The following is a 230,711-nucleotide window of genomic DNA, read 5'->3' on the forward strand; positions in this document are numbered from 1 at the left end:
ATTTTTATACATGTATTTTTCTATACAACATACATATTATACATGAATATATGTATTTTTCACGTTTAATATATGTATTGTTTTATAAAATTTAATAATACAGGCAAAATTCACATATTATATATATTTTCACATATTATTAAATAAAAATAATATATATTGCAAATTTTAATTAAAATAAATTAAACTAAACTATTCATTTTTATTTTTACATACGTATTTTATTTATTCTTTTTATGTTCTATATTTTACTAACTATATTTTCATATTCATATGATAATTGGATAAAACTTAATGATTAATTGAATTAATTAATGTGTAGATTTGTGGAATGATTCTTTAAAAGAAAATTATCTACGGATAATCATTCTCCGTCTAATCCGGGAAGTTCAAGTGCAAGACTAATTGAAGTAGATGAGATATTGTTTGCATTGAGAGGGATGTTTTTGCTTGTATTAATAACGAAACTATAATGCAATGTTTTTAAAAGATAAAAACTCGGCGTGGACAATTTTAACTTATCGTATTGATTTCGTTATGAATTATGAATGGAAGTACTATCATTCTATATTTTAGTATTATTTTCTTTGTATAATTGTTTTGGAATTTTTATAATGTGATCCTTTGTCCATAGACTCCTAGATCTGCCACTGCTCAAAAGCCTTTTAAAAAAATAAAAATAAAAACTTGCAGAGGAACTAATCTTATCCCACCAAAGTGCTTAAAGGCTAAATACATAAAAATAAGCCTCAGTTATCCAGTATAACAAAGGCTTTTATTTTATTTTATTCCTAAGCAACTCTAAAATAGAATTACAGGGACAAGAGCAAGTTACATCGAAAAAATGAAACTTAGCAACTAAGGCTTATTTTAATTTTATTCTCATGTCATGCTACGCAACTCTAAAATAAAATTATCGGGACAAGAGCAAGCTTGAGGGTTAGAGTTAGTAGAAATCAGCTAGACTAGGCTAGCTTGGATTATAGCTAAATATCCATCCAAGATAGTATGCAATCAAGAGAAAGTATTGATGTTGTCTCTTAAGTTGAAGGATGAGTGGGTGGGGATAACTTTAAGGCATCAATTTTTTATGAATAATTCATCCATCCAAGTGCGAAGACAATATCCATGTTCTTCTTTGATTTCACACGAAATCTGGTCATTTCTAAGCTAACCTAGTCTAGTCCTCCACACGTGGCCTAGCCTATACTTTTTCAATCAAGTTCTCAACCCAAAAGATCTCAAGATAGAAAGCCACCAATCGAGATGATTTAGATAAATGTTTTTTTTCGTTACATTGTGAGGGAAAAAACCCTTAGGGTTTCTAACCTGAGTGTCAAGCAGGGGAGAAGGGGGAGACCACCACTGTGGTACCTGCTGGTTTCCAATGTTAAAAAGGGTAGCAATTTGATCTCCCATCTCCTCACTAATCAAAAAATTAAAAAATTAAAAAATTAATAAATAAATAAAAGCCTCATCAATGCAGCAACTACGAATAAATAGGCTATGAAGAAGAAGATTTTGTAAATGGGCAGAAACGGTAACCTGAATCGTATGTATTTGTTAGTTATTAGAGTTATTGAGTTTGGGGATTGATGGACAATTGTATGTTTGGAATTACTAAGTTTCACTTTGATGCACTTAGACTAAGTTTCAGTTTCACTTTGATGCACTTAAGTCGAAGAAGAGAGAGAGAGAGAGAGAGTGAAGCCGACATGCAACCACTAATGCACAGGGACTTTGATGCACTTAAGTCCAAGAAGAGAGAGAGAGAGAGAGCCCGTTGTTTCCGCGCATGTATGGATGGATAACAGTTTTAGGGACAAGTAAAAGGAGGTGGATTCTATCAGCGAAAGGAAAAATGATCATTACGGGAAAGGCCAAGAGAAAATCAAATGTAAGGAAACAGAAAAAGGAAAATTAAATGATTGCCGATACTGAAGGGGAGACAGCAAAAATCAAACGCCACTCTTGGCCTCTCCCTTTTATTGCGAACTTGGACACTTCGAGATGATATGTTTGAATCATTACGGAGTCTTGGAATCTTCAATTGTCGTCATTAATTTGCTCTTTTTGATGCAGATTAATTAATAAATAAATTAGTTAACGCATTCATTCAAATGAAGGATTGAGGCCATTTTTTCAACAAATATTTTGGACCTCCAACCAATTAGAAAGAGGGACATGAGTCCAGGAAAATCTTGTTTTATCAGATCCTTATGAAAGATTTAAAAACTGTTTCCTTTGTTTAAAAAGATTCTGATCAATTTAGTTTTTTTTTTTTTTTTTTGGGATAGAAAACAATCGGATTGTATTCAAATGGAATGAAGGAATTACATAGCAGAGGCATGTCCCAAGTGGCCTCATTAAAACCTTCCCGGGGAAAACCTTAAGGCCCCGTTTGGTTCATGGGAAAGGAGAGTTGGGGATGGGAAATCAATTACTTTCCCATGTTTGGTAAGTCCAGACATAGGAAATCGTTGCCTGGCCCAGAGGAAAGTAGAGGAAAGTGAAGTCATCCTCCCAACTTGGGTTTTGTTTTCCCTCCTCATGGAAAAGTTTGGGGAAATACCAACATTAAATACACATTTTTCATGACCATTTTGTCCCCATTAACAATTTAGAATTACAATATATCATTAAATGCATTCCTCTAAAGCAATGAAACATCAGAAGATAAGTAGCTAAGTGAACATTTTGTAGTTTGGTGCTGAATTCATTTGTAAAGAGGGAGTGATAATATTGATGGAGCTTGCACACGGTGTGTAGAAAGTGATCACGGCGACCGATGTTGGGAGACTTGTAGTGACCAGAAAAATTCAAGGTATTTAAGATAGGGCCGCCCACGCTGCTCTCGAAGGCCAGAGAGAACATAGGGGGAAGGAGAGGGGGAGAGAGAACAGTGGGAGAAGATGGCAGAGGAGGAGACGGAAGGGGAGGGCTGGCTGTACAAAAATTTACACGTGGCTATATTTGAATGGAAGATGTATTTAGGGTTACTACAGTAGTATTGTATAATGGGAGAAGAAAGGGTGCAGATATATTGAATTTAGACAACCTTGGGTGCCAAGAAATGAAGGTGGGTAGGATTTTGGGTTGTGGGTAAGAGAGAGGCGTGTGATATGATGGTGTGGTTCAGGGAAGGGGCATTTGGGTCGGTGAGAGAGAGAAGTGGCGATGGCTAGCGAGTGATGGGATGGGGGTAATGGGATTTAGGGTTTCATATTATTATTTTTAATCTTTGGTTTTTGTATTCCCCTGCAACTGGTGATGAAATCCGCACAAAAAGCGAAGGCATGAGACTAAGTTTCAGTTTGCACTTTGACGTATTAGTTCATTAAGCTCTTAGAGTCAAAACCAGCAAAATGAACAAACAAGCACTTTGAACATTCAAGATTTCTTTCACATGTAATAGTGAATGAAGATATTAATAGTAACAATAATACCAAAATAGTGAATGGTAATTAGCTTCAGATCCATTTTGAGGTGTGGCCTTTTTATTTATTGGTTGATGATGTAAACATTTGTTTCGATCTTTTGGAAAAAGAAAAAAGCACAACCTGAATGAGAATGAGAATGAGAAGGAGAAGAGAAAGGTGAATCATTAAATTAAGTTTCTGCTTCACCGAAAGGACAAACCTCCAAAGGGCTGAAAGATTGGTAATAAAAAGAGCTCAATTACCAAACCGAAAGGACAATCCTCTGGTCTGGTAAAATCTTTCTATCTCCTGCATTTGGCATAATGCTACACAAATCCTCAACATGAAGACAATCGCATAAAACTTGATAGTAAATGCCTTAAATTGTCATTTTTTCTCTTCCTGTCTCGCTTGGTCTTCCAGTCAGGGGCGGACGCACCAAGGGATGAAAGGGGTCAATTGACCCCATGGCAGCCCTGAGTTTGGCTTGGAGGTCCGTGGTTTATCTTAGCAGTTTGGGCAAAACGACGTCGCTTTGCGGCGTTTGTGAGACACGTATCTGCGGGAAGAAGAAGAAGAACAAACCACCGTGCTATTTTTTTTGTTTTATAATCTTTCTAAGGTTTTCTTTAACCAAGCGACGTCGTTCATTCAGTCTACTTCTTAATTTGAGTGGAATGCATCGTTTTTGAGGCAGTGCTGTTGAATTGGTTTTCAGCCCTCCCCTTCCGTCTCCTCCTCTACCATCTTCTCCCTCTGTTCTCTCTCTCTTCTTCTATAGCGACCCTATAGTTGAGCCCAACGTACAAGATTTCATAGTTATTAGTATCCACAATTCATGTCGAGTACCTGCATCTGGGTTAATGAATCACATCATGACAGGTATAGAATCCTCCATGCCATCTTCATAACAACAGCAAAGTTTATGTTAGTACATTATAACAGTACTTGCATCAAGTACACACAGACAAACACCCAAGGAATAAAACTCACTAAATACACATATGGTGATTGATTGACAGTTAACTAGAGTGGATGGGCTCTCCACTTTGCATTCGAATTCGAATTTCCCTTCTCCATAGTTTAGATTAATTTAAAGCAAATTATCGCTTGTATAAAAAAAAAAAATCATTATTTTCTGGACCTTGCTTCTGTATTAGTTAATTCATGTTGTAAATTTGTAAATGCATGAATGGCACAATTCATCTCAATTTGAGCCATTATAGGGGGCAGCTTTGTGATTTTGAGGTTGAAGTTGAAGGTGTTGAAAACTCGACCCATGAAAGCATTTCTAAAGGGGGCTCTAAATTGGGCTCAACCACCGTTGGGTTTCATAGTTGAACTTGAAGCCCCTGAAACTGAGGGTCCCAATTCGGAAGAAAGCTGAAGTCCACTTGCTGCTGTCCAAACTACACCTCTAAACTCACCCAGCGCGCCTGGGAGTTTATACTCGCATTTCTACTTTATTTTTGTGGTGAGGGTTGTACGTGTTAGAAGAAATCAATAAATAGCTTATATTATAGAGTCACTATATTAATACACGATTATGATTATAAAATGTAGATAGTAACAAAATACACGATTATAGGGTTGTACTTGTTTCAAGTGATCCATTTTTTTGCATCACGTTGGGTCTCACTTTGAGGCCGCTTTCTTTTTTGTTTCTGGTCAAGACATTGTGGCCGCTTTTGTAGAAAAACTAAATTGATTCACGCATGTCACCTTTGAAGAGTCTAACTTCGCAATGAAAGGAGGAGGGGCCAAAAGAGGCTTCGACAGAATCACGAACACATATTCAAAAGTCACTTCAATCGCTTGTCTAGAATTGATGACGACAAGAGTGATGACGACAAGTTTGCTTATTAATAGTACATTTCTCACACAGTTTAACTTATATCAAACTTCTGAACCCAACTGATCTCACGACAGCGAAAAAAACAAAAACAAAGTTGGATGCATAAATTTCAACCTTTGCTAGCTATAGGAGGAGTATAGGAGGAGGAAGCTTTGGGGTGATCGGGAAGACTTTACAAGTGAACATTTACCACTCCGGTAGAAATCAGGTCTTGTCTCCTAATCTAAAGGATTAGCGGGGATAAGACAGATCTCTAAGTTGGGAGACATTTCACATTAAATCTAGTAATTTCCAATTTAACCTAGTCTAGTCCTGCACACGTGGCCTAGCCTACACATTTTTTAATTTAAATCAACTTCCGAACCCAACAGATGTCAAGAACATGGCCTAAGACCTTGCCTTTCCTGCTTTGTATCAGGTAATTTATTGCTGTTCAGACAAAACTACAAAGCAGTTTACATGTTCTGATTTGTCCTCCGCCCCTAGTTTTAAAACCTTACGCCTTTCATCCAACACGTTTATTCAGATATCATGGTTTGGATCTTAGGGGGCATGAACACTACTCTCTCTCTCTCTCTCTCTCTCTCTCTCTCTCTCTCTCTCTCTCTCTCTATATATATATATATATATATATACAGTTCTTTCTATTAAGGAATCCCTCAAAATTATTTGAGAGATGCCATTTAGAGTACCCTACAATTTTTTTCTCAATGATCCACACCATCTATTTTTTAGGTCTCCATTCATAGATCATCTTTACAAAAAATTAGACAAATCAGAAACCGTTTCGACATCCAATTGTGTCCTACAAAATCAATGAACACGGTGCTTCAAGAAAGTAATAAAATTTCAAGAACTCAATTGAGTGGTCAAATGATATCGGATTCAAGTGATTTTTTGTAAAGATAATCTTTGAATGAGTATCTACAAAATAGACGGTTTGGATTGGTGAAATACAATCCAGAATGGGCCTTACAAGGGGTGTCCCTCAAATAAGCTTATTTGAAGGATCTCTCAATGGAAGCTCTCTGTATATCTATAAAAAAAAAATAAGCTTATTTGAGGGACACCCTTGTAGGGCACACTCTGAATTGTATTTTACTAATCCAAACCGTCTATTTTGTAGATACTCATTCAAAGATCATTTCTACGAAAAATCACTTGAATCGATATCATTTGACCACTCAATTGAGTACTTGAAATTTTATTACTTTCTTGAAGCACCGTGTTCATTGATTTTGTAGGACACAATTGAATGTCGAAATTTCATTTGTCTAATTTTTAAATGATGATATGTGAATATAGACTTAAAAAAGATGGTTTGGATCGTTAAAATAAATTGTAAGGTACTCTAAAGTGTGTCCCTCAAATAATTTTATTTGAGAAATTCCTCAATAGAATGAGACTATATATATATATATATATACCCTTCCACCCCAAGTAGCTAGCTAGCTAAGAACAAATCATTCAGTTTCATACTTTCTAAACAGATGGTTAGGATTGTGAAAGTGTTGGCAAAGACCGATGTCTCTCAAAGACTTGGAGTCACCAAGGAAATGCTGAATGAGCTGCCTCTTTACAATCGAGAGCGTGATGTCGTCTGCTTGAAATATGATGTCAGTGCTACATGAATAAATATAAAAAGTTATATTGTGACTTGGTCTATAAATAGAAGCAAATAATGCGGGCTTATAGAGCAGATTATCAATCCATGGAGATGGAGCACGACCGTTTTGAGAAAGTGTTGAAGGCTAGCGATGTTGAAAGACTTGGGGTGACCACCACCATGCTTGAAATGCTGCCTCCGGAGGATCCAGACTGTGATATCCCGATCAGAGTTTTCGACAACCAGAAGCGCAAGGTGTACGAGTTCAAATTATCCAGCAGACAACGGTACAAATACAAAAACCCAGTTTTCCAGTCTAGAGGATGGAGAGTGTTTGTCAATGACAGAGGGATTGCAGTTGGGGACGTGCTCTATTTCTGGGCGGAGGAAGATCCATTTCATGGAACTCAATATCGCATTGCACTGTACAAGCCAAATCTTATCCCTCATCTTTAATAATTCCAATCAGGTGTTGTAACCCATAATAGGTATTTATCTTGTATTGACGTAGGGCTTAAATAGTCTCTGCAAACCTTAATGAAATAGGTAACAGAAGGGAAAAAGGAAAAAGACTCTTAAAAGGAAAAGCAAAGAACTATTAAAATAATTAACATAACTAAAATAAGTAAAATAACTAAATGCTGTTGTGAAGCCTCCTAATGTCCTCTTCCAGCCCTACGTCATGTATGGTTCTCTTGGTATGGAAGGTATAGCAAAGTTTATGGATTTGTAAGCTAATAAGCTCTCATTTCCTTAATAAACAAATGTTTTATATAACTAACTTTAAGTGTTCTTATATTTATTGTCACCCCCGGGATCAGCTCCTCCATAGCACGATATTATCAGCTTTGGGCCTCCTTTTTGCCCTCACTGTTTTGTTTAGGAACTCACGAGCAACTTCCCAGGTGGATCACCCATCCCTGGAATTGCTCTAGCCTCAACTCACTTAACTTTGGAGTTCACATGACTCCAAAGCCAGTGAGCTCCCAAAAAGCCTCGTGCTAATGGAGGCAAGCATGTACATATAAAGCATATTACCCCCTCCCTGTTGGTCGATTTGAGATGTTATATTTATTTTATTGCATTTATTTAATTTTCATTCAGTACACAAATTTTTATTTTGTAATTATAACCGTAGAAGCTTAGCTTTGGTATATAAAATGTGAGGTTAATTGGGTAACTAAAATTCATCCAGCAAATATTAAACTGTCCCGTGCAACTAGTGATTATATATTAATTGATTGACCTTTTTTATTCATGGCGTACATGGCGTACATGGCAACTTTTGTAATTTTTTGGGTTTCTCTCAACATGCTGAATTGTAGAGCAAAATGCAATTAGGGATTCCATGCCAGTGCCACCAACTATAAATAAATCTTCACAGGAAGATTACCTCAATTACTGCATCTCTTTCCGTTTTAGCAAAGCAGCAAAAGCCAACACCACCATCACCATATACCATAATACCATGCACTGAATACTAAGGGTTACTTGGTGAGGAAGCCTCAACAAAGCAAGTGACAAAATCTCATGGCAGAGGCTGGTCATCTGCAAAAAGGTCCACTTTTGTTGTACGTAGCAGAGACTTTGACCACAGCAACCATCAATTAACCGAAATTAAAAAGTAAAATAATTAATGACTCATGACTCATGAGTATAAGATAGATTGAATGGCACATCTAGAGTTCTTTATTAGTTAGACAACAATCTGTACGCCCAGTGTATTTCCATTTTTTTAAGTTAGCCTCGTGATGGTAAAAATCTATAAACTTAATCTACATAGTGGGCTGTCTGGGCTACAGCCCATACAAATATTTTTTTGTATTTGTAATATCATGTAGTGTTCTTAAGAGTTAAAAAAAACCTTAATGGGGATAGCCCATTCCAAAGTTGAAAGCAGAGCCCACTCATCAAGCCTTAGTCAAACTGACGTGGGTTCAATGCGAAGGATGCCAAGTCGTGCTTCGAATTGTCAATGCCTAACTTCAACTTCAGGAGATCAACCACGCCCCGGCCCATGCCTGATGATCACCCACTTTGTGTTCCTCCAAACCTTGGTCCTGGTACAAAGGGGCAGAATTGTGTTTAGGGAGATTTACTATTATACTCAATATAAGTGATCAAATTATAAAAATACCCCATATAAAATGGACTTTAGAAACACACCCAAAACCTATTTACAACATAACAAAGAGGTTTTTAACTTTTTATAAATTACAAAACTGACATCAATTTCTTAAAATAAGCTCAACCCCAAAATCTCATAAAAATACTCAAAACACTCGATAGACATCAAAGTAATTTAATAATCAATATTAAATTCAATAAGGTTTGGGTTTGTTTATAGAAATTGGATGATGTAGGGTTTATTTGTAAGATTAGTGCTAAGAATGGGTGAAACGACCTGACCCAATTTCCACTTTGGAATCCGGGTGAAACTCGCTTATTAAAGCGACACAGTAGCGTGGGTCGTAAATGACTAAAATGTCTTGAAACATACACAACGAGGACTCGATTCGTGGCTGCACTGATAATCGTAGGCTGCCTACGCATTACTTTACGAGGATCAAGCCACACGTAGTTCTTTCCTCTGTAGGACACAGGCGGTTTGTTTTACTGTAAAACCTCACTCTAGGGTTGACATTTCTGGAGTATCCGAGACTCCGTTTTACGATCTGTCAAATACCATACGATCCTGGGAAAGTCTAGATTAACATACTTGGAATTAACTACGATCCAACGGTTCAAACGTATTGAACCCGAAAATCGCCGATGGCGAGATCCGTTCGGGGTTCAAGCGATATCCGAATTAAGATCCGCAAAATCCTACGCGCTCGTGAGGACTAGGAGATCATTCTAGGACTGACTGTGGTCTCCACCCTACTGCTCACGTGGTGCCTAAAGCGATAACGCTTCGCCGGAAAAATCTCAACATCTCGGCTCAAGACTCCTATCCTAGGTAAAACACCCTATTTGGAGCCACTTTTGTTCTTGGACCTACCCCAAAAACTGGCCGGAAGTGGCCGGAATCTCAACCCGAAATTCGGCTAAATTTTGGATCCAAGATCGAGTTATCTACGCTAGAAATTTCTGAAATCCTACCCAACCAGCAGCTAGGTCTCGAGAAATAGATGAGTTTCCATACCTGGATCACCGGAAATGGTGGCCGGATGACGGAGAACGAGCCGGCGAAAGTTTACAAAAAAACTGTCGAACACCGTCTGTTTCGCGGCTGTTTCCGGCGAATATGGCTGCAGATAGAGGAGGAGAAGGGCTTAATTTGGAAGAGGGATGTTTGGTGGTTCGTCTGGCACTGGTATTGCCTGAATCGGAGGTCGGAGCTGAGAGAAAACAGCTCCCAAAGTCGGCTCGTCCTCTCCCGAAAACCTGAAAAATCTGGGTTTATAAAATCTGAATTTCGAAATATTTACGGTTATGCCACTAAACTTCTTTTGATCGTAACTCCTTCGTTACAATTCCGATTTGAGTCCACTACATGTCTACGAACTCGTTTCGTCGTGCTCTATGCAACGGTATAACTAAAATCCTCAAATTCCTTCCCAGTCAAAAAGTCAACTTTTAAACTAATAAAATATTCTTGGGGTATTCTTGTCTTTTTCTCAAATAAATTAATAATTAAATATTAATTTTGGGTTTGGGTTATTACAATGGGTATACACTAAATATCCCATGTTTTTATGGGTTGTCCTACTATGATCGCAGTTCCACTTACGGCCTCTGGATTTGATACGTTTACATTTTTATCTGAGGAAGGGCAACTAGCTATTCCTAATGTGGCATTCGGGTGGGGACTCTTCAATAAGGTGAACTTCAATGACTATTTTCATGGTCATGATAATCCAATAGGAGGCAGGGGTCATCCCACAGGTATTCAAAAATTATTATTATTAAGACATTATCATGGAGCTTGATGTGGAAAACAGAGAGTGGAAATTATGGGTGTGGAGCTTGAGGAAGGCGGGAAAAATAAAAAATAAGTGTCATGATAGGCGTTTATAAAAGGAAACAAGGGGACAAAAAAATTACGACTCATAAAACAAAAACCCTAGCTCCGCTAATTTTCTTCCATCCCATTTGTCTCGATCTAAACTCAGAAATAAAATGGCCTCTTCATTCCCATTTTCTCTCGATCTATTGCCACACCTAATTTTCATATATAAGACTTATCATATTTTAGCACTGACTAGGTATATTATTTTTTGTTATTCATTATTTTTCCTAAATCGTACTGTACTTGTAACAATTCGCAATATGCATCAATAATTTATTATTATACTTACGTTAAAGTATATATCATGTTTCATGAAGTTCCTGAGATGGCGCTTGATGATCCCCTTAAAGATTTCTCCGACTTTAAATTTAAAATTTGAAGAATTAGTAGTAGTGGTCCAAGATTCCAAGTAGGTCGGCTGTATGAAGCAGGCATGCATATATATATATAATAAAAGACTTCTTTATACTGGGCCTTTCCATCATTCTTAATTAAACCCTTTTCAGCGTCCATTCGTGCGCACCTGTATCTGTTGAACCTGTATAAATCGGATAGTCGTGATATCGCTATTTGTCCTCCAATCCAACAGGTGTTTTTTTTTTTTTGGGTAAAAAAATTCAATTTTTTTCTTCTATAAATATATACCAATATTCTTTACTTTCCACATCAAATCTCTATACATTTTCTTCTTCTTCCAATATTATTCACTTTCCACACCCAATTTTCTTCACTTTCCAAATTTCATTTGTGTAAAAATACAAATGGCATCTTCCATAGAATCCGGAAGGTCATGGACATCAATGAAATATGTTTTGTTGTGTGAATGTTGGGTACAAGTTAATTTTGTGAAAGATCGCGTTCGGCTCGTACGGAAATGGTCCTGGCTACTAGGTGAAAAATCTTGAATATATAGTTAAGGAAATTGAGAGATGCGTTGGAAAAAGCGAAGGACAACGTTCGAAGCGGTGAAAATCTTGGCAACAAAGTAAATTATTTGTAATTGTCATTTTATTAAATTTAATGTCCTTTTTTTGTTGTTGAATTTTTCTTGCATTTCTAATTTTTATTATATTTTATTATAGATTATGCAAGCACAAATGTGGTTCGATGTCATTGGCCAAGGTAAAAAAAATTTCAACAATCACTAATGTTGGAAAGTGGTGAAAAATTGTTCGAGATTCAAAATTATTCTCATGGGTCCAACCATTGTGTTGAATGAGACGCCGCTCTACGATTCAACGGCATCAGATTCGCCATTGGATTCCTCAATGAATCAAGACTTACCAATCCAAAGGGAGCCGAGGCTTATTGGAAGAAATGCGGCAAAGGCTAAGAGAGGGAGTAATTCCACCAATAATACTACTAAATTTTTGGAGCAAATTGCTCTAAATTGCACAATGAGAATTGAGAGAGATATGAAAAAAGATGCGGATGAGAAGGCAAGAGATGAAACATTTGCAAGAGAAAGGGATGCACGCAAACAAGACATGGAGAAGAAGGATTGGGAAACCATGGTCATGGATACGAGCCATATGTCCCCTGAAACAAAGTCATTTTGGAAACTATGGTTGTCACGTCCCCACCCTTGGATTTACAAAACCTTGGGTTAAGACGTGATTCACACCTTAATTATAGAAATTAATAAAAACTATAACTAAAATGTGAAGAAAAAATTTTAATAAATAAAATAAATATTTCACATAAAATATTCAGTAAAAATGCGGAAATGATAACATCTGAAACCATAACAATTTTACATTATTTTACAAGTTAGAACTACTCGAGAGTTCACTAAAAGAGTAGCTTATTATTCAACCACAAGCTATATTACACTCTATAGAAATGCCAAAAATCATCACAAGCTCTAGATTTCAAGTTCGGTACCTGCAAAATCTATTAGGGGGTGAGCGAAACCATAGCTCAGTAGGGACATAAACCTTTCCACAATAAATTGATATAATTAAATTAAGTGACAAATAATCAAGCGGCCAAATTTCTCATTATTAGTAACAATGCATGAATGCTCTTCATCTAATCCCGTTAATTTATATAACTGGACAAGCAGACTTGCACGTCCCATATCATGCTTATACCAATTGTTCCCGAATGTCCATTTATATGAGCTAACACCTATCTCAATCATCCCATAATTCCCCTTTTGTTAATCATCTTGTCTAACTCCCTTTTGCCAGTCCCGAATCACCCAATAAAAATCATGTGCACTGTGGGATCCCTAATACTTGGTACCTGTCAAGAGTTAGACTTAACTACACAAAAGACCATTCCCATTACCCTTTTTTTCCACCATTATTTTCTCAACCCAAGAACTCCAAATAATTTCCATGACATTATATAGTTCACATATTTCATAAAAACAATGTAATTATTTAAATATCACCAATGTATATATAATCATGCCCACATTGTTCAAACAGTTAAGATTATGTAAACACCCAATATAAGTACCACGCATAATATAATGCTCACAAAATTTAATTAAATCAATCTCTGAAAAAGGCCCCTAAGAAACCCGCTACTTTGATTCCAATGTTTTTACAATGTAAGATAACTCTACAATCCAACACCTTTAAGTTCCTCCAAAGTCCCTCTTATTCTACTAACACTCTTTCTCTCTCTGTTACTTTCTTGTTCTGTCAAGCACTACCATGTATGTCATTCAAACAATCAAAGCAAATTATTCCTATTTATAGTAGCTAAAAGGGAGCAACTAGTTGATTTTAATTGGTGAAGGGATATGTGGCTTAACATATAAGACTTTTGCTCCAAGTTTTCACCAGCTCATGCTTACAAAAGGATTAGTCATCATAAATAATGACACTTGTAAAGCAAAGTGAAATAGCAAATTGCAAACAACAAAAACTTAGCCTAAATGATTTGCACGTCACAAATCAAGTAAGGAAAAACTGCCACATGTTGTTTAAAAGATATACTAAACATTCAACTCTATCTAAGATTCACCCCCCTAGTCTTTTAGATTTTTACCAATAACTATTCTCATGCAAGAGATGAATGACACATGCATCATAAACATAGACATATATAAGTACTATTATAATAATTAGTATAAAATTATAACAACAATATTTACATATATGTACCAAGATAATTACTCATATAAATATAACCAATATATTAAAATACGGATCTTCACAATGGCCATGCACATGAGCCATATGTCTTCCATGGCTAGTGCAATTACAGTCGATTTCCCCATCCTAGCAATCTCATCCATCTCGTCTGCATATGCACCAAACGCCAATATCTATAAAAAAAGCTGTAAGCTTTTGCTCCGGAAGACGGCCTAAAACCCCAGTAGCATCACACGTATAAACGAAGTACACATCGTAATTGCAAACATCAAACATAATTTTATTGAACAAATAAAGTTACATTTTATATCTCCCTCGAAAATCAACAGTAGCTTTCGTATATGAAATGAGGTTAATTGGGTAAGTAAAATTCATCCAGCTACTGTCCCAAGAACCAACTACTGGAACCAAAATGAAAAAGCAAACTATAACCATGTGACTCACTTGTCTTGTCATTGAAAGTGATGAAGAAGCAAACTATAAGCTTTTTCTTTTAATGAATATTTTGAACTCCATCAAGCTGATGGAAAATGAAATGTTTTATTTAAAATAAATTTTTCTGTATACTGATAATTACATATGACAACCATATCTTTTATCACCATACATATGATCCCAGCTACTTCATTACTTCCAATGAGAAGACAAGTGAGCCGCATGTCACCCCAATATAAGGAGTTACATCCATGATGACATGCAACAAAGGTTCCAAAATCACCAAAATTACGGTTCAACTGATAGTATCTTAGTGGCTGAATTGATGGTATAATGTTGGCTTCTTCAAGTCCTTACAAACATATTACAACAAAAACAGTTTCTGACAGAATAACCCGAGCTCTTTTTAACATAATCTCAGATATATAACAACAAGGACATTAACATTAAATTTAACAAAATAAGGAAAATAAATCCACAAAAATTGAACATCTTTGCACAACAGAGATATCCAAGATAAGTTAAGAGGCAGTCTCGAAGGGGAAGTCGGGATTACCTCAGGCTCCAGATCAAGAAAGAAGGAAAAAGTACTGACCTAACCATTCCCCAAAATGAAAAACAGACACAAACAGACCAAACATTTTTTTTCTTCATATTAGACCAAACAGCTCTTTAACAGATGTTCCTTCTAACGAAAGAATATTCGGTTCTCCCACAGGCTCGAAGATTTCTGGGAAGTCCTCAAATTTAGAGCAACCGGTGATATCAAGGTCGGAAAGACATTTCAACTTACAAATGCTTGTTGGGAGACACCCAAACTTTTTGCAATTTGTCAGTTCAATTTTGACGAGACTAAAGAGAAATTCGATTGATGAGGGTAGCTCTTTAATATTTGTTCCTTTTAATGAAAGAAACTTCAGATTTCCCAGAGGCTCCAAGATTTCTGGGAAGTACTTGAATTTTGAGCAACCATCGAGATCAAGATTTATAAGAGATTTTAACTTACAAATGGTCGATGGAAGACTCACAAATCTTTTGCAATCAAGTAGTCGAATTGTATTGAGACCAAAGAGATACTCGATTGATGAGGGCAATATTTCTATTTTTGCCCCTATCGTTTCTAACACTGTTAGATCCCTAGGAAGCTCCGAAAACTTGCCAAGACATAAGCAGCCCTCTAGACTGAAACCAGAGGGTAGTTTCAGCTTACAACTGCTGAGTAAGAAATCTTTTCGTGAGACCAAACTGATGAAGGCAATTCCTTTATTGCAGCTTTAGACAAATTTAAGAATTCAATGTTGCTTGGCATCTGCGGAAGATATTTGAGATTCGAGCATTCTCCCAGGTCAAGATGAGTAAGCTTGTCAAGACACTGAAAATACGAAGGCAATTGAACCAAACTTGTACAGCCAAAAAGATTTATATGCACCAATTTTCGACTTTGAGAGAGATCTGGGACTTCAATAAGATGAGTGGAGAAACTAAGATCCATCACTTTTTAAGTTCTCAAGATTCTGTCATAAATAAAGAGAAATGACAAGACTTAATAACTTAGACAGAAGAAATAATCACACTAAATTTGATACAATAAGCGGAATAAGCATATTTAAAAAGAAATTACACTAAAATGAAAATAATTTTAAAAAGTTAAAGTCAATACCAAGAAGCTCCAGATCTGCGAGGAGAAGACCAGCTTCACCTAAACTAATAAAAAATCAAAATTCTCCAAGCAAATCAGTGAGCTGATTAGAGATATGCCAAAGAGACTAGAGCGATTTGAGATCTAGCTTTTGAGCGAATGCGCGACGGAGAGATTCGTGCGACATAAAGAGAGACGAGCAACAGACAGAAATTCGTTAGAGTTGTGAGAGGAGAGAGCATAGACGAGAGAAGGGAGAGAAACAAGCTCAACAAAAGAAAATTAAAAAGGGAAGATGCTTTGTGAAGTATGCATTTTTCTCTCTATAAACATGCTTCACAGTACAGTGCTGGATTTCTGTCATAAGTGCTCCACAGCTAGCAATTACCACTCCGCACTATTTAACTACTGTAGTACCCAGCAAATACATCTCCCCTTCAAATATTGCCACATGTCAATTTTTGTACAGCCAGCCCCCTCTTCCGTCTCTCCCTCTCCCTCTCCCTCTGTTCTCTCTCCTTTTAGAGCAGCGCGGGCCGCCCTATCTTAAATACCTTAAAGAAATTAATTGTAAACTTCGTTACCATTTCTCATTACTGTGGCTGCATAGTTGAGCCCAACATACAAGATCTCATAGTTAGTATCCACAACTCATGTCGAGTACCTGCATCTGCATCTGGGTTAATGAATCATATCATGACAAGTTCAGAAAATCCTCCAGCCATCTTCATAACAACAGCAAAGTTCATGTTTTTTCATTCAATATATATAAGCCACAATGCTAGTACATTATAACAGTACTTGCAACAAGTACACACAGACAAACACCCAAGGAATAACAATTACTAAATGCACGGATGATGATTGATTCACAGTGACACTTACATGAAGACGAAGAAGCACACACTCTATGAATGACCCACTAGACCATAGAGATTGGTAGGGCTTATGGATTATTATAACACAAAACAAACATGTTGCTGCTGCTAACTCATTAATTTCTAGACACCATGAAGATCTGGGTGGCCGGGAAAAAGATGAGGTTTAAACAGTGCAATTCGGTATTGTGTTTGGTAAGTTGGGTTTTCCTCCTCCCAGAAGCAGACGACGTCCCCAACAGCAATGCCTCTGTCGTTGACAAAGGCTCTCCATCCTCCAGACTGGAGAACTGGCTTCAGGTATCTGCCGGGCCTAACAGCTACCTTGAACTCGTAATCCCGATGTGTTTGGTTATCGAAAACGTTGATTGAGATATCATTACCTGGATTGAAAGGAGGCAGCACAGCAAGCATTTCCTTGGTCACTACAAGTCTCCCAACATCGGTGGCCGTGATCACTTTCTGTACACCGTGTGCAAGCTCCATAGATATCATCACTCCCACTTGACAAATGAATTCATTGCTTTGGAGGAGCTGAGCTCACTCGGATGCTATTATATAAGAGAAATCTGACATCACCAATTCAGGTCAGTGCTTTACGTTCTGATGTTTCATCACCAAAGATTTGTTGGTATTACAGTCACAATCAGAAAAGCAATATTCATATGCTTCGTTCAATCAGAAATGTGAAACCTTTGACAATCAGAAATCCAATACGGTTTTCTTTTAAATAATTAACTTGTAGATATAATATATATCCCTTTGGAGAATAAATGGGAGGAGAGGACCCTTTTGGAACTCCTTTTGGACAATGCATCCAATAATTAACGTCTGGATATATATACTACTTTTTCGTTCATGTGCGGTTACTGTTTTTTCTTGTCAAAGTTGTTCAGTGCATGGCGGTTTCCATCTCTCTCTCTCTCTCTCTCTCTCTCTCTCTCTCATTTTCTCTGTGTCTCTGATAATATATATATTAATACAAAGAATTTTTTTTACTCTTTGTCCAGTTTGCTCGTTAGAGAGTGCCTAACTTTTTTTTTTTTAGAGAGTGCCTAACTATGTTAGATAAATTAATGGGTACTGCTCTGCCCTATCTTGGTTTTGTTGTTTGTATCCCTGTTGTGTATGCTTTGTTCCCTGGTGGATGCATGTATGGCATGCATGTTTTTGCATGTATGTTGCTCCTGTAGGGGATTGTATCTTTTCGACTTAACGTTGGGTTTGTTTATACAGTTCTTCTTCATTTTAAAAGTCGTACAATTGGTGTTACCTCAGCGGTTGAGGTAAAAATGTCATTGTAATGTTCATTAGTCAACATAATTAAAAGGGCAACCAGTTAACTAGGGGCACATACGTCATTTCACTATTCCTAATGAACAGCTTAGGAACAGTGAAGTGTGAACTCGATTTTAGTGTATATATATATTTATAATTTTTTAAGTGCAGCGGTCCCACTTCAGCTGCATTTTAGGTGTTTCAATGAAACTCAAAAAAAATAAAAAACGTCATTTATATCTAATTAGGGCTGTTGGGCCCCACCTATGCAAAAGCATTTGGACTATGGTTTCGGGCCCCACCTCACCTACGCAAAAGTATTTTGTCATTTCTATTGAAGACAAGGATTAGTCTCTCTCTTCTCTCTCTCTTACTTTTATTTATTCAAGGATCTTAGCATAAGCAGCTAGCTACGTCCTTACGGAGCTCGACAGTTTTAGTTTGGTGCTCAGACTTTGTAAAAAGAGGCCGGCCGGAGAGAAATGGACATTTTTTCTCGCATATAAATGAAGTATATTTATCTCCATTTGATATGTTTCCTTTTTCTTTCTTCTTTCTGATTGTTTCGTAGCCCTAAAAAGTTAGTCTGATGATGAATTATTGATATAAAAGTGTGACAATATTTCAAACCAAAAAAGCCAATACCGTTTACTTATGGTCAAACCTCTCATTATCTGAATACCATCTCGATTCTTAATCTAATAAAACAAATATCTGACGAAAGAAATCTATTAATTTTATGGCAAATAATTTCATTGAGTATATTTATTAGACACTAAAAATTTGATTACTGGATCGTTAATTTCTTTGACTGGGTGTCTTTAGTAAATCCCCAGAGCACAATAGGCCCAATAACTGTCTTTGACTAAAGTCAAACCCATAAATAATAGTGGCATATGCATGCGGCTATCCAAAACTGAGTTTTGTTTTATTTGTCTAAGAAAAGAAATACAAGAAAAAAAAAATTCACAAAATTGTTGTCTTGAAATTTTGTACCAAATCAAGAATTAAAAGAAGCCTTTTGTGGCTTACCATTTCTTTATCACATTGACTCTCTCATCAACATTGCTCACCTCCAACTGCTACCTTCAAATTTATAGTCAATTGAATTATAAGCAGCTTTAACAATTGTTATCATGCGAACAATTGCTGTTGGATATATTATCAACAACATGATCTCGAGAAAAATTAATTAATCAAAACGTGTCTCAAAACAAGAACAGAACATGAAGCGCAACTAAAGTAAGGAAATCAATACCTTTGCAAAAATGCGATGGGCTCAAGCGTGGAAATATAAGAAAACCCACTAGAGAATGAAACCAAACAACAAATTGGACCTATGTCCATTTTAATTGGATATATCAAGTCCAATTCAACCCACCAAATACGGCCAAAAGCTTATTCATATCTCGTACTGTACATGAGACTCTATTCTTTGTTACAGTCAAATAGGTGCGTGTAATACTCGTGTTGAAATCTCTTCAACAATCTTATGAATGAAATTAGATTCGTGCCTCCCAGTGAAAAAATGTATGAAACATTAGTGATATGACATTTTGATATTACATATAGGTTTTAAAAATAAAATAAAAACTTTCTTAATCACCCTACAGCACGTGCTTAGGTCCATGTAATGTCTCTCAATACCAATTCGCACGTGAGCATGCATGCATGCATGTGCATATACATGAATGGAATGCGGCTATCAAAGTGCTTAAAAGGCTAAACAGATAAAAATATGCCCCTGGACGCGACAATGCTTTTATTTTATTTTGTTTTCTTAATCTAAAATCGAATTATAGGGACAAGTAAGACGATGACAATATCCATGTTCTTTCTTAATCTAAAATGTAGACAGTAGTAAAATACGAAAATTGTATAAATGTGTAAGTATAAATTAAGTACAGTTATAGCAGTTAATTAGCATAAATGTATAAATGTGTAAGTATAAATTATGTTTTAGGACTGTTGGTTTTATAACACCAAAATAGCAGTTAGTATCAGTTATACCTGTTCAAATTCAAACAAAAATATAAGATTTTTGGTTTGAATTTAACCTCTGCTAAAAGAAATTCAAAAAATAAAATAAATTTTTTTATTTTATTTTTGGGCTGGGTGTATTTTTTAAATTTTTCCGAGACCCCAAGAAGCCCAAGGCCCAAGTTTTGATTATTTAAATATTATTATTAATCTAGCAAGCCAACCATATATAGCCTTCACTATCAAGCCCATCAGGCTCTTATTTAATTGATGTTAAGATTTCATGCTTACAAAGCATGTGCAACCTTTTGTTTTCTCCAGCAGCACAGCAAACTTCCAACAATTTTTACCGCCACAGTTCCAACTACAATACGTAAACATATTGTATAAATTATAGAAGAAAATATAATAATTTCTGATGTGAAATTATAGCCCACATGTTAGGACGTACCAACGTTTCCTTTCCAAAGCCTGGTCTGACTTTGCATGAACATTCAAAACCATTTCCAGGATGTCCGCTTGACCAAAACAAAATAATAATTTCTAGGGTGTTTTATATACGACAAAGAGAGACAGAGGAGGGGAGCGGACGCGTTTTAGATACGACACTCAAGTTCGTAGAGACAAACAGAACTACTCTGCAATTCAACAATGTGGGTTCTGATGCCAAGAAGAGAAAATAAAAATAAAATTCCTGGAAACCAACCAACAAAATAAATAAGACCCCTTTAATTGGCTTTTGATTCCTATATTCGTTTCTCCACTATTACGCGACGTTCTTATATTTTTGTGCTTTTCTAGGCACTGCAATTTCTATATTTGCTAACAAACTATTAAATTTTTATATCAACAAATCACCCTTCTACAAAAAAAAAATTTGAATATTTGAAGATAAGAATAACAATCAAAAGCAAGATGTCTTTTTTTCTTTTCGACAGTGAAAGAGAGGTTCAAGTTGGATGAGTACAATAATGACAGATTCAAATCTGCTATCACCATAAAAGTTCACAAATAATATTTGGCAGCTGTTGGACAAGTTTTCTCCAGTAATAATTGCTCATATTTATAAATTTGTATAATTATAATAACTTGTATATGGTTCAAAACTTTCCTATGATAATGTAGTTTCTAGAATTTATTTTGAAGTGTATGGTATTGAGATCCTAGGGGATCTAGTTTGTAAAGTACTTTTGTTTTCAGATTAAACTTCTCCATCATCTTTCTATGACTATGCACATATTGAAGTTCTTTATCATCTCTCGGAATCAATATTAAAGTCCTGCCGCAAGTAGCAAAATTATTTTCCGAAGCTCCTTTACCCTAAATGGGCATCATGTAATAAACAACTACTGATTTGGTCTGTTTGGTCCCACCAATGCAAAGTCTTTTGGACTATCTATTGTACACGTATATGTACACTTGGATTCATGAATCGATCTTCAATCAAGGAATTGACCCCCAGCTCCGGACAAACGATGAGTGGTCTCTCTCTCTCTCTCCCCCCCCCGGTTATATATATACATGCATCTCATGCCAATATTATTATGAACTCAGTCTTTCTGTTCAAGGATCTCAACATAAGCAGCTAGCTACGTCCGTAAGGAGCTTGACAGTTTTAGTTTGGTGCTCAAACTTTGTGAAAAGAAGCCGGTCGGAGAGAAATGGAGCGTTGTGAAAAAGAGTTATCACCCTCTGATGTCAATCAAAGACTAGCAGTGACGAAGGGGATGCTTGAACTCTTGCCGCCTATAGATCCAGAGCATGATGTCCCAGTCAGAGTGTTAGACGAAACGGGTAAGGTCTATGTATTCTATTTATCTTGCAGACAAGGCAAGCACAGAAAACCAGTTTTCCAGTCAAAACAATGGAGAGTATTTGTCAAGGAGAGAGGCATTGCTGCCGGCGATGTCATGTACTTCTGGGCTGAGGAAAATGCATTTCATCAAACACAATACAGAATTGCGCTGCTGAAAATGCTCTTTTCCTAGCCACATAACCAGATCTTCAAGAATATTATAGCTAACCTATTTTCAATGAAGTATGGTTAGTACTAGACTACTAGTTATTCTTGCAATTTACTCTGGCTTTGTCCAGTTTGCTCGTTAGAGAGTGCCTAACAATGTTAGATAAACTAATGGGTACTGCTCTGCCCTATCTTAGTTTTGTTGTTTGTATCCTTGTGTATGCTTTATTCCCTGATGGATGCATGTAGGGTATGCATGTTTTTGCATGTATATATATTGCTCCTGTAGGGGATTGTATCTTTCGACTGAACGTTGCGTGTTATGTAGCTCTACTTCATTTTAAAATTGTACAATTGGTGTTAACTCAGTGGTTGAGGTCCTTCTCTTCTACCCCAATGACACCACTTCGAAACCCGCGAAGTGTAAAATTGTCTTGTTGGAGTCAACATATTTCGCATTAGAATGTTCGCTTTGCCCTTTAATATTTAATTGAAATAATCTCGAACCATGTGATCACCATTCGTGCATTGCATTCTCATAAGAATCTCCAATATTAAAAAAAAAAACATTTTCTTCTTTCTGATTACCATTCGTGCATGCCCTTTAATATTTAATTGAAATAATCTCGAACCATGTGATCACCATTCGTGCATTCTCATAAGAATCTCCAATATAAAAAATAAAAAATAAACATTTTCTTTTTCTGATTGTTTCGTAGACCTAAAAACAGTGAGAAACAAATTATATAAGAAATATAGAATCTAGTGGACCTTTAAGGGCTAATTATTAGTCCCTGAACTTAGACTTGATTTGCATTTAAGTACCTCAATTTCCAAAATGGTTTCCGTGCTCCTTTAACTTCACTTTCGTTAGGACAAATAATCTTGCTTTAATTTTGTTAACTTTTTTTGTTAAATGCAGGAGCAAAATAGTATTTTTATATCAAAATTGATTAAAATATGAATTAAAAAACTGAAAAATTAAAATTAAACTCTCTCCCCCTCTATCTTGATTTCTATTCCCGCTTTTTTTTTTTTTTTTTTGGTTTTTTATTTGATTTTCATTTATTGTTATTTTAAAGATATGATTTTAAACTCTCTCCCCCTCTATCTTGATTTCTATTCCTGCCAAACTTTTTTTTTTTGGTTTTTTATTTGATTTTCATTTATTGTTATTTTAAAGATATGATTTTTTATTCATTTTTTTAGTTTTAATATAAAAATACTATTTTGCCCCTGCATTTAACAAAAAAAGTTAACAAAATTAACAGCAAGATTATTTGTCCTAACGAAACTGAAGTTGAAAGATCATGAAAACCATTTTGAAAATTGAGATACTCAAATATAAATTGGTTTTAAATTCAAGGACTAATAAAACGATTAACCCCGGACTTTAATTTAAATGTGGTGATCAGCTAAATTTATATTTAAATGTGAAATCTAGTGCACGGACTACCACTCGTGCATCCTTTATTCCCACGAATGGGTAACTCACAAACTAAAGAATCCTTTGTAGATCCTAGAGGAATAAATGGAGGATTCCAAAACTTGATTAGGAGCCGCTAAAGATTACGCTAAAAAGCCCCATTTTTTTTTTTTTTTTTTTTTTTTTTTTTTTTGTTTGACTTTGTAGAGCAGAGTGCTTTAAGGCTAAACACATAAAATATGCCTCTCGAGAATAAGGCTTTTATTTTATTTTATTCTCATGTCATGCTAGAACAACCCTAAAACCAGTATTATAACTTCTCGGGTTAGCGTTTACATTGGTAACATAAAACTTAGCACTACAGTAGAAATCAGCCCTTAGACTAGGGTAGCTTGGATTATAGCTAAATGATTAAATTTTATGTGTTTAAGACATCAATTTTTATGAATAATTCAGAAGATAACATCCATTCTTTTTTGATTCCACGTGAAATCTAGTCATCTCCTCTGCACACATAACTTTAAATATCCCTATGGCTACTCATTTTGCTCAATGGTCTCATCCATTCCATTCCAACTCAATCTTGAAGCAGCCAAGCGCAAACATGTAACAGAAGAAGGATCTAAATGCACTGAGATATGTCATGCCACCAACTAATCCATAAATTTTCAGGAAGACTACCACAACATTCCCCACCTCCTCAATTCATCTCTTTCCCTTGAGCGTTGTGAACAAGCTCCCAAATGAAAACTGAGGGTTACTTGGTGAGGAAGCCTGATCAAAAGCAAGTGACAAAATTGAAAATTTGACTAAATAAAATACAAAATATAATGAATGGTTCTACTACTAATAATACCGAGGCTTTTTGTAATAAAACCCCACATCTATTGGACTCTGTAGGTGGTTAAGTTGGGGACAATATTGGTGTTATTAGTAGTGGGTCGCTAGTCCATCTCTCTGAATTTAACACAGGTAAATAGTGTTATTATTAGCAATGAAAAAAACTTAGTGATAAATCATGTTACTTATAAGTTAGAAACATAAATTAAAAGACTACCTATAAGTCAGATACAAAAATAGACAAATAAAATTATATGTTACCTGTAAAAATAAAAAATATATATAAAAGGTACATAAAATACTATTACACATTGTCGAAAATATGAAAAAATACAAATATACCTATGCAATAGGCAATAAGACAATATATCTACACTGAAAATAAATGCATTTTTCCTTTGTGAAAACATTTCAAGACGCATATAAAATAAATGCAGCATGACTGCAGGTAAAAATTTAATTTTTGGAATATGTTTGCTATTTTTTCCTTTTTTATTCAATGCCAAACAATGTAAATAGCTAATTATTATGATATAAATGACTATTACCATATTCAAGTCATAAAGGGCAACATTGGAACAAAAAATGATGTTATAAATAAATAAATAAAAATATTACATCAAAAAATATTTAAAAAGAAATGTAATCTTATGTGACACCAAAAGTCAAAGGACTTGGATGAAAGTCACCAAATTCGAGGATTAAACCCAACTCCTCAAAAGGAATTTGGATCTATATAAACTCTTCTAAAATTATTTTCGGGAGCTATATATATATATATATATATAATTATATAATTAGGGCTGTTGGGCCCCACCTATGCAAAATCATTTGGACTATCTATTGTACATATATAATCTTGGTTTCATAACAATCAATCTTCAATTAAGGGAACTGAACCCCATAACGATGATTTGCTCTCTCTCTTCTCTCTCTTGCATATATATTGCTGCTCCTGTAGGGGATTGTATCTTTTCGACTTAACGTTGTGTTTGTTTATATAGTTCTACTTTATTTAAAAAGTTGTACAATTGGTGTTACTTCAGTGGTTGGGGTCCTTCCCTCCTTACTCTATGGAACCAGTTCGAAACCCACCAAGTGTGAAATTGTTTTAATGGAGTGAGTCAACATATTTCGCGTTAGAATGTTTTTTCCCTTTAATATTTAATTGAAAAAATTTCGTTTTTCCCCTTTAATATTTAATTGAAAAAAATATCGAAAACAGATAGTCCATGCGATCACCATGACGTGCATATGCCTGACAAATTATTGAAGAAATATGGAATCTAGTGCACGGACTACCATTCGTGCATTCTCGTTCCCACAAATGGGTAACTCACGAACTGAAGAATCCTTTGTAGATCCCAGAGGAATAAATGGAGGATTCCAGATTTTCACGTGGCCTAACCAACACTTTTTCATTCAAGTGAAAAAAGGGGTAGCAATTGGATCAGCAATTACGTAATCATATGTTATTATATTTGGCTTATCATATGTTACAGGACAATTCTCCTTTGGCAACAAAAATACAAACCGCAATTCGCATTATAATTGCAATGCATTGTATACCCATCCCCATCAGGGGCCCGACAAATGCAAAAAAGCTAACGTACGTACTCGTTACGGATTTTCGTTTTTAACTGTCCGATGGCTTTTATAGGGTCTAGATTTAAAACAAACTTATATTTTTATGTATTTATATTTTATTATAAACGTGTAGTCCTCACAATAATGTACTCTAATCTTTTTAATTTTTTACAATTTGGTTTCGGCGTTAATTAATTTCACTGTCAAAATTTACATTAATTGTCACATGGCAGGCTTCAGTCCCACCTACTTGCTTCTTTTGATGTCAATTGAAAGTGTATTTTTAGGGAATTGAACCAGAAAGCCTAAGTCTTGTGTTTAAATCTCTCTCTCTCTTTATTTTGTATTAAAAAATATGTTAAAATTAGGGCTAGGCAAGTGAACCGGAAAGCCATCCAAATCAGATGAATCAAACTGATAAGTTTTTTCAGCATGATTTCTTTTTTTATTTTTTAAAATGTCGATTGAAAACCAAACTGGACTAATCAGCTGAATACGATTTCATGTTTGCAAATATCTAAACTGCCGGTTCACTTGAAATGAATCAATGTTAAAAAAAAAAAAAACTAAATATTAGCAAAAGTTGGATGCATGAATTTTCAAACCCGGAGTGCCCACACCGGACCACTACTGTAGTATGTTTGGTCCATACTAAATTTGTTTGGTTTAAGGTCTCTCTCTTTTTGTTGGGAGGAGAGAGAGAGAGAGATCCCAATTAAGGAAAAAAAAATTAAAAAGAGGGAGAGATTCCTTTTTGTTGTGGGAAGAGAGAGAGAGAGAGAGAGAGAGAGAGAGAGAGAGAGAGAGAGAAGGATCCCAGTTCAGGAAAAAAAAAATTTAAGAGGGAGAGATTACTTTTTGTTGGGGGGGAGGGGAGACATAGAGACAAACAGAAGCCAGCTCCTTTGTCCCGGGGCAAAGATAAGAAACAAAACAACTTTAGTATATTAGAAGAAAGTGTTGTGATAATTTTTTCTTTCCAAAGCATGCACTTGGCCACCTTCATGTCACGTATTTGGCTGACTTTGCATGGGAACAGTCAAAACTTAAACATGGCATTCTTGTCGTTTAGTTCGGAGGGGGGCCTCTGCCTGCCAGCGCTCGTGACGAAGATATTCAACTTACAATCAAATATTTGAAAATTACGAATGGAATCTAATCCGCTAAATTATCGAAATCGATTGAGATTGTATTAGATTAGATCATTTACACCCCTAATTGGATATGTCATTTAGGAACAAAAAATTGGGTCAATTTTTTTAATTTATTTTATTTTATGAATTGTCGATGATTGGTTAGAGGGAGTCTCAACCAAAAGAAACAAAGTGTTTCACATGCTATTAATAGGAAGAATTAATTATAATTAAGGGAGTTAATGACAAGATTAAAAATAAAATATAAAGGTAAATGATGTGTATTGTAATTTAGTTAATACTATGACAAATATATTTTACATGACAACTTAATTTAAATTTGAGTTTTAAGTAAAGATTTAAAAATAGGTGAACATGTGTCTTGTACAATTTTTTGGACATATGTCTAGTAGAGCAAGTAATCCGACCAAACGCTAAACTAAACACATAAAAATATGATAATATCCATTTTCTTGTTTGGGGTTATTGATTCCAATAGTCCCCCAATTATTGCTCTAGTATCATTTTGGTTCATGAACTAAATTTTTCATTTTAACTGTCCTTCAACTGTTTTTATTTTTTGTATCAAGATGGTCCTACTGTTAAAATCTGTCAAATGTTCTGTTAAATTGAGTGACAAAAAAGTAAAATATTATTTAAAAAAGGGTTAATGACTGAAATGGTCCCTCAACTATTGCTCCAGTATCATTTTGGTCCATAAACTAAAATTTTCATTTTAACCGTCCTTCATTTTTTTTTTTTGGTATCAAGATGGTCCTACCGTCAAAGTCCGTCAATTTTATTGTTATTTATTTTTTATTTATCTTTTTTTTAATTTTTTTTAATTAATTTAAACAATAGAGAAAAAAACTATTACTTTTTAAGTCCATGTCAATTTTTTCAATTTTAAAATTAGGTACAAGTTCCTATAATAGTTTCCTTTAATTTTTAACTATTGTTTACTCTTTTAAAAAATTTGTTATTTTATATTTATATTTATGTGATTTTAATTAATTTAAAAATAGAGAATTTTATTATTATTAATTTTCAATTATATATTACTATTTTAATTCATAAAGACATTTTTAGCCCTCAATTTTACAATAAAATTGACAGACTTTAACAGTATGACCATCTTGATACAAAAAAAAAAATAGAGTTAAAGAACGGTTCAAATGAAAATTTTAGTTGGTGAACCTAAATGATACTGGAGTAATAGTTGGGGGATTGGGATCAATAACCCTTTAAGAGGAGGACACTCACCTAAAAATACAGTTTTGTCCCTCGATTTCATGGAATAATACATATACTTTGAAGGATGGATCATCTTGGTACAAAATAAAAAGTTTAAGGACGTTTCGAATGAAAATTTTAGTTGGTGAACTAAAATGATATTAGAGCAATAGTTGGAGGATCATTTAAGTTATTAATCCTTGGATACCACGTGAAATCCAGTCTAGTCCTCTTCATACGTGGCCTAACCCTCCGAACTAAACGACAAGAATGCCATGTTTAAGTTTCTACACTACTGGTACAATCAATTCTATACTATTTTAATGCCCAACTCGGTAACCATGAGCAGAGAAAGTGACCACCAGCTCCCAAAAAACGAAGAGTGCTCTCTCTCTCTCTCTCTCTCTCTCTCTCTCTATATATATATATATATATACATGTATATATACATCTCATGCCAATATTATTATGAACTCGGAGTCTTTCTGTTCAAAGATCTCAACATAAGCAGCTAGCTACTTCCGTACGGAGCTTGTCAGTTTTAGTTTGGTGCTCAAACTTTGTAAAAAGAGGCCGGCGGGAGAGAAATGGAGCGTTGTGAAAAAGAGTTATCGCCCTCTGATGTCAGTCAAAGACTAGCAGTGACGAAGGGGATGCTAGAATTCCTGCCCCCTATAGATCCAGAGCATGATGTCCCAGTCAGAGTCTTAGACGAAACGGGTAAGGTCTATGTATTCTATTTATCTTGCAGACAAGGCAAGCACAGAAAACCAGTTTTCCAGTCGAAACAATGGAGAGTCTTTGTCAAGGAGAGAGGTATTGCTGCTGGCGATGTCATGTACTTCTGGGCTGAGGAAAATGCATTTCATCAAACACAATACAGAATTGCGCTGCTGAAAATGCTTTTTTCCTAACCACGTAACCAGACCTTCAAGAATATTATAGCCAACCTATTTTTACTAGTTATTCTTGCAATTGACTCTGGCTTTGTCCAGTTTGCTCGTTAGAGAGTGCCTAACTATGTTGGATAAATTAATGGGTACTGCTCTGCCCTATCTTGGTTTTGTTGTTTGTATCCCTGTTGTGTATGCTTTGTTCCCTGGTGGATGCATGTATGGCATGCATGTTGTACAATTGGTGTTACTTCAGTGGTTGGGGTCCTTCCCTCCTCACTCTATGGAACCAGTTCGAAACCCACCAAGTGTGAAATTGTCTTCATAGAGTGAGTCAACATATTTCGCACTATAATGTTTTTTTTCCCTTCAATATTTAATTGAAAAAAATATCGAAACAGATAGTCCGTGTGATCACCATGACGTGCATATATGCCTAGGGATTTGGGCTGCCCAACTAGTAATCTGAACCATTGAAACAGTGAGAAACAAATTATAGAAGAAATATGGAATCTAGGGACTTTAGTTTAAATAGTGCACGGACTACCATTCGTGCATTCTTATTCCCACAAATGGGTAACTAACGAACTAAAGAATCCTTTGTAGATCCCAGCCAGGGGAATAAATGGAGGATTGGGCTAAATCGCCTTTTACCAACCAGATTACCCTAAAAAGCTGTTTTCTTTTTTGTTTGACTTTGTAAAGCAACTAATCCCACCAAGTGCTTAAAGGCTAAACACATAAAAATATGCCTCTCGAAAATAAGGCTTTTATTTTATTTTATTCTCATGTCATGCTAGATTAACCCTAAAAACAGTATTGTAGGGCGTCGGGTTAGAGTTTACATTGAAAACATAAAACTTAGCACTACAGTAGAAAGCAGCCTTTGGATTAACTTGACTGACAGCTTGGATTATAGCTAAATGATTATATTTTATGTGAGCCATGTCCAAGCTAACATGGTCTAGTCCTCTACATACCTAACTAGGGATGACAATTTTTTGTGCGAGTAAGAGTCTTTGCGGGACTTCGACCCTAATAGGTCGGATATGAAGGACAAAAAACAGGTATCAGGTATGGTGATTGAGGAGGGACGAGGATAATATTTTAATCCTCAACTAGAAACCGATCCGTTAAGAATATATATATATATATATATATATTGTATATAAATATATTATTAATAATAGGAAATCTCTTCGACTTCAACTGTGCAAATATAGTACCAATAGGAAATCAAATCAGCGGACATAGGGCTCTCTCTATAATAACAGGAAATCTTCTCTATTTATTTATTATATATAAATATATTATTAAAGAGATTTCATTATATTTCCCTAGTGTTGTTGTTTATATATCTTACACCCAACATCTTGGGCTCTCTCCCACATAGGGTTGGACCACTTGCATCCTTCTTTCAAAGTCAAAGCAGTATATTATTAACATACTGCAAGCACCACTATCCTAGGTACTCGATTTTAACTTTTAACCATTAATATATATATATATTTTTTGTTCTATTTTTAGTTTTTATATCATCTAACATGATCACTGTAGATAAAAATATATATTAATATATCACTAAATATATATTAGGCTTTAATTTAAATGTGGTGATGAGCTAAATTTATATTTTTGGGAAAGACGTACCTACTTTTTCTTTCCAAAGCATGCTCTGACTTTGCATTGGAACATTCAAAACTAATTCCAGGGTGTCTGCTTGACCAAAACAAAATAATAATTTCCAGGGTGTCCCTCGGCGCTAGCGGGAAAGATATTTAACTTTCCAACCAAAAAGCAGACAAACAAATATTAAACAGTTCGTGATTATTAGCCGAAGCTTTGCCTCTTGTGATAACTTATGCACGCTTAGCGTATGTTTACGTATCAGTAATATGTATAGGAGGAAATGAAATGATTTATATTTCTGATTTTTTCTACGTTTACTTGCAATCAGGAATGAAAAATTAAATTGGCCCTATCTCAAAATTCGTAATCACATCCTCTCAGAACTAGGTATCAGATCAACTAGGAGGGAGTAGTCGATACGATTCTCATTCATGTTTTCTCATAATAATTTCAAAAAAAATATCCTTACCACTTTACCATAATTCCAAAACACCCCAAATCCTAAAATAAAAAATAAAAACTCACGCCAAGAAGTTCCAAGACACTCCAACTTTTTTTTCACGTCAGCATTGTAGACACAACCTCTGAGAAGCAGCAGCAATGCCTTGTGCTATGTAAGTCATTCTATCTATCTATCTATCTATCTATCTATCTTCTTATTCTTCTATCTTATGTCTTCACATTCATCACAAAACAAAGTACAATCATGGATAAAGACTTTTGTGGAGATTATATATCTCTTTTTTGGTAGTATGAAGATTATGTATTTAATCGTATGAAGATTATGCAGGTTAATATTATTTGATTGTTTACTAGTTACGTAGGTGAAAGATATATATTTATTGGAGTTTATTTTTTCGTTTGAAATTGGCTCTGGACAAAGGTGTTATTAACATTGTCATTGAACTGGGCTCTTGTTCATCTTGTTCAGCATATTTATTCCTCATGTTTACATTGCCTTAGTAGAATGCCGTCGGATTAGTGTGGTTTCCTTAGCCAATTTGAGAATTATATATGTGTTGTGGTGAAAATGTGCAGGACATTTTAGTAATCAAATTAATTTAGATTCTGATTCATGAAAATTAGTAAACAGTAACAATGGGAATTAGCAAATGAATAACAATGGGAATCAACCTCATTCATTTGCTAATTCTATATGTTTAGTAAATAGCTTAATGAGAATGATTCTTCCCATACCGATTTAATAGTTCCTTGATTTCTAAATTCTTTAATTCCTTACTTTCTTAATTACTAATATATAAACATGCCCTTAATGTTACACATTAAATTAATATAAGATTTGATTTTCTCTCTCTCTCACAGCATATAATGCCAATATTATCAACTCAGACTCTGTTCAAGGATCTCATGACCAATTTGACGTACAAAATATACCTTTCATTTTTTAATTTATTGGATAAACTATGGACTTGGCAAAGAGAGACATAGGAGGGGAGGGGACACGTTTTATGTACGACACACGTTTTATATAAGACATCAATTTTTTATCATGAATAATTCCAGAAGACGACATCCATGTTCTTTTTTGATTCCACGTGAAATCTAGTCATGTCCAAGCTAACATGGTCTAGTCCTCTACATACGTGGCCTAACTAACACTTTTTCATTCAAGTGGATCTAACTAATTAAAAAAAGAAAAAAGAAAAATAAATTAATACAATCCTCATCGATTTACGTAATCATATGTTATTATATTTGGTTTATATAGGCAAAAGGTCACTTTTGGTCATTGTGGTTTATTATTTTTACCCCTAAGGTCCTTTGTGGTTTCAATTTCAACATTTTCGTACAAACAATGAAAGGGCAACTTGTTGACCTGAGTCTCTTAATTAAGGGATTTACTTTTCTATTTTATATAGTTAATAAATTAATGTATAATTAGGAGATACTTCCTTAATCCTTTACTATATCTAATTTTTGTAAAGCTCTCATGTAAACTCTTACATATACCTTATTATGGAGAAGAATAAAATTAACATAACATATTCAAACCATATTCATATTTTAGCACAACTCTCAATTTCTGTCAAATTTTTTCAACTTCCGTCACTTGTGAGGGAGAAATTCGGTCAAATTATTAAAAAATTCTCTCTCTCTCTCTCTCTCTCTCTCTCTCTCTCTCTCTCTCTCTCTCTCTCTCTCTCTCTCTCTCTCTCTCTCTCTCTCTCTCTCTCTCTCCACTGCTTAATATCACCCACTCAACAACCAACCCTTACCACTCTCCCACCACAAAACTTCTCAACACACCCCACCTATCTCTATCTCTCTGTCTCAAGTCCAGCCCAAAAAATTGAGTGCAAGCAAAAGACCACATTGCTCATCATTTATTACAATATGGCCAATAGATCTGCAACCAAAAAAATAAAATAAAATAAAATAAAATCGCTTCAACCCAGCTCACCCACCAAGAACTACTCCCATTTCAATTTTATTTTCACTTATTATGGCTTATTTGATGGTGTTTTTGAGAAACAGAATTTGAAGTTGGGAAGGGTAAAATCTATGGCTATCTCCAAGTTATTAAAAATCAATTGATGAACAAAGCTGTATATTGGAGAATATCTAGTTATAGGTTATGGTGGTGGTTGAGGGATGATTAGCGGGCTGTGGTGGGGTGAGGTGGAGGGCCAAATCGGAGAGAGATAGAGGGATGAAGTTGGTCGGTGCGCTGGTGTTGGGTTGTCGATAGGGATGGGGTTGGGGTGGGTCACGGCTAGGGGTAGGGGTAGGGCTGGGGATAAGGTGCTGTCAGGTGGTGGAGAAATGAAGAGGGAGATATACAGCAGAGAGTGACGAAGGCTTCTAGGAAGGGGAGGAGAAGATATATTTTTTATTTATTAATTTTTCCATTTTGTATTGTTTATTTTTAAAAGAATTATATATTTTAATAACTTGTTGACTAAATTACCCCTCCATAAGTAACAGAAGTTAAAAGAATTTGACAGTAAAGATTGTCTTTAAATTGCTTCAAATTAAAACCACGTGGACGAAAATGTTCAAATTAAAACCATAGAGACCTTAATAATAAAAATGACAAATCACAAAAACCAAAAGTGACTTTTCATCTAACTATTCGGCTTTCAAACTCCAACATCATTTGGTTTTCATGATTAAATTAATGACATTTTTTCTTGCATATAAATAAATTATATTTATCTCCATTTGATATGCTTCCTTTTTCTTTCTTCTTTCTGATTGTTTCGTAGACCTAAAAAGTTAGTCTGATGATGAATTATTGATATAAAGTGTCACAACATTCAAACCAAAAACGACAAAACCGTTTACTTGGGTCAAGCCCCCCATCATTTGAATACCATATCGATTCTTAATCTAATAAAACAAATATCTGACGAAAGAAATCTATTAATTTTATGGCAAATAATTATTTATTAGACACCAAAAATTTGATTCAGAGCCAGATTAATCTTCTATGTTCTATTGTATTAGGAACAACACCTTGTATCAGGTATTGACCTTTTAATGCCTCGATGTTATTAGGAGTGATATTATTTATTATATGAGACTTTCTATTTTGTTAAGTTTCCAATGTGGGACTCATATATTCTTCAACAGGTATATATATATTTTCCCATTTCCGTTCTCCAACTCTTGTCTGATACCAGTAATAACATTCCATTTTCTCTCATATTGACCTTTCAATTAAAAATAATAATTAATGAAGTCATAAATCAGAAAACAAAATTTTAAGAACTGTGGAATAAAAAACACATAGCATAATTATTGCACAATTTAAAGGTTATTATCAATTTGAAACTCAGAACAGCAAATTAACACACGTAACTTTAAAAATATCCCTGTGTACTCATTTTGCTCAATTAATGGTCTCACTCTCATCCATTCCATTCCATTCCAACTCAATCTTGAAGAAGCCAAACATGTAACAGAAGAAGGATCTAAATGCACCGAGAGATGCCATGCCATCAACTAATCCATAAATTAGCCACCAAAACATTCCCCACCTCCTCAATTCATTTCTTTCCTTTGAGCGTTGTGAACAAGCTCCCAAATGAAAACTGAGGGTTACTTGGTGAGAAGGAAGCCTGATCAAAAGCAAGTGACAAAATCTCTAGGCAGATCGGCTGATTACTAAAAAGGTCCACTTTGTTGAAGCAGCCGACAAAATAAATCAGTAATGTTGGTTATTTATGGTTATGAGTTTTGAACACCACTGTACTCAGTTTTACTGTAGCCAACAAGCTTTATCAAGGAATTAATGCAACAGAATAATCAACTGCAACTTTACTTACATAGGAGCTTAGATATTCAAGTCTTCTAAGTGAGTGATTTCAGTGAAGTTGGTCTTCTTTTGGACCAGTCAATGAATGAATGCAATTCCTTCTGCATATTCCCTTTTAATTAATTCTGTGCACTCTACCAATTCTGGTATCAGAGCTTCTTCCCGTTCATGGGCAAAAACAAAAACCCCACCACCGACCTCTCGCTGCCTCGACCCTCGAGCGAGCACCCATGATTATTTGGCTGGACAAATTCAAGATGATCAAGAATTGATTTCCTACATATCTTAGGCCAACAAGAAACCCACCAATCATCATTAGCTCAACTCCAGAAAACCATGGATTCCTAGGCTACCTAAAAGCAGAACCCTTATAGTTTTGTATCCAAGATTTTCAATCAGTAAAGGGACTAGTGAGGATGATGGGTTTGATATATCAAAAACGAATATTTTAAGAAAGCGATGGAAATGGAAATGGAAAGACACAAATAGGTGAGCTGCGTGGCTGATAGAGTATAGGGAAGCCTTTTGTGTTTGGTAATCGAGATAGTTACAGGGCAATTCCCCTTTGGCAACAAAAATACAAACCGCAGTTCGCATAAAAGGATATGTCACGCCAAGGTGCACAATATTCTTGGCGGGCCTATGTATATGTATAAATATTAAACTTAAACCTAGCTAGCAGATAGAGAAGGGCATATAGCGCAGGTGATCAAAGTCGCTAGCTTTTTGGTCATCATTTTGTCACAGAGAGAGAGAGAGAGAGAGAGAGAGAGAGAGTTACATGGAGCTTGATCGTTTTAAGAAAGTGTTGAAGGCCTCAGATGTTAAAAGACTTGTAGTGACCAGCACCATGCTTGCGATGCTACCTCGTATCTATCCAGATCGGGATATCCCAATCAGAGTTTTCGACAACCAAAGGAATCGGGTTTACGAGTTCAAATTATCCGGCAGGCGACGGTGCAAATACAGAAAGCCGATTTTCCAGTCTAGAGCATGGAGAGTGTTTGCCAAGGACAGAGGCATTGCAGCTGGGGATGTGCTCTTTTTCTGGGCGGAGGAGGAAGACCCATTTCATCGAACTCAATATCGCGTTGCACTCTACAAGCCACATCTTTTCCCTTAACTTTAATTCTCAATGTAGTGTTGCAATCAGTTCTTGTAAGTTGTAACGAGATTGACTCTCTCTCTTTTTCTGTTTTCCTCTTTGGTCAACATATATGTAAGTTGATTTTTTAAGTTTTTTTTAATCAATAATCTTTTTATATTTTTTTCTCTCAAAACTGATGGCGTCACAGCCATGACTTTAACTGTCTATAAACCAAGGACTCAGATTACTGGATCCTTAATTTCTTCGACTGGGTGTCTTTAGTAAATCCCCAGAGCCCAAGAGGCACAATAACCATCTTTGACTAAAGTCAAACCCATAAATAATCGTGGCATATGCATGAATGGAATGCGGCTATAAAAAACTGAGTTTTGTTTTATTCGTGTAAGAAAAGAAATACAAGAAGAAAAAAAAATTCACAAATTTTTTGTACCAAATCAAGAATTAAGAGAACTCTTTTGTGGCTCAACCATTTCTTTATCACATTCACTCTCTCATCAACATTGCCCACCTCCAACTGCTACCTTCAAATTTATAGTCAATTGAATTATAAACAGCTTTAACAATTGTTGTCTTGCCTATTCCTTCAATCCCCTATATACCTATCATGCGAACAATTGTTGGATTTATTATCAACAACATGATATCGAGAAAAATTAATTAATCAATTGTGTCTTAAAACAAGAATAGAACATGAAGCGCAACTAAAAGTAAGGAAATCAATACCTTTGCAAAAATGTGATGGGCTCAACTGTGGAAATGGAAGAAAACCCACTAGAGAATGAAACCAAACAACAAATTGGACTCATGTCCATTTTAATTAGATATATCCAGTCCAGTCCAACCCATCAAACACGGCCAAAAGCTCATTCATATCTCATACTATACACAAGATTCTATTCTTCGTTACAGTCAAATAGGTGCGTTTAATACTTGTGTTGAAATCTCTTCAACAATCTTATGAATGAAATTAGATTCGTGCCTGCCAGGAAAAAAAACATATGAAACATTAGTGCTATTACATATAGGTTTTAAAAAAAGTCAACCAACTCATGGGGGCTGTAACTGAAACTAAGAACATGCTCTAGACGTACTCTTTTCAAGCAGAATTGAAAACTAAGTTCATGAAAAATATTTGGTTATGTAATATATAGATATCATATTATTAAATACCATTTATATTTTTAAAAAATATATATGTTATTACATATCATAGTATAGAGTCTATAGATGTGGGTTAAGCCATGGCAGCGTGCTTGCTCCCATAAATTAGAAGTTTAGAACATCACTTTGTCCCAAAAAAAATAATATCAATTTTAAAAAGAGAACAAGATTAAAAAAACAAGTTAAAAAGCTAGTAAGCATGGTTAAAAAAATATACCCGTGCAAGAAATACCACCCAGACAACTTTGTTGCTTCTGTAAGAGCTGCCCTCCATCTCAACACCTTCTCTATGTTATCCTTGAATGTGCATTCATGATTAGTACTTGCCTCACCAAAACTACCTTGCTGGTCACGTACATCCAAAAGATCCACCTTGTAATAAATTGGCCAAACAATTTGGTTCTTTGATTCTCTACATTGGAGGATCTTAACCAGTTCAATCAAGCACCACTCGGAGGATGCAAAATTTTCAGTGAATATGATGATTGAAACCCTTGATTCTTCAATAACCTTGAGAAGCATTGGCAATGGAAGTTCTTCTCCTCTTCTATAAAGGTAGGTTTTTATTCCTTGTTGAAGCAACTTGCTATGCAGATTGTATGTAAAATTGTTGTGTGCGTCGGCGCCTCTATAACTGAGAAAGACATCATATGCCAATGAATGGGTGAAAGAAGAAGAGGAAGAGGCTCGTAATTGAGTGGTGACAGAACCCATAGTGTTTGATCGTACAAGAGCTGAAAGAGTTGGGAATGTTACTGATGTTAAAGGCTCTCTTCTTATATATATATATAATAATATAAATATAAATATACATAGAGCTTTAATTGAGTGACATCTTCATTCTACATTGTATTTTAATTATCTGAACCATTTATTTTTTAGGTATTACCTTACAGATCACTCATACAAAAAATCACTCAAATCCGAAACAATTTAATCTCTCACTTGAATGATGATGGTTTTAGTCTATGTATATGCATATATAATAGTAAGCCACTTGCTTAGCAGCTTCCTGCTTTGTGATAATTGATGGTAGTGGTGATATTATATGTCTGCAATGGCTAATATAAACTATTATATTAGCGCCTCATTTCTGACGGTGCACTGGATCCTAAATTTTATAGTCAACTTTCCATTGCTTGATAATAAAGATTGACTTAAGAGGAACGAAAAGGAAGAAAAAAAAAATCAATTGACAATTAGTTCTTTATGCTATTGATTTAATAGAAGCAACTCCTCTTTTTCTTCTTCTTTTCATTTTTAGATGGGTCATGCTAAGCACATACTCCTAAATAGAAGCAGTAAGGGGCTGGGCGTAAGCCCTTGGGATTAGCCCAAGTAGTGAGAAGGAGTGGGAAAATGGTTAGCATTAGAGTATTGCTAGTCAAAGCCCTGCACTGATACCCAAACTAATATTTCTTCCATCATTGTCTTTTCAATCAGAGAAAATGATGTCATAAATCAGAAACAAAGAGTCAAGAATTGTGGAATCCAAATCACTTCAATCCTAGAGCAAAAACTGCATCCCAGTTCATGCTACAATTCAAATTCAAAACATAACAGAACAACAAATTGACTTGCATATAACTTTAAATGCCCCTGCAGGCCAAAGAGGATAACATTTTCATCATGCCTAATGAAATCGAACATACTCAACTATATTGAACAAATGCACTGAGAGATGCCATGCCACCAACTAATAATCCTTAAATTTTAAGGAAGACTGCCACAAGGCTACCACAACACTGCCCACCTCCTCAATTCATCTCTTTCCATTTTAGCCTTGTCAACAAGCTCCCAAATGCAAACTAAGGGTTGCTTGGTGACAAAATCTCTGGACAAAGGCTGGTGAGTAAAAGGGTCCATTGTTCAAGCAGCCCTACAAAATATATCAGTAATACGTTCAATTAAATGTGAATTTGTTGATCTGATATAAGAGCTACAGCTGTGCTCTAATATAACTAGCGTGTAGTTTGTTTATAAAAATAAAAAAAATAAAAAGAATGAATAACTAGCTTAGAAATGAATTTAGCAATCAGTTTGCAATTACCATATCAATAAAATAAATTTTGATCTCAACTGACTTTTGACTCAGAATTGAATTTAGTAATTTTTTTATTTTATATGATAGGGTTATCTGAACCATGTCACAGGTAAGCATGGCAACAACAAGCATGGATTATGAAAAGGATAAATCAGTTACAATAAAACACTGTGGTTTTTTTTATGTGTTCAGATTATCATAAGGTTTGGTCACTAATCTAGTAGGAATACAAAAATAGGATGATGATCTCTGCTTACCGTAATTGATCTCCGATAGGATCGCTTTAAGGAAAAAAATATACGTGTTCGTGATAGCTAGCTTGGTCCTCTGATCTGCTCGTGAAATATAATAAATTACATATCACAAAACTTTATAATTAGTGCAAACAAATAATAATGGTTTTGATTGTTGTCTCATGTTGGAAGTACCTGGAAGGAGAGCACGAGAACGGGAGGCGTGGGCTATGATCTGGATTTGCTCTATGCACGTGGTCTTGAATCCGAATGTAAGGGATGTGCGCTATGGAGGGCCAGTATCTTCCTTTACTTGGTTTGCATCTCTCTTCTAGCAGCGGACAGTGATAGATAGTAAGTTGTGTAAGTGATAGAGGAAGACTCTCCTCTGCCATTGATGCTAGCTTAGGACACCCCTCGATGTGAAAAGATTGAAGACAGTTGAGGAGTTGAAAGCCGTTGCTGAGTTTAACGAGATTCGGGAAGTCCTGAATTGTAAGCGAATGAGAGATTTAGGAAGCACCATCTCTTTCTCAGGAGGGAAGAACAACACGTCTGGGTCTTTGCCGCGAATTTCCAGTTCTCTAAGAGAGGTAAGCCTGTGCAACCCCAAGTCCAAGAGTGCCTTACAGCTCTTGAGATTATAAATTGTAAGCTGTATTAAGTTAGGGGGAAAACCATCTTCTAGAAACGGCGTGAAACCTTCGCAACAAGAAATGCTCAATATCTGAAGAGAGTTGAGGTCATGTATGCCTTTGGGTAGTGCCTTCAATTTGTTGCAGTAGCTGATGTCGATCTCTCTTAGGTAGGCAGCGCTTTGTGGCAACCCTCCTTCGGGGAAGGAAACAAGACTTGCACAGTCATAAATACCTAACTCTTGAAGATTGGTGAGGTAGCACAGGCCTTCCGGTAAACACTTGAGATTTGTACAACGCGAGATCTTAATTTCTTCAAGGCAAATGTTATGCTTGAACCTATTGGTTATTGTCTCTAGCTGTTCACAATCGCTTATGCGAAGGTGTTTAAGCATCCTGGGAAGATGGTCTTCGAATGATAAGGACGTCAGCAATGGACAATCCTCTATACTCAAGTACTCAAGACAAGATTCCTCTTCTTTCACCAGGTAAGGAGAAGAGGAAGACGAAGAACCCTTTACCTCCTCTTCCTCCAGCAGTGATTTCAAATTTTCGCATAACATAATATCCATTCTTCTTAGATTTGGAGGTATTCGGTATCTTGCAAAATACACAAGAGAACTGCACCGCTCAATTTTTATTTCCTTGACAAAAGGTGGCAAAAGAAACTCTTGAAAAGAAATCAGACTTGGGCAGTCATATATGTGAAGCTCTTGGAGTGATACAAGATTTTGAACAAGATGGAGGTGAGGGTTGTCTCCAATAACCAAACAATGAAGAGAAATCAGGTCATGGAGCAATTTATCTTCATTCTGCCATAAAGATGTGAGCTCATCACAACCGCTAATAACCAGATCATTAAGCTTTGGTAATCCTCCCATGAAATCCTTTATTTGGAGTTTGAACTCTGCAATACTTGAAAGCTGCAAGGCCTCCAATAACTCAAGCTGAACTTTTATATGGACCACCCTTTTGCAATCATCAATATCTAATTTCTGAAGTTGTTTATAGTCAGAAATTGAAATCACCAACTGCTCACATCCACGAATCACAAGCTTTGACAGTGAATCAAGGTTCTCGGGTAACCTGCCCTCCAATTTGGGGCATTTGGATATGGAAAGCATTTTCAGGCAAGGGAAAACTCTAATTCCTTGATCTTGATCTTGTTCGTATGGAAACCACTCCCTCCAATGTTTCATATCCTCAAATTCAAGGATCTCTAACAGTGGAAAAGGCAATCTAGCCATTCCATAGAACTCAAGACCCACTACTTCCACTGCATACAATCTTTTTATAGAGAGCTTTTTGAGAGATGGCAATTGTCCAAGTGATGGCAAGAGACAGCAATGGTTGCAACCCTCTAAGCACACCGTTGTCAAGCTAGAGAGTAAAGGATGTCCAATCCATTTTGAAAATTCCAAACCACCGTATCCCTTGATGCTGAGCACTTTGAGCTTCCTATGAGGTTGTAACATGTCGAGCACGTCGGATTCTTTTTCTCCTAAGCCATTCCATTCTAGTAGCAATACATCAAGCCTGGCCTTGCTAATTAAGTCCGCCCTCTTTACATCCTCAATGTCATTCACATTCTGCAATCTTGAGAGGCGCAATGTCCCCTGGAGATGCAATAGGGCTCTACCTCTCTTATACTCGACTTGCTACCTTTGCTCACCACAAAATTATGCAATGTTTTCAAATTCGTCAATTGACCTAGTTGTGCAGGCATTCCTTGCAATGAAGGTGTGTTTGCATTGTTGAGATGACGCAGATTAATTAGGTTCTTCATGTTTGCAGGTAGTGCCTTCAAACTATAACAGTTCTCTAATATCAACGTTTGTAAGTTGCAAAGTGTGCTTATTGAACGAGGCAAACTCGTTATTTCCGTGTGAGAAAGATCTAGGTATCGGAGAAACTTCAACTCACCAATTGAATTCGGCAGCTTGATTAGTCGATAACCATTCAAAGAGAGCACTCGTAAGTACTGCAACTTTGGCAATAACTCAAAAGTAACCCTACAAGTCAAATAATTACATGGATCCTGTGAAATTGAAAGTGGTAGAAAAGTCCGCAAAACTTTTGCTTTAGCAAACGCCTCAAATCTTTTGACTCCATCATATTTACCAGCAGTGTAAGACAAATGACGAGTCTTCGGAGACCATCTACCGTCCAAGATATCCTCCAATCTTAAACAGGTTTCTCCGGAAACCCTTTGTGCCAAATCACTAATGAGGTGGTGCATCACATATCTTGAATCTTGTTTGCTTGATTTTTGAAATAATGACCTAGACACAAGCTCTTGAAAATACTCACGGCCTACGTCTTCCAATTGTTCATTTTCTTCTGGTTTCTGAATCAAATCTTCTGCCATCCATAGAAGGATCAACTGTGTCTCCCCAAATTCATAGTCATTTGGAAGTATTGAGCAATAAGCAAAACACCTTTTCAAAGTTGAAGGGAGATAATGGTAGCTAATTTTCAATACTGGGAGAATTCCACTCTTATCAGATAGAAACCACAATTTGTTGTTCAATATTTCCTCCCATTCATTTATTTCTTTACAACCTAAAAGACCACCAAGAGTCCTTGCTGCCAAGGGCAACCCACAACATTTTGTAACAATTTTCTCCTGAAGTAATTCATACTTCGTTGGTCTGGAGCTTTCTTCAATATTAAAAAATGCATGTTGCACAAATACTTTCCAGCAATCACCATTTGATATACCGCTCAAATTGTGAACTTCAGTGGATCTCATCATTCTTGGAACTTCTGCATCACGTGTTGTCACGATTATCTTACTTCCCAATGCTCCAACACAAAAGGGGGATTGCAGCGTTGTCCATAGATTATAGTCACATGTATTCCAGACATCATCTAAAACAATGAGAAATTTTTTTCCTGCCAATGCTTTGCTCAAATTGTTCTGAATGTTACTGAATTCCTCCAAATCACAGCGTCCGGACGTGACTGATTCAAGAATTGCCTTTGTTACTCTTACAATGTCGAATTCATCAGACACGGATACCCATGCCTCAAGATCAAACTGTTTCAGGACATCATCCTCATTGAATACAAATTGAGCCAGTGTTGTTTTTCCAACTCCAGGCATGCCAACAATCGCAACTACTTGAAAATTGATAGCATTAGGCTCATAGTTTCTTGACAACAATTCAACAATCTTTGCTTTGTCACTATCTCTTCCAACAACAGGCACTCCATTCAGAACACATGAACTTGGTGGCCTTGGCCAAGGCTTAGGTGAAGGAAGATCCAATACCATCTAAACTTAACCCAAGTTTATCTTTTCGTTCAGATATGGCTTGTAGCCGATTGGTAATCTCCTTTATTTCGAAGTTCATATTAAAGTGGACTTCAAATCTAGGAATTAGGCTTCGTACCTTACTTGTTGTAGCCCCACGTTGTTCGTCCAACTTGCGCCGTAATATCTCAGTATAAAACTTGTCGAGGATGTCTTCGATATCATAAAAGTCTTTGAGATCATCCAGCCACAGCTCCACTGCACTGCTCGTTAGTTGCTTCTTCTCTGCATCACGAAGCACCAGTTCAATTGAAGACAACATTTCACTCCATTTCTTCAGTTTTTGCCAACACCGTCCGCGAGGAAGTTGAGTGGAGTCAATAACCTGTCCAGCAGAAACCGAAGGAGTGCCCCAAGAAAGACCTCTGCTACTGCTACCATGTTTTCTCTTGTCCAAAAGGAAGCAATCAAGATTGTAATTTGTAAGAATGAAGAGTTTCAACTGATCAAAGAAGTAAGGAGTTCTTCTGTGAAAACATGATATCAAGATTCAAGTCTCAAGATATTGAGTAATGTGAACAAAAAGTCAATGAGTTAGATGGGATGGTTATGATCGATGGGGTCGATTGGGTGAGACTGTTACCGCGTTTTCATTTTATTTTATTTTATTTCTAGCTAGGTACCTTGTTTTTTCCAATGAACTCAATACGTCTCTTGTCATATACAGTTTTCTGACCAAATAAAAAATTTAGTCATTTACAATTATTCATACTTTTTAAATACTTTTTGGAGGTGTTATTGTTTACTTTGCAAGTCAAATACACATATATAATAGGAAGCTTTTTTTGAAAAAACTCAATAAAAACTTTAATATGATGAAAGACACCACCTGTCCTCTAATCAATGTCCTTTTGTATATGATATAGTCAATATTACATATAATAATTTGTTCAAAGCCTTACGTATATAAAGATTTAAGTGGAGTTCCTTCTAGGTAGTTTCTGTTTTTTTAAATAAGGTCAAATTTCACTCTTTGTCCATGTAGTTTGCCTAGTTTTTGTTTTTGGTTGTTATATATTTGATTTTTGCAATTTTACCTTTCTAAATTGCGTGTAGCAATTCAAAGATAAATCCCAAAATTATGTTAATTTGGTATACAAAGAGGCACGTCACTTGCACATGTCAAGATATTTCTGCCTTTTGCTTTATGTTTTCCCCACATTCATGCACCAAACCCTCAAAAATTTCCACCAATTTTTTGCCATCCAAACCAAAATATTACTCTAGTATTTCCCCAATCTTTAATTCCACTTCAAATTCACGAAAAAAAAAAAAAAAAGCAAGTAATTGGCAGAGGTTTTAAAACAAGAAAGACTAAACAAGGACAATCCCCCTAAACCCAAAAGCATCCTCAGCCTCAACATATTGGTGGCATTCAATTCAACAGTACATGAAGAAGTAGTTTTTTCTTTTTTCTTTTTTTAAAAAAAAAATCTACAAACATGGTTAATCTTGCCCCTACAATCTTCTTTTCTTTTCAATTCTCTCAGGAAGTAGTTCATCTTCCTGTTCCTCATAAGAGAGAGAGACATACGTGTTGTTGAATTTTCTCTAACACATTTGCCAAAAAAAACACAGCTCCCTTCAAATTTATAGGCAATTATATTATAAACATCTTTAGCAATTGTTGTCTACCATGCATGCGACCTAAAAGCACAGTCATATATTGTACTTCGCTACAGTCAAATAGGTACTTTTAATACTTGTGTTGAAATCTCTTCTAACAATGTTATGAATGAAATCAGATTCGTCCTGCCAGTAGAAAGCATATGAAAACATTAGTGAAATTACGTTAGTGAAATGAAATCAGATTATAATTCCAGTTAACAAACTATGAATTTTTCAAAATAAAAATAGTCGAACAGAATTGAAACAAAACATGCTCTTGTGCTTGTTTCAAACAAAATTGAAGGAATTAGTTTGAAGTCATATCTTCATGAAAACAATTTGGTTAATCTTAATTATGTAATACTAGCCTCTCCGCAGGCGCGATACTTTTTTCAAACAAAATTGAAGGAATTAGTTTGAAGTCATATCTTCATGAAAACTATATGGTTAATCTTAATTATGTAATACTAGCCTCTCCGCATGCGCTTCCGCGCCTATGAGAGGCCTTTTTTTTCTTTTTCTTTTTTTGTGTTTAAATTTTTAAATTTATTTAAGAATTAAAAAAGATAATGGGTAGTTGTGATCCATAAAAATATGATCCATTATTTATATATATTTTTAATTTTATTTTTTTTTAATATGAAAAAATGTGAATTTACCATATTATCCTTATTTACCAAGGGAATTTTCTGGTATTTGGAATGTTTCACCATTCTTTGCCTTTTACTTTATAAATATAGATAAGGATATCATATTTCATATATTTGTTGTCTGAAGCAACCCAAAAAGTATCGTTGTCGCTGAAAGGACCTAACCCAATAACAAATTTTGGTTCACCCCTTTCTCTATCTATCTGCAACTGCAAGCCCTACTGTAAAACTATGGAGGACCATTATATGCTCGAAAGTTCGGAGGAGACACTCCGCAACCAAGGACGTGAATATTGAGAAATAATAATTAAAACACAATTACTAATGAAAGTATTTAAATAAGTAGTTGATATTATCAAATCATGCTATGACTTGGATTTAAGTTTCAAGGCTAAAATCTAGTTTTGGAATACTAAAATACTTGGGTACCAAAATTAAATTTCCAGGATTTTATTAAAATATTTAATACTAATTATTCACTAAAGAAATAATAATTAAAAACACAATTACTAATGAAAGTATTTAAATAAGGCTAAGATATTATTTAATTACTAAAAAGAAACTTTTTTAAAAAAATGTTAAAAAGAATATTTTACGAGCATAGCCGAACGGCTATACTATTCCATTTAAAGAGTAGAGTCGGGTTTAAACGTATAGCCGGTCGGCTCTACTATACAAACAGAATATTTTCACAGTATAGCCGCGCGGCTTTAACCTGATAGAATAGAATATGTTACAGGTATAGCCGGTCGGCTTTACTCTGTAAATAGACTATTTTAACAGTATAGCCGCGAGGCTATACTCTTTAAATAGAATACTTTTGAAGTATAGCCAAGCGGCTATACGCTTTAAATAGCATAATCATGATTTATCTTTTCTAATTACTTTATTTAGTAGTTACGTTTTAATTATTACTAGTCTCTCCGCACGAGCTTTAGTGCCTGCAAGATGCCTTTTTTAGAAAATTTATTTTAAAATTAAAAAAGATAATGGGTAGTTGTGTTCCATAAAAATTGGATCCCTTGTCTTTTTTTAAATTTTTTTTAATTTAAAAAAGTATGAATTTACCATATTACCCTAATTTAATTAATAATTTTAATTCTTAATGTTTGCATTAAGTAAGCGCATTTTCTAGTAATTTGAATGGTTCACCATTCTGTGCCTTTTACTTTATATATACTAGCCTCTTTGCATGCGCTTCCGCGCCTGTGAGAGGCTTTTTTAAAAAAAATTTAAATTTATTTTAGAATTAAAGAAGATAATGAGTAGTTGTATTCCATAAAAATAGGATCCATTATCTGATTTTTCTTTTCATTTTAATTTTTTTAATATGAAAAAGTGTGAATTTACCGTATTATCCTCATTTAATTAATAATTTTGATTCTTAATGTTTGCATTAACTAAGGACATTTTTTGGTATTTTGAATGTTTCACCATTCTCTGACTTTTGCTTTATATATATGGATATATATATATATATATATACTAAATATTTTATTAAATTAAAGATACTTAACTGATTTTTTTTTTTTAAAAAATTAAAATTAAAAAAACTCCCTAGACAAAAGTTCGTCGGAATAGGTCTGATCTATCCTGACAAACTTTTGCCGGATTAGACCTCTCCCGACGACCATTCGTTAGCAAAGGTGAGTTTCGTGAGGAAAGGTCTAATCCGGCAAATATTGCTAACATAGACCTATGCCGAAAACATTTCATTGGGAGAGATTTTCTTGCTTTTTTATTTATTTATAAAATTTAAACATATAAAATTAATTTTTTTACTTTTATTTTTTGGCCAACATCTTTAATTTAATATATGGAATTAAGTAATATCTTAGTCTTTTTTAATTATTATTTAATTAGTGAATATTTAAATATTTTATTTATTTCATAAATTACTTAATAAATAGTAATTAATCATTTTAAATTATTTTGTGGACTATGCTTTTTATTTTATTTTTCTACAAAATTAGTTTGGGTAAATCCAAATTCCACTCCCCTAGGCCCACCTTGCATATAGCACGTGTCGAAAGACTCCTACTTATAAAGAGTTGATACATTCTCTTCTTTTCCAATGTGGGTCTCAAGTTCATGTATTTCAATCAAGCGCCAACAAGTAGTTGATATTATCGAATCACGTTGTGACTTGGATCTAAGTTTTGAGGCTAAATTCCATTTTTCGAATACTAAAATACTTGGGTACCAAAACTAAATTTCCAGAATTTTTATTAAAATATTTAATACTAATTATTCACTAAAGAAATAATAATTAAAACACAATTACAAATGAAAGTATTTAAATAAGGCTAAGATATTATTTAATTACTAAAAAGGCAACTTTTAAAAAAAGAAAAGTTAAAAAGAATAGTTTAAGAGTATAGCCGCACCGCCTATACTATTCCATTTAAAGCGTATAGCCGGTTGGCTGTCCTAAACAAATAGAATATTTTAACAGTATAGCCGCGGCCTTACGAATATTTAAAGTCTTGCCGCACGGCTTTACTCTATAATATGTTAGCGTATAGCCGTACGGGCGTCCACTCTGTAAATAGATTATTTTAATAAAGATAGCCGCCCGGCTATACGCTTTAAATATCATAATCTTGATTTCTCTTTTCTAATTACTTTATTTAGTAGTTATGTTTTAATTATTATTTACTTAGTGAATAATTAGTATTTATATATTTTATTAAATTAAAGATACTAAACTGGTATTTTTTAAAATTTAAAAATAAATAAAAAATAAAAAAACTCCCGCAACGAAAGTTTGCCGGATTAGACCTCTCCTGACAACTTCATTGCCAAAGGTGAGTTGCATCAAGAGAGGTCTAATCCGCAAATATGCAGGCATAGACTTGTGCTGATCGTCGAGAGATTTTCTTGTTTTTTTACTCCTTAACATTTGCAAGAAAACAAGTAGCTTCAAATTGACCAGTGTAGGGGTTTGTTCCAAAGCCTGACGAATGGGCCTGGGCTGCTGGAAGAAGGCAACGAGCAAAAATCCCCAAATGCCTGAGTTCGAAAAACAAGCTCCCAAGAGAGTTTTTAGAAAATCTAATGAGATTTTAAAAGAACACTCTCAGGATCACTTCACTAACACCCAAATAAGCATGAGGATTTCATTAATGGCTTAGCTTGAGGAGCATGTGGCATGGGAGCTAAGCTTTCACAAGTTTAGCAATTTGAGAGAGAGAAGACAAATGGTGGGTTTCTTACGAGGAAATATCGGTCTGAGCCCTATCCTAAGAAGGAGAAAGATGAACAGAAGAAAGGCTTGGGTGGCTTGAGGAAATTCCAGATTTGCTTGACAAAGCTTGGTCAAGGTCTGGATCGTTGAGTTGTGGATAGATTTTCTGGATAGCAAAAGTCTCCTTTTATAGGCGTTAGGAGCTCCAATTTCGTCTGGTTTTCTTCTTCTTTTTCCCTTGGCAGCTCCTACCTAGCTCTATTTTGATGAATTTCCCCACCCAAGGAGCATGGGTAAGGAACCCTTTATGGTTCCAATGGTTTGACGCAGCTGGGCTTTCCCATAGAGGGGAAGGCGCCACCTGCTTTATTATGTTCTCTCCAAGGCAGAGCTTACAGAGGAAAAAGGAGAGATGGAGCCTTTTGTCCGACGGACACTTCCCTCACCCCCATGGATTTCCTCTGGTCTTGCCATGGCTCCATTGTTTGGAATTCAAACGGGAATAGGACTTGACGCCAGATTTTTGTAAGTTGTTGGGTTTGGGCTTGTACATATGGTATTGGGTCCTCTGGTTTTGTGCTTCTAACGTTTGTGCTTTTGTCAAGCTGCTGGAAAGGCTTTCCCTTTAATTCTATTGATGTGGGCTGGGCTAAATATTTTGGTGGGTTCTTTGGTGTCTTCCTAGAGCATGGGTCAATTTTTTTCCTCTCTCTCATGCTAACCCATATGCTTGGGTTCTAGGAACGGGCTTGAGTTCCAAAGTCCCCAAGTGGCTTTGAAACCTACGTTCCTTGAACCCTCAATGGGCCCCGTGATTGCTTGTCACCTTCCATACCACAACCTTCTCAGTAAGCCCCGGTTGATTTCGTGGCTTGGGCCCACTTAAGCCGTGACGTAGCTTGGTATTAGAATGCGCATAATTTCTATGCTCGTGCTTGGGGTTTCATTATGCCATGATAGGCTAGAGTCGGGCCAAGTAGCACCGAATGGGCATGTGAGCATGATTTAGTAATATCGGTATGTCCTTGGCTTCTTCTGCACGTGCTTGTTTAGCATGATTCGTGGCTTGTAGCTTGTGTTGGCGGCTCTTATAAATTTCCTTTTATCCCAATTGAGCTTATTTTGCATCCAATTACCCATATTGGGCTAAGGATTAATTTGGGCTTAGCCCCTTGGATTTTTGGGCCTCAACATTAGCCCCCTTGATTATTGGGGCCATGAGTAACTTTGAGATGGGTCAAATAATCAAACCTGGCCCAAAAGAAAAGTCAAATCCAGGCTGCTGACGTGACCTTCCCGTTTCCCGCGTGTGTGCTGCCATGATTATTTTCCAGCAGTCCCTTGCATTCTCCAGGTACGCTTCCATCAATCCTGTTTTATTTTATTTTATTCTTCTTTCCTTTTCTTCTCTTCTTTCTCCCCTCTTCTGTGCACGCGAGCCCTAAAACTGGTTGCCCCCTTTTCGTTTTGCTGGTTTCTTCTCATACACAGGTCTAGGGAATCCTTGGGAAACGAGAAATCTCAGTGAGGCCCCATCCACAACCGCTGGTTGGTTACGTTCAGGAAACCGCTCGCAACGATTGGGAAAAGCCACAATTCTTCTTTTAAAATCCCTCAAATTTCTTCAATTCGCTCTTCAATCCGTCCAAAACCAAGCTTAGCAGAGTCACTTGGCAAAGTGTGGAGCAATTTCTGCGGTGGAATCGCAAGGCAGTTCCCTCCTCTCTTGACTTCGGCAAGCTGCTGGAAGAATTCCATCGATAGCAGTGGTAAGCATCGTTCCCCCATTTTTTGTTTTCTACTTCTTGTTACTCTGGGCACATGCATCTACACACATGCACACATACATACGCATATATGTGCATGTGGAGGCACCATTTATATTTTTCGAGAATTCCTCATGAACAGGGCACCTTTCTTGGTCTGAGTTTCATCTAATTTCCCAAACCCTAGGCTCGAATTTCGGGCATAGACCACTGATTTGGGATTTTAAGCGTGCTTGAGGCGGTACCTTACCTTGATTAACTGCAAAACCTCTAGATGGTGTCGAAGCATGGTGGAAGGAACAGGAACAGCCACTCCATGGCTTCCTTCGCATATTTTATCCCTGTGATTCATTTTCTCCTTTTTTCTTTTAGCACCCGACAATCTTTTCCCCTCTCGTAGGAAAGATTTGCATGATGATATTGAATTGGTCTTCTTTTCTTCCTTGATATGGTCCTGACATGATATTACAGAGATGTGCGTGCATTCAACAATTCGCGAGGGTGCTGGAACTTATGCATTTTGTTCTTTCTTCCTTTCTTGCAGGTGTCCGTGACTCAGTAGGCCTGCCATGGCGTCTACTAACCTCCCGCCGATCATGCTAGACCACCTCTACTCCATGGATGACGATCTTAAAACAGTAAGGGCCGCTCCTGTTGCTTAAAGATGCCCGTAAAAATCCCGTTGTTGGTGATGAGCCATCCCCGAGACTGCTCCCCCGTAATTAATCCCGCCTCCATATCCGTGATGCTGCATTGAAAATGGTCTCTTTCCAGCCGTTCCCCTATTCTTCCAATATCCTTGCGGCATCAGTAAAGGTTGGTCAGAATGGGTCGACCGTGAACTGCGGGATCCATCCACATGCAACATCCTGCGCAGAGCACAAGTCCTTGATGCCATCTTCCTTTCCAAATTGTGGGACATCCATATCGAAGCGAAGATGCTTCGTCACGTGGTCCGGAGGTGGAGCACCGCTACTCACACCTTTGTGTGCTCATGGGGGGAATTTACCCCTACCCTTGAAGATGTGGCGAATATCTCTCGCCTTCCTGCTGTGGCGACCGTAGTCCTTTTGCATCGCCTCCTCCAGAGGAAATAGATAACCTTGCAGTCCTTGTAAGAGGCGCTCCCACCTCTCCCAGACTTCACCCGATTTAGCAACTGGATACAATATTTTGGGATGCAAACAGACAGAGTCCCCGCCGTTTGGCTGCCTTTATAGCCTGTGGCTTGGGCGGTTCGTGCTCAGTGACCTTTCTCATGATGCCTTCATGAGCGTGTATTTCTTTGCTTTGGCTATAGCCCGAGGCGATACCATCCCCTTAGCCCCATGTTCCTGGGACATCTATACCATCTTCTTAATCGAACCCACTGAAAAGAGTGCATCAGAACTATGGGCGTAGACCCTTCTAAATTCTGGTTTCTTGCAGGTGTTCTTGTGGGAGCGCCTCAAAGGGTTGATGTGCATTCACTCCCTCATTCGCATGCTTTAAAGTTGGCTGACTGGGGCAATGGTTCCTTTATGCCAAACAATCTTCCATTAGTTTGCAGGTGGTTCAAGAGAATGCAGAGGAAAGGCCAGAGTTTCTTAAAGCTGCTAGACAATGTCGAGAATTTTGTCTTCGTCCTTACGGCACCTCAGCAGAGTCCTTCACTTTCGTGCCCTTCTATGCTGACGTCAATGATACGGTTGAGGTTCCAGCAATGTGTCGCATAGTGACCAGTTTCGGAAGCATGCCTTGTTGAATATCGCTCCCATCCCCTTACCTATTCTTGGAGACCACCGTGCAGAGGTTTCCGTGACCTATTCTCCACACCGAGTCAGGAGGCGTTTGGGCTTGACCAAGGGGTACCCAGCAGCCCTAACCATGATGACCCTTTTGCTTTACACAGATCTTAGTAATTTCCACATACCAGCCAGTTGCAGGCCCATCGTCTAGCAAGGTATGCAGGGTCGGTGGCTTCTAGAGGCTACCAAGCCTACCGGAACCGCTGCTCTCTTCCTTCGTGAGTTCCAATCCTTTCAGGACAGATCGCCTTCCTACAATGTACAGCCCGCCTCGCAGTTTGGTTTGAAGAAAGCCATCCCTCTCAGCCAAAAACGCAACTTGCCCTTCATTTCCAAGAGCGTGACATTGTTGGGGAATTTCTAAGATGAAGCCGGCCGGGGGTACAGTCCGGCTCCAGAAAAGTGCAACGCCAAACGTCACAGCAAAAGGAAGTAGAGGAGGAGCGAAATGTGAGTGAGAAGCGGACTGCGGTAAACCCAAAAGGTTCATTCCGAAGGTAGCCCCAAGTGGCCCTCCTCGAACCAAAGGAGCAACTCCTGCAACAGCCATCTTGGCTGCTGCATCCGGAGCGGTCGCTCCTGCAGGTGCCGAAACTACCCTCTCCGCTGTAAGTGTTCTTGACTTCCAGTACTTCTTCATGTCCCTCCTTTTGCTTTGCGTGTATGATATGTGGGTAGATACTTGTTTACATATATATTTTCTTATAGGGAAAATGGGTGCCACCCCAAAGAGAAAGAGAAGTGACACACCCCCAGGTATCTCCTCAGGTGACCCCTAGCGTCCAAGCGTGCATTCTACATGCGAGATTTTCGAACACGCACCGCCCGCTTTGCTGAGGTCGCCGAACCCCAATTGTAGTGACAGTTGACGATGATAGTGATGATAGTGACACCACCGAATCCGAGGCTAATGTTCCAGAGCAAGAGAACGTTGACGATGCTGTGAAGATTCTGACAGGGACTTCAATGAGGGTTGCAGTGAGGATGCATTTGCTTATTCCAGTGACTATCCAGGAGGACAAGGTGGTTGATGTTTTCTTCGAGTCCACTGATAGCAGGCACGCCGCTTTAGCGCCGAGCGTAATCGTACGCTGCGTTTAAGTTTTGTCCCCTCTTCTTCCTCACACCATAATCTGTACACTCGACGCGTGCTCATCCCGCAGTTATTGACATTCAAGACCCAAACCTCGCTGCGCCATTGCTAATCCCGCCGGACTTCTTGAGGTATATCGATAATATTCTATTTACCTTCTTCTCCTACTCATCTGCCAATGCCCATTACCTGTCAATTATCACATACTAACCCTTGCATGCACCCTTTTTTTTTTTTTTTTTTTTTTTTGCAGGCTGAGCATCATGCTTCGAATTTGGAAATTGTGCCCGTAGTACCTTCTTCCTTCAACACATTCGATACACTGGTCGAGGCAGCCCTCACAGGATCCTCTCCAACCACGACACCAACGGATTCTCGGGATGAAATGCCTACGCTCCAAGTTACGAGCCCTTTACCACCTATCTTCCAACATTTTCTCCAGAGAGACCTTGATCCTGCCATTTCGCCACCCTTCCAAAGCAGCCATTCGGAGCAACACCCTTGCCGTCCATGCAACGCTGTCTGTTCCATCTCACGTTCAACCACTTCTCCGCGCGATGGGCTAGTCCTCTAGCACTTCTTCCAGCGGTTCAACGTGAGAATGCGGCATCGCTGAAAACGCCTGTGCTATCATTATCGCTGCGGCCGAATGCTCTTCGCAGAACACCTTCGCAGCATGTCTTGGCTGGAGTGGGGAATCATTTACTACCTTCATGGCTTTCTTTGACAGCGGTGCTCGGTCCTTCGATCCGCAGATGAACTCCTGCCGCTCTACCATCGGTTTAATGGTTACGCATACTCCGGGAATTCTTGTTTATCCCGAGACAATAAGATTCGCTTTGAAGAATTTTCGGACAAGTACGGGATTTCATGGACATGAATGGTATTACCTCTTCATTCTCGCGATGTGCTGCTTTCGCCCTCGGCTTGGTGCTCCATGGATGGATACCGGCGGTGCTGGACATTACGATCACAGCTCCTCTATTTGGCGGGATGCGATTCATGAGGCTATGACTCTGGCTTTCGAGCGAGTCCCTTCAACTCGGTGAAGGGTTTGGCACGCGCCGATTTGGGCAACGGGCAGTTCATAACATGAAGTCAACCTACCGATGAAATAAGGGCAGCAGCAGAGGCTTTGGTCTTCAAGCAACGCGAATCGAAAACCAGCGGGAATTGCATGGCCTCCTTTCGCTTCAAGGTATCTCTTCCGACAAAGTCTGATTGTGTGATGGAGGCAAGTGATAAGATCTTCTCACGGCCTCCTCCGTTCCCTTCTAGCCATCCTTGGTGGTACTCACCATCCATTATATTCCCCTTGAGACTTAACGACACGATCGGCTGCTATGCCTTTGTAATTTTGATATTAAACTACCGAAGCTTGTATGAATTTCCGAATGCTTGAGGCATGTTGCATATTTTCTGTGTAGATATGTATATGTACCGCTTTGTTAGAATTGTCTTTATGAACTGCTTGAAATTTTTTTTTTTTTTTTTTTTTTTTTTTTTTTTTTAGAAGCGAAATCCTCGAGAGCTTCTTTTGCATGGCTTATCTAGATTCTAGGCTTGACAAAATAGCTTCCCACCTTCTAAAGGGTCGAACCAATATGTGCATGATTTCTACTCGGGCTTTATAAAGCTTCCAGGTGTTGTATCGTGTTGTTCCAGCATCATCCAATCTTTTGTCGCCTTTGAAGAAGATCAGCCAGAATCGCCTCCCGGAGAATCGCTCCCGATCAGCCAGATCGATCAGCGAATCGCTCCGATCAGCCGTAACTGCCCCGACAACCGTAACCGCTCCAGACAGCAGAATCGGAAGAAATGCGCATGATCAGCCGTAATCGAAGAAATGCAAATGATCAGCCGAATCGAAGAAATGCAGATGTGACAGCCAGAATCGCATGCATGATCAGCCGAATCGGAAGAAATGCAGGCAGATTAGCGAATCGCTGGATCAAGAATCGGCTCCGATTTACACTCAGGAGATCACAGAGACCTAAAAGGCCAGCCTTGTCAAATGACTACTTTGTTTACCTTGCATTGCCAATCCGTTCCAGCATCTCAAAATTGCATGTTTCTTTGCAACATGGCTTATGCCATTATTATTATTTTCTTTGCTTAAGCGTGATGCTTGGGGACCCCATCTAAGTGACTTTGCCCGGCATGTTTTACTGCTAAGTAGCATGTTTATATATACATATATAGATATGGAAAATTTGATAAAGGGTTAATAATAGTAAAGTTTTGGAGACTCAGTATATATTTTTCAAAATATTCCTTCATCTTCATTGCAAAAGCCCCTTGCTACCATAATGGTGCATCATACAAAAGTGTCTTTTTTTTTTCAAAACATGAAAATAAGACAGAAGGAGTCTATTTTTTTTGACAGAGAGAAAATACAAAAGTACTAGGCATAAAGTTAACTTAGCCGTAATAGAGCTTGAGCCACTTCCCATTGACGGGGTCGGTCAGCGTGCCTTCCTTGACAGAGACCAAGCGATAATAGCCGCCGTGAACCTCCTTGATCGCAAACGGGCCTTCCCATTGCGGCGCAAACTTGGAAGGTCCCGACACCTGTCTTCTTACATGCTCCGCAACTTTTAGCACGAGGTCTCCTTGCTTGAAGGCGCGAGGCTTGACTGTCTGTTATAGGCTTGAGCTACAGCTCTGTGTACAACGCTGTCCTCTTTTCGCTTCCGCTCTTTTTTCATCCAAAGCTTAAAGATCCAAAGCAGGTGCCATTTCGAGCATGACTTTGTATCCCATTCAAGGTCGCAATGCTTGGCAGGGGGATGGTGATCTCTACCGGCGAAATGGCATCGGACCCATACTGTTTAATAGGGCGAGAAACCCGTGGCACTTCTTGAAGAGGTGCGGTAGGCCCATAAAGCATCCGCAGGTGAACACTCCAACCTCCTCGATTCGTAAACCATTTTGCTTAGGATCCTCAATAAAGTCTTGTTTGTGGCTTCCGCTTGGCCATTTCCTTGTGGATAATAAGGCGTGGAGCGACGATGCTTGATACCATAACCACTAAGTGTCGAGCTTACTTGCTTATTGACAAACGGGGTGCCATTGTCGGTGACAATCTTGTATGGGATCCCAAACCTACATACAATATTCTCACGGATGAAATTGGCAACGGCAGCTCCCGTGGCCTTCCGAAGAGGAACTGCCTCAACCCACTTTGTGAAATATTCGGTGGCTGTGAGGATCCATATGTAGCCGTCGGACGGTGGATGGATAGTCCCGATCAAATCAAGCCCCCAAGTATGGAAGGGCCAAGGAGTGCGCATGTCTTGCAGCAGCGTGGGAGGCTTATGACTTAAATTGGCATGAACTTGACATGTGTGACACCTCTTCACAAAGTCGTATGCATCATTCTTCATTGTAGGCCAATAGTACCCAACACTCAGCAGCTGCCGGTAAAGCTTCTTCATTCCTTGGTGTTCACCACATTCTCCAGCATGAATCTCTTGCATGACTTGCTGTGCTTCTGATTCTCCCAAGCACTTTAATGGCTCACCATTAAACCCCTTCCGATAGAGAGTTGACCCATCAACAAAATACCTCTTTACGGTCTTTTTGAGCTTATAGGCAAGCTTGGGGTTAGTCGGCAGAGTTCCTTCAACAAGGAATGCCAAGTATGGAGCCCGCCAATCTTCTGCAAATGAAACAGTGAATGACTCCTCCGTAGAGGGTATCGTAGAACAGGTGGGACAATCGAATTGTAGTTGTTGCTTGCTTCTTCATCTCGCCAATAATAACCTTTATGCTGTAAGCGGAGACAGTTGACATCGTTCCAAGCCGCAAGTGGCATTGTGTACCTCTTGCAACCTCCTTCTTGCTTCGCCATCCCAACACACCGGGTCGTAACACCTCCCGGAAGACGTCTGTAGAGTTCCCCAAAGATAGTCACATAGTCTTTCAAGTCTTTAATGTCTCTTCACCTAACTTTTCCTTCAAAGGGCTTTCTCAATCATCCTCTTCCAAAGAGTCCTCGGGCCATTGCTTCACCACTGTGTGCTTCTTTATCATGGTGATGTTGGGCTGCTCTTGCACAAATGAGAGCTTCGACCCCAACGTGGCGAGCATCAGCGTACCTATTGGTGGCTCCTGGAATGTGCTCCATCATGATTTGCTTGAAGGAATTAATGAGCCTTTCAGCAGCTGTCCGATATGGTGCCAAGGTTGCTTCCTTCACCGCAAAGCTTCCTTGCAATTGACTTAGTACCAGGTTTGAATCGCCAATGATCTTCACCTTTTCTGCGCCCATTTCTCTTGCTTTGTGGACAATCCCAATAAAAGCTTCGTATTCTGCCACGTTATTCGCGTGCATGGAAAGTCTAGCTTGAATGAGAGAGCCGTAGCTTGCCCATAGGGATTAACGAGCACAACACCTGCCCCTCCACCTTTTGATGTGGAAGACCCATCAAAGTAGAGGGTCCATGGTTCCTCCTCAGTAACAGTAGCAACCATTTCCGACTAGTCTCCGAGGACTTCCTTGGAAAGGGTTGATCCTTCTATTTCGGGGAATAGAGCTAGCATGTCAATCACAGCTTGTCCCTTGATGGCCTTAGGAGTTGTGCATATGATATCAAATTCGGAAAGCTGCAATAACCAACGTGCGAGACGTCCGGATAATACCGCCTTGTGAGCAGATATCTTACGGGATCGGACTTTACTATGAGTTGTAACTTGTGAGCAAGGAAGTAGTGTCGCAAGCGCTGTGCAGCATAGACAAGAGCAAGGCATAAGAGTTCCGTTTTTGGGTACCTTGCCTCAGCTCCTCTCGCTTGTCGGCATAATAAACGGGCTTTCTCCCGTTATGGCTCCCCGCAAGCAAAGCTCCAACCGCAGCATTCGCGCAGCCAAGTAAAGCTTGAGTGGAAGTCCAGGAATAGGTGCCCTCATCGGGGCAGCTTTGTGATCTTGTTGTACCCACTGGTAAGCTTCTTGGCATCCTGGCTCCATATATATGGCTTCCCCTTTTTAAGGAGAGGAGTGAAAACACTCATCATTGCAGCAAGGCCTGGAATAAAACGCCGAATGTATGACAATCTTCCCATAAAACTTTTCAATTCCTTCGGATTCTTAGGTGGTGCAAGAGAGCATATGGCTCGCTTTTCGTAATCCACATCTATACCACGCTGGTGTACCGAAAGCCCAGGAACTTGCCAGATGAGACTCCGAATGCGCATTTCTTTGGGTTCATTTTTAACCCATACTGCACCTTTCCAAAGACCCGCCTCAGAACTCCCTGATGACTTTCTCTGGTTTTGGATTTTACTACGAGGTCATCCACATAGTCTTCCACCTCCTTTCCCATCATATCATGAAACACTGCCGTCATGGCCCGTTGGTAGGTAGCACCGGCATTCTTGAGACCAAATGGCATGACCGTGTAGTAGAAATTTCCATAAGGTGTTCGAAAGGCTGTTTTCTCGGCATCCTTGGGAGACATCTTGATTTGATTATAGCCACTAAATCCGTCCATAAAGGATAGCATGCCTTGACCCGAGGTTGAATCAATCAAGATATCCATGTTGGGCAGCGGGAACTCATCTTTTGGGCAGGCCCGATTGAGATCACGATAGTCTGTGCATAGTCCGATGCACCTAGTTTTCTTCTTTGCTAGCCATGTCGGGTGTTTGATTGGCTTGATGAATCCAGCGGCTAGCGCTTTTTCGACTTCCACCTTGATTTGTTTCTCAACTTCTGGATGAAAATTCCTCCGTGGTTGTACAACAGGTCTTGCACCGAGCTCAATATTCAGCGTATGACTTACCAAGTTTGGATTAAGGCCGGGCATCTCTTCATAACTCCAAGCAAACACATCTCGAAATTCTTTCAATAACGACACCAAAGCTTCCCTTTCTTCCCCGCTTAAATGAACACTGACAGAGATGGGTCTTGGGACAGAGGGGTCATCACTTAAATCAATTGTTTCCAGCCGCTCGCCACTGAGCCATCTTGCATGTGCTTGGGTGCTGTCATTGGTTCTTGGAAAGGACAAGGCAAGGGTGCCTTGCCATCTAGACTCTCGCGGCTATCTGCTTGCATAGTTTCTCCACCATACTCGGGGCTTTCCCGTAGGATACGGTCAAGCCCCAATCCCGCCATAAGTTTATATACAGTGCGCCCATCTGGCAGCGTGACCTTTGAGCATTGAGGGTGATCGTAGGCATGGTTGTTGGCCTCCGATGCCTTTTTCTTTCTCGATCAACGATGGTTATGAGCTCCTCATTGCTCAGATCACGAATCTCGGTCCACGATGGCAGGTAAGTCCTGCGAATTCTTGGATGGGTTGCTTCCGCGCCCGTGCACTCGCAGAATTCGCCTCGAGTAGTGAGCTTCGCTTTGATTGAACGGTGCTTGATTCCCTGGTATACGGAGTGGTCTGAGCCCAATTCTTCCCTTTACACATTGATTGTACGTAGAGACCACAAGTTTATGTTTGTTGAGCCATGGCCTTCCCAACAAAGCATGATAAGCCACATCTACGTCCACCACATAGAACTTGGTGAGTGACCGGATGGGCCCTACCTTCAAATTCACTTGCATATATCCAACCGTAACCTCACTTTGATTCCCAAAACCGCTAATGCTCGTTTGGGACTGCACGATCTTGGATAGTGGAATACCAATTCTAAGCCATGAGAGGCAAGATGTTAATGAAGAACCCGTGTCTACCAGAGCCCTCCGTATGAACACATCATTGATTTGTCCCTCCAGGTAAAGCGGCCTCCTATGATCCGGGTATGGAACTTCCATGTCCTCGCTCAGTAAAAACGATAGCGTTGTCATTTTCCAAGAATGATCTTTGAGGTTGAGCAGTGAAGCAATGGGGTTGGCTCCTGCAGAAATATTCATAAGGGCTACAAAGAACGCTTCTTCGCTTGAGGCCCGAAACCAAGTTGGTCAAAGAGTGACTTAACTCTAGGATTCCTCTGGAGGGCCTCAGTGAAGCTGTGGGTCCTTGCTTCGAACCCAGATATCGCTCCATTACAATCGCCTCGGCTGTAAGGGAGTGAAATGTCACAGCAGACGTTTCTGCTGTCCGGACGAGGCTTTCCGGCATTGTTCTTCCGGCATGTCCAACATGAACACCCCATTGTCCGCACAGTCATCCCAGCCATCAGCGAGTGGCCATGGCGTGTCATAGCTTGGCGGTTTCGAGTATTTGCACCAGTAAGCTTTATCCATGTTTCCACAAGGCTCCCAAATAGCCTCCGGTGGCTTTGGATCATTCCTCCATGGGTGGCATAATTCGTCATCGTCGAGCAAATCATCCGAACACGTAATAACAGAGCCGCTTCTTTCCCCCTTCGTTTTGCAAAGGGTCCTCATCAATAGCCTGCTTCCTAGAGGGAAGCTCAAGAACTCCCTCGTGTATTTTGCCATGTAAGATCCTTCTTAAACTCTGACAAGCGATGGTCGGATGTCCTACAAACTGATGATAGCGACAGATCTGGGATCACTTTTTCTTCTTCCCTGTGGGGACCTTGTAGGCCTGAGAGGTTTGATTGCGCCGTCAGCAATCATTGTGTCGAGGATGGCATGAAACTCTTCATCTTTGCAAGGCAATGGCGGGTACGTCTCCCTATCTTTCGTTATGCGTGAGCTGTAGTCGTTAGATGGCTTCTCATCCGTGGCTAACACCTGATGTGATTCCTTCTTCTCACTCCTCCAGCCCCTTTGTCCAGTCGGTTTGGCGGACATGCTCGTCTTTCTTACCGCTTCCAGCAGCCGGGAAAATTGGCTGATGCCGATATTTTCCAAGTATACTCTATAGTCCGCCACAATGTTGCTGATGCAAATCTCAACAAGTGCCTCCTCATCTTTTTCGTCATAGCAATCGAGAGCCAAGTCCCGGAATCTTCTCACGAAGTCCACGGATCCTCCCCTTGCTTTTGGCGAGTGTTGTTGAGCTGCGTGGTGGTGACCCTCTCCTCGTGCTGAAAATATTTTTTACAAAACCTGCTCGCCGTCGTCCCAGGAACGCATAGAGCCTGGTGCCAACGTGGTGTACCATGTATAAGCCCGATCGGTGAGGCTCTTTGAGAATTCTCGGAGTCGCAAATTATAATCACCAGCGTGCGGCCCCAAAGCATCAAGGAATCGGTTGACATGTTCCTTCGGGCTTCCTTCCTCCCATCGAAGAGAACAAAGGTTGGTGTTTCGTAACCTTTGGGATAGGGCTGCTGGAGTAAACTTGCTGGGTACGGTGGCTGAGGAATGTACTTCCAATCCTCCTGACTTCGACTAAGCTCCTTTTCCAGCATGGCAACGACATCCTCTGAGTGACAAAAGACGGTCCCCTTTGTTCGGACTTTCCAAAGAATGCGATTCTTCTTGCGGACGATATCCTCTTCGCTTGGCTTGGAAGCAGATTTTTAATTCTTTGATAGTGTCCATCATCTCCTTCTGGGTTTCCCCCATGGCCTGCATAGCCGTGATGAGATCAGTGAGGGTGAAGGCTTCCTCACTTGCACGCTCTTGTCCTCTAGAGGAAGCATTTTGCCTTGATTCAGAATCACCATGGTCAGGTCCATCTTGGGAGGCCATGGTGTTGCTTCGGGTTTTCTTTCTTGGAGGCATCAGTAAAATGGCAGCTTGTTCCCAAGCAGAGTCGCCAATTTATGTAGGGGTTTGTTCCAGCAGCTGACGAATGGGCCTAGGCTGCTGGAAGAAGGCAACGAGCAAAAATCCCCAAATGCCTGAGTTCGAAAAACAAGCTCCCAAGAGAGTTTTTAGAAAATCTAATGAGATTTTAAAAGAACACTCTCAGGATCACTTCACTAACACCCAAATAAGCATGAGGATTTCATTAATGGCTTAGCTTGAGGAGCATGTGGCATGGGAGCTAAGCTTTCACAAGTTTAGCAATTTGAGAGAGAGAAGACAGCGTGGGTTTCTTACGGAGGAAATATCAGTGCGAGCCCTATCCTAAGAAGGAGAAAGATGAACAGAAGAAAGGCTTGGGTGGCTTGAGGAAATTCCAGATTTGCTTGACAAAGCTTGGTCAAGGTCTGGATCGTTGAGTTGTGGATAGATTTTCTGGATAGCAAAAGTCTCCTTTTATAGGCGTTAGGAGCTCCAATTTCGTCTGGTTTTCTTCTTCTTTTTCCTTTGGCAGCTCCTACCTAGCTCTATTTTGATGAATTTCCCCACCCAAGGAGCATGGGTAAGGAACCCTTTATGGTTCCAATGGTTTGACGCAGCTGGGCTTTCCCATAGAGGGGAAGGCGCCACCTGCTTTACTTATGTTCTCTCAAGGCGAGCTTACAGAGGAAAAGGGGAGAGATGGAGCCTTTTGTCCGACGGACACTTCCCTCACCCCCATGGATTTCCTCTGGTCTTGCCATGGCTCCATTGTTTGGAATTCAAACGGGAATAGGACTTGACGCCAGATTTTTGTAAGTTGTTGGGTTTGGGCTTGTACATATGGTATTGGGTCCTCTGGTTTTGCTGCTTCTAACGTTTGGCAGTGCTTTTGTCAAGTGCTGGAAAGGCTTTCCTTTAATTCTATTGATGTGGGCTGGGCTAAATATTTTGGTGGGTTCTTTGGTGTCTTCCTAGAGCATTGGTCAATTTTTCTCCTCTCTCTCATGCTAACCCATATGCTTGGGTTCTAGGAACGGGCTTGAGTTCCAAAGTCCCCAAGTGGCTTTGAAACCTACGTTCCTTGAACCCTCAATGGGCCCCGTGATTGCTTGTCACCTTCCATACCACAACCTTCTCAGTAAGCCCCGGTTGATTTCGTGGCTTGGGCCCACTTAAGCTCGTGACGTAGCTTGGTATTAGAATGCGCATAATTTCTATGCTCGTGCTTGGGGTTTCATTATGCCATGATAGGCTAGAGTCGGGCCAAGTAGCACCGAATGGGCATGTGAGCATGATTTAGTAATATCGGTATGTCCTTGGCTTCTTCTGCACGTGCTTGTTTAGCATGATTCGTGGCTTGTAGCTTGTGTTGGCGGCTCTTATAAATTTCCTTTTATCCCAATTGAGCTTATTTTGCATCCAATTACCCATATTGGGCTAAGGATTAATTTGGGCTTAGCCCCTTGGATTTTTGGGCCTCAACAACCAGACAGCCGGTGAAATAATTCATCATCAAGGCTTCTCAGAATTCTTGCCCCAAATTCCTACAGTGCACACACCTGGTGAATCAATGCATAATAACGATTCAATTTCCTCAATTTGCCTTAATCGAAATGCATCCAATTCCACGGAATCACTTGAAGAAGATGTGCGATTCAGTTTGGTCAAAACATCTTCGGCAACTTTCTCAATGAAATCAGCCTCCGTCCTGAAAAAAAAATGATCATGAAGAACAAAGAATAATATTTAGTAGCAGATATGAATTAAATAAAAAAATATTCATTAATAATAATATTTAGTAAACTACCCCTTAACGATTCTTGTATATAAATATGAATGAAATGGTCACAAAGACTTACCCTGTTTTTTTTGAATTATCAAAGCCAAACATATTGGCTGCTTCCTTCAAGGCATTTCGCCACATGAGCACTTTGTCCATGTTGTCCTCGAAACGTTCTTCAAATTGAGCAAATGCATCTGCATAACTCTCCTGTTGTTTCCGTACCGGTGATGGATCTATGCCGTAAAAAATGGGTATGACAATTTGTCCGTATCTTTTTTTGCATTCCAATATGTGTGCGCAAGTTCATCCAAACACCACATGGAAAAAGCATTGTTTTTTGAGAAAACGATTAACGAAACCTTTGATTTCTCGATCTCTTGCAAGAGGGCATGTCCAATTTTGTCCCCCATCCCAAGTTTGTCATCCTTGTAGGTCTCAATTTTCTTGCGACCTAAAGCAGCTTTGAAATGGCTAGTAAAAGTCCCCGGTATCTGCACCTCTGAAACTTATAACACATCGTACTTTTGTGGAGGGGGTGATAAGTCTATATTTTATATATTTTTTTTTTATGTCTCCTTTACTTATTTATTTGTTATTTCCTTGGATTAAATTAGTTGTTTTTAATTGGCTTTGTGAGATTTGTAAAGGAATTGTGAAATAGAAGAAAGTGTGCTAAAAAGGGCAAAAAGATGAAGATTGGAGATTAATTAAAAGGAAGCCAAGTAATTCCTTTTGTTGCAAGGAATGTTATCAAATTTCCTAGTTCAAGATGGTTCAAGTCTTATCAAGTCAAACAAAGAGAAATAAAGAAGACCTTATATTAGAAGGAATCCTATTTTTATAACAATTGTAATTATACCTTAGGTAGGATTTCTAGGAGTTTTATAAATAGAGAATTTAGGTCTTTATTCAAATCCTCCATTACCCATCATCCATCCTCCATCATCTACCATCAAATTCCTACACATTCATACTCATAGCCGAAACACTCAAATGAGAGAGAGAGTTTTAGAGAGACAAAGAAGACGACCTAGAGCTGGAGTTGCTGTCGTGCAGAGATCAAATCTTCAATTGGTTTTTCCTTTCCTATGATACTATTTATCTTGGTTTTTATTAAAGTTGTCATGAACTAATTTCTTTTTGCTAGGGCTACGATATAGCCTAGCCATGAATACTCAATTACTTTAGTCAATGTTAATTCCAAGTATTTTTCCATGTTAAGTATCTATTACCATGCTTAATGCTTTGAATGTTTGGCCAATATTTAATTGTTTTAATGCTAAATTGATGATAGGGATATCCAATTTGGGGTTGCTTCTTGTAATAAATGCCATGAGTTACATTAGGGGTGGGCACGGTTCGGTTTGGACCGGTTTTTGCCTCAAATTAGAACCGATCTAATACTATTCATCCGGTTTGGTTTGGTTTGGTTCCGATTCCGATTCGGTTTGAACCGGATTATAAAAATTATTTTTTTAATACAATTCTCAACTGAAATATTATTATTTTTACTTGAAAATTAACAAATTATTCAATTTCATATAAAAATAAATATTAAAGTTAGAAAAGAGAGATGTTTTGAAATTGAACTTGGATAAATATTAGTTTTTTTTAGTGAAATTAAAAATATAGCATTAAATATAAATATATACTGAAATTATATATATATTTTTAATTTGACCAGTTCGGTTTGGCTCGGTCCGGTTTTTCAAGACATGGAACCGAATCCGAAACTGGTCCAAACCGGTCCGGTTTGGTTTTTACCATTGTTGACTTTTGGTCAACTTAGTTTTCCGGTTTGGTTTAGTGCGGTTCGGCTCGGATTTCCGATTCGCCAGTTTTAAGTCCCACCCCTAAGTTACATGATTAGACAGGGATGATTGTCATGACTTATGTAGTTATTTTGCAGGTTTTACAAGGAATTTAATGGGTTCTTATTATCTTAATTCCATTACTAGGGATAGAATCGGTTGGTAATAAGAATACTTTTGGTATAACCAGAGATGAAGTATCGAATGAAGTAGGAAAAATCAACTGTCAACATGGAGAACAATTAGAATTAACATGCCAAGGGAATTAGGTAGAATTGGCTATGGTGAAATCGGAAGCTCTAGTGCTCTCATAACTTTAATCTCACTACTTTATTTTTCTACGTTTGTTTTTATTCATTGTTTTAGTTAATTAATCAATCGAATCTCACCATCAATTGTTCAAATAAAGTCTTGGGTTAATCACAATCGGTACTTAGTAAATTAAATCACTCTTTGTGGGAACGACACTTTACTCATCACTGTATTACTTGTGTGAATTGTGCACTTGCAATAAATTTCTCAACATGGGGATTAGCAAAAGGAGGAAGAGGAGAAGAAGAAGAAGAAGAGGATGAAGCCATATAAAAAACCTACAAACCCTACAAGAGTATTCAAAAGGATTGAAGCCTATGCACCTTAGAAATGAGGCTAGCTAGCTAATATATAATATTTAGCAGAGATAAACACGTAAAAATGAAATTACCAAGGACTGGAACAACTCAAATGAAATGAGTGAATAAATCAACTCTTGATGGCTTGTGGAATAGATACCGGCACCCCCGGGCCTTTAAATACCTGGCAAACGGGTGGTTTTAATGAGTTTTGGGGTTGTGTTCGTGTTAATCCGTTAACTTAACGGGTTGACGCGACATGACCCGTTAAGCTAACGGGTGAGAAATACCAGACCCAAACACAACACATTACAATTCGTGAATGACCCAACATGACCCGTTAAGAATAAACCAGGAGGAAAAAAAAACTATCACCCAACCAGCCAGCAACCCCCATCTCTTTGCCCTTTTTGGCCCAATTTCCATATTTCATAAACACAGTCCAGAAGTCTACAAGTTCAGGATTAGTCTTGCATAAAGATAAAACAAGAGAAACAAAATAGTTGGTTGATTAGATTATTTGTAAATAAAAAAGACAGAGAGGGATAGAAGAAGAAGAGAAAAAAGTGAGAGATTGAGAGATGTAAAGAAGAGAAAAAAAAAACAAAGAAAAAAGAGGGGAAGATGAGAAAGTTGACGGAGAGAGGAAGAGGAAGGAAAGAAAAATAATATAAAAGAGAGAGAGAGGGAGAGATGGAGATAAGGAAAGGAACAAAGAATATATAAAAAAAAGGCATGCGTCTTTGTCTGTTAGTGTAGGGGATTTAAATTATTATTTTACAAAATTATAGAATTACCCTCTTTAACGGGTGAATGCGAATATTCGCGAATTGACCCAACACAATTCGTTAGTTTAACGGGTGGTTAATGGATTCACCCGTTTTCAACCTGACCTATTAAGCTCAACCCAAATATTGATAATTTTATGCAAATTCGTGTTGTATTAACGAGTCGTGTGCAATATTATCGGGGCCACATGACGTGACTTTTCCAAATCATTGAAAGAAGCTTCTATTTGAAGATTTCTAGGAAAACGAGTTGAATGGTTCAGCACTAGAAAGCAATTGCAGAGCCGTTGCCTTTCTTATTAGGAAGGAAGCAATGGATTGTTGCAGTTGCAAGAAATTACAAAAGGTGGACCCGAATATTAACCCAGACTAATGGCGAGACGATAAAACTCCCAATCAAACGGGAAAGTTTTGGGTATGAGGCTTGTGCAATGAAAGTGAACTTTGCTAACTTCACCCTGGATGAAAGTCAACTGTACTATACTATGTGTAATTCTTAGTATGTTTTTTTTAGGCTTCTTAGATCTAAGTCCAAAATGATTAGCTATCATTGAATTTAGTTCACATGTTTTTGGTTTTAGATGTAAGTCCTTTGACATTTATTACTTTTTTTGCTGTGTTCTTTTTACCCTTGAGGTAAATAAAGAAAACATATTGAAAATCTAAATTTAATGCATTATTTCCTTGTAATTGAATTTCAAAAGAATTTAAAATTTGAATTCTTTCCTTCATAATATTTACCTATATATGGATAAAATACAATTTAATCAATGAAAAATAAAGACCCATATATTATATCAATTATTCAGGCAAGCACCCACATGAAATTATGTACCTAACATATAGGTAAATAGTGTTATTATTAGCAATGGAAAACATTTAGTTATAAATCGTGTTACCTATAAATTAGGAACATAAATTAAAAGACTACCTAGTTAGGAACATAAATTAGAACACTGTCTATAAGTTAGATACAAAAATAGACGCTGCTATGGTTCCCAAGAAAAGTTGCCAACAAGTATCACCAATATTACTACCATTTGAGGAATATTCTGGCATAATTCTCTGCTTGTTATGGATGTAACAACCCGGTCCTTAATTAATATTTCATTATTAATTTATTCCAATAAAATACCACTATACCCCTAGAGTATTTTAATGGTATAAAAGTTGACTTTTTAACCGGGAAGGAATTTGAGGATTTTAGTTATACCGTTGCGTAGAGCGCAGCGAGATGAGTCCGTAGATAAATAGTGGACTTAAATCGGAGTTGTAACGAAGGAGTTACGATTAAAAGAAGTTCAGTGGCATAACCATAAATATTTTGAAGTTCAGATTTTATAAACCCAAAAATTTCTGGATTCCAGAGAGGCTGGAGCAGCTGACTTTGGGAGCTGTTTTTTCTTAGCTCCGACCCCCGATTCAGGCAAGACCAGTGTCAAACGAACCACCAAACTTCCCTCTTCCAGCCCCAGCCCTTCAACGCCTCGATCGGCCCCTATAGTCACCGGAATCCGCCCCGAAACAGGCGGTGCGGGGCGTTTTGAGAACTTCCAACTTCGTTCTCGTCGTCCTGCCACCAAATCGGACGAGTGAGGTATGGTTTCCTAGCTATTTTTCATGCTCTACCTACTGGTTGGGTAGGATTTTAGAAATTTCAAGCGTAGATAGCTCGACTTACGAGTTAGGTTTTAGCCGGTTTTGATAGCCCAGTTCCGGCCACTTGGCCACTTTTTGGGGTATGTCCAAGAACAAAAGTTGTTCCAAATGGGGTGTTTTACCTAATTTAGGAGTTTGAGCCTGTGGTTCGGAGTTTTTCCGGTCGCTGAAAATTGATCAAGCCACCCACGCGCTGCCGGCGCGTGTGGCGGCCCGTGGGTAGATTGGTGGAGACCACATTCAGTTTTAGAATGATCCTTGTGTCGTCACGAGTACATAGGATTTCACGGATCTCAATTTGGTTAACGTTTGAACCCTGAACGGATCTCGCATCTTGTGTGATTTCCGGGTTCAATAGTTTTGCACCGTTGAATCATAATCATTTTCAGATATGTTAATCTAGACGTGCCCATGATCGTATAGTATTTGACGGATTGTAAAACGGAGTCCCGGATACTCGAAATGCCAACCCTAGAACCGAGTTTGATGCAGTTTAGTTACAAATCGAGAAAGAAAGAACTACGTGTAGCTTGATCCTCGAAAGGGTACATAGGCAGCCTCATTATCAGTGCAGCCACGAGTTGGAGTCCTCGGTTTGTGTTATTGTTTATTAGGGCATTTTGGTCTTTACGACCATCACCAGTGTCGTTTAAACAGGTTTCACCTGGATTCCAAAGTGGAATTTGGGCCAAGTCGTTTCAATGGAGGTATATTGTAGGCTTATTTTTTTAAATTGTTTTTCGTCCTTTCATTAGTGGCAGTTTTTCATAGAGATTGATGTGAAGAGAAAGTGGGAGAACAACACTTGGGGTAGGAAACTGATTCAATGAGGAGATAGAGGTTTTTATTTAAATGCTCTGGGATATGTTTGCGATATTTTCCTTTTCTATTCAATGACAGTCATAAATGGCTAATTATTATCACATAAATTACTATTAACCGATTCAAGGCATTAATGGGTAACATTGGAACAAAAAAAAATTTAAAAAAGGGAGTTTCACTAATATACCCAAAATAGGTGCTGAAATTATAAAAAAACCCCACATGAAAAACACTTTATAAACACACCCAAAACCCATTTATTAAATAACAAATTAGTGTTGAAGTTCCAATAAATTACAGCACTGCCACTATCAAGCCCAACAGAAAAAGAACTCAAAAAGCACCCAAACCCAGCCCAATGTTTATATAAAAAAAAAGCCCAAAATATGGAATGCACTTTAGAAACACACTCAAAATCCATTTACTACATAATAAATGAGTGTTGATGTTCCTATAAATTACATATCTGCCATTAATTAACTTAAAACAAGCCCAATACAAAAGACACACAAAAAAACCCAAAACAAGCCCAACAAGCCTGAAATACATTGTTAATACCATATCATAGAAGTACATTGATAATATCATGTCATAGAAGTATATTGTTAATACCATCTCATACAAAAAACTCAAAAAACCCAAAAAAAGGCCCAACAAGAAACCACCTCGAATTGTTCATAGTTTCACCAGAAACAATCACAAAGGCAAAAGAAAATACCTTTACAAGAAGGAAAAAAAAAAACACTGTTAATACTATGTCATAACACTATCTTCTTATGCATATCATAAACTTTATACAAATTTATAAATAAACCCAATCCTAGACATGTATTTATAAAAAAACCTAAGCATTATTTAAACATAGAAACACACCCAAAATTAACTCCAAAGTCAACTTTTTGGGTGTGTTTATAAATGGGTTTTGAGTGTGTGTAATGATGGGTTTTGGGTGTGTTTATATGTTTAAATAGTGCTTGGGTTTTTTTATAATTTCAACCCCCATTTTGGGTGTTTTAGTGAAACTCCCTAAACTTTAAGTGCATAGCTATATATAGAGCAAAATATAAAGCATGCTTTGTTACTGAAAATCTGTTAATACTATGCCATAAAAGTACACTGTTAATATTATGTCATAGAAGTTCATTGTTAATACTATGTCATAGAAATTATCTCAGTTACAGGGTATGAACAGTATAACAACTGTTCATACAACTTACGGGATGTCAACAACGTCGTCATTTCATTTGCATAATAGGTACGATAAAGAATCCAAATAGTACCAAACATCAAAACCAAGTTAACACTAAATAGTGTTTTACACATTAAAATCACAAAGAACCTAGATCACTGAGAATCTAAATCCAAGAATAGTAATTATCATTTTTCTTGTCTTTTATTCAATTTTCTCAGTAACCAAACATTAGATAGCATACACAAATAGAGCTAAACAAGTCAACAACAATGAGAAAAACAAGCATAATGAATTCTAAATCTCTAATTCCAAATATTATATCATTCTAAAATAGAAAATGCAATATAGCAATGACTCATATTGACTAATTAAATATTTTACGCCAAAAACTCATTCCAAAATTCTAACTACCACCAACTCTAGCATCATCGGCGCTCCAAAGAATGAAGAATCAAATTGAATCACCATATCACCATTGCCAAAATCTTAATTCAATCATACACTAAGCAAACACTGTTAGTACTATGTAAGAGAAATCAACTCAATTGCAGGGTATGAACAGTATAACAATTGTTCATACCACTTACTAGAAGTTAACAAATGTTCATACCACTTATAGATAACAAATTATATACTACAAATGAACTTACCAACTTTGGTCATTCCAATACTACTATCAATAATAGTCAAGGTATTGTTGTTTTTGTCAGGGATGAAGAGCTTTGGCTAACCATCGAGCTTGCTCTTGTCAATTATACTCTCAAATATAATCTTGTCAAGAGTCTACAAATAGAGCATGACATAATGAGCCAAAGGAAATTCAATTCAAACAAAAACATTATTGAAAAAACTTATTATCAACATAGCTTTTCCACATCAATTCAGCAAGAGACAAGAACACTAAAGACTTTTTATAAAGAAATTTGAAAAGCATGCAAATAAACCTTCTAAGGAAATACCTGATAATTAATTATTTTAAATTCTGAGAATATTTGAAAATTAGAATAGAAAACACTCAATTTTAGGGTGAGCCAAACACAGAATCTGAAGGCCATGATTTTCTATGAAAGGCTTGCCTTATTGAACAGGAGATCTGGGTTGAAAACATATAAACCATAGTATTTCGTTGAAAGAACTGATAGTGAATTACATATCTACTAAATTGAAATCCTAAATCTAAACGCTAGACATCGAAAAACTACATATCTAGAACAAAGCAAAACCCACCACACTTCAAGAACTTGTAAACTTGGTCACCGCCTTAGTCCCTTCAAACACCGCATGCTTAGCCAGCTCACCAGGAAGCACAAGCCTCACAGCAGTCTGGATCTCCTGAGAAGTAATGGTCGGCTTCTTGTTGTACCTTGCAAGCCTGGAAGACTCCTGGGCGAGCTTCTCAAAAATGTCGTTGATAAAGCTGTTCATGATGCCCCATGGCCTTGCTGGAGATCCCAATATCAGGGTGAACCTTCTTCAGACCTTGAAGATATAGATCTTGTAGGTATCTACGCTCTTCTTCGATCTCTTCTTCTTCTTATCTCTAGCAGTGGCTCCGGCTTCCTTGGGGAGCTTCTTGCCGGCCTTCGGCTTCTTCTCACCGGGCTTTCTACCACAATCGACTTCTTCTCCTCTACTGCCTTCTTCTCGGCGGCTTCTTCTCAGCTTTGGGAGCCATTGGAGTTGTGAGAGAAAAGTTAGGGTTTGAGAATTTGGGAGTTTTCGAAACGGAAGGGATGCGATTCAATTAGAGAGAACAGGAGATTAAGATGCTTTGTTTGAGAATCAAAGTGGTGGGATGGATTGTTTATATAGATGAAAGTAGGATCTGCTACATAACGGAGATTGTCGTCGGTCTTATGTTGGTCCATGGCTTTGAGACTGTTTGGTTTACTTTGAAGGCATAGAGAGGGAAGAATGGAGAGAACAGAGGAGAGATGGTGGTTTGAAGCAGGAGAGGGGCTTGAGGCTTCAAACCTGAGGTTGTCAAATATGAGGTAAGCTTCAAACGAGATCCAAAACTAATTTAATGCTAAAAAGGGTAATAAAGATATTTCATCTTATTAATTAAATTAAAAAAATATACAATTGTTGATTTTTGGGTTTATTTTGGGTGTGTTTCTATGTTTTAAATAGTGTAGGGTATATTTATAGTTTCATGTATAGGATTGTATTTGAAAAAATAAAAATAAAAAGATTACATTAGAAAATATTTAAAAATGAATGTAATCCTATGTGGCACAAGAGTCAAAGGACTTGTATCAAAGTCGCTAAATCCGAGATTAAGCCCAACTTCTCAATGAAAATTTGGATCTATATCAACTTTTCTTTTTTATACCAACTTGGTTTTATAGTTTTGAATATAAAACCATTTAACCACTCAATTAAAGAATTGTAATTTTATAGTATTTCTATACATTCATATAATATATCACTAAGCCACTTGCTTGTCATCATATTTGCGAAGCAACTTCCTGCTTTGTGATAATTGATGGTAGTGGTGATATATATTTTTTTTTTTGGGGTCAAATGGTAGTGGTGATATTATATGCCAGCAAGTAGTGACATTATATGCCTGCAAGTGGTTAATTGATCATAGTTTCTAATACTATATCTTTATAGCGCGGTTAAGGCTGCAGGATGGAGGTGATGTAAAGAGATATAATTAATTTGTAAATGAGAGATGCATGTGAAATTGTGAACAAGATGAGGAAGATTACAATTGGCCAGCAGAGTGGTTGGGTTGGGGTAGTTGCTCACTCACTCACTGGGTAACGTACGGTGCAGCTAAGGCTGCAGCCCTATCTCTGACGGAAACACCAATCTTCATTGCCGATGAAATCAATCTGTACTTACGACCAAACTTGTAAATCTTATCATGATGAACAGTTTTCTTAAGTAGACTCCTCTCTCTAGTTGTTATAATGATTCTACTTCCAGGGCCAAACTTATGATGACCACCACATGCTAGATATTCTATCTGGCTTGAATCATTCACATCATCAAGAACAATGAGGACCTTTGTACGGCTGAGCCTTTCTCGAATAAACGGGGATACAGATGGAGTGTCGATACTTAGATCTTTTTCGTTTAATATCTCACGAAGAAGTACATTTCTCAAGTGTTTCAGTCCTTGTCTTTTTTCCTCCTCCTTAACATTTGCAAGAAAACAAGTAGCTTCAAATTGACCAGACAGTCGGTGAAATAATTCATCACCAACTGTGCTCAGCGAATTCTTGCCCCAAATGCCTACAGTGCAAACACCTGGTGAATCAATGCATAATAACGATTCAATTTCCTCAATTTGCCTTAATCGAAATGCATCCAATTCCACGGAATCACTTGAAGAAGATGTGCGATTCAGTTTGGTCAAAACATCTTCAGCAACTTTCTCAATGAAATCAGCCTCCGTCCTGAAAATGAAGAACACAGAATAATATTTAGTAGCAGATATGGATTAAGCCATTTGGTTACAAGATATCGCTTATATAAAAAAAATATTAATTAATAATAATATTTAGTATAACTAGCCCTTAACGATTCTTTTATATATAATAATGAAATGGTCACAAAGAGTTACCCTGTTCTTTTTGAATTATCGAAGCCAGACATATCGGCTGCTTCCTTCAAGGCATTTCTCCACTTGAGCACTTGGTCCATGTTGTCCTCGAAACGTTCTTCAAGTTGAGCAAATGCAACTGCATAACTCTCCTGTTGTTTCCTTACCTGTGATGGATCTATGCCGTAAAAAATGGGTATGACAATTTGTCCGTATCTTTTTTTGCATTCCGATATATGCTCAAGTTCACCCAAACACCACGTGGAAAAAGCATAGTTTTTCGAGAAAACGATTAACGAAACCTTTGATTTCTCGATCGCTTGAAAGAGGGCAGGTCCAATTTTGTCCCCCATCCGAAGTTTGTCATCCATGTAGGTCGCAATTTTCTTGCGACCTAAAGCAGCTTTGAGATGGCTGGTAAAAGTGTCCCGGGTATCTGCACCTCTGAAACTTATAAACACATCGTACTTTTGTGGAGGGGGATTAGCAAAAGGAGGAGAAGAAGAACGAGAAGAAGAAGAAGAAGAAGAGGATGAAGCCATATAAAAAACCTGCAAAACCCTGAAAGTTAAAGGATGAAACCTCGATGCACCTCTGAATAACTAGCTAGCCAATATTTAACATTCAGTTAAGCAGAGGTAAACATGTGAAAAGGAAACTACGCAAGCCCTTCCTGCTAAGAAATTTCAATGCTAAAACTGGAACTAGTCAAGACTCAAATAAGTCAATTCTGTCGACTCATTATAGCTAGTTGCAGAGATAATGGACCTGACCTCTCACACCAGAAAAACTTTGGGATGGCAAAAAGTGATATCACCATTGCATGAGAGTGTCTCTCCTCTTACACCCGTTTGTTTTCCTCTCAGACAAGATGAGATGCTTGTGAATGCTTTTTCTGTGTTGAACGTATGAGGCCTTGTTTGATTTAAATAAACTTCTGAAACCTTATCAGAAGAGTTACAACTGTTAGAAAACAGTTAATAAAACTAATCCGAATTAATAAAAAATTATTAATTCGAAACCAAAAAAATATTCAAAGCCCATCTTTTTGACCATTAAATATTTATATAATATTCAAAGCCCAAATAGATTTTGAAGTCCAAATTGCTTCCACTTGGCTCACTTCCATTTACTAAGTGTGAGATTTTCACACTTATAAAGACCTCATTCTTTCTACTTTCTACCAATGTGGGACTAATGTTCTTGAATTTCATTCAAACTTCCAACAAGTTAAGCAGAGGTAAACATGTGAAAAGGAAACTACGCAAGCCCTTCCTGCTAAGAAATTTCAATGCTAAAACTGGAACTAGTCAAGACTCAAATGAGTCAATTCTTTCGACTCTTTATAGCTAGTTGCAGAGATAATGGACCTGGCCTCTCACACCAGAAAAACTTTGGGATGGCAAAAAGTGACATCACCATTGCATGAGAGTGTCTCTCCTCTTACACCCGTTTTACCAAAATGTAAATAAATAATTACAACTACCATTTAAAAAACGAAAAAAAGAAAAAGGACAAAAGGTAACACGTTCCCTAATACAAAGAAACTTCCTATTGGAGGACTATCGCAAAACAAGTTGAAATGGAGCAGCCGGAGAAGAAAAAGAATCCAAAATGAATTTCCACCGAAAAACCAAATAAATAATCAGTAACCAGAAAACAGAAAAGGTCAAGGATCATTATAAAATGACAATTTAAGAAGACAAAGATCCGAGTTGAACAATTAGTCAAAAGAACCCTCAATATGTACAGTAAGAAATTAAAAGATACTGTTGCAATAGCAAGAAAAGAAAGTCAATAAGAATATTATGTATGTGGTACAAGACCAATGAAAATGATATGCATGCAATGCAATGCAGATAAAATATGTTGCGTGCTATACCTACCTACGAAGTTCATGACTTAGTAGATTAATGGTATGTTTAGGCGTGCTTTTAAAAGGGCTAAAGTTCATTTTGATAAATAAAAGTGTTTCTAACCAAGAACAAAACTACGTAGAGACTAGACTGGACTTCAGCCCCTTGCAAGATTTGATAAAACATTGGTTTTGGTGCAAATTTATAAGGTATTTCCTACTCCCACGAATATTAGCCCTTTTTGCAAATTTTATAATCTAGGTAGCCCATCCCACTTTTTTTTTTTTTGTCAGGAGTGAGAATATACAATTTTCAGCAAAATGAGTGTAAGTGGACAAAAGAAAAGTGAAAAAATTAGCTCTCTATATATGATATATAAGTATTGACCGATATATATATATATATATATATATAATATAGGTTGTTTTTTTAATTACTTTTTGGTTTGGAGGCCACGTGAGTGCCTTTGTATTTTCTGGATTGTCTGGAGTGCCTTTTGTAAAAGGAAGTGAGAAACCATGCAAAGTTATGAATGAATGCCTGAAAAAACAACATCATATGAACCAGTTAAATGCACACAATATTTAATTTTTCGACCCTTATCTTTATTATATGCATACCAAGTTTATAAACTTGTCAATTCTCTGTTTTTTTGGTCAATCACTTCTTCTTTGTGTTCTTTTTCTAGCTCTCTCTCTCTCTCTCTCTCTCTGGTCTTTTCTTCTTGAGTTCCTCTTTGTGTTCTTTCTGCTGCTTTGTGTGTGTGTTTTTTCAGTTTGGTTGTACTTATTTGTGTTAGTGTTTCGGAAAAGAAGTTTGGGAAAAGAATGAACTAGTTTGGTTTCTAAATTTAACTAGACTATAGGCCTCGTTCTTGTTTAGTTATGCTGTTTCGGCTTAGCCCCCCTACCCACAAAAAAATAATTCTTGACAATTTGAAGCATGATATATTCTTTTATAGAAGAAGCCAAGGAAAAAAAATTTAGCCCGGCCCTATATAAATTCCTGGTTTTGCCATTGCTTATGACAGTGTTTGATTAAAAAAATTTAAAAGTCTGGATCATAGAACACTTTTTGGAGTACCCAATTGGTTCAAAAACAATTAAAACACATTTAAAATATCAATTACCTTCTCCATTGCTTCAAGTAATTATGTTTCTATCCCAAAAGTGAAACTCAACAAACTGGCCCTTTCCATGGGTTACAAAAATGATATTGGACATAGAATCTTCTAAGATCCACCTTATTAATATTGGATCCAGTGCGACAAACAAAATATGATATTGGACATAGAATCTTTTTTCTATGTGACTCGCGGGTCTTAGGATCCTGATGAAGTTTTTTCTTCTTTTTTATTTTTATTCAACGTACTAATAATATTGGCTAACGATTACTTTTCAAAATAAGAATAAGAACAATAATAATATTGGCTAACAAAATCGTACATACAATCTCGACTGCTTATAATTAACGTGTCCTTTGCTGTCCTAGAGTTGCATAATGTAGTGTAACAAAAAATTTCCGAAGGAAAATGGTCTACCACCAAAATTATGAATTCCAAATTTTCCGTAACCTTGGAGCAGAAAGGGCTAAGAAGACTTAGATGAGAAGTACTGAACAATCCGAATAGGCTGGCACTCACTCAGCCTATGGTTGAAGCTTCTAAAGGGTAGGAAGGAGTTGGTCAATGTAATAGTACTAACTAAAACATAAAATAAACGTTCTTCTGGCAAGAAATTATAATGATGTTGCCCTGCTGCAACCATTTCAGCCCGTCAATGTTTAGCCTTGGCTTCAGCTTTCTTATGTGACTTGGCCTTCATCTAATAATCAAAAGAAGAAAGTAAATGAACGTCTATACAGTGCAAGAAAAGTTGAAGGCAAAGCAAGAGTGAAGGTGCTCTCTCATTCTTAATTTTTTCTCAAGGCAAAGCAAATGAAGGAGAGGAAAAGTTCAACGTATCTACTTTCCATAAACCAGACCGAAGGAGATCAGGAAGCACCTTGAAAACCCTGAGCTTCACGCTTCCATAAACCAGACCGAAAGTGAAGGCCGATGCACGAGCAACCTATCAAACATTCAAAAGTTAAAGAAATAAACTTTACGATCACATTCCTCGGCAGAAGAGATCAGAGGGAAAGGAAAGGAGTGTACCAAGGCGATGGTGCTGGTGCCAGAGTAAGGACTTGGAGGAGGTGCCATTAGATTTGGTGATGACAATCTCAGCTTGACTCGTCGAGTGCATGCGGCAAAACCCTAATCGGATTGCAACCCCTGAGCCTGAGCGGTGGTTCAGTCTCTGCTCTTCACAATTGTATCTCTAGTCTGTATCTTGGACCCGAACTGAAAAAAGGTCGGGTTGCTGGATTTGGGAATGCGCTTAAGATCCAGTCAATAACCATCACCCGAAACCTGGCGTGATTTAAGCATCACTCCTGCCACGTGGCCGTTTCCTCACGGGAATAAAACGACACCGTATGTGAGATCGTTCTTTCTAACTTCTAACTAAAGAAACGCAGACAGATAAGTCGGTAAGTTGGCGCAATATATTATATTGAGTTGAGAAAAGAAAAGAATATCCGGTTGCGGAGAAAATCCAGCGAAAATGGGAGCATCAACTTCGACGGAGCAGAAGGTTTCGATCAAGCAACGATAGGCGGAAACCCTAGCAGCATCCACTGGAGCTCTTTCTATGCTTCAGAAATCTTTCTCCAACCTCGCCGATCCTGATTCTAATGCAATTCCCCTCAACTCTCTTCAGGTAGACTCAAAATGCCAACTCAACTCCTCGAATTCAATTTTCATTCTATGCATCTATAAACCAGAAATTGAAGCTTTTGCGTTTCAATTTTTCAGCAATGCTTCTGTTTAACGTACAAGAACCGAGTATGTGAAGCTCTTACAGTGCCTGATTCATTTCCGATGCTGTTGGATCATCTTGGTTCGTCAATTCTGGACCCGTTTTTCGTCTCGGAGAATGGCAAAGTGAGCTGGGTTGAGTTCGTTAGGGGCTACAATAAGTGTTGTGCAAGAATGTCTGCGTCTGTGTCGCTTAATATATTGCTCAGAGTGTTTGCTGTGGCACTTCAAAAAGCGGGTTCGCCTTCGAACTTGGATTTTAAATCTGATGGTGTTGACAGTAAGATAACCGGGTCGCTTAAGCCCGTGGACGTGCTTATGCTTCCTTGGATGTGTTGGGCTATTTCCTGGAATTCTAGGACTTCGAAAATTTCCAAAGAGAAAACAGATTTACCTCCCCGGATATTAATCAGATTGTTTCGTCGGCTATTGTTTCATGTGCTGAAGTTGGCAGTGGCTTGAATGTGTGGGATTGCCAGCTCTCGGGTTTGGAAGTTGAACTTCCTGTGGGGAAGTTTCTTTCCTGGGTTTTGAGAACAGTGCCTAGTCTCCCAGATTGGTTTTCACAGTTTGTGTATGCAATTCTCAAAAACTGTGTTTCTCACAAGGTATCTGGCATCTTCTCAATTGAACAAAATCATAGGCTTTTATTTTTTCCATTTCTCTTATATTTCATTATCTTGTTGCCTTGTCAATACGATATCGTGTGTTTGAGCTTATGGGTTAAGGACTCGTTAAGACATAATGGGAAGTGCACTCGGAAACCTGAATGCAACGGATTTTGATGGCAGGATGGACAAGAATGCTCAACTTCATCACTGGTAGAGAATTCTTCAACCATGTCATACAGTTCTCATCTTTTGTCCAGTGGAATAGGGGAGTTCGGGTTTGGGAGAGAGAGAAGGCGAGTGCCACTGTGCACTCGCGCACTCCTCGGGGTTTTGGGGTTATTTTTGGGTTTTAAATAATTTTTTAATAAATTTTCATAATTACCATTATGTCCTTATTATTCGTTAATTTTCCAAATCGAGCGTGCCTCCCGTCTATGGACTCGTTTCGACGAGCCAGATGCAATGGCGCAACTCGTTTCGCCAAATTCTTTCCCGAAATTAAATTAACCATTTTGGCTTTGAATAATATTAATTATTAAATTTCAATAATTATTATTAGTTTATTTAATTTACTTATTTTAATTTATTTATTATGTTTTAAATTTAATTCTTTAATTTTAGGGTCGGGATGTTACAAATTTAGGAAATAAGTAGTTGGTTTCATCAAACCATTTGACACTCCATTGACGGATGAATGTTTTCGTGTAGTGTGAATAAAATGGAATGAATGGGATTTTGTAAAATGGAATTGTAAACAAGGGTAGAATGAAGGAGGTAGCCAAAGTGTTTTTGTTTATTTCTTTCTGTGTAATCAAACACCTACTCAACTCAACTACATGTTTGAATAATTTTCAGCAATAGCAGTGGAATATACAAACAAATTTGAGCACATCTTGATTTTCAAATTCAACGTCATTTCATTAAATTACCATATCAAAAATAAGGTTTACCAAAGAGATTAGCCAAGTATCTTCCTAATGGATTATTAAACTGCAAAGCGAATTAAATAAAACTTGATCATTTCCATTTTCCAAATGCAAATCACGAGAAGAAAGACCATCATTATTTTTTTTTTGGTAAAACAGTAGCCTGTCTAAAACTGAAAAATATTAATGGCAATAATTTCAATGAGAAATTTGTACAAACTGTGAAAGTCGTAAGCTTTTGTTACCAATGCCTAAGGGTCTGAGCTCTGGAAAAAAAAATATATATATTTAAAGGACCCGACCCGCCCAGGCGCAGCCTAACTTCCTGCCGCCTCCCCCTAACAATTAGGGTTAAATTGTGGCAATTCTTCCAGCCTAGGCCGATTTTTCGAACGCTGCTACCAGTTTGCTTTCTTGGGGTTTTCTGCCAAATCAAATGCTGCGTTTATAACAGAAAGCGAACGTGCCGCGTGGAGCTCAGTATCATCACTAAAGTCGGAGGCTGAGGCGTCGTTCATCTGGTCTAGAACCAGAACCCTTTCTTCCTCCCTCGTTACGCTTCTCAAATGTTGAAGCCGGACGATGAAAAAATGAAAAACAAAACTGGGCCTCACCCAACAGGTCTATATTTGCAATTGGGCTATAACAAAAATTTAAGCCCACTTGATAGGGAAATTAAAATATTCCAAAGCGCAAAGCATAAGTAAGACTCTCTGTTAATGAAGAAAAACTTAGTTGCAACGGGAATAGCACTGTTTTGTTATCCCTGACAAATAATGCTCTGTCATGTGTTAGTGTTGTCACACGTATCATGACGTAATTGGTAGAAGATAGCAAAATAGTTTTATCCTCGTTACATAGAAGTCTTTCTCCTGTTAATGTCATCGGCATTCCTTCACATCCTCTTAACATTCTTTTATATATTTTTTTCATTTTTGTTTTAAGAAACTGAATTCACGATATGACCAATTTTGAATAAGGGAAATGCTGTTCAAAGTTCAAAACCCTAAGCCAAATTTCTACATTGACTTTTAGCCGCAAGCTGGAGTGATTTGCTTCATCATGACAAATTGTTTGAACTAATCAGTTTTTGTCTGTCGGGTGATCATGCATATCATCTAGCGGGTCAAGCAATCAGTTAAGAAAGATACACAAAATTTTAGAATAGAAAATGTTATAAGTGGTGTAAACTGATGTCCACCAAATCCAGATAACACCCTCAGCCACACACATATTTCCCCCCTTCCTAAATAAGAAGAATTAACACTGAAATGAACATCCCTACATTTAACTTCATCTATTTGCCCTTGAAGTTGTTTGGTATATACTACTTTAACGACCCACAGTTTGGAAACTAGAAGTTAATGATTGCAGAGAGGAACCAGCTTCTTGTTGAGGTTGACGTGGCGGATGATCATGCAAGTCTTTTGGAAGTTGAGGCAATGGTGCTTCAAGCTGAAGAACCCTCATCACTTGCCCTGCTTTTGGTCTTTCCTTGTTGTTGGGATGAGTACACCATAATCCCACAATTAACAAGCATTCCATTTCATTTGGAACAAAATTCATATCCAATCTCTCATCAGCTGCAGAGAGCAGATTTCCGGCAAGGTACAGCTGCCAAACCCACCTGAAAAGCGGCACGTGGAATTCTTTATCCTGATAAGTCCTCCTTCCACATGCAAGTTCCAAGGCCACAACTCCAAAACTATACATGTCTGACTCTTTACTAGCCCTACCTCTATTTGCATATTCCGGGGCTATGTAACCAAAAGTCCCTACTACTCCTGTTGTCTGAGTGCTGAACCGCGGATCCACGAGCTTAGCAATCCCAAAATCACCAAGCTTAGTCTTGAAATCGTAGTCCAACAATATGTTAGCTGATTTGATATCCCTATGCAGGACACACGTCTCTGCATCTTCATGCAGGTAATGAACGGCTGTGGCCAAGTCTAAAGCTATCTTGTACCTCAAATCCCATTGCAAGGTTGTTCTAGAGCCGAATAGATGCGTGTCAAGGCTGCCGTTAGGCATGTATGCATAAACAAGTAAGCACTCGCCTTGCTCATGACACCATCCAATGAATTGCACCAGGTTCCTGTGTATCAAGCGGCTTATTATTTTCACTTCGTTGATGAAGACTTTCTCATAGTGCTCGGATTCTGGGACGATTCTCTTCACAGCAACTGTGCAGCCTAGATCTTGTATGATTCCTTTATAAACTTTCCCTGACCCTCCTTGGCCTAGCCTTCTGTCGTTTGCAAAGTCATTGGTGGCTGCAACTAATTCCTCATAAGAAAATCGTCTTGGCAAGGCTTGCCACACAAGATCTGTAGAGGCTACTGAATTGGAGTCATTTCCATGTTCATCAATCCTGTTTTTCAGCCTCTTTACCACCAACCAGCATATGGCTACACCAGGAATCAAAATGAAGACATAAACTGCAACGGCCCCAATCGAGAATAACCTCCTCTCCTTTTTGGTACTTAACTCCTCTGAGTTTGATCTGAAATCCCATGTATATATAGCATTCCGCTCTCGGGCCTCACAGCCATTGGCAGTTGAAAATCCAATTGTAACCCACTCTGGGAGAACCTTTCTCAGGTCAATAGGGTGAGAAAGCGAAGTGATGGCCACATCAGTATCTTCCTCATATTTCCAAAACACAGTGAGGGTCTTGGTGGTAGCACTGTAAGTTATCTGTACGTGAGCCTTCTTCCCACCGTTGCCGAAAGCATCCCAACGGGCATTAACAACTGAGCGGATGGTATTGATATTGATCCCAACGTGTGGCCAGAGTGGATCCCATGAGTTTGGCAAAGTGTCAAACTCAACCATTACAATTTCGTTTAGTAAACGATTGGTGGTGTTTAATAATCCTAGATCACCACCAGCAGAGTTTAGTGGAATTGGATAGTGAACAGGGGCAAGGAAAAACACAAGTCCATCACCAATGTTGGTATGATTATGAACAGTGTCGATAATGAAAGAGAAATTAGTAGTGAAGTCTGCCAGTTTAGCAGAGTCCCATAAGTGCAAAGGTTCTGCATACGTAGCCCGGCCAGTGCGGCAATATATATCCTGTGGATCTGTGGCTGTGATCGTGCTGAGTTCAATCACTCCTGAAGAAGGCGCGGCATCACCTTCATAAAGTATGTTGTTTGCATCTCGACTAAAGTCATTGATGCTGAAGGAAAGTGGATGAACAAAGGGTTGGAAAAAATTGAAGAACATGAAGAGAACAACAGAGCAGTTTATCAAGGATTGAAGACGGAAAGTTGATAGCCTGCTTAGAGACATCGCAATGCAACCAAAAACAAGAACGTGAAAATCTGCAATGCAAGGAATAATGGTAATGTATGTGGCAACTATAATGAAGAAGTCAGAATTATGAAGAGTGTAATGAAGACCAAGGATTGCCATGTTTTAATACTTCACCTCTACCGTCCATTTTAAGATATCTAGTCTAAGGGAAGAAAAAAAAAACATATTAATCAATCTTCAAAGTAATTGAGATATTAATCAATCTTCAAACTATTCTAGAAAAGAAGTTGTTGGCTTCGTCAAACCATTTGACACGCTGCTGTGAATATTTCCAAAGTGGGAAAGTAAAGCAATGATCTTCATAGAAAATTATGAAAATTTGACACGCTGCAAGATGAAATTCTTTTTAATAAGGAAAGTAGAGTAATAAAACTCTTTTTAATCAACTTTCTCGACACGCTGCAAGATGAAATTGACATTGAAAACAAAAGCCCAAAGAAATTGAAATGGTCCATGTTCAAAAAATAAATATCAAGAAATGGTCCATGTTATGTGTTCTTGACACGCTGGAAGATGAAATTAACATTGAAAACAAAAGCCCAAAGAAATTGAAATGGTCCATGTTCAAAAAATAAACATCAAGAACTGGTCCATATTAAGTGTTCTCGACACGCTATAAGATGAAATTGACATTGAAAACAAAAGTCCATCAAAGCCTTTGCCATTTTGGGTAATGACCCAATGTCAAATAATTTTGTTGCACAACAATTGGTCAAAGAATATTATTGCATAGAAATTTGTTGATCTAATCTTAGATCTGAAATATTGACGCTATCATGGTCTAAAAGCCAGCATTGGGAGGACTTCAATCAAGCCTTTGGGTGGGCATCCCCATCACAGAGCGTTCAATTTTTTTTTTTTAACGTCGGCATTAACGGCAAAACTTTATGATTCTGTTGCATGCCTGAGTTGTACACATGACTGAATCTTGTTGGACTGTAGTGCCAATCAGCAACCCCAGCTGGTACTACGGTAGTATTGTATAATTTCTCCTAAAAAAGGGGCCATTTGGGGGAGTTAGAAATTTCCAAGTTGTATTTCTAGAAACCACTCATTAATCATTCATTCAGACTCTTAAAAGTATATATCATATAACCCTTTTCCTCGTCATTGTCTTTTGTTTTCATTTCTTCCCCCAAACAATCACTGTTGGACTTGAACCAAAGAAAAATTGCAATATCAAGAAAACCTCAAATAATGAGAAAAATCTACATAAACTTCCTTTGAACTTCCAGGTAGCTGCCGGTTCCCTCGTAGCAAAGTTAACTGGAATAGTTCTAAGTGGCTCTTTCTACTTTAACACATAGCAAAGAAAGCACCTACTAAGTACAAGCAAAAATACCTTTTCCTCCCCTTTCATGATCACACACAACCAATAAGGAAGCCCTATTAAAAAGACAAGGAACTTGATCATTTCAATTTTCCAAATGCAAATCACTTAAGCTAATTTCGAGAAGAAAGGCTATCTTTTTTTTGTTTTTTCTTTTTGTCTAAAACTGAAAATATTAATGGCAATAATTCCTTTGAGATCGGGTACTAAGTTTCGATATGTTATTATATTGATGGATAGTCCTTGTGTTCTTTTATATGTTATTAGTCTGCACTTGATGATTTCTTTAATTAAGGTCGTAATTTACTACTACTAGAGGATTTGGGGTAAATTTGCAATATAGTCGAGTTATAGTTCAATAGGTGCTATGTTCACAGAAAGAAAAAAACATATAAAAAAAAGATTTATATGCACCGAAAAAAAGAAGCAAAAAGTAACATGGCTTCTAAAGGAAGTGGTAAAATATGTGTTTTTTTTGTTGAGAAAATATTGTATCTCATTAAACCGAAAGGAACATTATATGGTAAGAACTAGCATGTTGTTTGGGGGTGATAGAAACCCACCTAACCCGGGCACGAAAATTAACCGGACAAGAGAAGAAGAGCGGTGGGGCTTCTCAACTACGGAGTTGGGCGGAATGAAGCTAGGCAACCATTGGAGGAAGGGGCTTGCGAGAGCACGGCCGGATGCTTGCGTGGTTGAGAGAGTGGCCGGGTTCTGCTTGGAGTGTTGGCGGCCGAGATTTGTTCGAGTGAGGCCCGAATGTAATTAGGCACAATTTGGTGCGACCAGGCGTGATGAATAGGCAGCTGGACTTACGAAACGGCTGGGCACGATCGGGAAAAGTTGGGCCTACGAGACGTGGGCGGATAGTTTAGACAGAGATTGAGTACGGCCGGATCCTTTCTTCCAAGGCTACGGCCAAATGAAATTGTTGGCCGGGTTTTGGAGGGTGGGCCTGAAGGTGCGGCCGGCAGATCTGAAGGCCTTGAAAGCGGTGGCAGATCTGAAAGGTTTAAATGCGGCCGGGCTCGGAATGGATTTATGCGGCCGGATTTTTGTCGCCTAAGGAGATGAGGCAGAAACTTGGGAGTTTCGTGGAAGCCGGAAGGCAAGTTCGGTGATGAATATGGGGTGGGTTATGCTAAAATTGCGGCCGGATGGAACTAGAAGGGCTGGAGAGCGGCCGAAAATATAGCTAGGTTTATTTTCAAAAGGAAGGTTGGCGGCCGAGTGTTTTTAGATTGGAGGGTTCGTGCGGCTAGTTTGTTTCTTTGGAAAATTGGGCAGAATGGGTCCTGTAGTCCACTTGGTCTTAATATATATATATATATATATTTATATATAAATGAATGTGGCGGCCGAAGTTGATTGTTTTGCAAACTGGGGCTAAAGGTTTTTGTCTTACATTATATGTACATATTAATATATATATATATATATTATATATTAATATGGAATGATATGAAATCTAATATATGGATGGCAATATAAGAGGAATCAGATGCCCAACTTTAAGCCATCTATTCACACCCAAATCTTTGGAAGATTATGTGCACGTGATGGAGGCCTCACGAGGAAAGAAATCGAAGGATTTTTTATGGTAACTCCGAGTGTTCCAAAACAAGGAAGAATCAAGCATGTCAGAATATCAATGCAATCTCACGGATTTAGGAGGGCTTCGAAAGGAAAGATTTTAAAGAAGAGTTGACATTTGGCCATTCAATGGCCAGCCCATGGGCTGACGAGTGCCCTATATAAACCTTGCTCGACGAAGGCATCAGGGACACAACATCAGACAAACAAACCTATCTTTCGTCTCGCACTTTTCTTTTCCTAGACTTAGGATTTTATTTTTCAAGCACCTAGTGTAGTGAGTTCTTCATATTTCTAGTGTAAGTTTATATTTTCCTTGTCATTTAAATTCTCGTTCAATTTATATTTCTTGTCGTTTCAATTCAAGTTTATTTTGATTCCTTTACATTTAATTGTTATCGCACTTCGATTAAATTTAACTTCAAGTTTATTTCCTTTTCGTTCTTATCGTTCTTATCGCTTTTATTTTATTCTTGCTTTATCTATCGCTTTGATTTATTTTATCGCATTTCAATTCTTGTCTTTACGTTTATACGCATATTTAGTTTAATTGCATTATTTTTACCTAAACCATAAAAACCACAAAAACATTCATACGAAACCTAACCATTCTCGAGCCCGAGAAAGTGAAAGAATCTAGGCCAAGAAGAGGTTCCTTGCTTGGCCGATCAATCGTTTGGTCAGAAGTTAGAAGCGCAACACATCCATCTATTCTCATTCCACTCAAGCCCAATTTCGGGGCTTGGTGGTGGCACGCCCCGCATCCAAAAGAAGAAGGACCAAAAGTTCCTTCCGTCGGCCGCCCGGCCGAAAAGAGGGTAACATAATTTGGCACGCCCGTGGGACCACTAGGTTTTGTATGGTCGTAAACACTAGGAGGAATCCTAGAAGAGATCAAGAATTTGAAGAATCTAGACTTCGGTCAGAATCAGAGACAAGCATGGCTGGTTCACTCCCTACAAATACTCAGCCACAAAATGTTCCGGCCACTCAACAAGAGCAAAATGGCCCCGGCCGAAACACGGCCGTCGGCCATGATCAAGTGATAGTCGAAGACATTACGGAAGTCGCCGGGGGACCAGATTGAGGCCGAATCCGGCCACTTCATTGGAACTCCAACAACTCATGCGAGTCATGGAGACGATGGCCCAAACGATGGCCACTCAAAATGCTCAGATCAACGAGAGATTTGAACGATGGTTAGGCCAACACAATGGCCAAAATGGAAACCAAGGGGCGCCAATTGGAGCACCAGCGGTTGGGCCACAAGTGGAGGCCCAACCAAATGGTTTTGGAATGAATCCGCCTCAACTTAATCCACCAGCAGGGGGCAACCAAGCCCCAGTGGTTAATATTCCGCCGATGGGCAACAACCCATATGCGGCGGTCAACTAATTTCAAATGTTCCCGCCATATAATCAATTCCGCCCACAAGCTCACCAAGCGGCTGGGGCCAATTTCACTGGGCCTCACATCAACCAATTCGGAGTAGGTGGTTGGAATAACCCCGCCGGGAATGCTAACAACCCATTGCTAGGGAATCAAGCAATCGACCGAGGTGCGGTCGAACAAATGATTCAAGATATGGTGCCCCATGCTAGGAGGATTGGTAGGCCGGTTTATCGGCGACCATATCCGGAGCACTTTGATCAAGAGGAATTTCCAAGGGGTTTCAAGGTTCCGGATTTTGCACTATTTTCGGGAGATGGGCTCCAATCGACCGTTGAACACATTGGCGATTCACGGCCCAATGCGCGGAGATTGGGCATCGCGAGGCCTTGAAACTAAGGCTATTTCCGAGTACCCTTACGGGGGCAGCTTTTTCATGGTATGTTAAGCTTCCACAAAATTCCGTCCCTAATTGGCAAGTTATGGAGCAAGTCTTCCACGAGCAATTCTATCGACCGGAGCCGGAAGTCTCAATGGCCGACTTGGCAAAGATAAGCGAAGCCAAGTGAGTCGGTCCAAGAATATTTGGGGCGGTTTAGAGAAGCAAGGGCTAGGTGTACGGTCAATATGCCGGAGCACGAGTTTGCAAAATTGGCCCAAGGAGGATTGTTACTTGACTCCGAAAGAAATTCGAAGGAATTGAGTTCCGCGACATTTATGATCTCTTACTTCGGGTGGATCGATACGAAGCCCTTCTAAAGGAGGAGCAACAAAAAGGGCGGCGGCACCGGCCGACATTTTATAGGGATTCAACCAAACCTTCCGGGTCTAGGACTACGGCGGTCCACGCAATAGACATTGGAGATATAGACTCAGAAGAAAGAGGTGATGAAGTTTACTTAGAGGAAGAAGAGTCGGCCGAGGTAAACTTGGCCGAGATTGTGGCCAAAGGGCCATATGTGTGCAAGGCTTTGTCTAAAGCCTCTAAGGATCAAAGGCCGACCACGGCCCAAATGTCCAAGTTTAGTGGAACCTCCCAAAAGGCGGTCGTGACTAAGTCCTACACATTTGATATTTCTAAAGCCGAACAAATTTTCGACCAACTTTTGAAAGAAAAGATCATAAAATTATCTAGTGATCATGATATTCCGTCGGCTAATGAACTTAGAAATAAAACTTATTGCAAGTTTCACAATGTGTGGTCTCATACGACTAACAATTGCTTGGTTTTTCGGAATGCCGTGCAGGATCTCATCGATCGGAAGATCTTGAAGTTTCCGGAGAAAGCTACAATGGGCGTCGACAAGATCCTTTCCCAAATGCTCAAGTCAACATGGTGAATGCTAACTTCCCAAGGCCAGACCAACCTAGGCCTAGGTTGGACTTGGGTGGCTCAGCAAGGGCTGCGGCAGAAAGAAGGGCAAGGGAAATTCCGGCGGATCCTAAGGCGAAGGGCAAGGCTAAAATGTACCCTGAGGTGGCCAAAGTTCCCGAGACAAAAGTTTCGACCAAGGAAGAACCTCCAAAGGCCATTGTGCTATGTAGTCGATGCCAATGTGAGGTGACTCTCGAAGTGGTTTCGCCAAAACCCAAAGAGCCAACCAAGGATCAAGTCCAAGTGGGCAGATCTAGGAGTTTTGAAAAGAAGATGATAACAAGTCCGGCCGAGAATTACGGCCCACATAGCCCAAGGGCAAAATGGAAGGGAGGCCGAACAAGCGGCCATTGCATGAGTACCAAGATAGGTACGAGAGGCCGAGTATCAGCCGAAGAGGAGAAATCAACATGCCCCTCTAAGATATGAAGACATTGATTCGCCCGATTCAAGCCAAAATCGAAGCATGTGGATTTCGGTGGGAGAAGGCAAAAGCCGAGATGTGGCGTATGTATCAAGACCCCGCCCCGCGGACGGTAATGGTGTCCCAACTTTCAAGGTGCCAAACACAAAGGCGGGCCAATGGTATAGAAGTAGAGGCCCAAAACTTCCACCGGTGCCTCTGAGCAAAACTCAAACGAGAAGGGCTCAAAGACAATATGCCACCACTTGCAAGGCGGAGTTAGATTGGGCGGATAAAAGGCAAGCTCAACTTGATCGATTGGTCGAGCTTCGAGAGAAACTTCGATTGGAGGAGTTGGAATTGGCCAAGGCCGATGCCGTTGCTTCTTTAGAGGCCGCCGCGGCCGAGGAGATGAAAATACGTCGAGAATGGGTGAATGGCCGAGTTGTGATAACGGCCCCGGAAGAGCCAATCTCGGAATTGGAGGCCCATTTGACTGGGGCTTTTGAGGCAAATAACTCTAAAGTGGAAGTTAGTGAACCGACCAAGAGGAGAGGAGATAAACCTCTCAAGGTTCAAAAGGCAAGGGTGGCTCCACCAAAAGCCAAGCCGCCGATCGCCAAGGCCCTGGCCATGACCAAATTGGCTCAGCCCACCAAGGTTGAGAGCAAAGAGGAAGAGGACCAAAACATGGTCCAAGAAGCTGGGGATGTGCCCCATAAAATAGTAAGCGAGCCTAGGGCGGAAGAAGACCAAGTTATGGTCGATGTTGAAACTAATGTGGTAGAAGCTAAGAAGCCATTGGCCGAGGAAGAAGCTAAGGAGCCATTGGAAAATCCCGAAGGTTCGACGGCCGAAGACGAAGAGATATATGGGGAAGATGAGGAGTATGCGGACGATGAATACTTAGAGGATCTGTCGGAGGAAGCTATGGAACACTTAGAGAAAGAACGGAATGAAGAGATGGCCAAGTTTGAGAATGAGCTAAAAGTGGGCAAGGTCAAAGTAAAGTTTGGAGACTTTGACGAGGTAAATGCCATGGTTGTTACACTTCCACTATTTTTCGAAGCTCGGCCAGATCAACCTAATTTTATGGACGGGGATGTGTTCGATGAGGTTGAGTCCATGGTCCAAATGGAAGGGGCCAAAGAAATTGAGGTTGAGTGCATGGCCCAACCTTGCATCATGGTGCCTGAAAAGGAGGAAAAAGTGCCCGAGAAGGTGTGCTATGACATGCCCACCAAGAAAATGTCCTTCCACCTTAAGCCCTTGTATGTGGGAGCTCATTTCGATGGAGTTCCGGTGAGTAAAGTTCTTGGGGATATGGGGGCTACGGTCAACATCCTACCAGCCTCAATCATGAGGAAATTAAAGAAAGGCTCAGATGAGTTAATCCCGATCGAGACAACGGTCAGTGGGTTCGTGGGAGACACCACGACTTCAAAGGGAATTCTCCCACTCCAAGTTAGAGTGGGGCAAAAAGTTAGAATGACTGCCTTCTTTGTGGTGGAGACAACGGCCCATTTCAATGCTTTGTTGGGCCGAGATTGGATCCATGGAAGCATGTGTGTGCCCTCTTCACTTCATCAATTTTTACAATTTTGGCACGAGGATGGAAGCGTAGAGATTGTTCAGGCCGATGTACGGCCCTTTATGGCCTCCGCCAATGCGGTTGAGGCAAAGTTTTATGAAGATGACATTGGGCCCCTTTATTTTACGGGGTCGATAAGAACGGCCGACCTACGAGTCTCATTAAAAGTTGATAGACTTGGGGGCACATGATGCCCAAGCGGATGGGGAGCGTCCCACTATAGCTGATTTTTTCTCCCTCAATGAATGATACAAACATAGAGGAGAGAAGAGGGCCGCGGTGGAGGACACTTTGAGACGGCTATATGGTTTTGGGCGAAAGAGCGGCCGAGCATGGGTCCACCGCCAACTTGGTGGAATTTCTTCATGAAGGCCCGGAGGATGATGCACTTGAGCTCGAAGAGGTAGAGTTGGCACCAAGCGAGATGGATGATTCGAAGGCGGAAGTCCAAGACCCTTTGTTAGAAATCAACTTGGGGATGGAAGACAACCATCGACCAATCTACATCAGTGGTCTAATTGAGCCAGAACTTCGGGCCAAGATGGAAGAGCTTTTGAGAGAATTCAAGGATTGCTTGCTTGGGATTACACCGAGATGCGGATTGAGTCGTGACTTAGTCGAGCACCGCCTACCAACGGTGGAAGATTTCAAGCCCTTCAAGCAGCCGCCCGCCGGATGTCGGCGAAGTAGAATTACAGGTTAAGGAAGAAATTGTAAGGCTTGTAAAAGCCAAATTTATTAGGCCAGCTAGATATGTAGAATGGCTTTCAAATATTGTACCTGTAAAGAAAAAAACGGGAGCAATAAGAATTTGTGTTGATTTTCGCAATCTTAATCTTGCAACTCCCAAAGATGAATATCCCATGCCCATGGCCGACCTCTTAGTCGATGGGGCGGCCAAGCATGAAATTTTATCATTTATGGATGGGCACTCCGGCTATAACCAAATTTTTATAGCCGAGGAGGATGTCCACAAGACAGCCTTCAGGTGCCCCGGATCCATTGGAACTTTTGAGTATGTGGTGATGCCTTTCGGCCTAAAAATGCCGGGGCCACATATCAGCGGGCAATGAACTCTATTTTCCATGACATGATCGGTCGAAATTTAGAAGTTTACATCGATGATGTTGTTATAAAATCGGAGTCTAGACTAGGCCACTTGGATGACCTCCAGTCGGCTTTTGAAAGAATGCGGCGGCATCAATTGAAAATGAACCCAAAAAAGTGTGCTTTTGGGGTATCCGCCGGGAATTTCTTAGGATTCTTGGTGCACCAAAGGGGGATTGAGATTGATAAAAATAAGGCGAAGGCCATCATTAACGCACCCCCTCCAAAAAACAAGAAAGGTGTGCAAAGTTTATTAGGCCAAATTAACTTCCTTCGAAGGTTTATAGCCAACTCCGCGGGGAAAGTTGAGCCTTTCTCATCTTTGCTAAAGCTCAAAGATGAAGAGAAATTTCGGTGGGAAGAGACTCATCAAAGGGCATTTGATGCCATTAAAGAATATTTGGCCAATCCTCCGGTGCTCATTCCACCAAAGCGGGGCCGACCCTTGAAATTATATATTTCGGCCGCAGAAAACTCCATCGGAAGCCTATTAGCCCAAGACAATGATGAGAAGAAAGAGCAAGCGGTATACTACCTCAGTCGAATTCTAACGGCCACCGAAAGGAAATATTCTCCGGTGGAAAAACTTTGCTTGGCCTTGTATTTTACTGCGACCAAGTTAAGGCATTACATGTTGCCCTCCGTGGTGCATATAATCGCCAAGACTGATTTGATAAAATATATGCTCACTCGCCCAATTATTAGAGGGCGAATAGGAAAATGGACAATGGCATTGGCGGAATTCACTTTCCGATATGTGCCCCAGCAGGCCGTTAAAGGGCAAGCTTTGGCCGATTTCTTGGCGGCCCACCCTTGTGTTGAAATAGAGGAGATGGATTTCCTCGAGGTGGGCACATTGAGTTTATTTCCATGGCGCCTTTATTTTGACGGGTCTCGAACATTTAACATGGGCGGGGCGGGTGTCATCATTGAAACGCCCAAAGGATTCCGAACTCATTATTCTTTTCAATTGGACTTTGATTGTACCAACAATCAGGCCGAATATGAGGCCTTAATCATAGGGTTGGAAATTTTGAAAGAGCTTGGGGTAAAAAGTGTGGCGGTCATGGGAGACTCAATGTTAGTCTTAAAACAATTGTCTGGTGACTACAAGGTGACTAGCCAAGCTTTGCTTGGATATCATGCGTTGGCCAGCCAATTAATGGAAGATTTCGATGATGTGAGACTCGCCCATTTACCGAGAGAACATAACACTCAGGCCAACGCCATGGCCCAATTAGCGTCCGGAGTGGAGATCTCCGAAGGGCTCTCTGAGGAGCTTTTTAAAGTTGAGAAAAGGTCTTTCCCCTCCGTCTTTGAAAGAGGGGTTCCAGCAGAAGTTATGGTGTTAACCATAGCACCGGAGGATTGGAGGCACGACATTGTGCAGTATTTGAAAAATCCAAATGGGTCATATAGCCAACAAATTCGGCGGAGGGCCCAATATTATGTGATAAGGGATGAAGTATTGTTCCGCATAGGTTCCGATGACTTGCTCATGAAATGTTTGGGCAAAAAGGAACAACTCGTAGCAATGACCGAGGTCCACGAGGGGATATGCGGTGCTCATCAAGCTGGCATCAAGATGAGGTGGCTTTTAAGAAGGCACGGTTATTATTGGCCGACTATCCTCAAAGATTGCATTGAATATGCCAAGGGTTGCAAAGACTGTCAAAGGCATGGGCCGATCCAACATGTCCCGGCCGGACCAATGAATCCCATTGTCAAGGCTTGGCCTTTCAAAGGTTGGGCAATGGATGTGATTGGCCAAATATACCCAAAGTCATCTAAGGGCCATAAGTATATATTAGTGGCCACCGATTTTTTCACAAAGTGGGTGGAGGCCGTCCCACTCAAGCAAGTTACTCAAGTCGAGGTGATAGAATTCATTGAGAAGAATATCATCCATCGATTTGGCTTGCCCGAGTCCATCATGACTGACCGAGGAACGGCGTTCATGGGCGAGGCTGTTCAAGCCGCCGCGAGAAATTGGGGAATTAGGATGGTTCAATCCACCCCATACAATCCCCAATCAAATGGCCAAGCGGAGGCTAGTAATAAGGTGATAAAAGGGATTTTGGAAAAAATGATTGATAAAAATCCCAAGGAATGGCACTCTCTTCTTTCCAACTCTCTATGGGCGTATAGAACCTCGAAAAGGTCTGCCACGCAAACAACGTCATTCGCCCTCACCTATGGCCATGACGCCGTCTTGCCACTTGAGATTTCGGTTAAGTCCTTAAGGGTGGTTCGCCATGCCGAATGGAGTGAGGACGAATACGGGCAAGCCATGGCACAAGAGTTAGATGACCTTGACGAGGTCAGATTGGGCGCTTTAGATAGATTAAAGGCCCAAAAAGAGGCCGTGGCTCGAGCATACGATAAAAAGACTAAGCCCAAGAGTTTCGGGGTCGGAGATTTAGTATGGAAGACCATTCTTCCGGTGGGATCAAAGGATCCAAAATTTGGCAAGTGGTCTCCAACTTGGGAAGGCCCATTTCTCGTCCACCAAGTGTTAGGAAAGGGGGCGTACAAGTTAAGTGACCAAAATGGTCGGGTCCATGATGCGCCGATCAATGGTCGATTTTTGGAAAAAATATTACCCAACGGTTTGGGAAATGGCGGAGAGATAATCTGCCATGAAGAAAAGATATCACATATATATATATAGGTGGGCAAAAGTCTACAACAAAATGGGGCCAAGTAATGGCCTAGATATCCACCAAAGGTTCAAGAAATAATAACTAAGCTAGTTCTACCACATATGGTGACCAAAGAAAAGGAAACTAGCTAAGTACAAAATGGGCCAACCAATGGCCAAGTATGAACCTAAGCATCGGGGAAAAGGGTGCGGAGGGCAGCCCTAAAGCTCTCCATCGCGGTATCTCCGGCGGACAAGGTAGACTGAATCATCAACTTCCTCTCTCGATATGCTCCCGCCGCTGCTGCATCCTGTCGGCCGAGCCTCGAGAGGCCTATTGCTCCGGACAATCTCGGAGACTTTGGCAACAATGCCAGCCTTCCTTTCTTGGAGCTGCCTCACCTGCTCATCGATATCCGCAGCCTCTTGCTGCATTTGGCGGGCGATCTCGATCTCCCTCCTCATTGTGGCACTACATGAGGTAATCCGCTGCTCCAAGTCTTGGCCTATCCTTTGCTCCTCCAGAAAAGGACGGCGGCGGGGGCAAATCTCTCCACCTGACCAAAGAGATGAGTAATCATAGCCGCCGAGCGTGGATCAGGGAAAAAGCCAGAACTCGCCAAAGTCTCAATGGCGGCCTTGAGCCTGCTTCTCTCATCTTTGTCCTCCAAGGACATGAAGTCTCCATCTCTGTATGACCGAAGTAGGGCCTCAGCCCCGGAATCTGGTAGGGCCCCGGTCGATGTAGAAGAAGTGGCAAGGCGAGTGGAAGCCTCCGCGGAGGATATAGATGCATCCCACTGATCTAGGAAGTCAAAAATGTCACCAGATGGCTGCAAGAAAAATGGGCATTATATTTCAAGAAAAGGAAATAAATGGCATATGTGCATATGTATGTATTTCTTGTTTCATACCTGATCAGGGGATGGTAGAGGGGCCTCTTCATGGGGGGCCATGGCCAAGTTTCCTCCATCATCCGCCGATGGATCCATGGTAATCTCGGCGGGCACAAAGGATGAAGACTCACCAATCTAGCAAAACGATATAAAGATTACAATAATGGCCCATTTATTTGAAATAAACAAGAAAATTCGGGGCGTACCTCAAGTTGGAGTTCAGACGGAATAGCATCGACAACCAAGGTAGGAGCTCCCAAAGTCGACATAAGGACGGGCTCAGGTGGTGCACTTCCGTCGGTGGGGATAGTGGGAGGCACACCATTGGCAACGATCGCATGGCCAACCGTAATGGCGGTAGACTCCACCACATCCGCCTAAAAAAGGAGGATGTGAGCTCTCTAACAAACATAAAGCTTTGAAAAAACATTTAAGGGAGAGTAAGATCACCTGAAAAGTTGGGCCACTTTGGGGTGCCTCGAGAAGGCGGGTCAAGGTAGAGCCCGAACTTATGGCAAAAAGGGGCTGAAATTCGGCCTCAGTGGCCATGGCATCGGGCGAAGAAAGGTTGGGGCCAAAAATGGCCTGCTAACATGTGCAAACATTGAAAATAAGAAATTGGGGGCAAGTGTATAAGAAATTTTAAAAGTATGAAATTTCAATGAACCTGAGAATTCGGAACATGTGGGAAGTCTTCCTCGGTCAGCTCGGCCACGTGCTCATGGGCGTCATCATCGGGCATGGGAGTAGTCTCGTGTGACCCCGTGGAAACATCCTCCGGGTGCTCCGTGGTAGTGATCTCGGCCGACTAAGTTCGAAAAGTTAGTAAGCACAAAAGAAGTAAAAGAAAACTCAAACGGCTAAGGAGATGGATTTACCTCATCCTCACCCACCGAAGTCATGACTTGCGCCCCATCTCCCTTCTTAAGTGTAGGAGGTTGAGTTTCCTACATTTTTGGGCATAAGGTTGAGTTTTTGCCCTTCAAAATTAAATGAATGAAAGAATGTAGAGATATAGGCTTACCGGAGCGGCGGATGAAGTGGTGACCGATTGCACGGCCCCGACCGAATGAGAAGAGGAAGGAGGATCCGCCGGCCTTGGGGAACCTGCAACAAGCTTATCTATTTTAGTCCTTTTAAAATTATAAAAATAAAAAAATAATAAAAAAAGAAAAATCTCAAATTTCAGAAATTGAAAGGTCTTGGGTTTCGATTTGCTTACCTCTGCACCAATTCCGAGCTAAGCAAGTCGAGGGGGCAATGTTTGGGGGTGATAGAAACCCACCTAACCCGGGCACGAAAATTAACCGGACAAGAGAAGAAGAGCGGTGGGGCTTCTCAACTACGGAGTTGGGCGGAATGAAGCTAGGCAACCATTGGAGGAAGGGGCTTGCGAGAGCACGGCCGGATGCTTGCGTGGTTGAGAGAGTGGCCGGGTTCTGCTTGGAGTGTTGGCGGCGAGATTTGTTCGAGTGAGGCCCGAATGTAATTAGGCACAATTTGGTGCGACCAGGCGTGATGAATAGGCAGCTGGACTTACGAAACGGCTGGGCACGATCGGAAAAGTTGGGCCTACGAGGCGTGGGCGGATAGTTTAGACAGAGATTGAGTACGGCCGGATCCTTTCTTCCAAGGCTACGGCCAAATGAAATTGTTGGCCGGGTTTTGGAGGGCTGGGCCTGAAGGTGCGGCCGGGCAGATCTGAAGGCCTTGAAAGCGGTGGGCAGATCTGGAAAGGTTTAAATCGGCCGGGCTCGGAATGGATTTATGCGGCGGATTTTGTCGCCCAAGGAGATGAGGCAGAAACTTGGGAGTTTCGTGGAAGCTGGAAGGCAAGTTCGGGCTGATGAATATGGGGCTGGGTTATGCTAAAATTGCGGCCGGATGGAACTAGAAGGGTGGAGAGCGGCCGAAAATATAGCTAGGTTTATTTTCAAAAGGAAGGTTGGCGGCCGAGTGTTTTTAGATTGGAGGGTTCGTGCGGCTAGTTTGTTTCTTTGGAAAATTGGGCAGAATGGGTCCTGTAGTCCACTTGGTCTTAATATATATATATATATATTTATATATAAATGAATGTGGCGGCCGAAGTTGATTGTTTTGCAAACTGGGGCTAAAGGTTTTTGTCTTACATTATATGTACATATTAATATATATATATATATATATATATATTAATATGGAATGATATGAAATCTAATATATGGATGGCAATATAAGAGGAATCAGATGCCCAACTTTAAGCCATCTATTCACGCCCAAATCTTTGGAAGATTATGTGCACGTGATGGAGGCCTCACGAGGAAAGAAATCGAAGGATTTTTTATGGTAACTCCGAGTGTTCCAAAACAAGGAAGAATCAAGCATGTCAGAATATCAATGCAATCTCACGGATTTAGGAGGGCTTCGAAAGGAAAGATTTTAAAGAAGAGTTGACATTTGGCCATTCAATGGCCAGCCCATGGGCTGACGAGTGCCCTATATAAACCTTGCTCGACGAAGGCATCAGGGACACAACATCAGACAAACAAACCTATCTTTCGTCTCGCACTTTTCTTTTCCTAGACTTAGGATTTTATTTTTCAAGCACCTAGTGTAATGAGTTCTTCATATTTCTAGTGTAAGTTTATATTTTCCTTGTCATTTAAATTCTCGTTCAATTTATATTTCTTGTCGTTTCAATTCAAGTTTATTTTGATTCCTTTACATTTAATTGTTATCGCACTTCGATTAAATTTAACTTCAAGTTTATTTCCTTTTCGTTCTTATCGTTCTTATCGCTTTTATTTTATTCTTGCTTTATCTATCGCTTTGATTTATTTTATCGCATTTCAATTCTTGTCTTTACGTTTATACGCATATTTAGTTTAATTGCATTATTTTTACCTAAACCATAAAAACCACAAAAACATTCATACGAAACCTAACCATTCTCGAGCCCGAGAAAGTGAAAGAATCTAGGCCAAGAAGAGGTTCCTTGCTTGGCCGATCAATCGTTTGGTCAGAAGTTAGAAGCGCAACACATCCATCTATTCTCATTCCACTCAAGCCCAATTTCGGGGCTTGGTGGTGGCACGCCCCGCATCCAAAAGAAGAAGGACCAAAAGTTCCTTCCGTCGGCCGCCCCGGCCGAAAAGAGGGTAACACATGTTAACGGCGACCTTGTTAAAACCTTCCCAGAGAAAACAAAATTCCGAGGTAGGAAAGAGTACCACCCATTCTATTGACTAAACAGAAGAGTCAAACAACTTAAACGAAACAGACAAACCTAAAACCTAACCACAAAACCCTTAAAATAACATTCCATCACTACGTAGGTACTGTCAAAGAAGTCCTCATATGATCTAGAGAAAACATCCTAATTATTTGTACAGAGTCAAAAACGTACTATGGGTATTAGAATAGATCCAACCAATTACCCAATCGCAAAACCATTGAAACACATCCCATCACTACGCATGTACTGTCAAAGAAAGCCTCCTATGATCTAAAGAAAACACCATAGTTCTTCGTACAGAGTCAAAAACGCATTGTGAGCATAATAACATATCCAGCCAAACACCAACTGACACCTCCAATTTTCTTGATCCAGAACCCTAGTTGACAAGCAAGGGAGACCAAGATCGGCCTCTTAGCCTGAAGAAATTTCCGAAGAAAGATCTTCATAGTAGGAACGTTCATCAGTTGTCAAGCCCACGAATGTTCCATAAGAGAATGATTAGGGAGACCTTGGAGACCCCTTAAGGCTGGTCTCATCCGCCTTGTCAACAAAATCCTGGATACAAAAGCTACGCTTACCAGAAAAAGACATGTCACTAACAATCAGATGCCTAACACCAATTTCCACAGGCTTCTGATTCCCGTTTGGTGCCGCATACTTGTCATCCCCTTGAGCAGAAAAGATGGTGGTCACCTTCATAGCTTTAAGATGGAGACCCTTCACCAGTGACTGCCTCCTTGGGAACCCAGAAAGGAATAAGGCGCAGCTACCCCACGGAGAACAAAAGAGTAAATAAATAAATGTCGTACCCAATACACCAAGAAGAATTCAAAGAGACAATCAGAGAAGACTGAGAGAGACGGCACAGAGAATGAGTAAAAAAAACTAGAGAAACCCTAAAACTAGTCATCAAGGCTCTCTTCGCGTGAACTAGAGAGCGACCATGTGGTAAAATATATGTTTGTGGAGGTGAAAAACGTGTTTCACATATTGAGTTTGTCTTTTTTTATACTAGTGATGATGATATGTGCTACGTTTTTATACTAGTGATGATGATATGGCCCCTAAGAATGTTGATGGTGAGGAAAAAGTCTAATGGCCTTCCAAACATGAAGAGCTTTTTTATACATTTATTGTATGATCATGTGAAGAAGGGTGACTTGCAAGCATCAACCTTTAAACAGAAAGTTTGGTCCGAAGTAAGCGAGGAGCATCTAATGGTTTTTTTTCACTTCACTTCACATAGTTCAGTGAATTGCTTGTGATGTTTGAGTATAATAATTTTCATGGTTTGTAAAGTAAGCCAAGAGCGAAGCAATATCGCACTCAAGGTTTAGTGCACTATCAACTTTTAGGGGAGATATTCAACACCACTGCTGCAACCGGTCAGTTGCGTTATGCCTCTAATCAACTTCTTCCTAACTCAAATAAAGACCGTGAGTTAGAGAACAACTTCCTTAACATCAGTGTTCACATTGATGTTGACTTGGATGATGATGGTGTTAACCTGGAAATTGATCATGGTAAAAGAAAAAGAAAGTGTGTAACTACTACTCTAACCGAACATCATCCAAAGAAATAAGATAAAATGGAATCTTATTTGGAGGTTTGCAGTGAAGTTAAAGATTACAAACAATTCAAAAGGAAAAAAGTCTTGAAGTATCTAGCAGCACCTCTAATGAGATGTATTATATTGAAGAATGCATCGGACTTGTTGAAGAAATTGGGGATATTGAAAATTACACATTTAACAAGATGCTAGAAAAAATTGTGCTTGTTGAATGGAGGAAAATATTTGTTACAATGTCGGATGCTAGAAGGAGAGCTTGGTTAGCTAGTCTTTAGGAATACTAGAGATTGTGGTTTTTCTTTAGTTGAGATTATGAATATCTTTTATATGTTATTTGAGTTTATGATTTTGTTTTATATGTTATAGATAGTCTTTGTGTTAGTTGAGATCATGGATGTAATATACTTATGTGTTATTTGAATTTATGAATTTCGTTTATATGTTATTATATTGATGGATAGTCCTTGTGTTCCTTTATATGTTATTAGTATGCTTGTGGACTTCTATGTGTTTCCTCATGAGCATTTCTTATAAAAATTTCAATTTTTTATATTTATAATAAAAGCGCATATGTGACAGGACCCGCCCCAAATTCCTCGGAACCCGAGACGAATCTGTGGAATTCCTGACATAACCTCGATGTCAGGCCCACTTGAAACTATATCCTCTTTTCCCAAAAAGGAAATAAGGGCACGAGACTTTCTACCGAAATTTCGACAGAATCTCCTTGTAATTTGAACATTTCCCAAAATTTCAACATGCATAAAACACATTTAATATCCCCAACCGGCAACATGCACAAGATAATTTCATGCAATTCACATAATCGGCCTCCGGCCTTCAAATAATTTGAAATAGAACCACCAGCAACACTCTTAAGTCAAACATAGTACCTTAACCAATGTAAATAATAAGCTCAAACATAATTATTATTTACTACAAGGAACATACATAACAGTAGTCACAGTAACTAGTTCAAATATTATGATTACTTATTATTTACCAGTGTAACAAGGAACATAGAAATTGGTTAGAGATGTAAATTAACTCCAATTAGTAAGTAACATGTTGAATGCTCAGAAATCAACCTGTGATTATCAAAGTCTTTAACTTAATATATAGCCAGACTGCAACATGTGACAATAAAATTTCAACTTACTGGAGCAAGTTCTTCAATGAAAATTGCCCGGTTTCCATCCTTCTCGAAAAGTTCATATGCACATCGAGCATTTTGTTCCCAACAATCCAGTGCCTCTAGCTGATGAACGCTTAATGCAGCGGCACTGTCACACCCCAATTATTTTTTTATTTTTTTATTATTATTTGGGAATGTGAGGTAAAAGAAAAAAAAACTAAAACTAAAAATTTAATTATCAAGAAACATGAAGATTGAACGTAAACTTCCATTTAAGTCAAAGTAATTTACATTGTATTATTACAAGCAAAATAACAAGAAAGTAACAAACTTTCAACAAAACACTCAAAACTATCCATAATCCGTTCTTCTTGTCCTCAGCAAAAACTACACTTCAGTTTCAAAGCCTGCAATAGATTCAATAAGGGGTGAGCATTACATGCTCAGTAGGGGTCCTATGTCTTATGTGATTAGTGAGATTTATAATGTACAATTTATACAATGCATGAATGAACTTCAATTCTACCCAACCCGTTAATCTATATAATAGGGCAAGCAAATCTGCATGTCCCATACCATGCATTTTACCACTGTGATTCCGAATGCCCCATTATATAAACTAACATCCATTTCAATCATCCCATAATTCCCCTTTTGCTAGTCATCTTGTCTACACCATTGATCTCCAAGCTCAAATCACCCAATCGACAATTATACCGCCGATTTCCTAATCTACTGTGCACACGAGCTCGCCTAAACTTGGTCCCTACAATGGTTAGACTCAACTACACAAAAGATACTTTCCATTATCCTTTTTTCCATAATTTCTTTATCAACCCAAAAATTCCAACCACCACCGACAACATATGAATATGTCAAAATTCATCACATTATAATGATAATTGACAACATGTATATATCTAATATCAAGGATAACAATCAAACAATATAACCAAGCATAACAACAATCAAATATTATCAAGCATAATGTAGTATTTACAATATTTAATTAACTCAATGTATGCAAAACAAAACTTCCCCAAGAAAAACCCCTACCTCAAATCCAAAGCTATTGTACACTTCCCAGTTGAGCTTTTTCCAAAATCTTATCACTTAGTGTTCACTCTCAAACTTTTAAGAAACTAACATAACTTTGAAGAACCTGTGCTTCAATAACTACTAGTTAGAAGTCTTATATAGTGGGTTAGAGTCGGCAAAACAATAGTAGATGAAGCTTTAATATTATGTCACCTAACTAACCTAGGGATCTCTAGGCTACAATCCTATGATTTATAGACTAAATTGGTGGCTTGAAGGAAAACTGCCACTCAATTTAGTTCTTAGCTGTTGGTTTCCGGTGAGTGCTTAGTAGCACTTGCCAAATACATTTATATATAAGAACATCTATAATTCTTACACCTCATCTCAAAACATAACACCTCATCTTCAATTGGTCTTTGAAGACTTCAGAATGCAACACGTCAAAGCTTAGTAGGCACAAATATAATTCTAAAAGCTTTTGTGTGTAGATTAAATATTAAAGGAATTACTATAGTTAAAATCATAACAAGGAGGTTTGATAGGCTACAGCTGGATTCACACAGCTTACCATTCAACTAACTAATATATATATAGTTTTGAAAATTAATAATTATAAATATCAATTTTATGAAATATGAAAATATGAGGTTTCACAGGCACAGAACTCTTCAAAATCCATTCTTCTGTACACAGACTGCCACATTCCCCCCACCTTCTCAATTAATTCATCTGTTTCCATTTTAGCCTTGTGAACGAGCTCCTCCAAATGCAAACTGAGGGTTACTTGGTGAGGAAGCCTGATCAAAAGCAAGTGACAAAATCTCTAGGCAGAGAATGTTCAGTAAAAAGGTCCACTTTGTCGAAGCAGCCTACAAAATAAATCAGTTATATATTCAATTAAAACTTAAAGATATCTAGGACAAAATATGCACATGAAAAATGTTGGTTAACTATATGGTTGTGAGTTTTGACCACTACAGTCAGTTGTCCTTTAGGGAACAAGCTTATCAAGGAATATTTACAATCTCTCACTGACCGTCCCTCAAAATTTTCAATCTGATCTTGTCTGTTTTATATGGTATGATAGATAGAGAAAAATTCTTCAATTTTGTTTTCCTATTTGTAAGTTGTTTTGGAGGGAAACGTGAACTATTTAAGGAAGGGAAAATGAATTAAGCAAAAACATACATTTATGATATATTTGCTTTCGTAGATTGGCTGAACAACATTTGTAATTACAAATATAAATTTACAGACCTGGATCAGGTGCTGATGTGCAGGCCGATTGATCTGCATGCCTTAGCGATCAATTGAGTTTTCAGAATTTTATACAAACCACAGCTCCTCGATTAGAACAAGAAAGACCATTACTAGGACGTCCCTAGGCAGGGCAAACCAAAAGCATCTTCAGCCACAAGGCTTGCAACACGAGAGGAGGTGAGAGCCCAAAATATGAAAGCGTAACAATAAGAGAGATCCCAACGCAAAGAGCATCCGCTACCACATTTTGTTCTCCATAAATCTGATCTTACCCCTACAGTTTTTTTTCTTTACAATCCCCCGAAGAAGTATCTCCTCTGCATTTTTTTCTAATCCATCATAACTTAGTCAACATGTTCTCAATTTTCTTGGTTGGGAAATTTTTTCAAGTTATTCAATTCATATTCCCATTGATGATTGTTGTCACAGTGAAGGAATAAGGAACCCAAAATCTTAAGAGCTAATGGCATGCCTCCTGCATATTCTATCACCAACTTTGTATAACATATTTCAGTCGAGTTATTTTTTAAAGCATGTAAATGAAATAGCTCACGAGCTTCATCATAAGATAATCCCTCAACCTTGTATATCTTATCATCATCAACCTTTTTCTTAAGTAGGCGCCTGTCCCTTGTCATTATAATTATTCGACTCCCAGAGCCAAACTGAAAATGATCACCAACTAGAAGTTCTAATTGGGTTGAAGCACTCACATCATCCAGAACAACGAGGACCTTTGAATTGCTGAGCCTTTCTCGAACATAAGTTGATCCTATAGATGGAGTGCCGATGGTTAGATCTTTTTCATTTAATATCTCACGAATAAGGACATTTCGCAAGTGCTTTAGTCCATGTTTTTCTGACTCCTCCCTAACATTTGCAAGGAAGCAAGAAGCTTCAAATTCAGAAGAAAGTCGGTGATACACAACATCAGCAAGAGTGGTCTTGCAAATACCACCCATGCCACAAATACCAACGGTGCAAACATTTGGCGAATCAATGCATAATAACCTTTCTATTTGCTCAATTTTCCATTCAAGTCCAACTAGTCCCTTTAAATCAGGTGACGATTTCCGATTCAATTTGGTCAAAATATCTTTGACAACTTTCTCAACGAAATTGGCATCTGTCCTGGAAAATATGATTATAACGACAAACTATATTTAGTAAGAGTAAGTGTGCCCTAACGAATCTTGTTCAAATTTAATGGTCACAAGTTGCAGAATTACTTACCCTGTTTTGTTTGAATTATCAAACCCAGCCATATTGGCTGCTTTTTTCAAAGCATCTCTCCAGTTGCGCACCTTCATAACTCTCTCCGTGCTGTCCTTGAAACGTGTTTCAAGTTGAGAAAATGCAGAAGCATAACTTCCCTGTTAATTTCGTACATGTGATGGGTCGATACAGTAAAACATTCGTAGAACAAAGTGCTCACCTCTTTCCTTGCATCGCAATATATGCACAAGTTCATCCAAGCACCATGTGGAAGAAGCATAGTTTTTCGAGAAAATGATTACCGAAAGCTTTGATTTTTCAATTGCTTCGAGAAGGGATGGTGCAATTTCCTCTCCTCTCTAAAGTATGTCGTCTATGTAGGTTTTGATCTTCTTTGCACATAAAGCAGCATAAAGATGGCTGGTAAAAGTATAGCGGGTGTCCTCACCTCTGAAACTAAGAAACACATCACACTTTTCCTGTGGGGATGGCAGCAGCAGGGGAAGAAGCAGCCATATTGATAACCTGCATACCCACTTCAAGTCAACTCAAAAATTCACCATATTCTTAACCAGAAAATCCATGCATATTCATGACACATGCAAATGAACAACCTAAGAGATTAATATGTAAACATAAGCGAAAAGGATAACAAAGACAGAGGATGAACTCAAAGGTCGGCTCCTGCTTCTGGGACTGGACTTGTTTCTCCTATCTTGATAAGAGTACATATAAAGGAGTTGGTTTTTCACACTTTTCACTCTAACCAACTAAGAGGAATGGCTGATAATATCAACTAGCCAATAAACCTACCCAGCCATACAAATATAAGAAGCAAATTGGGTTCGTAAAGTCCTTAAACATAATACAACAAAAATAGTTTCTGATATGAAAGGCTCAAGCCCTTTTTCACAGACAAGAATTAGTCTGAGCTCTTTTTGACAGAAACTCATATATATAACTTTTGAAGTTAATACTTAATTGTAAATTTTATGTTTAGGATATATTACTGGAGTTGGTGAGATAGACTTGTGGTCAGTGGCTGATTCAAGAATTTTCATTCCGGGGGTCAACGTGTAAAAGGTTAAAAAACATTTATACAAAATAGACCCCATTGAAATGAAACGATAATACTCTAATTCATAGTTGAAAGATAAAACCATTCAAAATACTCATGCAATACACCAGAAATATCTCTAAGAATGTGATAATAAACCAAAAAAATTAGCACAATCCTCTTCACCTCCCAAGGCGTCTCGTCCTATTCGATATAAAAACTAGCATATATTAGCGCAATCCTGCTCATTTTAGGGCGTTTACGTCATTTTTTAGGTCCGTTGTAGTTTTTATTTTGACTTTATCTGCATTTTTTGGGAGTTCTAGCTCTCAAACTTTAGACCCTTATGAGTATTGTATTAAGGGGAGCTTATTCAAGCAAATATATACGTAAGAGTTAGGTTATTCTTGTAAAACTCTTTGTGGATTGAACATCTAAGGTTTTTCACCTAAATTGACCATAGGTCCCCTCATGCATTCATATCATACATGAAAAGTTGTTTCATGTAAAAATATTGGCCAAATATGAAAAATGGTTTTTCAAAATAATCATTTTCTCAAGATAATTTTTGGCGATTTTTATTCTTTACACATCAAATAAGAAAACTTAATTTTATGGGATTTTAGTATGAAATATATATTGACTTAATGAGCCATCATTTTTAGCCTAAATCGTATTGCAATAAAACCGATTTTTCATATTTTGATTTGGTGGGAATTTGATTTTCTAGTATTTTTATTTTAATCCAAATGGAGAGTACTTCCTTATTTACATTGTAAACTTAAGTAAATGGAGTAATATAAAAATAAATAAAAATAAAATGACAAAGAGTAATTTGCATTCTATGTTGGTGTGTTGCGCCTTCTAGAGCATTTCATCAAGCAGTTTACGAGCAATTTTCAGGGGTCAACGTCTTCGCCTCCAATTGTGAATTCCGGACTTGCAAGGGTCAATTGACTACTCTCGGCCCTTAGGTGGAGTAGAGTGCGTTTAAGGATGCAGCCATTAGGTCTAGCGGAAACACCACTCTTCAATGCCCTCATCAATCCGTCCTTATGACCAAACTTGTAAATCTTATTATGACTAAGATTTTTCTTAAGTAGACTCTTATCTCTAGTTGTTATAATGATTCTACTTCCAGGGCCAAACTTAAGATGACTACTACATGCTAGCTTTTCTATCTGGCTGGAATCATTCACATCATCAAGAACAATGAGGACCTTTGTACGGCTGAGCCTTTCTTGAATAAAGGGCGATACAGTAGGAGTGTTGATAGTTAGACCTTTTTCGTTTAATATCTCACCAAGAAGTAGATTTCTCATGTGATCCAGTCCATGTCTTTTTGACCTCTCCTTAACATCTGCAAGAAAACAAGTAGCTTCAAATTGACAAGACAGCCGGCGAATTAAACCATCACCAAGGGTGGTCAGCCAACTCTTGCCCAAACTGCCTACCCTGCTGCCTACCCAAATGCCTACAGTGCAAACATCTGGTGAATCAAGGCATAATAACGATTCAATTTCCCCAATTTTTCTTGAATAAAATTTATCCTGGTCCTCTAAATAACTTGACAATGTGCGATACAGTTTGGTCAGAACATCTTTGGCAACTTCCTCAACGAAATCAGCCTCCGTCCTGAAAAAATATGATCATGAAGAACAAAGAATAATATTTAGTAGCAGATATGAATTAAATCAAAAAAATATGAATTAATAATAATATTTAGTAACTACCCCTTAACAATCAAAACGACGTCTTGTATGAATGAAATGGTCAAGAGTTACCCTGTTCTTTTTCCCAGCGCTGAATGCCTTTGAAATCACTGATTTTTCTTGAACAAAATTGATCCTGGTCCTCTAAAATCACTTGACAATGCGCGATACGTTTGGTCAGAACATCTTCGGCAACTTCCTCAACGAAATCAGCCTCCGTCCTGAAAAAATATGATCATGAAGAACAAAGAATAATATTTAGTAGCAGATATGAATTAAATCAAAAAAATATGAATTAATAATAATATTTAGTAACTACCCCTTAACAATTCTTGTATGAATGAAATGGTCAAGAGTTACCCTGTTCTTTTTGAATTCTCAAAGCCAGACAGATCGGCTGCTTCCTTCAAGGCATTTCTCCACATGAGCACTTTGTCCATGTTGTCTTTGAAACGTTCTTCAAGTTCAGCTAATGCATCTTCATAACTCCCCTGTTATTTCCGTACCTGTGATGGATCTATGCCGTAAAAAATGGGTATGACAATTTGTCCGTTTCTTTTTTCGCATTCCAATATGTGCGCAAGTTCATCCAAACACCAGGTGGAAGAAGCATAGTTTTCCGAGAAAACGATCAACGAAAGCTTTGATTCCTCGATCGCTTGCAAGAGGGAAGGTCCAATTTTGTCCCCCCTCTCAAGTCTGCAATCCATGTAGGTCTGAATTTTCTTATGAACTAAAGCAGCATGGAGATGGCTGGTAAAAGTGTCCCGGGTATCTGTACCTCTGAAACTTATAAACACCTCATGCTTTTGTGGAGGGGGATGAGCAAAAGAAGAAGAAGAAGAGGATGAGGCCATATAAAAAAAAAACCTACGAACCCTACAAGAGTATTCAAAAGGATGACGCCTCTATGCACCTCAGAAATGAGGCTAGCTAACTAATATATAATATTCAGCAGAGAGAAACACGTAAAAAGGAAATTATGAAAGTCTCCGAATAATAAAGTGGAGTGTGACTCTTTTACTACTGTCTCCTTAATTAATGGAGAGACTAGACCTAGTCACCCTCTCTCTAGCCTCATCCATAATTGCAAAGACATGCTCTTGCATGACTGGGAATGTTTCATTTCTCATATTTATAGAGAACAAAACATTGTTGTTGACCATATGGCACATATGGGCCAAAGTTCCAATTTGGGTTATCATGTTGTTGTTCTTCCCCCTTCATCTGTTGTAAGCCTCTTGGCAATGTTGTTAAGATGACCACTCCTAGGCTTGTCCCAGTATAATTTTCTTTTTGTCTGCGTGACGCGACTTTTCCAAATCATTTCTATTGCAGGATGGAAAATTCTACGGAAACCAGTTGCAGAGTGTTGCCTTTCTTCTTTAGAAGGATATTAGCTTGTGTGTGAAAGCAATAAATGTTGGAAGTTGTGAGAAATATCAGCTTGCCTTGCGGAGACTTGTGAGAGACTTGTGGAGACTGCAGCTGTCATATTTGGATGGGTTTGTTGGGCGTCGTATTCTTGAGAACTCTGTGATTGTATGGGGATTGAAGGATACTAATCAAAACATTAATGGCACCAGCCACCTACTTGTAATTAATATTGAGAAATGTCAAATATTAAATATTAAATTTAAATTTAATGGTTGATGTGGTAATTTGATATCTCATACAACTTTATACTCTACCTCTGATATGTCAAATTAAATTATTATTTTATTATATTTTAGTGTTAATTTATTTTTAATTAAAAAAAATAAAAGATAAAATAATAAAATATTTATTTAACATTTTGCTTTTGGGATGTCAAAAATAGATCTCAACATACAGATTCATTCTACATCAGTTTGAGTGATGTAGATGTTATTTCTAACTATTAAATATCTATATGACACTTTTGACATATTGGTTGAAGCAAGTCTTTTCTTCTTGTATAAATTCCTGCTGTTAGTTATACAAAGTAATAAAGTTGAAAACCGGAAAAATTTTCTTCTTCCATTCTCATAGTCTCCCATAGGCTCATATTTTAGCCTCTCATATTTTGACAAAGGAAGCAATCAGACGGGAAAGTTTTGGGTATGGGGCGTGCAGTGAAAGTGAACTTTATTAACTTCATCCTGGAAGAAAGTCAACTGTACTATACTAAGTCTTTTTGTTTTTTTCGATATAAGCGATGTTCTACTTATATATAATCTAAAGTATGGAGAAATAAATTTAAATTTGGATATAGAGTGAGGAGCACATCTATTCTAACCAACTTATAAGTACATGTCTGCAATTCTTAATAAATTTAAATTAATATATACACTAATTATTACCAAAACTCTGAAAAATAGGTGGTGTCTGCTGTGTAGCACCACTACATTTTTCATTGGGTCAAAACCAGTGGTTAGCGCCGTAGAACTGACTAACCAGTAATCGTTTGACTCGTCGTAGTTGAATACTAACAATTTTTGTAATTTAAAATCCAATTGTTTTGGTACCCAGGAGAGCCAAGGGCTTAAAACAATAAATACTTTTGGACATCCCTAAGCCTGATAAACTCAAAGGCATCCTCAGCCACAAGGATTGCAACAGCAGGAGGAGATCCCAAACTCAAAACTCAAACTTTTCTTTTTTTTAATTTTTCCTTTTAATTCTCTGAGAAGGTAGTTTGTCTTCTTGTTCCTTCATCCGGAGCTAAAAATTTTACTGGCAGATGCTTACCGGAAGTGAGATTATTTACACTACTTTTAGTTACCACACTGCTTGTAAGCTTGGTTTTCAATTGAAGCCACAGAGGAGTTTTCCAATACTGAGGCAATTCATTCAAGCATGTTTCACAGTAACTGGACAGATGTTGGGGGAGACGAGGATAACTTAACGTGTACAATGCATCTAAGGAGTTGAAGAATATGTAATTACCCATTTAGGCAAACTAACTACAGCTTTACACTCTGAATATCAACAACACAGCATTCAAACTGGTAACTAGGCTTGCACCTGCAGTGTCCGGGAAGTTCAAGCCTCTCCCCAAATTGGCACGGAAGGCTCTTTCTATGTGCCAAAGCAGATTGTAAATTGGCCATCTTATCAGATCTCCAAATCTTGAAAATCAATCATTGGATGCATGTCGTCTATCAACACATAGCACATCTCGTTTGGTTAAAACGCATACCCAAATAATGTTCTATAACTTCACTATGCTTTCACAAACGTCCGGCTGGACACACCATGCAACAACTTCACAAAGCCAAGGAAGCTTAGCTTCCCATCAGTGTGCCTAATCCAGTCATGGAGAACCACATGAAGCGGAATTGAGGGACCAAGTCCAAGTTCCTGAAACACATTTTGAAGATAACGTAAATAACAGTAGTCTCAGTTCGCTACAGTCCAAAATGTACTAAGCCTTGTAAATCTTTTGTTTCTAGAATGGTAAAAATCAGAAGTAAAAGAAAAGGCAAATCAACATGTCAAGATCATCTTTTCTAAATGGTTTGACAACTGGCGGATCCTACTAAAATGCAGATGCATAGGATGCACTGATGTACAAATTAAAAACCCTAGACCAACATACACTTTGGGAGTATGGTCCTTACTTTTTCAATTGTTTCAATTAGATCTTTCAATTTTTCAGTGAAGCAATGTGATCTGTTAGGCACCATAATCACGATTTTGTTATCGAAAGTGTTGATGTGGACCACTGTTTACTGATATGACGAAAAGGTCAGGATAGAGCAAATGCCATGCAGCGTTCCTACCACCTACCCGTATTATAGTCTACACAATATAATAAGTCCATTTTTCCGAATTTGAGCATTAAAATTGCTTACAGTGAGGTCGACTAAATTACTAGCTACAGTAGTTTCCTGTTTTTCTCTGGATATGAAGCAAACTAGTAATTATTATTGTGATGGAGGAATGAATGACATTGATTTTTATTTGAAAAATAAAAGGACTTGGTTAAAACAAGTGAAAAAACAAGGACCCAAAGTCTGGTTTATCCAAAACTCTTTAATATAATTAGTTCTCTCCACAGTAACTAGTTCCAATATTCTGATTGTTTTACCAGGGTAACAAGTAACATAGAAATTGGTTAGAGATGTAAATCAACTCCAATTAATAACTAACATGAATGCTCAGAAATCAACATATGATAATCAAACTCTTTAATTTAATTTATAGCAACACTGCAAAATGTGACAATAAAATTTCAACTTACTGAAGCGAGTTCTTCAATGACAATTGCCCTGTTTCCATCCTTCTCGAAAAGTTCATATGCACATCGTGCATGTTGTTCCCAACGATCAAGTGCCTCCAGCTGATGAACACTTAATGCAGCTGCACAGAACTCTTCAAAATCCATTCTTCTGTATTGAAGTGCATTTAGCTGTCATGGAAGAAATAATCAGTCAGTAATTTTACAACCTATGAGACCTAACACAACAGAAAAAGTCAAGGAACATCAAAGAAAAAAAATAGCATACACATTATTACCGATGCAATGAGATCGGGAATGCGAGACTCCTTCATTGCATCTGTAGCATTTTTCATCAGGGCCTGTCCAGGACAAAATTATAAGAATACTATAAGCATTGACTTATCTCACAGAGAGAGAGAGAGAGAGAGAGAGAGAGAGAGAGCAACCATTCTAATATTGTCAAGAGTTATAGTGCCATTTTTGTTTGGCTCCAATAGTGCAAACTGCTCCTTCAGATAAAAGAGCTCATCCACAGTCAATGTCTTAGATAAGGCCTGTCACGAAAATTGACATAAAAATGAACTGTTTAGAGATTGATTATATATATACCAAAATTTCAAGTTATGAACAATATAAAACATACAACAAAAAATAAAAAACAAAACTATGCACACACATAGAAGAATAATTTGGATGAAGCAACTATCGAGTAACTGATGATAACACCTTAGCAAACCCCACAACTTCCCTTATTTTTACCAGGCTTTGATGGGTTTATTGATCATCATAATAATTATGGAATACTAATAATTATTCTCAAATTTTCACATGTTTTAGGATGCAAAAACAAGAATCCCATTCAACAAGAAAACTAACCCAACCATTTGACTTGATATACAAAATTCTTAAGACCAAGAATCTGATTCAGCATGGGCAAAATTCGAGAAAAAGTTCTCTTTCTTTCGTCAGTGAAAACATATACACACCCTTAAAGCAGCCTTTCGAAGTGATGATGATCGCATATAAACCTTCATGAGTCTAAATATTAAAATATCAAGAGGCACTTTTACATCATTATAATTCCGGATCCAAGGATGACCTGCCAACAAAAGATTATGGTCAGTGACTCAGGAAAGTGATGGCAGAAAATACATAATAGAGATAGGGAAGACTCACTTAAAGCCTGCGCTGCTGTCATTCGTTTCCGAGGGTCCTTGTTCAATAAGCGTTTAACAAAGTCCTTTGCTTCAGGAGATAAAGATGGCCAAGGTGCTTCATCAAAACTGGGATCAGCTTTCAACACCGCTCGAAAAATCCCAGACTCAGTCCGGGCCCAAAATGGGCGACTACCACATAAAAGAATATATGCTATTACACCTATGCTCCAAACATCAGCCTCTGTACTATAAGATCTATGTAGAACCTCAGGTGCGACATAGTATGCGCTTCCAACAATATCATTAAGCCTCTCATCTGTAAGCCAGAATGAGTATTAAAACCCCCCCTCCAAACTCCAAAGGCTGAGACATTGATAAGAAGATAGAGCTGGATTATTCAAGAAAGGACATACCTGGTTTGGCAAAATCTGATAAGCCAAAATCAATGGCTTTCAACTGGGAATTCTCATCCTTAGCGGAATACAAAAAGTTCTGATAAGAAAAATGAAAAAAGGACATTAGTTTGATACAAATATAATTACATATAGAACAATCAACAGTAACAAATATATCAAGCAGACCAGAACTTCTAGCTTTAATGATGGATATCTGACATATGTATCAAGGTATCTGGCACAGCAATATGGGGAAACATCAGTTTTCTTGTACATTGTTAGGAGGAAACCCTACACTTCCCACATAAAACGTCTTTTGAACAAAGCACATAAAGATACCATATGGACCAAGCATATATGGGTCAATACTCGGGCTTTTTCTTCAGTTCTTCAAAAACACCTGTTAAAGAAACAGCTGGGAACCTCAGCTACAGTAATTACAGCAATGACATCAGAAATCTGGGAACTGAAGGTACAGGCTGGGAACTTATGAGACCCACGGAAAATCTACTGATACGTGTTTATGAGATCGGAAGCATCAAATAGTAATAACAATACTAGAAAAGAATTTTAGTCCAGAAGAAAAATTGGTTTAGTCCTGCTACAAGATAGTGTTTAAACTTAGTCCAAAAGAGAAATAGGTTTTAGTTCTCCTAAGGATGACGTTTAATCTTAGTCCACAAGAATCAACCATGTATTAGTTTCACTAATTTGAAACGGTCAAATAATTTTTGGGAAACTACGTATCCAATCAATTGAAACATATGCGGATTTTACTGCAGCCTCTCTGTTGTATAAAAGGCATCAGTTGTGGCAGTTCCATTTCTTGTATAAATTGTTGGGGGTTGGGGAGGGGAACACTTGAATCTAAATTAAGAATGTTTTCCCCCCTAAACCCAATAGTGCGGGCAAGATTAATCAGCCTCATCCACTACCAGAAAGCCCCTTCATTCAGTCAATACCCACACCCACGTTCCCATACTCAGATCTTCATAACAAATGTAACCTTTAAACAGGCATCTCATAACAAGAAAAGAAAGGAACATGTTGCACCTCTGGCTTAAGATCCCGATGCACCACACCCTGAAGATGACAAAACGCAACAACATTCAGTACTTGAACCATGACAGTCTTCGCATCATCTTCAGAGTATTTCCCGCCCCTTCAGAAGTAACATGATATCAAATTAGTGGCAACAATTAACAGCATCTGAAAGTCCCAAGGAAGATTTTTAATTTTTTTTTATATATACTATCATCTAAAAAATACCTTGAAAGTATTCTATCTAAAAGCTCCCCACCTTCGCATAACCTGAAATGTCAAAAAATTTGAATACCGTAAATTCAGAGAGCATTAAGCGATTTTCCATATAATGTAAATTAATAAAAATGAAAAACAGAAAACCAACTGAATCATACAACCTCACCAAGGGGATTAATTGCTCATACTCAATAATGGGGCAAGTTTAGTGAAGTATTCAGAAAAATATAACTTTTCACCTCAGTCAATAACTATTACTTGTGCAAAAGAAAAACCAGATGTAGTATTAAATAGTAATTCAAATTTTAAGCTTACTCCATTACTATGTAGACATTATCACTGTCTTCAAATGCATCATAGAACTGAACTAGATTGCTATGTCCCGTCAAGGCACGCAATATCTTGACCTCCCTTCTCACATCCTCAATTGCAATGGCAGTTGTCATCTAACAACAAAGAATACATTGGCATGACAATAAATTATCATAACAAAAATACAGAAACTGCATATTATCTCAAAATATCAACAACCAAAACCACCACTCATAACACATCTCACAGTAATGCATTGTCAAGGCCTTCTATATACTTCTTTAAGTACTTCACATCTTATATTTCACCTTACTCAGGAAACAGGACTTCATGATCTTGGACCTTTTTCCCAGGCAACTGGAGTATTTACCTCATCCAATTTTGCATTTGTTCAACATTCGTAATACGTAATCTACTTTATATAAAAATAATTAAACTCTGTTCTCCCAGCATATGAGGCATAATTTTATGTTTATTAGAGGCTAGAAAGATGTCCGCTGCTATCCCTCAAGAGTTTTTTCTCTTCCCCGTCTTTCTTTTAGAATGACTTGTCAGGAAGGAAAGCAAAGTCGTCATCTTCTATTCTTTAATGAAAGAGTGGGTAGATTGAGTCAGCTTGACCCTGGATATTGGTTCAGCTTCAGTCCCATATTCCTTAGTATTGGTTGGACATAGATCTTTTGTAACTTTGTTCAAAATAATATACTGTCAATCATATAGCTCCAATTATTGCTGAACCACCTCATGGTACACGGTCGTCAGAACACAAAACAACAAAAGATTAAGTACAATGTTTCTTTTCTCTTGGAATAAGTGTCAGACCACCTAATGAGGGTTCTAATGGTCACCATGTATTTAGTCAATATCGTGAAATGTGACCTATGAAAAGTTTTCGGCAGTTTGGGATGGCTGTGATCATGGGTTGTTACCAGCTGTGATCATCGATCGGCTGCCATATGATCTAGTTCAATTATATGCCACTGTGAAGACCAAAACCACAATTTGGACCATGACTTTTGTCCGTATTTAGGTCCACTCACAACTCTTGGACTGTATGCTTTGTTTATCCTTTAGAAGGAACTGTCACATCTTAGACATCAACGAAGTGTTATATGGAGGAGAAGCCGTTAAAGAAAAGAAAATAAACAGTTGTGTTTATTCCTATTCCCACTACATGGAATTCAATCAATCACTAAACATACTAATTGTTTCAAGGAAAAATGTACTTTCGTTCCAAAATGTGATTTGAACATAAAATATCCCAACTTGTGTGGCAAAACATGGTGTAAGCCATTCAGTTGGATCAAGTAGGCCAAGAGATCAACACCTATCATTGACCACAGAAAAGCAATAAACAAACAAGTTGGTCACTTTACACCCCTTTCACTCAAAGTTCCAAGATGTGGAGCTGTATACATCTTTAAAAAAATTAATGCCTAATAGTCTATATCTAGAAGGATTCCTCAACAGTCAATTGATATGAACACATGACAAAATCTTGTAAAGATCTTCGTTGTGTTGCATTCAACCTTGAGTCTTCACTCAGGTAGGAATTAACATAATCACACAGTAAACTAGTAAAGTACCTAATTTAATAAACCACAAACCACCATTCCCTGGCTCCACCCACAAGACCCACAACAACAATACTAATAACAGGGATTCAACATAGGCCTAAAATCTCAGCTTTTATCTTGAAGTGAAGAATGACAAAAATAAATAATAAATAATAAAAAGAACCCGACTTTTATCCAGCAACATTAAGCAAACGGGGTGGAGCAAATCCAATTCTTACAACAATAGAAAAAGAAAAAAAAAATCATACATGCTCCTATATTATCAATTCAATCCTAAGCAAATGAGAGCATTCATAGATGAGCTAAAGAGATAAGGAATTAAAGAAAGCACGAACCTTTGATTTGGGGATGACCTTGACAGCAACCTGCTGACCCTTAAACTCACCCTTCTTGAACCTAGCAGAGCAAGTATACCCAAAATGCCCTCGACCCACTTCGTCGCCAACCTCCAATCGGCTTGTTAACTCCTTAGAAAACCCAAACCTCTTGTCCAGCTCAACCCCATCTTCGTCCTCAGCATCCTCCGGTATCGCCACCGAAGCCGAGGCCTTTTTGCCGAGCCGCCGAGCCAGCACGGCCTTTATGTGTTTGGCCGGCGACGGCGGCGGAAAGGGTCGCCGGAAAAAGCGGCTGGGAGTGGAAGTGGCGCTCTTGGTCCTCGCCGGAGACGACTTCTTGAGATAATGGGCGGGGCTCGGACTGTAGAAGGGGAAGAAGGGGGACTGGGACTGGGACTGCCGGGAAACGACGTCGTCCTTGTGGTGGTGAGGGGTGAGGGATGGGAGGGATTTGGGGGTTTGTGAAGGGTTGGTTTGGTCATTTGGGTCTCTGGAGGAATATGGGTTGGGTTTTGGTGGCTTTGAAGTGCAGGTTCCCATGGTGAATTCAAATGAAGAGTGTGAGTGGGGGATTTGAGAGGTCTGAGCTCAACTGGGTCAAAGGTTGAGACTTTGAGGTTGAATGGTTGCTTAATTCAATGGCTATGGATGTGCCATTGTGAAAATGTGTGTCAGTGTAGCTCTAGCTCTAGGGTTTGTTTGTGAATGCTGTTGGGTGTTGTTGTTGCTCCACTTTTCTTGTGTTGCATAGAGAGAGAGAGAGAGAGAGAGAGAGAGCAGGGGCTGGTGGAGCTGTTGGAGTTAATTATAAAAGGTGGGGAAAAGGTGTAAATGTGTTGAGAGAGAGAATGAGGATTTGTTGGGGGAGGAGGACGACGAGAGAGAGAGAGGACTGTGGGAGATGGAAGTGAGGGAGTGAGCTGTAGCTTGTAGCCTTGTATGATCTCACTGGCCACGGGTCAAGCACATGGAGTTTTTTATTTTTTTCTTTTTGGTTGAGGGGTTTTTGTTTGTGAATTGGGATTTGGGGGTTGGGAAGGGAACTTGGGATTGGGTTTTTTTTGGGCACTAGAGGTTTTTGGGGTGGTGCTCCGGTCTTCATTTTCAAGATGACGCCAAGACAAGGAAGAAAGTTGGAAAGTGGATTAGTCATTGCCCTTGGTAAAGTCACTATTATTTTATTTTTAGACCCCAAAGGCACCTAATACAAAAGTCACAATTATTTTTTCCAATATACTTCCTATTTTTTCACCCCAAAAAAAAAAAAAAAAATACTTCCCACTTTTACTGTATTTATTAACAAATTCTTTAGATTTTGCTTCCAAGTCTTCTTTGTTTTACTAAAGTGATATTATAAACTATTTTAATGTACGAAGAGAGGAATTGAACTTTGGTGTAAGGAAATAGAACACACTATGATATTATAAACTACTTTAATGTACGAAGAGGGAGATCGAACTTTAGTGCAAAGGAGAAGAACACATTGTCTTCATCAACTGACAAAATTAACGTCTCCTTATATTTGCAAGTTATATAATTCAGAATTGGTGTTCTTAGTTTTAAGAGATTTTTTCTTCCAAAAGTATTTCTCACTATAATGCTATTTTAGAGCATTTCCCTAGCAATAGCCTTTTCTCATCTTCATATACGGCAGAATTGTTTATTCTATTTAGTGGGGCAGTTAAATAACGTAAATCATAATTAAATTATAATCAATACTCATGAAAGCACAATTATTGAGGAAGACGGGAAACAGGGAAGCATAGATCAGTACAGTGAGAAAATGATCCGTATCCCCATTTTTTATTATTGCTCATGATCTCGTAAAAAGTCCTAATTCCTAGAGCAGTGAACATTTATTTATTTATATATACACACACATAGATTATTCAAATTAAAATTACGAAAGGAGTGCAGAATGTAAAGTGTATTGGCCTGATTTATTATCTTTTTTTTTCCTTTTTTTTTTTTCATTTTGATTCATGTTTTGCTAATGAATGACCCATCTATTCAATCATTTGAACTGGAAAAAAAAATGTCATAGCTTTTCTTTTTTTCTTTTTTTTTCTTCTCTTTCATGAGCTTTTTCTATATAAATAAAACTCTTTCAATGTATCCTTGTTTTATGTCATGCATGTATGCAGAGGAAGAATTATATAATAGCAGCCAAGTGGTCAATTTGCCTGCAATCTTGTGGTTCTCATTAAGTCAATTGAAAATCACTTAGCTTATAATTGGAGATGGAAATCACATAAATTAGAGATGGCAATCAAGTTGTGTTGAATCGCATCATTTTTGCTTTACGTTGAATGCTAGTCAATGCGTGTTAGTTAGGTAATTAGATTATCTAAGTTAAAGTTAGGTACCTTAATAATAACTGGTTTTAGACCAGTTAATCAGGCGTTGAGCCCGCATTCTTTCAGTCAGGTTTGAATCTTCTTTCTGTAAGTTAATTAGACTATTACTTGTATACGAAAAAATTATATGTAAAAAAAACTTGATTTGTTTAATAATTGTGTTGTATTTTTAAATTAAGATTATGATATTCATTTTTAAATTAAACATATCACTTGTATTGTATACTTCTCATATCATCTAAATGTTAGCAAAATCAAGAAACTCGGTAACTTTTTTATATCCTCCTTCATACAAACACAAACATCTTCCTTAGGGTAAAAATTCATTGCCTAAAATCTTATACAAGCTTATCATTTTCAATCTTTTTTTTCTTTTTTCTTTTTTTTGCCATTAAAAAAAAAACAATATTCTTTTGAAAAGTGGTTTTATCTAATGATGATAATTGTATCGTATGAGTTCGTATTATAATAAATCTTGTTATTTATGAGTTCGTATCAAGTAATGCTAACCCTAACCCATACATGTCTCGTATTGTTTTGAAAAATTGTCATCCAATGAAGATGATCGGTAAATTATGATACTGACTAAACATAATCTTTCATGACTATCACCAATGCTAATGATTGTTGTTTTGGTAATCCTATGTTAATTACACAGTAGGAAAAGGACAATGAATTTATCTCGAACTCAACAAGAAGAATGCAGTTCGTGACAGGTATTTATTAACATATGGACCCATCCGAACAAACGCATGCAATAATAGGAGGGTGCTTGTACTTCTTGTAAATCCCCTCCTTCGACTAAAACTTATATGCAACGAGGTGTATATCTATTTATATATATATATCTATTATGTTATGACAAGAAAGTATACACTTTGTGACATGTAAGTTTCTCTCTTTTATTCTCGCATACATATTTGTGCAACCAGACACAAAAGAGTCGGCCATAAAATGTTAAACATCACGAGAAATAGACAAGCAGTGTCCATAATGACAAGTCATTACTTGCTCAGAAATATGCTCAAGAGAGCAGCCCCAAAGGGCCATACCTTATAGCTTTTTCCCTATGGTCAATTCTCCTTCAATTATGATCAAATCCAATAGACTTTTCTTTTTCTGTTTCTACAATGACCATTTGAACTGCAGACCTAAAACCCCAAAGAAAATTCAATGATTCAATCCATATATGTTAGGCCTTGATGGTAATGTAATTTTCTTTTTCTTCTTTTTTTTTTTTTTTACCAATTAATGATATGGTTAGAATAATAACACTTTCTAGGATTTGATATATTCTGTTTCACTCTGAAGAATCCATCCAAAAAAAAAAAGTAAAAAAGCTAAAGTCCTCACAATGATGGTTGTGACTGAGTTCGATCAAGAGGCTGTGGATTGCCAAAGTGGGTTTCCAATCTCTCATGGAAATTCCCACTTATATATTCTTTTTGTTTGTTTTTTTAAATTTATTTTTCCTTTTTGACCCTTCATCAACTTTGTTGTTTCTTAAAGGGTCCTCAACATTATTCATTCCAAGTTCAAGTGACTTTGAAATTTCATCCCCCATTATCCCATTATGGAACTTCAATGAGTGGGTTCCCCACTACATGACATTGTGAGGGAATAAACAATCTCTCTTTCTCATCAACATGTTTTTGACATTTGGACACACATTTGACCTCCTATAATATAAACTAACATTTTCGCGCCTAATCAATGCCACTTAAACATGAAGCAGAGGTTACCTACCTGCACATAAAAACAGTTCTGGATTAACCACTCTAATTACCCTTTTGCATTTGTAATTACCTGTTTGGGAGATCTTGTGCATGAAGCCATTTTTGCAAAATAGTTGGGTAGTATTTTAGGTATGCATGAGAAGCTTACAGAAAACTTTTAATAATAATAAGAAAATGCTTTCTGCACCCTTCTTATACAAACTATATTCTATTTTAATATAATCTAAATCATATATGGAGAGAAATTTGAGCTCGGGTGCAGAGTATGGAGCACATCCGCTCTAACCAACTTAACTAAGCCCATATCTACTGATGTAAGAAAAGAAGGAAAAAATGTACCATTCTTTCTACCAAGGATGGAGACTAATTAGAGATTTCTAGGTTATAATTTTTACTTTTGCAATTCTGAAATAAAGTAGTATTAAAGTGAATTGGGTTGTCACAACCAAAACCAACCCCATTGATGTTGATTTTAGACTTGTTTTGCAGGTCTGAGTTCTGACCTCTCCGCAGCCTTACCCCATAAAATTAATCAAAAGACTGCCCTACTGATGAAAATGATGAACATTAAAGTTGAAGACCCACGATCATAACACCTTCTGAAAACAACCACTAGTATTAGTTCCATCATCTTCTTCAATGAATAACTTAAAGCTTATTTGAGCTCATGTCCTTTTGACTCCAACTCCTTCTGAAATCATATTCAACTCTTCTGAAAACATTATCTCCTTATTTTGCAGAACATTTACCTTTCACCTACAGCAACTGTTCCACTACTCTTGTGCATGAATCTCTCTTTATTAACTAAGCTTTCAAACAATGCACAAAGCCAGTTAAACTACACATCACAGTCTGGTTGTAAGCCCAAAGACAAATCAGTGATTACCCATATATTGATTATAGACTAATGCTTGCTTGTCAGATTATTAAAGTATGCTTTTTGTCTTTGAATGTGGTTTAGATTCACGGTCTGGCAAAAATAAGTATCAATTTAGTAAGCAATAATGTCAGTATATGTGAGACCCATGTGTATTAGAGAGGTAATCAGTAAAAATGGTACAAATAAGCAATGCCCATTTAGCAAGAGAAAGCATTATTTGTTTTTCAAAAACGAGGTGCAAAGATGATGATGTTTGATTGTGATCGTTAGTGCGGAGACAAAGGCTATGTAGAGGTCTTACAAAGTCCCCATTATCACATTTGTTACGTCCATATTGCACATCATAGTAATTTCCATTGATAATTTTCCACTTTCCCACACAATGGTCATGCTAGGGGGAAATAGAATAAATCACTTGGAAGCCAACTTAAATCCAGATACATTGGTAATTTTTTCTCCCAAGAAATTCTAGCCGCTCTTTTCTTCTATAGTTCTAAAGGAAAACTTCATAGAGGGGGAGGAGGAAGAGGCGTCACTACCCCTCCTCCCCTCTCTTCTCGTCTTTTCCTTTTAGGTTAGTGAATAAGTTTATTGGGGCATTTTGAATAAAAAAACTATTAGTTGTGGTTTCTTCTGAGCTATGGTTAGATTGAAGTTCTCCATCACCCCTTTTAGTCTATAATCTCAATCAAATCATACTCCCAAAACCCTCTCCCTAACGCCGCTCACTCATGTTCTCTAAAGTTCATTCTACATTATCTTTGACAAAGGTTACTGCAAATAACCCAATTGTTCTTTGACAAGTTGTTGTTTTCGTTTATTTGTTCACTTTTATGCACAAGTAGATTGCTGGAAATCATATTTTAAGGTCGTCTAAGCTCAAGAGTTGTTTTAGGATTTTGGTTATGTTGGGGTTGTGAGCTTTGTTTGGGTTTCTAGTTAATTGTGCTGTTGTGGGCTAGTAGTTTTAGTGTGGCTTTTGTCTGCATTGGTTTTGCTTTCAGGATGTTAGTTGGTTTTGCTTTCAGGATGTTAGTTTGTTGCTTTCAAAATGTCTTTGATTTTACCGTTGAAGTTTATCTAATAAAGTTTTTATTTGATAAAAAAAAAATTCCAAATACATTGGTCTACCATCTAGTAGTGAGTGAAAGCTAACCCCAACCACAACCACAAGAAAATAGGTGAAGGGAAGCTAACCACAAAATCAAAAGGGGTACTATGTACCCTCTTCATTAATCACATAATGGTCCATGAAGGAACGTTTTCCCAACTGCCAACCAACCCAAAGATTTAGACAGATTTGGTTCTTGATCATTGTATTTTTACAGGGAGGTCATGATTCCATCCTATGAGTTCTACATGGTTATAGCTAGGGACTAGGGTTCGTCTTTCCAATCACATGAGGCATGAGCAAAGAGCACACATGGTGTAGGCTATGCTATACCCATGGTCGTGAATGAGTCGACAAGTTAGATGAAAAGGGAAAAATTTGATAGAAAATTCACTAAATTCCAGAAGAGTTAAGTTAGAGAAGGCCTAACAGACTGACCCATTTAAATTGGGCCTTGTCAATCAATCCATACTAGTTAGAGGCCCTCCCAAAAGAATAAGAAACACAAAGATCCATAAATCATTTAACCATTTGTGTATGTTTTCTAGCACTGTAATGAGTGGTTAGAATGCGGGGGTCCTTAATATCCATTCAATTAATTTTAGAGTTATTATTGCATGAATGAATTTTTTTTTTTTTTTTTTTTTTTGTTGTTGTCAAAGTTAGGAAGGAGAAAATGGATTTTCTCACACACAAACTGCTAAGATTCGATCATAAAATCATTTTTCTACAAGTTAAGACTCTTTTTCACTGAGCTGACTCTATTGGCATTTCAAGGCTGAATTGAATCCCTCAACATAATGCTCCGTTTTCTAGTGTTATAGGCCTTGGGCTACATATAGCTTGTTGAGTAAAAGAAGCAGATAAATGCATTGTTTGGGCCGCTTTGGCCCCATGTTATCGCCTGAGTTACCGCAGCGAGTTACTGCTGAGTAAATTATCACCACACCACATCACACGCATCCAAGTAGGACAGTAACATCAAAACCCTAAACCCTAAAGCGCTCTTTCCACCAAAAAAAAAAAACACCCTAAAGCGCACATTATAAAGATTCTCGCTGCGCCTCATCTCCATATTCTCGCTGCCGCCTCATCTCCATAGCCTTTTGCTCACAACAACAATCGCAGAGATGGCACCTCCTCGAGGTAAAGCAAAATATGATTTATCTGTGTAGTCTGCTGAGAATACATTTTATGCTTTTGGTTTGGTTCTTCTGAATGGGTTTTTTTTGGGTAATTTATTTTCAACAAAATATAAATAAATTTTCAGTTCTTTACTATACACTCTTCATGTGGGTTCTTAGTTTCTGAGTTGTTTTACTTTTTTGAGTTTATGGTTTTTATTGTTGGGAAGTTTGAGCAGCAGACCTTATAGTTTTGTGGGTTTTGTGCAGGTCGTGGTGGTAGCGGTGGTGGATTCAGGGGCAGGGGTGATGGAGGGAGAGGTGGAAGAGGAGGAGGCAGGTTTGGTGGTGGTGGAAGAGGCGGTGACAGAGGTGGTAGTGCCTTTAAAAGCCGTGGCGGAGGACGTGGCGGTGATCGTGGAGGCCGTGGAGGAAGAGGCCGTGGTGGTGGAAGGGGAGGAATGAAGGGTGGAAACAAAGTGGTTGTCGAGCCTCACAGACATGAAGGGGTGTTCATTGCCAAGGGTAAAGAAGATGCTCTTGTAACCAAGAATATGGTGCCCGGGGAAGCTGTCTACAACGAGAAGAGGATATCTGTTCAGGTTGGTTTCTTTCGTTAGTTTTCTTATTTAAATGCCTTCAACACAATTGATTTTCAAAGCAATAGCTTTACGGATGACTTATTGGTTCCTGCTGTGTCTTGCCATTTTTATTTTCATGGTTGATGAATGTAATAAAAAATTTGAAGTTCACCTTAAAGTGCATTTTCTTCCTTTCAGGATGAGGATGGAACAAAAGTTGAATATAGAATTTGGAACCCTTTCCGTTCTAAGTTGGCTGCTGCTATTCTCGGTGGTGTTGATGATATATGGATTGTAAGTTTTGATTCCAGGTTTTCCTCCGTTCTGTTTTGTCTATTATCCATGATTTTGAGTTTATAATCTCTCTGTTTCTGTATGTCGATGAAGAAACCTGGTGCTCGTGTTCTCTACCTTGGTGCTGCTTCTGGCACCACAGTGTCTCATGTGTCTGACATTGTTGGCCCTGTAAGTGGTATTTTTAATACTGCAGTTCTTAATTGGTTAAGCTGATAATAGATTCTTATAACTGCTGTTGTTTTTGTAGACTGGAGTTGTTTATGCAGTGGAGTTTTCTCATAGAAGTGGCAGAGACTTGGTAAACATGGCAAAGAAGCGCACGAATGTTATACCCATTATTGAAGATGCCAGACATCCAGCTAAATATCGTATGCTTGTTGGCATGGTTGATGTGATATTTTCTGATGTTGCACAACCTGATCAGGTTTGTTTCTTGCAATTCTTGTCTTTGCTAGTAGCAAACTTTAAATATGGAGAGACTCGGGGTGGTATTCTTTGGTTGAGCTGGTGGCAGAGCCTTTTCTTGAGGCTTTTGAAAGTTCAAGGATTTCCATACTTCATGTGGGTTTGTTCTTTTAGCTTATTGATTTACTAATTCATATCACCTGTGTTGCATTTGTAATTATCTGAGTTGGTTTTTTATGTTTTCGACAAAGCATAATTGTTTTGTGTTTTCTTTCACGCATGTGATGAGTTAACTCGGATTCCCCTTCAGGATGTCATGTATGATGTGAGCTCGAGTTTTCTGATGCGTAATGCGTTTGTCTTTTGAAATGCCCTTTCTGTTTGTGTCTTTTTCCTCGGCTCAGTGTATTAAGACAACCTTTTTTCATGCTTATTCCTATTTTGCTTACAAGGCTTTGTATGTACTTGTTCTACCCATTCTTGTTTTGGAACTAGATACTTGTTCTTCCCATTCTTGTCATGGCTCAATGCAATGAGTCATGCATTTATTTATTTATTTTCTTTATGTCCCTTAAATGTATTTGTTGAAGTTGTGTTTACTACTATATTGAGTATGTGACGAAGTACTCGGATTCCCCTTCAAGACATAATGGGTGATGTAAGTCGAGTTTCTGATGCTCCTGATGTCAAGTAGTTGATTTTGTGGTGTTGTTTGCCTTATCACTCTCTCTCTCTCTCTCTCTTGTTTTTCTGGTAGTCTGCACGTCAATGTTATGATGGTGTTGGCAAGGCACTCAGGGTTGAGGCTTTAGGCTTGGCCACAATCTCTTGCCACCGGTTTCTCCTAGCTCACTTAAGTTATTTGCATCTAAAAATTGTTTGCTCTCTTTAATGATTATGCAGGCTAGGATTGTAGCATTGAATGCGTCGTATTTTCTGAAAGCTGGAGGTCACTTCGTTATCTCAATTAAGGTTTGCTTTCAAAATTCTCAGTAGTCTTTGTCATAAGACATGACGCCCTTAGCCTATTATATTCGTTTAAGTCAAGCGAGACGGTGGAAAGTTGCCACTTGCTGCATAGTCCAGTGTTTGATAAATGTAGTTTTTCATTTCAGGCCAATTGCATTGATTCAACCTCGCCTGCGGAAGCAGTGTTCCAACAGGAGGTGAAGAGGCTGCAGGCAGATCAGTTTAAGCCTATGGAACAAGTCACTCTTGAACCTTTCGAGCGCGACCATGCTTGTGTTGTTGGTGGCTATCGTGTACCAAAGAAGTCAAAAACTGCTGCCTAGAATTGTTGGCCATGTATATTATGATCACCCATGAGCAGCATGGTTTGATAAGTTATCCTTTCTAGTTTTAACTACTTGCTAGTTAGAGTTGCCTATTATGTAGTTCCGAACTCATGGTCCAAGTTTGAGACAATTTTATACAATGGTTCCGTTTCATCATTTGGTGGAATGCAAAATTTGTTGTATTAATGTTGCATTAGATTGGTCGCCAATTTTTTCTCTATTATGTTTCCGTTGTGCACTAGGGTTTTGTGCGCATAATTGTCATATTTTGGCTGAAAGCAATTTACTTTAAAAGAAATTGACTACATTGATGATGAAAGAGAACCCTGAAAAGGGGAAATCAGATAAACCAGTTGAATGAAATTGACAGGTAAATTCTGTACCACTGGTCGGCAGGTAAACTCTCTTGCCGGGAACAAATCATGTCGGTTTAAAATTGTGTCAACACAAAAATTGGAAGAGCACCCTGCGACTCTAAAACATGACTTCCAGAGAAATTCAGGCCAATATAAAGCAGGGAGATTTTAGGTACTCAGGACTATCTAGTCTGAGGAGAAACATGATATGAATTTCTTTTAGGATCAATTTCATATACTGTTAGCTATCTTCTCATCTTCAACGTCTCTCCCACTTCTTCATTCACTCCGAAGATGGTTCAACTGCCAAGAAAAAAAATTACGATTATTGCCTTTCACCGAGAATGCTGAAGACCTTATCGATTTTTATAGCAGTTTTAACTTACCTCCTTGTTCCAGTTGGTTCTATAAAGCACCATCAAAAGAAGCAACGTTTGAAGAGCAGTTCCACATATCATGCCTCCCCATATTCCCTACAACAATGAACAAATGTTGGTATTAAAACTAGCTGGACAAAACAAAGATTAGAGACCGTGAAGACGAAAGAATCTCACAAAATTTAGCTGTGGAACTGAGACTGAAATGTTTTACCTTCACTACCAAGTTTGCTTTATAACCAAGAAGGAACCCAAGTGGGAGGCCAAATATGTAATAACCAACAACCCAAGTTGATCTAACCCACCAGTCCTTGCCATGCACCTCCAATAGCAACACCTGAAATCACGAATCCAGTAAAAATTAAAAGGGGAAGGGTCCTGCATACAGAGAGGGAACTGAGGAAAGAACCATCGTAATTACAAGAAGAAATATGCTAGCTTTGCAGCAGCTTGTTGCAATTCCTTGCTTGTTGTGAAGATGACAGAAAAGTAGTCTTGGGTTATCAAGACGACAATCATGCAAACCATTCCAATGGCCAGAGACTCTCACACAGAAGGCGTATTTAGCTGCTCTTGGACGTCCCAATCCAAGTTCATAAAAATAAACTAATAAATTAGTAAACAGAAAATGTCAAGTTGATGCAGTCCTTTTTGTGAATGTTTGCATGGATGTTTGGCTAATAAGGTTAATAATTTAACGTAGGAAGACAACGAATGTTTGAATGCTTGATTAAAAACTTCTGTTACAAAAAAAAAAAAAAAGGCACACGCGTACTCATAGAGTATTTTATCTTTAAACTAGATAACAAGAATTAACAATCATGAAATTATCAACTATACTTTCTCAAAACTTGCTTAACAAGTCTTGTTATTTGCTCAAAAAGCTAATTAATAATTAAGAACATTTGAAAGGCTCCATAGCCAGAAGATCAGTAATGCCAGCCGCGATACATTGGGAAGACGATGAACCTCATCAGTCCTTCATTACAATGATGGCCGTCGTGCTCGCCGCAAGCGAAGTAGTAAGGCTTCCACTTCTTGAGCACAAACTCAAAGCCTTCTCCTCCTCCTTGTGTCTGATTTCCAACCATCCTAGCTTGGCTTAAGTCACAGTTCATGAAGCTCCAAGGGTTTTGGAACAAGTATACGCTGTGAGGACGTGTGGTGTCATTTGGGGGATCATACTTGAAAACTGCAAGTTCATCATGGAAAAAGGGTTGCTTAAAGTGAAGCAAATTGCGTAAAAAAGTTATAATTAACAAATATAAGCGAGGGAACTTTCTGTTGCTAGACATGTTATGTTATTAGATTGTCAATATTCTTAGTAAGCTAAAGATGAAAACTCACCTAGAGTATCCTTGATGTAAAATGGGCCATTCTGCAAAGCCCACTGTTTGTAGTTAAATCCGTAATGCCAGTTTTCTGACCCACCAACTGTGATTTTGTTGGGTCCTTTGGTCTCGTTGAGGTGGTTGAAACCCCAACCAGTGTAGTTGCCATATTTCCAATCCTTGTTGGCTGAGCCGAATGCCAGCATTGAAGCAATTAGCACCATTGCTAGGGCCTGTGCAAAATAATGGGAACCCATCATTCACTTCCAAATGCAACTCAAGGAGAAGGAAGAGAGAAGGAAATTAAGAGGGTTGAGAGGAGGAGACTTAAGAATGAGATTATTGTGAATTCAAATGTTGGCGCTGGGTTCTTATGTAGGCAGATTGAGTGGTGCAAAACGGCCTAATGACCCCTTTTCAAAATTGGCGGGTAAGACGAAGAAAACATGGTGTTAATTTGTAATGCTTCTTATTAAGTTCAAGTCTCCCTAAGTCAGTCCTCCACTTGCCCCTCTCAAACCTCAATTTCATTCCCTTTTAATAAACAATTCTTTTGATTCAAGGGAAGAAGAACGTAAGAATTAAACTCTATTCAACGAATGTAGAGAGATGAAAGTATCATTTGAATTATTCAACAAATTGTTACGTTGTAAGTTGTAACACATATTGCAAAATTTTAAGGGGGAAAAATAAACAAAATGCAAAATTTAAAAGAGGTATCGCAAATTGACTTCCCTAAGAGAAACTCCAACTACTGCAGATGTTGTTAGAAAGGTTAGCAAATTTTACCGTACCTCTTCTTCACGGAAAATATACAATACCCAAAAGTACACTTTTGCTTTGTACATTTGAAACATGCATTAGAGAGGCTCCAATGAAGTTTAATTAACAGTATAAAAACAAATATCCAGCAATTTCGTTGAAATGATATGAAGAAAAATGTAGCAAAACAAAATTTCTAAAAATGAATGAGATAGGTGAATGATAGTGGAGGGAATTTTCTCCATCAAATCTAGAGGGAGTCAACCAAATGCAAATGGGCTATCCTTTTTTACTATTTCTTTTGAGCATAAAAGTTTATTTAAATATGTTTTTAATGTGAAATGGAAAATTAGGCATTGTTAACCGAACTAGATATTGGGGAAAACGAGTAAAAGTCGGCCTAAGAAGTTAGAAAAATATGTATTGGATTTAGGGAAAAACTTTGCCATACAATTGTGTGACATGACGATAACATATAGAAATAAATAACCATTGTGGAAGATTCTTGCTAGCTAACCATGTTCAAGACTTTGCAAATTTGGACTGAGATCATCATATATGTTCAAAACTTGACATAGCATACATGTTCGAACAGATGCTTCAACTTGGCACGGCATAGCACTTTTTTATTATATCAATTTGTTGAAATGTAGATATAAGTTAGGTTAGTTGGCTAAGGCGGTATGTTCGATCTCCTCTTCATATATTAAAATAATTTAAAATATTTCTTGATAAAATAAAATTTTAATTTGTTGAAATAAACGATATGATCGTTCGTTTGCATATGAGTCCGATCTCTTCTTCGTATATTAAATATTAAAATAATATAAAATATTACTTGATAAAATAAAATATTAATTTGTTGACCTGGATTGGGATCATCATACATGTTCAAAACTTGACAGGGCATACATGTTCGAATAGATGCTTCAACTTGGCACGGCATAGCACTTTTTTATTATATCAATTTATTGAAATGTAGATATGAGTTAGGTTAGTTGACTAAGGCGGTATGTTCGTTCGTTTGCATATGAGTCTAATATCCTTTTCGTATATTAAAATAATTTAAAATAAAATAAAATAATAATTTGTTGAAATAAGTGGTATGTTCGTTTATTTGCATCTGCGTCCGATCTCCTCTCCGCACGTTAAAATAATCTAAAATATTGCTTGATAAAATAAAATATTAATTTGTTGTCCTGGACTAAGATCACCATACATGTTCAAAACTTGACATAGCATACATGTTCAAACAGATGCTTCAACTAGGCATGTCATAGCACTTTTTTATTATATCAATTTGTTGAAATGTATATGAGTTAGGTCAGTTGGATAAGGGGGTATGTTCGTTCGTTTGCCTAAAAGTTTGATATCTTCTTCGTATAATAAAATAATTTAAAATATTTCCTAATAAAATAAAATATTAATTTGTTGAAATAAGTGATATGTTCGTTCATTTGCATTAGAGTCCGATCTCCTCTCTGTACATTAAAATAATCTAAAAATAATGCTTGATAAAATAAAATATTAATTTGTTGAATTAGAGAAATATTATATTTATAAGCACCTGGACTGGAACAATATAAAGGACGAAAGGAGTCTCTCATGAGTTGTGTGGAAGTTTTGGGTTTGAATTGAGGCATATGGGCATGCTTTAGGTTAATTTGGCGACCATACATAGGCAGGTATAACCGTATAGCTATCAAAGCTATTTGGGTACCATTACTACAGATATTTTCATACCTAAGCTACTGTTGCCCCTTTACATACGTCGCAAATTGTAAACCCATGACCTTCACAATATGGACATTTTGCTCCCTCATCCACCCAATCCAAGAACGGCTGTCATTTAACAAAATAATTAAAACTTCATCCTGGATGGATAATGCTCAAAGAAATACAGATAAGCTACCAAGGGAACTGAGGATAGTTGAAACAAAGTATGCAGAAGTACAAAAATAAAACTAATGCATATCATCATCAAAGCCATTGGTGTTCAACATTATATTTAAAAATCAGATCAAACAAAATAAATATACAAATACATAGTATGGGTGGATTTAGAGTATTTCTGCAAAAGGCAATGGTTTATAAACTTGAATATAGTGACTAAGACGGGAGACAGACAGGAGGTACCTGTGCACAATGAGCGACCCTCCCCTCGACAAGTAAGACACCTTGTTGTGGTATTCATTGTCTTGCTTTCACCTCTTTTTTTGTGGTTCCTGCTAAGTTTAGAAGAATCTTCCCAGCGGTTCTCTCCCAGGAGAAAAACACGATGCTCATATACCTCTACTTCTGTAACACCTTTCACAAGTGTTTGCTGGACCTCTGCAATTTCTATTGCAGAAGTAACTGCAGCTCCATTTGTATCTTCCTAAACAACAAAACCCACGCAACCATTAGAAGAATTACGACGTTTCAGCCTATGTAGTGGTTTGCTATAGCTTATACGAACATGATCAGGTTGCTAGCTCAAGGTCAACCAGGAGAAGAAAATCAGTTTACCAATATAATCAGCTTCATTTATTAGTATCCAAAATAAGTTGCGGTGTGTTACCAGTTACCACAGCACATTACGTCACTGTCATATCGTATTTCTTTGCATGTTGAGTGATTGTCTCATGAACTGGAACCAAGAAACCTCATGTCTGAGTTACTGAAAATAGAGTCGGAGCTTCAGGTCCGTTTCTCAATTAAATGTAACAGAGCTTCTTGGTTGGTACTTGGTACTGTTTGCTACAATTCTTTACAATCTGGTTGAAGAAAATGAAGGTTTAGTTCACTTCAAATTGAACCATCAAATGAGTTTTTGGCTCCTCTTGAGGAATGCAAGTAATGACTTACCAAACCATTATGTTCAGTTCCAAGTGAGGAATGATATATTGGTACTGAAACTTAAAACATCAACGGCTTCCACTTAATAAAGGCTAATGGTATGTCGTCAGAAGGCTATACCTTTTGTGTAGCAGTCAGAGTACTCCCTTTGTTATCCAGACCCTCAATTTGTGCCATCGTATATAATTGTTTAAGAAGTTCTGCAGTCACTATGCCATCTTGAGGGGCGTCTAAGGAGGCCTGTCAAACAAGATATTACAAGTTGACTAACATATATATTTCGCGTTGTGAAATTTTTGTTCAACTTGATGATTCTGAAATTTTACTCTTCATGCATTATACATAGTAACATCTAACAATAATTGAAACTTAATTGCCAAGTCTTGACAGCACGTTCAGTCCGCTCGAGAAGCTGGAAGACTCCATGTCTTCCTCACCCGAGTAAAATCCTAGTTTTTGCAATGCTTCCTGTCAAATAACAGGAACATTATATTAGAACAAGTCGAAATCACAAATATTACATCCAAAAACGAAGCGAACACTAGAAAAGGAAAGAACAACAGTTAACAACTTTCTCTACTAAAAAGAAAGTTAATACCCCCTTGTAAGTTGTAATAAACTATATGCTGCTCAGTTTTCAATTTGCCAAATTTAAAAATGTCATTTTATAATTCAAAGACAACACTAAATCATAAACAAAACACAAGAAATGAACGATAGACTCCGAAAAATCAAAACTCGACCTTCAAAAGCAAGCAGACCTGCATAGCTCGGACTTCTTCACCTCTCGACCCCTTCCTCAAAGCATTTTTGCTCTTCTTCTTCTCCTTCACTTCCGGAACGGCAGCCACCTCCTCAATCTCCTCCTGAATATGGTCCAATTCTATGGCTCTGGAACTCGACCCTGTCTCCGCTATCAGATTTTTCTCCATTAAAATCTGCAACAAGCCGGCGATGTTAGGCTAGGAAGAGGCTAGGCGGAGGCTAGGTGGGCGCTAGGCAGCTAGGAAGAGGCTAGGCGGGCGCTAGGCGGCTAGGCGGGGGCTAGGCGGCTGGGCGGCCCTCCTAGGTGGGTTGGGTCTTTTTCCAGATCAACCCAGTAGGGACGGCGGCGAAACCAAGAAAACCAATCAAGCTTGAGTTTGATAGAGAAGCGAAATGGCTGATCTGCGAGTGCGAGCTTGGTGTTAATATTTAAAGAGTATGGCCGTTCGGCTATACTCTTAAAATATTCGAATATATTACTATTTAAAGAGCCGTCCGGCTAAACTTTTAAAATATTAGAATGTATTTAGAAAGTATAGCCGTTCGGCTATACCGTTTAAATATACATTTTCATCATATCATTTTAGGGTTTAGGGCTAAAATACCACTTTAGCCCATTGGGCTAAAGTTATTTCTTCAATTATTTTATTTATACAAGCAATATGGGGAATGAAAATTTAATTTCTTTCCGATACCTCCCATTTTAATGATTTCCAGTTATTAGCCCATTGGGCAAGAATTAAAAAAATGGATTTTATTTATAACAAATAATACGGGATAAATCCATAAATACAACAACAAAAAATAAGGATCCACAAACATTTTGTGGATCAAAGAATGTTGAATTTCATAGTATAAAATTGCTTGCACAGGAATTTACTTTTAAAAATATGCAGAAGTACAAAAATAAAACTAATGCATATCATCATCAAAGTCATTGGTGTTCAACATTATATTTAAAAATCAGATCAAACAAAATAAATACACAAATACATAGCATGGGTGGATTTAGAGTACTTCTGCAAAAGTTTAGCGTAGCAAGGCAATGGTTTATAAACTTGAATATAGTGACTAAGACGGGAGACAGACAGGAGGTACCTGTGCACAATAAGCTACCCTCCCCTCGACAAGTAAGACACCTTGTTGTGGTATTCATTGTCTTGCTTTCACCTCCTTTGTTTGGGTTCCTGCTAAGTCTAGAAGAATCTTCCCAGCGGTTCTCTCCAAGGGGAAAAACACAATGCTACTAGTAACACCTTCTTTCACAAGTGTTTGCTGGACCTCTGAAATTTCTGTTGCAGAAGTAACTGCAGATCCATTTGTATCTTCCTATGTAGTGGTTCACTATAGCTCCCACGAACATGATCAGGTTGCTAGCTCAAGGCCAACCAGGAGAACAAAATCAGTTTACCAATATAATCAGCTTCATTTATTAGTATGCAAAATAAGTTACGGTGTGTTACGAGTTACCACATCACATTACGTCACTGTCATATCGTATTTATTTTCATGTTGAGTGATTGTCTCATGAACTGGAACCAAGAAACCTCATGTCCGAGCTGAAAATAGAGTCGGAGCTTGGTCCGTTTCTCAATTGAGTAACAGAGCTTCTTGGTTGGTACTTAGTACTGTTTGCTACAATTCTTTACAATCTGGTTGAAGAAAATGAAGGCTTAGTTCACTTCAAATTGAACCATCAAATGAGTTTTTGGCTCCTCTTGAGGAATGCAAGTAATGACTTACCAAACCATTATGTTCAGTTGTAAGTGAGGAATGATATATTGGCACTGAAACTTAAAACATCAACGGCTTCCACTTAATAAAGGCTAATGGTATGTCGTCAGAAGACTATACCTTTTGTGTAGCAGTCAGAGTACTCCTTCAGTTATCCAAACCCTAACTTTGTGCCACCGTATATAATTGTTCAATAAGTTCTGCAGTCATTATGTCATCTTGAGGGGCGTCCAAGGAGGTCTGTCAAACAAGATATTACAAGTTGACTAACATATATATTTTGTGTTGTGAAATTTTTGTTCAACTTGATGATTCTGAAATTTTACTCTTCATGCATTATACATAGTAACATCTAATAATAATTGAAACTTACTTGCCAAGTCTTCACAGCACTTTCGGTCCCGCTTGAGAATTTGGAAAACTCCATGTCTTACTCACCCGAGTAAAATCCTAGTTTTTGCAATGCTTCCTGTCAAATAACAGAAAAAGAAACCCAGATTACAGAAAAAGAAAAGAAACAAAACTTAACAACTTTCTATACTAAAAAGAAAAGAACAACAGCTAACAACTTTCTCTACTAAAAAGAAAGTTAATACCCCCTTGTAAGTTGTAATAAACTATATGCTGCTCAGTTTTCAATTTGCCAAATTTAAAAGTGCCATTTTATAATTCAAAGACAACACTAAATCATAAACAAAACACAAGAAATGAACGATAGACTACGAAAAATCAAAACTCGCCTTTCAAAAGCAAGCAAACCTGCATAGCTCGGACCTCTTCACCTCCCGACCCCTTCCTCAAAGCATTTCTGCTCTTCTTCTTCTCCTTCACTTCCGGAACGGCAGTCACCTCCTCAATCTCCTCCTGAATATGGTCCAATTCTATGGCTCTGGAACTCGACCCTATCTCCGATATCATATTTTTCTCAAACCGGCGATGTTAGGCTAGGAGGGCGCTAGGTAGCTAGGAAGAGGCTAGGCGGAGACTAGGCGGGCGCTAGGATGCTAGGCGGATGCTAGGCGGGCGCTAGGCGGCTAGGCGGGGGCTAGGCTGCTGGGCGGCCCTCCTAGGCGGGTTGGGTCTTTTTCGTGCCGAACCCGTAGGACGGCAGCCAAACCGAAGAAAACCAATTGAATCTTGAGTTTGATAGAGAAGCGAAATGGCTGACTTCGAGTGCAAAGCTTCCTGTTAAGCGTATAGCCGTGCGGCTATACCCTTAAGATATTCGGATATATTACTATTTAAAGAGTATAGCCGCCTTTTAAAATATTCGAATGTATTTAGAAAGTATAGCCGTTCGGCTATACCCTTTAAATAAACATTTTTTGTTATATCACTTTAGGGTTTAGGGCTAAAATACCACTTTAGCCCATTGGGCTAGAGTTATTTCTTCAATTATTTTATTTATACAAGCGATATTGGAGAATGAAAATTTAAATTCTTTATGATACCTCTCATTTTTAATGATTTCCAGCTATTAGCCCATTAGGAAAGAATTAAAAAAAAGGATTTTATTTATAACAAATAATACAGCGTAAACCCATAAATACAACAACAAAAAATAGGGATCCGCCAACATTTTTTGGATCAAATAATGTTGAATTTCATAGTATAAAATTACTTGTATAGGAATTTACTTTTTAAAATGTATCCATCGTAATTATGATGAAAAATTGGATACAAAATAGTCTAACGAGACAATTAAGAGAAGTTTGCAGCTCTGTTTTGAAATAAATTGAAGGTAACATAAATCATATGACATTGATATACGAACCATTCTAAATGAGAATTCAAACAACATATGTTAGATGAGAATTATCATCTCATTCTTAACTCGGCTATAATGATCACAAAGCCCTAAAATATATGCATGACGGCTGTTGCTCATATCTACATATACACCTCTAAACAAAGCTGCAAAAATATAGAAAGTATCAAATAGTTGACTTGAAGGAAGAGAAAACAATCTCAAGGAAACAACATGGTTTATAAATCTTGAAGCAAAGATTAGGAATTTATAGGGGTAGAAGAAGAAACTATAAGAGCATACTTGTTTGAAAATTGGCAACCCCTCATGTTTTTCAATGAACCATATTTTAAGACTTTCTTCAAATAATTTCTACGAGAAATCACTTGAATTCAAATTTGACTTAAATGGTTCTAATTTTAGTGTTTTCTTGAAACACATTGGTCTTATTTTGTTGGTCACAATTAGAAGTCTGGATGATTTTTAATTTGTCTAATTTTTTTCTTCAAAAATAATGTATGAGTTCCGATCATCGAAATAAATTTGTGGTGAAATTAGAAAGTTAATGACGTGGACCTATTATCATCCTTACAAGTTGATGTAGTCCAATAGTATTGTGGATACGGAGTCCTTGTGAATATTTCCATTCCATGGATGTTTTCCTATAAGGTTAATAAAAGTAGGAAGAGAATGTTTCACACAAAAAAAATAAATAAATAATAGTAGGAAGACAATGAATTTTTTATTGCTTATTTATAAATTCGGTTACAAAAAAACAGGACACGTATCATATAACGTATTATATCTTACACTACTTAACAAGAGTTAATAATTATGAAATTATCAACTATACTCTCTCAAAACTTACACACCAAGTCTTGTTATTTGCTCAAAAAGTAATTAATAATAATGAAAATTAGAAAGGCTCCATTGCCAGATGATCAGTAATGCCAGCCGCGAAACATTGGGAAGACGACGAACCTCATCAGTCCGTCCTTACAATGGAGGCCGTTGTGCTCGCCGCAAGCGAAGTAGTAAGGCTGCCACCTCTTGAGCACAAACTCAAAGCCTTCTCCGCCTCCTTGTGTCGGTTTTCCCACCATCTTGGCTTGGCTTAAATCACACTTCATGAAGCTCCAAGGGTTTTGGAACAAGTACACGCTATGAGGACGTGTGGTGTCATTTGGTGGATCATACTTGAAAACTGCATGTTCATCATGGAAAAAGGGTTGCTTATAGTGAAGCATATTGCACAATAGAATTAATGTATTTACGACAAATTTAACTAAAGGAACTTTCTGTTGCTCGATAGTTTCACATGTTATATATGTTATGTTATCAAATTGTTAATATGTGGATCATTTTTGTAACTGAGCAACTTACAGATACTCAACTGACAATAGCAGACAACATTTCATATGTATAATTAGAGCATGCAGCATGCTAGTGAACGTAAACATCCTTGAACAGAAACAAGCTTTTTTCTTTTTCCCAAAAGGCTCGAGGAAGCTAAAGATGAACAAAAAGTAGCAAACTCACCTAGAGTGTCATTGATGTAAAATGGGCCATTCTTCCAAGCCCATTGTTTGTAGTCAAATCCGTAATGCCAGTTTTCTGAGCCACCAACTGTGATTTTGTTGGGTCCTTTGGTCTCGTTGAGGCCATGGTTGAAACCCCAACCAGTGTAGTTGCCATGTTGCCAATCCTTATTGGCTAAGCCGACTGCCAGCATTGAAGCAATTAGCACCATTGCCAAAGCTTGTGCAAAATAATGGGAACCCATTATTCACTTTCAAATGCAACTCAAGGAGAAGGAAGATAGATGGAAATTGAGAGGGTTGAGAGGAGGAGACTTAAGAATGAGATTGTGAATTAAGATGTTGGCAATGGGTTCTTATATGTAGGCAGATTGAGTGGTGCAAAACGGCCTAATCTTTTCAAAATTGGTGGGTAAGACAAAGAAAACATGTTGTTAGTTGTAAGCTTAAGTCTCCGTAAGTCAGTCCTCCACGTGTGTCTTTTTTTCCCTCTCTAACCTCAATTTCATTCCCATCTAATAAACAACAATTTTCATACAAGGGAAGCAAAATGTAAGAATTAAACTCTATCCCTCATATGTATAGAGATGAAAGTATCATTTGAATTATAAGTCATCATTTTCAACAATTTGTTACATTGCAACACATATTGCAAAAAAAGCAAACAAAGTGCAAAATCACAAAAAGAGGTATCGCAAATTGACTTCCCTAAAAACAACTCTAACCAGTGGAGATGCGTTTAGAAGGTTAGCAAATTTTACTACAACTCTTCTTCATTGAAATCATACCATACCCAAAAATACACTTTTGCTTTGTACATTTGTAACATTCATTAGAGATGCTCTAATGAAGTGAAATTAACGGTATAAAAAAAAAAGTACTCAATAATTTCATTGAAATCATCTGAAAAATGAAGCAAATTTTTTTTTTTTTTTTAAATTTCAAAAATGAAAGACAAAGGTGAATGAGAGTGGAGGGAATTTTCTCCATCAAATTCAAACCTAGAGGGAGTCAACCAAACGCAAATGGGCTATCCTTTTTTACTATTTCTTGTCAGCATAAAAGCTTATCTAAATATATATTTTTCTAAAGTCAATGTGAAATGGAAAATTAGGCATTGTGATCTTAACCGAACTAGATATTGGGGAAAACGAGTAAAAGTTGCGGCCTAAGAAGTTGGGAAAACATGTATTTCATGCTTGAGAAAAAAATTATGGCATATGATTGTGTGACATGACGATGACATAGAGAAATAAATAAATAACCACTATGGAAGAGTCTTACTAGCTAATCATGTTCAAGACACGGCAAATTTGGACTGATCAACCCAACTTGGCATAGCATACATGTTCAAACGGATGCTTCAAATAAAATGAGATTTCCATCAAAAGGTAGGGCATGTTCTGAAGTATTTTCTCAGCGCCAAAAGCACTTTTTTATATCAATTTGTTGAAATGTTAATATGAGTTACGTCAGTTGTCTAGAGCGGTGTCTTCGTTCCTTTGCATTTGAGTCCAATCTCCTCTCTGTACATTAGAATAATTTAAAATATTGCTTTATTGAATAAATTATTAATTTATTGAAATAGATATCAGGCTTCTTTTGGGGAGAGGTGGAAGTTCATATGGGCATGCATTAGGGTAATTTGGCCAGCATAGCCAGTTATAGCTATCAAAACTTTGGGTACCATTAATTCAGAAGCGAAATTAATATTACAGTTTCATCTTTCTACCATGACAGTCAATTCCAACAAGATAATACCTTTTTTTACGTTGCTTTCCATGAAAAATAAGGCGTTTTGACTGAGAGATATGATATTTGTCTTCAAATTATTTCGTCCATGTTGTTCTCTCTACAGCAAAACTAAGAGCTAACTATCGAGACTTTGAATCCGGACATATACTTGGTCAAATGGTTTTCATGCATGTTTGTTGACCGGGGCAACATGATAAGTTGGTGAGGATTGAAATAGCTATTCATTTTTCCATCACTAGTCACTCATTCACCTTTCTATTTCCTCAACAGCTCTCTTCATATTATTATAATAATAACCCAAAGGGATTAAAGGACTTTGGGGAGACTCAACATAAACAATTTAAATCATTTTTAAGAGAAATAACCTATAATGATGACAAGACACATATATATGTATGACCATTGTTGCCCATACAAATTATCAAATAGTTGACTTGAAGCAAAGATTAGAAATTTAAATGAGTAGGAGGAGAAGAAACTATACGAGCTGGCTTGCTTGAAAAGTCGGCAACCCTCGTGTTTTTCAATGATTCGAACCATTTATTTTTTTCGGAATTTCTTCGAATCATCTTTGCAATAAATTATTTGAATCTAAATTTGAATTAAATGGTTGTAATTTTAATATGTGCTTGAAACGCATTGTTCGTTTATTTTGTTGATCATAATTAGATATCTTAATAATAAAAGATTTATTTTTGTTTTACAAAAATGATCTATGAATTTCAATCGTTGAAAAAAACTTAGTAGTTGAATGAGTAACAAAGTTAATGACTAGGACCAAGGGCGGAGCTGTACTAAGGCTTGGGATGGCCCTCTGGCCCCTCCAATTTATTTAACCCTTTTGAATGTATATATTGGATGTGGTAACAAATGCAAAGAAAAATTGCTATACTTAAGCCTATGGCCCCCTCACCACAAATCAATACTTGTCAAAATTGTATTTTAATACAAATATAATAGTAAAATCATCCTATCATACTACATTTATGAAAGAAAACCACTCATTTCAATTTAATGCTTTTATACGCAATAATTTACTCAATAGGCCAAAAAAAATATACAACTAAACTTTTTGTGTTTAACATTTTGGCCCCCTCAAATATAAAATCCTAGCTCCGCCATCGTTTCAAGGTTGATGTAGTCTAATAGTATTATGGATGCGGAGTCCTTGTTGTGAGTATTGGCATGGATGTTTGCCTATAAGGTTAATAAAAGTAGGAAGATAATGAATTTTTAATTGCTTATTTATAAATTTCTGTTACAAAAAAAAGGCACACGTATCATATAATGTATTATATCTTACACTAATTAAACAATAATTCATAATTATGAAATTATCAACTATATACTCTCTCAAAACTAGCACACCAAGTCTTGTTATTTGCTCAAAAAGTAATGAACATAATTATGAAAATTAGAAATGCTCCATTGCCAGAAGATCAGTAATGCCAGCCACGAAACATTGGGAAGACGGCAAACCTCATCAGTCCGTCCTTACAATGGAGGCCATCGTGCTCGCCGCAAGCGAAGTAGTAAGGCTGCCAACTCTTGAGCACAAACTCAAAGCCTTTTCCACCTCCTTGTGTCGGTTTTCCCACCATCTTGGCTTGGCTTAAATCACACTTCATGAAGCTCCAAGGGTTTTGGAACAAGTACACGCTATGAGGACGTGTGGTGTCATTTGGAGGATCATACTTGAAAACTGCATGTTCATCATGGAAAAAGGGTTGCTTATGGTGAAGCAAATTGCACAGTAGAATTAATGCAATTATGACAAATGTAACTAACGGAACTTTCTATTGCTTGATAGTTTCACGTGTTATGTTGTGTTATCAGGTTGTCAATATAGGTAATATGCGTAACTGAGCAACTTACAGATATCAATAGAAGACAAAATTTCATATGTATAATTAGAGCATGCAGCATGCTAGTGAACTTAAACATCCTTGAACAGAAGCAAGCTTTTTACTTTCCCCAAAAAGGATTAAGGAAGCTAAAGATGAACAAAAAGTTGCGAACTCACCTAGAGTGTCATTGATGTAAAATGGGCCATTCTTCCAAGCCCATTGTTTGTAGTCAAATCCGTAATGCCAGTTTTCTGAGCCACCAACTGTGATTTTGTTAGGTCCTTTGGTCTCGTTGAGGTGATATGGGTCATGGTTGAATCCCCAACCAGTGTAGTTGCCATGTTGCCAATCCTTGTTGGCTAAGCCAACTGCCAGCATTGAAGCAACTAGCACCATAGCTAGGGCTTGTGCAAAATAATGGGAACCCATTATTCACTTTCAAATGCAACTCAAGGAGAAGGAAGATAGATGGAAATTTTAGAGGCTTGAGAGGATGAGACTTGAGAATGAGATTGTGAATTCAAATGTTGGCTATGGGTACTTATATGTAGGCAGATGGAGTGGTGCAAAACGGCCTAATTGACCCCTTTTCAAAATTGGTTGGTAAGACAAAGAAAACATGTTGTCAGTTGTAATGCTTCTTATTAAGCTCAAGTCTCCCTAAGTTAGTCCTCCACTAATGTCTCTTTCTCCCTCTCTGACCTCAATTTCATGCTTGGGAGGTCAAAATTAATTTTTATGCTTTTCTAATGGAGAGAGTTGAATATTTGTTTTGTTGGTGCTCATAATTTCTGCCCTTTTAATAAGTAATGTTTTGATTCTAAGGAAGCAGAATGTAAGAATCAAACTCAGCTTTTGGATGTAGAGATAAAATCACTTTATCATTTGAATTTTTTTTATGACCTTTATTATAGCCTTCAATTTTAACAAATTATTAGGTTTTAACATATTGCAAAATCTTTATAAATTTTTTTATATAAAAAATTGAGCAAAAAGGATTTAAAAGAATTCTGAAAATGAATGACAAGGAGACAATGGGTTGGTGACTGAGTGAGAGTAGAAGGAATTTTCTCCATCAATATAGAGGACAGTCAACCAAATGCAAATGGGTAATCGTTTTAACTATTTCTTTTGAGTTTGAAAGTAGATTGAAATTGCCAACAAGGGTTGGTTCAAGTGATAAGGTTACATGCACTTTGTATAACCCCACTACCCAACAGTGTTTGAATTCCGCTGTCAGCAATTCTTGTTGATGCACTATTTATAATTTTCTATATAAATTCATACTGGTGACAGTTGGTAGTTGGGTCTTCTGCATAAGTCCTTACAACTTGTGTTTGTGGGTCTGTCTAAGTGCTGGTAGTGAGAGTAGCAAATCTCCCCTAAACTTTTGTTCAAAAAAAAAAAAGTAGATTGAAATTATTATAATAAATATATATAATAAAAAATTAGTCGAACTCATTGCAAATGAAAATTTAGGCATTGCGATTTTAAACGAACTAAAGAAGATATTTAATAGATCTTATCTGTCTTCTTGTGTTGGGGAAAACGAGTAAGTATTGCGGCCTAATAGAAGTTGAGGATGCTTGAGGGAAATAGTTGCGCTATAACGATTCTGTGACATGATGATGACATCCACAAATTAGACAAGTCGTGCTATAATATATGTTTTTTCTTTGGGTAAAAAGTCTTGGTATAATTATTCCCTTATTTATTTTTTATTTTTATTTTATCATGAAAGTCATGTATAATTAGAAACCACAGAGACGCTATACGATTGTGTGACATGACAATGACATTAGCAAAGGAGCGGTTTACCAAGTATTATCTCTAATTTTTAATACCAACAAATGTGTGTGACAGATAATATAGAAGTGATTCATACATTGTAAATTAATGAAGGTTCAAGATTGGAATATGATTATTATACCAAATTACACAATGTTGGTTCCAAAATTTGTTGTAACTTGTAACTTTTGTGCATCATATGAAAAGGCTTCCATGTGCTAACTTTGTCGATATTAACTTTTTGGCGTGAATATAGCACGTTAGAATTTTAGTAAATTAGTAACATTACGCTGATGTTAGATGATGTTAAAATTAAAAATAAAAATTTCTCAATAAGACCTTTACAAATCTTAAAGAACGAGAGTCGAGCATATGATATGTCAAACATAACTATAAATCGAGAGAGAGATTTTTCACATACACATTATGAACATGTCATGATAGTTCAAATATGAGATTGTTTGCAAGTCAATGCCTTTTTTCCATTCGCTACACCCGATTGGCTTTAAGCAAGTTTTTCTATGTACACGCGCACAACAACCAATCATTTTCACTTAAAAGGAAAGTGAAAGGAATGTTTCTCTTCTTCTTCTTTTTTTTTTTGGACAGGTGGAGTAACATAATTGGTTGTGAGAAAAGTTTGATCACAGACAAGTCACCTAGGCATCAGCCCTCAAATCAAATCTCAGACCATCCCCTCATTTTCAAATCGGCGCGCTGCCTTCTTTGCCACCCACACTCTCCATTCTCAACTCTCCACAACTCTACTACCACCATCCCCAACACCAAGTCCGTATTTCCGATCGGACGGTGCCGGAAACATCGGCGATGGGCCCACCGAAGATCGCGGTCCGTTCGATCTCTCAGGAGGCCTTCGACGAGGTGGTGAAGGAGAACATGGACGATCTCGGCATGGACCCCACCGAGGCCCTCCAAGATGCCATCCAAACCCTAACTCTCCAGGGCGTTGATCTCTCTGGTACACTACTCTTACCCCAATCTCTCCAATAAGATTCGTTTTGGTTTCGAAGAACTGTAGGAGGAAGAAAAAAAACAGAGTGATTGAGTGAAATCAAATTGCCTGCATTTCATTTCCCGCATTTTCTCGGAAACCAAACAGACCCAATTCAGTAAGTGTAGCGTTTATTTCATTTCGTTGTGTAATTTTCGGTTCTTTGTGTGTTACAGGGATTGTCACCTGTGTCCCGGGAGAGGGTAGTGTGAAGGACAACCCTGTGATACATTGTTTGGATAGATTGAACCAGTTGAATGCCGGTCCAAGCAATCAAATCGACGATGAGACGGTGGAGTTACTTAATAAACTTACAGAGCTCTGTAATTCCGAAGGTTCTGGAAATGCAGCAATTGCCTCTAGAAATGGAGGGGTTGAAATAATTTGTTCTATATGTTATAAGGTTCAAAAGGGGTGCGAACATGCTATTGTTTCGGCTTTGAAGGCATTGGCTTTTTTGCTTCATGGTATGATGGTTAAATTGGCTTCTTTAGTTTCTTGTGAAATTTGATTTTTTTTTATTTTAAAAAATCATTATATGTATGTTGTGCGTAATTTCTGCGCTTTTGTTCATTTGTAGATTTACAAAGTAGAGAAACGTTTAGGGCAAGTGATGGACCAAAGCTTGTGGTGGATATTATAACTGATGGATTTGAGAATATAGACATATTGAGTAGTGGTTTTGCTGTCATTGCTGCGGCTGCAACGGGTAATGAGGTTCTAAAAGAGCTATTCGTAGAGTTGAAGATTGAGGAGCTCATTCTGCGAGTATTGAGTGTAAAAAGGGAAGCCAGCATTCATAGCGTATATGATGCTATACGGGTTCTCTTAACACCTGATGATAATCGCGTTTTGGCTTCGCAAGTAAGTTGAGGTTTATTGCAAAATTCCAGAAGCTTCTGCAGTGAGGCAAACCTTTTTAAGTCAAGTGTCACATGCTACAAATTCAAAAGAGGACACATTCCTTATAAAAACAATATTGTGAATTTCAGGTCTTTGGTTATGCCCGGAAATTTGCCAAAATTGGAATTGCCGGAGCTCTAGTTGACTCAATACGTGCAGGGCTTAGCTCATCTAGTCTTGTTTCAGCAAGCATCGCTTTGAAGGCTGTTGCTGTCAATGTAAGAATGTTATCTGATGTGATGCCAATTTAGAGTGATGTTTTAATTACAATTGTATGGCCTTTTATATTTTAGTCAGTGTGAAACATTTTGGAATTCCAATTTAGACTTTGTTAGGCAGATCAATCCCTTATTTTCATATAATGGAAAGGTTTTTTTAAAAATATTTTTATTTGTCATTATATCTCATGCAAATATGTCTCATAGCAGTAACCACTGATAGTATGTTGATTGGGGATACAATCTTAGCCTCTTCATCTAATTTGTATATGGATTGTTACTAATTACAAATGTGATATATTGTACACTATATTTTGTTATTCTAATTCTTTTAATTATTGGTCTTCATTTTTCCACAGGATGAAATATGCACCTCCATTTCCGAAAATGGTGGAGTTGATGCTGTTCTCGTATGTATTGATGACAGCAGTGAACAAGGCAACAAGACCGTTGCTAAAGTTTGCTGTTCTTTGCTCTGCAAGGTCTAAATCACATTTATAACCTTGATTAAGTGAAATTATTTTCTATTTTTCTTTTGAGACACCATTGGCACGGTGTACCTCTCACATTCGTTCTTTAATAACTCATATGTGAGCAATTGGAGGTCACAAGAGAAAAACCTATTTTACTGACAGTGTGAAGATTTAAAGCAGTTTAAAGGTTTTATCTAGAACTCTTGGACCGCAATTCTTGGAAGTAAATACATTATCTATTGCTTTGTGCTATATAAACTCTTGGTATTAATTACAAAGTGATAGATGCGTTGAGTTGCCTTTGTCAGTATTACTTAGAAAATTGCACATGCTACTGTCTGGTGAAGCTTGTTAGGTCCTCTTATATATTGTTATATTTTAGTTGGCAGGAAGTGACGCAAATAAGACAGCAATTGTTGAGAAGAAGGGTATGGATAGGCTAATTAAACTGTCGGCTAGATTTTTTGATGACCCATCTGTCCTGCAAGAGGTAAGGAAACTGCAATTGTTTCATATTGAATTTGCATATTTTTTGGACTAATTATGTGGCTGAGGTACCAATTCAATTGAATTCCGAGTTCATATGCCATTATGTGGTTAGATGTTAGCTGTATTATCTGAGTGCTTCAACTGTTAATTGTTTCCCCTGTTCTCGAATGCATGTTAGGTTTTAGTAGAGTGTCTGACACTGTACAGTTGATTGAATGGCTTTAATGGCTCTAGATCTGGCAGTTTGAACATGTTTATTAACATACCTGAAATCAAAACATGCTTATTAACGGCAAAGTGCTATTTCTTCTCTGTTTAAGTATTATTTGCAAGAATTCTGAACAAAATATTATTAGTGATCAGATCCTCGCGAGAATAATGTTGTAATGACTTCCCGAGCAACTAATTCTAACTGTGATGTGATCTTCATTTCAGTCTTACATTTATTCCGTAGCTCAACCTTTGCATTAATTATTTCCACAGATCATGGCTGTTATTTCTGTACTCTCCTTAAGGTCCCCAGAAAATGCTGCACGTGCCATTGAAGCTGGGGCTGGAGAACTTGCCCTCCAAGCTATGCAGAAGTTTCCTGCAGCACAGCAAATGCAGAAGAATTCCTGTCTCATGATCCGGAATCTGGTCGCAAGAAATGCAGCCAACAGGCAAGTCTTTTTGTTATAAACCCATCTCCCTCTCTTTTTGGTATCAGTATCACATATTTTCAATCATATTATGCATGCCATTAATTTGTGCGCTCGTTTTAACCTAACTGTTCCGACGTCATCTTTTTCGCTGCACAGAACTCTTCTGCTCAATAGCGGTGTTGAGAAACACATAAGGGTGGCCAAGCAAAACCATGTAAGCTGTAAGGAAGCCGCTACTGACGCACTAAGGGATCTCGGACTTGATGATTACAACGTTTGAATTTTCAGAGTGGATATACTCCGTTCCCTTGAACCACAATTTTGCATGCCCAAATTGATTTTCCCTGTTTGCTTTGGCTCCTTTTGCTTGAGGGTAGCGTTCATGTATCTTATGCGACAGTATGTTGTTACACGCTCCTTCTGCTGCTATACATGGTACAACACTCGGGAATATTTTGATTTTATGAAATTCAACTTGTCTTCCTTTAAGTTACAAGGAAAAGAGGGAAGTATTTTCTCAATAAAAATAGCGGTTCTTAGACTACTTGATAAACTCGTCAAGTATTAAAATAATTTATATACAGTACAACGTACTACATATTACATGACACATGGAATATTCACTCCATTGAGAGGTAAGTCCCACCTAAAACTTCTAAATTGTCAACCACTCTGATATGTCTGAGGTAGACGTGACCCACCAAAAAACGAGAAAAAGAGGTAAACGGCGGCGATGTGGAGCCCCCACATCCAACTTTACAAGGCAAAGCTGGTGATGGTGATTTGTGACTTGCACTAATCTGACAAGACAAAAATTCAACCCTAAGAATGATGCAACTTTATAACCAATCTCAGTTCGCTAGCTGTCTCCCCTCAGATCCTTAAAAACAAAGAACGTGCAATATACAGAAAGTTTTACGATCTTTTTGGACAAAAGCACCAGATAAGTCTATTTTCATTTGTAACCTAATTCTGAGTTGTTCACATAAATTTGGTGTATTTGCCCTAAAGTTTGCTGCCATACATCTAAAGTTGAGATTAACTTTCAGCTGTACTAGCATGTGCATGGGTCACATGATTTTTGCCTATAACAGGAGTTGAACCGGAATTTATTACAAGGCTCGCAATAATCAATGCATAGTCTTGCACGACTGATGTTGACATAATTGATGACAATAAAAATTAATTACTTAGCACATAATATCTACCATAAAAAAAGAAAACATCGAGCCCAAGTGAAAGTTTGTCTATCTCACCATCATATCTAGGGATGGACTTATGTCCATATTAACATGGGCTATAACCCGGGAGATTTGATATTTTATAGTTCAATATTAATATTCAGCCAACCAAAGCACACCTTCACACACCCCATCCAAAGATTTCACTCACAGAAAATCTCTTCTTTGTTTTCTTTAGTTAATTAATATTTATTACTCAGCCTTTTTCATAAAACACACATTCTTAGATAACATCCTTTACCTTTTTCTGTCCAAAAAAAAAAACAGCCTTTACCTTTTCTATTGTACATAAAATGTCAATTCATTTTTTTTTCTTATAAATCTTGGCTACTTCTCATTTTTATGTTCCAAGTTGGCTTGGATGGATTAAAATGGTTCAATTTTTTTTTCTTCTTCTTTTTTGTAATGGATAATAAATACTTTCAATTCTTTTCCTTTCATGGAGAAGTTGATCATGTAATTGCTAATTGACCTTAAAATTCATGCTTCAATGAAATTCATTCGTACCATCAAGTTTTATAGATTTGTATGTAAGATAAATTTAGCACACACTATTTTCAAATCCTGGGTCAGTCTTCATATCAACAAATGCTTCCAGCATGTAACAGGACAAAATTGTTTGGTTTAACGTTTGATCAAGTTACAACTCATTGGCTTTTTGCAAGTTCCAAATAGTAAAGCTGTCTTGCTAGGAAAAAGAAAAACAAAAGAGGGGAGAAGTTCAATTAGATGAGCTTCAAGCTTTAATTCTTTACAGGTAAATTTTCTTGCCAGGATCAGACTTATTCTCCTATGATCTGGAGCGACCTGCGAAATAGGAAGGTGTTAAAGTAAATAAAGATCCGTGAACGAACTACAAAAACATACAAACCAAATTTGAAGTACAAAATACAGAAGCAATACTGATATGGAACCAAAAGCTGAATGAACCTATTCTCCAAATTCTATATGAAACTTACAAAAAACTGTAAATATATAGACAAAATACATTTCTTGCCAACCTAAACTATTTGATTGTGTTAAAATCATATTTGAATGTGTGGTCCTAATTCGCAGTCGAACAACATAGTATGCTAGATATATGTCAAAAAACATTACAACGTATATACATTGTGTATATCTAACATATTGTCACACAATGTTTGAGAAATATAGAGAGGACAGAATATTCAGTACCTGATTTTCCGTCCAGAAAATCAGGGCTTGTGACAAAATAAGTCTGAACCAGTTGACACTAGGTATGATTGGACTCCAAAGCATTTGTAAATTCAAGGTAAAGGCAGCCTGTATTGGCAAATTACATTAGGCAGTGATTCTTAATATCAATGTTGAGTCATAGGGTGAAAAAAATCAAACCAAAAGTATCTTACGTACCAGTTGACTGCCTAAGTGCTACTTTTGGAACATCTTGCTGTAGGCCTTCTTCTCCTTATCACGTCTATCAGAAATCTGTCCAAAAATTATGAAATAAGAAATCTCTAACATCTATTTCCGCAAAATTTCACAAGTCTGGTTTAATATACGGACCTTCTTCTTTGCAGCAGCAAGCTCCTTCTTTATTCCAGCTGAAGATCAAAAGTAAACCACAGTAAGTTTCGGCAAACAGGTAAGCTCAAATTCCGTAAACCACAGTAAATTTCGGCAAACAGATAAGCCCAAATTCCAAAGCATTTGCATCAACTTGACCATTTATGCCTTTATTAAAAGAATATTAATAAACCCAACCAATTAGGAGGCGGCTACAAAGTACTAAAGCAAAAGTATTCTCCTCCTTTGACAAGTAACTTCTTGTTACTTATATTTGAGACTGCTAGTTGTTCTCCATCGAAAATATAACAAAATGTTGGATCCAGATTGTTCAACTCCATTACCACTCACATACAAATTTATGACTCTCCACAGTTTATCTACTGCTCTCACCATCTTTTTTCTCAAACCACTAAAACTGGCATTAAAATAAAGCCTTAGGCTTATGACAAAGGACTCTGTCCATACCATCAGTTGGCTCCAGATCCAATGCCCTTTTGAAGCTTTCAACTGCAGCATCAATATCATTAAGCGCCATGTATGCCTGACAGATAGAAGGAACATAGCCATCAGGATATAAGGACGCAATCCAATAAACTTCCCATCAGTAACTTAACAACCAGCAACAATAGTGAAGGCAATATTCACAAATTTCATAAATAACAATAAAGGCAGACTGCATGGATAAGACACTGGAAATATAGAATTAAATGCACCAGGAAGTGAAGAGTGATACAACTTTAAGCAGATACAGGACCACTGTGGCATACATGCATAAACAGAAGATACTAACCTGACCCTGGCGAAACAAAGCCTTAACATTATCTTCTCCATCCCTCATTGCAAAGTCGGTGTCTAACAGTGCTCCTTTCAGGTCCCCCAACTTCAATTTACAAGCCTAGAACAACATACCAAACAAGGTAAGTAGTTAGACAAAATGCACTAGAAATACAATAAAAACAAGAAAGAATTTACAGTAATGGGATATGCTTTTAAGAAGCAGAAGAAGGGCATAAGAACTTCGTCACTGCAATCTGTTCCCCAAACAAAAGAAAACCATTGATTTAGGAAGAGTAGTAATGAGTTATGTAACTAAGTTGGAAGGTTATGTACATATCATAACAGTTTAAAGTACAACATGTAGCATGTTCAAGCAATAATCAAGTCCTGCCAACCTTTTATATTGGCATCTAAACCTGTTTTAAAATACCCTGTTTTTTACATTCAAAATTCAAATAGATAGTCATTCTAGAGAGAAAATTACTTTCATAATACAATTTCAACTAAAATGATCAATATATTATACTATAAAGCCAACACAAAAAAGATAACTTACAGAGCTGTTTGTGAAAATCTGTGACTTGGTCTTTCTCAAACTTGAACTCCTCTCTGCAGAGTCGCAGGGGAAGCGTAGTAAATCATGAGATAGAAACTTGTTGTCCAATACAATTAGGGAATAAACAGATTACAGAATTTTAGAAGAGCAAATTACCTTCATCAATTCCATCTTTCTCCCAGCAAATATCCAGATAGCGTAAAGACTTTCGGTACTTTTTAAGAGCCATCTTATAGTCTTGTTTCTGCTAACAGTAAATATCACCTTTTCAGTACAATCACTTATTTCTTAAACATTCTTCTTTTTTTTGGGGGAGGGGGCGGTGGGTGGAATAAATATCAGAAAGATCAATAGACTGTAACTTAACATGAACATTACCTTATAATATTCATTACCAAAAGCCTTAATTGACTCTACAGAGGTCATCCACCAAGAAAGATCAATAGGACTCTCATCAATATCAGCTGGCCAATCAGGATAAATATCACCATCTTTGAAAAGATTAGAAACTCCGTCATCTTCCCCCTCAGGAATTTCTCCACAATCCGCAATTATAACATCAACATTGGGACAATCACTCTCAGCAGTGGTTATGTGCTCAATTGAACGGACAACTCCCATTCCTTTAACTACCTTCCCAAAAACAACATGTTTCCCATCTAGATGAGAAGTGCGAGTTGTTGTGATGAAAAACTGAGACCCATTGGTGTCCTGACCAGAATTAGCCATCGATAACATACCTTTCCTTTCGTGTTTCAATTCAAAATTTTCATCCTCAAATTTCAATCCATATATAGATTCTCCCCCAGTACCATCTCCAGCAGAAATATCACCCCCTTGAATCATAAAACCTTTGACAACACGATGAAAACGAACTCCCTGATATGACATGGAATAACAGAAGATTTTCACAGCAATACATTTAACATATCCCAAAGGCAGCTAATGAACCGCTATACAAACTGAAAAAGCACATTACAGTACCGAAAAGCAAAAAACAAGAAGTTACAATAGGATATCATTTTTTCGCCCATTGATTGTCCAGCCTTCAAAGTTTATATGAGTTTCAACAGTCTGTATGAAATTTCATTTTCCTTTCAACACATATAATCGACCCTGGTAAACAATTAACTTTTCTTTATCAACAATCACAATTCTTTATTAAAATATCCCTAAAATTACGGATGAACAGTAACTAAATGAACCTCTTTAAGACAAAACATAAAATCTTTGATACGATTATCTTCACAGGTACTCCGATGGCGAATGGCGAATGACTCTGAGCATATAAGAAGCTGGTTGTACAAAACCACAATCACCAAAGAAAGCAACAACAAAAAGTTGCAGTTTTGCAAATGAACGTATCCTTAAACAAAGATTAATGACACATAAACCCAATCAAAATGGAAAACCCAGAAGTTCTGCTATCAATCAAGACTTTCTCAGTCTTTTATTTTACATCATAAAAACAAGTAAAAAGAACCCAAGATGCATTAGCAAACATATAAACATAAACAACGAAAGAAACAATGAAAAAGAGAGGACCTTGTAATGGAGAGGAGCACCAGTGGTTGGTCCAATGCCCTTCTCACCAGTACAGAGAGCTCTGAAATTCTCGGCGGTTTTAGGCACCACATCATTGTAAAGCTCCACCACTATCCGGCCTTCAAGTTCTTCTCCTATGCTAATGTCAAGAAAGCACCTTGGCCTTCCCATCTCAACAGAGTCTCCCTTTGTAGAGTTCTTCTAGACTATTCTCTTGCGTCTCTTCCAGTTCTCTCTCAAATGACAAATGTAGTGGGAAACAGAGTTAGTAAAACCCTATTTATTTATGTCTCTCCTGCCAACTTTTCCAATGCCGCTCTGTTTTGATTGTTTCTGTTTCTTTTATTTATTTTTATTACATGTTGTCCCCCTCAACATGGGGCCCTCCCTAAATCAATCACCATTAGTAGTCGCACTTGACATACAAGTCAATTATTTCCTACCAATTATAGCATCTTCAATAGTAATAACAAATTAATTTTAATTTTATTCACATGCGTGGCACTTTGAAAAGGTTTATTTGCTACTTTTATAATTTGTAAATCCAACAAACTTTTCAATTCAATTAGTCAATGTTATTGAAAAAAGAAAAAATACAAAAATATTTGAAGTAGGTCTATTATTTGAAAAGAAAAAGTGTATGTTTTTATCATTTTCAATGTAAATTTTGTTCTTTCAAAGCAAAATTAAATGTTTTGAGGAGTTTATGTCAACTAATCAATCATGAATAGAGAGAAAGGGTTGTAGCTTTTGTGAATGAGTTTGATAAGTCTGTTAGAGGGAATTTTGGTAATATGACTCACATATTTTAGCATTACAAAGTTGTTGAAGAGGCTATTAAAGATGCTATAGCCTCTTCAACAACTTTGTGATGATCAAATAAGTGAGCCACATCATAAAAAGTCTCTCCAAGAGTTTTGTCAAAGTCAGTGATCAAAGCTTCAATATATTTCTCTCTCTTCATGACTAATAAGTTGACATTGACTCTTCAAAAAATTTACTTTGGAAAAACAAAACATACCTTGAAAATGTTAAAACATGCATTTTTTATTTTCAAATAATAAATATATAGACATTTTTCACATGTTTTCATATTTTTCATTATTTTCCATGATATTGCATTACTTGATAATTAATTAGTCAGTTAGAGCAAAAATTATTCAAGGTTAGAGCAAAAAATATTCAAATATTAAATAAACATTTTCAAATTACCACATAGGTCAACAAACTTTAATTTGAAAGTTTAATTTGCTACTACTATTGGAGATGCTCTAATTATTGTACAATGAACTTGTAGTTCTAGTGCTCACGAGTTTTCACACCGTTGCACTCAAAGTATCAATTTCCATTGTATCAAAAGAAATTGGAAATTAAGTTAGGTCATTTTGTTTTCATGTATAAGGTTTATCCCAACTTGATATGTTCAATCAATCATGTTGAGCTATAAAGTTAAGATTAGGACAATCAAATTTCATACTCTTAGAGCATATCTAACCGATATGTAAAAAGTGTCATATAGATATTTAATGGCTAGAAATAACATCTCATATCACTCCAACCGAATTGCCAAAGCTGATGTGGAATGAAGGCTAGAGGTTCAGCCGTTACTTTTGACATCCTAAAAGCAATATGTCAAATGAATATTTTATTATTTTTTAAACACAATTGACCGTTACTTTCATTTATTACTTTTCTTTTTTCTTTTTTTCTTCTTTATCTTGAATGATTTGACTGTTACAAATTTTTTTCCTTCTTTATCTTTCCAATTTAAATCAACACTAAAATGTAATAAAATAATAATTTAATTTGATATATCTCGTGTAGTGTAAAACTGTGTAAATGTCAAATATATTTAACATCTCCGTGAAGATGCTCTTATGTTATTTTTTAGAGACTTTGGAAAAACACAAAGGATAGAGAAATTTTGTAAAAGAAGCCAAAATGGACAAAATTGCTCTTATTTATTTTTGGATTTCCTAAGAAATTTTTTACATTTGTATGTCTTTGATTTGAAAGTTGAAAGGTTTTTCTATCTTTTTTGAAAAAACTTTGACTTTTTCCAAAAGTGAAATTTTTTTTTTTGGCTAAAACCTAAATTTACTTATTTGAGGATCCATGGAATAAGGGAATTCGGACATATAAAACATAACAAAAGGTGTTTCTCCTTTCGTCCAAAAAAAAACAAAAAAAGGTGTTTCTCTTTGTTAACAAATAAAACTTTTATAATTTAATTACTCATAATTATTTATTGCTCGTGCGTTTACGTCGGTTAAAGGCTGCGTCGAAAAGGGGTTTGTCTGGGTGTGTCTTGTCTGTCTGGATGTTGTGGTCGCATTGCCAAAGTGGTGGAAACAACGTTTATGCCAATGCCAATAACAAACAACTAATTAATAATTATTGTCTTCTTCTCTATAAAAGTGGGATCTAATGAAACTTTAGAAGCTCTGTAATGCACCAATTTATTGGAATTTATCTCATACTTAAAAACCGAGGATAACAAAAACAGGATCTTCTACTTTTGGTTTTTTTGGTTTTATTGTGTTTATGCCTAAAAAGATGTTGTTTTAGGTTTACCATATTATTCTTAATTTTCAAGTCTATATACTTGAGATTTATATATATATTAGTGATATTCTATTTTAAACTAATCTAAACTAGGGAATGATGATTCAAATTTAGGTGCAGGGTCTGATTTTCTAATCCCATGGCCTTACTAGCTCGTACATATGCGCAATCAAACACCCAACTCACAAGGAGTGGCAATTATTATAAAATAAGAAAACAAACAAACAACCAAAAATGCAAGACGCAAGCAGGTTTTAAAGAGCATCCTACTCTAGATTTTATTTTCACTACTTTTCTCCTTTCTTTTTGAAAAAAAGAAAAGAAAGAAAAAAAAGCATAAGACATTACTTGCTAGCTTGTTAGGTGCATCCCGGGTCTAGCTCCCAAGCGTGTACATGGCATAGACATGACTCGGGTCCTCCCAAGCGTGTACATGTAGACATGACTCGGATAAGGCCTTTTACCTTATTAAGATATGTAGGCATAAATATCGTCCTGGCATTGCTATATATTTTCTAAAGGAGCTTACTATTCTTTTTTTTTTTTTTTTTTTTTGGGTCTGAAAAGGAGTTGACTATTCTATTCATTGTTGAAGCTTGACAGTGGCTACTTGGGTGGGCCCGCTATTTACATCCACCTAAAAGCACATGCTTTGGATTGGATTCAATGAGTTTTAAGTGCGCAATGCTTTTGTGTAGTATATCCTGTTCATCATTCGAATTATATCTTTGAATATAGCAACCGGATCTAGCACAGTAAAAAAAGATTTTGACTTGCAAATTAGTGGTTCAAGTTTGAACCACCATGACACTTTGTATTGTGAGAAATTGTCGCCCCATTGTATAATTTAGACTATCATTTATATTAAACAAAAACAAAAACATAATCCTATTTGAATATAAGGTTAATTATAATTTTGCCTTCTGAATTTTTTTGGGTTGTTTTAGTTTGGTTCTTATATTATTTTTTGTCCCAAGTTTGTCATCAAACTCTTTTAAAAGTGTATTTAATGAGGACAATAGTGATATGTTACAAATGTTGATAGAATTTGTAATGTGCCTGACATGTAAGTAGGGTTGGATGTGGTGTGGTGTGGTCTGGATTGACATGTAAGTAGGGTTGGATGTGGTGCGGTCTGGCTTGACATTTTGGGCGAAATCGCACACCACATTGAGTTATCATTTTGAGCATTTTGCAAAACTCGAGCACTCGGCTCGTGACTATACAAACTTTACCTAATCAAATCAAAGACCATAGTGGAAAATCCTCAACAGTTTAAGGAACAGTATCATGGTATGTAACAATATGATAACGTAAACGCAACAAACGAATTATTATTCATGATGTATTGTATTATATCCCGGGGATCCATACATGGGAGAGTGAAGGCAATACCCCACTCAACATTCTTTCTACTAATTAAATTGTAAACTCCTTGTTATCTATATTTTCTTTAAGGGCAGTGAGTCAGGTGCCCGATGAAATGCCTAAACAAAACTGAGACAGAAGGAGAGGAAGAAAACTTCTTCATCTCTCATTCACGAAGAAAAACACATGGATTTGCTGCCACTAGTTTGTGTCATGCCTGCCCATTGCTGCAATAGCAAATCTGACAGTGCATGAAACTTTTGCATACATAAACAGGGCACGTGGGTGTTAGCAACTCTGAGTTTCATGGCCAAGCTCTACAGTTTTGGTCAGGCTTACTGTATAAAGTTGTCTGTCCTACTTATACATAGAAACGGTGCATTTGCTAACATATATCAAATTGGTTAAAATGGCTGGCCCCTCCTCTCTCTTTGCATATTTAAAACTCATTCTGCAGGGTAGGGGTAGGTATCTCATCCGAATTATCCGCGTACCGACCGTACCATATCGACGGTTTGGTTTGATTTGGTTAAATAATTATTTTTTAATTTTAATTATTCTGATCCGATCCGCACCGAGATATTTGGTTTGGTTAACGGAACAATATTTCTAACCCGACGGAAACCCGTACCGATCTGATATTTATACTTATTCTATTATTTAAATACAAAACAAGAAACTAAAGATAAATACAATCAGCACTTTGTATCACTCTTTTATCACTGTTGTATCACTTCTTTATCACCATTATATCACTAGTTTATCACCATTCTATCACTTCTTTATCACTCGGGTATTGTAGCACTTTTTGGTCAGAGATGAATTTATGAATTTCCTATGTTTTCCAGTTTCGACCTTTGTCCCTTTTTTACCTGTAACTTTCCAACCGTTAATCCAAATTTTATTTTCTTTATATGGTTGGATTTAGCATGAAAAACTAAAAAACCCTACGCAAAACAAATGTCAACATCATTTACATAAATGTAGAGAATTTAGTAAAAATAACACTCAAATGTTCAAACAACAAACACAAGTGGCTCCCATTACATCTTGAGTATATATTGAATGATATAGTGAGTAAGTTATTTGATTTCATACTTGGATGAATTATACTATCAGATTTTTATATTTTACAAGGATAATTTGGTGTATTTGTTCAAGAACTTATGTTATGTGAAAGTATTATAAATTGTATTTTTATTAGTATGTTTTTATTACGGTACTACCGGCGTACCGAACTAATCCGAACCGAATATTAGGTTAACCGATCCGAAGTCTACCGAAGTCTTTGGTTTGGTTAATGGAAGAGAAAATGGTCTACCGAAGTCTTTGGTTTGGTTAACAGAAAAGCCTTCTACTGTTCCGAACTGATCCGTGCCCAAGCCTATTGCAGGGCACGCACCGCATGTGTTAAATTGCCCCACCCAACCCATTGCTTTAGCCTGTACCCATCGTACACAAACACAAAACCAACTTATTGCTTGCTCCCACCATCTATAGAGACCAAAATGAGTGAAGTTATGATTTGTGTATAGAACAACACAGATTATACAAAAACTTCATGCATCTTACATATGCATTTTATCCATTTGCACTCCTAACTTGTTACTTTTTGACCGAGTAAATAAAATAAAGGGAACAAGTGCAAACAAACAAAAGCGGAGTGTGAAAGTCGTTGCGCATTATAAAACCTGCGTTCAATTAAGAGAGATAAGGAAATAATTTTATTCTCCATAAAAATGAAATGATGGGTCAATATGTAATTTTCTTACCTTCTTGTTTTTTTTTTTGGGTCTTCAAAGGGATTGCACCAAAGACGGGCTTTGGGAACCATAGCATGTTATTTGTTACGTAGGCCCAAAAAGTGACGAAATGGAAAGCATGACAAGATCAACTTTTCTAGTGGTTGTGCACCTTCTAAATTTAGTGGTTGAGCAAGCAATTTATATCATATCCATGGAAAAAGTTCGTAACTTCTCTCCACATCCTTCTGAAAAAGAAATGAGAAAACCCCTTTAATTATAAAAGAAATCGAAACATTATTCGTATATTGAATCGGATGTTTGCTTTTTTCCCAAAATGAAAACCCATTACAACAAGATGGCAATCTAGAACTATTAACTTGAGCTGAGAATTATAGTATACGAGGATGAACAGCATCTAGTACCAGACTTTAAGGAAAGGATGAGGCCCTTCCCTCTAAAGATTGACTGAGAAAGAGGATGTCCTCTCGTCACAAGAGGCCAGTGGATATATAGTAACGAAAATGAAAAGTCTCCAAAAGCAGTAGATTATTGTTGCACAAACAAGAAGTGTACTCCCTACAATCCGAATCCTAGGTAGGGAGGGTCACCCTTGATACACTTTGACGTTTGATTGAGTTGATATATGTAAATATATTATTCTAATTACTTTATGATAGAATTTTGTTACATGTTATCGACTTTTTGTCACGATTGATAGATTGTGAGCCTCATATACATCAACGGTCAAGAATCACCCATGTACGCATAGGCAACTCACTTTAGCATAGAGTAATATAAGTATAGCCCTTGACAATAAATCTAATATATAAATTCATAATCCTCGAGTGACTAAGTATGGCCCTGGATTTTCATGTGCTTGAGAAAAGGTCCAAAATGTTTGTCCACTTTTTCTCTCCATATATAGAATCTACTTGTTTGCTTTTTGTTTCCATTTGGGGGGATTAGGTACTGTGTTGGAAATTGATGCATCATCATGATCAGTCTAGTTACATTTTAAAGTTTTGTCAGTGTACTACAATTTGAATTTCTAACGAATGAAACGGGTCATGTTGTGTTATGTCGTTAATTTTATGAGTCATATTTATATTTGAGTTTTTTTATTTATTAATGGTCATATTGGTGTCACTTCGTCAAAACACAATAAGACGTATACAACACCATCCGAAAACGAAAAAACAACTCGTTTACCAAGTCTAGTTATCATGAAACGATAAAATAAAATCATTAGATTTGAAAGGTGAAGATGACTTCAAATGCATAAAATAACTCTTTTTCTTCTTATTTTTTTGCAAATGCATAAAAAGAACTTAAAAACGAATAGAAGCATGTTCAAAGTCAAAGCCCAACCCAAGTTGTCTAGGTATCGAGTGACACTTTCTATCGGCTATGCTAGACCGCTCTTCAAAGGCACACAATTCAACGCAATGCAACCTTGTGAGTTTCCTCTCTAACCAAACTATTGTCTGAACTGAATTATATATCATCAGAGAGTATTTCACCGACCCCACATTGGTTTTGCTCCCCAATAGCTTCTTGCTGTCTTCCAACGTTCTTAACTTTTGTGTTATTTGATTCTTCGATCCATTTCTAAGTGCTTACATATTTTACAATGTATAACTGGGATATCATCATCCAGCTAGAGATGGGGTCATAGGTAGTTATTGGGTTCAGATTAAGCTCTCTCAACTTGAGAGAGACTTACCCATATCGTATACCACCATGACGCTATTTCAAGTCAATCACTTATTATCATGTGTTTTAATTTTTCGATTTAACAATGCGTGATAAATTTTGAATACCGCCACGTTTCATGTAAGTTCTTCTCAACTAAACTTATGTGTGTGATTTTTGGTGCATATTAAGTTGCAATAAATTACAAAACATTGCGAATGAAGATGTCAATATAAGAAACTTACTTATAGTATCCATCTCAACTAAACTCGATTTATCGGATTACACCATCAAATCCATCTCCTATTAATTACATCGAATTCAAATTGGATTCTAATCGGATCCGAATCAAAATTTGATCCATTAACAGCTCTAATTTTGATGAACTAGCTAGTTGATTTTGTAATTTGAGTAACAACATTTTTAATAAATAATTCTAATGAAGCAAAATAATAAAGAGTCTTCTTCTTGAAAACCATGTCACGCAATTTAAATTAAAATAAAAATCTAATCGATGTCGTTTCTTTTTTTCTTCATTTTTATTTTGTCTGACCCATTATCTTTTTTCTTTTCTTGGGACCCCAAAAACCAAAAGTTGCATGGAACCACAAAGCTCGTTGTCTTTAATGAATAACAAAGGAATGTTCAATATTTTAATTCACAACTCAATAATATATGGATCACATCACAAGAAAAGAATCCAAAGAAAAGGGATAGAAACAAATTGCAGACAATAATGAGGGATATGCAGATATGGAATGACCCTAAAACGAGTCCAAAGAGCCAAGATATGTATATTCTACAGTCTAACACTACATTGCTTTTTTTTTTCTTTCGTTCTCAAGTGATTAAGAATGTGTATTCATACACCCGAAGTTCTGTGTTCATTTTATCCTCCTTCAATATCGCTGGTATATAATAAAAAATACAATCAACACTACATACACATTACATTACACAATACCATATATAGGCAAAATTCATAAACAAAGATTTATAAATTTTCTACTTTTGTCTACCTTAGCAACATTCCCAACATGAACAAAAATTAAAAATCCCACCAATTTCATATTAAATATTCATAGTTTAATTGCCTCATGTCCATGAGTCATGAATGATGGTATACATCCCACCAAAATGGCAAACGAAAAGAACAAAAAAAACAAAAGAAAGGAAACGAGCCCAACAAAACAAATGAAAGAAAGAAGCTTACAAATAAAGCCCAACCTTGGACAAGGAAAATTTCCACTGCCCAATTAAAAACCATAACCCAATTACCAAATTAAAAGCATTAAGCAGCTCCCCTTTCATTAATTCTCACTACTACTTGTTGCATGTAAATTGTGTTGTTCTTCTTGATGTTGTTGTTGTTGTTGATGTTGATGTTGTTGTTGTTGTTGTTGTTGGTGGTGCTGCTGATGTTGTTGTTGCTGCTGTTGTTGTTGTTGCACTTCTTCTTCCTTTATTTCTGGTGATGTGCCCGCTGCCTCGGCCGCCAGAACATTCTCTCCCGGGACGGCAGCCAGAGGCGGCGGAGGAGGGTCGAGTCTGCCATCTAGACACGATGAGCATTTTGTCTCGACCCATGCTTCGAAGTCATAGTACCGTCCATGACCCATGATCCGACGACCCGAGCAGAGCCTACCAATCATGCCGGCTATGACTCCGAGGATGGTGATCACTGCAACCACTGCAATCACAGGTCCCACCGACCCGTGACCCGAATGGATCGTGTAGGCTTGCTGGGTCACTGCCATGGGCGGTGGCTGCAGCTGCTGCTCCATAAGTGAAAGTTGTGGTTTTGTGTCAAGTTTTGAATCCAAAAAATGGTGAGATTTTTGAGGGTTTTAGAAGAGACTGAGAAAAGTTGCTGCCTTTTTTTGTTTTTTGTTTTGTTTTCTGTTTTGGTTAGAATTTAACTTTTCAGCTGGATTGATAAATTTTTCCCTGAAAAAGGAAGATGATGGGAAGCATGTGAAAGAATAATGGGGATTGTTTAATTTGTGAGAGGAAGGGAAGAAGAGAGGTGGAAAAGGGAGTGAGAGGGAGGGATATATGGGAATGTTTTGGGGGGACAAAACCCAAGAAAAGCCCTTTTCAAATGGGAGGGAGATTTAGCTTTTTTTGGGAGCTTTTTCTGGTGTTGTAAAGAAAATGAGAAACAGCTAGCTTGTATAATGCTTTTATCAATATGCCAAAGGGAGGACTTGGATCCTCTGCTTTTTCAGACCTTGCATTGTTGCATTAGGCAGTGAGAGAGAACACTTCAAAATAAAAACGCATTCATTTAGCTTAAATGAAAAGCTGAACTGGTGATCTAATCTGTTTGGATTTTCCAAGCATAACCAGGCCAGCCATTAGCTTAACCAGTCCGTTTGGTTTGGCCAATTTGTGTGTTTAGAGGATAGAGGATAAAGAAAGGAGATGGAATATGAAGATGAAGGGGAGAAAACATATATGGATGGACACTTGATAAATTGTTATTTTTTTTAATTTAGAAAAAAGAAGATTCAAACTCGGGACTTCTTTCAACAAAGTAGAGAGAAATATCATTAGACGAATGGTTGATAAAAACGATGAATAAAATGCAAGACATTTCAACTTGTTCACACTGGGATCTTTTATATTTTGTATTTTGTACTTTTTTTAAGAGAACATTGTATACCAATAATTTTTGGAATGGACTTTTGCGGACATTATTGGATTAATATTGTTGCCTGATGTTTGAAACTGTTCATTTTTTGGAAATCGTTCATGCAAAAGATTAGTGAAATTGAAAATAATTTAAACATTTGATTATCATAGCATGATGATTATTTATGTGATAGATGACTATATAGTTTCTAATTTTCCTTTAGCAACCATCATCTTTACATCTCAAAAATGGATGATTCTGATCATTCCATTCCATTGGGAGATTACTAGGGCTTGTTTAATAGGGAGGCCTAGACTGAATTGGACTTACTAGCAAAATGCCTACATTTTATGTGCATTCAATGTATAATATGAATATATTGCCTAATTTCGAGGATGAATGAGGACTATTTATAAGACGTTGATGACTAAAACTTATAAATAGTCCCAATTCATCTTCCAAATTCGACAACAATATCAATATTATGCCTTGATTGCTAATTTAGTCCTTCCTATCAAACAAGTCCAAGTTTGTAGATGTCGCAATACGTTCTTCTTCCTTTGTTTTTTAGGAAAAAAAGAAAAGGTAATCACTTTTTTTTAATATAAGGAATAGGTTTGCCTTTTTTGATTGTCAAAAAGTGTAACATTTCTGCCAAAAAAAGGTCAAAAAGTTAAAAACTATGTCAAAAACTTTAAGCCAATTGGACCACAAGTCTCTCTTCTTTTCTCTGTCCTTTCCACCAATTATATGTACTCGGAAGTGAAAGAAGCAAGGCCTAACCATCTTAGTGATGAAAAATTTATTTTGGCACATTAAAGAATTATTCTAGAGAAAGGATTAATTGATTGCCCAACAATTGAAGCCAGCTAGATCATAGTTAATGTAGGCTTATAAATGTGTTTTCGTATTTAACTGAGGGCTAAAATTGTTTTTTTCTTAGTGATCAAATTGAAATTTCGTGTAAAACTCAATGACCAAAAAGTTATTTAACCTAACAACTTAACGACAAGTTTATAAATTGTAAACTTTAGTTATTACAGTGATCAATATGGCTAAATTTTTTACTCATTGACCAAATTGAAATTTCATGTAAAACATAGTGACATTTAGTCTTTTAATCAATGAGTTTACTATTAACCCAAGCTTGAATAGGGTGGTTGCTTGATTGGTCTTTCATTTATTTATTTTTAAGTGAGATTGAGTCTAATCCAATTAACAAATCCCAAAATTAATCTCACTAAAATCCTTTTAGCCAAAAAGGTGGCAAACACAGAGAGCCACAGAGAGGCCAAGGGTCAGGTCAGCATAGATAGAATCTAGCCTGAAAGCAGAGAATATGTCCCTGATGTGTTGTTGATGATGATGACGATTATGATGGTTCATGATATACAATAAATTTTTTTTGGCAGATCCAAATAAATAAAAAGATGGTATTGGGGACTGGAAATTGGAGAGACAAGGACAAAGATCTCAATGTGCTCGCTCAGAGGTTACAACTTAGGCTCAGGCATCTACCAGCTTTTCTCTATATCCTTTTTTGAATCCAAGCACTCCTTGTCGGCTTCTTTTTTCAAACTGTGTGCATTTTCAGTTTGGTTTAGAGCTAATTAACTCTCTCTCTCTCTCTCTCTCTCTCTCTCTCCATTTTGAAAGTGGAAATTAGAAACCAATGTAAACAACAAGTACTGTTTACTGATGATATCAGGCTTAGTTCACACCGGGTCACCACCTTCACTAGTCACACACTAGTTATAAAAAAGGCTGAGACTCAGTGAGAGAAGCTAGCATAGCTGTCAACGTGTGCGTGAATGACTGATAATTAATTATGGGTGATTGTGAACCGCACACCTACTAACGATTCAAAAATACATGTGTATTTGAGCAATTAAAGCTAGCTTTTGGCAAACCCCAATAAACCAACTTCGTTTGTGTTTCACAAATGACTATGTGGTTTCAAATTTATAGCCTGAGAATATAACATTCCAGATATTTGCCAAAACAATGTTACCTTTCATGTGTCATGCTGCAAATTAGTTAATATATTCATTCATATTTATCAACTAGTTATAATGTGCTGTGCAGCATTTGGTTTCCCATAAATGGCAAGAGTGAATAATACTTGAACAGCAAACTAGTTATTCATATGTTCATGGTTCCATTAACAACTTCAACTAGATTACACAACTTTTTCACAGAGAGAGAGAAATGCTATTAATATTACAAATCATTCATTTAGTTCACAGATCCACATTTCTTCCTTATTTGCCCATCTTTCCCAGTCAATACTCCAACATTACCAAGCTTCACCATTGATGCAGCAAAGTCATTAGAGAAAAGAAACGGGTTTGCACTATAAGAATTAACCATTGCAGCAGTATTTGGATCCTTTACCAATGCCTGATCAGATTCTAGAAGACCTGTGTTGCTAACCAGGTTTGTGTAATAGGCATTGTCAAATTTGAGATTAGTGGAATCAAGAGGAGCAAGATTGCTGTTTGCTGAATCTTTTTTGGGACATAGGCGTCTCAAGTTTGTAAGGGCTGAAGAATCAAGTGTTGGGTCAGGCTTGCCAGAGCCGTCGAAGTCGAAGAGTCTTCTCTTGAAGGTGAAGCATTGAGCAAATCCTAGAGTATGTCCACCTTCAAGAAACAAAAGCAAGAAAGATGTTCATGTCAAGAATATTAGGATCATTACTTTAGGCTTTAAAACTTTGGAGAATGACTAAACCCAAAAGAGAGAGAAAAAAGAAAAGAAAAAAAAAGGGGATGGTTTTGGTGGGAAGAAAGTGAAAAACAAGAACCTGAGAGGACTACAACATCTTTTATGTCAAGACCCTTTGATGTGAACTTGGCAGTGATATTCTCTAAAGGCTCAATAGGTGATGGTAGTTGTTCAGTAACTGCCTTCTCACTTGCAGTTGTTCCATCTCTTCTGCCCAATGGAACAGGCCAAAAAGGCCCTCCTGCCTAAACCAGAATAATGAAATGAAAGTGAGACTAGAAAGACTGCAAAGAGAAACAACCAATTTGGTAACTTGGCCATAAGATATAGAAATCTGTCAAGTATACCAGGCCAACAGCTTCGCTTGCTGCAAGAGTCAAAATATCAGCACACGAAACAGTCGATGGGCAAAATCTCTCAACATCTGCCTTTATATTGTCAATCACTTCGAAACCCCGAAGTGACTTACGATTTGGCAAAGCATTCTTCTCACCCTTAAAGTCTTCTGTGTCATCAAGAAGCACTGAGCCGTCACACCCCTACAAAACAACAACATTGGATATAACACTTTGTGTCAACACAGAGTTGCTCTTAAGTTGCTTCATGATTGTTGTGCGTAACTTCTTATCGGTAGAGGAAGATAAATATATTGAGTTTCTAGTAAAGGCTTCCGCAGAATACATTATTAGGAAGTACATTTTTCATATTGTCACAAGAAAGTTGTAACTTCCATGATATTCTTGCTTAGGATGTGAGGATTTCTTGAAGTTGCTTAGGACCAACCTCAGGCTATTTGTTTGGTTTTAGAACAAAGGATTTCAGCTAAAATGAGGGAAGCTGTATATGCCTATTTTCCCTTGCAACCAATATATCTTTTAAAGTTTTCTAACTCTGTATGAAAATGTGAATTGCAGACGTGTAAATCTAATATATCTGCTGTCTTAGGTCTTCTTTTGCAAAAGTAAAGGAGAAAGCTACTTGTAAACAGTCTAGCACTCAGTATTAGTAATTTTTACTTTAAAACATCCTAGTTCTTCAAAGGAGATAAAGATGTGGAAAAGGTTTAAGAAAGAACAGTTACATTGACGATACAATCGTGAAAATGCATCCGAAGAAGGGATGCAGCAATCCTGGTGTCATTCCTGATTGCTGCCCACAAATTGTACCTAACAATCATTGATAAGCGGGGGCATGATTTGTCGTAGAAATTGTAATCAAGCTGGCTATAAGCAAATGGATGCATATGAACAAAGGGAGACAAAGACAAGAGTAAACATAAAGAAAAAGTGAAGTAGGAGATGATTTTGTGAGTCATAGCTAGTGATCAATGTAAAAGGTTTGCTGTGAAATTCCGATTCTGATGACATCGAACAGGATCTTTTGCTGGTATTTATAGGCGAAAACACTGAAAATTCAAAATGATTTCATTGGTTAAACTCAGAGTGGTAATGCCACTAGTTGGAAAAACCTAATGGCCAACTCTGCAACTAAATTATCATATTGGAGTGTTTTTTGCCAGGTGATATAATCCATTTACTATTTTATTACTTCTTTTTTTCCATGCTAACAAAGCAAAGTTCCACATCATTCAACTGCTCTCTTTCTGAAGCAAAAGGAATGTTGAAATAACATGAACAATGTCTTTGCTGCAACAAGATGTCAAACTTGAAAAGTTAAAACATAGATGATCAATAGCACTACAGAAACAGCCAAAAACTCAGTGCACTGGTGACCTCTTACTTCAAAACTTTTTATACATAAGTTGCTAGTGATGAATGAATCTGATGATTTTGGACAAAGCAAATTGAAGATTTGTTCTCAACTATTTCTTAATTGGTAAACTTTTAGTTTCAATTCAACACATGCGCTTTTCACAATTGCTTGTAGTTTGAGATTGTTTCCAAATCAGGGCAATGGATAGCAATTTAGAAAAAGAAGTTTACTGACACTATTTCTGAAGCAGCATGGACTGGTTGAAATTTTAGTATGATCATGAGGTGAGAAAGACATAATTAAGTAATCTAAATAGATGCATGTGGTAGGAGCAAATTCCAAAACCTGACCAGGATCTCATATTAAAGATTCATGAGAATATATTGTTTAAGTCTTTTAGTCAATGTGCAGAGATAAGGGGCGGCCTGCACACAAAATGGCTAATGTTTATCATATAAATACAAAGGAGTGGAAGTACAAGTGTCACTGAGGTGAAGGCTAACCAAAGATATTTCATCAAGCACTTTGCATTATACAACTGCAAGTCTGCCACTTTTTCTGATAGTAGATATTTGAAAAAGCACTTGGCATGGCATTTATGCCACTACATTTGCACTTCTGATAGTTTTAACTTCAGAAAAGAACTGGACTGGGTGGGTGTATGTCATCCCATTTTGCTTTGTGGTAAGGTAAGAGAAAAAAACTGGAGACCTAACAAAACCTATCTCTTCCAATGATGGCATATCCTATCAGAGAGGTGGTTCAAATCCAATGAACTTGGGTTCAATTTTAAAAGAACTGAGAACTGAGATACTGATGTAAACCAACCTATAAATATAATTATGTTATGAAGTAATATAATTCTATAAAAACAAGAAGAAGAAAAAAAGGTATGGCATTTTTCGTAACGATTTAGCCTTGGTGATGCAAAGTGAACAAAAAGAGAAAAGATGAACACATAATTACAGAACTATTCCATGTATGTAAGGCTTGTTGAACTGAAAAAGCATTGTGTTCTTGCTTCTTAGGTTGATTTTTCCATATCATGTACAACATAAAAAGGGTACAAAGATAAGTTGGCAAACATGAAGTAGTGGCCAATTGAAGTGAACTATAATGATGCATATGGAAAATTAATGCTTAAACATGGAAAATGACTGACCACATTGCCTGACATGATTGCTAGGAATCATGTATTTCATTTTGGGATCCACTCCAATTGAAAAGGAGCACTCATGCTGAAATCCCATCACAAGATTAAGTTTTTACAAAACTGTAGATGGACAATTGGTATTTGGTGGACAATGCCATCAATCAAAAACTCATCCTAAGATTCCCCAAAAGCACTTGTAATTGCATATGTTAGGTTAGATCAGTTAGTCAATGCAATGTGTTCTTCCTCTCGTACCCAAGTTCAAATTCCCTCGCTCTAAATTAGAATAATTTATATTGTCTCTTATATAAAATAAATAAATATGTGAAAGTTGTGTAACAGGGATGGTAATCCTACGGGTTTCACGGTTATATTGTGTTTGGAAGTTGCTTCCATCAACATGGCCTATTAGCTCAGCTGGTTAGAGCGTCGTGCTAATAACGCGAAGGTCGCAGGTTCGAGACCTGCATGGGCCACTTCTTCTAACTATTTTTTTTTTCCTTTTTCCGGGTTTATCCTTCAGAAAATAAACTGTTCCGGCTTTCAGATAATAAGGCTCTGTGTATGGGCCCAATGATTAGGATTTGAAATTCTTCATTGAGATTTTTGATTCAATATTTGTTTCTTTCTTCTAAAGAAAAACGATTTCTGACAAGAACCCTACCATGGTTTCAAATTTTGCTGGTTATACCTAAAACCAGAAACCACCATGAATTCCACACCTGAACCAAATCCTGCTAATGAAGTCCTCCATTGTGCAAATGCTTATGACTATTGTTGTGTTCAAATATTTTAGATGTTGTGATGATAAAGGAACAATGAAAAGTTAAGCAGTAGAGAGAGAGAGAGATGTGCCCATCAACTTCATTATTCAATTAGAATTGTACAAAGAGAACTGAATGCCATTCCAAATGCAAAGTACATCTATAAAAAATGCAAAACAAAAAGTGATCACTATGATCACTGCCAAGAGCTATGACATCCCCATACCTTTTTTTTTTTTTTTACCATACTATACATCTCAATTAAATCAATAAAAATCATTTCACAAATTATGGCTACTTAACCAAAATCCCCCTTCTTCTCAAGACTCCTCAGGGAAGGCAGAGCCATGGATGTACCAATAACTGAGTAGACCTTCTTCAACAAAATGGGGCACCACCAATCACCCCTAAAGCGAATTGATGGTGCTTACGGGCTTGCCTCTTCCCATGGTGAAGCCCCTAGTCCCATCTGGCATTCTTGGGCCCTTGGCATTCTGTTTTGCAGGTGCTTCACACTGGATGGTATTGCTTGACTGTGGAGATGGAGCAATCAGGCCGCGGCCACTCAGTCCCTGGCCACGCCCTCGGGCCTTACCGCGTCCCCAAACCCATCCTTTCTTGGATGCCGCCAAATTTTCTTCCTACCCAAACATATTCTCATGTGAGATCAACATCTTATTTGAAATTGATAAAACTATTTGTGACACATGCGGCATTGCTTCATTGTAAACATAGCATGCAATCTACTTTGTACAACTGACATTTGGTAATTTCAAATTCTAACACTATTCTCAGACCATCTGAGGGATCTACATGCTGTAAAAAGACAGTGTTATGGTGATGTAATGGCATGATACTATGATTGGTATGCAAGGAAAGACTCACATTAGGACTATCGGTAACCAATTCAGGGTTGCTTGGCTGAGAAGTTTCTTCTGCACAGTCATATTGTGGCTCGTCATCCTCTAAAATGCCATCGAAATCAGACTTTCGGTTCTTCAAAACAGATTTTGGCTGTAAATTAAATTACATCAGAAGTAATGAGGCTATGTCAAACAATTGGAGGTTAAAGATATAGAAGTTTTATATAGACATACCGAGCGTCTAAGCAGCAACCTTACTCGGAGCCCTTTTCTCCAGTTCCCTTCATCACTCAACTTATCAACCTGTAGCACGAAAAAATGTTAAGAAAACCAATGGTGTAAATCTGAAGTTGTAACAGCAATCAACGTACCGCTCTCTCTGCTATATCTGTTGTCTCATACTCCACAAGTGCATGAAGCTTCATAAAATAGAGAAGAAATTTAAGAATAAAAGATAACTTATACAATAAGTTCCTTTGGAATTATATGTATGGCTATTAGATAAAAAGATGGTTCAATTTAATCTTGTACCTTGTTGCTGATAATGAAATCGCCTTTGGACCGGGAAGAATTAGATTCATGGGGATGGCATATTCGGATGGTTTTCACACTGTTCTTGACAGCAAATGTAAATATACAGTGATGATTCTCTTAAAACGTATGATAACACAAAGAAAAGGAAGGGAAATAATAAGCTCAGTGCAAAAATCCAACCTTCCAACCACACTAAATATCTTCTCTAGGTTTTGATGAGAGTGATCTTCAGGCAAATTCTCTGCCACAACAGTACGCGACTGCAAGAAGGAGACAAAGAAGACACAACATAAAATCATTCATGAAGCTATTTACATCCATGTGGTTTAGGAAGAATCTGTTTTTACCTGCAATTCCTCTTTGTCTTTTTCAGTGAAGGGGTACTTACGTCTAACCTTCTTGCCATCTTCATTTACAACCTTTAATAACATTATTCAAGAACAATAATGAAAGCTTGAAGACCAAATGAGAAATATTGTTCAGACAAGAAAAGAAAAGGAAAAGAACTGATCAGAAATTCTATCAGACAACTTACAAGCTTTGAAGAAGACCGGAGTGCTTGCGCAAGCATGTGGTTGTTACTAATAAGTGACTTCATTTTTTTGGTGGAAGCAACAACAGATATTGGAACTGTTTTACATAAAAAATCATGCATGAATCGAAAAGCATACCAAAAAATTTACTTAATCTGTATAAATTACACTTTGAAAATGCTTACCATAGCCTTCGGGATCTTTACTTATGTGTTTCACTAAAGATTCATTTGCCAGCAGACTCATGTCGCTGAACTGGTACTCCACCTGTTTTATGCAGAAATAGTCCTTAGATTCAGGAGGTGCTGTCATAATTCAGTCCTAATTGTTTAATGACCAGCATCAATAAGGATGACAGGCAACCAATATGTAGAATGCCTTAACATCTCATGCATATTACAGAATTATAACATGAAAAGGAAACAAGATGATTTATCACTTGTAGAGAGATTTCTCATTGTTATCAACATTTAGAGATGGGTTCCCTTATGGGACAAAAGCTTTCAATGACTTCTGGGGTAAATCTCCTGCCTGGCAATCCTGGAATTGTTTCTCATCTGAAATTGGATAAGGTCCATATTATTTATGAAGATCCTACTACCGAATTTCATTAAGAAACGAAGGTGCAAGGTAGAGGGGAAACCGGGGAATTTGGGTTGGAAGTTTGAACCCAACCTCTGGCAATTAGAGCTCCTACCATATTAGACATTCACTAGACCTCGAAAACTTAAACGGTTAGAAAAATTGGCCTACAATGTATATCAAGTTAACAATAAGTTCTTCAGATATCAGGTGTGAATCTGAATCAATATAATCTGACTTGCAAAAGCCATGGAGGGATGGGAATAAGTGAAGGACCTAAAAGGATAATACCACTTTGCCCAACATGATCCAAATCCTGACATATAATTTATCTTCCAAATAAAAAACAGATCTTGCAGGTACATAGTTTAACAATATAATCTAAAAGAATATAAATAAAAACCAGTACACAAATGTAGTCAATTTCAAGGAGCTCAACAGGAACAATGATATTTGCAAAGAAAAAAAATACATAGAACATAAGATGAGACAAAACCCAAATATAAATGCATGAAAGGTAGGAACTTTAGACACAGAAATCATCCAAAGAATATAATCACAGGAAACAATAGAGGCATTAACACATAAACTATAAAGGATGAACATTCACAGAATACCTGTTTGATGATCTTCTGCTGAAGATCATCTGGGAGTGCATTCTTGGATCGATTGGCAAGAGGGATGTTGGGATTATTGGAGATCAAATAAGGAGGCAACTCCTGGTCCCCAATGTAAAACCAATCAGGGGAAGCAGACTCACCAAGAAAGTGAAAGCAGGGATAAAAATAACCAGAAATGGGCATCTGGGTATGTGATCTTGGCACAAATTCAGGTGCTTGTGCATTGAATTTGAAGGATGGGCTTATTGGGTTTTCTTTCACTTCCATTTCTGGGGCCTCTTGGGTTTTCTCCCCAGGTGGTTGTGGTTGTGCCATTTTTTTTTCTATTTTGCTCTTCTTCTACTCTCTCTCTCTCTCTATCTACCCACTCTCTCTATGTGTTTCTGATTTTTTTAGAGTGTTAAGGTTTTTTCTGATTATTGTCTGCAAGTTTAGTAACTGTAATTTGATATTGAAGCCTTGTTTGGCGCCCAAATATTGGGGCATCCGTATTTCAATCTGGGATTTGTAGGGACTGATTTTCTTACACATGACCGTTGCTTGAGGGTTTGACTGGTTATTTTGAGGTTTCCTTTTTGCCCAAGTGTCCTCTTTTTCCCTCTCAACTAGTCCTACAAATTTGGTCATACAATTACATTTATGATTCATGTGACCATTTTGGGAGATAGAGAGAGTGCATTTCTAACAACCTCTCTCTCTCTCTCTCTCTCTCTCCCCCCATTTTTTATTTTTCAAAAAGATAAAAAGGAAGACAATTCTAGCATGGTGACACACACAAAAGTATTGTGTGCATAAAGTTGAAAGAAAATTAACTTCCAATTGATAATCTTGTTATAAATAAACTGATAAACTCAATGTAGAGTATTAATTAAATTATTAATACTGTTTTTGTTACTTTTTTCATTTTTAAGAGTGTTGCTATTTTCACCCCCTATCCTATTTTTCCACTCACCTTAGTTTCCACTCACCATATAAATTTTAAAAAACACAATCATATCTTTCTACCCACCTTTATTCTTAAAATACCCATATCTTTCCACTGTGGGGTGACTACTGAAATATGGGGCTAGGGGTCTGGGTTAAGAAATAGAGGAGGAGGAGGGTTCGAGCGGGTGGGTGGAGGCTAAGAGACAAAGGGTGGGGTGGGTTAGGTTAATCTTTTTTGTATTTTTTATCCTTTTTTTTATTTAAAAAAAAATCTATAGCAAAAAACAGAGAATGATAAAACATTCAAAATATCAGAAAATGCCCTTAGTTAATGCAAACATTAAAAATTAAAATTATTAATTAAATGAGGATAATATGGTAAATTCACACTTTTCATAATAATAATAAAAAGTTAAAATTAAAAGAAAATCAGATAATGGATCCTATTTTAATGGAACACAACTATCGATTATCTTTTTTAATTCTAAAATAAACTTAAATTCTTTTTTTTTTTAAATCTTTCGCAGGCAGGAAAGTGCGTGTGGAGAGGCTAGTAAGTTTTAATGTGTTTTCTTAAGTTCATAGAAGTCATTTTATAAAAGGTAAATTTGTCTTTGAAATTTTGAAGATAAAGTCAGTGATGAAATAGAACAAGGTGGTGGAAATAGCAATACTCATTTTTAATCATGTAAAAAAACTATGTTCAGTTCTAAAACAATGAATGCATCATTAATGGATAAGTTTTAGATGAGACATTTTTATTTATCAAATGTGCATGATTAGAGATGACTAAAGATGAGTGGAGAAGAAATTATCTTTGTGATACTAAAGATGAGTGAAAAATAACACAAACTACGTGGATTAAAAAGTGTAATTTAGCTTTTTGGGTTACTAATCCCCATTCAAAAAAATAGGGTATTTAAAAAATGTTCGATTATAGTAAATATGGGCTTAGTCAAGTTAACTAGTGCGAATATGCTTCCCACTCTACACTCCCCCTCCGTAATTTAGATTAGATTAAAATAAAATATTATTTGTATAAAAAAAAAAAAAATGTTGTTAGATTATCTATTTATATGCTCTCTATTATTGCTGCTTCACCCACTTAAGATTTGGCCCAATAGAGCCCAATTTCAAAAGCACAAAGTTGAGAAAAGCCTTATTACGGAACAATGGTGGCAAAACTGCTAACACAACAATAGAGGGCCAGCCATTTAGGCCCAATGAGATGTTAAAGGGACATAATTTATGACTTCAACTTTCCATTTGGTCCATTTCTAAGCAAGAACATCAGTTTTTCCACTACTGTGTGAAGACAAGTCCGTGATGAAATAGTCAATATACTTCTTATTTATTTGTTGATAAATTACATTGTCTCTAGAGTTGAGATAAAATTATGAGCAACAGACTTATAACTTAAGTGATTAAGGACTTGTTTGGGAGTGCTTCTAGAAGGACTGAAAGTGCTTTTCTATTGACTAAAAGAGCTTTTAATAGCATTTGACATAAAATTATAGAAGCACTTTATAGAGAAACACATCCTTCATGAAGCACTCCCAAATGCTTTTACAAGAAGCACTTGAATTTTTTATGAAAATTCAAGATTTTTATAATGAAAGTATTTTTGTTAGAAGTGCTTATGAGCAGAAGTACTTTCCAAAGAACCGGTCCCAAACAAGCCTTAAGAGTATCAAGGAGATTCTCCAATAAGTATTTTATGTTAAGGATTGGTTATATATTTCTGATCTCAACCATTAGATTACATGTATGCTGCATATTAATTCTATCAACACATCTAGTTAATGCAATCCGACAACCAAGATTATAAATATGTAACAAATCCTTAACTTAGAAACTTATTTGATAATCTCTCAAGAGCATCAATCCTTGCATTAGAGGTTATGTGTTTTCAAGTACAAGTAATAGTCTAAACTTTAGGTGAGGGGGGTTTCTCACATATACACAACCAAGATGTCATGGTGGTTCAATCTGAAACTTCTTGTCTACAAGTCAATGCCCTTTTTCAATAGGCTAGACTTAGTTGGCTAGAGGTTATGTATTTGATTCTTCCTCACTCAAATATCAATTGTAGCACCTAAGGTTCTATCAATTGTCTCTGTTTGATTACCTTAATGAAATTTATATATACTCTTGATTTAAAAAAAAAAAGATAAAAAAAGATAAAACTTATAAATTTAGAACATAAGTTAACATTTCAAAATTATACTGACCCAAAACTTAGGCTTTGAATCCAAAATCAGAAATTTAAACCCTGAAACATGGATCTCATACCTTAGATCTTGGGCATGGTTCCTTGGGCACTTGACCCCAAACAAAACATGTCTTATAAATTTCAAATTTTAAATCTCATCATTCTTAGTAGCGGCAGTTAAATAAGTTCTAATCCCTTCTTGGCTAATCCATTCATAATCTTTGACATCAATTTTTTTTGTTTTTTTATAAATGAGTAATGTTAGAGACACTAACTTATTACACCAACTGATACGTTGTCGTTTTATTTATTTTCTTTCTAGACCCGCCATGGACTTTGAGTATTTGCAGCAAATAAAACATTGCCACATCATAAGAATAAACCAATCATGGGGTAAATTGAGAATCAGATGCAAACAACTGTCAGAGAATCTCAAATATGCATTGTTTAAGGCACTTTTCTTATTTTATGGATGGTGAATTTGGTTCTGAAAAACCTGAATCATAAAAAAACTGAGCAACTCACAACTGATATGTCAAGTTGCCAGATCTGCCAAAGCTGTCATGGTAAAGCACAAATCTTGTCAACATGAGTTATCAAACACAGTTTCTTTTGGGTGTATGCAACACATGGGAATCTCAGATAGAATTTAGGACCTTGAAAAGTCCTGGAAATAGTTAGTTGCTTGGCCTTTGTACCAAATTTCCAAAACCCTATCTGTAATTGCCCAATTGAAGGTGTTTTCCATGTCAATTATTCCAAATTATGTCATCTCTATCAGAAGGGATCATTATCTATGGCTGGTCTTTGAAGGAATCTTTAATGAGAATGCTGTTGGTGTGGGCCAAGCACTTATATTTTACTTCTGCTGCCATGTGACTTTCTCAAATGTGTGCAGCTGCTTCACATATTCTATCTCCATTCTACCAATAGAGGAAAGAGAATAACTATTGGGTTTGAAATCTGATCAGCTTACTCAAAACCAAAAGAATAAAATAAACCCTTTTTTTAACAAGAGAAATTAATTAGAACCCTCCATCATTTTCATTCACTTCTGTCACCAAACAAACCATTTATACCATCCACAAAAATGGGCCCTCAGTATGGGCTCCCTTCATTATATCTTGTCTATAAGATTCTCTCTATTATTTTGCTTGTGAGAGAGACTGTTTTGTCATGCTGCTCAGATAAACATACCAACTGATTATGTTTTTTTAAAAGTGGGATATGACAGGGTTAGGTATAAAAGATAGAATCAGCAGGATTTAGTATAATTCTAATAAAGAGGCCTTTTTTTTTTCTACGGTTAGAAAGGAGAGGGGGGTTTTCTCACGCATACACCGTCAAGGTGTAATGAGAGTTCGAACCTAAAGAAATTGACCAAATTATCATATCTTTTGGAATAGTTATCATATATTTGTTTAATTCATTATCATATCATTCCAGGGAAGAAAAAAAGCAAAAGATAGAGGTTTTTTGTTTTTGTTTTTTTGGGCCCAAGAGATTAATGTTCTTGAGTAGCTGAAACAGAATTGCTGGAAAAGGAAAGGCTAGGTTGGCTCATGAGTTTCATTGATTTGGCCTTCTGCATATTTGAGCCCTTCATCATTTCTGATTTTACCATTTTTGTGTCTGCAATTAGGACAAATGTCATAATCGTTTTTGGTTGGATTTTTTGCTTTACCCTGCAACAGTTAAAATCTCTCAATTAAGAACTCAAACTGATACTTATTAGGTGGCCTTAATTTGGGAGAATAATGTCAACTTATTCCTTGTCTACTTTTCATAAAATAAGAAGCCATCAGTTCTCAGAGGGATTGAAGATAATGACAAGAAAATAGAGGAGATAAGTCCGGATCTTGTCCTTTCATCTTATTCAATACAGCTAAAACACTGCCAATCTGCCATCCACCGAATTGAACATTGACACTTTTTTTTAAATTATTGGTAGCCAAAACGTTGAAATTAATCATTGCTCTCTTTCAAGCATGTTTATCTCCTGTCCTAGTAGTAAATGCATTGATGGCTTTATTTTAGAGAATTGTTCACAGAATCATGTTCAAATGCTTATGTAAATTAGACTCAGTCCTTGATGCAATTTTTCAGAACAGAACATTTGAATGAAGCCAAAAGGGTCTCAAGGAGCCTTGAAAGAACATAGGGGTTTTTTTTTTGTTTTTTTTCACAGTTAGGAAGGGGGAGGAGGGGTTATTCTCTCTCTCTCTCACACACACACACACACAAAACACAGTATCATAGAGGATCGAACCGCAGACTTCTAGTCTTGACAAACAAAGGTTGCACTAGCTAAAAAAGTTAAAGATAACTTCTTCTTTTCTTAGTGCGATAGTCTAAACTACAGGATAGGGGGATTTCTTATATACACACAACTATAATGTTGTGGGGATTTTAACCTAAAACCTCCAGTATGCAAGTCAATTCTCTTTTCCACTGGGCTAAAAGCAAAATAAAGATAACTTAAACAATAGAAATATACGCAAAATGGGATTGAATTGAAGGCTCAATTTCATTAATGCAAAACCATTTATAAAAAAAAAACTATAACCAGTATTTTCAAATAATATGATGGAGTAATTAATTATTATCTCATTTGAGCCTAGGAATGTCAAGCAGAGGCATAGTTTCAAAATGCCATGGACCAAAAGAGGACAATAGTAATCTTGAAAATACCGAAGTTGTCGTCTACTTAGGAAGGCATACCTCCAAGGACATTAGAATATGTTAGCTGTTAGAGGGTTCACCTTGTTCTCCTGATAAAAGCTGATATGCGGTTCTGCTAAGTCCTAAAGGTTTGGTATCTGGAGTTGTCCAATCCAGGGTGAAAACAAGAAGAAAAAAAGCAAACCATTCTGCACAACTTATTCTATTTGGATTTGTGGAAGTCTTCAGCAATTTTGTCCAAAAAGAAAGAATACAGACAACAAATAGGCAAAACTGAAAACAAGATGGTTCGAGTGCCTGGTTTTTAACAATCATAAAGTATAGAATTTTGACATTTTTTTTTTCATTAGTTGAAATGTTCAATTGATGTTTGCTGTTGGATTTCAAACATTTCATCTGCGTCTTGGATTTCATAGTTTGACCAATACTTCCATCATTCCTCTGAAGATAATTTAGACAAAAGAGCTCTCTTCAGTCTGAGAATTAAAAAGGGATGAAGCTGCAGGATCAGTTTTCAACAGATTGAGAGAGAAACAGATCCCTCAGGGTCCATTTAAGATGAGATCATGATTGAATTGTTCCACCACCTGATATGCTCAAGAACCCATCTGAAAGACTTCAAATCTAAAACAATAAAACTTCCATGGAAACTATGAGCTTGATGTAGGAAAAATGGCCTTGTTTCTTCCATGGACATGAGGACCTAACCAAAAATTCTTATACCAATTTTGAGACAATAAAACTCGTACTCAAGACATAGGGGAAGGGAAACTAATCCTGCAAAATTTCATAGCCGCTCTGTCCGTCTCTCAAGATCCTTCTCCTTTTATGTATAATGTAATTATATTTTTCTTTATATTCATTGGCTCCTCCCATGTATAAATATATCTGCAAAATTGATGGTGGATAAACTCTATACATCATTTTTTCCAGGTTTTTGAATGTGACCTTTCCAGCTATAACTTTCAGATTTTGCATCTTCATCATCTTCATCATCTCCACCGGTTCCAGTTAAATGGAGGGGACCTTGGGGTGAGCCAGATTGGGAACTACTAGCTTTTGAAGAATCAGCATATTGATCTTGGGACATCCACAAGCCCCCCAAAACAACTACAGATTGATTGTCTGGGGCTGCAGTGGCAGCTGGAACTCTTCTTGTGTGAAGTCGGTATTTCTGCATTGACATGAAAATTCGCTCAATTTCAACATCAACATTCAATGTCAAAAGTAATAAAAGTGTTTGAAAGTTCAATCTCATTTTTTCTAAGGACGAAGACTTCCACAATGCCTTCTCCTTTGTTACTTTGAAATTTTTTAACACAATCAAACAGAAGCAAGGAAAGGGAAACTTAGAACCGACCTGCAAATGACTTTTCACTTCGTCATTGGTCAAGCCATCAACCTGCATGAGTTCTCTAATTTGCTTTGGAGTGGCCACTGCAAAAGATCCAAAAAGTTCAAGTTAGACACTATATACGGTAAGGGAAAATAAAGAGAGTATAATAATCCACCACAGTAATATATGCAGAGAAACAATCAATTTATCATTGAGGTAGCAAATCCATCAATATCTGTTATGCAACAAATATTCTGTCACTTGCCAGATTCATACTAATATCCTTATACATATGTTTGATTAATAGCACAAAATATTCAGGAGTTCAACCACTGAAAATTAAAGTAGCCTAGCCATAGAAGGAAAATGACAATACTTTCACCTTTTCCAGATTCAAACATTTAATAATCCACAATTCCATTGTGAACTCTAAAGAATCAAATCCATGAAACCCAAATAATGAGCAAACAAAACAAATTTGGGAACTAATTCCCATTTAAGTTTTAGAATCTAGACTCTCACAATCACAAAAGTAAGACATACATGTTAATTTACATTTGAACCTGAATTTCAGATTCAATATCTAACAGTTGACCAGAAAAAAAAAGTTCCAATATCAAACCTTGTGAACCTCCAAGTTGCTGCAAGGCATTGACGAATCTCCGATGCAATTCCGGCGACCAGCACCTTCTCTGTTTCCGGCTAGTTGGCTGCTGCGGTGGAGTCCGCATATTGGATTGAGCATTGGCAGTAGAGAAGGAGACTGCCCTGCCACAAGTGGATCTTGAACCACTGGAAGCTGATTCTTCCTTTGGATTCTTGATTCCTGGGGTGAGCAAAGACAGCCCATGAACTGGCAATTCCTCCTTATCTTCCTTCCTCGCCGCCGTGACAGAGAAAGCAGGGTATGTCTTGAATGGCATAAATGCTCTTCCAGCAGCCCTATTTCTACATGTCTGGAAGGGATCCTCATTTGCTAACCCATTTTCTGCCTCATTTCTCTGCCATAGTTTATTGTCTCAGTTAGAAGATAAAGTTCAATGCTTTGTTTAGTTTTATTCAAATTTTTTGATGTTTTGTTTGTTTACCTTAGAATCAATTTCAGAAACTTGCTTTCGATCATATGGGAAATCAGTAGAGGGATGTTGATAATTATCAGTGTTCCAAAGCTGGACAGAGCTCATCCAATTCTTCTTATCCCTAGAGTCTTTTTCTTTCTTATTGTTATTGGTTCCTCCATTGTTTTTTTCACAATCTTTCTTCAATGGTATGAATTCTTCCAACACTGGTTGAACATTTGGTGCCACACATTGCACTGCATCTTCCTTCAGAGCTAGAATCGCTGCAATCAATATGAAGAAAGCAAACCCAGAAAAAGAGTTAGAACGAAACAAAAACCCATTGATCAATATCTTCAAAACTAAAAACCCATTAAACATTTCGACCACAATAAAAAACCCATTAACCAAAACCAACAAACACCAAAAACCCCAATTCTCAAATCGAACTAATTTAATCATTTACTGAATACCCATCAATCAAAACCATAAAAAATCCAAAACCCCATCTCCAGAATTGGTTCCTCTTTTCCCCCAAAAAAAAAGTTAAAAAGGAAAATATGTACTTTAAAATCGAAGTTTTAATGTTTTAGTGCAATGGAAAACAAAAACCAACCATCATTCAAGAGAAACATGCAAAGAGGAAGCTCGCGCTTGAAGGCGTCGATCTTCCTCATCTCTTCCTCCAATCGCTTAACAAAATCGTCAAGCTTGGACAACCTCTCGGATACACTACCGATCATTGAAACCTCCTTGAGGAAATCACTGATCGTTTTAGGCACAAAAGTGGGTCTAAAATCCAAGCTCAGTTCAGGAGGAACCGAACCCATTTGAGATTTTTGAAGATTTGGATCCTTCAGGTATTTTGGTTTCTGTTTGCAATCGCTTTGCTTTGTGTTTGTGTGTGATTTACCACAGAGAGAGAGAGAGAGAGAGAGAGAGAGAGAGGTGAAAACCGAGAATCAGAAATAGTGAGGATCTATTTATATAGACAATGTTATAAATAATACAGTGAGTAGGGTGTTTGGGGGCAGAGAAAAAGTGGGAAAATTAAAAAGGAAAATAAAAATGGAAAAAGGAATATTAAGTCGAGAGAGAGGAGGAAGAAGAAGAAGAAGAGAAGTTTCGAGGGAGAGAAAGCATCGGCCAGTTTGGACGGGTTTTTAAAAAAGTCTCTTTCGTGGCGTCGCGTCTTTTATCTACCCTTCTGTCCTCCCGAGTTAACTCGGGCTTTTTTCCTCTTCTGAGTGAGTTAGCTCGGGCATCGAAAGTCTACTTTGTTTCTCTCTAATAAATAGTAAATAGTAAATAGTAAATACTCGTATCAATTTCTTGCTATAGTATCTTGACAAAATAAATAAAGATAGTGACGGTGGTAGAAGAATAATAATATTCATATTGTTTGAAGAAGTGGAGACTATTTTTCCCTTGTATTGGATGACTATGTATGAACCAAATAAGGTGTCATGTTGCATTCAAATTTCAGATATTTATTAATGAGTATTTGGATTTTGGATTTGTTTTGATTGTTTCATATAATGATCAGATTACAAGAAAAAATTTATTTATTTTTGGGTTAACTACTTTTTCGGTCACTCGGTTTTATATGAAAATTCAATTTGATCACTGGGAAAGATAGCGGAATGTCTATAAATTGTAAACTTTGGGAAACACAATGACCAAGATAGCAGAATGTCTATAAATTGTAAACTTTGGGAAACACAATGATCAATTTGGCATTTTTGTTTTTTGTTTTTTGTTTTTTTCTTAGTGACTAATTTGAATTTTCGTGTAAAACCTAGTGTCCAAAAAGGTATTTAATATAAGCAATAGTCTAGACTACAAGGGGAATGAGGTTTCTCATATACACACTACCACGGTATTATGAGGGTTCGAACCTATGATCATTGGTCTGCAAGTCAAGATCTTTTTATACTCGGCCAGCAAATCTTAAATAGGTATATTTTGTGCTTTCCAATTGTGGTTTGGCATTATGAGATTAATATGAAGATACATTAAACAAATTTGGTCTAATAGTATTTGCCTCCGCTTGATTGGAGGAGATTTCAAGTTCGACTGACATGGATGACGATGATGATATATATATTTGTGATGAGTTCAATACCTAGTTAAATGTGGTGAATCGTGTAACCTCGTTGTAGGTGTATGAATCCGCTATATTCTATTGTGTATGGAGGCATGCATCCTTACATCATTACATGTGAATAGAGCTAAACAATTTTCAAATTTCTAATACAATACATTAACATAATTGACAAAATGAAAGTATAAACATAAAAAAGAAACACTTTTGTTGGAGCCAGATGTTTTTGCCTTTCGGTCATATATTTTATTTTAGGTCGCCCCATGAAGATCGACATACTATTCAAACTCTTATCTTATCTCACACTTTAAATTCAATATTGTGTCATTTTAAAATGTAGAAAAATGTAGAAAGAGAGCTGCCCAAAGAAATCACAATATAGTTTGATTGATGAACAGGATGATGCTCATGAAGGAAAAAGAGGTTGAACAGCCAACACTCACATGCAACATTCAAACACCATGATCTAATCTTGCCCAAGTGTTTTAAAGCAAACAACTTGCCATCCAAATTCTATAATTTAATGACCAATTTAGCTCACATGAATGAATGCCTCTTTATTCTTCAAAGCAACAAGATATATATGCTAGAGAATCAGATAAAGAAATTGATCTTCATTTTGCTCAATATCCCCACATGCTTACTTGAGTTGGCCAATTAGGGTCAATTTTCTTAAAGCAACCCTTCATGAAGAAAAGGTGAAAAGAAATGGTCAATAGGCACTCTAAGCCATAGCCCTAAAAGCATCCAACCACCAATTTGAGGCCTCATCACCAACTTTGAACCCAACAGATGCTCTAGGATTTGGTCTCTTTTTTTTGTGTGAAACATTTCTCAAATGGCAGGTAAAAATAAAGTAAAATAATATGGTAAAGTGTCTTGAAAGGGTCAATCTCACAACCTAAAAGTTGTTCTTCTTTCAAAGTGAATTATATTGTAATAGCTTTACATCTCTTTTATAATTTTGTTGTTGAGCATGGATCTTGACCCTTCAAATCCAATCTCCATTCTCAGTCAAATGGAGAATATAATTTTGCCCTAATTATAACCCACTTTTTGTAGCCCTGGCTTGTAGGTCAAAGTGGTGTAATTTCTTTAATGGGAACAGAAGGGCCACCAAAGTGGAATTTTCATGTTATAGTCAGTCTATGTCCATTGAGATTCCTACAGATGTACAATATTTTATGACCTCCAGTCCTTCACAGCTATTTATTATTTATGTGATTATTTAATAATTTGTAGAAAAAATAAATTAAAAAAAAATAGTAGTTGTTTGTTTACCATTGGCAGGGCTTTCTATGCCATTGGGTAGTGGTTGTTAGCTTTTTTTTTTTCTTCCTCAATTTCAAAGGAATCCTCCCCACTTTCAAACCTTAAGGTTCGGCTTGGTGGATCACCAAATTTGTTTCTTCTATGCCTTTTTCTGGATTCCAAAACCCAAAATTTAGGTCATCTTTCTTCGAAAGTTCACAAGTCATTTGGCGTGTTCGAATAGGATTAATTCCTACCTAAAGTGTGAATTAGGAAAATGTTTCAAATTTACCGAAACCAAGTGAAGATAACTACCGTTAAATGAAAAACTAGTCGAGTTTCTTATAAAGATTAAAAGCAAAAAAATCAAAATAAATCTATAGATTCCGATTTGCATCAATTGATTAATGACGCTTAGAAAACCAACAAAATCCAGAGCAATTATTAAGCGACTATTCAACATGTGATTGGGTGATGTTTATGGACCCATCAATTCAGCAAAGGTGGCTACAAACTTAGAGATAAGGAATCTTGTGAAAAATGTTGGGGCCAACTTCGATATCGCCAGAGATTTCAGTAGGGAACAAATATATATGTTAATGTTGGCAGGAGGAGGAGGGAGGAGGAGAGAAGAAGATGCCCTTTTCAAGGGAAAAAAGACAGGCTTTTACAGCCGTTAGATTCCCATCTCTTTTCTTTAGTCCATAGAATTGAAGAATCTATCTCAATTCTAGTATTCTCTTGAAGCTGCTCCACCAAATTCAATTTTCTATGTTTTAATATATTTATTAAAGAAAGTTTGGATTGGATCCGGCTCCAGTTTCTCGCATCTCCATTAGTTTTTGTCGGATGCTTGTAATCTAAGAATCTTTGTGTCTATTCCATTCCATTAGTTTCCTATCACATCCTTCCAATTTTTCTAGGTCTTTTTATTTACATAAGAAAGCACTAACATGTGTATCCACACAAACAAAAAAAACACACTAAAATGTATTTTTTGTGTTCAATTTTCTCTCTTAAAATTGAAGAAAAAATTGCCAACGGGGTTTAGTCCAGCAGAAAATAGACTTGACTTGTAGACTGGCCTCAGGTCTTTTCAAATCCCCACGGCATCACAATTGTGTGTGTGTGAGAAATCTCCTCCATTGTAGTTTAGACTATCGCTACATCCTTTTTATTTTAAAAAATTGAAGATATTCATTTTTCTCAAGCCAGAATGATAATTAATTGCTTTTTCTCAACCCATCAAGTTTTTTATATATATAAAAAAACTAATGATAATATTCTTTAAACCTAGATATATGAGTCAAATGGGCTATAAAGTTGTTTTCTCAACAATATATTAATTTCTGTCAACGAATTCCATTGGCCAAGGAACCGATATATTATTTATTTTGGCCGGTAGCACTATATTAATTAATTAATTCATGAAAACACAATACAATTGCAATTATTTTTTGAATAATGCTACACTTACCACATTATTATTCCACATTTCTATACCACATGATGTAACATGTCCATATAATATGTCATATCAATTAAATGAATGAAGTGTATTTTAATAAATAAAATTAGAAAAACAAAAACTAGTATTTTACATGATGTGGTATGTACACATCACTGTCACATCACGCAGATAAAATTGTGGTATAAAAATGTGGTAAGACTAGTATTATTCTTTTTTTATACCAAAGTTAAGAGGAGGAAACTCACACGCACAGATATCATGAGAACTTGAATCCAGGACCATTGAGGAGCAATATAATTGCATTTTGTTAGATACCTTGGTTTTGAAAAAACCGTTGTAATATCCTCAATTTATAATTTCTTAACCATCCAATTAAAAATAAGATGAAAGTAATTGAAATTTCCAATTTTTTTCCCCAAATCTTTATCTTCTTCCTTTAAAAAAATTAAATATTCAGATATTCTAAAACAAGACCCAACTAATGCCTAAAATTTCTTCCATTTCTTCAACAATTTAAATAATCTCTTTATTTCCCCAAAACAACTGGTTGGTTTTCCCATGTTATGTTTTGGTTCAAGTTGAGTCAATAAGTTGAAAGAAAAAAAATAAAGTTTGGTGGGTAATAAGAAGAAATTTATATGATATTCCGAGTTCAAATGTTGTAAACGAGAATTTGACGTGAAAAGAAAGTTTGACAAAAGATTTATACACTGAAGCCTAATCTGAATTTGTTCACATGCCAATGTGATCTTTATATCAAAGCACAAGAAATGGAAAAGAAGAAGATATCATGTGCAAACATCTTTCATGAGTGGTTTTACCCATTTGTAATTCTATCCCATCAACTCCATTCATCCCCCTTGGTATAATTTCTCCAAAGGCACCTATCAAATGGCACCTTACCTAACAAGACTCCGTTATTCTAGCAAGTGCAAAATTAGCTACTCTTGTAGAATTTTAACCGTCTCTTAGTCTAATTAATGCAAATGAAAATGGCAAGATTATGAGGGACTCGTGGAAGGGCATTTGAGTCATTTCAGAGTGTGGTCTTCCTTTTTTTTTTTTTTTTAAAAGTACAAGCGATGAGTGGACGGTTACACAAATTTATATTCATTGGGTGCCTAGAGGTTTCGAACCTCTGCTCACATAAATGAAAGTGGAAGAACTCAACAAAATGAGTTATACCCTCTTGTTTGTGTGCTTATTTAGTTTTATATTGTTCATTATTATGGGTCAAAGGGGGATAAGATTCTCTCAATCCTGCTTCTAATGAAAGCAAATGATGGCATGGAATTGAAGCCAGGTCTTTGAACAATTCAAGAAAAAGATAAACAAAAGGGAAGGCATGGAATTTACTCTAAAGACTTTATAAAAATATAGAGATAAAGGAGAAAAGGAGAGATAGAGAGAGATAGAGAGGTAGCTTGGCTTGACCGCTTGAAAGCCAACCAACTTGTGTTTTGAGTGCCAAAGCAAAGCATCTCAATTTTGATTTGAAGAGATTATTTTGGTACTATCTGGAATCCAAGAAATGGTATCTCTGTACCACCCAACTGTTTGGTACTTTTCTTCCACACAGAATATATATGATTTTTTTTTTCCACACGTTACCATCAAAGAAAGCAACATGAAGAATCACAAATAATTAATATATAAATTTAAACAAATAAAATAAGCACATAATTTATAAATTAGTTTTTTTTTCAGTATTAAAGAAATAAAGTCAAAATTCACTTTGAAAAACCAAAGTTTGACCTCTCAACAGGCAACTCAAAGGATTCTTTAAAATAAAAATAAATAAGGAATTTTGTGATTTTACAAACTAATCTCCCGACCTAATTTAATGAAAAAATTAGTGTTCTGTTAATTCAACTCTTCCCAAAGGCATGTATTAGCTAGTGAGTTCCTTGTTGACAAATTTTAACAAAATGAAATTGTCGGTAGATTGAAAATAATGCATTATATATATATATATATATAGGTAGGTAGATCATCACCTACTTTATTCTTTAATTTTAAAAAACATAATTTTGATTACCATATGTTTTAGAAAAAGTAACATCGAATGTACTCACGTCGCATCCACCGGTAAGCACGTTTTGTTAAATATAAATGACATTCACAAATAATGAAGAGTGTAGTTTTTCAGGAGCTTTATATTTGTTTATTGATTTATTTATTCATTGTATGAAATGTTACATTTCATTAATAAATTTTTAATATATTCAGCTCTATTATGAGATTAAAAAAAAAATTCATTAAATATACTAGTTATGTATGATGTTGATCGTTACCACATCCGAATTCCAGCCCCATAGATTCATTTATAAAAATAAAATAAAAAAACTTATGTAGATTATCACCCGGCCGTGGTGTATGTGTTAAGATTTTAGAGCAAGAGAATTGGATCCTCTACTCCTTTTGTAGCTTTATGAGTTTCAAATGATTTTATTTGAGTGTTCATAACGCTCTCTGTCGACATGATGCATATAATCGATGACATAGTATATTCATATCGACATATAATCGATGACATAGTATATAATTTTGATATACGTACGGTTATCATTACATATACACATATTATTAGGTGATACAAAAATTTATCTGATTTGAAAACAACAAATCTTCTAAAGAATGAATTGATTATACTCATTTTTATATATAGAGATAAGGAAAAGCGTATGCATCTTGCACCTTGCACCTTCCAATGTGTACGTCTCAAAATTTCCACAAGATTCAGTGCATGAGCCAATTCCCTCTCACTTTCAAGATACTTACAAAGGCAACTAGCTTCTTGTTGGGTCAATCAAAAGAACAAACACAACACCTAATTTAAAATGCTTCCGAAGAAGACACACACAATCCTTATCAAACCCCAAAAGCATCTTTCACGTGATGACAAGCTTTGTTCTTGGCATTTCAATTTCTGCGAGACCTCCTCCTGAGGGAGGGTATCTTTTGCCTCTCTCTCCTCCCCATTTTTTTTTTCCTTTTGCAAATAAGTGGGTCCCCTTTGGCATGTCAAGGACGGATAGAATCTTTTTAAATAACGCTAGATATCAAAAAATTTACAGTTTTTTTTTTCCTTCTCGCAACTTTTTGTGAGGCTGTTTTTGTCATCTAGGGTTTTGGTGTGTCTTTGTCTGCTTTTAAGGAGTTGTATTCAATGGCATTATTGGTGTGTTGTGTTCTTGCTTGGTCCTTGCAAGGATTCCACTTATTGGGCCCTCCCTCAAGTCCTCTCCAACTACATCATCATCATTTTTTTCCACCCTCCCTTTTCCCATCGATCTTACCTTTCTAGAAATCAAGAAGTAGGTTTAATTAAGGGTAACAAATCAAAACTCCAGCTTGTTAAATAGCAATTGTTTTTTTATGTATATAGGTTTGGTCTCATGTGAGATCCAACGTGCAATAGTAGATCTCACCTATTTTTCATTAGAATCTGACATAGTATCATGGACGTATTGAATAATCAATGAGTAATGTTTGGAATATCACATTCATAGACCACTTTGTGTAAGTTCGGATCCATTGCATTGGCAGGCTTCATCTCTAATTGCATACAAAATGAGCTGTAAATAATTATGATATTTTGTCAGCTCGAACCACCTATCTTCATGCGCATGATAGAATTATACTACATTTGTCAAAGTCATAAATTCATGGTGTTCCATCGTCACAAGCTAGCTACATGAGTTTGGACCACAAAGAGAAACTTTGGCTGCCACTATTAGAAAAAAGTTCGTTCTAATTTGATTGTCTTACTTCCAAAATCAATTATATAAGTTTTAATAAATGAAAAACAGACAGTCGAATTAAAGAACTCTTCCAATAGTAAAAAGTAAGAATTACTTAATTTTATATTATCATTATATGCAAATCACACATGTTAAAATATTGTCGGTAACATCATAGTTTGTGTAGTCAGTAAATACTCGGGTACTTAGGTAAATGCTCAATAAAATTACTTGTATTTATAATTTTCTATATTTTAGTGAGAAAAAAAAAATTTAAAAAGGAGGAGACACTAATGCGTAGAGAGAGATATTGTGGAGATTCCATCTCGAGTCTTGAATTGAAAGGAAAGCTTTTACGGTGGAGTGGTACGCAGTACGGTGAAAAAACGTGGGGAGTGTCGGGAGGGCGATCATGCCTTATGACGTGGCAAAATGATGGGTAGGGAATCCGGATCGCCGCATACGAGCGGCGGTGCTTTTAACATTCAGGAATAATGGTGGGCCCACACTCCCCCTCCCATCAGATTCTCTCTTTTGTCGCCTTCCTTAATTCCATGTGCCATTTTTCTTTTCTGGATTTTGTTTCCTACTCTTTTTTAAATCACACTTCTTCTTCCTAGTTCTTCCTCCAATTCTACACCACATATGCCCATGTGGCCAAAGTGTGCCTTTCACTACTCTCCATTCCATCAAATATCAATGGTTTGCTTTGCTTTGCTTGCAAATAAGGATATTATGCTTATATTTTCGATGTTGATGCTTTTGTCTACGACTGAAATCTACTAAATTTAGACATGTAACACTATCAACACAAAAAAAGATAAGTATAAATATCAGACTCCTTTCTCGCTGTATTTAACATATATTTTCATATTATGACCTTAAAAATGATCAGAGTTGCGACAGAATAATTAGTATTATGTGTTATATTTAATAACTCATACAATTAGCAAAAATTTATGTAAAATGTTCGTATCGATGATAATAAGAAAGAAAAACTATTTTCATAAATAGATGGAATATTTGAATAAGATTTCATGCTTTCACCCAAAAATATGGTGATAACTTGTGCACACAGAATAATTGGCCCAGTTCATAACCACAACACCAATTTAAAAGAGTATGAACTCGAGACCTTCCTTCCTTGCAAGCATTTTCTATGATATATTGATTGCGCATTCTTATCCTCATGATGAGTTAGCTCGCTGGTCTCTGTCCCTATAATAATGGCATCGTGCCCTCCAATCTGAGGAAACAAGTCTCACGATCTACAGCTGCTGCCACTAATACATCTATAATTTTTGCCCTTGTAGTAAAGGAGTTTTTTTCCTTTTATTTGGGGAACTGACTTGCAAGGGACATTTACCTTTTGTTCATCTACCACCCAGAAGCCCAAACAAAACAGAGGGTTAAGTAGGTCGAGCAAAACCCAATTACATTCATGTTTTTGTAATCCCATTTGGAGTTAAATAAATAAATACATTCCCATTAGGAGTGTAATGATGAACAAGAAGGCCCAAACATTTAGAGCCTTTTTGGAAGCACCTTTGCTAGAAGCGCTTTTATTAGAACCACGTCGGAGTTCTTTATTACATTTCCAAATGCTTCTTGAAAAAACACCTAGCATGTGGTGTTTTCCAGAAAAGTCTTTTTATACAGAAGCACTTCAATGTTTCGTGACAAATGTTATTCAAAACCACTTTTAGCCATTCCAAAATCAGTCTCAAATAGATCAAACACAATTGTTCCACATCAGACAGGTGACAGTCCATAAAGGATAGTGAGGCCCAGATTGGTTACCAAATCAGAACAAAAAATGCTCTGAGATGGAAGTGTGATCAAATTTCTCTCTTCGGATTGATGTATATATGATATCTGATTCTTAAACCACAGAAAGAAAATTGGCTAAAGACTGTCATGCACACCAGAAAAACAAGTTATTTTGCGACGATTGAACAGCGCTCCAGCAAGACAATAACAGGGACTAAAGTTCTTTTCTGTCAATCTTCAGTTTCAACTTATCATGCATAGCATTTGAACCCAAAAAAAAACGTTGAGCTAAGCTAAGCCGCCAAATCCCTTGAAAAGGGGACGAAAAGAAAAAGACAGCGAGCCTGTAAACATATGCAGAAGAAAACTGTGAGGGGGGCATTGGTAGCAAGATCAAGTTTCTCAAAATTTATATTTCCATTTCTTGGAGACGTTACGAGCATAAAAAGTACAAAACTTAGGAAAGGACAATGACTAGTGCAAAAAATGCCCTCTTTTAATTGGGCTAAAACTATTTACACTTCAGCATCATTCTGTCCTGTCTTGATGAAATGAGCAGTCAGAAGGTTTGGGACTGAGAAGCCATTGAAGGGGTTGACCTCAGAAAGTTCTTTTAGCTTATCATCACACATCATTCTCCACTTATCAGAGGGATCCTTCAAAGGGAAAAAAAAGCCAAAAGCAGGTGTGAAGTTAAGCAGTAGTACCAAGATAGTGGCACCCTCAAGCAATGGCAATACAGTAGAAAACAGTCATTAATATATCTATACCATCAAACGTAACATCCTCCCTCAGGTATGCCTATCCCATTGAACTTCAAGTAACTGGAAAATGGGCCAATTTTACCTGAATGATTCCCGGGCACTATAATTTGGATTTTAGACAAACATTAATGGGAAATAGAAGTAGGCAAAAAGTTAAGCTGCTCTGAAATAGTGTGTTGGATCAACATCATTCAGCAGACAGACACAATACTACTAGGCAGCAGAATCAATGTTGGGCCGAAAGTGGTAGGAGAGAAAGAAGACCCGAACCATCTTTCTTAAGTCGTTTTCATTTTGCTTAGGGTCATCTGAATCTGAATATTGAAATTGGTGCTGAGACTCACAAGTTCATAACTGAAAGCACCTTGGTTCATTTCTTAGCATATTATTTGGAAACATTATGCCAGTACCAGGATGTGGTATAAAGATACAATAACTTTGCAACCCATCAAAGTTTGATAGCTGAAGACCTGAATATATTATATATATACAGATATATCTCACCTTCTTCATGCTCCTGTTCAGACTGCTTATCCTTTCGTGAAGCAGTATCTGGAGCTGCTAGATTATAAGTAACACAATTTGTAAGTAGGTACCAAAATATTTGTCAAAACTTCAACAAGAGAGTATAAATTCTGTGACAGCATAGCACAGATAGCATGGCGCACACTTCTGACGAATTAAAATTCTTCCTTGAGAAAATTTATCACTTTTATCACTGGACATACAAACAAACTGAAAGCAGCACTATGCAGATAAAGAGACATTTCAAAATACTCATGTTCACGATGAAGCTAAATGCATATAGCTCTGGGTGAAATATATGGAACCATGTTCCACCCAACATATGTCGGAGAGCAAGTACAATAATTATATACTTCCTTCCTGCTGACCTATCACCCTTTCTTGTGAAGCTATCAATATATCAGAATCCATATGCATGAAGTATAGAAATAAATGTGCAAAAAGCATCACATCCAAGAAACAGTTTCCCCATTCTACACAATGCATTTTGATTTATCAGTACTGAAAACTGCAGGATTTATGACAATCAAATTCATCCCAAACCGTAAGTATGTAGGAAACATAATGCATGTTTATTGAAGATGTATACCTTCTCCATTTAAGGGCAATATGTGCTTGGACAGAGCTTTATTCATTTGAAACATATTGATAGAATCAACATCAAAAAGGGCACGCAATGACTCATCACATATTATCTCTCGTTTATTATTTGGATCTTGCAAATTGTTCTCCCGGATATAACTCCAAAGTTTCTTCACAACCTAATTCAGGAAAGAAATGAGAATGAGTATACAATAAGTTTTGAAATTATACTTAAAGCGATTTCATCTGGCTAAAAATAAAATAAAATATTTTCTTTTTCCTCGAGGAGAAAGGGGTTTTCTGAAAATCTAAAACTAGTACCTCTGTTCTGGCCAATTCTGGCACTCCCATGAACTTTTGAAGTTCTGGAGAAAGGCTGCATAATTTGGTAAAGCCACCTCCTCCCCTTTTCTTGACTTCTTTATCCACTTTTGCAGCCCTACTTGATAACACACTATATTAGAAAAAATAAACACCAGCCACCTCGGAACCAGGTATATATCGCCCTAACAGCCATAGAGGGTCTTATAAATATCCAATAGGTTACTATGTACCCAGTACATATCATTATACAAATAAACAGTAATGGACTTTCCTTTTCTTTTCTTTTTTGGGCGGGAGCAGGAGAAATCAGGAGAAACTCAAACTATCACAAGTAATAACTCTACGGGTGTTATTCTGATAAAGTAAATAGACAATAAGTGAATTCAATGATCGGATTTAGAAGTTAGAGTTTTCAATCTCCAGGAACTCTGTTTTTGCCTAGTTATGCAAATCAATAACGAATAAATCATAATTACATCTCTACTAGGACTTCAAGTTAAAATATCCAACTTCCAAATGTTGAACATGCATAATAGAATACTAAAAAAATAATGGAAACAATGACAAGGTCAACAAAATAAAAAACCTACACAAAAAAGGATAAGACATGAAATTAAAGAAAGTAACCTTCGTTTCTTGCTTTCTTTTTGTTTACTAACTTTTTCTTCCTCCTCCTCTTCTTCTTCTTCCACCTCTTCTTCCTCTTGTGCTACATTATTTACATCTCCTTCAGAGACAGAATGATCACTTTCTTCCCCTTTCTTCTTTTGCTTTACAGGTTCTGAGTTTCATCATGCTACGGTGTTAAAATCTCAAATAAATACTATAACATGCAACTTCAGGGTGACAATAGTAAAGGTAAATGATAAACAAAATTATAAGATACCATTACTTGAAATACGGCAACAATCCTATTTGGGATAATTTTTTGTTGGCAGATGAAGTAAAAAAGTAAAATAAATTACATATACCCCATGCTAATGGACATACTGAAAAAAGAGAACAGTTTATGAGCCAAGATATCAGTATTATACCGGAGCTACAGAAAGCCAAAATAACTTGGAAAGGAAAAAATGAAATCATGCTCCGAAGAAAAATAACAAAGCACAAATTTAAAAAATCATGGTTTTATTAAGCTTTGTAACCAAATGTTATACCTTCTTCTTAGTTCGCAAAACCAACCACATGCTCAAAGTACAAGTGAAATGGATAAGCATCCAAGAGAACCTATAAGTGGACAGTTCCATCCTATCATAAGCTGATTCATACAACTCCGTAATGTAAAATCATTCTTAAACTGGAGAATAAACAATTAGTAATATTGCCTATCCTCAGTGAATTACAGTAGAAAATAGTGTACGTCTTGTAGGAATGTTTTTTTTTTTTTCATTTTCATTGAGTGCACATTCAAGTTTAGTGGAGTTTAAATGCATGTCAAGCAGCTGCATATACCATGTTCATCAAACGGAGAGTAACAAGAAGAAAGAAAAAAACAACACTACGCACATTCTTGAGTATATGGAAAATCAACATGTAAGTACCAAGGTAATATAAACAAGTTAACACCATGAACAAAGACAATCGGGTCACATATAAGTGTCATCAGCAGGATGAGGAAAGTAATTCTAGACATACCATCTTCTCTGCTAAGCGGCCATATATGCTTGGAGAGAACTTTATTCATTTGAAACATATTAATAGAGTTAACACGGAAAAGGGAATGTAGTGATTCGTCACATCTTATATTCCGCCTATTCTTTGGGTCCTGCAAATCCTTTTCTCGGATATAGGCCCAAATTCTCTTCACTACCTAAAAATGAATGAGGGAGAATAAGTATCATATTTTGGTTCCAAAATCTCCATCCAACACAAGGATGCATTGAAAAGTAAACAATAAAAAATTGCATAAACCTAATAAATTATACCTCTGTCCTGGCCATTTCAGGCTCTCCAACAAATTCTTGAAGCTGTGGAGACAAGCTACATATTTTGTTGAAGCCACCTCTTTTGACAACTCCTTTATCCACCCTGTTTGGCAATATAAAATAACTAAGAGAAATGTGCATAGCAGAAACTCAGAGCCCCAGCACGAATACGTATTTACAGAGCCACATACATCACATATCATTCATATATTGAGGACAAAAGTAACCAACCACAGATGGAACTTAACAACAAGTACACAGAAAATTCATTCTTCTAGAAACAATGTAAAGAAATCATCGTCCCTGAACTGGATTTCAGAGATATGAGCCTACTCTGAGAAATTCCACAATCATATTAGACAATTAGCCTATAGATGAATGCAAAGCTTTCTCAACATATATGTGCTCCTTAGAATAACAGGAGGGAATGAACGTTAGTTGTACAAGTACTAGCCTCCAGCATATAGCGCAATATCCTTGACTTGTCAACGTAATCGTAGTATAAGCTTCAACTCCTTGCATATAGTGCTCTAAATATGTAGTATCAACTATGAAGAGCTAAATAGATAAACAGATTTCTAGGCATACAAGTAATTGCATACTAAAAAAAGAGGACTTCCTTACAATGAGTAAGGTGGACTTTAAGGGCCATATCTCTAGATACAAAGTCACTGTTATTAAATGAAAACTAAGCGTGAATGTTTTAAGGGAAGCCATAGATTCTGAACCGATCATTTCCAATTCACTGACAGTCGGTATACTTCCATATCAAATTCTTCACTAAACAGAGACTTCTCATTTACTCCTCAACTAAATCTAAATATGCAAACTTTAAAAATGTATACTCTAAACTTCTAGGAGCCTTTTCAGTTTCAAGATGAGACAGCAAGACAGACTGCTGTCAGTTTGCTACCGGCACTGAAAACCTCAGTATTTGATAATTCAATGAGCAATCCATGTAGAAACACCGAAAAAATATTCATTATTTCTTCATTCAGTTATGTGTTTTTTCTAAGTGCAAAGTATGATATGTTCACATAAGAAATGTGCTGCAATGATGTTGTGGATTATGAAACCAAAGTTTAAGATCAGAAAGACAGAAATCAACTTCAATACAAATTTCAGCCAACCAATTGATAAAGAAAGGAGAAGGCAATAAAAACTACAATTGGATGCACATAGTTGACAGAAATATCAAGAAAGGAATCAAGTTCACTTCTTGCAACTACTCCAAAATCCCAAAAGATTATTGACTTGGCTTTTATTTCAATAGAAAAAAAGAAAGAAAAAGAAGCCGCATTTCTCATCATGTGGGACCCAATGAACCCAAAAAAAGAGAGACCAAATTGGGCAACTGGTATCCTCATTAACTTAAAACCTCAATTTCTTTCCTACCGACTAACCCCATTTTCCCAGCAACCAAACACTAATAAAACAAAACAAAAGAAGCAGTTAAAAAATAAATTAAAAAATTAACTCACGTTTTTCTCCTTTTATTTTTGCCTTTATTATCTTCCTCTCCTTCTTCATCTCCATCTTCTTCTTCTTCTGCATTCTCCGACCCTTCACCGACCTCCTCCCCCTCCGCTTCTTCTTCGTCTTGGGGTTCGGCCCTGTGGGTCTCGAGGAAAATGTCGATTTGGTCCCGGATAAACTTTTTCCGGTCCGATAAATCAACTCCGAAATCGTTTTCCAGTTGACGGCGAACGCTGCCGGCGGTGGCCGTGTCGAGGTCTGAAGTGCTGAGGATTTCTGTGAGCCGGGTCAGGATGTCCGAGTTCGAAACCATTTTTCCTGGGCTCTGAACTTTGCCAATATCTGGGCGATGATTGGAGTTGAGATGCTTCGGCGAGGGAGAGAGAGAGAAGGGAAATGGAGTCTCATGCAAGTGAGACCTGTGAAGAAGAAGGAGAAAGAACAAAACGGGCAATGGTGTAGCGTGTGGGCGGGTGGAGGGTATTTCTGGAATTTGAAATTTTATCTTGCAGCTTGCTTGGCTGGGGTCAAAGGCCTTCGCACTAGTATTTACACACCTTGGTGATGTAGTCTAGGTTAACTCCATTTGCACTCAACAAAGTAGGTGAAAATTTGGCAAAAATTAAAAAAATAGGTAAAAGAGGAAAATCTAGGATTTACTTTATTATCACATGCACTATTTTTAAGTAGATTATAAATACACATAATTATCGCGATCCATACATATTTAAAGTGTCTCTTAACTTATGAAACTAAAACGTCAAATTCATAATTCGTCACATACTTATTTTTAAAGATTCACAAAAAACTCGGTTCAAACTGCCTAAAACCAAATGCATTCGTGCGAAAATAAACTATACTAACCACTCGAGTGTGCTACAAGGCCCTTATTTTAAATAATTTTGTTTAGAGCTAAAAACTACAACTTAAAATTTTATTAAACAATATTGAGAAAAAATGCAATATTTAAAAAATAAAAATAAAAATTTGGCCTTGGAACTGTCGCACCGAAACCTCTGTTCTTATTTTTGGACTGTTCTGCCCTAGTAGTTGGGTTTTGGGCAATGTCCAATTGGGTAGGCACAGGCCTTCCCCTAGCCACAAAGCCAAAACAAGCTAAAGAGGCAAAATCCGTTTCTCCAAAAAGAATGCCGCAGCTTTCAGAGCAATATGAATCCAAATGGATCCTTTAACTGAAAAAAGAGTACAATAACAAACCAATGTCACTCATTATTGATGTTACCAATAAAATGACCAAAATGACCCTGTCTTATTTTGGTTTGGAAAATGTTAGCAACCTTCTCTACTAACCTTCTCTATTTTCCTCATGACGTGTCATTTTTATTACACTTAAAACAATATCATTAATGCATTATACAAGCTAACTTTTACTTTCCAAGTTTATAGAATTAAAGATATCTTACAAAAATATCAAGACTCATCTACTTTCTAAGGTATGTACAACTCTAGAAGCGAAAGCCTTGAATTGATTAAGAAGTCTCCTAGCTTACTAAACACAGTAATATTCTGAGAATGGCCAATAATACACCACCTTATAGAGCGCTACAAATTATTATCATTATCAGTGTGATCAGATTCAGAAGCATTCTCATCAGTATCAGACCCACTACCAAAGTTGACGTTTTCAGTTTCAACCGCGCTGTTATCTGAGATTTGGCCACCTTTTAAAAGATGCTTCAAGTCATCTAGAATATAAGGTTCTACTAATTTCCAGAACCAGGTAGAATTACTTCCCAGAAAACCAATCCAAAAAACTCTCCCCTTCCTCTTCACCTTGCAATCCAGGGACTTTGCCTTCAAGGCTCTGACAATCTTCTCAACACCCTCTTCATTTCCCTTTATCTTCAACAATATGTCACCTGATGAAGACCTGTGGCCCCCATACATATACCAGTAGGCAAGAGCACAGGGTGACAACCATCTATGGATTAGCTTTGGAATCACCTGTCTACCTTTTGGCCAAAACTGGTCCGCATAGAAACCTAAACAAGAATGTGAGATGGTTGAAAATTTATATGGTATGTCATCAGTACTCTCACTGGTTTTACAAGAAGGATGTAGCCACTCGTGGTATTGATCATACATATGTCTCCTTAACAGAGAATGTGTGCTAGAATTCTCACTGAACTCAAACCGGATCATGTGATTCTTCCTGTCTTCATCTGACTCAATCTGCAAACCACCCAACAGCATACCTACTAAAACTTCTCGTTGTTCTTTGCTCAGCTTCAGGCTTACAGGTCTCTTAACTACTTTTCTGCTCAAGCTCAAGACATAGTCAATCTTTTCCATCAATGGGGAGTCAACATCATATTTCTTCTGGCACATCAGATCAAATATTTTTTCTGCCTTGACATAATCTCCAGATGATAGGTATCCGCTTAATATGGTGTTGCAGGACCGAGCATTAATACCAGTTGCCCCATTCCTCTGCATTTGGTCAAAGATCTCCTCAGCTTTATCAAGATTACCAACTTTCACCAAAGAATCCAAGTATATAGAATAAATCGTACGGCTGGGTCGACATCTCTCAAGGCACTGGAAGAAAGCTGATTCCAATTTGTCATGTGAGCCTAAGTTGAAATACATGTTCATTAGATCAATATAAGATGGCATGAAAGTCTTCAAACCGGTGTTGATGAAATCTGTCATGAGGGACTCTGCAAGTTCAACTTCTTGAGCTTTACATAAGACCTCTATGACTTTATGATATGCCACAGCATTGGCTGAACCCAACTGTTCTTGCATCTCCCTGAATATCTCCAGGGATCTCCTAGGTTCTCCAGCCTTTGAATAGGCTTCCATTTTATAAACATATGCCTGAGATGGGAGACCAACATCAAGGTGGAGAAGTTTGAGCCAAGTACTTTCTGCTTCCTCCACATCCCCCTCCTTTGAGCAAGCTCTCAAGATAGACACAAGCACATCTCTGCCCACCTCAATTCCAGCTTGTTGCATTTCTTTCCTTAATGATGTCATCCTCTCTTTATCTATGGTATCCTGACAACTATGTAGCCAGATTAAGCCACTATAAATATCCTTGTGAATCTCAAGTCCAGTTGTTACCAAATTATGAAAAATAAACTCAGCCTGTTTAAGGTAATGCTTCGAAGAGGTTCCAGGTTTGCTGACAAGGGCTTTGAAGAGAGAATTGTGCAAGCTAAGCCGGGGCTGGTAGCCTCCCAACTGAATCATACGATTGTAAATGCCACATGCTTCCTCCAAGCAACCTTGAACCGATGCACTAAGATATGCAACAACCAATATATGAAATGTAGATTCACTAGGCACACGGCCCTGATTAATTATATCATCAAATATATCCCTACACTTTGAGGATTTTCGCTCTTTACCCATGTAATCTGCTAACTTGGTAGCAAGAGCAAAATCAAAACGATACCAATGTTGTTGCATCATCCATTTGTACACCTACAGACATTTTAACAAAACTTAACTAAGTCCACATATATTTACATAATCAATGTATCATTAATTTTACTAGGATCCATAGACATGCTAAAACCACAGTCCAAGTGAAGCAAAACATGCAAATTGCAATTTTTTATTTTTATTTTTTGCAAATCCTCAATCAACAGTACAGAAGACTAATGTGACAGCAATCTACAACGAGAAAGCTAGAAACATATCAAAATACGCATATTGCAAATATCAACACAATGAAAACTCAAAAAGACTGAAAATTTAGTTTCTTTACCCTAAACCCGACATCATTTTCGCGAATTCGCATACAATGCACTGCAACATAAGTGGCATCTTCTTGCCTCATCCACTTTTTCTGCGCATTGAGTATCCGACTCAACGTGCCGGCCTTATGCGCCGGCAGTTCCTTACAAAGCCAAGCCAGCTTCGACCTTCGCCACTGCTCCGGGAGGTCCTCGAGCTCCGGAACCTCAAGCTCCGGAACCGCCAGGTGCTTCAAGTCGGCTGAAGAAAAGCACTTATCTAAGTCGAAAGCCTCGCCCTGCGCAACATTGCTCAAATCCCAATTCTCCCCCGGCTGCGAGACCTCGCCCGAAAGGTGTTCGACGAAAGTACTGGAAGAGGGAAGCGCGAGTACCCGGCGGGATTTGGCGGCGACGGCGAGCGGGAAACCAGAGATGGGTCTCGGGAGTCGGTGGGTAGGGTGGTAGTGGTGGTGTGAGAGAGAAAGCGTGAGGGAGCGGAGGAGGAAGAGAGAAGAGCGCATAGGGAGGGGTTTAGTTTTAGGGTTTGAGGAGAAGAGGGAGGAGAAGAAAGTGAAGGAGGAGTGGGTTAGAGAGAGAGTGGAGAGTGGGAGCTTCGGAGGTCTACTCGGAAGCATGTCTGTGCCACAGCCCTCAGTTTTTCCGCAGCTGAGGATTTTGATTTTGGGAGGGTTTTATTTTGTAATTATTGAATTGGAAATAGAAGGCTTGAGATTATAACGCTGCTCGGGGCCCACTACTTGGGCTTGATAGGGGAGAAAGCTTGTCGTTACCCACTTCACTTAAAAGGCAAGCCAATTCACGAGTGAATTTTATTTTTGGGCTTTTCAAATGTAACTTCATAAGTACGGCCCACAATATAACTCAAATTTTAGGAAAAAAATTATTTTTATTTTTTTTAAAGAGACCAAATATATCGTGCAAGCTTTGAAAAACATAAAAATTACAACATTACTATCTGAGTTTTTTTTCTTCTGAAAATCATAATACAAGGATAATAATAGTATTTCACACATCAGCTGGTCTATTTTGGAATTTTTTTCCTTTAATTTATAGCTTTTAGTGTTTATATATCAAAATCAATGTAAGAAATGAGTTTTATTATAAATTTCTCTTTTATTTTATCATTGGCTAGTAGGGGTGGGCGAAAAAACCGATGATCCGGTGAACATAGCTGAATCGAACTAAAAAAATTGAGAAAAAAACCATATTGACAAAAGAAGGTCAATTTCAGCCCCAAAACTGAATCAAATTGTTTTAGATGGGTTCTCGTTCCCCTTTTTGCCTTGAAAAATTTGATCCAAATTGAACCAATCCGGTTGTATTATTTTACTTATTTATTTATATTTGAATATATTAATAAACTCAATTAATATCCAAATCACATTATTAGCCCCAAGTAGTATCTAGATCCTTTAACCCAATTAATATCCAAATTTTACAGTCCAAATTTAAAATCGACATGTTTACTCATTCATTATTGGAATCAAAATAAGGATTTGAATTCCGATTATGAATTATTGTTGTGTTTACTTCACATAAAGAAATGAAAATGCAAGTGGGCGCCACACAAATTTGGGAATTCAACTCCTGATTTTGGAGGAATTGGATTCTTGGGTGGGAGATGGTATCCTAATTCTTAGAGAACTAACTCAGCATTAATTCATCTTTTTTATCCATTTTATCCTCACACAATTTTTAAAATTTTCAAATTTGCCATCCACTTTAACCCAACAAGAATTTGCCAATAAAAAAATTTATTTAAACAAAGAGCATTTTAGTAATCAAACGGGTTTCAATAAAGGGAATTTAGTTAACAACTTATAAGGAATCAATATCATTTATACCTCAATTACAGATAGTTTAGTAAACAATTTCAATGGGAATCCAGATTCCAACTCATCCTCAATTCAAGTCCTCCTTACCCAATTACAAATAGTAAACATGCCTAAATACCAACTATAGGCCTATTTCTTTTTCTTTTCGATGAACCATAGCCATTTTCTTTGTTACACCTCCTTTCTTTCTTTTCCATCTCTTTCTTTCCCTCTCACTTTATCTTTCTCACTTCTTCACTTTTAGCTCAATTTGACAAATTGGTTTGGTTCAGTTTTCCTAAACATTTTGTATGTAAATTGAACCAAATCAAATTGTGTGTAATTTTTATATTTTAATTCCAATTTGAGGGGTAAATCGGGTCGAACCGAACCCCTATTGGCTAGTCCCTAACAACATCGTTTGATGACTTGGTATGTACTTGACTATTTTAATTAAATTGGACTAATGTCTTAACCGTTGGTTAGTGAACTTACAAATGTTAGAACAGTACTTGTTAAATTGGACAATAATTCAATGCATTATAAGAACAATAATTCAACGCATTGTTTCTCATAAGTCTAATCTAAAGAGCAAGACTCATAAATATTGAATCAAACAATTTCAATCTAGTTGAAGGCGAGCCACCAAACAAGACTTACTAGTTTAAGATTAGAAATCGGGGCTTTTCATTAGGGATATATTGATGTATATATAATACAAAAGTCTTATGACAATAGGGTGTTACTGTTGTGCAAAAAAGCAAATAGTGCCAATGTCACTTGCTTTGCCAAACGGACTATCAGAATCCTTGTCAAGAAAACATGCTCTTCACATAAAAATATTTTATTCGTTAAAAGACGGATAAGACAGATGGATAATGTGCCTTTTAACCAATTTCCCTATGCTTGAGGAAACCACTTTCCACCTTACTGCCGAAGTAGGTGACACATCCTGTTTGGCATCAATTTTAGGACTTTGTAATCACAAAGGAGGAGCCCAGCCAAGCATGATAAAGACAACAGAGAAATTGTATAAATTTTTACAAAAAGTATTTTAATGCTCTATATTTTTGTTATACAGTCCTGTCCTGTACTGAGAAGAAACATTTACATGAAACGAGAATAGCGTCATTTCGAGAATCTTTTCTAGTGATGTTCAGTGACTATGCTAGAGTAAATTACTCAAATGGTCCTCAAACTTGTACTTGATTTATATTTTGATCCCTCAATTAAATTATTAGTCCAAATGGTCCATTAACTATATATTAATCACTCCATTAATCCTACAGTCTAATTTTTTGTTAAATTTAACCAAATTTTAGGGTAAATACGACTTTTCATAATTAACAAATAAAAATATGGTTAAAATAAATACAAAATTATAAAAATGTGAAGAAAAAGAGAAAATAAGAATCACGAGACCCAAACCCAGTGCCCTCTCCCTTTGATTTCTTCTCCCCCATTCCCCCTCTCCTCTATGCTCTCCACCTTTGTCTCTCATCCCCTCTCTGCTCTCCTCCACCAATTTCTCCTCTATCTAGTTGATCCAACCTCCACCCCTTTCACGGATTTCACTTCCCCAACACTCTGAGCACCTGTCAACCTCGCCAACACCACAAACCCTCCTTCAAAACTCATATCCATTTTCTTCCTCAGTTTTTGTTTTTGTTTCATTCAACAACCAACCAAGCCCAAAGGCATGAAGAAACACCAGCCAATACCAAAGGAAACATCAATGGCACACAAACACAAAAACCAAAAAGGGAAAACATCCATAAAGCCAAAGGGGACCAAATCACGCCCTCAACCTTCTTCCTCAGTTTAATCAACCCATTTGACAACGAAGTCCAACAAGCTCAACAGTGAACCAAACAATTATGAAGACTGATTCGAATATGTGGCTAGCTGGGCAATTGGTGAAGATTGAAGGAAGAGTGGCAGTTGAACCAGACAAAGTAGGTGCTAACAAATACATCATAGTGACTTTGAGTATAGAGCCGACGACGAGAGTTGAGAAGATGAAGTCGAACTCGTTGATGGAATTTCTTACCTTCTCTTTGCCCTCAATCAAAATTTTTGAAGAACCATAACTCAGAAATTTCCCAATATCGAGTCTAATTTTGAGAGAGAGAGAGATAGGGAGAGTTTTTATTTCATTTTTCAGTATTTATTTATTTTTAACGTACGAAATGACCAATTTGCCCTCATATTTAACTGTAATATTGACAGAATGTAACGATAGGACCAATGGAGCGATTAATATATAGTTGATGGACCATTTGGACTAATAATTTAATTAGTAGACCAAAATATAAATCGAGTATAAGTTTGAGGACCATTTGAGTAATTTACCCGACCATACTATTTGTTGGAAAGCCAGCATTGGGAAAATAAAAAATAACTCAATTCCAGCTAGCTAGGCTTGCAATTTGGTAGGTCAGTTTGTGGTTGGAAAAGATCAGTATAAGTAAAGTATTTAAATATTCAATTACTCCAATTTCAAATTGGAAAATGAAATTATAATAAATGATGTAACAGTCATCATTATTATGAAGAAAAACTTGTAACTCAGTTAAAATCAAATTAGTATCCAGCTGCAGTTTAATATGAAGAACTGCCACTTGCTTGACCAAGAGAATAAAATATAATGATAATTTGATGACTATCTTCCTATTGCCCACATCTTCTTGCCACTTGTCAGGCAACAACAATCTCACTCACCATTGTTTCCTTTTTTCTTCACTTTCTTTTGCTGGCCGCTCCCACACTCTCTCACACTCCATTATAAAAGTACAGGAGATCCAAGATTTGAACAGAGCAGGGAGCAGCAAAGATTTAGGTTGTCCCTTTCTTAAGCCCTTGAAATTTACCTTCAAAATTAATGATATGCTGGTCTACTACTACTCTAGCTCATCCTTAATTAAAGGATGAGGGAGTCAAAGATTCAGATTGCAGAGAGGGGTGGGTTTGACTAATCATCATTTAACACATGCACAATGCTGTATATTTCTCAACCTTATAATAACAAAAATTACTTCCTCTTAACCTAAGGAACCATTAGGATCAATACATGTAAGTGATAATTAGGCAAATGGAAGTATAGGTTAGAAACAAAGTAAATCAAATGAGAATGTAATTGATCATAAAAACATGACCCCTCAAATATAAAAGTATTTGTATTTGTTCCACTTGAGAAAGATACTACCCAAAATGATTTTCATAGTCAATGAGTTTGTAGTTATGTAGTTAAGCTAATTTCACCTATGCACAAATAGATGATGTTTTGACACTTAGACCAAAGGTTTATCATCTTCTATTAGGGTATAGCATCATTAGAAACCATGTGATCATGCACGATAAACAAAGTGAATTTTAGCGCACCCACAATATGAATTCGTATTAAATGTGAACTAGCTTTTTCTATAATGGGAATTAGCATTGAAAGTGAACTTTGGTTTGACTCTTAGATCAACAAGTTTATCATTTTTTTATACATATAAGATATGGGGAATGCTAGCAACCTTCTCTCCAACCTTCTCCTTTGGACCTTCTCCATTTTCTTCATGACATGTGTCCATTTTCTTACACTTAAAACAATGTAATTAATGCAAAACAAGCCATCATTAGTTTTCTAATTTTACCCTTAAAATATATTTATTTTACTTTTTCTTTAATTTACTCTTCTTTTTTTAACAAACTTTACCACATTGTTAAAAATTAATTAAGAAAAAACTTTTTGGTGAAGACTCTTAGACTACTTCAACTTACAAAGATTCTAAGGAGAGACATTGGTTTAAATATAAAATTTGGTATGCCAGAATTTTAGGATTTTTTTTTCTTCATATATTCAAACTCCAAAGGCAGCAAGGGATATAAATAAATATAAATAAAATTATGAACTTCCTATGGAAATTTGTTTTATATATATAAATTTTTAGTTGTCACTGAAAATGCTCTTTAACTTTATTTTTTATTATTTAATTTTTTTACGTATGGTAAGATTGTGTTTTTGAACAAATTGAAAGACAAAATATTTAATAAGGGTAAATTTGGAAAACAAATGTTAGCTTGTTTGATGCATTATTACATTGTTTTAAGTGAAGGACATACAAAGCCAACTCCTTAACTACAAACTTCTTTATCTTAATTTGAATTAAATTTGTTACCATCATTGGATTGTGTTCCGAATCCATACAAAGCCATCCCTTTCTTTATGTTTCTCAATATAACAATTTTCAGGGTTTGAGAGACACTTCCCAGTAGCTACCATTGATTGCATTCCAGGTGTGAGAAAAAACAACCAGAAGAAACAGAAAAGCCTATCCCCATGTGGACAGTACTGATATGGTTAGGGGGTATTTAAATAATTGCACATGTTCTGAGTTCACTGAATTTGAGACAATAAATAGATATGATCTATGTATGCCTTGTCTCCTAAAGATCTCTCTAGTCTTGGACTCTGGAGCGGATAAAATCATAAAAATTCATTTTCCAAAAAAGAATCAGATAAATACCACACCAACAAAATAACAATCTCACTCAGACTGAGAGAGAGAGAGAGAGAAGAGCGAGTAGGAGCTGAAAGAAAAGAAAAACCACACAGTTGTACAAACAGAAAACACAGCACAGAGAGAGAGAGAGGGGGAGAGGGGATGGTTGGGTTCACGAGCTCTGTCGTAACGCCTCTACAATCAGTGTGCTAAAATACCCAGAGAAGAAAAAAGGAAAAAGCTTTTTTCTTTGGCCAAAAATCTGAGAAACCCCCCATTTCTGAGGTGGGTGAAGCTTCACGGGCTCGAACCCATCTCGGTCTTTTTCTTCACCCACCAGCTTTTCATCAATCCAGTGGTCCACGTCCTGCCACGTCGTCTCCACCACCGCCTTCTCGGTTGATTTGATCACTGTTTTGGGCCATTTTGCAATTGTTTCTGTCTCTGTCTCTGTCTCTCTCTATAATGTAACGGAGAAAGAAAGCTCAGCTTGTGGAGGAACTTAATTAGGTTTTTTTCTTTTTCTTTTTGAAGAGTGTTGGTATATATAGGAGAGGGAGAGAGGAGAGAGATGGATCGGTCTGTGCTCACAGTTGGGCCAGGCATGGACATGCCGATCATGCATGACAGCGATCGGTACGAGCTCGTTCGTGATATTGGGTCGGGAAATTTCGGGGTTGCCAGGCTTATGAGGGACAAGCAGACTGATGAGCTTGTTGCTGTGAAATATATAGAGAGAGGTGAGAAGGTTAGTGCTGAATTATACTCTTTTTTGTTCTTTTTTTTCTTTTAGATGAGTTTTTGAGGTCTGACTGAGTTGTTCTGTATGTGAGGGAATTCACTGCTTTCTTGACATTTTTTATTTTATTTTTATAGGTGAAGGTTGATGGGTTTTTTGTTTTATGCTCGATTAAAGTTTCCTTTTGTGATCGTTTCAAATTGATTTTGGTGGGTCATAAAATGTTTTTGTCTTTGTGTGTCTTTTGAATGGGAGTTTCCGGAAGTTGATTGTTTATTTGTTGTTTGAGGGTTAATAAGTTTCCTACTGAAGTGTCCAAAACAGAAACAGTTGTTTTTCTTGGATTTGAATTCTTAAATGCTCAGGATTTTGTTTTTAAAAAGGCTGGAACTTGACATTCGAATGGAGGATGGAAGATAAACATCTGTCCTCTACTAAACTTCTGAATAAACCAGAGAAAAGAAAGAAGCAATGAATTTGAACTGCAAATTTACCTTACATTGGCCCAGTAGTTCCCTTTGTTATGGATTGCAAATTTCTAAATGTCTGTTTTCTTCTATTTTCCCAGTTTGTTGGTCTGTAATCCCTCTTTGGAATGAATTTTCTTCTCAGTTAGGTGCCGATGGATAAAATGAGAATCTGTGGATGTTCAAAGAATCCAGAATTAGCATTGGCTTTCTATTCTATAACCTGTATAGTAAAACCACTAATAGTATGTCTGAGAAAGAAACTTGTAAAGACGTATGTACTAAATTTGAGTTTTAACTGTGTAACTGACTTCGATATGGAGCCGGAAAATATGTAGCAGGTGTCAGATAGAAATTGACCATGTTAGAATTGATGACATTTGAGGACTGCAGACTAATGGTTTTCATTAGTAGATCACAAGCAGTAAGACTTTTCCTGGATGGGTTATGCTGGCATTCTTTTGTAAATTGTTAAATTATTAAAAAACCTTTTAACAATTTTATGTTATCTTCTTATTGAGTGTGTTGAAGTTAATCTTATTTTTTAGTGATGTAGTTAGGACAAGTCATCTGATTGGTCAAGATCTTTTTATCTATGCCAGATAAATTTCTATTGTCCTGTATGGCTTGTAATAGGCCTTGTTGTGCTTGGTAGTTCAATTCATATACTCTCCTATCATTGTTGATTTACCCTACTTCTATATTTTGTCTAACAGATAGATGAAAATGTACAAAGAGAAATTATAAACCACAGGTCATTGAGGCACCCAAACATTGTCCGATTCAAAGAGGTCTGTTAATTTCTAACATCTAATCACACAAATTAAATCCTCCATGGGATTCAGTAATGTTAATATTGATTGCAGGTAATTTTAACCCCTACTCATCTGGCTATTGTGATGGAGTATGCATCTGGAGGAGAGCTCTTCGAGCGGATATGCAATGCTGGGCGGTTCAGCGAGGATGAGGTTCTTATCCAATACATTAATTTTGTTTCTAATAGTTCCGACTTATTTCTAATGTACTTGTGTTGCAGGCACGCTTCTTTTTCCAACAACTTATATCAGGAGTCAGTTACTGTCATGCAATGGTGTGCTGACTAATCAGTCTATCTCTATTGTGATTCTTTTGATATCTACTAAATTTCTGACTGGATATATATTTTTGCATTTCATCATGAAGCAAGTGTGCCATCGGGACTTGAAGTTGGAGAACACATTGTTAGATGGAAGTCCAGCTCCTCGTTTAAAAATATGTGACTTTGGCTACTCAAAGGTATGCGACTCTCTCTCTCTCTCTCTCTCTCTCTCTCTCTCTCTGCACGTGCCCTTGCCTTCATTTTACAGAAGTTGGGTGCTAAATTATGACAGATCTCTGGTGATTAAACTTAAAACAAAAATGTATCCAGAAAATCACTAGAAAAGTATGGTTCCTTGAATGCTTATATACACTTGTTTTCCTTTTAACTGGTAGATACTTCATAGGAAGTTGTCTGCCCCTTGTACTTTTGTGATATTGGTGAAATGTAAGCTAATTTTTCATTGCTAACCTGTGTGTCCTATTACCTTCTTTGTTCTTTGTTTTTTTGGTTTTTTGTTTGTTTTTTTTTTCCATATCCATCTAATTAGGCTCTGTCTATTTTCTCAGTCCTCGGTGCTGCATTCACAACCAAAATCAACCGTTGGCACCCCTGCATATATTGCTCCTGAAGTGTTACTTAAGAAAGAATATGATGGCAAGGTAATAATGTTTTTCATCTATACGAATCAATCTATTTAAAGTTGGAGAGGATAATTCTTTTAACTAACATGTTAAGTAATCTCGAGTAATGGTCTCTTATTATGTTTGTTGCACTTTTAGTTATTTCTCTGTTCAATTCTTTATAAGTTCATTTGTCACTGTATTTGCATATGCTTAACACTTTCTGGGGAAAAAAAAACAAAAACTTATCTTACAACTTATAACTTGCAACATTCCCATTATCTTATAGTTATGAGTATGTAAAGCTGTCCTATTTCTATCTCAATTGTCACTATAAATAATTTATGAGTAATCCACCCTTAAATCAGTTCCAAATCTAGTAGGGCCAAAGTGCAGCTCGCAAGGTCAAAACAATTCCACCATGATATATGGAGTTCAGTTCTGAGTTCATCTGGTAGAAATTTAAAACACTATGACCATAGCTGCAACTGAAAGGATGAGCCAGAAAAGATTGTTGGATGTTACCACAATACATAAATGTTGGGGGGGTTTACTTTTTTCTTCTTGCCTTATCCTTGTTTTTGGTACCTTACAAACTGTACTCTTGAGGGCCTTTGTGTTGACTAATGATATAACCTGAGGCAAACGCAACTTCAGGAAAGCAAAAGTACACTAGTTAGATGCACATTCTAAAATATGGCAATTTGATTACTCACCACCCCTTAGAAAGAAATGGTTCTTCCGAATCAATGTTCGATCTCTATTCCCTCCATACATGATTCAATGCTTGTGTACTTCTGCATGATGGATAAAGGTTATTCTTTCCTCTGCTTTCACATAAATTGAATACGTTATGTTAATAGTGCTCCACTTTGGTATGCCTTTCAGATTGCAGATGTCTGGTCTTGTGGGGTGACCTTATATGTCATGTTGGTGGGTGCATACCCATTTGAGGATCCTGGGGAGCCTAAAAACTTCCGCAAGACAATACATGTAATTTTTTGCACCATATTCAATACTGAAATAGGGAAGCTATGACACTTAACTAAAATGAAAGATTATTTCTCTTTTGCAGCGTATAACAAATGTCCAGTACTCGATTCCTGACTATGTTCACATATCTCCAGAGTGCCGCCATCTAATCTCAAGGATTTTTGTTGCGGAACCAGAGAAGGTGGGTGATATTCTTTGTATTATACATGTGCACCTATACCAGTATCTCATTCCATCTTGATCCATGTCCTATTTGCTTATTGCTGGATTCTAGTACATGAATTTATTAGGATCTTGCAGTTGCTTATTCTTCTCTCTCTTCCTATATATGTGGCATCCCTGAACCTGATTTCACAAAATGCAAAGAGAATAGGCTGCATTTTGTGAAAGAAACCAGGAATGCAGCTTAGTCTCTTTCCTGGTTTGCAGCCTACTCTCTTTTCTGCATATAGAAATATGCTTTGCAAGTTGTTTCTTTCATTGGCTTGCTCCCCATATCTGATTAGGGTTCAAAGGACAGAAAGAGCAATGTTCTAATTTGAGTTCCATTGAATATTTTTCTGTGTGACAGAGGATAACCATTCCTGAGATTAGGAACCATGAGTGGTTTCTGAAGAACCTTCCAGCAGATCTCATGGTTGAAAACACCACAAGCAGCCAGTTTGAAGAGCCTGATCAACCCATGCAAAGCATTGATGAGATTATGCAGATAATTGCTGAGGCTACAATACCTGCGGCTGGGACGAACAGCCTCAACCAGTATCTTGCTGGCAGCCTGGACATTGATAACATGGAGGAGGATCTGGAGTCTGATCCTGACATCGACATTGACAGCAGTGGAGAGATAGTCTATGCAATATAGTTGGCAGAATGCTTGGTCATGGTGCGGATGATGTGCAAGCAGGAATTTAGAAGACCAATTATTATCTTCAGTCACAAGTCCGCCGATGTGAAATTGGAGCAATGGTTTATAGCTTTCCTGGCAATGGAGGGTTCAGTGCCTGAAAGTTCCTGGCAATGGAGTACATCCTCCGCCTGTGTTTTTTTTTTTTTTTTCCTTTTTCTGGTGGCAGCTTCTGTTAATTAGCATTGCTTTGTTTTTACCACTAATTACTAGTGGCATTTATCTACTGTTATGTACTTGTCGCAAGTAATGTAACAGGTGGTTTGCTGAAAATTGTATCAGTGCTCATTTTCCAGAAAGTTTCCCCTCTCTCTCTCCCTCAGCCAAACATGTTTTTGAAAGAATTGTAGGAAATGTAAGCCGGGGTTTTGTCATTTCATGGTCAAAAGAAAGAAGAAAAAGACCTTATTTAGTTGACGCCTGTAGGATGTGGACCAACCCGACGTTAATTTGAATTTAGACATTGTTGTGTTTCTAATTCGACAGGATTGTACTTAAATTTCCAAATCGAAAAAAAAGGTTTGTGGTTAAGCAGTGATTAGCCTTTCCAAGCCACCCGATTTGTATCCATAATTACAAATAACGCAAAATCACATAATATGTAACTTCGGGTAATAGAGGTTTTACAATGAACCCACGTTTTTCAGTTTCAAACTTCCAGAAGTTTTTGGACCTTCTGAAAACTCATTACAAAATTTTAAATCTTATTTAAGGGTAATTAAAATAACAAGGATGTGCATTTGTGCGTAGAAGCAGGACCAGTCTTTCCAAAGCAAAGCACTTAAAACAGTACCGTATTTTCACAAATGGGCATCCATCTTGTGCATCAACCATAGATGTATTTGTAGCAAATTTTTTACTGCAAACATATTGTCAAACAACAAAATTACCTTCATAGCTCATCTGGCGCCATTCAGTTAAAATATTTCATGGACCCCGGGACTACAAATGTTATGAAGTTAAACAAACATAAAAACAAGAGAACTCATGGACCAGCTGTTGACTGCTAATCATCACATATGAACATAATAAACGGGTGTCTAACAAGATATTCCTACATATTACGGCTAGAAATATAATGCTTTGCAACCACACAGATGGTATGTGAGAGCAATAAGAAAAATCATTCCAAAAATGAAAATAGGTAACAGAAAGGAAATAAGTAAGAGAGGACATCCTTAACCAGCTAAAATATCAGCTTTCAGAACCAACAGTTTCCGCTGCAGGGGCTGAGCAATCTTCCTCCGAATTCCTCTCACCAGTTTTTTCAGCTGCATAACCTGATGGATCCACATATCCATTGGTCGGTGGCTGTGACTGGTGTTGTGGCTGATGCTGTGACTCTCCATTGACAGGTGGATTCACTGCTTGGCCATAATGGGAAGGGTCTGGCTGAGGATACCCACCTTGTCCATATACTGCTGACTGAGATGCTGCAGAAGGGTCTTCGACCGCCTGCTGCCCTCCATAATTTGTTTGGTAATAGCCCGTTTGAGTATGTGGTTGCCAATACCCAGCTTGAGAGTTGGCCGGTGGCTGGCTGTATGGAACTGGATAAGCAGCTGATGGCTGAGTACTTTGAGAGGAAGCGCTTCCATCTACACTGGATGGCACTGCAGGTGGCCCATATCCTGAAGTTGCATATTGTTGCTGCTGATCAGACCCTGGAGCTTGACTAGAGATGTTTTGTCCATAACTTGGTGGCTGCTGAGCGTAACCCTGATCATAACCATGGCTGGCGACGGGGGGTGTCTGGTTGTAGTTGTAGCTAGGATTTGGGGGAGCTGGCCCCATCGGAGGTTGTTGTCCATAGTAATTATATGCACTGCTTTCTTGTGGTGGTTGAGAGCTGGGTACTTGGTTTGACTGATCCCAACCTGCTACCTGGGTAGGATAGTTACCATAGTACGAGGCAGGAGGTGCATAGCTTCCTGGTTGTGTGTACCCATAATGAGGCTGCTGTTGCTGAATTGGAGCTTGTCCTGGTGGGGCCCAATTACCAGGAGGGGCGTAAGACTGCTGCATATAGCTATTGGTTCCAGAGGTATTTACTAAACGCTTCTGCAGAAGTGAAACCAAGGGCAGAATATATAGAACTAACCAAGAAGCAACAATCCAGTAATTCAGAGGAATAATATGATGAGAAGGGTAATGGGAACTGAATGTTTCAATTGCCAATTATGTCTGCATTTGGACAGATCAGTACAAGAAGAATTTAACCAGAAAACGAGTTCAAATTTAGGCCAAAATTTCTGATATTCAATAAAAATTATAAGAAAAAATTAGAGTAAATAGAGGAAGAGTACAAAGTGATGAAAAGAGGACCAGTGCTCCAACCTTAGCTATCAGAACAATTTTAAAGAAAACTATACACCACATCAAGGTAGAAAACCAGTCCTAAAAACCACTATTCCAGTCCCCAAACAGAAAACGTCTGAATAATCCGTATAAAATAGTTGCACTTGAAACCAATAATGAAGCAAAATATAATGTTCTCTTTCTCACTCTCTGTTTCTCTCCCTCTCCCTCTTTGACAAGTCGCTCGATGGTCATTGTATAGGATTAAAATTGATAAAGAATGACCATCAAGCAACTTGTCAAAGAAAGACTCAGAAGAAAATCTGATAATGCTAACCCGAACAAGATTTTGTTCATCAGATTAAAAGGTCAATTGTTGTAAGTAGAAAGCAATGCTAATCCTCTATCATAAGATGATACTTCTAAAAAAATTGAACTTTTAGGAAGAAGATAAAAAGAGGTTGAATGCAAAAACAGGTAACCAACAAACCACTGATGACTCACCCCACTGATTACTTCGTTGACCAATTCCTTGGCTGCCTCAATTTGCTCTGTCACTCCATTTATATATACTGATCTCTCAGCTGACATATCACCAGGAGGAAGGTGCAGTGGTACAACCTGAACCAAAATAATGTATTAAATATAATGGAGATAAGATGTAGGAACATACGAGACAAATGGCATGCAAGACTTGTTCCATGTGGTGAGGCAATTGTCATTCCATAAAAATGCCTACGCTATCAATTTTATTTCAGGAACATAATCTCAAATATGACACAAAAAGGTTTGAGTCCTCAACAGCTTTAGAATAAAAAATAGTAGATAAACATTTAAACCTAAAAAGGAAAAAAAAACAATGCTCTAAATAACAGACCGATCATTGAACAAAAAGTGGCAGAGGGTCAAGGTTTAAAGGTTCAACCACATACTATGATGCTATACTAACATAACAATTATATTTTTCATATAAAGCTATATGATAAAAATTTAAGAAGTTACATACTATGTAATTTTAACAACTCAAAATATTGAAAAGAATATGTTATTTTGCTAAAATTAGTTCCAATATTTTGTATTTCTCATTGAGCATGAAATATCATTAGTAAACATATCATCCACATTTTTGTAATGCACACTTCATGTTCATTAGGTTAAATTATTTATATTTTAAAGCACTTATATAAAGGATAAACATATTTCTTACTATGGTCTTCATGCTTTTTTTAATCGGACCTAGGTTTAGTTTTCTGAATAATAAATACCAGGAATGGTTCAAATAAAGAGGTTACTATAACTAGAGAAGTGAGTACTATAGTAATTTTTTTTTCCTTTTTTTTAAAGGAGAAAAGTACTATAGTAATCTAATGGATGCAAACCCAACACAATGGCCATTTCTGCCCCCATACTAAAGTTGTACGATATTAATTTCCAATCCTCTTCATGCCGAAAAACTAAATGCTCTGAAGCCATCAAACCAATCAATGGAATTATGAACTAAGTGTCATAATTGTATTTTACTATTTTGACAAGGTTGTTATAATTTCTATTTGAAAATACATGTGACCAACCAATGGAATTATGAGATAGTATAAGTTCCCATGATTACTTTTACCCTCCTTAAAATACAAACCTGAATACGAGCTCCTGACTTGCTTTGCATATTCCTGATAGTCTCACCTCCCTTTCCAATAATTAAAGCAACCTATGACAATAATGAGTGCAAGCATGACACTGTTACATTAGCATCAGCTTCATCTAATAAGAAAAATATCCAACAGATCTACCTTATTATTGGGAACTTTCATGACAAACTGTTCTGTTCCAGGTTGGATTGAGTTGAATCCCTGATTTGTAGAGGGAGGAGCAGAGCCCCCTGCATCTGCCTGTACAACAAAAATATTTTTAGAGAGAACGGTACTTTTTGAATCATGAAACAGCAAGAACATCAATGCACAAACCAATATAAACATAGCTTTCACCTCTGCTATGACATCACTGATAAGTTGTTCTGCCCTACTGATCTGTTCAGACGTACCCGTCAAGTCCACATCCCTAGTTAGAGAACTAAGATCAGCTTCTGAATCCCTGGTTATCTGGATTTTGGCCCCTGACTGAAGTTGCAGCTGTTTTATCGTTTCTCCTCCTTTTCCAATAATTACCCCAACCTGAAAGACGGAATTACCGAAACAAATCCAATTTCATGAGCATTATGCCATGAAAAAAGTCCGAGGAGCAGCAAGAAACCAACAAAGTACCTTCCCATTTGGTATAGTTATTTTCTTGCTTGTGCCTGGAGAACCATAAGACTGGCCTGATTGCGCGGTAAAAGAAACTGAACCAACTTTTTAGTTAGAAAACGAAGGTCTCATGCAGTTCTAAAAATGGGGATGCTTGTATGAAAATATAACACCACACTCCTAAAACAATGGGAGAGGATCTTGGATTCAAACATGCAGATGCACAACAAGAAATAGCCCGAATCTTTATATTTAACTACTGTATGACATCCACGCAACAGGCTCTCTTTTTTCTTTTAAAAACAAAAAACAAAAAAGAGGACATTGAGCACTCGTGGGAACTGATACCCATGATTGAGCACCAGATGCTCCACAAAAGCTCAGACAGTCCAGTGGAGTAGTTCTTTACTTAATCCCAAGTGCTCACTATCACCTAAATTCCCTAAACCTAAAGTTAGGTTTAACGACCAAAGAGCTAGACTGAAAGTAGAACTCTCCTTTTTTTTTTCTTTTTCCATTCACACACAATCCCAAAATCTCCACATATCTTGCGCTATAGTTAACAATTATTTCCCTTTTTTTTAATTTTCAATTAACAGTAGAGGCGAATAGTAATAAATTAACAAAACTAGAAGTCTAAAACCCTAGAAAGAGCAAAGCATTGGAAGAATGAAGGAGTACCAGGGTAGGCAGGAGGGTTGAAGACGGGGCTAGGCTGGAAAGGCTCCTCTTCGAGTCGAGGGCGCTTTGACTCGGCGTCGCTGACGAGTCGGGCGGCGATTTCCTGAGCTTTCTGTTTGGCCAGTTCGATGCTGAAACTGCTGTCTTCCAGCTTTCGCTTTGCACTGTCGCCGGTGGCGGTGGCTTCTTGGTGTTGGTGTTGGTCTTCTTTCATGGTGCAATCGCTCTCTGACTCAGTGACTCGCAGACCAATTGGGGAGGGAGAGAGAGAGAGAGAGAGAGGGAAAAGGTAATGAGGGAAGCGAAAGGAGTGAAAGACTTGGCATAACAGATTACATAGGGCTCTGATTGAAAATATGAAATCAGTCCAGACGACGTCGTTTCTAGATTAAATTGTTGAACAATTTTTTTTAAGGTCAGAGAAGTTAAAGATCAAGTCTTGCTTGCTTCCCATTTGAGCAATTTATTTTAGGCAAAATATTAATTAAATACAACGCTTTTATTTTTATTTATTTTTGCAGCTTAATAGTAGATGGATGCCATGCTCTCATTGAATAAGGCATGAAAGTGACCTAATTTCAGCTATAAATATTCTGATCTACTTCTCAAAATTCAACCAAGAAAACATGTCCTTGCCAATAGACATCGCATTTAGCTTACAAAGAATTCCTCAAGATCAAATATCTCAAATTGACAACTTGAAAGACCAAGAATTCCTCTAGTCATCGCTCTCACACCATTTATCTGTTGGTAGCCCAAGCAGAAGAATACTTGAGTGGATTCAATCTGAACGGAGAGCTTCAGCAATTTACAGATGAAGTGTCAACACTTCTTTGAGATGGTGCAATGCCGGCTGCGTAATAAAGATCGAGTGCTATATCCTAACAACACGAATATTCTGATACTTGCAAAGTCTCCCTCTCCCACAACAAAGAAAAGAAACATAAAGAGCAAAAAAGGCTGTCCAATTAGGCAAACGAGTGCAGCAGTTATCAAGCCACCAAAGGCATCTTCAGAACCACCCTTTGAGCTCCGAATTGATGCCACTTCCCACCTTGAGTAATTTCTCAATCAATGGCATTGATCACCTCATTGGATAAAATTTCACCTCATTGATCACCTATATCAAAAGGGAGGGTTAAAATTATTTGACGAAGCCCTAAATCTTACTACTTAAAAGGTTCAAGTAAGCAGAAGCATACAGGTCTGCGACATGAAAAACTGAGACATGGATTTATTACATGAAGAGCTCATCTTATTAACTAAATGAAAACCGAAAGCCTCAGGGAAACAAGGGGGATGTATGATACCTACTCTAAAGTGGTAGGGTACAGGCTACAATGAACAGCATAAAACTTAACAAAGAAAACCTGAAAAAGTTAAACAAATACCTGGTGCAGGTTTGGATGCAAGAATTAGAGCTTATTTGGTTCAACTTCAGATTGACTGCCACTTTCAGAATTTTGTGACGGTGCCGTTCTCAATACCCTTTGGGGTCTTCTATACCACAAAAATGCAAACCATAAGGTCCTTAACAACCCCCCATTAGCCAAGTGTGGGATTAAAATTCTCCCCCAGAATGGGTAATATGGACCTGGCAATTTGAGCATTGTGAAGAAGATTGCCATGACAATCAGATGCCAGGGAACTTCTGCATCCTGACAATTAAAACCAGACAATAAGCTTAGTAAATAACTGAGTTTAATTTTCATTCCTTCACTTATGCAAGAACTGTTCCCATAGAATGAACTCACAAAAAGATTAAGGACGCTCTAAGATACACTGAAAATGAGAAATTCAAATCAGGGTGTGCAGCAATTCTAAAGGAGGGAATACAAATAGACAGAAAACAAAAACAAAAACAAAAGGCAAATGGAGAAAATTATGTTGCAGTCATCAATTATTTCATAATATTGTCTTTAAATAATAAAAAATTATAATGATATTGTGAGCAAGATAATAGCAAACAAAGAAGAACCAGATTCCTGAAGAAACCCACCCCCATCTCTGTACTTGTTTAAATCTTTCTGCCACAAGTAAGGGGTTTGAGCAAAATAACTTTACCTTAAGAAGTGGGGAAGCATCCAAGGCTGCCAGTTTTAAGACTTCCGCAATAGCCATTCCAATGAGGACTGGAATAGGAACTAAAAACAACTTCTTCGCATGTGCACAGTAGGACATTTCACTAAGGGAGGAAACGGCCAGCAAAGGTACAGATAAGTATTTGACAACTGCTAGTATAAGGTCAAGGATGAGTTGAATAAAGTTTTGCACGGCCCTTTTCCAAGGGAAGATCTTGACCGGCTGTGGAGAGCTTTCCCACAATTTTCTTGCTTTATTAATCAGGTGATCGAATTTCATCTTCCCAGGTTCATCCGACTGTCCTGCAGTCATATTTATCACACACGAGATATTGTGCCGAGAATTCTTACGCAACCCAGAAAGCTTAACACTCTGGCCAAAGGCATGCAGTTTACTACACTGTGCCAAACCCTTCAACAACAAAATGAAACTCGTTAACTGAGGAAGCTCCTCAACCCAACTGAACAAAAGCTACATGCCAACTAGTTTGATATTCATGGGGAAAGTTACTCACTAAAACATAACATTGCCAAAGTCAGCGGTTCCGAATTCAGATAAATTAGATGATGTGAGGTTCTAAATTTATTTCCACAGAAAAAATAAAACGCAATCGTTTAAATCACAATATGATTGTGCCAACAATTCCAGACCCATTTTATGCATTTGTTTTGCCCATCAACCAAACATATCAGCATACAATAAGAAGTTGAAAGCACATATAAATTTCTACCACAAATGAACATAAGATTGAAAACAATTCCAGAAACACGTTTCCTAACATTCAAAACTAAGAAAATTTAATCTTCACCCAACGAGATTCAAGAATGCCCATTTCAATTCTGTTCTATGAAGATTCCCATATATATTATCATAATTTTAAACAATAAAAATATATATAAATTAGAAGCTCACCTTGAGCCCAAGAACAGAAGGAGGAGCATGAGCCCGAAGGTTGATTTTCGCGGAGGCTTGGAGGTGGGGGGAGGCAGATAACAAGTGAGAAGGATAAAGAGTTGCCATTGCTTACAATGCTCGAGCCCTTTTCCAGTAAAATTTAAAAAAATAAATAAAAAAATTAGGTGATGATTTCTTTGATTCGAAACGCCATGGCTGGATTTGTTGGAGGATAAGATACCGAAGGAACTCTTCGATGTCGGACGGTATTTTCGGTGTGGGAAATTGAGAATGAGAGAGGAGGGTTTAAGGGATGGAGCTGGGATCCGCTACTGCCGCCATATTGTAAGCGTACCTTCGTGGCCGCCAGTTAATGGGCCGTCCATAAATTTTTTCTTTTTATTTTTCGGGTTTGAGAAACACATTTTATAAAAATAAATAAAATAGTTCAACCAAAAGAAAATGAAGAATTATATATAAGTGAAGCATTATTGAATAATTTAAATTAAATAGAGCTCTCGTTACTGATAAGCTTCTTACACCTTGGCCTTTCATATCATTACACGTACAATAATTTTAAAAAAATAACTTTGGTTGTATGGATCATTAGCGATTTGAGCTACAAATTTATATATTATTAAATCATACATTCGAACGAACATAAGTATGATGAGTTATACTTTTTGCACTACTCTCACATCACGATGGTACAATTTATGCCCTAATAAAAACCCTATATCCGAAACCAATAAGTCTCTCAAGTCATGCTACAAAGTACTCTAACACACTCGTATAGCATATAGGCCCTAACATCAATCACAAAAAAAACACTAAAAAACAACAAAAGGTAAAATTGAAAAACAAAAATCACAACCGTTCGAATAGCCTTTAAAACAAATCAAGACCGTTTGAGCATCTACAGGAGGAAAGTTTGATTTTTAAGTCCTTGTAATTTTTTTTTTTGACACAATAGATACAGGGAATGGGGAACTGACCTCGAATGCAGAGGTAAATGCTATCAGTTACTTGAGCTACAAACCTCTTGTAAGTCCTTATAATTTCAACAGAAGCATCCGACAAATTTTTGAGTATTTAATAAAGTTGTCTCGAGCTTATGAGTAATTGATTAATAAAAGTATGCATTTATTTTTAAGTTTACCACGATAAATTACATGGTAAATTTTATCAGACTATCTGTAGCAAAACAGTAAGACCGAGAAATAGGTGTAAAATTATTTCATGATTAAGTGCCACATCAAATCAAACAGACTAGCATCCAAGAGGATACAAAATCTCTAGATACAACAGGTAAAACATATTTCTAAACTTGTATAACCAAAGTAAACTCCCAGAAATAGTCACGCAGCTCCTGCAAACGGCTTTCTACACCTTAATTACCTGCAACACAATCAGTGGAATGTAAGTTATCAACCCAGTTAACAGAAGGTTTTTAAAACCACTTAATTATAAATAGTAATAAAAAAGGAAAAAATATTTAATCTTGGCTTAATTTGCATGAGAAGCAGGAAATGGGAAGATGAAAATCAAGGCCAAAATTATAACTTTGGGACAAGACAACCCCAGCTAAACCTGTGATGGTATTACAGATGTCATACAAGGCAGTCTTTTTATGCAAAAGAGAGCCACTAGGACAATAGAACACCAAAATGGTGGGGATCGAAAATTCCTAGATGAGAAAATGGCGTTAGCATAGCCAAAATGAAAGTTTTAGTCTAGACTTGCCTGCTTACTCATGTGTGATTAATTAACATGTCAAGGAAATAAGGGCTGATAAAGAAGCCCTGTGCTTTCTGGAAACCCCATCATCACATTAAGATTCTGTAAGGCTTGACCTGAAGCTCCCTTGACAAGATTATCAATCTGCAACAACATTTTGAAAGTTTAGCTGTCAGCCAATAATAACATAAGGTCACACTTACATAGAAGCACAATTTTTTTTCAAAATGCAAGGATGGGGAACATAAACATACAACAGAAATTATTATTGCTCTTCCAGGAATCCGATCAGGAAAGACATTGATGAAACAATAATTAGATCCTCGAGTATTATGAGTGCGAGGGACAATTCCTTCATCCAACAAAACTACAAAGTCTTCATCCTGCAAAAGAAAAAAGGAAATAGAAAAGAATAATCAATACTTTCACCCATCACCCAAGAGAGCAGAGAAAAACACATGATATAAGCATACAAGCAATATGATTGCAGGAATGATGTGCTTCCTAGTGCAACTGCCACATTGCCAAGGAGATTAAGAGGACACTGGTAATTTATCTGACTGACTTATGTTTTATTAATCAATGCAGCATAAGCAGGAGTCCTGCACTCAATATCTTGCCATTAGCATTGGGTGTTTACACATTGTTTCGGCCAAAAGAAAAACTAGTTGAACTGTGAATCCTATGAACCATGTAACACATAATTCTGGCAGATTGTTAAGCCATGATAGTCTAGCTCACTAATGCAAATAATTGTTCACTGATATGGGAATCTATGCAAGAAAATTCTTGCTTGACATGTATTTAAATAACTTTTATTTATTAAACCAAACTACTAAACAGTTTTAACTATATGAGTGTGTCTGTGGGGTGTGCATTTAAACTTCAATGTATTGGCTTTTATTCCCAATGAGCATCAGAGATGAATCAGTTTTTTTTTTTGTCGTTGATGCGGACATCTGTTTTCCATTGTTTTCGCTTCAGCTAAATTACCTAAACACTCAATTCACCCATATCCTACATCAGTCGTAGATGCATCAGATTAGTACACAACCAGCAGAGCAAAAATATAACCAGTATATACCTCATAGGATAACTTCAACTGTTGGCGTAAGTCCTTGATTTCTACCCCAGGAGCCAGTTCCACATAGATAGTTGATTGCATACCACGGCTCTAAAAGACAAAAGTAAAATAATGCTTAGTCTGTTAGCAAAAAGTCAATTGTAAAAATGGAATCTCTAATTGCATATGAGAGTAATAGTTACCATTGGCATTAGATGTGGAGTAAAACTAACAGTTACTTTTGAATTTGCAGCATCAGATAGTCCCTGCTCAATTTCCGGAACTGAATTTCAAAGATAAAATCCAGGTCACTGCCTTAGGTAATCAAAATCAAATAAAAAAACACACATGCTGTCTACAGTTTATGTAACTTCGTACAAGTATCCAGAATATGCAGATACACCATGTTCTGAAGTGTAGACCTTCAATATGAACATCAACTAGATCAACCAGTAAATTCCAGAATTATGTCATCTAAGAGGGACCACTCAGTCCAGTCAATGAAGGAACACAGTCAACCCCAACGTATCCATTCCATTCAGAAGACGCCAGTAAAAAGGCAATACTATAGTTCCTAACCTTCATGTTCCTCAACAGTATAAAACTTACAAGCATCTGAATTTGAAAGGTGTAGCAAAGAAGCCCTTCACCCCTTGTTTCTCTTTATTTAAACCAGATTCTTACTACAAACATCTGAGTTTCGAAGTTCTACATCTATGATGTAAGACTACAGTTCCCAAACTGCATGCTTGTTCAATGGTGTAAAAAACTTACAAGCATTTGAGTTTGAGAGGTGTAGCAAAGAAGCTGTTTTTACCTGTTGTTTCTCTCCACTTAACCAGAATTCTTTAAGCATCTTTTCAGGCATATGTTCTCAGTAAAGAAGTAAATACACACTTTTTAAAGTTATTTCCCATTATTTGTGTTTAGCTTAATTGCCCATTCAGTGTATTTAGCTTAATCACCCATTCTGTGTATTTTGCTCAAGTTAGGAAGTAAGATTGAACATGTCATAGAGTGTAAAATTTAAATTTCTACAAATCCAAAATCTTACCATGGCGATGACGGGTAACGCCATAAGAATATATGCCTTCAGCTATTTCAGTGTACAAATTTGCCTCCTTGGCACCACGTCCTGCAAAAGTAACCAGGTCGCAGGCATAATTGATGGGAGCACTAGGAGCACATATATGGTAAGTTTCGCAAGGAAATGTTAGAAACTGCAATCAAGTCCTAACCTGCTCCGCTAACACCAGACTTTGAGTCAATAATAATATTTTTAGGTTGAACGAGATTAGCCTGCAAGGAAAATGCAAGAAGAGAACCATAAGGCATGTGCCAGGACCATTGGGAATAAAGAACAGCATAACTGGCATGAGGCTAGTGACTAGACAACTGCCATTTATACGATTCTAATGGCTACCTAAAACATAATTCATGAGAAAGCAATGCTTATATCCAAACTTTAAAACATAATTCATGCCACCTGCATACCTTTAGTTTCATATTTTCAAGGGTCAAATATTTTTATTTCTTTTTTCTGCTCTGAAGAAATCTTTAACTTGTAATATCTTATGTACTGCCAATAGAATCATAGATAAAACCAAGTTTTGAAGCTTCGCCTTTATACAAGTTTATCACTTTAAGATTGTTTTCTGTAAAATTCCAAGGAATTTTAATGTTTTGTTTCCCTCCTCGTGCATGGTGGTTCAGTATGCATAATAAGTGTGCAGGAGTTTTAAGACATAGTATTTCATTTTTCCACTTTTGTTGCTCTCTAAAGAGTATCCAGGAGTGACACCCTCCTGTATGTATATGGGTTTGTATCTCAGCTACATTATTACATTTCAAACAGTGAGTGAACTGATCTCAAGCCCATATTTCATAAAAGCATGCAATTTGCGGAGAACTCATATACAAGGCACAAACCTTAATCAGTGGAACAAGGGGAAGTTGAACAGAAGTTGGATAGCAACCAGGGTTAGCAACTAGGCGTGCACTTTTTACCTCCTCCCTTGAAATCTCTGTCAAACCATATACAGCTTCTTTCTGGATCCAGGAAGATAAATGCTTGTTAAAATAAGCAGAGCAATAATTTAAAGAAATAAGAGCAAGATGGTGCCTGAGTTTTATTTGTCATATACATTTGCTGCAAAACAAAGGTGAACTTTATGACAACAAATTAAACAGGCCAGAGTTTTTGTTGAAAGTTGAAGTTAACATTCAATCTATCCCTACAATAATGCTTGGTGGACTTTATAATTCCGTAGAAGCCTAGATATGCAGAAGAAATTACCTTACCTGCAATTCTGGTGCTCTATGTGCCTGACCATACCATTCTTCATACTCAGAGATATCTCGTAGACGGAAGTCCTGAAAAAACCATCGCATAAAATTAAAAATGAGACAAATTTATAGTTGATGAGGGCAAATAAAAAAATTCCCAAAAGCATTGCATGGTAGTGCTATTCAAAGCATACAGCAGAAAGATCAACAATCTTTAAACTCTTGGGAAGGCCTTTGATAATTTCCTGCAATTGAAATAACAAACATATACATGTTAGAAATTGAGGAGGAGATTCAGTAAATCAGAAAGGATTTACTGATACAAAGGAAAGAAAAAATAACCTGTGTAGTTCCGTGTGGTAAACAACAAAATACAGCATCAACATCAGAAAAATCAGCATCCTTGACAGCAACCATTTTTGGCAGATTCTGCAAACACAGAAAGCCAAGCAATGTAATTCCAAAGTATTGAAAAGTATGCCATGATCAAACACCACCATCAAATGATTGAAACCCCATCATCAAATTGACCATGACAACAACTAACAGAGCACAACCATACCATAGGAATGCACCAATATTTAAGCTTATATAAAGAGAAAGAGAAAAAGAAGAAGAAAGATATCATATCATATTTAAATTCAAGTCTTTGGCCCTTAGAGGAAACACATAAATCATAGAAATTCTTACTTGGGAAACCAGATGAGGAAACACCGATCCAATCGACTGTCCAGCTTTTCTATCAGCAGTCATCAAGGTAATGCCAAAGTGAGGATGGTTTGCCAGCAGCCGAACAATCTTCCAGAAAGAAGGATCATCTCAGCTCATTGTAAGCCATAAAACCATGGAACTACTTAAATATTGAGTACATAATTATCTGACCCAATTCAATTCTCATCTATACTTCACATTACTGCTCTGAGTTAAAATACGAAATGGTAAACAAAAGGGTTTGTCAGTGAGCCACTACCTCAGAACCAGTGTAACCACTGGCTCCAAGAACACCAAGGCGAACTTCCTTTTCTGCCTTCTGGGTTTTTGTATTCACGGAACATTTAACAAACACCTTCCCTACATTTCGCTTCTTATCCTTTGGATTGTTAAACCCGTCCTGCATTTACCAAACCTCAATAATAAGTTCAACTTTCATGATGAAAACACTAACACAACAAATCAAAGTATCTAATTGACTGATAATTTACAATGCAGGGCTTTAACTGGGTTTCTTTTTCCAGCATTTTCTGAGAAAACAAACAGAAATCTTAATGAGTACATACCTTCCTGAGGCACCCAGTTTGAAGAAAATTGGAGCTGAAAGTTGCAGAGCTCATCTTCTATCAGAAACTTGCACAGAGCAACAGCACCTAGAAAACTTCAAATTGAATATCAGCTCTCACAAGCCTAAACTACAATACAGCATGTAACCTTCTTCTTTTTTCGCAGACAAAAAAGGTTCTTTTTTTCAGTAAGAAAACGGAGTTTCCCCGCTGCAGAAACTGACACAGCATCCATGACGAAACATAGAATATATTACACGGTAAAAAAGACACAAGTGCGGGTGAAAAAGTAGTAAACAGTAACTCAGTGGAAAAGGACAAAACATTAGGGTTAGGATTTTTATTTTTTTTGGTTTGCCAGTAGGGTTTGGATTTAAGTGGACTTATTAAGGGTGAGGTGTGAAATGATAGCTTGAAAATAAAAGAGAGATTTACTATTATATCCAATATAGAGGCCCAAATTTTAAAAAAAACTCTACATGAAATGGACTTTAAAAATACATCTAAAGTCCATTTACAAAGACACTTCGAACTTCCTATAAATTACAAAATTTCCGTCTATTTCTTAAAACAAACCCAACCTCATAACCTCATAAAAAACCCTAAAACACTTAATAGGGCATCAAAGGAATTTAATAATTAAAATTATATTCAATAGAGCCAACTATCAATTTTTGGGTTTTTTTTGTTTGTTTATATAAATTAAATAGTGTTGCGTTTATTTATATCATTAATGCTAAGAATAAGTATGTAACTAAATATCTCAAAATAATATTTGAAGATAGTTGCAAGGGGGTGGTGTAGCTCAGCTGCTAAGAGAGTATTTAGCTGCATCTGGGGTCCTCGGCAGGGCTAGACTTGAGATTTTTAAGGCCCAAGTGAAGTCGAAAATAGACTCTATGTATAGCTTTACAAAGAATCATTTAATTTTATTTATGTGTGTATAGAATATTAAAAAATAGAGTCTTTCATAACCGTAATAAATAGTTTAGGCCTCAAATAAAATAAAATTTATTTTCTGTATATCTGCATATATAAGAAATGGTTGAAGACAAAAAAAATATCAAACATTAAAGCTTTTTATTTGTTTAAAGAGATTTGGGTTTAATCAAACATGGATCAGTTGGATCAAATATTGTATCACTATGGTTTCTTATGCAATACTTATTAATGGTAAACCTTATGGAAATATATCCCCGTCTAGGGAAGTGAGACGGGGTGATCCCTTATCTCCTTGTTTATTTATTTTATGTGTGGAACCTTTTATCAAGAATTTAAATAAATTAACCCTTAATACTTCCTCTCATATTGGGTTGCTATATTCTAATCTTGGGATCAAAGTTTCAAATCTTTATTTTGCAGATGAGTGCTTACTTTTTGGAATTTCGGGAAAATATTGAGGAATACCTAATATAGTTAAATGGAAGGATCTCTCTAATACACAGGAATTGTTGAATAAAGTAAATTAAAAATTTTCTAGTTGGAAATCTAATTTACTATCTAGAGCAGGAAAATTAATACTAATTAATTCTCATATTTTAAGGATGCCAAAATATATACATGGGTTGTACATTTCCTTGTTTGTAGTAAAACTAAAAAAATGTTATTACAAAAACTGAAAATTCAGCAAGTAAGAAACATTAATAAACCAGAGTATAGCCGCGCGGCTATACTCTTTCCTTGCGATTAGGGGCACGTGTCAAAATTAAATATAGCCGCGCGGCTATACTATTTTTGGAAGAAACATTATTAAAACAGCGTATAGCCGTGCGGCGCTACTATTTTGGGAAAACCGAGTATAGCCGCCTGAGTATACTATATATACACGTGTCAATATGTAAAATGATTTTGAACGGAGTATAGCCGGCGGCTATACTATTTTTGGAAAAAATCAGAAACGCTATACTCGGTTTTTTTATTTGGTCAAGAGCATTACTCATTTCCAGGAGTTCCATTTTCGAGCTCTCACTTATCTTCTGTCTCTCTATCAATTCCTTCTCAGCAGAATTACCTTGCTGCCATGAGCTCTCAGCCCGAGGTTTTCACTGGACAGAAATTTTACGGACTCACGCTCTTCCAATATACCCAACTCAAGAGCCGAGATTACGTCTGTTTTCTCCTGCAGTTGAGTTTGAAGCATTTGGCTGTTAGCGATGGCCTGACCAAGCTCGCATGATTTTGCTGAAATCTCGTCCTCTAAAGCCTCCAAAGAAGACAATATTTCCTCAATTTCATCTTGTTGATCCTTATTCTTAGATGCATATTCCTGCAACAAGCTCAGATCAAATAACAATCCCTTAAGAACATCATCCTTCCCTGGTAATTCAGCCTGAAGAGACAAATTTTCAGATACCAGATCCTTAGCATGGAATCGACCTGCTCTATAAACTCAGATATTCTCTCTCCAGTTTCACATATTTCTTGAAACATTTTGTCCACAATGATGTAACATTTTCGCCCTTTAAAATAGAGCGGTGATTTCCCCACTCCTTTTTCTCATATTTTATCCACTTACACTCCTTTTTTATAACTAAAAAAAGGGGTGTAAGTGGATAAAATAGGAGTGGGAAAATCATTGCCCTTAAAATATTATGTAATATGTTAGTCACTGAATCAATGCACTTCTTACTGTTCACATTTGACATGGTGAGGAATTCATCCTTGCTTTTCTTGAGAGACAAAAGTTCTTCCCTGAAGAGAACATTCTCTTCCTTCAGTGTATTAGTTTCGCTAAGACAGATCCGCAACTCCTGGCTTTTTTAGCGTAGTTCTTCCATAATGGCAGACTCTGATTGTTTGAGTTCATACAGTTCAGCACTTTTCACCTTTGGATTAGTCTCCAGATCAATATGAATCTGCAGTTTTCTTTATCAAAGACATTTATACAGCTTAATGAATATGAAAATTCAGAATTCGATGAAAATTCAGAATTCTTCTTCCTCCAAATTTTTTTAGAGTCATGCACTAAACTACTCTTATTTATGGGTATAGACTCTGATAATGCTCTAAACTACTCTTATTTATAGGTATAGCCGGTCGGCTATACTAGTTCTTAAACAATCAAGTATAGACGCTCGGCGGTACCATTTTTAAAAAAAAAAGAAAAAACCGATTATAGCCGCTCGGCTATACTATTTACATATATATATAAAAAGGACACCTTGCAATTAGGCGGCCACGTGTCAAAATCGGTATTGCCGCTCAGCTATACGATTTTTAAAAAAATTTAAAAAAAGGAGTATAGCCTATGAATAGACTATTTGAATAGAATAGCCGCGCGGCTATACCCGTTGAATAGAATATTTTAAACGTATAGCCGCCGCCTATGTACATTCTGTAAATAGAAATTTTAAATGTATAGCCGAACAGCTATACTCCGTAAATAGAATATTTTAGCAGTGTAGCCCGCGGCTGTACTTTATGAATATAATATTCTAGACGTATAGCCGCTCGGCTGTAACCGATGAATAGAATGTTTTAGAAGTATAGCCGGTCGGCTATACGGTTTTAGTACAATATTTTAATGGTACAGCCGCGCGGTAAATAAAATATTTTGAACCATAGCCCAGCCACCACCCCCTACCCAGATCCATCATCGCCATCACCATTCTTCGTCGTCGTCATCATCGTCGTAAAATTCCAAAGAATTATCGTCTGATCCCAAAACTGGATGAAATTCTGAAGAGTTGTGTTAGTAAGGTTGAGAAATTCAGAGCTGGGTTTT

The 230,711-nt window shown here is 37.2% G+C and overlaps 21 protein-coding genes, 2 long non-coding RNA genes, 3 other non-coding genes and 6 pseudogenes across 38 annotated transcripts; 7 read left to right on the forward strand and 25 right to left on the reverse strand.

Annotated features, from left to right (window-relative positions):
- Positions 1 to 6,813: 6,813 nt before the first annotated feature.
- Positions 6,814 to 10,252, reverse strand: LOC148916255 (uncharacterized). 2 transcript variants are annotated; one of them, XR_016127689.1, is made up of 3 exons: positions 10,026 to 10,252; positions 8,274 to 8,940; positions 6,814 to 7,405 (listed from the first exon to the last, which is right to left on the reverse strand). It is a non-coding gene; the product is annotated as an uncharacterized LOC148916255 (long non-coding RNA). The 2 variants fall into 2 exon arrangements; XR_016127688.1 differs by lacking the exon at positions 10,026 to 10,252 and having other exon boundaries at positions 8,274 to 9,308.
- Positions 10,253 to 14,725: 4,473 nt separating this feature from the next.
- LOC103335429 (uncharacterized) lies at positions 14,726 to 16,534 on the reverse strand. The gene is made up of 2 exons (XR_016127623.1): positions 16,098 to 16,534; positions 14,726 to 15,951 (listed from the first exon to the last, which is right to left on the reverse strand). It is a non-coding gene; the product is annotated as an uncharacterized LOC103335429 (long non-coding RNA).
- Positions 16,535 to 39,202: 22,668 nt separating this feature from the next.
- Positions 39,203 to 44,186, reverse strand: LOC103335443 (putative disease resistance RPP13-like protein 1; annotated as a pseudogene). The gene is made up of 3 exons (XR_016128304.1): positions 39,937 to 44,186; positions 39,766 to 39,840; positions 39,203 to 39,343 (listed from the first exon to the last, which is right to left on the reverse strand). The product of XR_016128304.1 is annotated as a putative disease resistance RPP13-like protein 1 (transcript).
- Positions 44,187 to 72,282: 28,096 nt separating this feature from the next.
- On the reverse strand, positions 72,283 to 72,504 carry LOC103335427 (histone H2B.9). Its single transcript, XM_089054564.1, has one exon. The coding sequence runs from the start codon at positions 72,476 to 72,478 to the stop codon at positions 72,287 to 72,289; it is 192 nt and encodes a 63-aa protein (XP_088910690.1). The 5' UTR covers positions 72,479 to 72,504; the 3' UTR covers positions 72,283 to 72,286.
- A 1,197-nt stretch (positions 72,505 to 73,701) lies between these two features.
- Positions 73,702 to 75,180, reverse strand: LOC103335426 (TMV resistance protein N-like). Its single transcript, XM_008238435.2, has 2 exons — positions 74,631 to 75,180; positions 73,702 to 74,463 (listed from the first exon to the last, which is right to left on the reverse strand). The coding sequence occupies exons 1-2, from the start codon at positions 75,149 to 75,151 to the stop codon at positions 73,815 to 73,817; spliced, it is 1,170 nt and encodes a 389-aa protein (XP_008236657.2). The 5' UTR covers positions 75,152 to 75,180; the 3' UTR covers positions 73,702 to 73,814.
- A 2,724-nt stretch (positions 75,181 to 77,904) lies between these two features.
- Positions 77,905 to 78,781, reverse strand: LOC103335425 (uncharacterized). Its single transcript, XM_089054854.1, has 3 exons — positions 78,621 to 78,781; positions 78,469 to 78,534; positions 77,905 to 78,288 (listed from the first exon to the last, which is right to left on the reverse strand). The coding sequence occupies exons 1-3, from the start codon at positions 78,666 to 78,668 to the stop codon at positions 78,241 to 78,243; spliced, it is 162 nt and encodes a 53-aa protein (XP_088910980.1). The 5' UTR covers positions 78,669 to 78,781; the 3' UTR covers positions 77,905 to 78,240.
- Positions 78,782 to 79,071: 290 nt separating this feature from the next.
- On the forward strand, positions 79,072 to 80,247 carry LOC148916256 (uncharacterized; annotated as a pseudogene). The gene is made up of 2 exons (XR_016128203.1): positions 79,072 to 79,227; positions 79,323 to 80,247. The product of XR_016128203.1 is annotated as an uncharacterized LOC148916256 (transcript).
- Positions 80,248 to 82,019: 1,772 nt separating this feature from the next.
- Positions 82,020 to 84,259, reverse strand: LOC103335441 (L-type lectin-domain containing receptor kinase IX.1 pseudogene; annotated as a pseudogene).
- Positions 84,260 to 107,697: 23,438 nt separating this feature from the next.
- Positions 107,698 to 110,082, reverse strand: LOC103335419 (disease resistance protein Roq1-like). Of its 2 annotated transcripts, none has more exons than XM_089054986.1 (2): positions 109,079 to 110,082; positions 107,698 to 108,641 (listed from the first exon to the last, which is right to left on the reverse strand). In XM_089054986.1, the coding sequence occupies exons 1-2, from the start codon at positions 109,156 to 109,158 to the stop codon at positions 107,906 to 107,908; spliced, it is 816 nt and encodes a 271-aa protein (XP_088911112.1). In that variant the 5' UTR covers positions 109,159 to 110,082; the 3' UTR covers positions 107,698 to 107,905. The 2 variants fall into 2 exon arrangements, 1 of the variants encoding a protein (XP_088911112.1); XR_016128094.1 differs by lacking the exon at positions 107,698 to 108,641 and adding an exon at positions 108,814 to 108,939 and having other exon boundaries at positions 109,079 to 109,967.
- Positions 110,083 to 111,481: 1,399 nt separating this feature from the next.
- LOC103335418 (CDPK-related kinase 5) lies at positions 111,482 to 119,062 on the reverse strand. Its single transcript, XM_008238424.3, has 11 exons — positions 117,938 to 119,062; positions 116,029 to 116,159; positions 115,723 to 115,764; positions 115,507 to 115,615; positions 114,472 to 114,550; positions 114,078 to 114,374; positions 113,888 to 114,000; positions 113,348 to 113,455; positions 113,198 to 113,260; positions 112,923 to 113,090; positions 111,482 to 112,039 (listed from the first exon to the last, which is right to left on the reverse strand). The coding sequence occupies exons 1-11, from the start codon at positions 118,478 to 118,480 to the stop codon at positions 111,902 to 111,904; spliced, it is 1,791 nt and encodes a 596-aa protein (XP_008236646.1). The 5' UTR covers positions 118,481 to 119,062; the 3' UTR covers positions 111,482 to 111,901.
- Positions 119,063 to 125,023: 5,961 nt separating this feature from the next.
- Positions 125,024 to 127,899, forward strand: LOC103335417 (rRNA 2'-O-methyltransferase fibrillarin 1-like). Its single transcript, XM_008238423.2, has 7 exons — positions 125,024 to 125,170; positions 125,419 to 125,750; positions 125,928 to 126,023; positions 126,117 to 126,194; positions 126,274 to 126,450; positions 127,335 to 127,403; positions 127,547 to 127,899. The coding sequence occupies exons 1-7, from the start codon at positions 125,155 to 125,157 to the stop codon at positions 127,721 to 127,723; spliced, it is 945 nt and encodes a 314-aa protein (XP_008236645.1). The 5' UTR covers positions 125,024 to 125,154; the 3' UTR covers positions 127,724 to 127,899.
- LOC148916257 (small nucleolar RNA snoR60) lies at positions 126,707 to 126,779 on the forward strand. The gene has a single exon (XR_016128381.1). It is a non-coding gene; the product is annotated as a small nucleolar RNA snoR60 (small nucleolar RNA).
- Positions 127,041 to 127,110, forward strand: LOC148916258 (small nucleolar RNA snoR60). The gene has a single exon (XR_016128382.1). It is a non-coding gene; the product is annotated as a small nucleolar RNA snoR60 (small nucleolar RNA).
- Positions 127,900 to 128,313: 414 nt separating the features above from the next.
- On the reverse strand, positions 128,314 to 129,238 carry LOC148916259 (protein DETOXIFICATION 35-like; annotated as a pseudogene).
- On the reverse strand, positions 129,232 to 130,120 carry LOC103335434 (blue copper protein 1a-like). Its single transcript, XM_008238421.3, has 2 exons — positions 129,807 to 130,120; positions 129,232 to 129,651 (listed from the first exon to the last, which is right to left on the reverse strand). The coding sequence occupies exons 1-2, from the start codon at positions 130,048 to 130,050 to the stop codon at positions 129,389 to 129,391; spliced, it is 507 nt and encodes a 168-aa protein (XP_008236643.3). The 5' UTR covers positions 130,051 to 130,120; the 3' UTR covers positions 129,232 to 129,388.
- A 2,175-nt stretch (positions 130,121 to 132,295) lies between these two features.
- LOC103335432 (protein disulfide isomerase pTAC5, chloroplastic-like) lies at positions 132,296 to 135,093 on the reverse strand (annotated as a pseudogene).
- A 70-nt stretch (positions 135,094 to 135,163) lies between these two features.
- Positions 135,164 to 138,288, reverse strand: LOC103335433 (protein disulfide isomerase pTAC5, chloroplastic-like; annotated as a pseudogene).
- A 102-nt stretch (positions 138,289 to 138,390) lies between these two features.
- On the reverse strand, positions 138,391 to 139,488 carry LOC148916260 (uncharacterized). The gene is made up of 2 exons (XM_089054734.1): positions 139,176 to 139,488; positions 138,391 to 138,840 (listed from the first exon to the last, which is right to left on the reverse strand). Exons 1-2 carry the CDS (start codon positions 139,417 to 139,419, stop codon positions 138,578 to 138,580), a joined length of 507 nt encoding a protein of 168 aa, XP_088910860.1. The 5' UTR covers positions 139,420 to 139,488; the 3' UTR covers positions 138,391 to 138,577.
- Positions 139,489 to 142,152: 2,664 nt separating this feature from the next.
- LOC103335413 (blue copper protein 1a-like) lies at positions 142,153 to 143,273 on the reverse strand. Its single transcript, XM_008238419.3, has 2 exons — positions 142,953 to 143,273; positions 142,153 to 142,631 (listed from the first exon to the last, which is right to left on the reverse strand). Exons 1-2 carry the CDS (start codon positions 143,203 to 143,205, stop codon positions 142,369 to 142,371), a joined length of 516 nt encoding a protein of 171 aa, XP_008236641.3. The 5' UTR covers positions 143,206 to 143,273; the 3' UTR covers positions 142,153 to 142,368.
- Positions 143,274 to 145,250: 1,977 nt separating this feature from the next.
- Positions 145,251 to 148,772, forward strand: LOC103335412 (ARM repeat superfamily protein). The gene is made up of 8 exons (XM_008238418.3): positions 145,251 to 145,543; positions 145,753 to 146,043; positions 146,157 to 146,440; positions 146,569 to 146,697; positions 147,057 to 147,179; positions 147,553 to 147,660; positions 148,143 to 148,321; positions 148,460 to 148,772. Exons 1-8 carry the CDS (start codon positions 145,393 to 145,395, stop codon positions 148,581 to 148,583), a joined length of 1,389 nt encoding a protein of 462 aa, XP_008236640.2. The 5' UTR covers positions 145,251 to 145,392; the 3' UTR covers positions 148,584 to 148,772.
- A 1,326-nt stretch (positions 148,773 to 150,098) lies between these two features.
- On the reverse strand, positions 150,099 to 154,214 carry SQN (peptidyl-prolyl cis-trans isomerase / cyclophilin-40 (CYP40) / rotamase). 2 transcript variants are annotated; one of them, XR_016128057.1, is made up of 10 exons: positions 153,953 to 154,214; positions 152,786 to 153,286; positions 152,564 to 152,651; positions 152,408 to 152,460; positions 151,865 to 151,969; positions 151,540 to 151,615; positions 151,072 to 151,109; positions 150,919 to 150,993; positions 150,721 to 150,828; positions 150,099 to 150,351 (listed from the first exon to the last, which is right to left on the reverse strand). XR_016128057.1 is itself a non-coding variant. In XM_008238417.3 (9 exons), exons 1-8 carry the CDS (start codon positions 154,121 to 154,123, stop codon positions 150,937 to 150,939), a joined length of 1,089 nt encoding a protein of 362 aa, XP_008236639.2. In that variant the 5' UTR covers positions 154,124 to 154,214; the 3' UTR covers positions 150,099 to 150,351; positions 150,919 to 150,936. The 2 variants fall into 2 exon arrangements, 1 of the variants encoding a protein (XP_008236639.2); XM_008238417.3 differs by lacking the exon at positions 150,721 to 150,828.
- Positions 154,215 to 162,370: 8,156 nt separating this feature from the next.
- Positions 162,371 to 163,848, reverse strand: LOC148916261 (uncharacterized). Its single transcript, XM_089054732.1, has one exon. The coding sequence runs from the start codon at positions 163,104 to 163,106 to the stop codon at positions 162,633 to 162,635; it is 474 nt and encodes a 157-aa protein (XP_088910858.1). The 5' UTR covers positions 163,107 to 163,848; the 3' UTR covers positions 162,371 to 162,632.
- A 2,231-nt stretch (positions 163,849 to 166,079) lies between these two features.
- On the reverse strand, positions 166,080 to 168,027 carry LOC103335410 (Peroxidase superfamily protein). The gene is made up of 4 exons (XM_008238416.2): positions 167,763 to 168,027; positions 167,029 to 167,220; positions 166,761 to 166,926; positions 166,080 to 166,599 (listed from the first exon to the last, which is right to left on the reverse strand). The coding sequence occupies exons 1-4, from the start codon at positions 167,994 to 167,996 to the stop codon at positions 166,193 to 166,195; spliced, it is 999 nt and encodes a 332-aa protein (XP_008236638.2). The 5' UTR covers positions 167,997 to 168,027; the 3' UTR covers positions 166,080 to 166,192.
- Positions 168,028 to 169,949: 1,922 nt separating this feature from the next.
- TRNAI-AAU (transfer RNA isoleucine (anticodon AAU)) lies at positions 169,950 to 170,023 on the forward strand. The gene has a single exon. It is a non-coding gene; the product is annotated as a tRNA-Ile (tRNA).
- A 366-nt stretch (positions 170,024 to 170,389) lies between these two features.
- Positions 170,390 to 174,068, reverse strand: LARP6C (RNA-binding protein). Of its 3 annotated transcripts, none has more exons than XM_008238413.3 (10): positions 173,441 to 174,059; positions 172,427 to 172,508; positions 172,244 to 172,338; positions 172,056 to 172,127; positions 171,889 to 171,968; positions 171,706 to 171,784; positions 171,546 to 171,593; positions 171,409 to 171,477; positions 171,197 to 171,307; positions 170,390 to 170,952 (listed from the first exon to the last, which is right to left on the reverse strand). In XM_008238413.3, exons 1-10 carry the CDS (start codon positions 173,756 to 173,758, stop codon positions 170,719 to 170,721), a joined length of 1,188 nt encoding a protein of 395 aa, XP_008236635.2. In that variant the 5' UTR covers positions 173,759 to 174,059; the 3' UTR covers positions 170,390 to 170,718. The 3 variants fall into 3 exon arrangements, with proteins under 3 accessions (XP_008236635.2, XP_008236634.2, XP_088911645.1); XM_008238412.3 differs by having other exon boundaries at positions 171,197 to 171,325; positions 173,441 to 174,052; XM_089055519.1 differs by having other exon boundaries at positions 170,728 to 170,948; positions 173,441 to 174,068.
- A 5,650-nt stretch (positions 174,069 to 179,718) lies between these two features.
- LOC103335407 (transcription factor HHO6-like) lies at positions 179,719 to 182,815 on the reverse strand. The gene is made up of 5 exons (XM_008238411.3): positions 182,275 to 182,815; positions 181,689 to 181,942; positions 181,223 to 181,601; positions 180,625 to 180,701; positions 179,719 to 180,438 (listed from the first exon to the last, which is right to left on the reverse strand). The coding sequence occupies exons 1-5, from the start codon at positions 182,486 to 182,488 to the stop codon at positions 180,178 to 180,180; spliced, it is 1,185 nt and encodes a 394-aa protein (XP_008236633.2). The 5' UTR covers positions 182,489 to 182,815; the 3' UTR covers positions 179,719 to 180,177.
- A 9,773-nt stretch (positions 182,816 to 192,588) lies between these two features.
- On the reverse strand, positions 192,589 to 198,144 carry LOC103335406 (SWIB complex BAF60b domain-containing protein). Of its 4 annotated transcripts, none has more exons than XM_089055321.1 (8): positions 197,599 to 198,144; positions 196,118 to 196,220; positions 195,828 to 196,002; positions 194,820 to 194,973; positions 194,190 to 194,310; positions 193,876 to 194,047; positions 193,266 to 193,322; positions 192,589 to 192,653 (listed from the first exon to the last, which is right to left on the reverse strand). In XM_089055321.1, the coding sequence occupies exons 1-8, from the start codon at positions 197,904 to 197,906 to the stop codon at positions 192,643 to 192,645; spliced, it is 1,101 nt and encodes a 366-aa protein (XP_088911447.1). In that variant the 5' UTR covers positions 197,907 to 198,144; the 3' UTR covers positions 192,589 to 192,642. The 4 variants fall into 4 exon arrangements, with proteins under 4 accessions (XP_088911447.1, XP_088911448.1, XP_008236631.2 ...); XM_089055322.1 differs by having other exon boundaries at positions 193,266 to 193,319; positions 197,599 to 198,143; XM_008238409.3 differs by having other exon boundaries at positions 194,190 to 194,307; positions 197,599 to 198,140.
- An 826-nt stretch (positions 198,145 to 198,970) lies between these two features.
- Positions 198,971 to 202,008, reverse strand: OTP51 (endonuclease). The gene is made up of 2 exons (XM_008238408.3): positions 201,330 to 202,008; positions 198,971 to 201,043 (listed from the first exon to the last, which is right to left on the reverse strand). Exons 1-2 carry the CDS (start codon positions 201,933 to 201,935, stop codon positions 199,157 to 199,159), a joined length of 2,493 nt encoding a protein of 830 aa, XP_008236630.2. The 5' UTR covers positions 201,936 to 202,008; the 3' UTR covers positions 198,971 to 199,156.
- A 5,516-nt stretch (positions 202,009 to 207,524) lies between these two features.
- On the forward strand, positions 207,525 to 212,728 carry OST1 (Protein kinase superfamily protein). Of its 3 annotated transcripts, none has more exons than XM_008238407.3 (9): positions 207,525 to 208,373; positions 209,548 to 209,622; positions 209,698 to 209,799; positions 209,868 to 209,921; positions 210,014 to 210,106; positions 210,479 to 210,571; positions 211,421 to 211,525; positions 211,608 to 211,706; positions 212,097 to 212,728. In XM_008238407.3, the coding sequence occupies exons 1-9, from the start codon at positions 208,197 to 208,199 to the stop codon at positions 212,385 to 212,387; spliced, it is 1,089 nt and encodes a 362-aa protein (XP_008236629.1). In that variant the 5' UTR covers positions 207,525 to 208,196; the 3' UTR covers positions 212,388 to 212,728. The 3 variants fall into 3 exon arrangements, with proteins under 3 accessions (XP_008236629.1, XP_088911495.1, XP_088911496.1); XM_089055370.1 differs by having other exon boundaries at positions 207,575 to 208,365; XM_089055369.1 differs by lacking the exon at positions 209,868 to 209,921.
- Positions 212,729 to 213,299: 571 nt separating this feature from the next.
- LOC103335403 (uncharacterized) lies at positions 213,300 to 218,104 on the reverse strand. Its single transcript, XM_008238406.3, has 7 exons — positions 217,649 to 218,104; positions 216,986 to 217,062; positions 216,710 to 216,895; positions 216,515 to 216,613; positions 216,361 to 216,432; positions 215,232 to 215,348; positions 213,300 to 214,490 (listed from the first exon to the last, which is right to left on the reverse strand). The coding sequence occupies exons 1-7, from the start codon at positions 217,860 to 217,862 to the stop codon at positions 213,624 to 213,626; spliced, it is 1,632 nt and encodes a 543-aa protein (XP_008236628.1). The 5' UTR covers positions 217,863 to 218,104; the 3' UTR covers positions 213,300 to 213,623.
- A 120-nt stretch (positions 218,105 to 218,224) lies between these two features.
- On the reverse strand, positions 218,225 to 220,903 carry EMB1273 (embryo defective 1273). The gene is made up of 4 exons (XM_008238405.2): positions 220,643 to 220,903; positions 219,713 to 220,141; positions 219,040 to 219,306; positions 218,225 to 218,768 (listed from the first exon to the last, which is right to left on the reverse strand). Exons 1-3 carry the CDS (start codon positions 220,748 to 220,750, stop codon positions 219,064 to 219,066), a joined length of 780 nt encoding a protein of 259 aa, XP_008236627.2. The 5' UTR covers positions 220,751 to 220,903; the 3' UTR covers positions 218,225 to 218,768; positions 219,040 to 219,063.
- Positions 220,904 to 221,835: 932 nt separating this feature from the next.
- Positions 221,836 to 227,205, reverse strand: LOC103335401 (Putative N-acetyl-gamma-glutamyl-phosphate reductase). Its single transcript, XM_008238404.3, has 14 exons — positions 226,988 to 227,205; positions 226,681 to 226,821; positions 226,401 to 226,508; positions 226,053 to 226,139; positions 225,905 to 225,955; positions 225,726 to 225,797; positions 225,354 to 225,473; positions 224,663 to 224,723; positions 224,479 to 224,559; positions 223,628 to 223,707; positions 223,446 to 223,535; positions 222,616 to 222,744; positions 222,368 to 222,505; positions 221,836 to 222,022 (listed from the first exon to the last, which is right to left on the reverse strand). The coding sequence occupies exons 1-13, from the start codon at positions 227,039 to 227,041 to the stop codon at positions 222,398 to 222,400; spliced, it is 1,182 nt and encodes a 393-aa protein (XP_008236626.1). The 5' UTR covers positions 227,042 to 227,205; the 3' UTR covers positions 221,836 to 222,022; positions 222,368 to 222,397.
- Between the last annotated feature and the right edge of the window lie 3,506 nt (positions 227,206 to 230,711).

The sequence above is a fragment of the Prunus mume genome, linkage group LG6 (genome assembly GCF_029339155.1).
Source record: "Prunus mume cultivar Tortuosa linkage group LG6, ASM2933915v1, whole genome shotgun sequence".
In the NCBI taxonomy this organism is placed as follows: domain Eukaryota; kingdom Viridiplantae; phylum Streptophyta; class Magnoliopsida; order Rosales; family Rosaceae; genus Prunus; species Prunus mume.

Excerpts from the sequence above, each read along its gene's own strand:
- LOC103335410 (XM_008238416.2), bottom strand. The coding sequence starts at position 167,996 with ATGACTCACAAAATCATCTCCTACTTCACTTTTTCTTTATGTTTACTC. Across the intron at positions 166,927-167,028 it reads CAAGCGAAGCTGTTGGCCTG|GCAGGAGGGCCTTTTTGGCC; the intron begins GTATACTTGACA and ends ATTCTGGTTTAG. Across the intron at positions 166,600-166,760 it reads AGATGTTGTAGTCCTCTCAG|GTGGACATACTCTAGGATTT; the intron begins GTTCTTGTTTTT and ends TGTTTCTTGAAG.
- LOC103335403 (XM_008238406.3), bottom strand. The coding sequence starts at position 217,862 with ATGAAAGAAGACCAACACCAACACCAAGAAGCCACCGCCACCGGCGAC. Across the intron at positions 217,063-217,648 it reads CAACCCTCCTGCCTACCCTG|TTTCTTTTACCGCGCAATCA; the intron begins GTACTCCTTCAT and ends AAGTTGGTTCAG. Across the intron at positions 216,896-216,985 it reads TAACTATACCAAATGGGAAG|GTTGGGGTAATTATTGGAAA; the intron begins GTACTTTGTTGG and ends TCCGTCTTTCAG.
- SQN (XM_008238417.3), bottom strand. The coding sequence starts at position 154,123 with ATGGGAAGGCCAAGGTGCTTTCTTGACATTAGCATAGGAGAAGAACTT. Across the intron at positions 153,287-153,952 it reads GTGCTCCTCTCCATTACAAG|GGAGTTCGTTTTCATCGTGT; the intron begins GTCCTCTCTTTT and ends ATGTCATATCAG. Across the intron at positions 151,110-151,539 it reads GGATCTGGAGCCAACTGATG|CTGGAATAAAGAAGGAGCTT; the intron begins GTATGGACAGAG and ends TTTGATCTTCAG.
- LOC103335401 (XM_008238404.3), bottom strand. The coding sequence starts at position 227,041 with ATGAGCTCTGCAACTTTCAGCTCCAATTTTCTTCAAACTGGGTGCCTC. Across the intron at positions 225,474-225,725 it reads ATAGAGCACCAGAATTGCAG|AAAGAAGCTGTATATGGTTT; the intron begins GTAAGGTAATTT and ends TCCTGGATCCAG. Across the intron at positions 222,745-223,445 it reads AGTTGAAGTTATCCTATGAG|GATGAAGACTTTGTAGTTTT; the intron begins GTATATACTGGT and ends TTTCTTTTGCAG.
- OTP51 (XM_008238408.3), bottom strand. The coding sequence starts at position 201,935 with ATGCTTCCGAGTAGACCTCCGAAGCTCCCACTCTCCACTCTCTCTCTA. Across the intron at positions 201,044-201,329 it reads AAAATGATGTCGGGTTTAGG|GTGTACAAATGGATGATGCA; the intron begins GTAAAGAAACTA and ends AAATGTCTGTAG.
- LOC103335426 (XM_008238435.2), bottom strand. The coding sequence starts at position 75,151 with ATGGCTTCATCCTCTTCTTCTTCTTCTTCTTCTCGTTCTTCTTCTCCT. Across the intron at positions 74,464-74,630 it reads GATAATTCAAAAAGAACAGG|GACGGAGGCTGATTTCATTG; the intron begins GTAACTCTTTGT and ends CTTCATTTTCAG.
- LOC103335419 (XM_089054986.1), bottom strand. The coding sequence starts at position 109,158 with ATGGACAAAGTGCTCATGTGGAGAAATGCCTTGAAGGAAGCAGCCGAT. Across the intron at positions 108,642-109,078 it reads GAGAATTCAAAAAGAACAGG|GACGGAGGCTGATTTCGTTG; the intron begins GTAACTCTTGAC and ends ATATTTTTTCAG.
- LOC103335425 (XM_089054854.1), bottom strand. The coding sequence starts at position 78,668 with ATGGCACCTCCTCCAAGTCCTTACTCTGGCACCAGCACCATCGCCTTG. Across the intron at positions 78,535-78,620 it reads GCACCAGCACCATCGCCTTG|GTTGCTCGTGCATCGGCCTT; the intron begins GTACACTCCTTT and ends AATGTTTGATAG. Across the intron at positions 78,289-78,468 it reads TGAAGCTCAGGGTTTTCAAG|ATGAAGGCCAAGTCACATAA; the intron begins GTGCTTCCTGAT and ends TTTGATTATTAG.
- LOC148916261 (XM_089054732.1), bottom strand. The coding sequence starts at position 163,106 with ATGGAGCAGCAGCTGCAGCCACCGCCCATGGCAGTGACCCAGCAAGCC.
- LOC103335427 (XM_089054564.1), bottom strand. The coding sequence starts at position 72,478 with ATGAACAGCTTTATCAACGACATTTTTGAGAAGCTCGCCCAGGAGTCT.
- LOC103335412 (XM_008238418.3), top strand. The coding sequence starts at position 145,393 with ATGGGCCCACCGAAGATCGCGGTCCGTTCGATCTCTCAGGAGGCCTTC. Across the intron at positions 146,044-146,156 it reads ATTGGCTTTTTTGCTTCATG|ATTTACAAAGTAGAGAAACG; the intron begins GTATGATGGTTA and ends GTTCATTTGTAG. Across the intron at positions 146,698-147,056 it reads TGAAGGCTGTTGCTGTCAAT|GATGAAATATGCACCTCCAT; the intron begins GTAAGAATGTTA and ends ATTTTTCCACAG.
- LOC103335407 (XM_008238411.3), bottom strand. The coding sequence starts at position 182,488 with ATGGGTTCGGTTCCTCCTGAACTGAGCTTGGATTTTAGACCCACTTTT. Across the intron at positions 181,602-181,688 it reads TTTCTGAAATTGATTCTAAG|AGAAATGAGGCAGAAAATGG; the intron begins GTAAACAAACAA and ends AAACTATGGCAG. Across the intron at positions 180,439-180,624 it reads AAGTGAAAAGTCATTTGCAG|AAATACCGACTTCACACAAG; the intron begins GTCGGTTCTAAG and ends ATGTCAATGCAG.
- OST1 (XM_008238407.3), top strand. The coding sequence starts at position 208,197 with ATGGATCGGTCTGTGCTCACAGTTGGGCCAGGCATGGACATGCCGATC. Across the intron at positions 209,800-209,867 it reads GGCGGTTCAGCGAGGATGAG|GCACGCTTCTTTTTCCAACA; the intron begins GTTCTTATCCAA and ends CTTGTGTTGCAG. Across the intron at positions 210,572-211,420 it reads AGAAAGAATATGATGGCAAG|ATTGCAGATGTCTGGTCTTG; the intron begins GTAATAATGTTT and ends TATGCCTTTCAG.
- LOC103335434 (XM_008238421.3), bottom strand. The coding sequence starts at position 130,050 with ATGATGGGTTCCCATTATTTTGCACAGGCCCTAGCAATGGTGCTAATT. Across the intron at positions 129,652-129,806 it reads TTACATCAAGGATACTCTAG|TTTTCAAGTATGATCCCCCA; the intron begins GTGAGTTTTCAT and ends ATGAACTTGCAG.
- EMB1273 (XM_008238405.2), bottom strand. The coding sequence starts at position 220,750 with ATGGCAACTCTTTATCCTTCTCACTTGTTATCTGCCTCCCCCCACCTC. Across the intron at positions 220,142-220,642 it reads CTTCTGTTCTTGGGCTCAAG|GGTTTGGCACAGTGTAGTAA; the intron begins GTGAGCTTCTAA and ends TTGTTGTTGAAG. Across the intron at positions 219,307-219,712 it reads ATGCTTCCCCACTTCTTAAG|GATGCAGAAGTTCCCTGGCA; the intron begins GTAAAGTTATTT and ends TTTAATTGTCAG.
- LOC103335417 (XM_008238423.2), top strand. Across the intron at positions 126,451-127,334 it reads ATGTTGCACAACCTGATCAG|GCTAGGATTGTAGCATTGAA; the intron begins GTTTGTTTCTTG and ends ATGATTATGCAG. Across the intron at positions 127,404-127,546 it reads ACTTCGTTATCTCAATTAAG|GCCAATTGCATTGATTCAAC; the intron begins GTTTGCTTTCAA and ends TTTTCATTTCAG.
- LOC103335406 (XM_089055321.1), bottom strand. The coding sequence starts at position 197,906 with ATGGTTTCGAACTCGGACATCCTGACCCGGCTCACAGAAATCCTCAGC. Across the intron at positions 194,974-195,827 it reads GCCGCTTAGCAGAGAAGATG|AACCTGTAAAGCAAAAGAAG; the intron begins GTATGTCTAGAA and ends GATGAAACTCAG. Across the intron at positions 193,323-193,875 it reads ATTGCCCTTAAATGGAGAAG|CAGCTCCAGATACTGCTTCA; the intron begins GTATACATCTTC and ends CTTATAATCTAG.
- LARP6C (XM_008238412.3), bottom strand. The coding sequence starts at position 173,758 with ATGGCACAACCACAACCACCTGGGGAGAAAACCCAAGAGGCCCCAGAA. Across the intron at positions 172,128-172,243 it reads TCCGGTCTTCTTCAAAGCTT|GTTGTAAATGAAGATGGCAA; the intron begins GTAAGTTGTCTG and ends ATGTTATTAAAG. Across the intron at positions 171,594-171,705 it reads ATTTCATTATCAGCAACAAG|CTTCATGCACTTGTGGAGTA; the intron begins GTACAAGATTAA and ends TATTTTATGAAG.
- LOC148916260 (XM_089054734.1), bottom strand. The coding sequence starts at position 139,419 with ATGGGTTCCCATTATTTTGCACAAGCTTTGGCAATGGTGCTAATTGCT. Across the intron at positions 138,841-139,175 it reads TTACATCAATGACACTCTAG|TTTTCAAGTATGATCCACCA; the intron begins GTGAGTTTGCTA and ends ATGAACATGCAG.
- LOC103335418 (XM_008238424.3), bottom strand. The coding sequence starts at position 118,480 with ATGGGAACCTGCACTTCAAAGCCACCAAAACCCAACCCATATTCCTCC. Across the intron at positions 116,160-117,937 it reads AGGTCATCCCCAAATCAAAG|ATGACAACTGCCATTGCAAT; the intron begins GTTCGTGCTTTC and ends CTTTGTTGTTAG. Across the intron at positions 113,261-113,347 it reads CTCTTGACAATATTAGAATG|GCCCTGATGAAAAATGCTAC; the intron begins GTTGCTCTCTCT and ends TGTCCTGGACAG.
- LOC103335413 (XM_008238419.3), bottom strand. The coding sequence starts at position 143,205 with ATGGGTTCCCATTATTTTGCACAAGCCCTAGCTATGGTGCTAGTTGCT. Across the intron at positions 142,632-142,952 it reads TTACATCAATGACACTCTAG|TTTTCAAGTATGATCCTCCA; the intron begins GTGAGTTCGCAA and ends ATGAACATGCAG.